The sequence below is a fragment of the Lactuca sativa genome, chromosome 3 (assembly GCF_002870075.4).
Source record: "Lactuca sativa cultivar Salinas chromosome 3, Lsat_Salinas_v11, whole genome shotgun sequence".
Lineage (NCBI taxonomy): Eukaryota > Viridiplantae > Streptophyta > Magnoliopsida > Asterales > Asteraceae > Lactuca > Lactuca sativa.
Genome location: NC_056625.2, coordinates 71,052,992 through 71,341,349, shown reverse-complemented (window position 1 = coordinate 71,341,349; position 288,358 = coordinate 71,052,992). Strand labels below are relative to the sequence as shown.

The following is a 288,358-nucleotide window of genomic DNA, read 5'->3' as shown; positions in this document are numbered from 1 at the left end:
CCATACTTATATAGTGGGTTAATGCTCCATGGATTATCTAGTTGGGCTAAAACCCATATGATGCTTCATGGATGCTCCATGGTGTTTTTGTACCCATGGATCATGGAAATGAAAGGCCATGTCAATTAGGGTTTACATCGTGTAACCCTAACTATATATGCATCTTATTCTTGACCAAAATCGACACTAGTATCATTCTAGAGAAGGGCTAGCCGATTTCTAGTGTTCTACATTTCTCTCAAGGTTATTCGAAAAGCAATTGATGTTGTGTGAACTGTAACGCCTGTGTTTCCGGGCTTGCCATATTTAGCAATATAATAGTCTAGGTTAACCTTTGTAACCCGTTTTGAAATAATAAGAATGTATTATTTGAGTATTATGTGTTTTGTGCTTAATTGCTTAATTATGTGGTCTGATTAATTAAGAATAAAAATAAGCATCAAAATTTAAGTGTAAAATAAACTTAATATCTTTGGTTAATGTTGTAGTAGTCGAAACGAGGTTTCCGAATATATATAGAACGCCCAAATCTGACTTCGTATGAGGAAGTTATGATTTATCGAAGTTCCGGCTTAGCGGTATACAGCCTGAAATACTCGAATTAAGATCGAGCGGTTGTTAGCCGAAGCAATCTAAATGAGAATCGAAGATCTCGTTGTTGGTATCGAAGCGATAAAAAGTTAGGCGAGAACGGACGTCAAACGAAGAAGTTATGAATTTATAACGAAAGTTTCTGTCGCGGCCTATTAAAAATAATTAATAAAAATAAAGTCAAAATTAGCCGACGGAGTCTAAACGAAAGTCGTAGAGCATGGTCTCACCTTTCCGTGGATATAAAGAACATCGAAAACGGAGTTCGTATGAAGAAGTTATGAATTTCCGAAGTTTATTAATCATTTTGTATTTTTATTTAATTCAAAATCGGAGGCATTATCCGAAGCCGTGTCACCGGTGTAATCCGGAGTACGCCCCGCGTACGAGGTTACGCTATCGCGTAACTCCGATAGTGTCGACACTTCGGATGACGCATGCAATGACGATTTCGGACGCGTACGCGCTGCGTACGCCTGTACGCCCCGCGTACTCCGAGGCTCCAGCCTCTATATAAAGGATTCGAAAGCAGCCTCATTTGTTGTTCAATTTCTTCTCTTCTCTCTAGTCTTTTGCATCGTTTTTCGTGCCGAAGCTACCCCGAAGCCCCGGTATCATACTCTAGCCCCGAGGCAAGTCCCGAAACCCCGAAGATCCCGAGAAGCGCGGTTCCCGAGTCGAAGCTCTACCCGCGAAAAGTTCGATTTTCGAGGAGATCTTCCAAATCTGCTGAGGAATACTACTTCTATAAGCCGTAGTGCTGTCGGATCGTCTTCTGATCAAGTGAGTGTGTAGTCATTTCTTCTAATACAATAATACGAAGTATTTTATATAAAAATACGTGCTATGTGTATATATTTGGTTGTGTTATGTGTGAATGAGTATTCACATCTCTTCTATCTTATAGATCTGCTTATTTCTATATGAGATATGTGTTATGTGTGTGTGTGCCTCATCTGTTATGTGATATATGTGCTGATTAAAGCATGCTATACAAGTTTTCTTTAAACTACGTATGAAAATATATATTTTATCTACTAATATGTTGGGTAGAACATGGGTAGATAGTTGGTGTGTAATAAACAGATGAGAGGCCTCGATGTTGTTGTTGTTGTTGATCTAGTTATTCAGCGGAGTATGGATAACGACCACGGACTCTTTCTAGACAGTCCAGTGGAACGCTAGCAGGTTCATAACCTGTAGGTGTTGTGAACGATGTGTTCACCGGTGTACTCTATCCCCCTCATGGTTGCCTTTAGGATATCTATTGTTGAGGAAACCCCTTCGCAGTGATGTCCGTCCCGATGAAAATCCTAGATTAGGTCCCTTGAGATAGTTGTTTTAGGGACGTAAAGTGAGGATAACGGGAATGGGTAATCGGGATAGTGATTGGTTGGTGAAATTAAATAAAACTTATTTATTGTGGGTTGAAAACCCTATATGCTCACCAGGCTCCCAAGCCTGACCCACTCAGTTTTATTTGTATTACAGGAAGTGGCGCAAGGACGTAAGATGGATGGATCATCTTGTTGTTTTGTTTACAAGTCTGTATATGTATATATATGTTGAATGACTTGTAATGTTTATCGTTTATGTTTTATGGTCTGTATCGGAACATGACATCCCGAGTTTTGATTATATAATGAAATGCATCTCTTGATGAAATGCTTTGATAAATATTATTTTATCATGTTTTGTTTTGGGAACAAATTCCGCAACTCTTTTAAATCAAAAGGATTTACTCTGAAAATGTTTAAAAGCATAAATGAAAATCGGTCTTTTCTGGCTGAGATTTTGGGGATGTCACAGTTGGTATCAGAGCATTAGTTTAAGCGAACTAGGAATTTGTAGGATTTCTAGACTTAAACTTAGAATGCTAAATGGAATGATGAGATGTGTGTCTGTTGGATTTTAGACACGAGCACTAGTTTATTTTAGGAAAGTTGCCTAAAATGTTTTATGTGCTAAATGTTATATGTTGCCATATATGATATTATTTGTTCGGATCTACGGTCTGTTGCCGACCGGATCTGGAAACCTTATGTGTGTAGGATTCTGAGCGTATGCCTACGTTATTAGAACTAGCATGTAAGCCTTTCGGAGTGATAAGGATGATTTGAATATCTATCATGAATGAGGATCTAATTTCACCGTATTCGGTGTGTAGATCAAAATGGTGAGAACAAGGAGTGGCGTTGGAAACGCGGATGAAGACAGGAATCAACCGCCAGTGATTGAGCAGATACCTGTTGTAGCAGCAGCACCAGAACCAATAACAATGGCTGCGGTGCAAGCCATGATTCGGGCTATGCTAGCCGAACAAAGGGAGGAGATGCGACAAATGTTGCATAATAATAGGGATGAACCTGTCATACCTATTGAGGAACCTGAATTGATTCCCGAGCAATCGGAGGAAGGGAACAATAGTCGCATGGTGAGTCAAGTTGGGACTCAAGAGGAACGAAGGAACGATCCGGAAAGGAGAAACAACAAGGATGGGCGTATGTACAAGAATTTCTTGGGCGCCAAACCGCCAAGTCTTTCTGGGAGCCCAAAGCTTGTTGAGATAATGGATTGGATCTCCGAAATGGAGATGGTATTTGAAAGTTGCGACTGTAGCAACAAACAGAAAACCGTCTTTGCGGTTAGACAACTGAAGACTGGGGTCTTGAGTTGGTGGAAGTTGTTGGCAGATACTATGCCACGAGGAGAGGCCCTGAAAATGTCATGGGAGGAGTTCTTGGAACAGTTAAGGGTGCAATATTGTTCAGAGATAGATCTGATTGATCTGAACAATGAGTTCCAAAACTTGAAGAAATGGAAGATGAGCATAGATGACTATGCTACTGCATTTACTGAGAAGATGAAGTTGTTTCCGTACCTAGTGCCGACGGAACTCTCCAAGATTGAGAGGTTTGCTAACGGACTGCCTGCTGACTTTGGTCCGACAGTCAAAATGGCAACCACTCTAAAAACGGCTGTTCGTGCAGCTAAGAATGTGGAGGCCCAGCAGAAGGAAAAGGGTCTGGAAAGAATAGATGCTGGAGAAAAGAGGAAGTTCGATGGAACTTCAGGGTCCAACAAGAAAAACAAGTTCTCGAAGTCTGGTTCGAGGGGAGGTGGAGGTGAAGCGAAATGGTGCGACAAATGTAAGAAGAAGCATCATGGAAGATGTGAGGTGGCGAACACATGCTACAAGTGTGGAAAGCCAGGGCACTATGCCAATGAGTGTAACCTCACAAAGAAAGTTTGCTATGGTTGTGGTGAGGAGGGTCATATGTCGAGGGACTGCCCGAAGAAGAAGGAGGCAGCTAGACCCAACATTCCGCCAAAGCCAAAGGCGAGAGCATTCCAGATGACACTGGAAGCTGCTAAAGATGAAGCTGATGTCGCTTCAGGTACCTTTCTCGTTAACGAATTGCCTGCCCAAATTTTATTTGATTCTGGAGCCAACTACTCCTTTATATCGCATGAATTTGGTAGAAAGCTAGCTTTGCCTGTTGTTAGACTAGATAATGCTTTATTAGTCGAAGTTGCTAGTGGCAAGTTTGTACCTGTTAGCTATCGCATGAAAAACATCTTAATTGATCTAAATGGGAATAAGTTCCACGAGGAATTATTGCTTATCGAACTTAATGGTTTCGACATCGTATTGGGAATGGATTGGCTTAGCGTCAATGATGCCGAAATTTTATGCAAGAAGAAAATAGTCAAAGTAAACCCGCCTGGGAAAGATTCGTTTATGGTGTATGGAGATAAACGCAGAGTGAATTCTGGAATCATTTCATTGATGAAAGCCAGAAAATGTTTGACCAAGGGGTGTACATCGTATTTAGCATTCGTGATTGATGCTAAGAAGGAAAAGAAGGTGATGCAGAATATTCCAGTTGTGTGTGATTATCCGGAAGTATTTCCCGAAGATCTTCCTAGATTACCGCCTGATAGACAAGTGGAATTCCGTATTGACTTGTTGCCAGGAACGACACCAATCGCAAAAGCACCTTATCGATTAGCACCGATGGAGATGAAGGAGCTAATGATGCAACTTCAGGAGTTATTGGACAACGGTTTCATTAGACCTAGTTCATCGCCCTGGGGAGCTCCGGTGTTATTTGTAAAGAAGAAAGATGGAAGTATGAGAATGTGCATCGATTACAGAGAGCTGAATAAGGCAACAATAAAGAATAGATATCCGTTGCCAAGGATTGATGACATGTTTGATCAATTGCAAGGTTCGAGCTATTTCTCGAAGATCGATCTTAGGTCAGGATATCATCAGCTAAAAGTAAGAGAGCAAGATATCGAGAAGACTGCATTCAGAACTAGATATGGACACTACGAGTTCTTGGTTATGTCGTTTGGACTAACCAATGCTCCAGCAGCGTTCATGGATTTGATGAATAGGGTTTGTAACCCGTTCCTTGATAAATCCGTGATAGTGTTCATAGACGACATTCTGATTTACTCGAAAAGCCAGGAGGAGCATGGCAGACACTTGCGAGAAGTGTTGGAAGTTCTGAAGAAGGAGAAGTTGTATGCTAAGTTCTCCAAATGTGATTTTTGGATTCGTGAAGTCCAATTCTTGGGTCACGTGGTCAACCAAGAAGGGATAATGGTTGATCCAGCGAAAATCGAAGCTGTGACGAAGTGGGAACAACCGAAAAGTCCCACGGAGATTCGAAGCTTTTTAGGATTAGCCGGATATTACCGAAGGTTTATCCAAGGCTTTTCTTCGATCGCTAGTCCATTGTCAGCTTTGACCCACAAAGGAGCTACTTATGCTTGGGGTGAGAAGCATAAGGAAGCATTTGAGAAGCTAAAGGAGAAGCTATGCGAGGCACCGATACTTTCTCTACCCGATGGAGTTGAAGACTTCGCTGTCTATAGCGATGCGTCTGGTGTTGGTTTGGGTTGTGTTTTGACCCAAAGAGAGAAGGTGATAGCATATGCGTCTCGACAGCTGAAAGAGCATGAAAAGAATTACCCGACTCATGATTTGGAGTTGGCAGCGGTAGTTTTCGCTCTGAAAATATGGAGGCATTACCTCTATGGCACGAAGTGCAAACTTTTCACTGATCATAAGAGTCTCCAATACCTCTTTAATCAGAAAGAATTGAATATGAGGCAACGACGCTGGCTAGAATTACTTAAAGACTATGACTGCGAGATACTTTACCACCCCGGTAAAGCAAATGTTGTTGCTGATGCTCTCAGTCGGAAAGTCAATCCTGAAAGGAAAAGGCCAAGAGCGTTGAGAATTGAAGTTGTCTCAACTATTTTGGAAAGTATAAAGAAAGCTCAGAGCGAAGCTTCTGAGAAGAATGACAGAAAGGAGGAACGTTTGGGCAAAACGTTGGTGTTCGGTGTAAACAGTCATGGACTGAAGGTGTTCCAAGATCGGATTTGGATACCTAAGACAGGAGGAGTCAGAGATCTTCTGATGGAAGAAGCTCACAAGACCATGTACTCGATTCATCCGGGTAGCACTAAAATGTATAGGGACCTGAAACCCTACTACTGGTGGCCGACGATGAAGCTTGATGTTGCAAAGTATGTGGCCAAGTGTGTGACTTGTGCGAGAGTCAAGACACAACATCAGAAACCGTATGGGAGTTTAGAACCTTTGCCTGTGCCTATGGGCAAGTGGGAAGACATTGCTATGGATTTTGTCACTAAACTGCCCAGAACAAAGAATGGTCACGACATGATTTGGGTGGTCGTTGATCGATTCACTAAGAGTGCGCATTTCATAGCGGCCAGGGAGAAATGGTCTATGGAGAAGCTTGCGAATTCTTACGTGAAGGAAATTGTGAGGCTTCACGGTGTTCCGTTAACGATTGTGTCGGATCGTGATAGCCGTTTCACATCGAGGTTTTGGAAAAGTCTACAAGAGGAATTGGGTACCAAGTTGTGTTTAAGTACAGCTTACCATCCGCAGACTGATGGTCAGAGCGAACGAACGATACAAACACTTGAAGATATGCTGAGAGCATGTACTCTGGAATTCCTAGGTAATTGGGATGAACATTTACCGTTGGTAGAATTTTCCTATAATAATAGTTTCCACTCGAGCATTAAGATGGCACCTTACCAAGCTTTGTATGGACAGAAGTGTCGTACGCCGTCTTGTTGGCTTGAGGCTGGGGAAAAGCAGTTTATGGGACCGGAGTTGGTTCACCAAACTGCTGAAAAGTTGAAAATAATTAGGGAAAGAATGTTAGCAGCTCAGGATCGTCAAAAGAGTTATGCTGACAAGAAGCGGAGACCGATAACTTTTGAGGTTGGGGATTCGGTTTTGCTTAAAGTCTCGCCGTGGAAGGGACTTATAAGATTTGGTAAAAGGGGAAAGTTAAGTCCAAGGTTTATTGGACCGTTTAAAGTTCTTCAGAGGATTGGGAACCAAGCTTACAAGCTCGAACTACCAGAAGAACTGAATGGAATTCATAACACTTTTCATGTGTGTTATTTGAGGAAGTTCACGGGAGAAGTTCCCGACATAATTCCAATTTCTGAATTGAGAATTGATGAGAACAAAAGGTTGATTGAAGAACCAGAGGCAATTGTTGACCGAAAGACTAAGAAATTGCGACGCAAGATGGTTGGGTTAGTGCTTGTCCGATGGAAACACACGAATGGGCCGAATCTCACCTGGGAGACGGAGAGTGACATGATGGGTCGCTATCCGCATTTGTTTGTTGATGTGTGATTCCGGGGACGGAATCATTCTAAGGTGGAGAGAATTGTAACGCCTGTGTTTCCGGGCTTTCCATATTTAGCAATATAATAGTCTAGGTTAACCTTTGTAACCCGTTTTGAAATAATAAGAATGTATTATTTGAGTATTATGTGTTTTGTGCTTAATTGCTTAATTATGTGGTCTGATTAATTAAGAATAAAAATAAGCGTCAAAATTTAAGTGTAAAATAAACTTAATATCTTTGGTTAATGTTGTAGTAGTCGAAACGAGGTTTCCGAATATATATAGAACGCCCAAATCTGACTTCGTATGAGGAAGTTATGATTTATCGAAGTTCCGGCTTAGCGGTATACAGCCTGAAATACTCGAATTAAGATCGAGCGGTTGTTATCCGAAGCAATCTAAATGAGAATCGAAGATCTCGTTGTTGGTATCGAAGCGATAAAAAGTTAGGCGAGAACGGACGTCAAACGAAGAAGTTATGAATTTATAACGAAAGTTTCTGTCGCGGCCTATTAAAAATAATTAATAAAAATAAAGTCAAAATTAGCCGACGGAGTCTAAACGAAAGTCGTAGAGCATGGTCTCACCTTTCCGTGGATATAAAGAACGTCGAAAACGGAGTTCGTATGAAGAAGTTATGAATTTCCGAAGTTTATTAATCATTTTGTATTTTTATTTAATTCAAAATCGGAGGCATTATCCGAAGCCGTGTCACCGGTGTAATCCGGAGTACGCCCCGCGTACGAGGTTACGCTATCGCGTAACTCCGATAGTGTCGACACTTCGGATGACGCATGCAATGACGATTTCGGACGCGTACGCGCTGCGTACGCCTGTACACCCCGCGTACTCCGAGGCTCCAGCCTCTATATAAAGGATCCGAAGGCAGCCTCATTTGTTGTTCAATTTCTTCTCTTCTCTCTAGTCTTTTGCATCGTTTTTCGTGCCGAAGCTACCCCGAAGCCCCGGTATCATACTCTAGCCCCGAGGCAAGTCCCGAAACCCCGAAGATCCCGAGAAGCGCGGTTCCCGAGTCGAAGCTCTACCCGCGAAAAGTTCGATTTTCGAGGAGATCTTCCAGATCTGCTGAGGAATACTACTTCTATAAGTCGTAGTGCTGTCGGATCGTCTTCTGATCAAGTGAGTGTGTAGTCATTTCTTCTAATACAATAATACGAAGTATTTTATATAAAAATACGTGCTATGTGTATATATTTGGTTGTGTTATGTGTGAATGAGTATTCACATCTCTTCTATCTTATAGATCTGCTTATTTCTATATGAGATATGTGTTATATGTGTGTGTGCCTCATCTGTTATGTGATATATGTGCTGATTAAAGCATGCTATACAAGTTTTCTTTAAACTACGTATGAAAATATATATTTTATCTACTAATATGTTGGGTAGAACATGGGTAGATAGTTGGTGTGTAATAAACAGATGAGAGGCCTCGATGTTGTTGTTGTTGTTGATCTAGTTATTCAGCGGAGTATGGATAACGACCACGGACTCTTTCTAGACAGTCCAGTGGAACGCTAGCAGGTTCATAACCTGTAGGTGTTGTGAACGATGTGTTCACCGGTGTACTCTATCCCCCTCATGGTTGCCTTTAGGATATCTATTGTTGAGGAAACCCCTTCGCAGTGATGTCCGTCCCGATGAAAATCCTAGATTAGGTCCCTTGAGATAGTTGTTTTAGGGACGTAAAGTGAGGATAACGGGAATGGGTAATCGGGATAGTGATTGGTTGGTGAAATTAAATAAAACTTATTTATTGTGGGTTGAAAACCCTATATGCTCACCAGGCTCCCAAGCCTGACCCACTCAGTTTTATTTGTATTACAGGAAGTGGCGCAAGGACGTAAGATGGATGGATCATCTTGTTGTTTTGTTTACAAGTCTGTATATGTATATATATGTTGAATGACTTGTAATGTTTATCGTTTATGTTTTATGGTCTGTATCGAAAGATGACATCCCGAGTTTTGATTATATAATGAAATGCATCTCTTGATGAAATGCTTTGATAAATATTATTTTATCATGTTTTGTTTTGGGAACAAATTCCACAACTCTTTTAAATCAAAAGGATTTACTCTGAAAATATTTAAAAGCATAAATGAAAATCGGTCTTTTCTGGCTGAGATTTTGGGGATGTCACATGAACCATTTGAGGTGTCACACTTGGGGCACTAGGCACTCAAGCTTCATGAAGACAATCTACATCAAAGAGGTATGTAATTCTAACTTGATATATTCATTTGAATCAATGTTATTATGCTAGTTAGGATGAATACCTTGGAAAGTTCGTATTTGCATGTACAATAGAGAAAAACATAGATCCAAGGTATTTAGGGTTGCATGTACACTTAGGAGTGTTAGAATGCTCAAAACCCAACAGTGGTATCAAAGCCTAGGCCTGTTTTCTTGTTATACTTGCAAAACCGCTTAAAAAGCGAAGTTGTTTGCTGTCTGGGCAGCAGACTCGGCGAGTCCATCAGGAGACTCAGCGAGTCCATGCCTAAAAAGTGATCAAAACAATCCAACTCACCGCGTTAGTTCATGCACTCGACGAGTTGGACCCCCATACAGCATATATTCGATTGTTTTGGCTAGAATTGGACTAGGAACATTACCCTAAGATGTTTTTGGACTTATAAACTTGTTTTTGATGTGGTAATGTTCATGCTAATCCAATTTCAAATATGATTGTCAATAGATTCATGTTTTGTATTAGTTTAAGGTTTAGACTAATTACATGAAAAAGTTTGATTTGAATTATCTTGTTCTTATGAATTGCTTAGATTAATAGAAAAGTTAATTGATTATGTGTTTTCAATCCATTTTAATCTAAGAGTTGATTCTAAAATGTGTTTTTTGTAACTTGTCCTCAAGTTATATGAAAAGTCACATTTAAGTTTCATAAAACTCATAAAAGTTGGCAATGGTTACAAAAATGAAGAGTCTTGTCCTCAAGTTATGGAGGTTCAAGAGTCACTTCATTAAGTAGTAAAAAGTGTAACCTTAATTAATTCCATAAGTTATAAAAATAAAGAAAAGTTACATTCTTTAATAATTTAAAGTCTTCCATAACTTGTCCTCAAGTTATGGAACTTGAAGAGTTTTTGGATTAAAACTACTTTAAACACATAAGTTATGGAATTAATTAGTTTTGAATAGTTTCAAAACTTGCCCTCAAGTTTTGGAATTTGAAAAGTTTTCACTTATGAATACTTTAATTCCAAGTTAGCCCTTAGAATTTTAAAAGTTAAAATTCAACCCTTATACTTTATAATATTATAAGTTAATAATATTTATATATATGTATAAGAGCAAGTCATTCATACCGTTAGTAGGCCTCATTCACGAAGTCGGTCTATAAGGGGGGGGGTATAAGGTTACTGCCTATAAAATGGCAGTTTAATAGGTGTTCGCTCTCACCCACCGCTTCCTTGACTGGTGAAGGGTCGTTAGCTGAACGGGTAGGACAAGGACTAGAATTCTCCCTTCATTAAAAGTATTAATGATAAATACTAAGTAACTAAACCATTTATAAATACCCAATCTTAGCTACTTAGGAAAATGTGAATAAGGTGCTAATCCATGAAATTACACTTTGCACTTTGTTTAAGTTGGTTAGTGGAGCATGTGTGGTTAACCGGCATACTAACTCGTATTTAACAAGGTAGGAAAAGGGTAACTTAATGTTTATCATAGTATCGATGGAGCGTGTGTGGTTAACCGACACATCGATTAAGGGGTAAATAATTAAGGGTACCAAGTATATTTGCATGGTTATTCACACCTTGTTTTGTGATCCTCGGCATCCCAGTCACAAAACCTGAAGGGCACACTCGAGATTGAAACATGCCATTGAATAGTTCAATGAATCTCAAAGATCTAGGAGTTTCAGAACCAATTAAAACCTAATAATACATTTCGTTTATCTTGGTGGAAATTGGTGAATCGTCTTTCACCTACCTTCAAATATTTTATAGCTTGGATTACGACATCCCTCTTCCAAATTATAAAAGTATTGTGTTGGGTCCTAGCCTTAATATTTCATATTGGATGTTATATTAAGGACTTTAAATCAACTATCTTGAATATCTCCCAAAAGATGTATGATTTAGACATTTATGATCTTCCCAAATCTCTTGAAACAAGGTTTCCTAAATGAAGATGATGTCCCATGGAAATCATACTTCTTTCACCACCTCCAGTTATTCTCCCTAACCCACAAGTTCAAGGTCACTCAAGCCCTATTGGCAAGGCAAGGTCTAGGTGTGATCACATCTTGGAGATGTAGTCACATATTGACAAGCCGGGAGAGTTGGGTGTCAAAGTCTTGAGAAAGTTGATGGTTCAATCACTTTCTAAGTCACATAGTGAGCTCCTTTGGAAACTTAATGCAAGAAGGATGTTTCCAAGGAGCTGATCTCCTTTGGAATGCTCTGTAATGATTGTTGTCAAGTCTTTCTGACTTTGTGCATAATCATTACAAGAGGATCAATGCATATAAGTTTAGAATCTAACAGATTTCAGTAAATGGCATGAATTTGGAATTCTTGCATTTGCAGTAAGGATTTGGGACTGTGAAATGAGGATCATTGGAGTTATGTTCAATTGATCTATTTCACAAAGTAAAGATCATAGACAAACATAGTATGCATACTTGGTGTATGGCATGACTAGTGTTTAGAAAACATAGTGTAATGCTTGGAGCATCGGACAACTATTGTTTTAAATTCAAGAATAAAGTTGATAGCTGAAACAGTATACAATGAATAATGTGTAATCATATGGTGATAAATAAAAGGTGTTTTATTTATGTTCATAGATTTTGATACCATATTCGATTCAATTATTCTTGTGTTTCATTTTGCATGTTTTGACTTCCAAAATAAACTAGGTTATTCTTCCAGAATGACTAAGTTATTCAAACCATCCATAGTCGATCATATGTTGGAAGTAGATATGAATTAAGACTGTCATGGGTTGGTTTGTAGAGGTCTAAGATATTGGACAAAGGGCTACAACACTCATGAGTGCTCATAAGTTCTGAGTATTGGATTCAACCCGCGCTCATTGGAATCACTTCATGGATTTTATCACGAGTGATCATGAGACGATAATATCTTATATTCTTCAAACCTAAAGATATGAGTTCTTACTATGAGTTGGTTGTACATTGATTGCACGAAAACGCATTCGGTAACTCGGTGTTATAAAACGTGCCTTTGTGTATGATTCAACAAGTAGTAGAACAAGCCATATGAGTCGAAGTTTATTCGATGATTTGATGATGACAAATGGAAGTGCTCGGTCGGGCCAGGACTGATTTGATTTGTTCAATTAGTCAGTCGTCATAAATCAGAAATCGGGAAGCAACAAATGGACAGAGAGAATGATTATAATCCATGTTTCAGTCCATATGATATCTAGAATGGAGGAATATATGATCCCTTATCTAATGGACAAGACATTGACAAAGGTTAGAGTTAATCTACAAGGTCAGAGTTCGATAGAAGCTTTTGAGAGCTACGATTGCCAGTCAGTTTTTGAAGTCATACACAATAATAATTTTAGACTTATCCAAGTGGGAGACTGTTGGATTAATGTCTAAGTCCATAACTATAATTGGTAAGACTTGACTCGACCCGGTATGGTCCATTTGGGTTGCATGGCATCATGCATTTGGATAGACTATAATGAGAGAAATAACACTTAAGGTTGGTTAATAGATTATAAGTTCTAATATATTAATAAGATTATTTAATTAGTATTGATCAAGAATTAATGTAGGATTACTTAAGTGATCAAAAGAAGACTAATTAAATATATGGGTTGATTGTGTAAATCATCCATACTTATATAGTGGGCTAATGCTCCATGGATTATCTAGTTGGGCTAAAACCCATATGATGCTTCATGGATGCTCCATGGTGTTTTTGTACCCATGGATCATGGAAATGAAAGGCCATGTCAATTAGGGTTTACATCGTGTAACCCTAACTATATATGCATCTTATTCTTGACCAAAATCGGCACTAGTATCATTCTAGAGAAGGGCTAGCCGATTTCTAGTGTTCTACATTTCTCTCAAGGTTATTCGAAAAGCAATTGATGTTGTGTGAACCATTTGAGGTGTCACACTTGGGGCACTAGGCACTCAAGCTTCATGAAGACAATCTACATCAAAGAGGTATGTAATTCTAACTTGATATATTCATTTGAATCAATGTTATTATGCTAGTTAGGATGAATACCTTGGAAAGTTCGTATTTGCATGTACAATAGAGAAAAACATAGATCCAAGGTATTTAGGGTTGCATGTACACTTAGGAGTGTTAGAATGCTCAAAACCCAACACTTTATGCCTTTGTATGGCTACAAGGAGCCCAACACTAAAAACCTAACTTATTCAATCATTTTCCGCAACATAACTATTGCATGGGGGAGAACCTAAGATTCAAGCTTGCATTTTTATGATTTAAATACCCTAAAATGTCTGAAAGGATAGCTTAAAGGCTTTGAAATGCCTCATACTCACAAAGACCTAGGTTTTGGGACGAAATGGATAAAAATCTAAACTTAACCATGATCTAGAGAAACATCAATCAAGATTGGAGATTTATACCTCCAAATGGTGCATAATGAAGGGAGAATGATGGATCGAATGACTTGAGAGAAAAACCACTTCTTTGATGATCTTCCTCCACAAACTAGAATGCCCACACCTCACTAAAAAGTTAAAAAAAAAATGCTCAAAATGTGTTAGGGTTTGGTCCAAGCCATGTATGCCATGCGTACTAGTGTACGATCATTGTACTCGCGTGAGACCAGGTAAGCCCAACGTACAAGCACGTACGCCCAGCGTACCCATGATGCCCCTAAAAATACGAAAATGCTATAAAGGCCCACTTTGAAAATAATCATATACTAAGGTGAAAAAGGTAAATACCTAGAAAAACAAGATGTTACACCTCTCGCCCACTTGAACAAGAATTCATCCTTGTAGTCCGTGTCGTGAATAAATCAGGGTAATGCTCTCGCATCTCTACCTCGGGCTCCCAGGTCCATTCAAAACCCTTACGATGCTGCCATTGGACCTTGACCGGAGAAACCACCTTGTTGCGCAAAGCCTTCGTCTTCCTATCCAAGATCGCCACTGCCTCTCGATATAATTCAGTTGATCATCAACCTGAATATCATCCAAAGGGACAACCACAGAGTCACCAGCCACACACTTCTGAAACTGAGAAACATGGAAGGTATTGTGGATTTGGTAGAGCTCCTCCGGAAACTCCAGTCGGTACGTAGCCTTGCCCACCCGAGCGATGATCTTGAAGGAGCTGATAAATTAGGGGCCCAACTTGCCCCGCTTCTGAAACCAAATGAAACTCTTCTTCCGGCTTTATGCGACTCGTACCTTGTCGTGCACCTGCTGAATCAGCTCAGTAGTCTTGAGTACCACCTCTATACTCCCCATGAGCTGATGCCCTACCTCGGCTCTACATACTAGGTCCTGCACCTTCTGCCATATAACATCTCAAACGGAGGTCGGTCAATACTTGCATGATAACTGTTATTATAAGAGAACTCGGCCAGTGGTAGGTAACTATCCCAACTCCCTACAAGCTAACACACATACCTGAAGCATATCTTTGAGTTTCTGAATCATACGTTCACTTTGCCCATCTGTCTGGGGGTGTTATGTTGTGCTGAAGTGTAACTGAGTACCCAACCCATCATGAAATTTCCTCCAAAACATGGATGTGAATCGAACATCTTGGTCTGAAACCATTTAAACTGGCACCCCATGACAAATCACTACCTCCCAAATGTAAATGTTGGCCAACTTCTCCGCCGCTATACTCTCAGTAATGGGTATAAAGTGTGCGCTCTTAGTCAATCTATCCACAATAACCCATATAGAGTTAAATGCAAGCACCGCCCTTGGTAGCTTCATGATATTAACGATGATGATATCTTCCCACTTCCATATAGGGATGAGTAATGATTGCATCTTGTTGTGGAGTCTCTGGTGTTCGGTCTTGACTTTCTTGTAAGTCATACACCATTCAACAAACCATGTTCTCTCTCTCTCTCTCTCTCTCTCTCTCTCTTCATACAGGGCCACTAATACATTAGCTTCATATCCTAATATCTGCATGGCCCCTAGATGAATCGAAAACTTCGACTTCTGAGCCTCTTGTAGAACGGTATGTCTCACGCCACTAGTAGTCGGTGCCTAAACTCTACCACATTGAGTAAAAAATCTCGGACTCTCTCTAACAAACTAATGAATCTGACCCCTGGTTCGCTCCTCCTTCCAATTTTCATTTTTCAAACCCTCCACCTAAGCCTTCTTGATCAATTCCAACAAAGGAGAGATAACAACCATTCTCAGGAATACATCTCCAATAGGTGTCCTCACTTCCTTGCGGCTCAAGGCATCGACCACCACATTGGCCTTCCCAGGGTGGTACAAGATCTCACAATCATAGTCCTTTTCCATATCCAACCATCTCTGATGCCCACATATTTAGATTCGACTGATCCATCGGATACCTCAAACTCTTGTGGTCAATGTAGAGAGTACATCTAAACCCAAACAGATAATGTCTCTAAATCTTAAGGGCAAGAACCATAACCCCCAACTCTAGATCATGCGTAGGGTAGTTTGCCTCATGAGGCTTTAGCTGCCTCGAAGCGTAAGCAATCATATGACCCCTTTTCATAAGAACAAATCTGAAACCCGACATAAAAGAGTCATAATAAATAATAAAATCATCCACACCTTCGGGAAGAGCAAGGATACGGGTTCGTTCAATCTCTACCTCAAAGTCTTAAAAGCCAACTGCTAATCAGGCCCTAACCGAAAAGTCACACTCTTTTTCGTCAAGTGGGTCAAAGGTACTACAATCTTGGAGAAATCCAAGATAAATCTACGATAATATCCCTCGAGGCCGAGGTAGCTCCGAATCTTAGATGGGGTCCTCGGAACCTCCCATCGCATCATGACCTTGATCTTGGCTAGGTCGACTACTATACCGTTCTGGTTGATGATGTACCCTAAGAATTGCACCCCGCATAACCAAAACTAGAATTTAGAGAATTTAGCATCAAGCCTCTCCATCCTCAAGGTCTCCAACACCTCCATAAGTGGTCCTCGTGCTGCTCCTTGGTCTTTGAATAGACCAAAATATCATCTATGAATACGATCACCGGCTGATCCATCATCAGCCTGCAAACTCATTTCATGAGATCCATGAATGTTGTTGGTGCATTGGTGAGACCGAATGGCATCACCACGAACTCATAATGAGCATAGCGAGTCTTGAAGGCTATTTTCTGCATATCATCATCTCTGACCTTCATCTGGCGGTAACCTGATCATAAATCAATCTTAGAAAACCAAAATTCACCCTGAAGCTGATCAAATGAATCATAGATCCTCAGGAGTGGGTAACGGTTCTTCACTGTTAACTTATTCAACTCACGGTAGTTAATAGACACCCTATGTGAACCGTCCTTCTTTTTCACAAACAGCTCCTGAAGCTTCTTAGACAACTCCTGCATCGCCGTTGGTGCTAAGCGATATGGTGCCTTGGCTATCGGAGCCGCACCGGGAACCAGATCATTCTGAAACTCAATATGCCTCTCGGGAGGCACTCTTAGAAGATCCTCAAGAAATACATTGGGAAAATCCCGAACAATGGGCACCCCACTCAACTCTGTCTTGCCCTCAACTCATGTGTCTACAATATAAGCTAGGAACCTATAACAACCCTGCTGAAGATATCTCCTGACCCTCGTGGATGAACAGAAAGATAGCCCATGCGAAGCTTCCTCAGCAAGAATAACCAATTCTCCCCCCACTTGGGGATCAAACCCTCACTATCTTTCGCTCGTAGTCAATCATGGTCTCATTGGGGCACAACTTATCTATCTCAATGATAACCTTCAATCCTCTCAAAGGAATCGATACCAAATCAATAGAATATCTCTCAATAAATAGATTCAGAACACACCCACGATGAACACTCGAAGAACTCACGGTATGGTCATCCACAATCTTAACCTCTAGTAGATAATCCAAAGTCACGGGAGCATTACAAAACTTCTTGCTAAGGGATTGAGAAACAAAGGATTGGGTAGCACCCGAATCCAATGCTCCACGAGCCTTAATGGTGGTCAGCTGAAATACCGTGCTCTTCACCAGAGGTGCCTCTGACTTGTACTCTTAGAATGAGGGAGTTCGAGCTCCTATCTAACCCACAACAATCTTGGCTCAAAAAGACCTGAGTATCTCGTCTATCAGCTCCATAATCCCCTCGTTGATGGTACAGAACGCCACAGGAGTAGCATCCAAGATACCACTAGTAACTTCAGCCACAATGAACTCGTACAGCCTCTAACTAAAGTGATCCACGCCTGATCTAGAACCTAACTAGAACCAGAGCCAAAAGCTATTGGTTTATGAGCAAAACAACATTCTTATGGTGTTCATGCTAACCCTAATGCTTGGATCTTGTTTTTCTATTTTTACATGCAACAATTTGTCCAAGACTTGCAAACCCTAATCTAGCATACAACAAAACAAAATTAACATCTAATAAACAAGTTAGAAAGTTAGCTTGATTGTTGCTTGAAGATCTTGAAATTTTGAGAACCTTAGCATCTCAAACGTTGTGCCTCTAATAGATCACAAACACTAAAGCAAGTTGGAGAATAATAGAGAGAGAGGGGAACGTAATTTCCGGCTCTTGAACTCTTCTTAGGATTGTGGTAGCCAAAAATTGCAAGCCAAGGGGTTCCTTATATAGGTGAGGAATTAGGGTTTCAGTCAAACACTTATCTGGTTGCTTACGCTCTAAGCAACCCATAAGAATCTTCCAGAGTCAAGCCCCTTGGATGATTTCAACATGGGCTTCCCCATGAAATTGTCCAACCCATATTTAGGGTTCCTCGGCCTATAATGCAATTATCCAATAATTACAAGTCTAGTCCCGTTAATTCAATTAACCTGTTTTGAACACAAAATTAATACTAAATTAATTCTTGACCAATGTTAAGTAAATAATATGATTTCTCCTTTAATATATTATTCATATAATATATTAATAAACCATAATAACCTCTTTCTCTATTACCCATCCACTCAAGTTGCTTCGGTGAAGACAACCCAAAAGGACCATGCTACAACCGGGTCAAGTACATACGAAATATAGTTATCGGCTTAGACACTAATCCAACAGTCTCCCACTTGGATAAGTCTAATAACTATAAGTGCAAGTACGACTTCAAGATCTGATAAGCAATCGTAGCTCTTAAAAGCCGCTGTCAAACTTTGACACATTCTTTAGATAAGGGATGATATAGTTCTCCGTTCTCAAGATATCGTGTGGACATTTACATGGAACACAATCATACTTATTGTCCAGCAGTTTGTTTCTCGATCTCTAATTCGTCTGATATAGAACTTAATTGAACACATCAACTTAGTCCTAACTCCTAACCGGGTCTGACACATAAGTCAAACCAAATCATCGAGGGTCCCAAGATATCGCTTTTAGTCTCATAGGATAAAAGGAACAGATAAACATTGACTTATACTATTTACTCATCAAATCGTACACAACAATGTGTTTTATAACATCAAGTTACTGATGCGTTTAGACATTATCAATGCACAACCGACTCGTAAACAATAACTCATATATCTAGGTTTAAAGACTATATGATATTATCATCTCACAATCACTCATGATGAAATTCCATAAAGTGATTCATGTGAGTGTGGGTTTAATCCAATACTCAAATCATATTTCACGAGCACTCATGTACGTTGCAACAAACTTTTTCTATGTGTAAACACTTAGACAATCTACAAGCCAATTCATGATAGTCTTCTTTCATACCTACTTCCAAAGTATGATCGACTATGGATGGTTTAAATAATCTTATTATTTAGGAAGTCAAAACATGCAAAGTGAAACAATAGTAAATAATTAACACAAGACAGTAACTTTAATTATAAAATAAATCCTTTATTTAATCATCAACTGTTAATTACAATTTGTTTATTACAAGTTTCTAAGACTATCTAATTACTAAAACTAATGCCATCCTTCGGCCCAATGCTCTTAGCGTGCTGCAAGTGCTTAATCCTACTCAGTCCCTTCGTAAGGGATCTGATGGGTTCTCTTCTGACGATACCCTCTTTACCATGAGGAGTCCTTCTTCTACCCGATTTCTAATGAAATGATATTTCCTATCGATATGCCTGGATCTGCCATGATCCCTCAGTTTCTTGGTTAAGGCAACCACACCTTCATTATCACAGAAAATCTTCATAGGCTCCTTTATGGCCGGTACAAATCCAAGGTCTCTAATGAAGTTATTTAGCCATATTGCCTCCTTTGACGCTTCACTCGCTGCTATGTACTCTGATTCGCACGTTGAATTAGCTACGATATCTTGCTTGGAACTTTTCCAGGTCACTGCTCCTCCATTCAAGGTAAAGACCTAGCCTGACTACGAGCGGAAATTATCCTGGTCAGTCTGAAAACTAGCGTCACTATACCCTCGCACTCTCAAGTCATCACTCCCACCGAGGATAAGAAACCATTCCTTAGTCCTCCGAAAGTACTTAAGAATATTCTTCATAGTGGTCCAATGTGCTCTACCAGGGTTCCCTTGATATCTACTGACAATGCTCGAAGCGAAGGCCACATCAGGGCGAGTATATGTCATAGCATATATGATTGAGCCAACTGCGGAAGCATAAGGTACTCTACTCATCTCTGCTATCTTGTAATCAATACTCGGACTTTGATTCTTACTCAACTTGATATTGTGTTGGATTGATAACTCCCCTTTCTTGGAATTTTCCATGCTAAAACATTTCAACACTTTATCCAAGTAAGTACTTTGACTAAGTCCTATTAGTCTCTTACTCCTATTTCTCAAAATCCTTATCCCAAGAATATAAGCAGCTTCTCCGAGGTCCTTCATAGCGAAGCACTTCCCAAGCCAGGACTTAACCTCCTGTAAGGTTGGGACGTCGTTTCCTATGAGCAGTATGTCATCCACATACAAACCGAGAAAGCTAACTATACTCCTCACTTCTAGAAAAACAAAACTCTTTGACTTTCTCATCGAACAAAGATTCCATCTGCGAGACGCTTGTTTCAATCCATAAATGAATTTATCAAGCTTACACACTCTATGAGGGTGCTTCGCATCGACAAAACCCTCTGGCTGACTCATGTAAACATCCTCAGCCAACTTCCTATCAAGGAAAGCGGTTTTAACATCCATTTTCCATATTTCATAATCATTAAACACAGCTATGGGTAGCATAAACCTTATAGATTTAATATTCGCAACTGGTGAGAAGGTCTCATCATAGTCAACTCCGAGATTTTTAGTAAAGCCCTTCGCAACCAATCGCGCCTCATATGTGTGTACCTTCCAATCCATTTCAGTCTTTTTCTTGAAGATCCACATGCACCCGACCGTCTTACGAGCCAGCACATTGTCAAGCAAGTTCCAAACTTGATTGTCATACATGGACTGAATCTCGTTGTCTATAGCCTCTTTCCATTTTGCAGACTTCGGGCCTACCATGGCTTCCTTGTAGTTGATAGGTTCATCCAAATTTATTAGTGTACTATCACTAATAAACATATCACCCTCAGCAGTTATATGGAAACCATATAATACGGGTGGGACACTAACTCTACTGGCACGTCTAAGAGGTAGGGACTCGTCAATCGATTCAACCGGAGTTTCCTCCTTGGGTTGAGCACCAGCGTTTGTATGTGCTCATTTGCAAAAGATGCAGAGACACATAGAAATACTTAAGAAGCTCAATGTGAATGTTGAAAAGGAGCTTTGCATTGATATGGTTTGTAACTCCATGCCAAGCAATTATGATCAATTTATCTTAACTTATCACTTGAATAATAATGAAACCACATTGACTGAGCTCCATATTCTATTGTAAACTATTGAATCTGGAATGAAGAAGTCTCATTCAAATAGTTCTTCAAGTACCCCATTATGGCTATTCAACAAGGCAAGGGTAAGAAAAGGAAGGCTTATTCTCAACCCAAATGGAAAGAGAAAGCCCATATTGGAGAGTCCAGTGGTGGGTTAATGGGAAAACTTAATTTTGATGCTCCCAATGTTGATGATTCGAAAGAAGTTGTGCGCTTTCATTTTGGCTACAAGGGAAATCAGAAGAGAAACTGCCCCAAGTACTTACAAGAAGTGAGAGAAGCTAAGGGCAATGTGTCTAGCTTTACATATGGTATGTACTCTATAGAAATCAATAACACTAATATTTCAAATTCTTGGATCCTTGATACAAGATGTGGTTTCACCATTTGTACTGATATGTAGGGACTAAGGGAAAGCGGAGCATGGGAATCTGAAGCTGATCATGGGGAATAGGTGTACATTTGTTATTACCAAGATTGGGACTTATGAGCTTGTATTTGATGACATTGTTAGGGTTGATTTGAACAATTGATGTTATTCGACATAAATGTAAAAAAAAACACAATTTCTTTTCATGCTTTATTTATAGAAGGTTCTTGTTAAGTGTTTGACCATAACGATGGTGCGAGTTTAGTTTATAAAAATCGTGTAATTATTTTTAAAGCTTAACCTTGTAATGGCATGTATAAAACTATTGTGTGTGTGAATAAACTTGGAAATCATGTTTTTAGTATTGATTCTTCTAATGATTTAGACATGACATGTTTATGGCATTGTTGTCTTAAACATAGTAACAAGAAACACATCGTCCAACTCCAAAAGTATAAAGTTTTGGAATCATTTGTTAGTAAATTTCTGTTACCATCGTCACTAGAGATTAACATCAACAAATGATGATAATAAAGATTTCATATTTTGGGAATAATATGATCGGTTAGATAATAATAAAAAAGTCAAAAATGTGTGACCAAAAAGTTATACTACTTTTAATAGTGGTTAGTGTATTTGGGAAATACACAACAAAGTGGTCCTAATTATAATCGATGTAAAAATCTGACTCCTATTGGACGAGTTATAATTTTATAAAAGATAGAAATCAACCACGTTAATAACACTATTAATGTCAAAATAGTATAAAAGATCGGATGAGTATCAGCTAAAGTCATTAAAATGAAAATCATAATACTACAAGAGATAAGGAATTTGAAAGGAAAAAGGGTCATAAAAGCAGTACATATGAAGGAGATCCGATTTTCAAAAAAATATAAAATGCGAGTTAAAAATAAAAGTTGAAATTTGGCAACCTAACCTTAAGGAATGTTGTAGAACTAGTAGAGAGCTACTCAAATATAAAGAGGGTAAGAAACAAGATTCATATAAGGAAGATATGAATTTTTATAAAATATTTTCAGGTGTACGACATGTGTGCACCATGATCGACGCGCACGTCTGACACCCATATTCGTCGAGATTAGGGAGACGTGGACAATCAGATGTGTGACACGTGGCAAACCCTAGATGTAGCCATGAGTCGAGTGCACGTCACGCGTGAAGTGCGCTGCGCACACTAGCACTAGAAATTGAGGTGCTTACTTTTTGATTTTCTCACACCTAAAAACTCTCTCTCTCTCTCTCTCTCTCTCTTATATATATATATATATATATATATATATATATATATATATATATATATATATATATATATATATATAGGCTTAGTTTATTGTATACTAATTAATTATTGTGTGGATATAGGGATGAATGTAGACCAATGGTTTTTGTTATTTTAAGTAATGATTTACATATTTTTAAATTAGGAGATACGTATTTAAATTAGGAAACACATGTTTAATTAATGAACATTTCAGATTTTAAAGGATGTTGATTCTTTTAATTTTCAATTCTGAATTTTTTTAGTTAATTCCTTTTTAATTATAACATAATTTTTAATTTTAATCGATTTTATTCTTTTAGAATGCAATTTTGTTAGAACGTTATTGTATGAAAAAGCCAGAATATGTTCTGATATAGTACATATCTTGATTGAAGTAACTTTTTGTAGAAAAACAACATTATTGAACCTTCAGTTGAAATATAACATGATCCTTATATATTCAAACATTCTAATGCAAATATAGATTGATACATATTCATACAAAATAATAGTCTAAATAACATCGTTAAATATACAATTATTGAACAATTAGATTTGTTTATATTACTAAAATTAATTAAAAGATAACATTAAAAATTTACCTTATTTAATTGAATATTAAACTATCTTTTCTAAATTAAAGGGACTAATTAAATATTTATTTAATTACTAAAATTAATTAATAGATAACATTAAAACTTTACTTTATTTAGGTTTTGAAATGATTGGCTCATATTGATTCCTACATCCACACAATAATTAGCTAGAATATTTCAACCTAGCTTTATATATATATATATATATATATATATATATATATATATATATATATATATATATATATATATATATATATATATATATATATATATATATATATCAAGCTATTTTGGAAGTTCTTTCTATGGCACGAAGCTTCGGATGCCATATCTATGATGCTTTAGGTTACGCTACTAGAGTGAGTTTATGACCCCATTTTAATGTTTTAAAAGTTTTAAGTGTAGGGGGATATATGCTTATCAAATTACTTTATTAAAGTATATTTATATCAATAAATATCAATCGTTTTATAAATCATGAAAACTTATGATAAAGTACCTATACATACTATAAGTAGTTTTAAGCTATGATATTATGTCTAAGAGTTATGATACCCGATAGTCTAGGAAGAGATACTGCCTAGGTGTTATAATAGACAATTTCTTAGGATAACATAGTACCTAGAAGTAATGTTGGTAAAATATAAGGATATGCACTATACGTAATCGTTACTCTGCCTAAATATCATTTTTTTTAAATTAACCGAAATTAGGGTACATATATATATATATATATATATATATATATATATATATATATATATATATATATATATATATATATTTACACACAAAATAACTATGAGATCTAAAAGATATACTTATCAAATATAAAATTAAAGAGGTTTATATTGTAATAGTTACAAGAAATCACTCAATAAGAAAGATAAAAGATAAAATACCTAAGGTTAATGCGTTAGTGAGCTGTTAATATTCATCCAATAGCCTTGATTAAATTCGATTACCCCGAACCTGTATTCGTTAATCTTGCAATATGTATAGATCTATACGGGGATTGACACCTCCACTTGCGATTGCAAGCTACAATCCTAACAGGATAACTTTCTTATTAATAACCACTCGATGTCCGATGAAGCATCATGGCGGGGAAATCACTAGTGAAACAACGTCAATTATAGGGGATCATGGTAATACATTATAAACACCTTAGATATTCGACTACCAAGATAGAATGGTAGATAAATTATGTTAGGATTAATAAATATATCCTAAAAGTAAGTAAATTAGGATCGGTAGTATCCTAAAAAGATAATAAGATAATATCGTTAAATATCCTACGAAGATAGTAAATTAGGATCGGTAATATCCTAAAAGATAATAAGATAGAATTGGTAAATATCCTAAAAAGATAGTAAATTAGGATCATTAAAATATCTTGAAAGATAATAAGATAGGATTGGTAGATATCCTACAAAGATAGTAAATTAGGATTGTTAGAGCATCACAAAAAGATAGTAAGTTAGCTATTTGTAAAATAGGATAAGAAAAATGCCCCAAAAACTTGATAATGCCCTGATTGTAGAAGTTGTCAGTGGCAAGTTCGTACATGTTAGTAATCGTATTAAGAACGTAGTTATCGACTTAAATGGAAACGAATTCGATGAAGAGTTGTTGCCCATAGAGTTGAACGGTTTCGACATCGTTCTGGGAATGGATTAGCTTACCGCCAACGATGCCGAGATATTATGTCGAAAGAAGATAGTAAGGGTAAACCCCCCTGGAAAGGAGTCATTTATGGTGTACGGGGACAAACGCAGAGTGAATTCTGGAATCATCTCCCTGATGAAAGCCATAAAATGTTTATCCAAAGGATGTGCATCATATTTGGCATTTGTGATCGATGCTAAGAAAGAAAAGAAGCTGGTGCAGAATATACTAGTTGTGTGTGAGTATTCATAAGACTTATCCGAAGATCTTCCTGAATTACCGCCAGATAAATGGAGTTTCGGATAAACTTGTTACTAGGAAAATCACCGATAGCAAAAGCACCATATTGGTTAGCACCGACAGAGATGAAGGAGCTCATGATGCAACTGCAAGAGTTGTTGGACAACAGTTTCATTCGACCTAGTTCATCACCCTGGGGAGCTCTGGTGTTATTTGTGAAAAATAAGGACGGAAGCATGAGAGTGTGTATAGACTACTGAGAGCTGAACAAGGCAATGGTCAAGAACAAGTATCCATTGCCAAGGATTGATGACCTATTCGATCAGCTGCAAGGTTCGAGCTATTTCTTAAAGATCAATCTCTGGTTAGGATATCATCAGCTAAAGGTAAGAGAGTCGGATATTGAGAAGACTGCATTCAGAACAAGATATGGACACTACGAGTTCTTGGTTATGTCATTCGGACTAACCAATGCTCCTACAGTGTTCATGGATTTGATGAATACGGTTTGTAAACCATTCCTTGATAAATTCATGATTGTGTTCATAGATGACATTCTCATTTACTCGAAAATCCAGGAGTAGCATGGCCAATATCAACGAGAAGTGTTGGAAGTCTTCAAGAAGGAGAAGTTGTATGCAAAGTTCTCCAAGTGTGATTTTTGGATCGGAGAAGTCCAATTCTTGGGTCATGTGGTTAACCAAGAAGGGATAATGGTTGACCCAGCAAAGATTGAAGCTGTGATGAAGTGGGAACGAACAAAAAGTCCCATGGAGATTCGAAGCTTTCTTGGATTAGCTGGATACTACCGACGATTTATCCAAGGCTTTTCTTCGATAGCTGCTCCATTAACAACTTTGACCCACAAATGAGCTACTTATACATGGAGTGAGAAGCACGAAGAAGCATTTGAGAAGCTGAAGAAGAAATTGTGTGAAGCACCGATTCTTTCTCTACCCGATGGAGTTGAAGACTTCGCGGTCTATAGTGACGCATCTGGAGTCGGGTTGGGTTGTGTCCTGACCCAAAGAGAGAATGTGATAGCATATGAATCTTGAAAATTGAAGGAGCATGAAAAGAACTACCCCACTCATGATCTGGAGTTGGTAGCGGTAGTTTTTTCCCTAGAGATATGGAGGCATTACTTCTATGGCACGAAGTGCAAACTTTTCACTGAGCATAAGAGTCTCCAATATCTTTTTAATCAGAAGGAATTGAACATGAGGCAATGATGCTGGCTAGAGTTACTCAAGGACTACGACTGTGAGATACTTTACCACCCCGGTAAATCAAATGTTGTCGCTGATGCTCTCAGTCGAAAAGTCAACCTTGAGAGAAAAAGGCCAAGAGCGATAAGAATAGAAGTTGTCTCGGCGAATGTGGAAAGTATCAGGAAAGCTTAAGAAGAAGCTTCAGGGAAGAATGACCAAAAGGAAGAACGTTTGGGCAAAACATTAGTGTTTAGTACAAATAGTCAAGGACTGAAGGTATTCAAAGATCGGATTTGGGTACCTAAGACAGGAGGAGTAAGAGATCTTCTAATGGAAGAAGCGCACAAGACCATATAATAAATTCATCCCAATAGCACAAAAATGTATAGGGACCTAAAACCCTACTACTGGTTGGCGACGATGAAACTCGATGTTGCAAATTATGTGGCCGAGTGTGTGACATCTGCAAGAGTTAAGGCACAACATCAGAAATCGTATGAGAGTTTAGAACCTTTACATGTACCCATGGGTAAATGGGAAGACATCACCATGGATTTTGTGACAAAACTGCCCAGGACGAAGAACGGTCACGACATGATTTGGGTGGTCGTGGATCGTTTCACTAAGAGTGCACATTTCATAGCGGCCAACGAGAGGTGGTTTATGGATAATCTTGCGAATGCTTACGTGAAGGAAATTGTTAGACTTCACGGTGTTCCTCTAACAATTGTATCGGATCATGATAGTCGTTTCTCGTCGAGGTTTTGGCGAAGTATACAAGAGGAATTGGGTACGAAGTTGTGTTTGAGTACGGCTTACCATCCGCTGGCTGATGGTCAGAGCGAAAGAACGATTCAAACACTAGAAGATATGCTGAGAGCATGTACCCTGGAGTTCCAAGGGAACTAGGACGAGCACTAACCTCTGGTTGAATTTTCCTACAAAAATAGTTTCCACTCAATCATCATGATGCTGCCTTATCAAGCTTTGTACGAAGAAAAGTGTCGTATGCCATCTTCTTGGCTTGAGGCTGGAGAGACGCAATTTATGGGCCGCGAGATAGTCCATGAGACTGCGGAGAAGCTAAAGTTGATCAGGGAAAGGATGTCAGTAGCTTAGGATCGTCAGAAGAGGTATGTTGACAAGAAAAGACAAATGATGACTTTTGAAGTTGGGGATTCGGTTTTTCTTAAAGTCTCACCGTGGAACGGACTTATAAGATTCGGGAAACGAGGAAAGTTGAGTCCAAGATTTATTGGACCATTCAAAGTTCTTCAGAAGATTGGGAACCAAGCTTACAAGCTCGAATTACCCGAAGAACTAGATGGTATTCATAACACCTTCCATGTGTGTTATTTGAGGAAGTTCACAGGAGAAGTTCCCGACATAATTCCAATCTCAGAATTAATAATGGATGAGAACAGGAGGCTGATTGAGGAGCCCGAGGCAATTGTTGACCGTAAGACTAAGAAGTTATGACGCAATATGGTCAACTTAGTGCTAGTCCGTTGGAAACATTCGAATGGGCCGAATCTCACTTGGCAAACAGAGAGTGATATGATGAGTCGCTATCCTTATCTGTTTGTTGATGCATGATTCCGGGACGGAATCATCCTAAGGGGGAGAGAATTGTAACGCCCGTGTTTCAGGGCTAAGCAATAGTAGATGATCTAATAGTCTAGGTCAACTATTGTAACTCTTTTTGAAGTAATAAAGATGAATTATTTGAGTATTATGTGAATTATGTGCATTTAGGTTCTTATTACTTATTTATAAATGTGTAATAAATAAATGATAAAAATAAGCGTCAAAATTAAAGTGTGAGATAAACCCGATATCTCTACATAAAGTTATAGTGCTCGAAACAAGGATTGCGGGGATATAAAGAACGCCGAAATCCGAGTTGTAACGAAGAAGTTATGACCCGTCGAAGTTACGCAGCAAAACCGGCGCGACACCGGGAAGCGTAAATAGTGAATTTACGATAGAACGACTTTTAGCCTTAGCGATCTAAATGAAAGTCATAGAATATGTTAAACCGAGAGCGTCCAGGAAAAGAACGCCCACATTTGACTTCGTATGAGGAAGTTATGATTTTTCGAAGTTTCGGCTTAGCAGTGTACAACCCGGAGTTCGACTATTAGATCGAGCAGTTTCTAGCCAACACAACCTAAACGAGATTCGAAGATCTCGTTAATAGTAGCGTAATGGTAAAAAGACAGAAGAAAACGGAGTCCATATGTAAAAGTTATGAATTTTACACGGTCACTTAACAATATAATCTCCTCATACATTTAAATTTAAAATCGGTCGAGAATTAGCCGAAGGAGTCTAAACGAAAGTTATAGAGTACGATCCCACCTACGCGTGGATATAAAGAACGTCGAAAACGGAGATCATATGCGAAAAATACGAATTTTTGAAGTCGAAGTATGAATTTGCGAAGCCTGATGCGAACTCGATGACGTGGCCAAATCTCAGCCGTTCCTTGTTGCCCACGCCTCGCTTCGGATGATGACATGTCACATTCGCATACGCACCGCGTAGAAGGAACGCCCCACGTTCGGATTCGCTTGGTCTTGGAAGCTCCACGTCGCCCTACCGAAGCCGCGCCACTTGTTGACCTTATCCGAACTACACCCCACGTAGAGCTGCTGAACGCCCAGCATTGCGAGGAGGCTTGCGCCTATAGAAGGCATGCAAGGGCTACCGAGGAAATCATACCCAAACCTCTTATTTCTCTCACTAGTTTATCTCTCTACCACTCCTAACCCCCTAGCACCTGAAGGAAGCCTCAAGGCTCCCGGAGTCCCGAGAAAAAGGGTCTTTCGGTTCGGAAACGCTGCTCCAAGCGAAACCCGGTTTTCTATAAAACCCGCTGTAAGTGAACTACGCCTATGCTATTTTTAATATAGCTTCTAATTAATTATAGTAACATTATTAGGACCTTAAAATAATTATTTGGGCTATTATTATGAGTTATATAAAAGTGTTGCTTAACGCTTATATAATAGTAATAATAGTTAGACTATTAATTAGTCACCGTTAACGTTAGATTAAACCCTAGTCGTATTGATACTAGGTTTTGTCAAGGGAAAATTGTTTTGAGATAACGAAGCGTTGTCTGAGTTCGGAATCACCACCTGAACAACTGAGTGCATAGTTACTTTCATCTTACACATAGATATGAAGTATTTTATATAAATTACGTGTTGTGTGTGCATATTATCTGTATACTTGCTATCTATGATGGATGGACGATTTTATACATGTTTTAAATGATTTAAACTGTATATGTATTTTATATTTACAAAATATGTTGGGTAAAACATGGGAAGATGTAGTAGTTGCTGTGTGACAAAATAAAATAATGAGAGGCCTCGTTATAGATGTTATTGATGATCCAGTCATCTAGCGGAGTATAGATGACAACCATGAACTATTCTAGACAGTCCAGTGGAACACTAGCAGGCTCGCAACTTGTAGGTGTTTATTTGAACTGTGTGATCACTAGCAGTACTCCATCCCCCACATGGTTGCCTTATTTGACATGAATTGTTGAGGAACCCCCGAAGTATGTGTTGTCACCCCAATGAAAATCCTTAGGCTAGGTCCCTTATGTTAGATGTTTTAGGAACGTAAAGTGAGGATAACGGGAACGGGTAATCAGGTTTGTTTAGTTGATGAAAATAATAAACTTATTTATTGTGGGTTGAAAACCCTATGTACTTACCAGGCTCCCAAGCGTAACCCACTCAGTTTCTTGTATATCAGGTAGTGGTGCATGAGCATAGATGTTTGGATGAGCGATAAGGATTATAGGCCTGTAAATATGAAATAATGTAGTAAGGCTTATGTTGTACTATTTATGCTTTTGATATGTATTGAACATGACATCCCGAGTCTTTAAATGAAATATATTTCTATGGAAATGCTTTGATAAATATTTATCGTATTTTGTTTTGGGAATAAATTCCGCAACTCTTTTATTTAAAATGTTACTCTAATTTTTAAACAAATCGGTCTTTTCTGGCCGTGAAAATGGGTATGTCACATGAGTCAACCAGGCCAAGTATGCCCTGCATACTCATCTGGTATGAAAAGCATACAACCTTTGGGGACAGTACGCGCATCATACTAGGTGGGTGCGCCCAACTTACTCCCCTAGACTCCAAACTTATCCAATAAGCACTTAATCACTCCAGCCCTTGCTTTAACACTCCGGTCTGATTTCTATGGATGACTTTTCAAGTAAAGTTGGAAACTTTACTAGTTTGCATGGCTTAATGGGACTCTAGAGCTCAAAAGAGCTTAATGGATGGTTTTAACTCATGCTTGATCTAAAAAAATCCACAAAGCCTGCACCTTTATGAATGATGGACCCCTAAAATGCCCAGATCGACTAGATTGAGCTCCTATAACAACCTTAGCTCACCAAGACCAAGAAAAAGAGACTAAAATGGCCAAAAACCAACCAAAGTAAATCTATACAATGAATAACCAAGATAGAGACTTTATACCTCTAAAGTCTTGAAATGGAGATGCTAACACTGGATCTCTAGGCTCTTCTCCAGAGGTTGAGTCTTTCACCGTCTTTTTCTCTTGTACAAACCACCAAGAATCTTTTTTCAAGCTCCAAGTTTCACCCAAAGCACTCTAGGGTTCCATGAATGTCAAAAAGGGTGGTGGATGACTTAAAATGACCAAAGGGTTGGCATAATGTTGCTTATATAGGGTAGGAACCCCAAAATTAGGGTTTTGCTCTAAAGGGAGTATGCCCTGCGTACCCCTTAGTACCCTGCCGTACTCACAAACCACCGGTGACCAGATGACCTTATATGATGGGTGTACCTAGCCAAATACGCGCATGCATCCTTGGATGCATAGGATTGGTCTGCCAAATATTTCCATTAGGGGCCAAATCTGCCAAAAAATTCAAAATACCCTAACTCCTTCAACCTAGGTCCATTTCCGACAAACCTTATATCGACGAAAAGGTGGAGAGAATCCCTATGCTCCTAATAACACACCTAAACCTTAAAATCTCCCAAACAATACCCAAAATCCATAAAAGATCGAGGTACCCAATTACGATTATACCCGTGGCCTCCGAAGACATAACCAAACACTTGGATCACTTATATTATGACACCCACAACCGAATTGGGCCAAATCCTTTCTTTCCCAATGCGATAAGCCTTATAACAATTGATGATTAGGCCGTAGCCCTGAGCAACGAAGCAAATTCAAAACCGGGTGTTACACTCCTCATGCCTAGGGTCTCTGACACCTCTCGAAGGTAGGCTTAGGGGTTTCTTCTAACTCCACCTATCAGATCGATTCCATAATATCTTCGTCTCGAATCCTCCACTGGATCCCCACTCCTCGAACTAATACCCGCAATTTCCCTAGAGTGGTAGTACTCATGGCTCTGATAGGAATAAGGACCATCCCGCTAGTGTCAACCTTATACGATAAGGCCAACCGAGTTACCCAATGACCCCCCGCAAATGCTGCTGGATAGCATGGAACCTAGAGTAATACTAGATAAATAGAGCTAGGAAAAAGGGAATATGAAGGGAAACATCAGTCTGAATGAGGCACCACTTATAGTAGAGGTCGCCAAAAGGAACATTGTAACACTCCTCATGTTGACAAATAGTACAAACGACCAGTCGGTGGATCAACCGATAAATAGGAGATCGGAAGGCGCTCTCCATGTCTGTCCTGGAAACATAGGTCCACCTAACATGACCCTAGCCTGCATTTAGTTGCACTCCTTTGGTGGCTCAATAATACAATTGTCAAGATAGGCATAAAAATGAGGACTCAAAGTCCCCTCCGATGTATAAATCCCTAGATGCATCCCTAGCTCGATCAGGCTGCAGGAGCGGGATACGCATCCTATACGAAAAGAAAAGACTGATCTATCAGCCCATCTCGTCGAATACTTGTCGCAGTGGATTGTCGAAAAGAACTCGCAACAGAGATCCTTGTAGACCACCTTCTGAACCCCAATAACCCTCCGCCATTCATGGCAGACAAAAAGCTCAAGATTGTTATCATCCCGCAAGACACGGGTAAGGAACGGCCCCAAACGAGCCGTCAACCCAGTGTAACAGCCCAAAAACGGTAATGAAAATTTTCTGTAAAAATATGTCAAATTATTCATTAGTCGTTTCAAAATCCAACACTAAATCATAGTATTCAAACATCAAAGTACAATTATTCAATTTGCAGAATTCGTGAGGGGAGGATGTTGTGCCATCATGTCGAGCCCTTCCCTTTTGAGTCAGAAATACCTAAAACCATAAACATAAACTGTAAGCACAAAGCTTAGTACTTTCCTGAAAGCACCACATACCACATACAAGATAATGAATGTTATGGGCCGAATCACAGTCTTACAATCAGTATTTTCCATGGGCTAAATTATGGTCTGTCCTTGCAATACCGAGGGCCAAATCCTGGTCTTACATACAAGTACCAGGGGCCAGATTTGGGGCTTTCATACAATTTCCAGGGGCCAGATCTTGTTCGTTCATGCAAATATCATAGAGACTACTAGCATTCTACATAACAAGTTAATGGGACCCATTGACATATTGAGAAAAATCACCTCCAAAAGAAGATAACCAAACCACACACTCGATCTGCAGTAAATAATTATATCCCAAAAAAATAACCTTAACTAATAATCCGGGTTTAACCAATAATAAATGGTCCAATAATCCTATTATCCTAATTAGGGGCAAAAAGGTCATTTTGCCCTTCCTATTTGGCACAACCTAAAAAGCCCAACACCTAATGGTCCAAGGCCCAAACGAATGACCAAAAACCTGGAACTGAGCCGTATGCACCACGTACCAACTTGTACGCCCCGCGTACAATGACTGAAGCACAAGGGAAATCATGGTTGAGGTACAGTTCGTGCAACATACTTACTTTTACACCCGGTGTATGCACCCTAGATCAAAAATCTCATTAAGGTCTTAATGCCTTAAGAACTTATGTCCAAAATTCAGATCTGAGCTTATTAAAATCTCTAAGGCCATAAAGTTGCATTATTTATGTTGGATTAATGTCTAAGTCCATAACTATAATTGGTAAGACTTGACCCGACCAGACATGGTCCATTTGGGTTGCATGGCATCATGCAGTTGGATAGACTATAATGAGAGAAATAACACTTAAGGTTGGTTAATAGATTATAAGTTCTAATATATTAATAAGATTATTTAATTAGTATTGATCAAAAAATTAATCTAGGATTACTTAAGTGATCAAAAGAAGACTAATTAAATATATGGGTTGATTGTTTAAATCATCCATACTTATATAGTGGGTTAATGCTCCATGGATTATCTAGTTGGGCTAAAACCCATATGATGCTTCATGGATGCTCCATGGTGTTTTTGTACCCATGGATCATGGAAATGAAAGGCCATGTCAATTAGGGTTTACATCGTGTAACCCTAACTATATATGCATCTTATTCTTGACCAAAATCGACACTAGTATCATTCTAGAGAAGGGCTAGCCGATTTCTAGTGTTCTACATTTCTCTCAAGGTTATTCGAAAAGCAATTGATGTTGTGTGAACTGTAACGCCTGTGTTTCCGGGCTTGCCATATTTAGCAATATAATAGTCTAGGTTAACCTTTGTAACCCGTTTTGAAATAATAAGAATGTATTATTTGAGTATTATGTGTTTTGTGCTTAATTGCTTAATTATGTGGTCTGATTAATTAAGAATAAAAATAAGCATCAAAATTTAAGTGTAAAATAAACTTAATATCTTTGGTTAATGTTGTAGTAGTCGAAACGAGGTTTCCGAATATATATAGAACGCCCAAATCTGACTTCGTATGAGGAAGTTATGATTTATCGAAGTTCCGGCTTAGCGGTATACAGCCTGAAATACTCGAATTAAGATCGAGCGGTTGTTAGCCGAAGCAATCTAAATGAGAATCGAAGATCTCGTTGTTGGTATCGAAGCGATAAAAAGTTAGGCGAGAACGGACGTCAAACGAAGAAGTTATGAATTTATAACGAAAGTTTCTGTCGCGGCCTATTAAAAATAATTAATAAAAATAAAGTCAAAATTAGCCGACGGAGTCTAAACGAAAGTCGTAGAGCATGGTCTCACCTTTCCGTGGATATAAAGAACATCGAAAACGGAGTTCGTATGAAGAAGTTATGAATTTCCGAAGTTTATTAATCATTTTGTATTTTTATTTAATTCAAAATCGGAGGCATTATCCGAAGCCGTGTCACCGGTGTAATCCGGAGTACGCCCCGCGTACGAGGTTACGCTATCGCGTAACTCCGATAGTGTCGACACTTCGGATGACGCATGCAATGACGATTTCGGACGCGTACGCGCTGCGTACGCCTGTACGCCCCGCGTACTCCGAGGCTCCAGCCTCTATATAAAGGATTCGAAAGCAGCCTCATTTGTTGTTCAATTTCTTCTCTTCTCTCTAGTCTTTTGCATCGTTTTTCGTGCCGAAGCTACCCCGAAGCCCCGGTATCATACTCTAGCCCCGAGGCAAGTCCCGAAACCCCGAAGATCCCGAGAAGCGCGGTTCCCGAGTCGAAGCTCTACCCGCGAAAAGTTCGATTTTCGAGGAGATCTTCCAAATCTGCTGAGGAATACTACTTCTATAAGCCGTAGTGCTGTCGGATCGTCTTCTGATCAAGTGAGTGTGTAGTCATTTCTTCTAATACAATAATACGAAGTATTTTATATAAAAATACGTGCTATGTGTATATATTTGGTTGTGTTATGTGTGAATGAGTATTCACATCTCTTCTATCTTATAGATCTGCTTATTTCTATATGAGATATGTGTTATGTGTGTGTGTGCCTCATCTGTTATGTGATATATGTGCTGATTAAAGCATGCTATACAAGTTTTCTTTAAACTACGTATGAAAATATATATTTTATCTACTAATATGTTGGGTAGAACATGGGTAGATAGTTGGTGTGTAATAAACAGATGAGAGGCCTCGATGTTGTTGTTGTTGTTGATCTAGTTATTCAGCGGAGTATGGATAACGACCACGGACTCTTTCTAGACAGTCCAGTGGAACGCTAGCAGGTTCATAACCTGTAGGTGTTGTGAACGATGTGTTCACCGGTGTACTCTATCCCCCTCATGGTTGCCTTTAGGATATCTATTGTTGAGGAAACCCCTTCGCAGTGATGTCCGTCCCGATGAAAATCCTAGATTAGGTCCCTTGAGATAGTTGTTTTAGGGACGTAAAGTGAGGATAACGGGAATGGGTAATCGGGATAGTGATTGGTTGGTGAAATTAAATAAAACTTATTTATTGTGGGTTGAAAACCCTATATGCTCACCAGGCTCCCAAGCCTGACCCACTCAGTTTTATTTGTATTACAGGAAGTGGCGCAAGGACGTAAGATGGATGGATCATCTTGTTGTTTTGTTTACAAGTCTGTATATGTATATATATGTTGAATGACTTGTAATGTTTATCGTTTATGTTTTATGGTCTGTATCGGAACATGACATCCCGAGTTTTGATTATATAATGAAATGCATCTCTTGATGAAATGCTTTGATAAATATTATTTTATCATGTTTTGTTTTGGGAACAAATTCCGCAACTCTTTTAAATCAAAAGGATTTACTCTGAAAATGTTTAAAAGCATAAATGAAAATCGGTCTTTTCTGGCTGAGATTTTGGGGATGTCACAGTTGGTATCAGAGCATTAGTTTAAGCGAACTAGGAATTTGTAGGATTTCTAGACTTAAACTTAGAATGCTAAATGGAATGATGAGATGTGTGTCTGTTGGATTTTAGACACGAGCACTAGTTTATTTTAGGAAAGTTGCCTAAAATGTTTTATGTGCTAAATGTTATATGTTGCCATATATGATATTATTTGTTCGGATCTACGGTCTGTTGCCGACCGGATCTGGAAACCTTATGTGTGTAGGATTCTGAGCGTATGCCTACGTTATTAGAACTAGCATGTAAGCCTTTCGGAGTGATAAGGATGATTTGAATATCTATCATGAATGAGGATCTAATTTCACCGTATTCGGTGTGTAGATCAAAATGGTGAGAACAAGGAGTGGCGTTGGAAACGCGGATGAAGACAGGAATCAACCGCCAGTGATTGAGCAGATACCTGTTGTAGCAGCAGCACCAGAACCAATAACAATGGCTGCGGTGCAAGCCATGATTCGGGCTATGCTAGCCGAACAAAGGGAGGAGATGCGACAAATGTTGCATAATAATAGGGATGAACCTGTCATACCTATTGAGGAACCTGAATTGATTCCCGAGCAATCGGAGGAAGGGAACAATAGTCGCATGGTGAGTCAAGTTGGGACTCAAGAGGAACGAAGGAACGATCCGGAAAGGAGAAACAACAAGGATGGGCGTATGTACAAGAATTTCTTGGGCGCCAAACCGCCAAGTCTTTCTGGGAGCCCAAAGCTTGTTGAGATAATGGATTGGATCTCCGAAATGGAGATGGTATTTGAAAGTTGCGACTGTAGCAACAAACAGAAAACCGTCTTTGCGGTTAGACAACTGAAGACTGGGGTCTTGAGTTGGTGGAAGTTGTTGGCAGATACTATGCCACGAGGAGAGGCCCTGAAAATGTCATGGGAGGAGTTCTTGGAACAGTTAAGGGTGCAATATTGTTCAGAGATAGATCTGATTGATCTGAACAATGAGTTCCAAAACTTGAAGAAAGGGAAGATGAGCATAGATGACTATGCTACTGCATTTACTGAGAAGATGAAGTTGTTTCCGTACCTAGTGCCGACGGAACTCTCCAAGATTGAGAGGTTTGCTAACGGACTGCCTGCTGACTTTGGTCCGACAGTCAAAATGGCAACCACTCTAAAAACGGCTGTTCGTGCAGCTAAGAATGTGGAGGCCCAGCAGAAGGAAAAGGGTCTGGAAAGAATAGATGCTGGAGAAAAGAGGAAGTTCGATGGAACTTCAGGGTCCAACAAGAAAAACAAGTTCTCGAAGTCTGGTTCGAGGGGAGGTGGAGGTGAAGCGAAATGGTGCGACAAATGTAAGAAGAAGCATCATGGAAGATGTGAGGTGGCGAACACATGCTACAAGTGTGGAAAGCCAGGGCACTATGCCAATGAGTGTAACCTCACAAAGAAAGTTTGCTATGGTTGTGGTGAGGAGGGTCATATGTCGAGGGACTGCCCGAAGAAGAAGGAGGCAGCTAGACCCAACATTCCGCCAAAGCCAAAGGCGAGAGCATTCCAGATGACACTGGAAGCTGCTAAAGATGAAGCTGATGTCGCTTCAGGTACCTTTCTCGTTAACGAATTGCCTGCCCAAATTTTATTTGATTCTGGAGCCAACTACTCCTTTATATCGCATGAATTTGGTAGAAAGCTAGCTTTGCCTGTTGTTAGACTAGATAATGCTTTATTAGTCGAAGTTGCTAGTGGCAAGTTTGTACCTGTTAGCTATCGCATGAAAAACATCTTAATTGATCTAAATGGGAATAAGTTCCACGAGGAATTATTGCTTATCGAACTTAATGGTTTCGACATCGTATTGGGAATGGATTGGCTTAGCGTCAATGATGCCGAAATTTTATGCAAGAAGAAAATAGTCAAAGTAAACCCGCCTGGGAAAGATTCGTTTATGGTGTATGGAGATAAACGCAGAGTGAATTCTGGAATCATTTCATTGATGAAAGCCAGAAAATGTTTGACCAAGGGGTGTACATCGTATTTAGCATTCGTGATTGATGCTAAGAAGGAAAAGAAGGTGATGCAGAATATTCCAGTTGTGTGTGATTATCCGGAAGTATTTCCCGAAGATCTTCCTAGATTACCGCCTGATAGACAAGTGGAATTCCGTATTGACTTGTTGCCAGGAACGACACCAATCGCAAAAGCACCTTATCGATTAGCACCGATGGAGATGAAGGAGCTAATGATGCAACTTCAGGAGTTATTGGACAACGGTTTCATTAGACCTAGTTCATCGCCCTGGGGAGCTCCGGTGTTATTTGTAAAGAAGAAAGATGGAAGTATGAGAATGTGCATCGATTACAGAGAGCTGAATAAGGCAACAATAAAGAATAGATATCCGTTGCCAAGGATTGATGACATGTTTGATCAATTGCAAGGTTCGAGCTATTTCTCGAAGATCGATCTTAGGTCAGGATATCATCAGCTAAAAGTAAGAGAGCAAGATATCGAGAAGACTGCATTCAGAACTAGATATGGACACTACGAGTTCTTGGTTATGTCGTTTGGACTAACCAATGCTCCAGCAGCGTTCATGGATTTGATGAATAGGGTTTGTAACCCGTTCCTTGATAAATCCGTGATAGTGTTCATAGACGACATTCTGATTTACTCGAAAAGCCAGGAGGAGCATGGCAGACACTTGCGAGAAGTGTTGGAAGTTCTGAAGAAGGAGAAGTTGTATGCTAAGTTCTCCAAATGTGATTTTTGGATTCGTGAAGTCCAATTCTTGGGTCACGTGGTCAACCAAGAAGGGATAATGGTTGATCCAGCGAAAATCGAAGCTGTGACGAAGTGGGAACAACCGAAAAGTCCCACGGAGATTCGAAGCTTTTTAGGATTAGCCGGATATTACCGAAGGTTTATCCAAGGCTTTTCTTCGATCGCTAGTCCATTGTCAGCTTTGACCCACAAAGGAGCTACTTATGCTTGGGGTGAGAAGCATAAGGAAGCATTTGAGAAGCTAAAGGAGAAGCTATGCGAGGCACCGATACTTTCTCTACCCGATGGAGTTGAAGACTTCGCTGTCTATAGCGATGCGTCTGGTGTTGGTTTGGGTTGTGTTTTGACCCAAAGAGAGAAGGTGATAGCATATGCGTCTCGACAGCTGAAAGAGCATGAAAAGAATTACCCGACTCATGATTTGGAGTTGGCAGCGGTAGTTTTCGCTCTGAAAATATGGAGGCATTACCTCTATGGCACGAAGTGCAAACTTTTCACTGATCATAAGAGTCTCCAATACCTCTTTAATCAGAAAGAATTGAATATGAGGCAACGACGCTGGCTAGAATTACTTAAAGACTATGACTGCGAGATACTTTACCACCCCGGTAAAGCAAATGTTGTTGCTGATGCTCTCAGTCGGAAAGTCAATCCTGAAAGGAAAAGGCCAAGAGCGTTGAGAATTGAAGTTGTCTCAACTATTTTGGAAAGTATAAAGAAAGCTCAGAGCGAAGCTTCTGAGAAGAATGACAGAAAGGAGGAACGTTTGGGCAAAACGTTGGTGTTCGGTGTAAACAGTCATGGACTGAAGGTGTTCCAAGATCGGATTTGGATACCTAAGACAGGAGGAGTCAGAGATCTTCTGATGGAAGAAGCTCACAAGACCATGTACTCGATTCATCCGGGTAGCACTAAAATGTATAGGGACCTGAAACCCTACTACTGGTGGCCGACGATGAAGCTTGATGTTGCAAAGTATGTGGCCAAGTGTGTGACTTGTGCGAGAGTCAAGACACAACATCAGAAACCGTATGGGAGTTTAGAACCTTTGCCTGTGCCTATGGGCAAGTGGGAAGACATTGCTATGGATTTTGTCACTAAACTGCCCAGAACAAAGAATGGTCACGACATGATTTGGGTGGTCGTTGATCGATTCACTAAGAGTGCGCATTTCATAGCGGCCAGGGAGAAATGGTCTATGGAGAAGCTTGCGAATTCTTACGTGAAGGAAATTGTGAGGCTTCACGGTGTTCCGTTAACGATTGTGTCGGATCGTGATAGCCGTTTCACATCGAGGTTTTGGAAAAGTCTACAAGAGGAATTGGGTACCAAGTTGTGTTTAAGTACAGCTTACCATCCGCAGACTGATGGTCAGAGCGAACGAACGATACAAACACTTGAAGATATGCTGAGAGCATGTACTCTGGAATTCCTAGGTAATTGGGATGAACATTTACCGTTGGTAGAATTTTCCTATAATAATAGTTTCCACTCGAGCATTAAGATGGCACCTTACCAAGCTTTGTATGGACAGAAGTGTCGTACGCCGTCTTGTTGGCTTGAGGCTGGGGAAAAGCAGTTTATGGGACCGGAGTTGGTTCACCAAACTGCTGAAAAGTTGAAAATAATTAGGGAAAGAATGTTAGCAGCTCAGGATCGTCAAAAGAGTTATGCTGACAAGAAGCGGAGACCGATAACTTTTGAGGTTGGGGATTCGGTTTTGCTTAAAGTCTCGCCGTGGAAGGGACTTATAAGATTTGGTAAAAGGGGAAAGTTAAGTCCAAGGTTTATTGGACCGTTTAAAGTTCTTCAGAGGATTGGGAACCAAGCTTACAAGCTCGAACTACCAGAAGAACTGAATGGAATTCATAACACTTTTCATGTGTGTTATTTGAGGAAGTTCACGGGAGAAGTTCCCGACATAATTCCAATTTCTGAATTGAGAATTGATGAGAACAAAAGGTTGATTGAAGAACCAGAGGCAATTGTTGACCGAAAGACTAAGAAATTGCGACGCAAGATGGTTGGGTTAGTGCTTGTCCGATGGAAACACACGAATGGGCCGAATCTCACCTGGGAGACGGAGAGTGACATGATGGGTCGCTATCCGCATTTGTTTGTTGATGTGTGATTCCGGGGACGGAATCATTCTAAGGTGGAGAGAATTGTAACGCCTGTGTTTCCGGGCTTTCCATATTTAGCAATATAATAGTCTAGGTTAACCTTTGTAACCCGTTTTGAAATAATAAGAATGTATTATTTGAGTATTATGTGTTTTGTGCTTAATTGCTTAATTATGTGGTCTGATTAATTAAGAATAAAAATAAGCGTCAAAATTTAAGTGTAAAATAAACTTAATATCTTTGGTTAATGTTGTAGTAGTCGAAACGAGGTTTCCGAATATATATAGAACGCCCAAATCTGACTTCGTATGAGGAAGTTATGATTTATCGAAGTTCCGGCTTAGCGGTATACAGCCTGAAATACTCGAATTAAGATCGAGCGGTTGTTATCCGAAGCAATCTAAATGAGAATCGAAGATCTCGTTGTTGGTATCGAAGCGATAAAAAGTTAGGCGAGAACGGACGTCAAACGAAGAAGTTATGAATTTATAACGAAAGTTTCTGTCGCGGCCTATTAAAAATAATTAATAAAAATAAAGTCAAAATTAGCCGACGGAGTCTAAACGAAAGTCGTAGAGCATGGTCTCACCTTTCCGTGGATATAAAGAACGTCGAAAACGGAGTTCGTATGAAGAAGTTATGAATTTCCGAAGTTTATTAATCATTTTGTATTTTTATTTAATTCAAAATCGGAGGCATTATCCGAAGCCGTGTCACCGGTGTAATCCGGAGTACGCCCCGCGTACGAGGTTACGCTATCGCGTAACTCCGATAGTGTCGACACTTCGGATGACGCATGCAATGACGATTTCGGACGCGTACGCGCTGCGTACGCCTGTACACCCCGCGTACTCCGAGGCTCCAGCCTCTATATAAAGGATCCGAAGGCAGCCTCATTTGTTGTTCAATTTCTTCTCTTCTCTCTAGTCTTTTGCATCGTTTTTCGTGCCGAAGCTACCCCGAAGCCCCGGTATCATACTCTAGCCCCGAGGCAAGTCCCGAAACCCCGAAGATCCCGAGAAGCGCGGTTCCCGAGTCGAAGCTCTACCCGCGAAAAGTTCGATTTTCGAGGAGATCTTCCAGATCTGCTGAGGAATACTACTTCTATAAGTCGTAGTGCTGTCGGATCGTCTTCTGATCAAGTGAGTGTGTAGTCATTTCTTCTAATACAATAATACGAAGTATTTTATATAAAAATACGTGCTATGTGTATATATTTGGTTGTGTTATGTGTGAATGAGTATTCACATCTCTTCTATCTTATAGATCTGCTTATTTCTATATGAGATATGTGTTATATGTGTGTGTGCCTCATCTGTTATGTGATATATGTGCTGATTAAAGCATGCTATACAAGTTTTCTTTAAACTACGTATGAAAATATATATTTTATCTACTAATATGTTGGGTAGAACATGGGTAGATAGTTGGTGTGTAATAAACAGATGAGAGGCCTCGATGTTGTTGTTGTTGTTGATCTAGTTATTCAGCGGAGTATGGATAACGACCACGGACTCTTTCTAGACAGTCCAGTGGAACGCTAGCAGGTTCATAACCTGTAGGTGTTGTGAACGATGTGTTCACCGGTGTACTCTATCCCCCTCATGGTTGCCTTTAGGATATCTATTGTTGAGGAAACCCCTTCGCAGTGATGTCCGTCCCGATGAAAATCCTAGATTAGGTCCCTTGAGATAGTTGTTTTAGGGACGTAAAGTGAGGATAACGGGAATGGGTAATCGGGATAGTGATTGGTTGGTGAAATTAAATAAAACTTATTTATTGTGGGTTGAAAACCCTATATGCTCACCAGGCTCCCAAGCCTGACCCACTCAGTTTTATTTGTATTACAGGAAGTGGCGCAAGGACGTAAGATGGATGGATCATCTTGTTGTTTTGTTTACAAGTCTGTATATGTATATATATGTTGAATGACTTGTAATGTTTATCGTTTATGTTTTATGGTCTGTATCGAAAGATGACATCCCGAGTTTTGATTATATAATGAAATGCATCTCTTGATGAAATGCTTTGATAAATATTATTTTATCATGTTTTGTTTTGGGAACAAATTCCACAACTCTTTTAAATCAAAAGGATTTACTCTGAAAATATTTAAAAGCATAAATGAAAATCGGTCTTTTCTGGCTGAGATTTTGGGGATGTCACATGAACCATTTGAGGTGTCACACTTGGGGCACTAGGCACTCAAGCTTCATGAAGACAATCTACATCAAAGAGGTATGTAATTCTAACTTGATATATTCATTTGAATCAATGTTATTATGCTAGTTAGGATGAATACCTTGGAAAGTTCGTATTTGCATGTACAATAGAGAAAAACATAGATCCAAGGTATTTAGGGTTGCATGTACACTTAGGAGTGTTAGAATGCTCAAAACCCAACAGTGGTATCAAAGCCTAGGCCTGTTTTCTTGTTATACTTGCAAAACCGCTTAAAAAGCGAAGTTGTTTGCTGTCTGGGCAGCAGACTCGGCGAGTCCATCAGGAGACTCAGCGAGTCCATGCCTAAAAAGTGATCAAAACAATCCAACTCACCGCGTTAGTTCATGCACTCGACGAGTTGGACCCCCATACAGCATATATTCGATTGTTTTGGCTAGAATTGGACTAGGAACATTACCCTAAGATGTTTTTGGACTTATAAACTTGTTTTTGATGTGGTAATGTTCATGCTAATCCAATTTCAAATATGATTGTCAATAGATTCATGTTTTGTATTAGTTTAAGGTTTAGACTAATTACATGAAAAAGTTTGATTTGAATTATCTTGTTCTTATGAATTGCTTAGATTAATAGAAAAGTTAATTGATTATGTGTTTTCAATCCATTTTAATCTAAGAGTTGATTCTAAAATGTGTTTTTTGTAACTTGTCCTCAAGTTATATGAAAAGTCACATTTAAGTTTCATAAAACTCATAAAAGTTGGCAATGGTTACAAAAATGAAGAGTCTTGTCCTCAAGTTATGGAGGTTCAAGAGTCACTTCATTAAGTAGTAAAAAGTGTAACCTTAATTAATTCCATAAGTTATAAAAATAAAGAAAAGTTACATTCTTTAATAATTTAAAGTCTTCCATAACTTGTCCTCAAGTTATGGAACTTGAAGAGTTTTTGGATTAAAACTACTTTAAACACATAAGTTATGGAATTAATTAGTTTTGAATAGTTTCAAAACTTGCCCTCAAGTTTTGGAATTTGAAAAGTTTTCACTTATGAATACTTTAATTCCAAGTTAGCCCTTAGAATTTTAAAAGTTAAAATTCAACCCTTATACTTTATAATATTATAAGTTAATAATATTTATATATATGTATAAGAGCAAGTCATTCATACCGTTAGTAGGCCTCATTCACGAAGTCGGTCTATAAGGGGGGGGGGGGTATAAGGTTACTGCCTATAAAATGGCAGTTTAATAGGTGTTCGCTCTCACCCACCGCTTCCTTGACTGGTGAAGGGTCGTTAGCTGAACGGGTAGGACAAGGACTAGAATTCTCCCTTCATTAAAAGTATTAATGATAAATACTAAGTAACTAAACCATTTATAAATACCCAATCTTAGCTACTTAGGAAAATGTGAATAAGGTGCTAATCCATGAAATTACACTTTGCACTTTGTTTAAGTTGGTTAGTGGAGCATGTGTGGTTAACCGGCATACTAACTCGTATTTAACAAGGTAGGAAAAGGGTAACTTAATGTTTATCATAGTATCGATGGAGCGTGTGTGGTTAACCGACACATCGATTAAGGGGTAAATAATTAAGGGTACCAAGTATATTTGCATGGTTATTCACACCTTGTTTTGTGATCCTCGGCATCCCAGTCACAAAACCTGAAGGGCACACTCGAGATTGAAACATGCCATTGAATAGTTCAATGAATCTCAAAGATCTAGGAGTTTCAGAACCAATTAAAACCTAATAATACATTTCGTTTATCTTGGTGGAAATTGGTGAATCGTCTTTCACCTACCTTCAAATATTTTATAGCTTGGATTACGACATCCCTCTTCCAAATTATAAAAGTATTGTGTTGGGTCCTAGCCTTAATATTTCATATTGGATGTTATATTAAGGACTTTAAATCAACTATCTTGAATATCTCCCAAAAGATGTATGATTTAGACATTTATGATCTTCCCAAATCTCTTGAAACAAGGTTTCCTAAATGAAGATGATGTCCCATGGAAATCATACTTCTTTCACCACCTCCAGTTATTCTCCCTAACCCACAAGTTCAAGGTCACTCAAGCCCTATTGGCAAGGCAAGGTCTAGGTGTGATCACATCTTGGAGATGTAGTCACATATTGACAAGCCGGGAGAGTTGGGTGTCAAAGTCTTGAGAAAGTTGATGGTTCAATCACTTTCTAAGTCACATAGTGAGCTCCTTTGGAAACTTAATGCAAGAAGGATGTTTCCAAGGAGCTGATCTCCTTTGGAATGCTCTGTAATGATTGTTGTCAAGTCTTTCTGACTTTGTGCATAATCATTACAAGAGGATCAATGCATATAAGTTTAGAATCTAACAGATTTCAGTAAATGGCATGAATTTGGAATTCTTGCATTTGCAGTAAGGATTTGGGACTGTGAAATGAGGATCATTGGAGTTATGTTCAATTGATCTATTTCACAAAGTAAAGATCATAGACAAACATAGTATGCATACTTGGTGTATGGCATGACTAGTGTTTAGAAAACATAGTGTAATGCTTGGAGCATCGGACAACTATTGTTTTAAATTCAAGAATAAAGTTGATAGCTGAAACAGTATACAATGAATAATGTGTAATCATATGGTGATAAATAAAATGTGTTTTATTTATGTTCATAGATTTTGATACCATATTCGATTCAATTATTCTTGTGTTTCATTTTGCATGTTTTGACTTCCAAAATAAACTAGGTTATTCTTCCAGAATGACTAAGTTATTCAAACCATCCATAGTCGATCATATGTTGGAAGTAGATATGAATTAAGACTGTCATGGGTTGGTTTGTAGAGGTCTAAGATATTGGACAAAGGGCTACAACACTCATGAGTGCTCATAAGTTCTGAGTATTGGATTCAACCCGCGCTCATTGGAATCACTTCATGGATTTTATCACGAGTGATCATGAGACGATAATATCTTATATTCTTCAAACCTAAAGATATGAGTTCTTACTATGAGTTGGTTGTACATTGATTGCACGAAAACGCATTCGGTAACTCGGTGTTATAAAACGTGCCTTTGTGTATGATTCAACAAGTAGTAGAACAAGCCATATGAGTCGAAGTTTATTCGATGATTTGATGATGACAAATGGAAGTGCTCGGTCGGGCCAGGACTGATTTGATTTGTTCAATTAGTCAGTCGTCATAAATCAGAAATCGGGAAGCAACAAATGGACAGAGAGAATGATTATAATCCATGTTTCAGTCCATATGATATCTAGAATGGAGGAATATATGATCCCTTATCTAATGGACAAGACATTGACAAAGGTTAGAGTTAATCTACAAGGTCAGAGTTCGATAGAAGCTTTTGAGAGCTACGATTGCCAGTCAGTTTTTGAAGTCATACACAATAATAATTTTAGACTTATCCAAGTGGGAGACTGTTGGATTAATGTCTAAGTCCATAACTATAATTGGTAAGACTTGACTCGACCCGGTATGGTCCATTTGGGTTGCATGGCATCATGCATTTGGATAGACTATAATGAGAGAAATAACACTTAAGGTTGGTTAATAGATTATAAGTTCTAATATATTAATAAGATTATTTAATTAGTATTGATCAAGAATTAATGTAGGATTACTTAAGTGATCAAAAGAAGACTAATTAAATATATGGGTTGATTGTGTAAATCATCCATACTTATATAGTGGGCTAATGCTCCATGGATTATCTAGTTGGGCTAAAACCCATATGATGCTTCATGGATGCTCCATGGTGTTTTTGTACCCATGGATCATGGAAATGAAAGGCCATGTCAATTAGGGTTTACATCGTGTAACCCTAACTATATATGCATCTTATTCTTGACCAAAATCGGCACTAGTATCATTCTAGAGAAGGGCTAGCCGATTTCTAGTGTTCTACATTTCTCTCAAGGTTATTCGAAAAGCAATTGATGTTGTGTGAACCATTTGAGGTGTCACACTTGGGGCACTAGGCACTCAAGCTTCATGAAGACAATCTACATCAAAGAGGTATGTAATTCTAACTTGATATATTCATTTGAATCAATGTTATTATGCTAGTTAGGATGAATACCTTGGAAAGTTCGTATTTGCATGTACAATAGAGAAAAACATAGATCCAAGGTATTTAGGGTTGCATGTACACTTAGGAGTGTTAGAATGCTCAAAACCCAACACTTTATGCCTTTGTATGGCTACAAGGAGCCCAACACTAAAAACCTAACTTATTCAATCATTTTCCGCAACATAACTATTGCATGGGGGAGAACCTAAGATTCAAGCTTGCATTTTTATGATTTAAATACCCTAAAATGTCTGAAAGGATAGCTTAAAGGCTTTGAAATGCCTCATACTCACAAAGACCTAGGTTTTGGGACGAAATGGATAAAAATCTAAACTTAACCATGATCTAGAGAAACATCAATCAAGATTGGAGATTTATACCTCCAAATGGTGCATAATGAAGGGAGAATGATGGATCGAATGACTTGAGAGAAAAACCACTTCTTTGATGATCTTCCTCCACAAACTAGAATGCCCACACCTCACTAAAAAGTTAAAAAAAAAAATGCTCAAAATGTGTTAGGGTTTGGTCCAAGCCATGTATGCCATGCGTACTAGTGTACGATCATTGTACTCGCGTGAGACCAGGTAAGCCCAACGTACAAGCACGTACGCCCAGCGTACCCATGATGCCCCTAAAAATACGAAAATGCTATAAAGGCCCACTTTGAAAATAATCATATACTAAGGTGAAAAAGGTAAATACCTAGAAAAACAAGATGTTACACCTCTCGCCCACTTGAACAAGAATTCATCCTTGTAGTCCGTGTCGTGAATAAATCAGGGTAATGCTCTCGCATCTCTACCTCGGGCTCCCAGGTCCATTCAAAACCCTTACGATGCTGCCATTGGACCTTGACCGGAGAAACCACCTTGTTGCGCAAAGCCTTCGTCTTCCTATCCAAGATCGCCACTGCCTCTCGATATAATTCAGTTGATCATCAACCTGAATATCATCCAAAGGGACAACCACAGAGTCACCAGCCACACACTTCTGAAACTGAGAAACATGGAAGGTATTGTGGATTTGGTAGAGCTCCTCCGGAAACTCCAGTCGGTACGTAGCCTTGCCCACCCGAGCGATGATCTTGAAGGAGCTGATAAATTAGGGGCCCAACTTGCCCCGCTTCTGAAACCAAATGAAACTCTTCTTCCGGCTTTATGCGACTCGTACCTTGTCGTGCACCTGCTGAATCAGCTCAGTAGTCTTGAGTACCACCTCTATACTCCCCATGAGCTGATGCCCTACCTCGGCTCTACATACTAGGTCCTGCACCTTCTGCCATATAACATCTCAAACGGAGGTCGGTCAATACTTGCATGATAACTGTTATTATAAGAGAACTCGGCCAGTGGTAGGTAACTATCCCAACTCCCTACAAGCTAACACACATACCTGAAGCATATCTTTGAGTTTCTGAATCATACGTTCACTTTGCCCATCTGTCTGGGGGTGTTATGTTGTGCTGAAGTGTAACTGAGTACCCAACCCATCATGAAATTTCCTCCAAAACATGGATGTGAATCGAACATCTTGGTCTGAAACCATTTAAACTGGCACCCCATGACAAATCACTACCTCCCAAATGTAAATGTTGGCCAACTTCTCCGCCGCTATACTCTCAGTAATGGGTATAAAGTGTGCGCTCTTAGTCAATCTATCCACAATAACCCATATAGAGTTAAATGCAAGCACCGCCCTTGGTAGCTTCATGATATTAACGATGATGATATCTTCCCACTTCCATATAGGGATGAGTAATGATTGCATCTTGTTGTGGAGTCTCTGGTGTTCGGTCTTGACTTTCTTGTAAGTCATACACCATTCAACAAACCATGTTCTCTCTCTCTCTCTCTCTCTCTCTCTCTTCATACAGGGCCACTAATACATTAGCTTCATATCCTAATATCTGCATGGCCCCTAGATGAATCGAAAACTTCGACTTCTGAGCCTCTTGTAGAACGGTATGTCTCACGCCACTAGTAGTCGGTGCCTAAACTCTACCACATTGAGTAAAAAATCTCGGACTCTCTCTAACAAACTAATGAATCTGACCCCTGGTTCGCTCCTCCTTCCAATTTTCATTTTTCAAACCCTCCACCTAAGCCTTCTTGATCAATTCCAACAAAGGAGAGATAACAACCATTCTCAGGAATACATCTCCAATAGGTGTCCTCACTTCCTTGCGGCTCAAGGCATCGACCACCACATTGGCCTTCCCAGGGTGGTACAAGATCTCACAATCATAGTCCTTTTCCATATCCAACCATCTCTGATGCCCACATATTTAGATTCGACTGATCCATCGGATACCTCAAACTCTTGTGGTCAATGTAGAGAGTACATCTAAACCCAAACAGATAATGTCTCTAAATCTTAAGGGCAAGAACCATAACCCCCAACTCTAGATCATGCGTAGGGTAGTTTGCCTCATGAGGCTTTAGCTGCCTCGAAGCGTAAGCAATCATATGACCCCTTTTCATAAGAACAAATCTGAAACCCGACATAAAAGAGTCATAATAAATAATAAAATCATCCACACCTTCGGGAAGAGCAAGGATACGGGTTCGTTCAATCTCTACCTCAAAGTCTTAAAAGCCAACTGCTAATCAGGCCCTAACCGAAAAGTCACACTCTTTTTCGTCAAGTGGGTCAAAGGTACTACAATCTTGGAGAAATCCAAGATAAATCTACGATAATATCCCTCGAGGCCGAGGTAGCTCCGAATCTTAGATGGGGTCCTCGGAACCTCCCATCGCATCATGACCTTGATCTTGGCTAGGTCGACTACTATACCGTTCTGGTTGATGATGTACCCTAAGAATTGCACCCCGCATAACCAAAACTAGAATTTAGAGAATTTAGCATCAAGCCTCTCCATCCTCAAGGTCTCCAACACCTCCATAAGTGGTCCTCGTGCTGCTCCTTGGTCTTTGAATAGACCAAAATATCATCTATGAATACGATCACCGGCTGATCCATCATCAGCCTGCAAACTCATTTCATGAGATCCATGAATGTTGTTGGTGCATTGGTGAGACCGAATGGCATCACCACGAACTCATAATGAGCATAGCGAGTCTTGAAGGCTATTTTCTGCATATCATCATCTCTGACCTTCATCTGGCGGTAACCTGATCATAAATCAATCTTAGAAAACCAAAATTCACCCTGAAGCTGATCAAATGAATCATAGATCCTCAGGAGTGGGTAACGGTTCTTCACTGTTAACTTATTCAACTCACGGTAGTTAATAGACACCCTATGTGAACCGTCCTTCTTTTTCACAAACAGCTCCTGAAGCTTCTTAGACAACTCCTGCATCGCCGTTGGTGCTAAGCGATATGGTGCCTTGGCTATCGGAGCCGCACCGGGAACCAGATCATTCTGAAACTCAATATGCCTCTCGGGAGGCACTCTTAGAAGATCCTCAAGAAATACATTGGGAAAATCCCGAACAATGGGCACCCCACTCAACTCTGTCTTGCCCTCAACTCATGTGTCTACAATATAAGCTAGGAACCTATAACAACCCTGCTGAAGATATCTCCTGACCCTCGTGGATGAACAGAAAGATAGCCCATGCGAAGCTTCCTCAGCAAGAATAACCAATTCTCCCCCCACTTGGGGATCAAACCCTCACTATCTTTCGCTCGTAGTCAATCATGGTCTCATTGGGGCACAACTTATCTATCTCAATGATAACCTTCAATCCTCTCAAAGGAATCGATACCAAATCAATAGAATATCTCTCAATAAATAGATTCAGAACACACCCACGATGAACACTCGAAGAACTCACGGTATGGTCATCCACAATCTTAACCTCTAGTAGATAATCCAAAGTCACGGGAGCATTACAAAACTTCTTGCTAAGGGATTGAGAAACAAAGGATTGGGTAGCACCCGAATCCAATGCTCCACGAGCCTTAATGGTGGTCAGCTGAAATACCGTGCTCTTCACCAGAGGTGCCTCTGACTTGTACTCTTAGAATGAGGGAGTTCGAGCTCCTATCTAACCCACAACAATCTTGGCTCAAAAAGACCTGAGTATCTCGTCTATCAGCTCCATAATCCCCTCGTTGATGGTACAGAACGCCACAGGAGTAGCATCCAAGATACCACTAGTAACTTCAGCCACAATGAACTCGTACAGCCTCTAACTAAAGTGATCCACGCCTGATCTAGAACCTAACTAGAACCAGAGCCAAAAGCTATTGGTTTATGAGCAAAACAACATTCTTATGGTGTTCATGCTAACCCTAATGCTTGGATCTTGTTTTTCTATTTTTACATGCAACAATTTGTCCAAGACTTGCAAACCCTAATCTAGCATACAACAAAACAAAATTAACATCTAATAAACAAGTTAGAAAGTTAGCTTGATTGTTGCTTGAAGATCTTGAAATTTTGAGAACCTTAGCATCTCAAACGTTGTGCCTCTAATAGATCACAAACACTAAAGCAAGTTGGAGAATAATAGAGAGAGAGGGGAACGTAATTTCCGGCTCTTGAACTCTTCTTAGGATTGTGGTAGCCAAAAATTGCAAGCCAAGGGGTTCCTTATATAGGTGAGGAATTAGGGTTTCAGTCAAACACTTATCTGGTTGCTTACGCTCTAAGCAACCCATAAGAATCTTCCAGAGTCAAGCCCCTTGGATGATTTCAACATGGGCTTCCCCATGAAATTGTCCAACCCATATTTAGGGTTCCTCGGCCTATAATGCAATTATCCAATAATTACAAGTCTAGTCCCGTTAATTCAATTAACCTGTTTTGAACACAAAATTAATACTAAATTAATTCTTGACCAATGTTAAGTAAATAATATGATTTCTCCTTTAATATATTATTCATATAATATATTAATAAACCATAATAACCTCTTTCTCTATTACCCATCCACTCAAGTTGCTTCGGTGAAGACAACCCAAAAGGACCATGCTACAACCGGGTCAAGTACATACGAAATATAGTTATCGGCTTAGACACTAATCCAACAGTCTCCCACTTGGATAAGTCTAATAACTATAAGTGCAAGTACGACTTCAAGATATGATAAGCAATCGTAGCTCTTAAAAGCCGCTGTCAAACTTTGACACATTCTTTAGATAAGGGATGATATAGTTCTCCGTTCTCAAGATATCGTGTGGACATTTACATGGAACACAATCATACTTATTGTCCAGCAGTTTGTTTCTCGATCTCTAATTCGTCTGATATAGAACTTAATTGAACACATCAACTTAGTCCTAACTCCTAACCGGGTCTGACACATAAGTCAAACCAAATCATCGAGGGTCCCAAGATATCGCTTTTAGTCTCATAGGATAAAAGGAACAGATAAACATTGACTTATACTATTTACTCATCAAATCGTACACAACAATGTGTTTTATAACATCAAGTTACTGATGCGTTTAGACATTATCAATGCACAACCGACTCGTAAACAATAACTCATATATCTAGGTTTAAAGACTATATGATATTATCATCTCACAATCACTCATGATGAAATTCCATAAAGTGATTCATGTGAGTGTGGGTTTAATCCAATACTCAAATCATATTTCACGAGCACTCATGTACGTTGCAACAAACTTTTTCTATGTGTAAACACTTAGACAATCTACAAGCCAATTCATGATAGTCTTCTTTCATACCTACTTCCAAAGTATGATCGACTATGGATGGTTTAAATAATCTTATTATTTAGGAAGTCAAAACATGCAAAGTGAAACAATAGTAAATAATTAACACAAGACAGTAACTTTAATTATAAAATAAATCCTTTATTTAATCATCAACTGTTAATTACAATTTGTTTATTACAAGTTTCTAAGACTATCTAATTACTAAAACTAATGCCATCCTTCGGCCCAATGCTCTTAGCGTGCTGCAAGTGCTTAATCCTACTCAGTCCCTTCGTAAGGGATCTGATGGGTTCTCTTCTGACGATACCCTCTTTACCATGAGGAGTCCTTCTTCTACCCGATTTCTAATGAAATGATATTTCCTATCGATATGCCTGGATCTGCCATGATCCCTCAGTTTCTTGGTTAAGGCAACCACACCTTCATTATCACAGAAAATCTTCATAGGCTCCTTTATGGCCGGTACAAATCCAAGGTCTCTAATGAAGTTATTTAGCCATATTGCCTCCTTTGACGCTTCACTCGCTGCTATGTACTCTGATTCGCACGTTGAATTAGCTACGATATCTTGCTTGGAACTTTTCCAGGTCACTGCTCCTCCATTCAAGGTAAAGACCTAGCCTGACTACGAGCGGAAATTATCCTGGTCAGTCTGAAAACTAGCGTCACTATACCCTCGCACTCTCAAGTCATCACTCCCACCGAGGATAAGAAACCATTCCTTAGTCCTCCGAAAGTACTTAAGAATATTCTTCATAGTGGTCCAATGTGCTCTACCAGGGTTCCCTTGATATCTACTGACAATGCTCGAAGCGAAGGCCACATCAGGGCGAGTATATGTCATAGCATATATGATTGAGCCAACTGCGGAAGCATAAGGTACTCTACTCATCTCTGCTATCTTGTAATCAATACTCGGACTTTGATTCTTACTCAACTTGATATTGTGTTGGATTGATAACTCCCCTTTCTTGGAATTTTCCATGCTAAAACATTTCAACACTTTATCCAAGTAAGTACTTTGACTAAGTCCTATTAGTCTCTTACTCCTATTTCTCAAAATCCTTATCCCAAGAATATAAGCAGCTTCTCCGAGGTCCTTCATAGCGAAGCACTTCCCAAGCCAGGACTTAACCTCCTGTAAGGTTGGGACGTCGTTTCCTATGAGCAGTATGTCATCCACATACAAACCGAGAAAGCTAACTATACTCCTCACTTCTAGAAAAACAAAACTCTTTGACTTTCTCATCGAACAAAGATTCCATCTGCGAGACGCTTGTTTCAATCCATAAATGAATTTATCAAGCTTACACACTCTATGAGGGTGCTTCGCATCGACAAAACCCTCTGGCTGACTCATGTAAACATCCTCAGCCAACTTCCTATCAAGGAAAGCGGTTTTAACATCCATTTTCCATATTTCATAATCATTAAACACAGCTATGGGTAGCATAAACCTTATAGATTTAATATTCGCAACTGGTGAGAAGGTCTCATCATAGTCAACTCCGAGATTTTTAGTAAAGCCCTTCGCAACCAATCGCGCCTCATATGTGTGTACCTTCCAATCCATTTCAGTCTTTTTCTTGAAGATCCACATGCACCCGACCGTCTTACGAGCCAGCACATTGTCAAGCAAGTTCCAAACTTGATTGTCATACATGGACTGAATCTCGTTGTCTATAGCCTCTTTCCATTTTGCAGACTTCGGGCCTACCATGGCTTCCTTGTAGTTGATAGGTTCATCCAAATTTATTAGTGTACTATCACTAATAAACATATCACCCTCAGCAGTTATATGGAAACCATATAATACGGGTGGGACACTAACTCTACTGGCACGTCTAAGAGGTAGGGACTCGTCAATCGATTCAACCGGAGTTTCCTCCTTGGGTTGAGCACCAGCGTTTGTATGTGCTCATTTGCAAAAGATGCAGAGACACATAGAAATACTTAAGAAGCTCAATGTGAATGTTGAAAAGGAGCTTTGCATTGATATGGTTTGTAACTCCATGCCAAGCAATTATGATCAATTTATCTTAACTTATCACTTGAATAATAATGAAACCACATTGACTGAGCTCCATATTCTATTGTAAACTATTGAATCTGGAATGAAGAAGTCTCATTCAAATAGTTCTTCAAGTACCCCATTATGGCTATTCAACAAGGCAAGGGTAAGAAAAGGAAGGCTTATTCTCAACCCAAATGGAAAGAGAAAGCCCATATTGGAGAGTCCAGTGGTGGGTTAATGGGAAAACTTAATTTTGATGCTCCCAATGTTGATGATTCGAAAGAAGTTGTGCGCTTTCATTTTGGCTACAAGGGAAATCAGAAGAGAAACTGCCCCAAGTACTTACAAGAAGTGAGAGAAGCTAAGGGCAATGTGTCTAGCTTTACATATGGTATGTACTCTATAGAAATCAATAACACTAATATTTCAAATTCTTGGATCCTTGATACAAGATGTGGTTTCACCATTTGTACTGATATGTAGGGACTAAGGGAAAGCGGAGCATGGGAATCTGAAGCTGATCATGGGGAATAGGTGTACATTTGTTATTACCAAGATTGGGACTTATGAGCTTGTATTTGATGACATTGTTAGGGTTGATTTGAACAATTGATGTTATTCGACATAAATGTAAAAAAAAACACAATTTCTTTTCATGCTTTATTTATAGAAGGTTCTTGTTAAGTGTTTGACCATAACGATGGTGCGAGTTTAGTTTATAAAAATCGTGTAATTATTTTTAAAGCTTAACCTTGTAATGGCATGTATAAAACTATTGTGTGTGTGAATAAACTTGGAAATCATGTTTTTAGTATTGATTCTTCTAATGATTTAGACATGACATGTTTATGGCATTGTTGTCTTAAACATAGTAACAAGAAACACATCGTCCAACTCCAAAAGTATAAAGTTTTGGAATCATTTGTTAGTAAATTTCTGTTACCATCGTCACTAGAGATTAACATCAACAAATGATGATAATAAAGATTTCATATTTTGGGAATAATATGATCGGTTAGATAATAATAAAAAAGTCAAAAATGTGTGACCAAAAAGTTATACTACTTTTAATAGTGGTTAGTGTATTTGGGAAATACACAACAAAGTGGTCCTAATTATAATCGATGTAAAAATCTGACTCCTATTGGACGAGTTATAATTTTATAAAAGATAGAAATCAACCACGTTAATAACACTATTAATGTCAAAATAGTATAAAAGATCGGATGAGTATCAGCTAAAGTCATTAAAATGAAAATCATAATACTACAAGAGATAAGGAATTTGAAAGGAAAAAGGGTCATAAAAGCAGTACATATGAAGGAGATCCGATTTTCAAAAAAATATAAAATGCGAGTTAAAAATAAAAGTTGAAATTTGGCAACCTAACCTTAAGGAATGTTGTAGAACTAGTAGAGAGCTACTCAAATATAAAGAGGGTAAGAAACAAGATTCATATAAGGAAGATATGAATTTTTATAAAATATTTTCAGGTGTACGACATGTGTGCACCATGATCGACGCGCACGTCTGACACCCATATTCGTCGAGATTAGGGAGACGTGGACAATCAGATGTGTGACACGTGGCAAACCCTAGATGTAGCCATGAGTCGAGTGCACGTCACGCGTGAAGTGCGCTGCGCACACTAGCACTAGAAATTGAGGTGCTTACTTTTTGATTTTCTCACACCTAAAAACTCTCTCTCTCTCTCTCTCTCTCTCTTTATATATATATATATATATATATATATATATATATATATATATATATATATATATATATATATATATATATATATATATATAGGCTTAGTTTATTGTATACTAATTAATTATTGTGTGGATATAGGGATGAATGTAGACCAATGGTTTTTGTTATTTTAAGTAATGATTTACATATTTTTAAATTAGGAGATACGTATTTAAATTAGGAAACACATGTTTAATTAATGAACATTTCAGATTTTAAAGGATGTTGATTCTTTTAATTTTCAATTCTGAATTTTTTTAGTTAATTCCTTTTTAATTATAACATAATTTTTAATTTTAATCGATTTTATTCTTTTAGAATGCAATTTTGTTAGAACGTTATTGTATGAAAAAGCCAGAATATGTTCTGATATAGTACATATCTTGATTGAAGTAACTTTTTGTAGAAAAACAACATTATTGAACCTTCAGTTGAAATATAACATGATCCTTATATATTCAAACATTCTAATGCAAATATAGATTGATACATATTCATACAAAATAATAGTCTAAATAACATCGTTAAATATACAATTATTGAACAATTAGATTTGTTTATATTACTAAAATTAATTAAAAGATAACATTAAAAATTTACCTTATTTAATTGAATATTAAACTATCTTTTCTAAATTAAAGGGACTAATTAAATATTTATTTAATTACTAAAATTAATTAATAGATAACATTAAAACTTTACTTTATTTAGGTTTTGAAATGATTGGCTCATATTGATTCCTACATCCACACAATAATTAGCTAGAATATTTCAACCTAGCTATATATATATATATATATATATATATATATATATATATATATATATATATATATATATATATATATATATATATATATATATATATATATATCAAGCTATTTTGGAAGTTCTTTCTATGGCACGAAGCTTCGGATGCCATATCTATGATGCTTTAGGTTACGCTACTAGAGTGAGTTTATGACCCCATTTTAATGTTTTAAAAGTTTTAAGTGTAGGGGGATATATGCTTATCAAATTACTTTATTAAAGTATATTTATATCAATAAATATCAATCGTTTTATAAATCATGAAAACTTATGATAAAGTACCTATACATACTATAAGTAGTTTTAAGCTATGATATTATGTCTAAGAGTTATGATACCCGATAGTCTAGGAAGAGATACTGCCTAGGTGTTATAATAGACAATTTCTTAGGATAACATAGTACCTAGAAGTAATGTTGGTAAAATATAAGGATATGCACTATACGTAATCGTTACTCTGCCTAAATATCATTTTTTTTAAATTAACCGAAATTAGGGTACATATATATATATATATATATATATATATATATATATATATATATATATATTTACACACAAAATAACTATGAGATCTAAAAGATATACTTATCAAATATAAAATTAAAGAGGTTTATATTGTAATAGTTACAAGAAATCACTCAATAAGAAAGATAAAAGATAAAATACCTAAGGTTAATGCGTTAGTGAGCTGTTAATATTCATCCAATAGCCTTGATTAAATTCGATTACCCCGAACCTGTATTCGTTAATCTTGCAATATGTATAGATCTATACGGGGATTGACACCTCCACTTGCGATTGCAAGCTACAATCCTAACAGGATAACTTTCTTATTAATAACCACTCGATGTCCGATGAAGCATCATGGCGGGGAAATCACTAGTGAAACAACGTCAATTATAGGGGATCATGGTAATACATTATAAACACCTTAGATATTCGACTACCAAGATAGAATGGTAGATAAATTATGTTAGGATTAATAAATATATCCTAAAAGTAAGTAAATTAGGATCGGTAGTATCCTAAAAAGATAATAAGATAATATCGTTAAATATCCTACGAAGATAGTAAATTAGGATCGGTAATATCCTAAAAGATAATAAGATAGAATTGGTAAATATCCTAAAAAGATAGTAAATTAGGATCATTAAAATATCTTGAAAGATAATAAGATAGGATTGGTAGATATCCTACAAAGATAGTAAATTAGGATTGTTAGAGCATCACAAAAAGATAGTAAGTTAGCTATTTGTAAAATAGGATAAGAAAAATGCCCCAAAAACTTGATAATGCCCTGATTGTAGAAGTTGTCAGTGGCAAGTTCGTACATGTTAGTAATCGTATTAAGAACGTAGTTATCGACTTAAATGGAAACGAATTCGATGAAGAGTTGTTGCCCATAGAGTTGAACGGTTTCGACATCGTTCTGGGAATGGATTAGCTTACCGCCAACGATGCCGAGATATTATGTCGAAAGAAGATAGTAAGGGTAAACCCCCCTGGAAAGGAGTCATTTATGGTGTACGGGGACAAACGCAGAGTGAATTCTGGAATCATCTCCCTGATGAAAGCCATAAAATGTTTATCCAAAGGATGTGCATCATATTTGGCATTTGTGATCGATGCTAAGAAAGAAAAGAAGCTGGTGCAGAATATACTAGTTGTGTGTGAGTATTCATAAGACTTATCCGAAGATCTTCCTGAATTACCGCCAGATAAATGGAGTTTCGGATAAACTTGTTACTAGGAAAATCACCGATAGCAAAAGCACCATATTGGTTAGCACCGACAGAGATGAAGGAGCTCATGATGCAACTGCAAGAGTTGTTGGACAACAGTTTCATTCGACCTAGTTCATCACCCTGGGGAGCTCTGGTGTTATTTGTGAAAAATAAGGACGGAAGCATGAGAGTGTGTATAGACTACTGAGAGCTGAACAAGGCAATGGTCAAGAACAAGTATCCATTGCCAAGGATTGATGACCTATTCGATCAGCTGCAAGGTTCGAGCTATTTCTTAAAGATCAATCTCTGGTTAGGATATCATCAGCTAAAGGTAAGAGAGTCGGATATTGAGAAGACTGCATTCAGAACAAGATATGGACACTACGAGTTCTTGGTTATGTCATTCGGACTAACCAATGCTCCTACAGTGTTCATGGATTTGATGAATACGGTTTGTAAACCATTCCTTGATAAATTCATGATTGTGTTCATAGATGACATTCTCATTTACTCGAAAATCCAGGAGTAGCATGGCCAATATCAACGAGAAGTGTTGGAAGTCTTCAAGAAGGAGAAGTTGTATGCAAAGTTCTCCAAGTGTGATTTTTGGATCGGAGAAGTCCAATTCTTGGGTCATGTGGTTAACCAAGAAGGGATAATGGTTGACCCAGCAAAGATTGAAGCTGTGATGAAGTGGGAACGAACAAAAAGTCCCATGGAGATTCGAAGCTTTCTTGGATTAGCTGGATACTACCGACGATTTATCCAAGGCTTTTCTTCGATAGCTGCTCCATTAACAACTTTGACCCACAAATGAGCTACTTATACATGGAGTGAGAAGCACGAAGAAGCATTTGAGAAGCTGAAGAAGAAATTGTGTGAAGCACCGATTCTTTCTCTACCCGATGGAGTTGAAGACTTCGCGGTCTATAGTGACGCATCTGGAGTCGGGTTGGGTTGTGTCCTGACCCAAAGAGAGAATGTGATAGCATATGAATCTTGAAAATTGAAGGAGCATGAAAAGAACTACCCCACTCATGATCTGGAGTTGGTAGCGGTAGTTTTTTCCCTAGAGATATGGAGGCATTACTTCTATGGCACGAAGTGCAAACTTTTCACTGAGCATAAGAGTCTCCAATATCTTTTTAATCAGAAGGAATTGAACATGAGGCAATGATGCTGGCTAGAGTTACTCAAGGACTACGACTGTGAGATACTTTACCACCCCGGTAAATCAAATGTTGTCGCTGATGCTCTCAGTCGAAAAGTCAACCTTGAGAGAAAAAGGCCAAGAGCGATAAGAATAGAAGTTGTCTCGGCGAATGTGGAAAGTATCAGGAAAGCTTAAGAAGAAGCTTCAGGGAAGAATGACCAAAAGGAAGAACGTTTGGGCAAAACATTAGTGTTTAGTACAAATAGTCAAGGACTGAAGGTATTCAAAGATCGGATTTGGGTACCTAAGACAGGAGGAGTAAGAGATCTTCTAATGGAAGAAGCGCACAAGACCATATAATAAATTCATCCCAATAGCACAAAAATGTATAGGGACCTAAAACCCTACTACTGGTTGGCGACGATGAAACTCGATGTTGCAAATTATGTGGCCGAGTGTGTGACATCTGCAAGAGTTAAGGCACAACATCAGAAATCGTATGAGAGTTTAGAACCTTTACATGTACCCATGGGTAAATGGGAAGACATCACCATGGATTTTGTGACAAAACTGCCCAGGACGAAGAACGGTCACGACATGATTTGGGTGGTCGTGGATCGTTTCACTAAGAGTGCACATTTCATAGCGGCCAACGAGAGGTGGTTTATGGATAATCTTGCGAATGCTTACGTGAAGGAAATTGTTAGACTTCACGGTGTTCCTCTAACAATTGTATCGGATCATGATAGTCGTTTCTCGTCGAGGTTTTGGCGAAGTATACAAGAGGAATTGGGTACGAAGTTGTGTTTGAGTACGGCTTACCATCCGCTGGCTGATGGTCAGAGCGAAAGAACGATTCAAACACTAGAAGATATGCTGAGAGCATGTACCCTGGAGTTCCAAGGGAACTAGGACGAGCACTAACCTCTGGTTGAATTTTCCTACAAAAATAGTTTCCACTCAATCATCATGATGCTGCCTTATCAAGCTTTGTACGAAGAAAAGTGTCGTATGCCATCTTCTTGGCTTGAGGCTGGAGAGACGCAATTTATGGGCCGCGAGATAGTCCATGAGACTGCGGAGAAGCTAAAGTTGATCAGGGAAAGGATGTCAGTAGCTTAGGATCGTCAGAAGAGGTATGTTGACAAGAAAAGACAAATGATGACTTTTGAAGTTGGGGATTCGGTTTTTCTTAAAGTCTCACCGTGGAACGGACTTATAAGATTCGGGAAACGAGGAAAGTTGAGTCCAAGATTTATTGGACCATTCAAAGTTCTTCAGAAGATTGGGAACCAAGCTTACAAGCTCGAATTACCCGAAGAACTAGATGGTATTCATAACACCTTCCATGTGTGTTATTTGAGGAAGTTCACAGGAGAAGTTCCCGACATAATTCCAATCTCAGAATTAATAATGGATGAGAACAGGAGGCTGATTGAGGAGCCCGAGGCAATTGTTGACCGTAAGACTAAGAAGTTATGACGCAATATGGTCAACTTAGTGCTAGTCCGTTGGAAACATTCGAATGGGCCGAATCTCACTTGGCAAACAGAGAGTGATATGATGAGTCGCTATCCTTATCTGTTTGTTGATGCATGATTCCGGGACGGAATCATCCTAAGGGGGAGAGAATTGTAACGCCCGTGTTTCAGGGCTAAGCAATAGTAGATGATCTAATAGTCTAGGTCAACTATTGTAACTCTTTTTGAAGTAATAAAGATGAATTATTTGAGTATTATGTGAATTATGTGCATTTAGGTTCTTATTACTTATTTATAAATGTGTAATAAATAAATGATAAAAATAAGCGTCAAAATTAAAGTGTGAGATAAACCCGATATCTCTACATAAAGTTATAGTGCTCGAAACAAGGATTGCGGGGATATAAAGAACGCCGAAATCCGAGTTGTAACGAAGAAGTTATGACCCGTCGAAGTTACGCAGCAAAACCGGCGCGACACCGGGAAGCGTAAATAGTGAATTTACGATAGAACGACTTTTAGCCTTAGCGATCTAAATGAAAGTCATAGAATATGTTAAACCGAGAGCGTCCAGGAAAAGAACGCCCACATTTGACTTCGTATGAGGAAGTTATGATTTTTCGAAGTTTCGGCTTAGCAGTGTACAACCCGGAGTTCGACTATTAGATCGAGCAGTTTCTAGCCAACACAACCTAAACGAGATTCGAAGATCTCGTTAATAGTAGCGTAATGGTAAAAAGACAGAAGAAAACGGAGTCCATATGTAAAAGTTATGAATTTTACACGGTCACTTAACAATATAATCTCCTCATACATTTAAATTTAAAATCGGTCGAGAATTAGCCGAAGGAGTCTAAATGAAAGTTATAGAGTACGATCCCACCTACGCGTGGATATAAAGAACGTCGAAAACGGAGATCATATGCGAAAAATACGAATTTTTGAAGTCGAAGTATGAATTTGCGAAGCCTGATGCGAACTCGATGACGTGGCCAAATCTCAGCCGTTCCTTGTTGCCCACGCCTCGCTTCGGATGATGACATGTCACATTCGCATACGCACCGCGTAGAAGGAACGCCCCACGTTCGGATTCGCTTGGTCTTGGAAGCTCCACGTCGCCCTACCGAAGCCGCGCCACTTGTTGACCTTATCCGAACTACACCCCACGTAGAGCTGCTGAACGCCCAGCATTGCGAGGAGGCTCGCGCCTATAGAAGGCATGCAAGGGCTACCGAGGAAATCATACCCAAACCTCTTATTTCTCTCACTAGTTTATCTCTCTACCACTCCTAACCCCCTAGCACCTGAAGGAAGCCTCAAGGCTCCCGGAGTCCCGAGAAAAAGGGTCTTTCGGTTCGGAAACGCTGCTCCAAGCGAAACCCGGTTTTCTATAAAACCCGCTGTAAGTGAACTACGCCTATGCTATTTTTAATATAGCTTCTAATTAATTATAGTAACATTATTAGGACCTTAAAATAATTATTTGGGCTATTATTATGAGTTATATAAAAGTGTTGCTTAACGCTTATATAATAGTAATAATAGTTAGACTATTAATTAGTCACCGTTAACGTTAGATTAAACCCTAGTCGTATTGATACTAGGTTTTGTCAAGGGAAAATTGTTTTGAGATAACGAAGCGTTGTCTGAGTTCGGAATCACCACCTTAACAACTGAGTGCATAGTTACTTTCATCTTACACATAGATATGAAGTATTTTATATAAATTACGTGTTGTGTGTGCATATTATCTGTATACTTGCTATCTATGATGGATGGACGATTTTATACATGTTTTAAATGATTTAAACTGTATATGTATTTTATATTTACAAAATATGTTGGGTAAAACATGGGAAGATGTAGTAGTTGCTGTGTGACAAAATAAAATAATGAGAGGCCTCGTTATAGATGTTATTGATGATCCAGTCATCTAGCGGAGTATAGATGACAACCATGAACTATTCTAGACAGTCCAGTGGAACACTAGCAGGCTCGCAACTTGTAGGTGTTTATTTGAACTGTGTGATCACTAGCAGTACTCCATCCCCCACATGGTTGCCTTATTTGACATGAATTGTTGAGGAACCCCCGAAGTATGTGTTGTCACCCCAATGAAAATCCTTAGGCTAGGTCCCTTATGTTAGATGTTTTAGGAACGTAAAGTGAGGATAACGGGAACGGGTAATCAGGTTTGTTTAGTTGATGAAAATAATAAACTTATTTATTGTGGGTTGAAAACCCTATGTACTTACCAGGCTCCCAAGCGTAACCCACTCAGTTTCTTGTATATCAGGTAGTGGTGCATGAGCATAGATGTTTGGATGAGCGATAAGGATTATAGGCCTGTAAATATGAAATAATGTAGTAAGGCTTATGTTGTACTATTTATGCTTTTGATATGTATTGAACATGACATCCCGAGTCTTTAAATGAAATATATTTCTATGGAAATGCTTTGATAAATATTTATCGTATTTTGTTTTGGGAATAAATTCCGCAACTCTTTTATTTAAAATGTTACTCTAATTTTTAAACAAATCGGTCTTTTCTGGCCGTGAAAATGGGTATGTCACATGAGTCAACCAGGCCAAGTATGCCCTGCATACTCATCTGGTATGAAAAGCATACAACCTTTGGGGACAGTACGCGCATCATACTAGGTGGGTGCGCCCAACTTACTCCCCTAGACTCCAAACTTATCCAATAAGCACTTAATCACTCCAGCCCTTGCTTTAACACTCCGGTCTGATTTCTATGGATGACTTTTCAAGTAAAGTTGGAAACTTTACTAGTTTGCATGGCTTAATGGGACTCTAGAGCTCAAAAGAGCTTAATGGATGGTTTTAACTCATGCTTGATCTAAAAAAATCCACAAAGCCTGCACCTTTATGAATGATGGACCCCTAAAATGCCCAGATCGACTAGATTGAGCTCCTATAACAACCTTAGCTCACCAAGACCAAGAAAAAGAGACTAAAATGGCCAAAAACCAACCCAAAGTAAATCTATACAATGAATAACCAAGATAGAGACTTTATACCTCTAAAGTCTTGAAATGGAGATGCTAACACTGGATCTCTAGGCTCTTCTCCAGAGGTTGAGTCTTTCACCGTCTTTTTCTCTTGTACAAACCACCAAGAATCTTTTTTCAAGCTCCAAGTTTCACCCAAAGCAGTCTAGGGTTCCATGAATGTCAAAAAGGGTGGTGGATGACTTAAAATGACCAAAGGGTTGGCATAATGTTGCTTATATAGGGTAGGAACCCCAAAATTAGGGTTTTGCTCTAAAGGGAGTATGCGCTGCGTACCCCTTAGTACCCTGCCGTACTCACAAACCACCGGTGACCAGATGACCTTATATGATGGGTGTACCTAGCCAAATACGCGCATGCATCCTTGGATGCATAGGATTGGTCTGCCAAATATTTCCATTAGGGGCCAAATCTGCCAAAAAATTCAAAATACCCTAACTCCTTCAACCTAGGTCCATTTCCGACCAACCTTATATCGACGAAAAGGTGGAGAGAATCCCTATGCTCCTAATAACACACCCAAACCTTAAAATCTCCCAAACAATACCCAAAATCCATAAAAGATCGAGGTACCCAATTACGATTATACCCGTGGCCTCCGAAGACATAACCAAACACTTGGATCACTTATATTATGACACCCACAACCGAATTGGGCCAAATCCTTTCTTTCCCAATGCGATAAGCCTTATAACAATTGATGATTAGGCCGTAGCCCTGAGCAACGAAGCAAATTCAAAACCGGGTGTTACACTCCTCATGCCTAGGGTCTCTGACACCTCTCGAAGGTAGGCTTAGGGGTTTCTTCTAACTCCACCTATCAGATCGATTCCATAATATCTTCGTCTCGAATCCTCCACTGGATCCCCACTCCTCGAACTAATACCCGCAATTTCCCTAGAGTGGTAGTACTCATGGATCTGATAGGAATAAGGACCATCCCGCTAGTGTCAACCTTATACGATAAGGCCAACCGAGTTACCCAATGACCCCCCGCAAATGCTGCTGGATAGCATGGAACCTAGAGTAATACTAGATAAATAGAGCTAGGAAAAAGGGAATATGAAGGGAAACATCAGTCTGAATGAGGCACCACTTATAGTAGAGGTCGCCAAAAGGAACATTGTAACACTCCTCATGTTGACAAATAGTACAAACGACCAGTCGGTGGATCAACCGATAAATAGGAGATCGGAAGGCGCTCTCCATGTCTGTCCTGGAAACATAGGTCCACCTAGCATGACCCTAGCCTGCATTTAGTTGCACTCCTCTGGTGGCTCAATAATACAATTGTCAAGATAGGCATAAAAATGAGGACTCAAAGTCCCCTCCGATGTATAAATCCCTAGATGCATCCCTAGCTCGATCAGGCTGCAGGAGCGGGATACGCATCCTATACGAAAAGAAAAGACTGATCTATCAGCCCATCTCATCGAATACTTGTCGCAGTGGATTGTCGAAAAGAACTCGCAACAGAGATCCTTGTAGACCACCTTCTGAACCCCAATAACCCTCCGCCATTCATGGCAGACAAAAAGCTCAAGATTGTTATCATCCCGCAAGACACGGGTAAGGAACGGCCCCAAACGAGCCGTCAACCCAGTGTAACAGCCCAAAAACGGTAATGAAAATTTTCTGTAAAAATATGTCAAATTATTCATTAGTCGTTTCAAAATCCAACACTAAATCATAGTATTCAAACATCAAAGTACAATTATTCAATTTGCAGAATTCGTGAGGGGAGGATGTTGTGCCATCATGTCGAGCCCTTCCCTTTTGAGTCAGAAATACCTAAAACCATAAACATAAACTGTAAGCACAAAGCTTAGTACTTTACTGAAAGCACCACATACCACATACAAGATAATGAATGTTATGGGCCGAATCACAGTCTTACAATCAGTATTTTCCATGGGCTAAATTATGGTCTTTCCTTGCAATACCGAGGGCCAAATCCTGGTCTTACATACAAGTACCAGGGGCCAGATTTGGGGCTTTCATACAATTTCCAGGGGCCAGATCTTGTTCGTTCATGCAAATATCATAGAGACTACTAGCATTCTACATAACAAGTTAATGGGACCCATTGACATATTGAGAAAAATCACCTCCAAAAGAAGATAACCAAACCACACACTCGATCTGCAGTAAATAATTATATCCCAAAAAAATAACCTTAACTAATAATCCGGGTTTAACCAATAATAAATGGTCCAATAATCCTATTATCCTAATTAGGGGCAAAAAGGTCATTTTGCCCTTCCTATTTGGCCCAACCTAAAAAGCCCAACACCTAATGGTCCAAGGCCCAAACGAATGACCAAAAACCTGGAACTGAGCCGTATGCACCACGTACCAACTTGTACGCCCCGCGTACAATGACTGAAGCACAAGGGAAATCATGGTTGAGGTACAGTTCGTGCAACATACTTACTTTTACACCCGGTGTATGCACCCTAGATCAAAAATCTCATTAAGGTCTTAATGCCTTAAGAACTTATGTCCAAAATTCAGATCTGAGCTTATTAAAATCTCTAAGGCCATAAAGTTGCATTATTTATGTTGGATTAATGTCTAAGTCCATAACTATAATTGGTAAGACTTGACCCGACCAGACATGGTCCATTTGGGTTGCATGGCATCATGCAGTTGGATAGACTATAATGAGAGAAATAACACTTAAGGTTGGTTAATAGATTATAAGTTCTAATATATTAATAAGATTATTTAATTAGTATTGATCAAAAAATTAATCTAGGATTACTTAAGTGATCAAAAGAAGACTAATTAAATATATGGGTTGATTGTTTAAATCATCCATACTTATATAGTGGGTTAATGCTCCATGGATTATCTAGTTGGGCTAAAACCCATATGATGCTTCATGGATGCTCCATGGTGTTTTTGTACCCATGGATCATGGAAATGAAAGGCCATGTCAATTAGGGTTTACATCGTGTAACCCTAACTATATATGCATCTTATTCTTGACCAAAATCGGCACTAGTATCATTCTAGAGAAGGGCTAGCCGATTTCTAGTGTTCTACATTTCTCTCAAGGTTATTCGAAAAGCAATTGATGTTGTGTGAACTGTAACGCCTGTGTTTCCGGGCTTGCCATATTTAGCAATATAATAGTCTAGGTTAACCTTTGTAACCCGTTTTGAAATAATAAGAATGTATTATTTGAGTATTATGTGTTTTGTGCTTAATTGCTTAATTATGTGGTCTGATTAATTAAGAATAAAAATAAGCATCAAAATTTAAGTGTAAAATAAACTTAATATCTTTGGTTAATGTTGTAGTAGTCGAAACGAGGTTTCCGAATATATATAGAACGCCCAAATCTGACTTCGTATGAGGAAGTTATGATTTATCGAAGTTCCGGCTTAGCGGTATACAGCCTGAAATACTCGAATTAAGATCGAGCGGTTGTTAGCCGAAGCAATCTAAATGAGAATCGAAGATCTCGTTGTTGGTATCGAACCGATAAAAAGTTAGGCGAGAACGGACGTCAAACGAAGAAGTTATGAATTTATAACGAAAGTTTCTGTCGCGGCCTATTAAAAATAATTAATAAAAATAAAGTCAAAATTAGCCGACGGAGTCTAAACGAAAGTCGTAGAGCATGGTCTCACCTTTCCGTGGATATAAAGAACATCGAAAACGGAGTTCGTATGAAGAAGTTATGAATTTCCGAAGTTTATTAATCATTTTGTATTTTTATTTAATTCAAAATCGGAGGCATTATCCGAAGCCGTGTCACCGGTGTAATCCGGAGTACGCCCCGCGTACGAGGTTACGCTATCGCGTAACTCCGATAGTGTCGACACTTCGGATGACGCATGCAATGACGATTTCGGACGCGTACGCGCTGCGTACGCCTGTACGCCCCGCGTACTCCGAGGCTCCAGCCTCTATATAAAGGATTCGAAAGCAGCCTCATTTGTTGTTCAATTTCTTCTCTTCTCTCTAGTCTTTTGCATCGTTTTTCGTGCCGAAGCTACCCCGAAGCCCCGGTATCATACTCTAGCCCCGAGGCAAGTCCCGAAACCCCGAAGATCCCGAGAAGCGCGGTTCCCGAGTCGAAGCTCTACCCGCGAAAAGTTCGATTTTCGAGGAGATCTTCCAGATCTGCTGAGGAATACTACTTCTATAAGCCGTAGTGCTGTCGGATCGTCTTCTGATCAAGTGAGTGTGTAGTCATTTCTTCTAATACAATAATACGAAGTATTTTATATAAAAATACGTGCTATGTGTATATATTTGGTTGTGTTATGTGTGAATGAGTATTCACATCTCTTCTATCTTATAGATCTGCTTATTTCTATATGAGATATGTGTTATGTGTGTGTGTGCCTCATCTGTTATGTGATATATGTGCTGATTAAAGCATGCTATACAAGTTTTCTTTAAACTACGTATGAAAATATATATTTTATCTACTAATATGTTGGGTAGAACATGGGTAGATAGTTGGTGTGTAATAAACAGATGAGAGGCCTCGATGTTGTTGTTGTTGTTGATCTAGTTATTCAGCGGAGTATGGATAACGACCACGGACTCTTTCTAGACAGTCCAGTGGAACGCTAGCAGGTTCATAACCTGTAGGTGTTGTGAACGATGTGTTCACCGGTGTACTCTATCCCCCTCATGGTTGCCTTTAGGATATCTATTGTTGAGGAAACCCCTTCGCAGTGATGTCCGTCCCGATGAAAATCCTAGATTAGGTCCCTTGAGATAGTTGTTTTAGGGACGTAAAGTGAGGATAACGGGAATGGGTAATCGGGATAGTGATTGGTTGGTGAAATTAAATAAAACTTATTTATTGTGGGTTGAAAACCCTATATGCTCACCAGGCTCCCAAGCCTGACCCACTCAGTTTTATTTGTATTACAGGAAGTGGCGCAAGGACGTAAGATGGATGGATCATCTTGTTGTTTTGTTTACAAGTCTGTATATGTATATATATGTTGAATGACTTGTAATGTTTATCGTTTATGTTTTATGGTCTGTATCGGAACATGACATCCCGAGTTTTGATTATATAATGAAATGCATCTCTTGATGAAATGCTTTGATAAATATTATTTTATCATGTTTTGTTTTGGGAACAAATTCCGCAACTCTTTTAAATCAAAAGGATTTACTCTGAAAATATTTAAAAGCATAAATGAAAATCGGTCTTTTCTGGCTGAGATTTTGGGGATGTCACAGTTGGTATTAGAGCATTAGTTTAAGCGAACTAGGAATTTGTAGGATTTCTAGACTTAAACTTAGAATGCTAAATGGAATGATGAGATGTGTGTCTGTTGGATTTTAGACACGAGCACTAGTTTATTTTAGGAAAGTTGCCTAAAATGTTTTATGTGCTAAATGTTATATGTTGCCATATATGATATTATTTGTTCGGATCTACGGTCTGTTGCCGACCGGATCTGGAAACCTTATGTGTGTAGGATTCTGAGCGTATGCCTACGTTATTAGAACTAGCATGTAAGCCTTTCGGAGTGATAAGGATGATTTGAATATCTATCATGAATGAGGATCTAATTTCACCGTATTCGGTGTGTAGATCAAAATGGTGAGAACAAGGAGTGGCGTTGGAAACGCGGATGAAGACAGGAATCAACCGCCAGTGATTGAGCAGATACCTGTTGTAGCAGCAGCACCAGAACCAATAACAATGGCTGCGGTGCAAGCCATGATTCGGGCTATGCTAGCCGAACAAAGGGAGGAGATGCGACAAATGTTGCATAATAATAGGGATGAACCTGTCATACCTATTGAGGAACCTGAATTGATTCCCGAGCAATCGGAGGAAGGGAACAATAGTCGCATGGTGAGTCAAGTTGGGACTCAAGAGGAACGAAGGAACGATCCGGAAAGGAGAAACAACAAGGATGGGCGTATGTACAAGAATTTCTTGGGCGCCAAACCGCCAAGTCTTTCTGGGAGCCCAAAGCTTGTTGAGATAATGGATTGGATCTCCGAAATGGAGATGGTATTTGAAAGTTGCGACTGTAGCAACAAACAGAAAACCGTCTTTGCGGTTAGACAACTGAAGACTGGGGTCTTGAGTTGGTGGAAGTTGTTGGCAGATACTATGCCACGAGGAGAGGCCCTGAAAATGTCATGGGAGGAGTTCTTGGAACAGTTAAGGGTGCAGTATTGTTCAGAGATAGATCTGATTGATCTGAACAATGAGTTCCAAAACTTGAAGAAAGGGAAGATGAGCATAGATGACTATGCTACTGCATTTACTGAGAAGATGAAGTTGTTTCCTTACCTAGTGCCGACGGAACTCTCCAAGATTGAGAGGTTTGCTAACGGACTGCCTGCTGACTTTGGTCCGACAGTCAAAATGGCAACCACTCTAAAAATGGCTGTTCGTGCAGCTAAGAATGTGGAGGCCCAGCAGAAGGAAAAGGGTCTGGAAAGAATAGATGCTGGAGAAAAGAGGAAGTTCGATGGAACTTCAGGGTCCAACAAGAAAAACAAGTTCTCGAAGTCTGGTTCGAGGGGAGGTGGAGGTGAAGCGAAATGGTGCGACAAATGTAAGAAGAAGCATCATGGAAGATGTGAGGTGGCGAACACATGCTACAAGTGTGGAAAGCCAGGGCACTATGCCAATGAGTGTAACCTCACAAAGAAAGTTTGCTATGGTTGTGGTGAGGAGGGTCATATGTCGAGGGACTGCCCGAAGAAGAAGGAGGCAGCTAGACCCAACATTCCGCCAAAGCCAAAGGCGAGAGCATTCCAGATGACACTGGAAGCTGCTAAAGATGAAGCTGATGTCGCTTCAGGTACCTTTCTCGTTAACGAATTGCCTGCCCAAATTTTATTTGATTATGGAGCCAACTACTCCTTTATATCGCATGAATTTGGTAGAAAGCTAGCTTTGCCTGTTGTTAGACTAGATAATGCTTTATTAGTCGAAGTTGCTAGTGGCAAGTTTGTACCTGTTAGCTATCGCATGAAAAACATCTTAATTGATCTAAATGGGAATAAGTTCCACGAGGAATTATTGCCTATCGAACTTAATGGTTTCGACATCGTATTGGGAATGGATTGGCTTAGCGTCAATGATGCCGAAATTTTATGCAAGAAGAAAATAGTCAAAGTAAACCCGCCTGGGAAAGATTCGTTTATGGTGTATGGAGATAAACGCAGAGTGAATTCTGGAATCATTTCATTGATGAAAGCCAGAAAATGTTTGACCAAGGGGTGTACATCGTATTTAGCATTCGTGATTGATGCTAAGAAGGAAAAGAAGGTGATGCAGAATATTCCAGTTGTGTGTGATTATCCGGAAGTATTTCCCGAAGATCTTCCTAGATTACCGCCTGATAGACAAGTGGAATTCCGTATTGACTTGTTGCCAGGAACGACACCAATCGCAAAAGCACCTTATCGATTAGCACCGATGGAGATGAAGGAGCTAATGATGCAACTTCAGGAGTTATTGGACAACGGTTTCATTAGACCTAGTTCATCGCCCTGGGGAGCTCCGGTGTTATTTGTAAAGAAGAAAGATGGAAGTATGAGAATGTGCATCGATTACAGAGAGCTGAATAAGGCAACAATAAAGAATAGATATCCGTTGCCAAGGATTGATGACATGTTTGATCAATTGCAAGGTTCGAGCTATTTCTCGAAGATCGATCTTAGGTCAGGATATCATCAGCTAAAAGTAAGAGAGCAAGATATCGAGAAGACTGCATTCAGAACTAGATATGGACACTACGAGTTCTTGGTTATGTCGTTTGGACTAACCAATGCTCCAGCAGCGTTCATGGATTTGATGAATAGGGTTTGTAACCCGTTCCTTGATAAATCCGTGATAGTGTTCATAGACGACATTCTGATTTACTCGAAAAGCCAGGAGGAGCATGGCAGACACTTGCGAGAAGTGTTGGAAGTTCTGAAGAAGGAGAAGCTGTATGCTAAGTTCTCCAAATGTGATTTTTGGATTCGTGAAGTCCAATTCTTGGGTCACGTGGTCAACCAAGAAGGGATAATGGTTGATCCAGCGAAAATCGAAGCTGTGACGAAGTGGGAACAACCGAAAAGTCCCACGGAGATTCGAAGCTTTTTAGGATTAGCCGGATATTACCGAAGGTTTATCCAAGGCTTTTCTTCGATCGCTAGTCCATTGTCAGCTTTGACCCACAAAGGAGCTACTTATGCTTGGGGTGAGAAGCATAAGGAAGCATTTGAGAAGCTAAAGGAGAAGCTATGCGAGGCACCGATACTTTCTCTACCCGATGGAGTTGAAGACTTCGCTGTCTATAGCGATGCGTCTGGTGTTGGTTTGGGTTGTGTTTTGACCCAAAGAGAGAAGGTGATAGCATATGCGTCTCGACAGCTGAAAGAGCATGAAAAGAATTACCCGACTCATGATTTGGAGTTGGCAGCGGTAGTTTTCGCTCTGAAAATATGGAGGCATTACCTCTATGGCACGAAGTGCAAACTTTTCACTGATCATAAGAGTCTCCAATACCTCTTTAATCAGAAAGAATTGAATATGAGGCAACGACGCTGGCTAGAATTACTTAAAGACTATGACTGCGAGATACTTTACCACCCCGGTAAAGCAAATGTTGTTGCTGATGCTCTCAGTCGGAAAGTCAATCCTGAAAGGAAAAGGCCAAGAGCGTTGAGAATTGAAGTTGTCTCAACTATTTTGGAAAGTATAAAGAAAGCTCAGAGCGAAGCTTCTGAGAAGAATGACAGAAAGGAGGAACGTTTGGGCAAAACGTTGGTGTTTGGTGTAAACAGTCATGGACTGAAGGTGTTCCAAGATCGGATTTGGATACCTAAGACAGGAGGAGTCAGAGATCTTCTGATGGAAGAAGCTCACAAGACCATGTACTCGATTCATCCGGGTAGCACTAAAATGTATAGGGACCTGAAACCCTACTACTGGTGGCCGACGATGAAGCTTGATGTTGCAAAGTATGTGGCCAAGTGTGTGACTTGTGCGAGAGTCAAGACACAACATCAGAAACCGTATGGGAGTTTAGAACCTTTGCCTGTGCCTATGGGCAAGTGGGAAGACATTGCTATGGATTTTGTCACTAAACTGCCCAGAACAAAGAATGGTCACGACATGATTTGGGTGGTCGTTGATCGATTCACTAAGAGTGCGCATTTCATAGCGGCCAGGGAGAAATGGTCTATGGAGAAGCTTGCGAATTCTTACGTGAAGGAAATTGTGAGGCTTCACGGTGTTCCGTTAACGATTGTGTCGGATCGTGATAGCCGTTTCACATCGAGGTTTTGGAAAAGTCTACAAGAGGAATTGGGTACCAAGTTGTGTTTAAGTACAGCTTACCATCTGCAGACTGATGGTCAGAGCGAACGAACGATACAAACACTTGAAGATATGCTGAGAGCATGTACTCTGGAATTCCTAGGTAATTGGGATGAACATTTACCGTTGGTAGAATTTTCCTATAATAATAGTTTCCACTCGAGCATTAAGATGGCACCTTACCAAGCTTTGTATGGACAGAAGTGTCGTACGCCGTCTTGTTGGCTTGAGGCTGGGGAAAAGCAGTTTATGGGACCGGAGTTGGTTCACCAAACTGCTGAAAAGTTGAAAATAATTAGGGAAAGAATGTTAGCAGCTCAGGATCGTCAAAAGAGTTATGCTGACAAGAAGCGGAGACCGATAACTTTTGAGGTTGGGGATTCGGTTTTGCTTAAAGTCTCGCCGTGGAAGGGACTTATAAGATTTGGTAAAAGGGGAAAGTTAAGTCCAAGGTTTATTGGACCGTTTAAAGTTCTTCAGAGGATTGGGAACCAAGCTTACAAGCTCGAACTACCAGAAGAACTGAATGGAATTCATAACACTTTTCATGTGTGTTATTTGAGGAAGTTCACGGGAGAAGTTCCCGACATAATTCCAATTTCTGAATTGAGAATTGATGAGAACAAAAGTTTGATTGAAGAACCAGAGGCAATTGTTGACCGAAAGACTAAGAAATTGCGACGCAAGATGGTTGGGTTAGTGCTTGTCCGATGGAAACACACGAATGAGCCGAATCTCACCTGGGAGACGGAGAGTGACATGATGGGTCGCTATCCGCATTTGTTTGTTGATGTGTGATTCCGGGGACGGAATCATTCTAAGGTGGAGAGAATTGTAACGCCTGTGTTTCCGGGCTTTCCATATTTAGCAATATAATAGTCTAGGTTAACCTTTGTAACCCGTTTTGAAATAATAAGAATGTATTATTTGAGTATTATGTGTTTTGTGCTTAATTGCTTAATTATGTGGTCTGATTAATTAAGAATAAAAATAAGCATCAAAATTTAAGTGTAAAATAAACTTAATATCTTTGGTTAATGTTGTAGTAGTCGAAACGAGGTTTCCGAATATATATAGAACGCCCAAATCTGACTTCGTATGAGGAAGTTATGATTTATCGAAGTTCCGGCTTAGCGGTATACAGCCTGAAATACTTGAATTAAGATCGAGCGGTTGTTAGCCGAAGCAATCTAAATGAGAATCGAAGATCTCGTTGTTGGTATCGAAGCGATAAAAAGTTAGGCGAGAACGGACGTCAAACGAAGAAGTTATGAATTTATAACGAAAGTTTCTGTCGCGGCCTATTAAAAATAATTAATAAAAATAAAGTCAAAATTAGCCGACGGAGTCTAAACGAAAGTCGTAGAGCATGGTCTCACCTTTCCGTGGATATAAAGAACGTCGAAAACGGAGTTCGTATGAAGAAGTTATGAATTTCCGAAGTTTATTAATCATTTTGTATTTTTATTTAATTCAAAATCGGAGGCATTATCCGAAGCCGTGTCACCGGTGTAATCCGGAGTACGCCCCGCGTACGAGGTTACGCTATCGCGTAACTCCGATAGTGTCGACACTTCGGATGACGCATGCAATGACGATTTCGGACGCGTACGCGCTGCGTACGCCTGTACGCCCCGCGTACTCCGAGGCTCCAGCCTCTATATAAAGGATCCGAAGGCAGCCTCATTTGTTGTTCAATTTCTTCTCTTCTCTCTAGTCTTTTGCATCGTTTTTCGTGCCGAAGCTACCCCGAAGCCCCGGTATCATACTCTAGCCCCGAGGCAAGTCCCGAAACCCCGAAGATCCCGAGAAGCGCGGTTCCCGAGTCGAAGCTCTACCCGCGAAAAGTTCGATTTTCGAGGAGATCTTCCAGATCTGCTGAGGAATACTACTTCTATAAGCCGTAGTGCTGTCGGATCGTCTTCTGATCAAGTGAGTGTGTAGTCATTTCTTCTAATACAATAATACGAAGTATTTTATATAAAAATACGTGCTATGTGTATATATTTGGTTGTGTTATGTGTGAATGAGTATTCACATCTCTTCTATCTTATAGATCTGCTTATTTCTATATGAGATATGTGTTATGTGTGTGTGTGCCTCATCTGTTATGTGATATATGTGCTGATTAAAGCATGCTATACAAGTTTTCTTTAAACTACGTATGAAAATATATATTTTATCTACTAATATGTTGGGTAGAACATGGGTAGATAGTTGGTGTGTAATAAACAGATGAGAGGCCTCGATGTTGTTGTTGTTGTTGATCTAGTTATTCAGCGGAGTATGGATAACGACCACGGACTCTTTCTAGACAGTCCAGTGGAACGCTAGCAGGTTCATAACCTGTAGGTGTTGTGAACGATGTGTTCACCGGTGTACTCTATCCCCCTCATGGTTGCCTTTAGGATATCTATTGTTGAGGAAACCCCTTCGCAGTGATGTCCGTCCCGATGAAAATCCTAGATTAGGTCCCTTGAGATAGTTGTTTTAGGGACGTAAAGTGAGGATAACGGGAATGGGTAATCGGGATAGTGATTGGTTGGTGAAATTAAATAAAACTTATTTATTGTGGGTTGAAAACCCTATATGCTCACCAGGCTCCCAAGCCTGACCCACTCAGTTTTATTTGTATTACAGGAAGTGGCGCAAGGACGTAAGATGGATGGATCATCTTGTTGTTTTGTTTACAAGTCTGTATATGTATATATATGTTGAATGACTTGTAATGTTTATCGTTTATGTTTTATGGTCTGTATCGAAACATGACATCCCGAGTTTTGATTATATAATGAAATGCATCTCTTGATGAAATGCTTTGATAAATATTATTTTATCATGTTTTGTTTTGGGAACAAATTCCACAACTCTTTTAAATCAAAAGGATTTACTCTGAAAATATTTAAAAGCATAAATGAAAATCGGTCTTTTCTGGCTGAGATTTTGGGGATGTCACATGAACCATTTGAGGTGTCACACTTGGGGCACTAGGCACTCAAGCTTCATGAAGACAATCTACATCAAAGAGGTATGTAATTCTAACTTGATATATTCATTTGAATCAATGTTATTATGCTAGTTAGGATGAATACCTTGGAAAGTTCGTATTTGCATGTACAATAGAGAAAAACATAGATCCAAGGTATTTAGGGTTGCATGTACACTTAGGAGTGTTAGAATGCTCAAAACCCAACAGTGGTATCAAAGCCTAGGCCTGTTTTCTTGTTATACTTGCAAAACCGCTTAAAAAGCGAAGTTGTTTGCTGTCTGGGCAGCAGACTCGGCGAGTCCATCAGGAGACTCAACGAGTCCATGCCTAAAAAGTGATCAAAACGATCCAACTCACCGCGTTAGTTCATGCACTCGACGAGTTGGACCCCCAGACAGCATATATTCGATTGTTTTGGCTAGAATTGGACTAGGAACATTACCCTAAGATGTTTTTGGACTTATAAACTTGTTTTTGATGTGGTAATGTTCATGCTAATCCAATTTCAAATATGATTGTCAATAGATTCATGTTTTGTATTAGTTTAAGGTTTAGACTAATTACATGAAAAAGTTTGATTTGAATTATCTTGTTCTTATGAATTGCTTAGATTAATAGAAAAGTTAATTGATTATGTGTTTTCAATCCATTTTAATCTAAGAGTTGATTCTAAAATGTGTTTTTTGTAACTTGTCCTCAAGTTATATGAAAAGTCACATTTAAGTTTCATAAAACTCATAAAAGTTGGCAATGGTTACAAAAATGAAGAGTCTTGTCCTCAAGTTATGGAGGTTCAAGAGTCACTTCATTAAGTAGTAAAAAGTGTAACCTTAATTAATTCCATAAGTTATAAAAATAAAGAAAAGTTACATTCTTTAATAATTTAAAGTCTTCCATAACTTGTCCTCAAGTTATGGAACTTGAAGAGTTTTTGGATTAAAACTACTTTAAACACATAAGTTATGGAATTAATTAGTTTTGAATAGTTTCAAAACTTGCCCTCAAGTTTTGGAATTTGAAAAGTTTTCACTTATGAATACTTTAATTCCAAGTTAGCCCTTAGAATTTTAAAAGTTAAAATTCAACCCTTATACTTTATAATATTATAAGTTAATAATATTTATATATATGTATAAGAGCAAGTCATTCATACCGTTAGTAGGCCTCATTCACGAAGTCGGTCTATAAGGGGGGGGGGGGTATAAGGTTACTGCCTATAAAATGGCAGTTTAATAGGTGTTCGCTCTCACCCACCGCTTCCTTGACTGGTGAAGGGTCGTTAGCTGAACGGGTAGGACAAGGACTAGAATTCTCCCTTCATTAAAAGTATTAATGATAAATACTAAGTAACTAAACCATTTATAAATACCCAATCTTAGCTACTTAGGAAAATGTGAATAAGGTGCTAATCCATGAAATTACACTTTGCACTTTGTTTAAGTTGGTTAGTGGAGCATGTGTGGTTAACCGGCATACTAACTCGTATTTAACAAGGTAGGAAAAGGGTAACTTAATGTTTATCATAGTATCGATGGAGCGTGTGTGGTTAACCGACACATCGATTAAGGGGTAAATAATTAAGGGTACCAAGTATATTTGCATGGTTATTCACACCTTGTTTTGTGATCCTCGGCATCCCAGTCACAAAACCTGAAGGGCACACTCGAGATTGAAACATGCCATTGAATAGTTCAATGAATCTCAAAGATCTAGGAGTTTCAGAACCAATTAAAACCTAATAATACATTTCGTTTATCTTGGTGGAAATTGGTGAATCGTCTTTCACCTACCTTCAAATATTTTATAGCTTGGATTACGACATCCCTCTTCCAAATTATAAAAGTATTGTGTTGGGTCCTAGCCTTAATATTTCATATTGGATGTTATATTAAGGACTTTAAATCAACTATCTTGAATATCTCCCAAAAGATGTATGATTTAGACATTTATGATCTTCCCAAATCTCTTGAAACAAGGTTTCCTAAATGAAGATGATGTCCCATGGAAATCATACTTCTTTCACCACCTCCAGTTATTCTCCCTAACCCACAAGTTCAAGGTCACTCAAGCCCTATTGGCAAGGCAAGGTCTAGGTGTGATCACATCTTGGAGATGTAGTCACATATTGACAAGCCGGGAGAGTTGGGTGTCAAAGTCTTGAGAAAGTTGATGGTTCAATCACTTTCTAAGTCACATAGTGAGCTCCTTTGGAAACTTAATGCAAGAAGGATGTTTCCAAGGAGCTGATCTCCTTTGGAATGCTCTGTAATGATTGTTGTCAAGTCTTTCTGACTTTGTGCATAATCATTACAAGAGGATCAATGCATATAAGTTTAGAATCTAACAGATTTCAGTAAATGGCATGAATTTGGAATTCTTGCATTTGCAGTAAGGATTTGGGACTGTGAAATGAGGATCATTGGAGTTATGTTCAATTGATCTATTTCACAAAGTAAAGATCATAGACAAACATAGTATGCATACTTGGTGTATGGCATGACTAGTGTTTAGAAAACATAGTGTAATGCTTGGAGCATCGGACAACTATTGTTTTAAATTCAAGAATAAAGTTGATAGCTGAAACAGTATACAATGAATAATGTGTAATCATATGGTGATAAATAAAAGGTGTTTTATTTATGTTCATAGATTTTGATACCATATTCGATTCAATTATTCTTGTGTTTCATTTTGCATGTTTTGACTTCCAAAATAAACTAGGTTATTCTTCCAGAATGACTAAGTTATTCAAACCATCCATAGTCGATCATATGTTGGAAGTAGATATGAATTAAGACTGTCATGGGTTGGTTTGTAGAGGTCTAAGATATTGGACAAAGGGCTACAACACTCATGAGTGCTCATAAGTTCTGAGTATTGGATTCAACCCGCGCTCATTGGAATCACTTCATGGATTTTATCACGAGTGATCATGAGACGATAATATCTTATATTCTTCAAACCTAAAGATATGAGTTCTTACTATGAGTTGGTTGTACATTGATTGCACGAAAACGCATTCGGTAACTCGGTGTTATAAAACGTGCCTTTGTGTATGATTCAACAAGTAGTAGAACAAGCCATATGAGTCGAAGTTTATTCGATGATTTGATGATGACAAATGGAAGTGCTCGGTCGGGCCAGGACTGATTTGATTTGTTCAATTAGTCAGTCGTCATAAATCAGAAATCGGGAAGCAACAAATGGACAGAGAGAATGATTATAATCCATGTTTCAGTCCATATGATATCTAGAATGGAGGAATATATGATCCCTTATCTAATGGACAAGACATTGACAAAGGTTAGAGTTAATCTACAAGGTCAGAGTTCGATAGAAGCTTTTGAGAGCTACGATTGCCAGTCAGTTTTTGAAGTCATACACAATAATAATTTTAGACTTATCCAAGTGGGAGACTGTTGGATTAATGTCTAAGTCCATAACTATAATTGGTAAGACTTGACTCGACCCGGTATGGTCCATTTGGGTTGCATGGCATCATGCATTTGGATAGACTATAATGAGAGAAATAACACTTAAGGTTGGTTAATAGATTATAAGTTCTAATATATTAATAAGATTATTTAATTAGTATTGATCAAGAATTAATGTAGGATTACTTAAGTGATCAAAAGAAGACTAATTAAATATATGGGTTGATTGTGTAAATCATCCATACTTATATAGTGGGCTAATGCTCCATGGATTATCTAGTTGGGCTAAAACCCATATGATGCTTCATGGATGCTCCATGGTGTTTTTGTACCCATGGATCATGGAAATGAAAGGCCATGTCAATTAGGGTTTACATCGTGTAACCCTAACTATATATGCATCTTATTCTTGACCAAAATCGGCACTAGTATCATTCTAGAGAAGGGCTAGCCGATTTCTAGTGTTCTACATTTCTCTCAAGGTTATTCGAAAAGCAATTGATGTTGTGTGAACCATTTGAGGTGTCACACTTGGGGCACTAGGCACTCAAGCTTCATGAAGACAATCTACATCAAAGAGGTATGTAATTCTAACTTGATATATTCATTTGAATCAATGTTATTATGCTAGTTAGGATGAATACCTTGGAAAGTTCGTATTTGCATGTACAATAGAGAAAAACATAGATCCAAGGTATTTAGGGTTGCATGTACACTTAGGAGTGTTAGAATGCTCAAAACCCAACACTTTATGCCTTTGTATGGCTACAAGGAGCCCAACACTAAAAACCTAACTTATTCAATCATTTTCCGCAACATAACTATTGCATGGGGGAGAACCTAAGATTCAAGCTTGCATTTTTATGATTTAAATACCCTAAAATGTCTGAAAGGATAGCTTAAAGGCTTTGGAATGCCTCATACTCACAAAGACCTAGGTTTTGGGACGAAATGGATAAAAATCTAAACTTAACCATGATCTAGAGAAACATCAATCAAGATTGGAGATTTATACCTCCAAATGGTGCATAATGAAGGGAGAATGATGGATCGAATGACTTGAGAGAAAAACCACTTCTTTGATGATCTTCCTCCACAAACTAGAATGCCCACAGCTCACTAAAAAGTTAAAAAAAAAATGCTCAAAATGTGTTAGGGTTTGGTCCAAGCCATGTATGCCATGCGTACTAGTGTACGATCATTGTACTCGCGTGAGACCAGGTAAGCCCAACGTACAAGCACGTACGCCCAGCGTACCCATGATGCCCCTAAAAATACGAAAATGCTATAAAGGCCCACTTTGAAAATAATCATATACTAAGGTGAAAAAGGTAAATACCTAGAAAAACAAGATGTTACACCTCTCGCCCACTTGAACAAGAATTCATCCTTGTAGTCCGTGTCGTGAATAAATCAGGGTAATGCTCTCGCATCTCTACCTCGGGCTCCCAGGTCCATTCAAAACCCTTACGATGCTGCCATTGGACCTTGACCGGAGAAACCACCTTGTTGCGCAAAGCCTTCGTCTTCCTATCCAAGATCGCCACCGCCTCTCGATATAATTCAGTTGATCATCAACCTGAATATCGTCCAAAGGGACAACCACAGAGTCACCAGCCACACACTTCTGAAACTGAGAAACATGGAAGGTATTGTGGATTTGGTAGAGCTCCTCCGGAAACTCCAGTCGGTACGTAGCCTTGCCCACCCGAGCGATGATCTTGAAGGAGCTGATAAATTAGGGGCCCAACTTGCCCCGCTTCTGAAACCAAATGAAACTCTTCTTCCGACTTTATGCGACTCGTACCTTGTCGTGCACCTGCTGAATCAGCTCAGTAGTCTTGAGTACCACCTCTATACTCCCCATGAGCTGATGCCCTACCTCGGCTCTACATACTAGGTCCTGCACCTTCTGCCATATAACATCTCAAACGGAGGTCGGTCAATACTTGCATGATAACTGTTATTATAAGAGAACTCGGCCAGTGGTAGGTAACTATCCCAACTCCCTACAAGCTAACACACATACCTGAAGCATATCTTTGAGTTTCTGAATCATACGTTCACTTTGCCCATCTGTCTGGGGGTGTTATGTTGTGCTGAAGTGTAACTGAGTACCCAACCCATCATGAAATTTCCTCCAAAACATGGATGTGAATCGAACATCTTGGTCTGAAACCATTTAAACTGGCACCCCATGACAAATCACTACCTCCCAAATGTAAATGTTGGCCAACTTCTCCGCCGCTATACTCTCAGTAATGGGTATAAAGTGTGCGCTCTTAGTCAATCTATCCACAATAACCCATATAGAGTTAAATGCAAGCACCGCCCTTGGTAGCTTCATGATATTAACGATGATGATATCTTCCCACTTCCATATAGGGATGAGTAATGATTGCATCTTGTTGTGGAGTCTCTGGTGTTCGGTCTTGACTTTCTTGTAAGTCATACACCATTCAACAAACCATGTTCTCTCTCTCTCTCTCTCTCTCTCTCTCTCTCTCTTCATACAGGGCCACTAATACATTAGCTTCATATCCCAATATCTTCATGGCCCCTAGATGAATCGAAAACTTCGACTTCTGAGCCTCTTGTAGAACGGTATGTCTCACGCCACTAGTAGTCGGTGCCTAAACTCTACCACATTGAGTAAAAAATCTCGGACTGTCTCTAACAAACTAATGAATCTGACCCCTGGTTCGCTCCTCCTTCCAATTTTCATTTTTCAAACCCTCCACCTAAGCCTTCTTGATCAATTCCAACAAAGGAGAGATAACAACCATTCTCAGGAATACATCTCCAATAGGTGTCCTCACTTCCTTGCGGCTCAAGGCATCGACCACCACATTGGCCTTCCCAGGGTGGTACAAGATCTCACAATCATAGTCCTTTTCCATATCCAACCATCTCTGATGCCCACATATTTAGATTCGACTGATCCATCGGATACCTCAAACTCTTGTGGTCAATGTAGAGAGTACATCTAAACCCAAACAGATAATGTCTCTAAATCTTAAGGGCAAGAACCATAACCCCCAACTCTAGATCATGCGTAGGGTAGTTTGCCTCATGAGGCTTTAGCTGCCTCGAAGCGTAAGCAATCATATGACCCCTTTTCATAAGAACAAATCTGAAACCCGACATAAAAGAGTCATAATAAATAATAAAATCATCCACACCTTCGGGAAGAGCAAGGATACGGGTTCGTTCAATCTCTACCTCAAAGTCTTAAAAGCCAACTGCTAATCAGGCCCTAACCGAAAAGTCACACTCTTTTTCGTCAAGTGGGTCAAAGGTACTACAATCTTGGAGAAATCCAAGATAAATCTACGATAATATCCCTCGAGGCCGAGGTAGCTCCGAATCTTAGATGGGGTCCTCGGAACCTCCCATCGCATCATGACCTTGATCTTGGCTAGGTCGACTACTATACCGTTCTGGTTGATGATGTACCCTAAGAATTGCACCCCGCATAACCAAAACTAGAATTTAGAGAATTTAGCATCAAGCCTCTCCATCCTCAAGGTCTCCAACACCTCCATAAGTGGTCCTCGTGCTGCTCCTTGGTCTTTGAATAGACCAAAATATCATCTATGAATACGATCACCGGCTGATCCATCATCAGCCTGCAAACTCATTTCATGAGATCCATGAATGTTGTTGGTGCATTGGTGAGACCGAATGGCATCACCACGAACTCATAATGAGCATAGCGAGTCTTGAAGGCTATTTTCTGCATATCATCATCTCTGACCTTCATCTGGCGGTAACCTGATCATAAATCAATCTTAGAAAACCAAAATTCACCCTGAAGCTGATCAAATGAATCATAGATCCTCAGGAGTGGGTAACGGTTCTTCACTGTTAACTTATTCAACTCACGGTAGTTAATAGACACCCTATATGAACCGTCCTTCTTTTTCACAAACAGCTCCTGAAGCTTCTTAGACAACTCCTGCATCGCCGTTGGTGCTAAGCGATATGGTGCCTTGGCTATCGGAGCCGCACCGGGAACCAGATCATTCTGAAACTCAATATGCCTCTCGGGAGGCACTCTTAGAAGATCCTCAAGAAATACATTGGGAAAATCCCGAACAATGGGCACCCCACTCAACTCTGTCTTGCCCTCAACTCATGTGTCTACAATATAAGCTAGGAACCTATAACAACCCTGCTGAAGATATCTCCTGACCCTCGTGGATGAACAGAAAGATAGCCCATGCGAAGCTTCCTCAGCAAGAATAACCAATTCTCCCCCCACTTGGGGATCAAACCCTCACTATCTTTCGCTCGTAGTCAATCATGGTCTCATTGGGGCACAACTTATCTATCTCAATGATAACCTTCAATCCTCTCAAAGGAATCGATACCAAATCAATAGAATATCTCTCAATAAATAGATTCAGAACACACCCACGATGAACACTCGAAGAACTCACGGTATGGTCATCCACAATCTTAACCTCTAGTAGATAATCCAAAGTCACGGGAGCATTACAAAACTTCTTGCTAAGGGATTGAGAAACAAAGGATTGGGTAGCACCCGAATCAAACCAAACATGAGTAGACATAGCATTAACCAAAAAGGTCCCTATACAATATCAAGTAAAATTATAAACATAAATATGGAAAGAAATAAAAGATAGAAATAAGTCACATGACCGAAACCACATCCAATGCTCCACGAGCCTTAATGGTGGTCAGCTGAAATACCGTGCTCTTCACCAGAGGTGCCTCTGACTTGTACTCTTAGAATGAGGGAGTTCGAGCTCCTATCTAACCCACAACAATCTTGTCTCAAAAAGACCTGAGTATCTCGTCTATCAGCTCCATAATCCCCTCGTTGATGGTACAGAACGCCACAGGAGTAGCATCCAAGATACCACTAGTAACTTCAGCCACAATGAACTCGTACAGCCTCTAACTAAAGTGATCCGCGCCTGATCTAGAACCTAACTAGAACCAGAGCCAAAAGCTATTGGTTTATGAGCAAAACAACATTCTTATGGTGTTCATGCTAACCCTAATGCTTGGATCTTGTTTTTCTATTTTTACATGCAACAATTTGTCCAAGACTTGCAAACCCTAATCTAGCATACAACAAAACAAAATTAACATCTAATAAACAAGTTAGAAAGTTAGCTTGATTGTTGCTTGAAGATCTTGAAATTTTGAGAACCTTAGCATCTCAAACGTTGTGCCTCTAATAGATCACAAACACTAAAGCAAGTTGGAGAATAATAGAGAGAGAGGGGAACGTAATTTCCGGCTCTTGAACTCTTCTTAGGATTGTGGTAGCCAAAAATTGCAAGCCAAGGGGTTCCTTATATAGGTGAGGAATTAGGGTTTCAGTCAAATACTTATCTGGTTGCTTACGCTCTAAGCAACCCATAAGAATCTTCCAGAGTCAAGCCCCTTGGATGATTTCAACATGGGCTTCCCCATGAAATTGTCCAACCCATATTTAGGGTTCCTCGGCCTATAATGCAATTATACAATAATTACAAGTCTAGTCCCGTTAATTCAATTAACCTGTTTTGAACACAAAATTAATACTAAATTAATTCTTGACCAATGTTAAGTAAATAATATGATTTCTCCTTTAATATATTATTCATATAATATATTAATAAACCATAATAACCTCTTTCTCTATTACCCATCCAGTCAAGTTGCTTCGGTGAAGACAACCCAAAAGGACCATGCTACAACCGGGTCAAGTACATACGAAATATAGTTATCGGCTTAGACACTAATCCAACAGTCTCCCACTTGGATAAGTCTAATAACTATAAGTGCAAGTACGACTTCAAGATCTGATAAGCAATCGTAGCTCTTAAAAGCCGCTGTCAAACTTTGACACATTCTTTAGATAAGGGATGATATAGTTCTCCGTTCTCAAGATATCGTGTGGACATTTACATGGAACACAATCATACTTATTGTCCAACAGTTTGTTTCTCGATCTCTAATTCGTCTGATATAGAACTTAATTGAACACATCAACTTAGTCTTAACTCCTAACCGGGTCTGACACATAAGTCAAACCAAATCATCGAGGGTCCCAAGATATCGCTTTTAGTCTCATAGGATAAAAGGAACAGATAAACATTGACTTATACTATTTACTCATCAAATCGTACACAACAATGTGTTTTATAACATCAAGTTACTGATGCGTTTAGACATTATCAATGCGTTTAATCATCAACTATTAATTACAATTTGTTTATTACAAGTTTCTAAGAGTATCTAATTACTAAAACTAATGCCATCCTTCGGCCCAATGCTCTTAGCGTGCTGCAAGTGCTTAATCCTACTCAGTCCCTTCGTAAGGGATCTGATGGGTTCTCTTCTGACGATACCCTCTTTACCATGAGGAGTCCTTCTTCTACCCGATTTCTAATGAAATGATATTTCCTATCGATATGCCTGTATCTGCCATGATCCCTCAGTTTCTTGGTTAAGGCAACCACACCTTCATTATCACAGAAAATCTTCATAGGCTCCTTTATGGCCGGTACAAATCCAAGGTCTCTAATGAAGTTATTTAGCCATATTGCCTCCTTTGACGCTTCACTCGCTGCTATGTACTCTGATTTGCACGTTGAATTAGCTACGATATCTTGCTTGGAACTTTTCCAGGTCACTGCTCCTCCATTCAAGGTAAAGACCTAGCCTGACTACGAGCGGAAATTATCCTGGTCAGTCTGAAAACTAGCGTCACTATACCCTCGCACTCTCAAGTCATCACTCCCACCGAGGATAAGAAACCATTCCTTAGTCCTCCGAAAGTACTTAAGAATATTCTTCATAGTGGTCCAATGTGCTCTACCAGGGTTCCCTTGATATCTACTGACAATGCTCGAAGCGAAGGCCACATCAGGGCGAGTATATGTCATAGCATATATGATTGAGCCAACTGCGGAAGCATAAGGTACTCTACTCATCTCTGCTATCTTGTAATCAATACTCGGACTTTGATTCTTACTCAACTTGATATTGTGTTGGATTGATAACTCCCCTTTCTTGGAATTTTCCATGCTAAAACATTTCAACACTTTATCCAAGTAAGTACTTTGACTAAGTCCTATTAGTCTCTTACTCCTATTTCTCAAAATCCTTATCCCAAGAATATAAGCAGCTTCTCCGAGGTCCTTCATAGCGAAGCACTTCCCAAGCCAGGACTTAACCTCCTGTAAGGTTGGGACGTCGTTTCCTATGAGCAGTATGTCATCCACATACAAACCGAGAAAGCTAACTATACTCCTCACTTCTAGAAAAACCAAACTCTTTGACTTTCTCATCGAATAAAGATTCCATCTGCGAGACGCTTGTTTCAATCCATAAATGAATTTATCAAGCTTACACACTCTATGAGGGTGCTTCGCATCGACAAAACCCTCTGGCTGACTCATGTAAACATCCTCAGCCAACTTCCTATCAAGGAAAGCGGTTTTAACATCCATTTTCCATATTTCATAATCATTAAACACAGCTATGGGTAGCATAAACCTTATAGATTTAATATTCGCAACTGGTGAGAAGGTCTCATCATAGTCAACTCCGAGATTTTTAGTAAAGCCCTTCGCAACCAATCGCGCCTCATATGTGTGTACCTTCCAATCCATTTCAGTCTTTTTCTTGAAGATCCACATGCACCCGACCGTCTTACGAGCCAGCACATTGTCAAGCAAGTTCCAAACTTGATTGTCATACATGGACTGAATCTCGTTGTCTATAGCCTCTTTCCATTTTGCAGACTTCGGGCCTACCATGGCTTCCTTGTAGTTGATAGGTTCATCCAAATTTATTAGTGTACTATCACTAATAAACATATCACCCTCAGCAGTTATATGGAAACCATATAATACGGGTGGGACACTAACTCTACTGGCACGTCTAAGAGGTAGGGACTCGTCAATCGATTCAACCGGAGTTTCCTCCTTGGGTTGAGCACCAGTGTTATAGGCTCCTTCATCGTTTGATTCTTGAATCTCTTCAAGATCAATTTGCCTCCCACTGTCCTCTTGGCATATGATTTCTCGCTCTCGGAAAAGCCCTGTCCTTACAACGAAGACAACATTGCTATTTAATCTTTAGAAGGGATATCCAAAAGACTTCTATGGATAGCCGATGAAAATACACCGCTCACTACGAGGTTCAAGCTTTTTGTGATTCTCTCGTCTTATGAAAACCTTGCAACCCCAAACCTTGATATGTGCCAACGAGGAAGCTTTTCCTGTCCACATCTCGTAAGGTGTTTTGGAAACCTTGTTAGTCGGGACTAGATTAAGGATATGGGCTACAGTCGCTGAGGCATACCCCCAAAATGAGATAGGTAACGAACCACGACTCATCATGGAACAAACCATGTCCAACAGGTTTCGATTACGCCTCTCAGCCACACCATTCAACTGTGGTGTCCTAGGCTGCTTCAATTGCGAAACAATTCCGCATTCCTTGAGGTAGTCGTGGAATTCCATACTAAGGTGCTCACCTCCTCGATCGGATCGAAGCATCTTAATTTTCCTGGCTAGCTCATTCTCTATTTCCTCCTTAAACTCTTTGAACTTTTCAAAGGTTTCTGACTTGTGCTTGATTAAGTAGATATACCCATATCTATTATAATCATCAGTGAAAGTCGCATAGAAGCGGTTTACATCCCTTGTGGTGGATCTAAAGAGCCAACATACATCAGTATGTATGAGATCCAATAAACCCTCACCCCTTTCACAAGTTCCAGTGAAGGCTCACTTGGTCATCTTTCCAAGTAAACAAGATTCACATGTGTCATCATCCCTAAGGTCGAATGACTCCAACACTCCATCTTTTTAGAGTTTGGCTATGTGCTTCTTATTGAAATGTTTAAGACGACATTTCCATAAGCATGCCTTATCCAAACTATTGGAAGAATCGATATGCAACACATCATTTCCCAAGTTGTCTACAACCATCACAGTTTCATTTATTCCATTACAAGGAAATATTTCAAAATAGAAAGTACCATTCAAGAAAGCATTAATAGAACCATTTTCATTATTAAAAGAAAATCTAAAACCTTGTTTATACAAACCATGAAAAGAAATAATGCTTCATGTCATTTTCTGACGAATAGCAACAATTATTCAAATCTAAACCTAACCCACTACTAAGCACTAAAGAGTAAACTCAAATCTTGGTAACAGGCGACACAATCCTATTCCCCATGATCAAGCTTATCTTCCCATGCTCCACATCCCTACTTCATCTTAGACCCTGCAAATCAGAACAAATGTGAAAACCACATCTTGTATCGAGGACCCAAGACATAACATGTGATGAGTTATTTGATTGAATAATGTAAATACCTATAAAGGATGGATTTATCTTCCCATCCTTGATATCTTGCAGATACTTCGGGCAAATTTGTTTCCAAAGCCCTTTCTCCTAGCAGTAGTAGCACTCTGCTTCTTGTGGGTTTGAAGCAACATGACTAGCTTTGGTTCCACTTGAAGAGGTACCATAGTGAGACTTTCCGTTGTGGCTCTTAGAAGGAGCCTTCCTCTTCTTTCTCTTTCCTTGCCCAATTGCCAAGGAAGGGGCAACAGTAGTAGGAGTAGATGCAATAGATTTGCCTTTCAGAATACTCTGAGCAGTCTTTAGTAGGCCTTGAAGCTTGCTTAGAGTGACCTCCTCCTTGTTCATGTGGTAGGTCATATGAAACTAGTTGTAGCAAGGAGGTATGGAGTGTAGAATAATATCTATGTCCAGCTCCTCATCAAAGTTAACATTTAACTTCAGCAAACGGTCCATGTATCTCTGCATTTTCTACAAGTGGCTCGTGATGGACTCTACATCCTTCATTTTGGTAGCGATCATCACAGCGATGATCTCGTACCGTTCCTGCCTAGCAATTTGATGGTACCTTTCCATCAAATCTTGGTGCATCTCGTATGGGTAGTAGTCCTTGTAGGAATTTTGGAGTTCAGCAGTCATTGTTGCGAGCATGATGTTATGAACCTTCATAGCATCATGCTATGAGCATGATGCTATGAACCTTCATAGCATCATGCTATGAGCATGATGCTATGAACCTTCATAGCAGTGTTGACATTAACCTCTTTTAGCTCCTTATCGAGAACATACTCCTTGTCCTCGTAACGTGTGGCCATGCGAATGTTGCAGATCCAACTGTTGAAATTGGACCCATCAAATATCACCCTCCCACACAAGTTCATGAGTGAGAATGAGCCGAAAGGGGTCGAGCCAGAAATGTTGTTGTTGTCCGAAGTAGACAACTTAAATAGAAAAGGAACAAAGTTTAGATTAGATAAGAGTCCCCAATTAAACACCCAAATGAGAAATTATGGCTAGGACCCAACAATATTATTTACAATTTAGAAGAGGGATGTCGTAAACCAAACTGCAAATAATTTGAAGGTAGGTAAATGACGATTTACCAATTTCCACCATGAAAAACGAAAAAGAAAATTAAGTTTTAAATGTATTGAAACTCCTAGATCTTTTGAGATTCGTTGAAATTTTCAATGGCATGTTTAATTCTCGATATATTCCTTTCATGTTTGTGACTGCGATACCGAGGATCACAAACAAGTTGTGAATACCCATGCAAATGTACTTGGTACTCTTGATGTCATTTATCACCTGATTAATGTGCCGGTTAACCACACACACTCCATTGATCTATAATAAACATTGAGCCACCATTTTCCACCATTTCTAGTCCATATTAGTGTGCCGGTTATCCACGCACACTCCACTAACGACTTGGCATGTAATTTCATGGAGCATCATCATTTCACATTTTTCCTAAACTAACTAAGATTGAGAATTTTATAAAAAACATTTAATAACTTTATATAATCATTATAATTTTAATGAGGAATTAATTGCCCTATCATACCCGTTCGGCTAACGACCCTCGACCAATCAAGGAAACGGTGGGTGAGACTAGACACCTATTAAACTGCCATTTTATAGGCAACAACTTTATACCCCCCTTATAGATCGGCTTTGTGAATGAGGCATACTAACGGTACGACTATCTTAATCTTATATATATATATATATATATATATATATATATATATATAAATCTTATAATATTATAATAGTATAAGGGTTGAATTTTAAACTTGTAATATTCTAGGGTTTAGAATTTAAATATTTCAAAATTAAACATTTAATCAAAAATTTAAATTCCAAAACTTGAGTGTTAGTTTTGAAATTTTCAAAACATCTTTAGATAAAATTTGAAAATTATGAATTAAATATATTATTAATATTTATCACATAATTTGACCTAATCTTTTCCTTTACAAGATAATTGAAATAAAAAAAATACAAATAATTAAATTTATCTCATAAAACAAGTAATTATCTTATTTTTGACAATTATGCTTCAATTGAATTAGGATAATCAATACCATATTGAAAAAGTCGAGTTTTATCAGTCAAAATCGTTTTTGGTAATTATCCCAATTCAATTTTAGTCAAAATCACGAAAAATCAGCCACCAAACGAGCCTACTCGTCGAGTCACAAAACGGGACTCATCGAGTTCATCTGGTGACTCGACGAGTGCATCAGTTAGAGTCATGATTTTTTGAATTTGAGCTTGAACAAATTATGTATGCATCAAATACAAAAGAGAAACAATCTAGGCTCTGATACCACTGTTGGGTTATGAGCAAAACAACATTCCTATGGTGTTCATGCAAACGCTAATGCTTGGATCTAGTTTTTCTATTTGTACATGAAACCATTTGTCCAAGACTTGAAAACCCTAATCTAGCATACAACAAAACGAAATTAACATCTAATAAACAAGTTAGAAAGTTACCTTGATTGTTGCTTGAAGATCTTGAGATTTTGAGAACCTTAGCACCGCAAATGTTGTGCCTCTAATAGATCACGAACACCAAATCAAGTTGGAGAATAATAGAGAGAGAAGGGAAGGTAATTTTCTGCTCTTGAACTCTTCTTAGGGTTGTGGTAGCCGAAACTTGCAAGCCAAGGGGTTCCTTATATAAGTGAGGAATTAGGTCAAATGCTTATCTGGTTGCTTAGGCTCTAAGCAACCCATAAGAATCTTCCAGAATCAAGCCCCTTGGACGATTTCAACATGGGCTTTCCGATGAAATTGCCCAACCCTTATTTAGGGCTCCTCAGCCCATAATGCAATTATCCAATAATTACAAATTCATTCCCCTTAATTCAATTAACCTCTTTTGACCACAAAATTAATTCTAAATTAATTCTTGAGCAATGTTAATTAAATAATATGATTTCCTTTAATATATTATTCATATAATATATTAATAAACCATAATAACCTCTTTCTCTATTACTCATCCAGTCAAGTTGCTTCGGTGAAGGCAACCCAAAAGGACGATGCTACAACCAGGTCAAGTCCATACCAAATATAATTATGGACTTAGACACTAATCCAACACTCCTCGCATAGTCATCACCATACTCAAACTGAAACACAACAAAAAGATAATCAGTATACAACTTAAGGAAATCCTCAATTTACAGATCTCTTTAGAGTTTCTAGATCTACTCTTGTCTCAGGTAGATGTCCTGTGCTACTAGTAGTATGGACCCAATATTACTTTTCACACCTTGCTATACCTTCCTCAAGGGTAGTCCTGTTTCCTCCTCTAACTCACCACACTAAAACGATATACAAATACTATGCTAAACAACATACAAATCCTAAGCTCTCCTAGGTAGTGTCAACTCCTAGCACTCACAATACCAAGAACCTCAATCAACACCGTTGGTTTCCTTATGCATGCAAGTTATACAAAAAATAGGAACACATAGACTTTCAAATGATGATTCTACCCTAAGTCCACAACTAAGAAAAGAACATGGAATGAGGCCAAGTCAATCATTCTAGCGCTCTATAATCCTAATCATATACAACTTTGAAGAACACACTTGGTAATTAACTAAGCCGATATCAATTCCAAGTAACACATAGCTTCTAATCCTCCTAGGCTATAAGGCATCACACAAATCAGACAATTCTATCATATGATTCTTGAAGGTATCCTTAGCCCTAATGTAGCATGTAATTCTCATATCAATCATACTACTCATAAAACATAGGTATGGGTAATCTTGAGAACCACTTACTTGAGCTTGATTGATTGCACGCACCGCACCCTTTTTTCTTAGTACATATCTTTTTAGAAGCTCAATTTCATTTATCTTTAAATAGATTATCATTTCCTAAGTTTGAATCTGGACACACATGAAAGTGCGCATGAATCCCTAAAACCAAGGCTATGATACGAACTTTTAACAGCTTAAAAATGGTAATGAAAATTTTCTTTGAAAATCTATCAAAGAATTCATTAGTTGTTTCAAAAGCCAACAACAAATCATAATATTCAAACATCAGAGTACAATTATTTAATTTGTGGCAATCATGAGGGGAGGATGATGTGCCATCATGTTGGGCCCTTCCCTTTCTAGTTAGAAGTACCTAAACCCATAAACATAAATTGTAAGCACAAATCTTAGTGAGTTCCCCAAAGTACAACATACCACACACAAGATAATGAATGCTATGGGTCGTATCAATCTTACATTTACTTTCTACCATGGGCTAAATCATGGTCTTTCCTTGCAATGTCGAGCGCCAAATCCTAGTCTTACATACAACTGCTAGGAGCAGATCTTGGTCTTTCATACATTTTGTAGGGGCCAAATCCTGGTCTTTCATGCAAGTATCATAGATACAACTAGCATTCTATATAACAAGGTAATGGGCCAACATTAGTCCCTTAGACCCATGGACATATTGAGAAAAATCACCTCCAAAAGAAGATAACCAAACCAAACACTCGAGTTTCTAGTAAAACGACTCCTCACACTAATTATATACCAAGAAATAACCATAATTAATAATCCAGGTTTTTAACCCATAATAAATGGTACAATAATCCCATTATCCTAATTAGTGGCAAAAAGGTCATTTTGCCGGCATTGGTCCCTTCGACCCATGGACATATTTAGAAAAATCACCTCCAAAAGAAGATAACCAAACCACACACTCGAGTTTCTAGTAAAACGACTCCTCACACTAATTATATACCAAGAAATAACCATAATTAATAATCCAGGTTTTTAACCCAAAATAAATGGTACAATAATCCCAATAATCCTAATTAGTGGCAGAAAGGTCATTTTGCCGGCATTGGTCCCTTCGACCCATTGACATATTTAGAAAAATCACCTCCAAAAGAAGATAACCAAACCACACACTCGAGTTTCTAGTAAAACGGCTCCTCACACTAATTATATCCCAAAAAATAACCCTAATTAATAATCCGGGTTTTTAACCCATAATAAATGGTCCAATAATCCCATTATCCTAATTAGTGGCACAAAGGTCATTTTTCCCTTTTCATTCGGCCCAACCTAAAAGCCCAACACCTAATGGAACACGACCCAAAAGAATACCCTAAAAGTTGGAACTAGGTCGTACTCCCCGCATACAACGACTGATGCAAAAGGGAAATCGGGGTCGAGATGAAGTACACGAAACGTACATACTTTTACGCCCGACGTACGTACCCTGGATCAAAACTCTCATTAAGGTCTTAATGCCTTAAAACCTTCCGTCCAAACTTTAGATCCGAGCTTATTAAAACCTCTAAGGCCATAAAGATGCAATCTTTAGGCCTTTTCGTGGCTACAAGGGGCGCAACACTAAAAACCTAACTTATTCAATTATTTGCCACACCATAACTCTTTCATGGGGACAAAACAAGATCCAAGCTTGCATTTTTATGACTTAAAATACCCTAAAATGTCTGAACGGATAGTTTAAGGATTCGGAGTACCTCATACTTACAAAGACCTAGGTTTTGGGACAAAAGGGGTAAGAATCTATGGTTAACCAAGATCTAGAGATACTTGCATCAAGGTTGGAGCTTTATACATCTAAATGGTCCACAATGAAGAGAAAATGTTGTATCCAAGGACTTGAGATTAAAATCACTTCTTTGATGATCTTCCTTCACAAACAAGAATGACTACAGCTCACTCGAAAACTAAAAAATGCTCAAAATGGGTTGGGGTTTGCAAAGGGGTCGATATGAGGGGTGGAGGCTTATAAGAGGAAGGGTTTTGGGGCTATAAGGGTGTTTAAATAGTGCACAAAACCTAAATATTAGGGTTTGGTCCAAGCCATATACGTCCTGCGTACTAGTGTATGCTCAACATACTCGCGTAAGGCCAGGTATGCCCAACGTACTAACATGTACGCCCATCATACCCATGCTGCCCCAAAAAATAAAAAATGCCATAAAGGTCCACTTTACAAGTAATCATATCCTAAGGGGAGAAAGGTAAATTCTTTGAAGAACAAGATATTACACCCAAACTCGTCTGCCACTCTCCAGGAAAGATCATGGGGAATACTGATCTTCTTGGATAGAAGACCAATTAGGCGAGACACGAAAGAACTCTGATTAGGTAGATCATCAGGAAACTGCAAGAACATATGTGATGGCCGGTTAGGAGGTAACTGAGCCGCAACTTGTCGACCTCGTTTTGACATATCTTTAGAAAAACAGACAAAACACATTTAGGAATGAGCTATTTTAGTTAAATGCTACAACAGAGTGTTGAAATTGACCAAACGAGCAAAGGTAAATATTATGTGTGAGTGCACGTGGGGCGCATGCATCTCGCTACGTATTCCAAGAATACAAAGAATAGTAGGTTCGAAAACCGCAGTTGTGTTGAAATTTAAACACAATAACAATATATGGATGTTCGACTAGGCTTCTAGACCACAAATAAGTATCATATTTCGTCTACAACATGACCAATTTATAGATTTGGCTAAAAACATAGAAGAATTTTCGAAATTCAAAAATTCAAAATGGGGATCAATTGATGAAATAAATCCAAATTGAGTATCTAGGAGATAAAATCGGTAGCAAAGTAGGCTTAATTAGTCATCCATTTCACAAAAACTAACCAAAATTCATCAATTAATAACAAACTCAAAATCCCAAAAACTTGAGATTGAGCCTAAATTAGGAGATAGGATTAAGCATATAAGTTACTTGGAAGTAGGAGAGACGAATGCGATTTCGAAATCGAAGTTTGAAAAAAGGAGCATGCATGATGCGTGTGTCGTGCAAATGGGACCCAGTCGAGACAAATCAAGGGGACCAAAAAAATGTTGGAAAGTGATGAGTGAGGCCAAAATTCGACTTTAATGTTGATCTGCTGGAGATACGCGTGGTGCACGTCGTCTTCCTGATGCAGAAGTCCAAAATTTTCAAAAATTGACATTGTTCATCCCCAAAAACTTTTGATCCCCTAGACATTAAAAGCCTTTAGGAGGTTAATCTAATTAGAAGACTAAAGATAAAGAAGAGAGATGTTCTTGAGATAATAAGAGATTTCCGTTCATAACAAGAGTTGCTAGGAAAGCAAAATTAATAAGAAATTTCCATATAAGTTGCTAGGAAAGAAACAATAGCATGTCGTAATAGGAGAGAAAACTACAATAATAGAAAAGATACCAATAATTTTTTATTTAAACAAAAGATAAGGAGATAGGATGCTAGGAAAGCAACTATAGTACCCTATTAACAGAAAAAGTAGTGTTAACCCCATTAGGAACAACAAGTAACATTCTTGCGGTCATTTCAGGATAACAACCAGACAATGCTAATCTTAATTGTCCCGACCACCATTCAAACCATGATTCAGCATCAAATCTCTTATGCATTAGGGAATCTCAGAGATAATAAGGATGAGGAAGTAATAAGTAAGGTAGTCAAATGACAAGAATCTATCATCATTTTCTTAACAGTAAGCTGAAATCTTTTTATGTAGACAGAAGGGTAGATAGTTTGATCCCCTAAATAAAAGAGATAGAGAGCAAGTGTGCTAATGAACATAGATTTAAGTTTGCAACATTCACATTTATGGGAAGAGCTCTCCTATAGTGGAGGTTCGAGGTCAAGGCTTTTGGCGTAGAAGAAGCCTATGTAACCCCATGGGAAGAGTTAAGGAGATGATAAAGGGATTTCGTTTTGGAAAAGAAGTGGCACGAGAAGAGCAGGAATTTAGTCCTCTGAACACCAATGAATCATGCCTGACTTTCTATATGGTACACTTAGAGTACCTAGTCACCATATGGAATGAGTTGGTTAGCTCAGACATCCAGAAGATCAATGAATATCTCTAATGGTTAGCTCCCTATATTAGGATCGAGGTGCAATCACATCAGCCCAATACCTATGAGGAAGATAAATATTAAGCCTTTAACTTCAAGTAACCAATGACCCAAAACCTAATTAGGTGTTAGAAGAACTCAAAAGAGCCTAAGAACAAATGGGAAGGAATCGCCAAGAGCAAATCTAGACAAACCTTATGGAAGGAAAGAGAGGAAAGGAAACCTCGTGAGAGATCACCCACTCCACCAAGGGATACTTGGGAAGACTCCCATTGTGTAGTAAATGTGGACTTCGTCATCTAGGCAAACATGAGGAGTTTAGGTGTAACAACTACGGAAGACCAAGGCACATTGTAAACGTTGGTAGGAGTCAACCAGGCCACTAAAACAATATACTGGATGTTAGAATAAGAGTTTTGGTAAAAGTCTCATAGGAGTGAGTATGTAATGTTTAACAATGGAATTGGAAACCCATAAAGTTGTACTCATTATTTATATATATAAGAACATCTACTTTTGAGTATAGGTAGTAATAGACAAATAATCATAGAAATCTTTCCCGAAATCCACACCAGTATTAAAATTATAGATTTAGGTTTCCTGTTGGTGTAAAATAAGGATGTAACCAAATAGGATTTCAAAAGGCAAATATTAGATTCTAATGATGAAGTTAAAGAATTAGAAGTAGGAAACTAAAAAGGAAATTTAGCTGACCAAATAAAAAGGGAAATGAATCGATTTGTGATTAAGAAACTGGTCTCCCCTAATAAAATTACAATAAGGTCTGAAGTTCGGGACGAAATTCCTAAAACTGTGGGAGAATGTGACAATTGGGAATTTTCTGCTACCAACCGTCACTAGAGATTAACATCAACAAATGATGATAATAGAGATGTCATATTTTAAGAAAAATATGATCAGTTAGATAATAATAAAAGAGTCAAAAATGGGTGACCAATAAGTTATATCACTTTTAATAATGGTTAGTGTATTTGGAAAGTACATAAAAAAAGTGCCCCCAAGGATATAATCGATGTAAAAATCTGACTCCGATTGGAGGAGTTACGATTTTATAAAAGAGAAAAATCAACCACGTTAATAACGCTATTGATGTCAAAATGATATAAAGGAATCAGTTGAGTTTCGGCTAAAGTCACTAAAAGGAAAATCGTAGTACTTCAAGAGATAAGGACTTTAAAAAGGAAAAAGGTCAAAAACAGAGTACGTATGAAGGAGATACGATTTTTAGAAATATATAAAATACAGATAAAAAAATAAAAGTTAAAATTGGGCAACACAACCTTAAGGAATGTTGTACTACTAATAGAGAGTTACATCAATATATAAAGAGGGTAAGAAAAAAAAGATCATATAAGGAATACATGATTTTTTTATAAAAGATTTAAATGTGTACACCAAATGCGCATCATGCTCGATACGCATGTTGAACACCTAAATTCGTCGAGATTAGGGAGACGTGGACCATCAGAAGTGTGACATGTGGCAAACCCTTGATGGAGCCACGAGTAAATTGCACATCGCGCATGAAGTGCGCCACGTGCACGAACTCTATAAATAAAAGTGCTCACATTCTAATTTTCTCACACCCAAAAAATCTCTCTCTATCTCTCAAGCTATTTCGAAAGTCCTCGCAACGACACGAAGCTTTTTGATGCAATAGCTTGCATGCTTCAGATTACACTACTAGAGTGAGTTCATGACCCCATTTTACTGTTTTAAAATTTTTATAGGGTGAATACATGCCTATCAAACTGTAGTAAACTATATCTATATCAATAAATATTAATCATTTTATACATAATGAAACATTAGGATAATGTAGCTATATATACTATACCTAGTTGTAAGCTATGATATTATGCCTAAAAGTTATGATACCCGTTAGTCTAGGAAGAGATACTTCCTAGGTGTTATAAAGGCTAATTTCCTAGGATAACATGGTACCTAAAAGTAATGCTAGTCAAATAAAGGGATACACACTGTACTTAATCGTTACCCTGCCTAAATATCCTGTTTAGGTTCTATGGAAAACAAGAAACCCTAAAAAACCCTAAAAATCATAAAATTGCGTAACAAAAAAATAGTTAGACATCACAAATCTTTTTTATATTATGAATTTTCTCAACTTTTTCTTTATTTTCGCTGAATTTTTTTTGAAAAAAAACCAAAAAAAATCGATTTTTTATATTTTTTCAGCGATTTTGCAAATAAACCTGTGATTTTTAGGTAAAAAATATTCGTGATCTCTAAGTATTTTTTTAATGCATTTTTATGATTTTTAGGGTTTTTTTGTTTTCCATATAACCCTTCCCTATATATATATATATATATATATATATATATATATATATATATATATATATATATATATATATATATATATATATATATATATATATGGCTAGGTTAATGTGTTTCTTACATTTACTGTGTACTAGAATGCACCAATAGGTATTTAGTAAAATTAAATAATTATTTAATTAAATAAAAATAGATATTAAATGATTTCCATAATTGTATGTATATTAAATGATATCCATAATTATAATTCTCTTTTTATGAAAACTAATTAAATTCGTCATTAATGTCTGCAATAACATTCTTTTAGAATGAATTTAGACGTAGGTTTTTATGTATGGGTTTGTTGTTTGTTTCTGGACTCGCTAATTAAAATACAATAAAGTTGCATGGAATATGAAGAACGAGAGTGTATTCTACTAGAATACACTCTCATTCTGCTAAAATACACTCTCATTCTTCTAGATACGAATTCATTCTGAAAGAATATTATTGTTGACATTAATGACAGATTTAATTACTTTCCATAAAAATGAATTATAAGTATGGATATAATTTAATATACATATAACTTTTACAAAATTCTTATTGGTGCATTATAGCACACAGTAGATGTGACAAAATATTTGAACCTCTCTCTCTCTCTCTCTCTCTCTTTCTCTCTCTCTCTCTCTCTCTCTCTCTCTCTCTCTCTCTTTCTATATATATATATATATATATACACACACACACACACTCACACACAATAGTTATGAGATCAAAAGATATTATTATCAAATATAGATTTAAAAGGGTTTATATTGTGATATTTATAGGAAATCAGTCGATAAGAGTGCTAAAAGATAAATACCTAAGTTTAATGCGTTAGTGAGCTGTTAAATAGTTATCCAATAGCCTTGATTAAATTTTGCTACCCCGAACCTGTAATCGATAATCTTGTGAGAGCTAAAAAGATATGTATATATCTATATGGGGATTGACATGCCACATGTGATTGATAGCAACAATCACGATAGGATAACTTTCTGATTAATCAATATTCAACGTTCGATGAAGCGTCGTGGCTGGGAAATCACTAGTCAAACAACGTCGATTATGGAGGCTCATGGTAATACATTACAAATACCTTAGAGATCCAACTACCAAGAGGGACACCTTAGAATGGTAGGTAAACTATGTTAGGATTAATTAAATATCCTAAAAGATAGTAAATTAGGATCAGTAATATCCTAAAAAGATTACAAGATAGGATCGTCAGATATCCTATAAAGATAGTAAATTAGGATCGGTAATATCCTAAAAGATAATAAGAGAGGATTGGTAAATATCCTACAAATATAGTAAATTAGGATCAATAAAATATCCTAAAACGTAATAAGATAGGATCGGTAGATATCCTACAAAGATAATAAATTATGATTGGTAGAGCATCTTAAAAAGATAGTAAGTTAGATATCCTATAAGATAGGATTAGCAGAATTTCCCAAAAAGATAATAAGACAAGAGGTAATATAATAAAGCATAGGAAAATCTGAATTTAAGAATCATAAAATTTATAGAAAGTTTTCAAAAAAATTGATTAAGTTTATCTCAAAACTTGTGAACTCACCAACATCAAGTTGACGTCTCAAAAATCGCATGTGTTCCGATGATGGAGAAAAGATCAAACCAAGGAAGGATTATCAGCTTGAAGGCATATAGGTTTGTTTAATAGATTGTTATGGTTTGCGCTCTATGATTTGGGTAATGTATGTACTGTCACTACTTGACATTTCTGCCAGCGGTCGGGGAAGGTGTAAAATCATTGAACCTCAAATCAGATGATGGATGCGAATCTTGTCTATTAAGCAAGATGACTAAATTATCTTTCACTAGAACTTGTGAAAAAGGTGAATGATTGTTAGACCTCGTCTGTATTGATGTATGTGGTCCTTTCTGATCTGGCACAATGGATGATGATCGCTACTACATGACGTTTATTGTTCATTATAGTCGATACGGGTATATTTATTTAATAAAGCATAAATCGAACACCTTTGGAAACTTCGAAGAGTTTAAGCATGAGGTAAAGAGTCTATTGGACAAAAAGATAATGATGCTCTGATCTGATACAAGTAGAGAATCTCTTAGTATAGAGTTCAGCTGTAACACCGTGATTTCAGAAAAACAAAATTTTCATTTAAATAATCAATTTAGTATTAAAAACACTTGTTTAAAATCTTATTCACATTCGAATTACAAAACATAGTTTCATTTTCATTATAATAGAAGACCAGGATCCTCCAAAACACAACTCTTTCTTCGGTGTGTACAATCGAACCGTTGCCTCCCCGCGTTACTGTAAGAACCTGAAACAACATAACATAAACAACGTAAGCACGAAGCTTAGTGAGTTCCCCAATATACCTTACGCACATACGCCTTCCGGCCCGGACCTTTCGGTCCACATAACATTGCCTTCCGGCCCGGATCTTTCGATCCACATAACATTGCCTTCCGGCCCGGATCTTTCGATCCACATAACATTGCTTTCCGGCCCGGATCTTTCGATCCACATAACATTGCCTTCCGGCCCGGATCTTTCGATCCACATAACATTGCCTTCCGGCCCGGACCTTTCGGTCCACAATATATATATCGCCTTCCGGCCCATACACGTATATAACACATAATACAAATACTCTAACACATAAAGCACATATATCATATATCATACCTGACCTTTCTGTTACGTAATACCTTGCCTTCCGGCCCATATATAAGCATGTATATCACACGTAGCAGCTAACTTTCCATTTATAGCATATAAACATAACACATAACATACTCGACCTTCCGGTCACACAATCAAACCCTTCCGGGTGAGGTATAGTGAGAAGACTCACCTCGCGGACACTGGAAGATAGCAACTCCTAAAATCCCTTGCACTTGATCCTCCGAGCTACAAGCTCCCTGCAACATCATATATCCCTTATTTAATATTTCTATCTTCCACGCTAACTGACCCTGAGAATCACACCAGTCAACTCTGGTCAACAGTCCATTGTCAGCTCGACTGGACTCGGCGAGTTCCCTGGCGACTCGGCGAGTCTGGTCGTCCTTCAATCCCCTAGGATTCCCCTTCTACTCGTCGAGTATCCTCATTGACTCGACGAGTCACTCCTGGAAGAATCGCGGGGCCACCCCGACTCCACTCGCCGAGTCTGAAGAACAACTCGGCGAGTCCCAGTGAATCTTCAAGCTACTCGCCGAGTCTGATCATCCGACTCGGCGAGTCCACGCCATGCAGTCGATCAAACTGCTTCCTGAGATACATATTTTCCCGAATATACAAACATAGAACCTTCTGGACCTCTAAGGGGTACTAATACAGGGTTATAAACGTTGGATAATAACACAACAATCCATCTAAACCCAAATGGGTTTCATAAACCCTAAATTCGTGTACACATCAAAATAACAGGAATGATCCGAAACATAACCTGAAAACGTACTCTCTGTGCCCCCAAACCTCAGAACTCGACCCCCTTGCTCTTCCTTTGGCCACAATCCTTCCTCTTCTTGCACCACAATTCCTTCAAAGTCAATAATGGCCTTCAAGTTTGCTCTAGATGCCACAGTCGTTTAGGGTTCTCCACAATCGGCCAAAAGACGTGAAATGACGACATAACAACCCTTATATACGACCCAATACGAAACGGCTAGGGTTTCCGCTGAACAGCGTCGACTCGCCGAGTCCATGCCTGGACTCGTCGAGTCCAGTCGCGAACCCGCGACCAAATCTGCGACCCTACTCGGCGAGTCTTGCTCCAACTCGCCGAGTCTCCCCTTTAAAACACCCCAAAATGCAATTTAACAATACTTTGAGATTTTGGGCTGTTACATCAGCGACTATCTTAAGGAATGTGGAATCGTTTCATAATTGACACCTCCTAGAACACCACAACTTAATGGTGTAGTTGAGAGAGATAATCGAACCTTGCTTGACATGGTTCGTTCCATGATGAGTCAAGCTTCACTCTGTATATCATTATGGAGGTATGACTTAAAGGAAGCCACCCATATCCTTAATATTATTATTACCAAGAAGGCTACCAAAACGCCTCATGAGATATGGATAGGAAAATGGAAATAGGAAAGAGGCAATGACTAGCGAGATCTAATCCATGTATAATAACCAAGTATGGACTTTGGTTGATCGTACGCCTGGTTGAAAGACAATAGGCTGTAAATGGATCTTCATGAAGAAGACTGTCATGGATGGTAATATAGAATCCTTCAAGGCAAGGTTAGTTACAAAGGGATTTACTCAAACCCAAGGGGTTGACTATGATGAGACCTTTCTTCTAGTTGTCAAGATCAAGTCAATTAGAGTAATGCTTTCCACAGCAACCTTTCATGATTATGAAGTATAGGAAACAAATGTTAAAACTTCTTTTCTTAATGGGAAGCTAACTAAGGATGTCTATATGGCTCAATAAGAAGGTTTTGAACATGTCAAATTCCCTAATAAGGTTTAGAAGCTTGAGAAGTCTATCTACGGACTTAAATAAGAATCTTGTAGCTGTAACCTTTGCTTCCAAGAAATCGTCAAAGAGTTTGGATTTTCTAGAAGTAAGGATGCGTCTTGCATGTATGTCAAAGCTAGTGAGACTGTAGTGAGCTTTCTAGTTTTTTTATGTTGATGACATACTCCTTATAGGAAACAACGTTCCAACTTTGCTAGAAGTGAAGTTATGGCTTAGGAAATTTTTTTCTATAAAGGATCTAGGTGAGGAAATGTACATTCTTGGAATAAGGATTTACAAAGATAGGAAGACACGTTTGCTTGGGCTTAGCCAGTGTGCTTACTTGGATAAAATATTGAAACGGTTTAATATGGAAAATTCCAAGAAAGGGGATTTACATATACGTTATACTGTAAAAAAATTAAGCAAGGCTCGATGTCCCAGTAGTGATAAGGAAATAGATGCAGTGAGTCGAGTCCCATATGCGTCAACTATAGGATCAATCATGTATGCTATGATGTGTACTCGCCCTAATGTGGCTTATTGTCACACCCCCAAACCAGAATGGCGGAATCATTCGAGGGCGGATGACTTCATGTAGTATCGTAATAGTTGAATACATATTAAAGAAAGTAAAACAACCATCATATATATAATTTAAAAGTTACATTGTTGAATGATACTTGTTTCGAAACAAATTACAATATGATGACCAAAATGAGTTTTAAACCGACGCCTTAGTGTCACTTCTCCAAAAGCTGAAGTTTACATGTATTACTGAATCCCTGAGAAATACAAGTACATTTGAAAGAGTAGATCAGCATTTAAGCTGGTGAGTTCAAAAGTATTTAATGTCAATGTTTGTATAGATTTGAATGAAATTGTTTGTAGACGTTTGAAAACTCCTAAAAAATCCCATATTTCCCACTAGTATAAAAGTAGTCTTCTACCAAGACCCGACTGTTTTGAATGATTGCTTCTAGAAATCCAATATTTTTCCTTAAGTATCTGGTACTTTAAAAGTTGTAAAATCACTAAGGCATTAGATAACCCCGTAAATCAACGTGTCTTTAATACTCCATGTGAGTTTTATAACCATGCTATTGACCCAGACTGTCTGTAACAACGTTCTTTCAGGCGTTGGAATGTTATGACGTTTGTCACCACAGACCTGCTGGTCTAACTGTAGCTAACAGTTTAGGTGCGGGATTGTCAATCCCGTATAGATCTATACACAAGTGCCACGCTCTCCCTACAAGAGATTATAGTATATAATACAGGACTTTAACTGCATACTTGAAAGTACGTGAAGTTGAATGTCTCACAAAACTTAGTATCAAATAGATTTACGTATGAAAAGTCAAATTATTGTTGTATATGAAAGTATTTCCTTGATATAGTACTTATAGTATGTAAAATCTCATGAATATCTAATAAATATACATATTATAGTTTTTTCAAATGTGTGTTTCGTTTGTATGATAAACCCTGGTGTAGTGTCGACTTTGTACGTAAAGTATAACATTTGTAATAACATTATTGAACATTTATACTCAAAATATAACTAAACTGTTTAATATTTATATAACAAAAGAATAGGAAAAGATTGATGTTTTTCACACGAGGATAACCGTGTGTGTACTTGAAAAGCCTTTAGATCAATCAATTTATGAAACAATGACAGTAAATAAGAATAAGAAGAATTCATGAAGAAAAACTTTCACTAAGAAGGATAATCTCACAAAGAGATTATCGTGTGCACAAAGCAGCGATTAGGGTTTGTGAAAGGCGTATCCTTTCACAAACCTATACAAAAGATTATATACTGTTATTCTAGACAATCCCTACAAATCAGGGATATGCCAGCTAACTAATTTACGCTAACTATGGAAACAAGATAAATACAAAATCTGTTACACTGCACTGAATAAACTAAACACACTGAGCTGCTGAAACGCTGATGCTGATACTGAGATATACGCTGATGCTGAGATTTATTTCAAACATCATCATATTTCAAGGTTTGACCTTTCAATCTCCCCCAATATGATGATGTTCAAAACCAACTAAATTAGAACACCTCTGGACAAGAATTCTTCATACTCAGCTTCAGCCTCTATTTTTACTGGCCAGTAAGGACTATCCAGCAACTCCTGTCTTCTATTCAGCAACTCCATAGCAATAAGGATGTGAAACTCTCTGGAGAGATCTTGATTACTCATGCACATTTGCCTTAAGCCAACGAGATGAGTGGTTGGAGCCTTTGGGATCTCAGCAGTTCGCTGAAAACACATCTTTCTGTTTTTATCGAGATAGAACATCCCGTGTTCAGGAACTGAGATAAATTTATGTTGAACTGGGTCAACACTGATGGGAAGAGAATTGTTAATCCCACCAGCACCAATGTCCAGAAACAACACATCTTCACAATCAACTTGAAATTTGGTTCTTCGAGTTCTAGGAACAGATGACCTTTGGCCTTGATGCTGAGGTCGTTCTTTAGGAACAAGGTCCAAACGCTGAACTTTCTTGATCAGCAGATGAAGAGCACATGTCAGTTCAGAGGAGTGAGCTGAGGTTTGCTTGGATGCTAATTCGAGTAATTCCATCCATTTAGAATATCCATATTTGATCAGCTCATCCCTCTTGACAACTTCGCTGAGGACCTTGACGAGTGATCAGCAACGTGAGAATTTTCTCATTGCGTGGTTTGGAAGCTTTAACTTTGATGATCTTATCACCACACACTCGTCGTTTAAGAATGTCTTCAAACCTCTTTCGATCAATTCTGTCAAGAACACTGTCAGTCTTAGGCTTACTGCTGCAAGGAGAAGGCTGAGAAGATTGAGATTTGGACTGAAATTCCAAGAATTTTTGCATCTGAGCTTCAAAAGATCCTTTGGCCTGAAGTTTATGCTGAATGAGAGATTCATCAGCTTGAGCAATATTCTTTAGAAGCTGAGCTTGATTAGCTTCATCAAGAATTTGTTTAACTTGATCAGGAGACATGTTCCATTCAGCCGCCAAATTTGATATACTGACTGTGGACTTGGGTTTCTTGCCAGACAAAGAATTATCAGTTTGTGAATGAGCCAAGTCAGTATCTGCTACCTTACTCTTGCGAGATAGCGGATGAGAATCTTCACTGGCAACGTCTGAATCTTCTCCTTGGACCGGAATAATGGGATCAACAACGGGATCAACAAATTTCATGTCTGGCCTTTGAGATTCATTATCAAGATCATCTGAATCTTCTTCTTGGACTGGAATAAGGGGATCAATGAAGTTCATATCCAGTATTTGACATTCATCATCTTGTTCATCATCATGCTCACTGTCCTCAACAAGCTTTTTAGTATCTGTTGGACTATTAGGCTTCGCAGAGTCAGACTCGAGCATCTGCTTTGGTGGCTCAGTCTGAACTAAGGAGTTGTCAACATGTTCGGTGTCTCTCTCTTTGGGATTATCATCAGCATCTTTTGGATTATCATCATCATCATCATCATCATCATCATCAGTATCTCCCCCTTTTTGAGCATCATCAGATTGAGGGCTAGAGGAAGGAGTATGCAAGAGAACTTCCTTAAGCTGATGAACATCAGCCTCAATGCGTAGAAGATGCTGACTCATATCCCGAGTCAGTGTCAGAAGTTCATTAAATGCTGAGGCCGGAATTTGAACGAATGAAGTACCTGGAGCTGCTTGTGAGCATGGTGGCATCCCAGGAGAAGAATGGTCTCTCTGGGGTGGATTCTCCCCCTGTGAGGGATGCTCCCCCTGAGATGGGTGCTCCCCCTGAATCAGTGAATCCTTTTGAGCTGAGGGAACTTTCTCAGTAACAGAGATGGTATGATGAGAAAGTTGAGGAGAGAAATAACCACCATCATGTGGTTCATCCTCTTGACCGGTAGGATCTTCATGGTTACCATCAACACCTCCTTCATCAGTATCAGCAGTGAGAGAAGGAACAGTGTATGGATTTGCAATCCATTCTCTCATCCTATCAGAGATTCCGATATCAGTATCCAGTGGATCGTCTTGATACATTCGAATTGACATGCGAGGGCATTGGATGGGATTTCCAAGGTGTGAGAAGTAAGCTGCAGCAAAAAATTTATCGAACACAAGAGCAATCCAGCGTGGGAAGGGAACGTGATCAGCACGTACATTTGCATGAAGAAGCTGAACAAGTTGATCAAAGAATAAGGCCCCATAATCAAGTCTTTTGTTGAGAAGAAGTGAGCAGACGACTTGTTGCTCATAGGTGCTCAGTTGATTACCACTTCGAGACTTGTGACCCACACATTTTCACAGAGCCCCGGTGAAGAATTTCCATCCAGGAGTCATACATTGGCACAGAACAAGAGCTGATCGAGCACCAGCCTTTAAGTGATCATACCCCAGTTGATCGAATAAACGTCGACAGCGTTCAATAGAAGGAAGTTCAGAAAATGGTTCAAAGATAGGTAACCTGAGTGCAGCACTGAGGAGTTCTGCGGTAATAAAGACAGAGTGTCTTCCACGGCCAATGGTCCCGATGATGACATTGTTTTCATCATTTACTGTTGCGGTGTAGTAGAACTCACAGACTTGTTTAGGGAAGAACTCTGATGGAATGTCACTGATGGCGTATCGTAGACGGCAGGAGGCTAAGAAATTAACAAAATCATCGAGTCCAAGACCTCGATGAACATCTGGAATATCAGGGTTGAAAACAACGTTGGTGGCTTTGATGTATATTGGAAGAGGAGGAGAGTTTGGGGCAGGGATTACCCTTCGTGAGGTAGAGGAGAAAGTGAATAGAGATGTCGCGATTAGAGAGTTTTTAGGGTTCTAGGGTTTTGAATATAAGTGAAGGAAGTTTAAATTGTGGAAGGAAAGTTTGAAATAAGGGTGGAAGGAGGTTTAAATATGGGATTAAACAGTCCTCTAAAAAGGTAATGATTATCTTCTTCAAAAATAACAGCGTATCGTAACAACCTGTCAGATCAGAAAAATAGCCGTTGGGTAAAAGAGCCGTTGACTGAAGATGAAACGTCAATCAGTGTTTGCGGAAGCGCTTAGATCAGTGTCTCAAAAGTTACATGCTGAGGATATTTCTCCGTCAATTCAAGGTACAACTTGCTCGACTGGGGCTAGCAAGGAGATTGGTGTGTGTGATAGATACTAGTTGTATTATCTAACCATCAGCACAGAGTGTTGTGTCTTTATCAATGAGTGGTTTATCTTATTGAATCATTAGACACTGAATGAGAAGAAGGTAAAGAAAGGATTGTTGCGTGTGATAAACCTTGGTGTTTTGGTCTAACCATCGGCAAAGATTCTTTAGATTCTTATCAACGTGTATTTTGTCACACTGAATCACGGAATCAGTGTAAGATTGGTAAGAAGAGATAGTTGCGTGTGATAGATCTTGGTGTTTTGATCTAACCATCGGCAAAGATTTTTAGATTCTCATCAGCGTGTGTTTTGTCACACTGAATCACGGAATCAGTGTAAGATTGGTAAGAAGAGATAGTTGCGTGTGATAGATCTTGGTGTTTTGATCTAACCATCGGCAAAGAGTTTCAAGTTGTTATCAGTGTATGGTTTAATACAGTGAATCATTCAACCTTAGTTTAGAAGACTTGAAGAAGAGAGAAAGATAGAAGATCGAACCAAGTACTCAGTATGCAAATATCACCAGCATGTCATCATCAGCACAATGTACATCAGCTTATAAGACAATACCAAACATTAGCAAAATTAATCAGCAAAATTAATTACAAAGTAATCATTCCAAGTTCTCCAATAATGTAAGCAGTTGTTTGAGAATCCAGTGCCTTGGTGAAGATATTAGCAAGTTGCTCTGAAGTCTTGACATGTTCAAGAACAACCTTTCCCTTCTCAACATTATCTCTGATGAAATGATGTCTGATTTCGATATGCTTCGTCTTTGAGTGCTGAACAGGGTTTTGTGTGATTTGAATGGCACTGGTGTTATCACAATATATGGGAGTCTTTGAGAACTTGATCCCATAGTCTAGAAGCTGATTTTGAATCCATAAGAGCTGAGCACAACATCTCCCAGCTGCAACATACTCAGCTTTTACAGTCGAGATGGCTACTGATGTTTGCTTCTTGCTAGACCAGCTGATGAGACGATTTCCAAGGAAGTGACATCCACCAGACGTGCTCTTTTTGTCTAAGTTGCATCCTGCATAGTCTGAATCAGTGTATCCAAACAGTTCAAATGCTGAGTCACGAGGATACCACAGTGCTAAGTTTTGAGTCCCTTTCAAGTATCGAAAGATGCGTTTGACGGCCATGAGATGGGATTCCTTGGGATTAGCTTGGAATCGAGCACAGAGAATGGTTCCAAACATGATATCAGGACGACTTGCCATGAGATATAAAAGAGATCCAATCATTCCTCGATACAAAGAGTGATTGACATCAGTTCCAGTTGGATCAGCGTGCATCTTATCAGTCTTGGACACTGGAGTAGAGGCTGGTTTGCAGTCACTGAGAGAATACTTAACGAGCAAGTCAGAAATATATTTACTTTGGCAAATAGAAATACCTGATCTTTTTTGTTGAACTTCAAGACCTAAGAAAAAGGTCATCTTCCCCATCATGCTCATTTCGAACCTTTGAGACATGATCTCTGCAAATTCCTTGCTCAGTTTCTCGTTTGGAGAGCCAAAAATGATGTCATCGACATAGATTTGTACAAAAACCATGTCTGAGCCTTTGTTTTTGATGAAGAGAGTATTGTCGATTGCTCCTCGTCTGTATCCATTTTCAAGAATATACGATGTCAGCATCTCATACCAAGCCCTGGGTGCTTGCTTCAGTCCATAAACAGCTTTGTCTAATCGGTACACATAATTAGGGTGATCTTTGTCAACAAAGCCTGGGGGCTGATTGAGGAATACTTCTTCTTCTAACACACCATGAAGAAATGTTGTTTTCACATCCATCTGATAAACAATGAAATTCATGTAGGATACGTATGCGAGAAACAGTCTAATTGCTTCAATGCAAGCAACTGGAGCAAAGGTTTCCCCGTAGTCGATGGATTCAATTTGAGTAAACCCTTGAGCAACAAGCCTTGCCTTGTTGTGAGTAGTGATTCCATTTTTATCAACCTTGTTGCGATAGACCCAGCGAGTTCCGGTGATGGTCTTTCCTGATGGTCTTGGGACAAGAGTCCAAACTTTGTGCCTTTCAAACTCATTCAGTTCTTCTTGCATGGCTTTAATCCAGTCAGCATCTTGAAGAGCTGTGTGTATCTTGTCAGGTAAGATCATTGAAACGAAATTAACATACATGCAAAAGTTATTAGATACACGAGATCTGGTTCGGACACCATCATGAATATTCCCAATAATTTGATCAACAGGGTGAAATCGATGTTCAGAAACCGATGCTGATTCCAGAGAATTTGACACTGACGAGTTATCAGTTGCTGGAGAATCTTCAGCTTCAAGGGTTTCATCAGCACCTGACGAATTATTTGATGATCTGGCTGCAGTATCTTGATTCAAGGAACTTGGAACTGGAATGATAGAATCAGAAATATCAGCTTCATCTCCAGTAGGAGGAACTTCGTCAAATGGACAAGAAAGAAGCTCTTGAAAAATGGAAGAGGAATGAGTGACTTTTTCATCAGTGTATGATTCCTCATCAAACTTCACATGAATGGATTCTTCAATGCATTGCCTGTTCACATGAAAAACACGAAAAGCTTTTGAAATAGACGAGTACACAACAAAAATACCTTTGTCCGCCTTAGGTTCAAATTTAGATCTTGGGTCACGCTGATTTAGAATATAACAAATACATCCGAACACGTGAAAGAAGGATACGTCTGGCTTTCGATTTTTCAGCATTTCATATGGTGTCTTCTTGTGAATCCTGTGAATTAGAGATCGATTCTGAGTAAAGCATGTTGTATTGACAGCTTCAGCCCAAAACGACATAGGAAGACTAGCATGAATCATCAGGGTCCTTCCTGCCTCAATCAGTGTTCTATTTCTTCGTTCAGCAACTCCATTTTGTTGAGGAGTACGAGGAGCTGAGAAGTTTTGCCCAATGCCTTTATGATCACAAAATTCTTCAAGAGTTGAATTTCGAAACTCTCTACCATGAACACTTCTTAGTTGTTTAACCTTGAGACCTGTCAGTGTCTCATTTTTACGAATCAGTGAGATAATTTACTGTGCAGCATGACCTTTTTTCTTCAGGAAAACCACCCATGTAAATCAAGCGAACTCATCCACAACCACTAGAGTATACTTATTTCCACCTAGAGAGCGGACAGGAATAGGTCCAAACAAGTCCATGTGGAGCAAATGTAAAGGGACAGATATACTGGAACATGACTTGGGTTTGAAAGATGACTTGGTCTGTTTTCCTTGTTCACAAGCTGAGCACATCTTGTCTTTAACAACGCTGAATTTTAGGAGCCCTCTAACTAGATCTTGATTGGATATTTTGGATAGGTTCTTGAAGTTCAGATGAGAGAACCTTTTGTGCCAAATCCAGCTGAGATTGGTCTGAGACTTTGTAAAGAAGCATTGCATCAGCGCCTTGTCACATGAGACCATATCAAGAACATATATATCATCCTTTCTACTTGCTGAAAGTACAATGTTCTTGTCAGTGTTGACAACTCTACCTTCCTTCTTTGTAAAGTGAACTTCATAGTCAGCATCACACAATTGGCTGATGGAGATAAGGTTGTGTTTAAGACCCTTTACATATGAAACGTTTTGAAAAAACACGTTATTGCATTTGATATTTCCATATCCTTTAGAAAACCCCTTTCCAGTGTCTCCATAAGTTACTACATGACCAGTTTTCTTGACATAGTCTTCCAGGAGAGACTTGGATCCTGTCATATGCCTTGAGCAACCACTATCTAAGTACCAAAGATGCTCCTGACCCTGCAGTGCTGAGAAACTAGTTAGAACACACTGACCCATTCGAGGATGGGTCATTCACAAAGTTATTTGATAATAGATTATAACACTCCTTAGGAAGACAGTTTAAAGAATTTAACTTAAGAGTCCATTTTTCATTTCTAACATTAATATTATCAGCTCTTAAAGATAATTTATCAAATGAACATTCACCGATCTTGTGAGAGGAATCACCACATCTGTAACAAACTCTAGTACCAAAGTTCTTCTTGGTGAGCAAATTTTTGGACTTAACATATTTCGACATGTAAGATTCACCAAGAGAGCTTTGAGTCCTTTTGTTTATCATTGAGTCACAACTGAATTCAGTGTCAGAAAAAAAATTGATCAGTGATAGATGATGAGCTATCATCAATGTCTGATTTAGACTTATTCACAGATGCATTGCAATCAGGAAAATGCTTAAGTTGTTCATGAACAGCATGAAACACTCCGTTTGAGATAGGGAAGGCAATAATATTCTCAGTGAGGGGAGTTGGTCTTACAAGATGTGCAGGGTAAGAGGTTGGATCAATTCCAGTAATTTCAACATTACATTCAATAACACCATCAGAGTTAGTAACACAGTATTCATCAATTAGACTCTGATTAATAAAAGAGTTACTGACAAACTTATTTTTGAAATTGTTTTTCATCTCATTCATGGAATAAAATTCAGATTCTTTTTCTTGTGATTTAAAAACTTTTTCAGCTTCTGCAAAATTACCCCCAAGAATTTTCTCACATGAATGTGGAATTTGAGCAAAGATAATATAATTAGCATTTTTGTGAGATTTTGCCCAAGTATGAAGCACAGTTTGTTCTTTGATCAAAAGATCTTTAACATTGTCAATTTCAGTAGACAAAGATGAGTTTGACAAACTAGTGATTCTAAGATTTTCCTGAGTTGACTCAATAATGTTATTTTTCATGGATATTTCAGTTTTAAGAAGATCAATTTGATTTTGCAAATCTCTTATTGTTTGATTCTTCTTATAATTAATAACACCCAAACACTCAAACATTTTGATTTTTTCATTCATTGAATAGGAAACAAAGTTTTTAACCTGATACATTGAAGAAGAGTCAGTGTTGTGCTTCCTGGAATTTTCAACTGCATCAGACATATCAGCATCAAATGTACTTGTGCCTTTCTCAGGAACATTTGTGTTTTCTATCTTTACCATTAGACACTTGACTTCATAATCTGATGACTCCTCATCAGTCTTCCATTTTTCTTCTTCAACAACAAGAACTTTATGTTCCAAATTCTCTGCTTTCAGCTTCTCAATCAACTTGTTGTACTTTTGCTTCCAGTATTCATCTGAGCCTTTTTTTTGTTTACATTCCTTTGCAAAATGATCAGTGCTCCCATAGTTAAAGCACTGAGCCTTCTCTTTCTTATGAGTACCATGTTTTTATTCAGCTTCTGATTTTTTTGAAAATTTTCCACCCATCTTCTTCTGAAACTTTGAGAAGTTTCGGCCTGATTTCTTAAAAGTCTTTACAATCAAAGCTGCACTAGCCACAACCTTTTCAAGATCATCAGTGTCAGTTTTAGAGGAATCAGTGTCTGAATGGCTTTCAGTGTCTGAATCTGACACTAGCTTTTTGTTTGAGAACAAGGCTACAGATGATTCACGCTGAGAATCTTTCATCAGCTCCTTTCTTTGAAGCTTGGATTCCTCATAGTATCGAAGATTTCCATACAAACTTTGTAAGTCCATAGTGTTGATCTTCTCACTATTTTTCAGCACATCAACATGGTTCTCCCAACTTGCACCCAAAGAATCCAAAATTTTATGCACTAGAACAGTTCTATGCTTCAACTGATCTAATATCCGTAGATCATTAACAAGAGTATTGAATATGTTAAAGGTTTGAGTCAAGGTTTCACCTTTCTTTGCAAAAAAATGTTCATACCTTCTATTAAGATCATTTATTTGAGTAGCCTTGACTTCTTCAGTGCCTTCAAAAGATACAATCAGAGTATCCATCATCTCTTTTGCTGAGATGCAATTTTGAACCAGCCCAAAGATATTGTATGGCAGAGCGTAGCTTATTTCAGCACGAGCACGAACATCTAGACCATTTTTTCTTTTGTCATTTGCCGTCCAGTTTTCTCTAGGTGTTTTCTTCATAGCACCATCAGGAACGTTGTTTTTCAGAGGCTGATACATTGGGACGTATGGACCCTTTTCGACGATGTCCAACATGTCTTCATCTACTGACTCTAAATCATATAGAGCCTTTATTTTCCACATGGCAAAATTCATTTCATCAAAAGGAGGAATTTTAGCGGAGGGATGATTTGATGAGTTCGACGAAGAAGAAGATGAAGCCATTTGTTTAATAAGAGAAACCTGCTTTGATACCAATTGACAAGCCTTTAGATCAATCAATTTATCAAACAATGACAGTAAATAAGAATAAGAAGAATTCACGAAGAAAAACTTTCACTAAGAAGGATAATCTCACAAAGAGATTATCGTGTGCACAAAGCAGCGATTAGGGTTTGTGAAAGGCGTATCCTTTCACAAAACTATACAAAAGATTATATACTGCTATTCTAGACAATCCCTACAAATCAGGGATATGCCAGCTAACTAATTTACGCTAACTATGGAAACAAGATAAATACAAAATCTGTTACAATGCACTGAATAAACTAAACACACTGAGCTGCTGAAACGCTGATGCTGATACTGAGATATACGCTAATGCTGAGATTTATTTCAAACATCATCATATTTCAAGGTTTGACCTTTCAGTACTTGTATCCCCCCCCCCCTAAAAGTGTGAAAAAACATTTACAAAACATTTGAAAACATAGTTATAGGGGTGAACTCACTTGATAGATTGAAGAAGGTGAGACGATAACCGAGCAGAACTTCGACTTGAGAAAGTTGATTTCTCGGGAATCTCGGGAGTGTAAAACCTTCCTTCGGAACTTGGATGTGAAGACCAGGGCTTCGGGATGGCTTCGAGGGTTTAAACGCAGAGCTTCGGCACGAGAAAGAAAAGACTTGAGCAATGAAACCCGGAACCCTTTGAGCTCTATTTATAGCCCAATTTTTGGCTCCCACGTCGTGGAGTTGATCCTATCCCCTTCCATGGACGAGACGTTTGCTGCTAAGCCTAAAAACCCATCAGTTATGGTCCTACGTCGTGACCATCTGTGCCACGTCATGGCCAACCTGACAGCCTCGGATTTTGTGTCTCGAACTTTTAAAATCCGTAACTTCCGCGTACGAGCTCCGTTTTTGACATTTTATATATGCACGCGTAGGTGAGAATATGCTCTACAACTCTCATTTAGATTTTGTCAGCTAATTATGACTTTATTTTTAATTAATTATTTTTAATAGGTCGGGACACGAAAACTCCATCATAAATCCATAACTTCTTCATCCGACGTCCGTTTTCGTCAGACTTTTTACCGTTGCGCTACTATTGTTGAGATCTTCGATTCTCATTTAGGTTGTTTCGGCCAAAAGTCTCTCGATCTGTATTTCGAGTTTTTTAGCTGTCTACTGTTATATCCGGAACTTGGAAATATCATAACTTCCTCATACGAAGTCAGACTTGGACGTTGTTTTCACGTACGTTTACGGTTTAATGATATCTAAAATTTTCATTTAGATACCTAAGGCTAAAAATTATTGTATTGAAATTTTGCGTTTTACGTTTAATAGTATTGACGGTTTTGCTGTGAATCTTAGGTTGGTCATAACTTCTTCGTTATAACTCGGATTTTTGTGTTCTTTATATTTCTGAAATCCTTGACACGATATCTATCATTTATGCAATCCAGTAGAGAGTTTTGAACATTATATTTTTTACGATAATTTATTTATATCAAAAGAGATTACAATTCTTGACTTTTTAGGTCATTACATTGATTCGAAATATCAGGTTGTCACATCATCCCCATGTTAGAGGGAATTTCGTCCCGAAATTAAATGTAAGGTAAATATTTGTGGATTAGGGAAAGAGATGCGGGTACTTTTGTTTCATCTGATCTTCGCACTTTCAAGTATATTCAGGTCTCCGCTTTGTATTCCAGCAAACCTTCACAATGGGTATGCAACTTTGTTTTGTTCTTTTAATTTCCTTTTCTATGACCTTAATTGGTTCCTCTATAAAAGTGGAGACTCTCATTGATTTCAATTTCGTCTAGAGGGACGACGAGGGTCTCATCGGACAAACATTTCCTCAAGTTTGACACATGAAAGGTAGGACGTATGTTATTGAGTGCCTTTGGTAGTCGAAGTTTGTATGCTATCGGGCCGATCCTTGCAATGATCTCGAATGGTCCGATATACCTTGGATTTAGCTTTCCACGCTTTCTGAAGCGTATCAAGCCCTTCCAGGGTGAGACTTTCGAAAGAATGCGGTCTCCCACCTGGAATTCCAAAGGTTTCCTTCTCTTGTCAGCGTAGCTTTTCCGTCGGTCTCTAGAGGCTTTCAATCATTCAAGAATCTGAACGATCTTCTCTGTCGTTTCTCGAATGTTCTCCGGACCTTCGGAGAAATTTCCACTGCCCCTAACTCCAGATCGTGTGTTGTATAGTTGGCTTCGAGTGTCTTAAGTTGATGGAAGGCATAGGCAATGACATGACCTCGTTGCATCAGAATACAATCGAGCCCTTGATTGGATGCATCGCAGTAGACCACGAAGTCTTTTATTCCTTCTGGGAGGCGTAGTATCGGTGCGGTGCATAAGGATCGCTTCCGCGTTTGGAACGCTTTCTCTTGCTCCTCTTCCCAGGCAAGGGCCACGCCTTTTGGGTCAAAGTCATAAGACGTTTCGCAATTTGAGAGAAGTTCTGAATGAACCTACGATAGTAGCCAACAAGGCCCAAGAATTGTCGGATTTTCGTTAGGGTTCTGGGAGCTGACCAGTTCCTGATTGCCTTGATTTTGGAACGGTCCACATTTATCCCATCATTGCTAACCACATGACCTAGGAAATCTACTTTCTGAATCCAAAATCCGCACTTTGAGAATTTTGCGTATAGCTTCTCTTTTCTTAGAGTTTCCAAGATTTGTCGGAGGTGTTGACAATGTTCCTCTTTAATCTTCGAATAGATGAGTATATCATCTATGAACACGATCACAAATTTGTCCAGGAATGAATGACACACTCAGTTCATTAAGTCCATGAACACCGCCGGTGCATTTGTTAATCCAAAGGGCATCACTACAAACTCGTAGTGAGCATAACGAGTTCGAAAGGTTGCTTTGGGAACATCTCCTTCCAAGACTCATAGCTAATGATACCTAGATCTCAAATCGATCTTCGAGAAATCACTCACTCCTTGGAGTTGGTCGAACAAATCATCTATGCGAAGTAGAGTATAACGATTCTTAACAGTAAGCTTGTTGATCTCACTATAGTCGATTCATATACGAAACGATCCATTTTTCTTCTTGACGAACAAGACCGGAGCTCCCCAGGGTGAGACGCTTGGTCTTACAAAGCCCTTTCTAAGCAGTTTGTTAAGTTGACCGAATAGTTCTTGCATCTCAGCTGGTGCTAGACGATAGGACGATTTGGCTACTGGGGTAGCCCCTGGAATTAAATCGATTCTAAACTCGACTTTGATGTTGAGGAGGTAATCATGGAAGTTCTTCTGGAAGGATGTGGAAAGATCTAATAGAAAGTACGATTACTCATGAAGTAACAAAAAGGATAGGTACTTCTGTTCTATCTATATCTCTTGTCCCGATCGGCGGGAAGGGCATTTGCTTGGCTCCTAAGTTTATTCGTATGGCAACACGATAACTCGTAGTCTTGAGCAGTCTCCGTCCTGAAGTTCATATTATAAGTCATATTTGTTTCATCAATCACAGCTTCGCGTATACGAGTCGTATATAATTAATATTGAAAAGGCAATCGAACAAATGATTCTTCCCAAAGCTCACATCTAAACAAGGAAAAGAAGTTAAAGCGGAGTCATCATGTTTAATGTTGTAGAACCTTGATTATATACCACCCTAGCATATACATTCCTCAGCAATAGATTAACCATATGGGTCTTCGGATTGAGTACCTCGGAGATCTGGAATGACAGCTTCGCTAAAAAGGTGATTATAGGAAAAAGAATTTTAGAACGACACTGGGATTGTGAGGGTCGAATTGGCTCAAGTTACATGATAATGTCGGACTACTCGGAATAAAAAGGCATGAGACTGGTCATAAAGGTGTTACAAAAATCATAATGGTGCAACTTTGACAGAGTTTCAGTACTTTAGTTTTTATCTACAAGACTACTCATGCGAACAAGGTATACTACAGAAAGCAAGTACACACAACACGAGAGTCCCTTGACTGACGAGATCTCGCAAAAAGATATGACTCGAGTTGCACTAGTTTTTGACAGTTTATAAGTCCACTATAACGACACGCCCTAGTATTTCAACGTGGGTCCGGAGTAGTCTCTCCTGCAGCAGTGATCATTAGTATCTTCCCGTCTGCGCTAAAGTTCTTTGCTATTGGACAATCCTTCTTGAGATGTCATACCTCACCGCATAAATGACATATCTGGCTTGCACCAGTATCGGTGGTGGAAGTGATGTGTCGCGTCGAAGTTATGTGGACACAAGTGCTTTCGTTGTTCCTCCCTATTGGACAATTCCTTTTATAGTGTTCGGTTTCACCACAACCATAGCAAGCCTGGCTGGATCCGATGCCATTGATTTGGGAGGTGGTCCGTGTCAGTGTTCTACAGATACAAGCAGTATGACCCATTCTGTTGCAATCTCTGCAATGCAATTCATGGCAAACTCCGTTATGATGAAAGTTACACTTGTTACACTTTAGGAGTGTTCCCTCATATCGTTTGACCGGTGCTAAAGTGGCAGGGGTCGCCAGTTGTTGCTATTGCATGGCAAGTCTTTGAAATCGCTTGCGCTCCTTTTGGGCTTGACGCTTTTGTTTCTTAAACTCAGAGTTATGGCTTTGGGTGTTTGTGACTGTTATCATTTGTTGATTTCCTGGATGGTTAAAACGATTTGAATTATCAACTCCATTTCCATCTTTGTTCGCGTTATTAGCACGAAATTGTGCTAGGACAGCTTCACAGCAGCTGTTACGGCGGCTTGGAAGGTGGCGGCGTCTATATGAAGGATCGGGGTTTCGTTGTTCGACTGACTATTTCTGGATGACGACATAATTCTATTATATGACAAGAAAAGGAGTTCGTGAGTGATTATGGTCAGTCCTAGATGTATTCTACTCATCCATGTAAATGTATATTTTTCGTTTTGTTAATCTATTCTCGGAGGTTTGACCTACATCCCTATGATGTAGTACTGGTAAAGCGTTGAAGTAAGTTCGTAGAATGGTCACTAGACGATTGATATTTCGAACTAGGCTATCATTGGTTGGTGGATAACATGATCCAACCTTTGACAAGAATTGGAAGTGCTCCTTGAGCTAATTTACCACAACTCAATAATTTGACGAGAGGGAGGTTTAGATAGAATTCTAACGATAGCAGAATGAAAGTATTTGAATAAGGATTGTCACAGAAATTATCCGACTGTCAATATCATTGATATTTAAGATGTAATAAGTTTGGGGAAAATGACCTTAGAGTGGGTCTTACATCATATCTGAAGTAGAAAAGTTTTGACAGCATAAAGGCCTACCTAAAAGTACTTACAGTACAGGGATAGTTACTTAGAAAAGTGCTACTTGGAGCATGGATAGGAAGACTATTCCTTAAACCAAGGAAAGAAAGGTACAATATTTCCTACTAGTGACGGTTATCCCTCGGGTGAACACTTAGTTCAGCGAGATGGCGCTCCACATCGAGCATGTGCCTTTCGTATACCCTTTGGCGTACCCGGAGCTCTATGACTTCAGCTCGAGTTTTAGCTAGCTCTTGCTGCAGGGCCTTGTGGTCTTCCCTAGATCTGTCGCAAGCATCTTCAAGATGAATGGTGTGGATGGTGTGCATTCTCGCATTGGCGTTAACTTCCGTGATTCGATGGAGAGCTATCCTGCCCAGAATTTCGTTTCGGGCAACTCTGCGGACTAGGATTGGCAAGACTCTGTTTGTCGAGCCCTTTTCGCTTAGGACATAAAAGCTTCGGTCTCCATCAAATGGCATCGGCTGATCCTGCTCTTGGCTCCATGTTTCCAAGCTTTCCACCCCAGAAGGCGTCGGGCCTTGAAAAGTCGGGCGAGGGTTAGGATTTGGGATTGGAGCCAATGGGGGTAGATACTCAACTTCTGGCTCGATATCAAGCTCCTCTGGAAGGTCTTCTGCCAGATCATCATCTAAGGGAAGTTCAGGTTCTGCTTCTGGTTCTGCATTTAGCCCTCCTCCATTCACTTGGTCGGGAAAGTAAGGGTCGTCAGGGAGGTAGAATTCAACCATTTATCTAGATGAGAAATGAGGGTAAGAAATTTATCTAACAATTCCTAAATGCAGGGATAAACAAATGAAAAGTTTCTATATGGGAAGCTTATTGGTACTCCTAAGAAGTTTGTTTTTGAATGAATAGTGTCTAAAACACTCCCATAGTATTTTAATTTATGTTTTGTTCTCATGATCTTCTGTATACGAGATGTATAATTTGGTAAGTTTTAGGTTTGTTGCAACACCCTAATCGCTCCCTAACACACGTTCACCGTATCTCAAATAAATATAGTTGATCAGGCTATATTTATCCCAGATACGATTACATAATTGCCAAGGTTTGACTGTTGTGTCCAACCATTAAATACTTTTGTTTTGTCCTAGTGACACCGATTTTAGTATGAATGCAGGTATGTATACTTGGTTAAATATTTTTGTATTCAAAGTATAAACTCTTGATCAGAGTATTTTAAATCCCGCTGTGTTTATATTTTTTATATCCTTTATGGGTTGATAGACTCGATTCACTATAAACAATGCTCTGATAACAATCTGTCACACCCCCAAACCAGAACGGCAGAATCATTCGAGGGTGGATGACTTCATGTAGTATCGTAACAAATGAATACATCGTAAAGAAAGTAAAACAACCATCATATATATAATTTAAAAGTTACATTGTTGAATGATACTTGTTTCAAAACAAATTACAATATGATGACCAAAATAAGTTTAAAACCGACGCCTTAGCGTCACTTCTCCAAAAGTTGAAGTTTACTTGTATTACTGAATCCCTGAGAAATACAAGTAGATTTGAAAGAGTAGATCAAAATTTAAGCTACTGAGTTCATAAGTATTTAATGTCAATGTTTGTATAGATTTGAATGAAATTGTTTGTAGATGTTTGAAAACTCCTAGAAAATCTCATATTTCCTACTAGTATAAAACTAGTCTTCTACCAAGACCCGACTATTTTGAATGTTTGTTTCTTGAAATCCAATATTTTTCCTTAAATATGTAGTAGTTTAAAACTTCTATAACTATAATGTAATAGTGTTTTTCATGCCTAGAATAGTAGATTTATGTATGTATAAAATCACTAAGGCATTTGATAACCCCGTAAATCAACGTGTTTTTAATACTCCATGTGAGTTTTATAACCATGCTACTGACCCAGACTGCCTATAACAACGTTCTTCAGGCGTTGGAATGTTATGACGTTTGTCACCCCAGACCTGCCGGTCTAACTATAACTAATAGTTTAGTTGCGAGATTGTCAATCCCGTATAGATCTATACACACAAGTATCACGCTCTCCGTACAAGAGATTATAGTATATAATATAGGACTTTAACTGCATACTTGAAAGTACGTGAAGTTGAATGTCTCACAAAACTTAGTATCAAATATATTTACGTATGAAAAGTCCAATTACTCTTGTATATGAAAGTATTTCCTTGATATAGTACTTATAGTATGTAAAATCTCCTGAATATCTAATAAAATATACCTATTATAGTTTTTCCAAATGTGTGATTCGTTTGTATGATAAACCCTAGTGTAGTGTCGACTTTGTATGTAAAGTATAACATTTGTAATAACATTATTGAACATTTATAATCAAAATATAACTAAACTGTTTAATATTTATATAACAAAAGAATAGCAAAAGATTGATAATTTTCACCCGAGGATAACCGTGTGTGTACTTGTATCCCCCCCCCCCCCCCCTTAAAAGTGTGAAAAAACATTTGAAAACGTAGTTATAGGGGTGAACTCACTTGATAGATTGAAGAAGGTGAGACGATAACCGAGCAGAACTTCGACTTGAGAAAGTTGATTTCTCGGGAATCTCGGGTGTGTAAAACCTTCCTTCGGAACTTGGATGTGAAGATCGAGGCTTTGGGATGGCTTCGAGGGTTTAAACGCAGAGCTTCGGAACGAGAAAGAAGAGAATTGAGCAATGAAACCCGGAACCCTTTGAGCTCTATTTATAGCCCAATTTTTGGCTCCCACATCGTGGAAAAAGGGTTGCCCACGTCGTGGAGTCAATCCTATCCCCTTCCATGGACGAGACGTCTGCTACCAAGCCTGAAAACCCATTAGTCATGGTCCCACATCGTGACCATCCGTGCCACGTCGTGGCCAGCCTGACAGCCTCGGATTTTGTGTCTCGAACTTGTAAAATCCGTAACTTCCGCGTAGGAGCTCCATTTTCAACGTTCTATATATGCACGCATAGGTGAGAATATGCTCTACAACTCTCGTTTAGATTTCGTCGGCTAATTTTGATCTTATTTTTAATTAATTATTTTTAACAGGCCGGGACACGAAAACTCCGTCATAAATCCATAACTTCTTCATCCAACGTCCATTTTCGTCAGACTTTTTACCGTTGCACTACTATTATTAAGATCTTCGATTCTCATTTAGGTTGTTTCGGCCAAAAGTCTCTCGATCTCTATTTTGAGTTTTTAACCGCCTACTACTATATCCGGAACTTGGAAAAATCATAACTTCCTCATACGAAGTCAGACTTGGACGTTCTTTTCACATACGTTTACGGTTTAATGATCTCTAAAATTTTCATTTAGATACCTAAGGCTAAAAATTATTGTATTGAAACTTCGAGTTTTACATTTAATAGTATTGACGGTTTTGCTGTCAATCTTAGGTTGGTCATAACTTTTTCGTTATAACTCGGATTTTTGTGTTCTCTATATTTCTGAAATCCTTGACACGATATCTATCATTTATGCAATCTAGTAGAGATTTTTAAACATTTTATTTTTGACGATAGTTTCATTATATCAAAAGAGATTACAATTCTTGACTTTTTAGGTCATTACATTGATTCGAAATATCAGGTTGTCACACTTATACTATGAAAAAGATTAGCAGAAATCATGTAAATCATGATTGGACAGCAGTGAAAAAGATACTTAAGTATTTGCAAAAAAAACATATGATCTTAGTTTTTGGTGGCAAAGATGAACTTAAGGTGAGTGGTTACAGGGATGCAAGTTTTCAAACGGATTGGGTTAATATTTAATCGCAATCTCATTGGGTATTTGTATTTATTGGTGGAGCAATAACTTGAAGAGTTCCAAGCAGCAAAGGGTGGCTGATTCTACTTGTGAATTAGAGTACATCGCAGCAAGCGAGGAAGCAAAGGAAGCGGCATGGTTAAAGAATTTCATTGGAGACCTTGGAGTTTTTCCATAAATCCAAGATCCCATGGAGAGTTTTTCCGGAAAAAAAAAGTTGTGGTTACTTTTACTAGGGAACCGAATGATCACAGGCGATCAAGTTACATCAAAACAAATAGCATTATATCCAACATCAAGTTGAAGAAGGCAAACTCATGGTGAATCATGTAGTATCAGAGGAGAATCATGTTGATTTTCTCACAAAGGGTTTAAGAAAGATCAAAAACTATGAAAATGCTAAGAGCATTATGCGAAGAGATGATATTAGCTTCAAGATTTTAGTAGTTAGTCGATAGTTTTGAAACAATGTAACAACACTAAATTATAACCGAATGGTTATTAAGTAATAGCTATTTATTTATGTTCAAAGAGTATTAATGTAGGGAGTAGGTATTGATTTAAGACTATCATGGAATATTTGTAGATTGTCCATGGTCATTGAACGTTGCATAGGGATTGCCGCAATACTCATGAGTACTTGGAAAATGGGGATTTTGAGTATTTGTTAAACCCACTCTTAGAGATTACGTCATGGATTCAATCACGAGTAGTCATAAGATGATAATATCTTATGATTTTAATATATATATATATATATATATATATATATATATATATATATATATATAAATCGTAGTTTATAAATCTATTATGCATTGGTTTGCATCAATGCATCCATAACTGGATATGATAAAGTGTAATTCCATGTATGACATGATGAGTCAAAGGTATGATTATATAGTTAATGTCTACTCATTCCTTTTACCTTTTAAGGAAAAGTGATATCTTTGGGACCCTCGGCGATTTGATGTTGACATTAGTGTTGGGCCCAACTGGGACTAAATTGACGTGTTCAATTTGTAGTCTCATGACGTCGTCACATGTCACAACTGGAAAAATTCTAGATCAAACAAAGTCTAACCTTTAACTGTGTACAATTGATTTCACATCGTAGCATTTATACAAAAGAACGTTGAATGCCAAGAGGACATGTTTATATAAGTTAACATATATATATATATATATATATAATACTTTGGAAAACCATGTTAGAATGAACCTTTGAGGTCAATACAAGTTAACAAGACATTAAGGAGTCAGAGGAGTCAACAAAAGTTAAATGAATTACATTGTTCTAGTGATTTCGACTTCTAGTCCCTATACCTTTGAGTTTTTGGTCACATAGGACCGAAATCAACATCATAGACTCACCATATGACCAAAATCACTTCAAGGAATCATACATAGAACAAAATCTCTAAGTTAAGGCCTATTAAGGCCGAAAACACCAAAAATGGGGGACCGAAATCATTTGTTTGAAGCCATTTAGACCAAAATCATCAAGTGTGGTTGTGTACCAAGGGATTTCGGTCATGCTAGGACCAAAATCTACTTCTTTAAGGCCGAAAACTCCTTAAATATTTTATATTATATGTAACTTCATTGAATATTTAACTTCCCAAAGTGATATATTACACTTACCAACGTAAGTGTCACTTCATTATCTCTTATATCCTATATAATACACAAATTAGAACCATTCCTCATTCACAGTTCAACATTCACACTTCACGAATTCTCTCTCAAATATCAATCCTCATTTCCTTCCAAACTCAAAGGTCAAACATCCCCTAGAGCTTTATTCTTCAAGCTATTTCCTTAGGAATCATTGTAAGTTCTTATGATCTAGTGTTTATGTAAACATTTTCACATTAGTTCATCTTATTCACACATTCATATGTGTTAAAAACTCTTAGGATTCAATCATCTTCAAGTGTTCGTAACATAAGGATCGTCATTGTCACTTCGTAATCAAACCGTGAATACTCTTAAATTTCAATCATCTTCAAGTGTTCGTAACATAAGGATCGTCATTGTCACTTCGTAATCAAACCGCGAATACACATAAGGTGAGTTCATACCCCTACATTTTCAAGACTTTTTTATGTTTCCGGGGGGGGGGGGGGGGGGGAATACAAGTAACACGCGAGAAAAATTATGTTAAAACGCAAACATTTAAATATGTTATTTTACCATTTTTACGAAAAATGTTAAATACATGAAACGGCTTTACTACCAATCGTGTATATCTTTACGTACAACGATTTGATAATAACGTGAAGATATGAAAAACGGCCACAAAATACCTTACATTATTCTTATATATATATATTAAGTACAAAATGTTCATTTCATTAAAACTTTATAAATATAGTTTACGGAACTTTACCCCTATATATATATATATATATATATATATATATATATATATATATATATATATATATATATATATATATATATATATATATATATATGTTTTACGACATGTTAGATATTATCCTGGAAAAAGGGGATAATTTCATCTATAAATGTTTTCATTTGAAAACACATAAACTCGTTGAATAAATTTGTGAGACATTGTCTTCATCGTACCTAACTGAGGTATATACGAAAGTCCTGTATTAAAACCGGAATCTCCTATACGGGACTGATGATCCCCCACGCTGACTACTAGCTACAATCAGACTGGCAAGTTATGGGTGACAAATTTCATAAATAACTCGACGCCTGAAGACCATCGAGGCAGGCAGTTCACTGTTAGCACGGTTATGAAAACTCACATGGGGAAACGACTATAGGTATATTTTACACGAAAACACATTTCTTCAAATGGTTAATACATGAATAAAACTACATATTATTACTTTAGAATAAAAAACACTGGTACATTTCGACCATGTAACATTTAAGACCACAACTCATTTCTACGGAAAATATTGGATTTTCTGAAATAAACACTATCATTTTACAAGTAAACGGATTACATCTCATTTATTAGAAAGTATCAGATTTCTGGAAACAACACGATATCTTTTCACGGAAAGGCTTACTATTTTTAATACAAACTCTTATGAACTCACCAACTTAATTGTTGACACTTTTTCAAAATAACTTGTATTCTCAAGAAATTAGTAAAACAAGTAACCAACAACTTTTGAGGATGGGGCGCTAAGGCATCAAACAACTCTTTTGTCATCATATTGTAATTGACTTTTGAAACATGTAACACTTACAATGATGTAACTTATTCAATTATATATGATGATTAGGTTTGCTTTCTTTACTATTATTCAATTGTTATGATAAAATACATGGAAGTCATCCACCCCTAGATGTTTTCGCGATCCTGGTTTGGGGGTGTGACATCACAAATCGGGAAATTGAGAAACATAATTTTGGACCATTAGATTTATTTGTATCCACTTTTCATGTCTATCCGATATCTTGAAGAACGAAGGGATACCTAATCATTTATCTTAGGGATAACGGTTGTTTTAGTCAGAATTTTGTAGTGACTATGGAAAACACTTTACCGATTATTTAAAGACTATACTTGCAATTGTAGTTGACAACTTATCCAAGTGGATGACTATTGGATTAAGTGTCTAAGGTCTTAACTAAATTGGTGTATTATTTGTCAATATAAGTAAATCCCTTTTAGGTTGCCCTTATAACCAAGAAATGGATTGGATTAATATTAATATAGAGATAAATGATTTATTAATATATTAATTAGAAATAGTTAATGATTAATTAAGAATTAATCAGAATTAATTGGAATTAATTTTGCGTTAATTAGATTCGACTAAAAGGTGCAAGGGTGGAATTGAAATTGTTCAATGGTTGAGCAAGGAAAGAGCTTCTAGATTCTTCCTACCCTAGATGATTTTGAGGAGGGCTTGGAAGAGTTCTAGAAGCCTCCTGAATCAGATAAGGTAACTATATTTGAATCAAATTAAAATACTTTTTTTTAATATTCAAATCTAGGGTTTCAAAGTTTAATATTCAAATCTAGGGTTTCAAAGTTATCTAATAGCTATATAAAGGATCACAACCCTTGGAAAACCAATCCCTCTCCCCATAAGAAGAAGAATTCAGATTGTACTTCTCCCTTCTCCCCTAAATATTGATCCTAAGGTTTCCTTGGGTTTTGGGTGTGAAACGTTAGAGACTATCACACTATTGGAGTTAGTTTCCAAGGAGCACTACTAGAAAATGGTTTGCATCTTTCAGGTGTTGAAAAAGGTATCTTTTCTTGTATCATGATTTTTGATTTTCATATCATATGGTTTAGTTGCATAAAGTATCTTGCTATAAAGAGAAAATGCCACAGTGTTCTAGGTTACATGTGCCAATATGTCTTTATGATTAAAATCCATTGTGATTTTTCTTTTGTTGTAACCTAGAAAACCCCATCATAAATTATGTGAAACATCCATTATTTGGGTGTTAGTTCGCAAGTTTGATCTCTGTTTTCAAAAGTTAACTCTGATCTCCTTCGTTTGTTTATAACTTGAACGCTTCTCCATACCGGACATAAATAAATCAAATTTCCCTTACTTATTTATTTATATATAGTTTATCTATTACTTTTTTGTTAATTCATATTTTAGAAAAGAAAGTGGGCACTTATATCATTGTCATCTCTTTCTCCCTTCCGTATCCTTACTCATAAATCGGACAACCACCATATTTCTTTCAACTTTGACAACGAAAATGAAAGAAAAAAAATGAAAAATGGTTCCATAAATCCAGATATGAATGCAAAGGCATGATTGTAAACCAACACCCCAATCTAAAGGAAAATACCAACAAAACCCAGAAATAATGCATTAGAACATTTAAAAAAATTGTAAAGCAAGAAAATGTTAATAAAAATATAGATGGTGACGATGACTTAGGGTTTTGTTTCTGTAAATCCATAATAATATTGTAAAAATGAATAAAAAATTAGTAAATAAGAAGATGGATGGCTACAAGAATTATCTATGTATTCTTAAAGAAGCTATAAAAGAGAAATTGATAAAACGCAAGATGAAGGTGAAAGGATACACTGACTGTAACACTTCTAAATAAACAGTAGAAAAAGGTGTCGATCTAGGAGGCGATGATCTATGGTTTGGATTTTGGCACTTTAGATGTAGAAACCGATTTAGGGTTTGGAGTATGAACCTGTAATACATGTTTCTTAGCATCGAGACGTATACTATTAAAGTGTTTATTATGAAAGTAAATTGTGACATATGTTGTGATAAATTATGCTTAAATGAGTGTTCTTGAATAAAGAATTGACATTGTAGATGTTATAGTTGAAAGGATAGTTTAAGAATAAAAAATGTGTGAAATGTAGCAAAAACTAGACCTCACGACGTGAGTAAAGATGCTCATGACGTGACAGTGAAAGAACAGTGATTAAGTTACGTAAGTAAACAGTAGTAGTAACCTACTTTGTTATCTCACGACATGAAAGGAGGTGCTCACGACGTGAGCAAAGTACAATACCTGATTTTATTTACGACGGACCTCATTTTGTCATAAAACAAAAATGTCAGGAAAAAAGAGACTCGCCACGTGAGCCTAATGCTCACGATGTGAGCCCGAGCAGACCATAAAAAAATAATTTTGTCTTAAAACAGGGGCATTCGAATCCAAACATAACAACACACACTTAAGGTGCGAAAAACCCCCCAATTAAACCCTAGAAGTCAGTTCTTGAGGAAATCACTTGATTTAAGCAACCAAATGGTGATTGATTACGGTAAGAATCACTTGTTTTAACACATTTGATTTCAATTTTGAGCAAGATTTCTTGTTAGTTTTGATGTAACCCTAGATGAAGGGTACATGTCTAGTTGATAATGATGAGCTAGGGTTTAGATTAAATAGCCTAATTATGTATATTTTCATTGATTTGAGTATCATGTGAATGAAGTATGTTATGTGTGATGTTTGATGTAAAAATTTTGTGGAATGAAGATATCGTCTTAATAGGTAAAGACATATGATGCTATTAATTTATATGATAGTAAAACTGTATGAGAAAGTTATTTATGGATGTTAGATAATTAAGAAACATAGAGTTAAAGATTTTAAGATGTTATATTGATCATGGTCATAAATTCAAATCATATGAATGGTTTAATAATTAGTGATCTTGAAACTTTATTAAATAGAGAATCAAGAAAGGATTCTTGAAAGGGGGGTAGAAATTGTTAGAGTATCATCCTCACAAACCATAACTAAGGTGAGTAACTTCCTTTTTACTCATAATGATAGATGTTTGTTGTTGATTGTTTATGTAGTTTGTTATAATTATTCGATTTAATTATGTTGAGATGTTATGATTAAAGATAAAAGTTTACTTAAATAAGGATTCAAAAGTATGATGATTAAATGAGAATTTGGTGATATGATTAGAGATAAAAGTTTACTTATAATTAGTGTACTTATTTTAGCCCGGTGTTATATGTTTGGTATCAGAGCTTGGGGTTTAAGTGAAGTTGGGTATTTTAAAATAGATTTAAGTGAAATTGGGGTTTAAGTGAAATCGAGGTTTTATATACCCGAGTTCGTCGTTGTGGGGAGCGCCAATTTTATTCGTTAAAAAGAAGGACCGTACCATGTGTATGTGTATTAATTATAGAGAATTAAATAAGATTACTACAAAGAATCAATACCCATTGCCACGAATTGATGATTTATTTGATCAACTCCAAGGCGTTTCATATTTCTCAAAAATCGATTTGAGATCAGGGTATCACCAATTAAATGTAAAGGAAGCAGACGTTCTGAAGATTGCTTTCTGAACAAGATATGGTCATTACGAATTTTTGGTAATACAGTTTGGTTTAACAAATGCACCTACAACTTTCATGGATCTAATGAATAGGATATGTCGTCCGTTTCTAGATAAATTTGTGATCGTCTTCATAAATGATATTTTGATATATTAGAGAAGCTGTGATGAGCACCGAGAGCATTTACGACAAATTTTGGAAAAGTTATGTCAATAGAAATTATATGCCAAAATTTCAAAATGCGAGTTTTGGCTTCAAAATGTTCAATTTTTGAGCCACGTGATTAATAAAGACCATATAAAAGTGGACCCACTACTAGAAAAAAGGCCTTTTACGACGCTCATTGCGCGTCGTAAAAGGCTCAGACGACGCGCAAATGCGTGTCAAGGAAGGTCATGTCATAAATATAGACGACGCGCAAATGCGCGTCGTCTATAGACGACATGCATTTACGACGCACATTTACTACGCTCTCTTATGATACGCAATGCGCATCAAGGAAGGCCATGTCATAAAGATAGACGGTGCGCAATGACGTCAGTTGAGCCCACGGTTCAACAGGAACACCTTAATCGAACCTAGGGCACGTAAATTTGAGCAGTCTCCAATGATGTCAGTTGAGCCCACTGTCGTCGGCGAGGCGAAATCAGCCAGAGGAGAAGTAACCTAACGATCGGAGGAGGAGACGTTGTCTGCAAGGGGAGGCGAGTCGAGGTCTCAGAGTTGATAGAATCGTAGAGAGTGAAGTGACTGATGAATAGTGAGTGTTAGATATTTTATTAGTAACCTCGATTTTTGTGAAGAGACGCGCGCCTTTCACTAAAATTATAATGCGGCATTCATTGAGACGGCGCACATTTTACATTAAGTGCCCTCCGTGTTTTTAAGTTTTTTACATTAGACACTAACTCTAAGGGCACTCAATAAAACGCGACATATATACTTAAATTTTTTGAAGAGATGACATTTTTCTAATGTCACTCTCTCTTGCGTAACATAGATCAATGAGCGTCGTATTTTGCGCGTCGTAAAAGGCCTTTTTTTCTAGTAGTGACCCCACAAAAGTTGAGGCTGTGATGAATTGGGATCTTCCAAAGAATCCATCAGAGATTCGTAGTTTCCTTGGATTAGAAGGATACTACCGAATATTTATAGAAAACTTTTCTTTAATTACGGCACTCTAATATTAACCTTATCGCAAGGAGTAGATAGTTTCGTGGTGTATACAGACGCATCAGGAGTTGGTTTAGGGTGTGTTTTGATGCAGAGAAGACAAGTAATTGCATATGCATCGAGGCAACTGAAGCCAACTGAACAAAATTATCATGTGCATGATCTTGAACTTGCTGCGGTAGTTTTTTCTTTAAAATTTTGGCGACACTACTTGTATGGAGTAAAATTTAAATTTTTTACTGATCATCAAAGTTTTGAACTATTTATTGATCAAAAGGAGTTAAATGTGCGTCAAAGAAGGTGGATGGAATTATTAAAAGATTATGATTGTGAAATTCATTACCACCCCAGGAAAGCAAACATTGTTGCTGATGCATTAAGTCAGAAAGAAAAACCGATTGAAATTTCTTCTGCTAGAATGGGGATTGTCAGTAAACTACATGAGTTGATCAAAGAGAGCCAGAAAGAAGCAGAAAAGCCAAAAAATTTGAAGCAAGAAGAAATGGTTAATTATATTAACCAATTGATCAAGGATCCTCGAGGTAGAAAAACCTTCATGGGGTGAATATGGGTTCCGAGATGTGGTGAGGCACGAGGATTATTGTTAGATGATGCACATTGCACTAGATACACAGTACATCCTGGTAGCACAAAAATGTATCGAGATCTGAAAAAGATGTACTAGTGGCCTGGGATGAAATGAGAGGTTGGAAGATATGTTTAAAAATGCTTAACTTGCTTCCAAGTGAAGACGAGTCACCAAAAGCCCGGAGGAGAGCTTCAATCATTGTCGATTCCGGTAAAGAAGTGGGATAAAATCACTATGGATTTTATTACCAAATTACCGTGAACAACTCGAGGATATGACTCTATATGGGTTATAGTTGATCGACTAAATAAATTTGGTCGATTTATTCCTATAAAGGAAAGTTTTTTTAGTAGACCGACTAGCTGGTGAGTATATAAAAGAAGTGGGGTATGCCAATTTCCATCGTATCAGATAGAGGCGGTCGTTTTACATCTCGATTTTGGCAAAGTTTTCAAAAACAAATGGGTTCAAAAATATTATGGAGTATGGCATATCATCCTCAAATGGATGGACAAAGTGAGAAAACGATTCAAACACTTGAAGATATGCTATGAGCCAATGTGATTGATTTTGGCGGTAACTGGGATGAACATTTACCAGTAGTAGAGTTTGCATATAATAGAAACTATCATTCTAGCATTCATATGGCACCATTTGAAGCATTATATGGGGCACCATGTACAATCCCAACCTGTTGGAATGAAGCTGGAGAAAAGCTACTTGCAAAACCAGAAATCGTGGAAGACATAGAAGCAAAATTTAAAGAAATTAGAGAACATATGAGAGTCGCCCAACTTCGACAACAACAATATACAAATCATAGACAAAAGCCATTAGAATTTATAAAAGTTGACATGGTAATGTTAAAGGTAACACCTTGGAAGGGCATAATTCGTTTTGGAAAACGAGGAAAATTAAGTCCTCGATATATTGGACCCTTAAAGATCTTACAAAAGATTGGGAAAGTTGCATATCGATTAGATTTGCCACTAGAACTGCAAGGAATCCATAATATTTTTCATGTTTCATACTTAAGAAAAACTTTGTTTGATAAGACTTAAGAGATCTCGATGTCTGAAGTGGAAGTAGATGAGAAACTAAGCTATCCAGAGAAACCCGAGAAGATCTTGGATCGTAAGATAAAGAAATTAAGAAATAAGGAAATTATACAAGTTGAAGTGAAGCGGATGACATGGGAATCTGAGAACGAGATGAGGGAGAAATACCCTTACTTATTTGGTTAAAAGATGCCATATTTCGGGGACGAAATCTTTTGTAGGGGGAGGTAACTGTAATACCTGTTTCTTAGCATCGGGACTTATACTATTATTGTGTTTATTATGAAAGTAAATTGTGACATATTTTGTGACAAACTATGCTTAAATGAGTGTTCTTGAGTAAAAGAATTGACATTGTAGATGTTATAGTTGAAAGGATTGTTTAAGAATCAAAAATGTGTGAAATGTAGCAAAAACCAGATCCCATGACGTGAGTAAAGAAGCTCACGATGTGATAGTGAAAGAACAATGATTAAGTCACGTAAGTGAACAGTATTAGTAACCTAATTTGTTATCTCACGACGTGAAAGGAGGTGCTCACAACATGAACAAAGTAAAATGCCTGATTTTATTTACGACAGACCTTGTTTTGTCAAAAAACAAAAGTGTCAGGAAAAAGGAGACTCAAGACGTGAGCCTGAGCAGACCATAAAAAAATAATTTTGTCTTAAAACTAGGGCATTCAAACCAAAACATAAAAACACACACTTAAGGTGCGAAAAAACCCCCCAATTAAACCCTAGAAGTCAGTTCTTGAGGAGATCACTTGATTTAAACAACCAAATGGTGGATTAAGGTAAGAATAACTTGTTTTAAAACATTTGATTTCAATTTTGAGCAATATTTCTTGTTAGTTTTGATGAAACCCTAGATGAAGGGTACATGTCTAGTTGATGATGATGAGTTAGGGTTTAGGTTAAATAGCCTAATTATGTTTATTTCCATTGATTTGAGTATCATGTGAATGAAGGATATTATGTGAGATGTTTGATGTAAAAAATTTGTGAATGGAAGATATGGTCTTAATAGGTAGAGACATATGATTCTATTAATTTATATGATAGTAAAACTGTATGAGGAAGTTATTTATGGATGTTAGATAATTAAGAAACATAGAGTTAAAGATTTTAAGATGTTATATTGATCATGATCATAAATTCAAATAATATGAATGGTTTAATAATTAGTGATCTTGAAACTTTATTAAATAGGGAATCAAGAAAGGATTCTTGGAAGGGATCAGAAATTGTTAGAGTATCACCTTACAAACCATAACTAAGGCGAGTAACTTCGTTTTTACTCATAATGATAGATGTTTATTGTTGATTGTTTATGTAGTTTATTATAATTATTCGATTTTATTATGCTGAGATGTTATGATTAAAGATAAAAGTTTACTTAAATAAGGATTTGGAAAGTATGATGATTAAATGAGAATTTAGTGATATGATTAGAGAGGTCAAGTGTACAAGTGAGATGATTGGTAAAATAATAAAGATAAATGCTTGAGAATGTATTGATCAATTATATGATTGAGATGATATCATACAAGGTTATATTTGAAGATGAATTAGTGCCCATAAGATATCAAGGATGGCAAGGTTCAAGCAACCAGGTCCAGTTCAGGTACTTATATGATCGAACTTCACAATGCTACTACTTCTAATTCATGGTTTCTTGATAATACATGTGGTTTTCACATATGTACGATATTGTAGGGACTAAAGAGAAAAAGGAAGCTTAAGCTTGGGGAGATTAATCTGATCATGGGAAACAAATGTAGGTTGCCTGTGATGATGACTGGAAAGTTCCAACTGAAGCTAGATAGTGGGGTTATGATTAATTTAGTAAAGTGTTATTTTTTTAGTTGATATGTCTAGAAACATTATTTCTTTCCATTCATTGTATAAACAAGGTTTTCAGTTTTCGTTTAAAAATGTAAAGGGTGACATTCTAGTTAATAAATATGGTTGTTTTATTTTTAAATCTTCCCCTTGCATGGAATACTTGAAAGTGTTAATTGTGTTTCAAATAAAAACAATGTTAACTTAAATATTTATTATTCTAACAATGTATATAAATCATGCTTGTGGCATTATCTCTTAGGCCATGTCAACAAGAATCGCATCATTAAGCTGCAGTTGGAAGGAATCTTGGGATCATTCGACATTAAATTGGACAATGTATTGTGAATCTTTCTTTTCTAGGCAAGATGAAAAAATCACCATTCATAAGAACTTGTGAAAGATGTGAAGGATTGTTGGATCTTATACACACAAATGTGTGTGGACCCTTCAGATCCGCTACAAGGGATGATAAACATTACTACATTACATTTAATGATAATTTTAGTAGACATGGTGATACGCATTATAAGTACTAAGTAATAAACCAACTAATCTAGACTAACTAATACGCGATAAGCGGTGTACCTAATCAAATAGCAGGATAGTTCAGGTAAGCATGTTATCGAACACAGGGAACGGTAATATCAGCTAAAGTAACTACTAAAGTTATAATTTTAATAATCAAATAAACTATGGGGTTTTCCAGTTTTGCAAGTCTAGAAAACTTAAAAACTACTATTCAAAGAAGCAAATTAAAAAAAGAAACTATTTAAAACTAAAGAAGAAACAAAGAAATGATTCTTAACCAGAAATTAAAGAGATTTTCGCTTAGATTCGATTCACTTTCTCATATAGTGATCAATTGGACGATTGAACAAGCAAACTAGTATTCAGTTCGAATTATGCAACATTTGTAATTGTGATTGACATAAATGGTTATAAATATCAATTCAATACATTATTAAACTTCATATATTAACTCGTACATTAACTTACAAACTTTTCTATTTAATCTTAGGTTTTTGATCAAAACACTAGTCTTATAAAAATGTTATTCACAATACAATAAGATTCAAGCTAACTAAATAAGATTCAAGCTAATTAAGATAAATAGATCATACAATTTCAATTTAACTCAACAATAAACAGAAAAGAATTTGTCATTAACATAATAAGGTTCTTTAACAAGCAAACATAATAAATAAGTAACTAGTAAGAATCAAAATCCACTTAATCAACATATAATATGCAACGTTGTCTACTCTAAACGAAAGTTAGGGTTTTCAGCCCATGTCGTGGAAAATAGGCACCCCGGCATGACGATCGTTAAAATCGCATATCCCCCAAGTAACTCAGTAATCAGGAAGTTCCCTTTTACCATGGCATTCACCACATTGTGGTACTCCAATTTCTAGGCTTCTTTGACTTCAGTTTACTGGGTCCAATTTTCCTTCTTTTAGCTCTGTAATAGCTTCCTTTTAATCTCGAGCATGTCTTTGCTGCTACAAAACAAATTTTAAATAAATTAGGCACCTTTTGTCCTATAATGAGCATAAATGTAGAAAAAATTATTAAGAAAATGAATAAATTATATGATTAAATATGCACATATCACATGGATATGTTTATTTGATTAAACATAAGTCAAAAACTTTTGAAAATTTCAAAGAGTTTCCAAACGAAGTAGAGCATCAATTGGGCAAGAAGATAAAGGTTCTCTGATATGATACAAGAGGATAATACCTTAGTATCGAGTTCTACGATCATCTTAAGAGTTGTGGAATAGTCTCACAATTAGCTCCTCCAAGATCACCTCAACTGATGGTGTTTCTAAAAGAAGAAATCGGACATTATTAGACGTGGTTTGATCCATGATGAGTCGTGCTTCTTTACCAATCATGTTTTGTGGCTATGTAATGCTCGTATCCTAAACCTTGTACCAACTAAGAAGGTTTCAAAGACATCTCATGAAATGTTGACATGAAAAGCTTCTTTACATAACCGCATTAAGGTATAGGGTTGTGAGGTTTTTGTTTGGCATGACAACCATGACAAACTTGAATCAAATATGTCACTTTGTCTGTTATCCACATAATTCTTTTGGATATTTGTTTTACAGAACCAACGAAAACGTGGTGTTTTGTAATGCCCAAAATTTTAGGCTAGGCTTTTAGAGTATACTCATAGCAATTATATATTTTATCGAACAATTAAAATAATTGTTCTTCGTATGTGTAATGAGATAATAAATAATTATCCTATACACATTATGTGGAAAAATAATTCAAGTATAGAATATTTTTAGAAAACCTTAATATGAAATTTATCGTTAAATGATAAAATAAAGATTAAAAATAAAAGATTATTTTGGATAAATAATTTTAATGAAGGTTGTATTAGTTATGACAATGATCTCGTGGATATAAATAAATGTCAAAATCTAACTGCATACGAGGAAGTTATGATTTATCTAAGTTCCGCGTTCAAACCGATATGGCATGATCCATCATAAAAAGTGAACCACAGATAGGTTGCTTTTTAGCCACAATGATGTAAATGAAAGTCGTAGTACTCGTCAATAGGACCCCGTCAATATAAAGAACACCAAAATATGACTTCGTATGAAGAATGTATGCTTTTTCAAAAGTTTCGAGTACAACATAGTACAACAGTGTGCGACACAGAAATCGAAATCAAAATGGGTTGATTGTTAGCCAAAACAATGTAAACGTGGGTTGAAGATCTCGTAATATGAATTTATCGATATATAGATAGTCGATAAATGGAGCTCTTATGCGAGGGATATCAGCGAAACTTGGTCCCTAAGTTTCGAAACTCATGAAAAATATGTTCAGATTTGTAGAGTAGAAAAAGAATGATAATTAGCTGACAAAGTATAAATGAAAGTTATAGCACTCATCAATACAAAACTAGATATATAAAGACAGTTAAATATGAAATACGCATGAAAAAGTTATGAATTTTACAACGTTATTTATAGTCTAAACCTCCTCGAACCAAATCATGAAAAACAAAGTGAAAATTAGCCGAAGGAGTCTAAATGAAAGTTGTATTACTCGTCAATAGCTATTCATGTATATAAAAACCATCGAAAATTGAGTTAGTATGCAAAAGTTATGAATTTTACAAAAATAATAACATTGGACAGACAAGATCTAGCCACGTAGTACTCCGGATGGAGAACGGGTGGCACGATAACAAGCCACCCTTCTTCCCCAAGCCAATGTTTAGGATGGTGATACGTGGCAAGGACGTGGCGTGCCCTTTTGAATTTGCTATAAATACACGAGTTTTTTTTATCACATTTCTTTGTTGAATCTTCTTCCTTTTTCTCTCAAACTTTCCCGAGACCCCGAGGCCTTGTGCTAGTACTTGTTAAGTGTTAGTAGTGAAACTCTGGAGCGCCAGAGAGCCCTAAGAAATAGATCTTTTGGTTTTAAAGTTATGCCTGTGTAATGTCCAGTTTTTCGTCAAACAACCTATAATTTGAGTTATGCTTCCCGTGTTTCGAGTATAACTCATATTTATGTTTATAATCATTATTATGAACATATAAGTAATATCTATTAGTAATAGCAATAGTTCTATTGATTGATCTACTTACGGAAATGATGACAAGGCAAGATTAATGAGGTGTTTAAAGTGGATTTTCAAAACAATATATCTTTATATGCCAAACAGATCCTACCTCCAATACAATCTTATTTGGTTATTTCTTATCAGCTATACGCTAGTGTTTTGTTTTGGATTATTGATAAATTTGAGAAATCTTTATAATGATAAAACTTTATCTATACGAACAAATACTAAGGGTTAATAATATTCGTATTTAGGTCATTTTAAAAGGAAATCTAAAGCATCAGTTAAGGATCTGACTTTCCCATGAGTCTTACACCTATATCTGGTTAGTGTATAGTTACTTTCATGAACATAATTTAATACCAGTAATACTTAAAAAGTATTAATATTTGTTGAAAGTTTATATGTGAAATTAAATGTTATTATTTGAGATATTTGTTAAATGTGTACTTAACAACATGCATTGTGTGAACCGATTATGGTTATTTATTTGTTGAAATATTTATATGATATTATTACGTGATAACCTTAAAAATAAGTATTTTTACTTAAAAAGATTATTGCATGTTAAAATATTTAATACACTATTACGACAAGGGTTGTTTAAACAAGAGTTAATATTAAAAGGCGATTACGAGGATTGTAATATCGTCTAAGTTCTAAGACATACAAAAAATACCTACATCCAAATAAGTTTGATATAAGAATAGTCGTATGTTGTATTGAGATAGTACAATATAAACTTGAAAATGGTATGTAATTAATTATAAGCATTATAGTCTTACCTAGTAATAAAATAAGATTTATAAAAAAGGCTTAGTTCGAGCTGAATTAAAAAAGTGTTTACTTACACCATGTGTGTAAAAATGTTACATAGACATGAAATTATGTCAATTATAGGTTTTGTAATCTAGTCTAGTTATAAACTAAGACTTAAAGGAGAGGCATAGTCTTTTAAGCTTGGATTTTGGGTATCATCATATTAACGGTGTGTGTGATAGGAACAAAGAGTAGAACTCTATTCTATGACACTATCCCGTGTCGATGTATAGTTTACGTACCAGAGTACGAATAGTATTCCTTTGGAGAGTTAATTTTGGCAGGTCCAACTCATAGAGTTGAAGGGTATGTCTGGTTATCTCTTAGAGTAAGATAACAATACTTGATTATTCTAGACGATCTTGTGAATTAAATTGATAGTATAGATTCATAACCTACATATGTAGATGTAGTGGCAATGCCATAGTCAATAAATACGTTGATGGATTAAGTGCCTTTATTACTTATAAAGGCCAAGGGAGCCCTTAGATGTGTACTCAAACCATTAATCTAAATGATTCACCAGGCGAGTTGATTCTTCTTGATAATCATGGACTAGGATTTGTGAGAATCGGTTGGAATGGGTATGAAGGGGTATGAATGTTTTATAGATAACTAAGTTAAAGGATGTGTCTATATTGTTTGGTAACAACTACTTTGGAGGTTTGACAATTATAAGATATTATTGTAATAATATTGTGAGATTGAAAACCCTATGTATATCACAAGGTTTCATAACCTTCCTCACTCACTTTAAAATGAATCACATGTTACATGATTAAAGCTACTAGAACTTGATTATGATGTCAAGTGATTAAGAGACAACCTACAATAAAGTTCAGGACTATTTGGTCTTTACGATATAACAATTTTATGTATTGATTATGACATCCATATAGTTTTTGTATTTTGAAACAACATCTTTAATCAAAGATATTTTAATAAAATGAAATAGTTTCCACAAAATGCTTTATTATACTAGAATTTTCAGCAAAAAAAAAAAACTACTATGATCTTAAAGCAAAAAGAAAAGTTTTTTTGTTCTGAAAAGTAGGAGATGTCACATGTTTATAGCTCGAAGAGGAGCGTTCCTCAAGAAAGAACTTATATCTCAAGAGGTTAATTGGAGTCAAATTTACCTTGAGGAATTACAAGAGTAAACCGACGGTGAGCATATAGTTTGCACTAGCTCACAACCAAAGGTTGAAAGACCTTTTGAACCAAATGACATATCCTTACTTCTTTGCAAACATAATAGAGTTAGCCAGCAACCTGAGTTTTATGGTATCCATATAACTGTGGATGGGGACACATTGATTAGTGATAGAACACTGGTTACTTTTGATGAGCCAACTATCTACAATGAAGCAATCGCGGGCCCTGAGACTACTCAATGGAAATAGGTAATGGACAGCAAAATTCAGTCCATGATGGATAAACAAGTTTGGAAATTGGTTGATCCTGTCTGGTATTAAGATAGTAGGTTGTAAATGGATCTTCAAGAAGAAGATCAACATGGATGTGAATGTACACACATTCAAAACTAGGTTGGTGGCAAAAGGTTATACGCATATTCAAGGAATTGATTAGGAGGATACATTCTCACCAATGGAAAAGATAAAGTCTATTCAGATACTACTTGTCATAGCTATTTTTCATTACTATAAAATAGGGAAAATGGAAGTTAAAACAAGATTCCTTAACGAGAAACTTTTTAAGGATGTATACTTGGTATAAAGATTTACCAACACATACCGAAGCTTTTAATTGGACTTAGTCAAAGTACAAATATAGAAAAGGTATTGAAGAGGTTTAATACAAAAAATTCAAAGAAAGAAGATATTATTATGCATCATAATGTCAAATTGAGTAAGACTTAATGTCTATTTCTAGTAGTGAACTAGAAAGGATCAGTCGAGTCTCATATGCTTCGGTTATAGGATTGATCATGTATGCTATGACATGTACTCATCCTGATGTGCCATATGCTTTAGGCATGGTAAGTTGATATCAAGAAAATTCGGGACTTAGTCATTAGACAGTTTTCAAGAAAATTCATAAGTATTTAAGAAATACGAAAGATACATTGCTTGTATACAATGGATAACCCGAGCTTGTAGTGAAAGGGCATAGTGATGCTAGTTTCCTAGCAAATAGAGATGATTCAAAGTCACAAACTTGATGACTATTTGTTTCTAATGGTGGTGCAGTAACTTGGAAAAGTTCCAAACATGAGCGATGGCGGAATTTACTTGCGAGTCTGAGTATATTGCTGCGAGTGAGGCCTCTAAGGAATAATTTTGGATTAGAAACTTCTTAGGAGACCTTGAAGTTGTTCTGAGTAACAATGAACCATTACGAAAGTTCAATGATAACAAAATCTAGATGTAAAGCGCATATGAATGCTATGAGCATAGGCATAAGATATGACATAAAGTTTAGTAGTTAGTTGATTGTTTGAGACATTTAAAAAAGAGAATAAATTTGGTAATTGTTATGGCGATTAAGTAATGGAGATTTATTTATGTTTAAGTGTGATACCATTTCCAATTAAATTTAAATTGTGTTTTGGTTTTACATGTTTATATTGTGTTTCGTTTTTGCATGTTAATAGATTGTCTATAGCGATTATACATATCATAGAGATTGTATCGAACGTTCATTAGTACTAAATAGAGATTTAAGTATTGAAGAAACCCACGCTCAAAGAGATCGCTTCATGGATTCTATCAGGACTGATTCTTAGACGATAATATATTTTATTCTTAAAATGGAGAGACATATGAGTTCTTTTGATGTGAGTTGATTGTGTCTTAGTCTTAATTCTAATGTTATCCGTAACTGACGACAATAAGGAGTAGCTTTATTCATGATTTGACTCATAGAAAAAACTATGTATTCAAAGTTTATTTGTTCCCTTTTACTAAAAGTGAAAGGCAATATCATGTGCCCCTTTGTGATTTGATGATAATGTTTATGTGCTAGGCCTAGCTCGGACTTGACCGATGTGTTCGATTAGTAGTCAGATTTGATCGTGATAAATTGGAAATCGCGAAACAATTGATGAACTGTTAGGCTGATTCATAATCCATAACTCAATCCATAATGACATCTTAAAAGAAAGAAATGAATAATTAATCACTTATCTAAGGGCCAATTCTTGATAAGATTAGAGTTTGACAGTTGTTGTGGAAGGCTCACTTTGTTGGTTATTTAATGTCTATCTGCCCAATAGTAGTTGATGGATTGTCCAAGTGAGAGATTGTTGGAATTTGGTGTCCAATATCATAAATAATTGGTGTAACTTTTAGAATAATAGAAAAGTACTTTTTGGGTTGCATATAAGAGCTAGGATAGTTAGAAACAGTTTTAATTGATTGAGATGATAGTTTATTAATTTATTATATGATTAGTAATTAATTATAAACTAGCTAAAATTAATTAGATTTGATTTGGGATTAATTTGAAGTACATGGGCTGAATGTTAATTGTTTAATAGTTGAACAAAGGGAAGATTTTGGAATTCTATCGGTGGTGGAAGGTTTTGGAGCCTCCCTGGAGGGTTCCAAAATTAATCTATGTAACAGATAAAGTAGTGATTTGAATCTAGATTAAATCTGATTATTTAATTGATTCAAATCAGTGTTATCCAGTTACTAACACAACTATATAAAAGGGCCTTTGGGATGTTCAAATTTTCTTCCTCCTCCTCCCTCCTAAAAGGAAGAGAATTATGTTCTCACCTTTTTCTCTCATTCTCTCTCTCTCTCTCTCTCTCTCTCTCTCTCTCTCTCTTTATCTATCTATCTATCTCTCTCTTAACTCTCTACTTAGTTTCTAGAGTTCTTAGTTTTGGGTGTGAGACATTAAATGTACTTTACTTTACGAACTATTCTTCCAAGAAGCAACAAAGAGCATCAAAGTTAAAGACTACACAACAATCGAATTATCTAAAGGTTACTATTCGAATCCCTCCTCTCTTTAGCTCCTTAAGTTAGTTTTTAAAGTATGTTGTTATAATAGTAAAACTTAGATCCTAAGGTACATGTATACTTAGGATAATTTTTTAATTCTTCTGTTGTCATGATCTGGTGTATAGTTTCATGGAAAACCCAACAAGTTTGGTAGTGGTTGGTTGGGAAGAAGATGTGAGCCTAAAGGATTTTATTAATTTCTTCCATGAGTTTAAAAGTTCAAGTAGTGGAGGAAAATGGGATATGCCAACACGAGTTCAAACTTTAAACATTAATAATATGCTAAATGCTAATATATATGATACCTTATACTATATTATAAAGTATATTAGTCATATCATTTTAAGAGGTATCTGTTACAAAGCTTGTTGTACAAATCAATCATACATAAATAATTCATTAATACCTACCAGAAGTTTGAAGACTTTAATTAAAGAAAGTAATTATAAAATTCAATTTGGAGCAAAATGAAAATTTTAAAATATTAAATTCATGTATGTAAATTAATTTATATTTTTTAAACTAAACACCAATATTAATTAATTTATATCAATAGTATAAACAAACAACATAAACATAGGTATAAACATAAATACTTTATTTAAAAGTGGTGATTTTTTATTATATAATAACTAATAATAAAATCTAGTAATTATTTTCCGTAACAAACTATTCGCAAAAAAGCTATTTATCGCTACCACTTTGCGCGGACAAACACACACACACACACACACACACACACACACACACACACACACACACATATATATATATATATATATATATATATATATATATATATATATATATAAGCATAGGTATAAACATAAATACTTTATTTAAAAGTGGTAATTTTTTATTATATAATAACTAATAATAAAATCTAGTAATTATTTTCCGTAACAAACTATTCGCCAAAAAGCTATTTATCGCCACCACTTTGCGCGGACAAACATATATATATATATATATATATATATATATATATATATATATATATATATATATATATATATATATATATATATATATATATATATATATGTGGTATTGAAAACTTTGTACCATTATCATACCATGATTGTTTAATTGGTATGATGGTACCAGCCAAACATATTGGCTATCAAACATATTGGTTACCAATATTTTTTGTTTAATTGGTAACATTTAGTTAGTTTTCTATGATACATATTGCCAAACCTAATGTCTTCTTCTTCGACCAGTAAACCAATCACCATCTCCTCTTCTACGTCATTTACTCTTCTCTGATCATGTGTGTTTCCGTCAAAGGGTTTAATAAAGGAGAAGGAGAGAGCCATGTTTAGACTTACAAAAAAAGAGTAGGATATGGTAGCTCGGTGGATGGGGGATGAGTCTCTTTCATTTTTTTTATTATAAATAATAAATAAATAAACTAAAAGTAGATAAGAACAAAATAGTATTTCTATGTGGAAATACAATTTAACGGATACCATTTACAAGTTTTAGTAAGTGATGGATAATTCGAGTTAATTTTATAATGACCAGACATACAAATTAACATTCAAACGAGAGAGATCGTGTAATTTACTATTCATGAAATCTATGTTATCAATAGCGCGCTATAGCGGCGCTATAGCATTTTGCGGTGTTACCGAACCGCTATTTTGAAATAGCATTTAGGAATAACGGTGACGCTATTAACGGCGCTGTTGACCACTATTTACCGTGAACCTCATCAAATCTATAACGACGCTATACCCGTTTTTACAATTTCGTACATATTGAGCTACTTTGACAGAAAAAAAAAAAAAACGATTGTGTGTTATTTCAATATTAAATCTTTATTTTTTTAACTAGTCAACTACACTTTTTGTCTTAATAAGTCCAAATAATAAATATAATTAATTACAAACTAGAAAACAACAAATGACAACTTCTCTTTCTCATTTGTTCCAGTACTTAGAAACCACAAACGACTTGAGCTGCAATGACAATATGACACTTTTTAGTTTCCATATTACTATATTAGAATATTATATATTGATTATGTTATGTTTTTATATGATTTTTATGATATTAATTTTATATAATATTAATAATCTAATATATAAATTTTATATAAATATTTAATATAAATTATACATAATATTAAAAAACCGCTATACCACTGTTATGTCACCGCGATTTCAAATAGCGAAATGTGACCTCTATTGAAATTTCGACAGAGATAGCTGCTTAGCATGAAATAAAAATTAACAAAAAGGTAGAAGAACGTTACACATTCGTTTAAAGAAAAAAATTAATGGGTATGTTTGTCACCAAGTCTTCACTCAAATATAATTAGTTGGGATATTTTGTTCATATAGCCTTGTTGGAAGCGATAATATAATGTTTTTTGTTGGGATAAATATATCAATGTAATTGATAAGGCCGATCCTAAAGAATAAATTATATCTTCAAATGCTTAGAACGGACTATAAAAAAAAACCCTTATTATTATTATAAATTTTTATATTTAAATAAATATATATAATAACAAATTAGGTCCTATGTACCTGCCATTTTATCCCTCTCAAGCCCCCTATGGGACTAAATGACTAATTGAAAATTAAAATCTGCCTGTCACTGTTTAATTGATCGTGAGTACCATGAAATTCAATTATATATTTAGTGTTTTTTTGTTTGGTTTTAAAATTTATCGACTAATTAAAATATAAATCACATTAACAGACAAATGTTTTCTAAATTATTTATTGTTGTATAAAAATATATTTATAAAAATGCCCTTTATTAAAAATTCTTATTTATGAATCCACTTTTGTTTTATTTTCTTTAGAATTCAAATATATTACCCAAGCAAGTAAACATAAGGTGATAAGAAATGCTAAGGTATTTATAAGGACCAATTAGATTAGAATGTTTTATTAAACAAAAAGAAGGAACTAAATTTAATTCCATCAACCTCTATGGAACGCTAGAGTTCAATGATGATGGAATGTGAAGAATTCTAACGAGATTGGATTCTGTCAATTTGATCACTAAATAAGTTACTTTTATAGAATCTCTAATTTGAGATTACTTATTTAAAACAATTTGATCACGCTAGAGTTCATTTTTTAAATTGTTTATTATTTTATCCGTGTCAAAGCGGAGTTTTAAAATATAAAATGTTTCTAACCAAAAATTGCACTGAGACCAACAAACTTCATATAATATTAGTAACCTTGTTTCACTTAAAATGAATTCCCAACCGTAAATAGTTATTCGTGAAATGGTTAAAGGAAAATGGAAACTAACAAAAACAACGTTTTTATATCGTTTTTTATTTTTTTTCTTTAATAATGATTGCCCAAATGTATAAGATAAGTAAACATATTAAGCAAGGCAGATAAAGATTATTCTAGATTTACATATATTTGACAACCCCTCGATTCCAAAGCCATCATTCTCATGTATATAGATGTAATGCATAATGCATGCATGTATGCGATGTTTGATATTGATGTTGATGTGTGAACCCCACATCATTCTTTCACTAAATCTTGCAATACATAATAAATAAACCCTTAAAAACACTTTTGGTGAATCTCCAAACTTATATAAAGTAGACTAGTGTACATCAAGATACCATATTAACTATTGGAGGTTAGTACCAACTAGGGGTCATCCATGGTTTTCATGAAAAGCGTCATTCCTTCGATTTTTATCAACCTTAAATAAGGAACAATACCACCTCACTAATATCGAACCAGTCACTATATATATATATATATATATATATATATATATATATATATATATATATATATATATATATATATATATATATATATATATATATATATATATATATATATATATATATATATATATAATACGTTATTGTTATGTACCTAAGCTTATATATATATGATATCCTCCAAACAATATAGTTTTGATCAATTTATATCCAAACTAATCATGATATGTTTTTTAGTATTCTTCCTTAATCACGTGACTTACTAAATCAATAAAATTTATGGTTTTTTTTTTCTTTATTGTTTCTAAAACTTAAAACATTAATAGTCGTGCCCATTTAATCAAGCTTATTAAATTCTAAATGAAAACTAATAAAATAAAAAATAAAAGAAGAACATGCATAACTCAATCAAGCTTTTCACAAAATAATTGGATATAGTTTTTCAATTGAAAAACAAAACGTTTAAGATGTATTCGTGAAAAAATATAGTTTTTTTTATAAACTTCAATAATTAGTTGCAATAAAAATATATATAATTGATTTTTTTCATTCCATAATTAACCTTAATTTAATGGTATTATATTAAAACAAAATTAAGAGACAATGAAAGTAAATTTGTTTTGTTTAAAACTAAGTCGTTTAAAAGGTTCTATATCTAAGTTTAGGTACATAACAGTCACATATATATCTTTTCTTTATATATATATATATATATATATATATATATATATATATATATATATATATATATATATATATATATATATATATATAATATTTATTACTTAATACTTTTATCATCAATGTTTCAAAAGTTCTTATTTTTGGTCCCTCCCTTTTACTAAATTGGTGTCCCACCAAAATGTTTTGCATTTTAGCGGATCTAGTCTATGCAACAAAGGTTTTTTTTTTCATAAATTTAGGCCCTACAAGCAAAAGTTTTATATTTTGATAGATTTAGTTTTTGCTACAAATGTTTTACAGTTAGGTAGATTTAGTCCATGTAAGAAAGGTTTTATATTTTTGATAGATTTAATCCTGTAATTTACTCCATGTAACAAAGGTTTTAGATTTTGGTAGATTTTTTTCCATGTAATTATTTAGTTTATAGAGAAGGTACATTTATCTTAACTCTTACGAATAGTAACATTTTGATGATAAAAATTTGTCCCCTACTTTCCTTAAATCATTCGTCAAAAACTAACTTTTTTATTATTTAGAATTTAGCAACAAAGATTTCAAGATTTTGTCATTTTTGGTCCCTATCATTTACCAAATGTGACCCCTAAAGTTTTTGTCTTGTTATCAAAACCACAACCAAGTATACATTTTGGAATAGATTTTGATATATTAAAGCACACCAAGTAATGAAAATATAAATGAAGGTCATTTTTTTCAATTATGTAGGATGGTTATGCATTTTACACTACCGGCATTGATGTACTATGTCTCTTAAGAATGTTATAAAAATTTATGCTTGCATTATTATCAGTTTAAAAATGCCATGAAATTTACTAATTTCAATCAAGCCTCTAGAACTTTAGTAAACTTATTCGAACCCAAGTCAACAACAAAAAGGGTTATTACTAGTTCATATCACAACATATACATAAATTTTACTTTTACTAATCGCATTTATAATTTTAATCATTACTATATCTAACGTTGCATCTTCCAACATTTTAGTATCCCCTTATTATTATCATAAAATATATAATAACAATGCTTTATATGAATTTCTTAATTTTCTATAATATTATGTATTTCATAGTTAGTGATAATGTGTTACATATTGTTATGATAATTCTTTGTCAAAACTTTAAATATATAATTTAACTAAAGTAAAAATTTTGAAAATTCGCTTGTAATATATTGTAGCTATCTTTAAATTTTGTAATATTTTAACATAATTTATATAAATGTTATGAAGGATATTGTATGTGACATTGAAGGATAGTATTTGCATAGACACGAAAGCAGTTTTGGAGGGTAACAAAAACAAAATATACTTGTATGAACACATATCCTTGTTCGGTAGGGTTTTAAAAAGATGAAAGCGTAATAGTGCTTTTTTCCAAACACACACAAATCTAGTTGTCTTTCTTCCTCCCAAACGAACACATGAATTTTTCAAGACCTAAAATAAATGTATCTTGATAATGTTATAACAAATATTATTTAGTTGCAATAGGAAATAGTCAATCGGTTTGAAATCCGATATTAATGTTATATTTCATTGTATGTTGATTCCAAGTCAGAAAGAAACATCTTTACCTTTTTTTGGCTATTGTTTGCACTTTGCAAACAATGTGTTTAATTTTTAGTTCCACTTATTTAAATGGTTAGGATATTCACACGATAATCCACATGGCGTTTTTCAATAGGAATAAAAAAATAAAAAATAAAAAATAAACCGGGTTGTTTGACTTTAAAATCCAGCTTCAGCCAGCACTTTATCTTAATAAAATCATAATTTATGATTTTTTCTTATGTATTGTTCCATTCCTTTTGGTTTGATGGCGTTTAAGTTGATAAATATTTTTGTTTTGGAATCAGCAAATGATTTATTAAAGTAAAAACCCACACTAGCAAGAAGCTAGAGAGGGAAGTAGAAACATTGCAAAAGTTTAACTACAAACTAAGGGGACAAACACACCACTCAACCCATTATAATTACATTTCTTTCTACTGTGTGTAAACATCATTATGTATACGATGTTAAAGGTTCTTCATAAACTTTTTTGAATTCGTCTGAGTTTAAGAATTTAACGTGGGATATATGAGTAAATCCATCCTTATTTATTATGTTTAGAGAGTATCGTTTTTTAAAATAAGATCATAAAAGAGAATGAAGATCAATTTGATGGGAGAAAGTGATTGTGATGAAATGCATGATAGGTGTTGGCGGATCAGGTGGCAATGCCTGCCCCTCTTATCACCACCCCCTGGATTCCTGCCCTCTCTTTCCCCAGAAACAAACCATACTCTCATTAAATAAAAATATTTCTTATGAAATAAATATACAGAAATTTATTATTATTATTATTATTATTATCATTATTATTATTAAAAATAAATGTTACCCTGACAATATTTAATAATTACCAACCATTGAAGAGAGCCATTATAATAACGATATTACATACAAATTGTATAGATCAAAGTCTATTAATGCACAGTATTAATGATTAAAAACAGAAAACATACTTTGTACTAAAAATTCAATAACGCGGTATTCTTTATAAAAATCTGCTACTATCAAATTTGTGTAAAACTCTTCTTTATTAATACAAAAATTTACATAGACCAGAAATATAGCAAAATTTAATAAATTCTATAAACAACATTTAATAAAAAAACATTTTTAGATTATTCATAGTTTGTTTCAAGAAACAAGAAAATAAAATTACCTATAAACCTATAACAATCGGGTATTCAAGTTCATTCTCTTACCAAACGACAAGAACTAAACATTTTGTGATCTATATCAATTTTAATTTTCTGTTATCATAATCTTTTATAAACTACCATTCACAATTGTGATGTTTTGAAATATACGAATTAGACCTTAGGGATGAACACCAAGCAAAAACGAAACAATAATTAAGACTTAATCGGAAACTTATTTCGATTAATGAAACTCTCACAAAGAGAGAGTGCACAAAGCGACGATTACAATTGTTAACCCTAGCATAAGTTATAACTAAAGGATATATAAAATATAAGGAAATCCCTACTTATTAGAGATTTAAATAAAACTATATAATAATACAAACTTATTCATTGAGATTATGGATATGATTCTTCGTGCACAAGGAATCCTTCATGCTAACGCTGATGAACATATACAATGTATGAGATGTTTTCTAATGATCATTGTGAAGTAAGTTTGACATTCATCAAATTACAAGGTTCGACCTTACAATATCCTCCAATCTGATAATGTGAAAACATGTAAGGAAAACTACTAAAAGTTTCGAATCAGGACTTTATATACTTCGTTGATTATTTCAGGCTAGATCCACTTGTAGTCGTCCGTTAGCATTTTTTTTCCGTTCTCTTACCGAGCTTAAAATAAAGCAACCGAAGATAACAATCTACAATCTCTTGAGACGTATAAACCAGTATCAAATGGAATAAATCATCAGTTGAGCTTTAGGGATCTCACTTGAACGCATGAAACACATAGTATCATTGGCATCCCTATAAAACATTCCATTAATTGGGAATCTTATAAACATGTGTTATTCAAGGTCAACTCCCATTGGCAAGTATTTTTATTATAAAAGAACTAATGGGAAATAGATACAATGCATGTTTGACCCTTATTCATCTTTTCCCTGAAGAAATAGAGGGAGGAAACTTGGAGGAAGAAGCTGACACTGATGTACTTAAGGAAGCAAGGTTGAGGTTACAACCTTGTTCATTATTATGTTAACTGCCATCGTCAACTCCGGGCATGAATGCCCTGATGCCCCTTTATTATATTGGCAAATTCAAGCCATTCACTGTATTGATCCTAAAAAGAGCACGGAATGGCACCTTTTTAGGGTATTTACCCTTATCATCTCTCCTAATGAGATGCATCGTCAATATTTTTCACCTTTGGGCTTAGTGCCTAAGAATTTCACAATCTGGTCCTTAGAGAGCCTCCTTGTGTATAGGTCAGTGTATCTAAAAAATTAATCTTTATATTGATCTTCTCCGACTTTTTCTTCTTTGCAACCAGTACATTAAACTGGATCAATAATTCTTTCCGTTGATCTAATGATCCTTTAGCAACAACCATCCCTTTGGCAACCTTGTCATCATGCATATGAATGCTCTTGTTTTTCATGACAAGGTTATGTTCAGCATCAAGGGCTTTAACTTCCTCTTTAGAAATTTTCCAATAAACAACCTTTTCTTCGATTAACCTTTAGATTTAGTGCCCCTCATTTTCATAATGTGGTCCATAGATAGCCATTGTGTGTATAGGTCAGTGTATCTAGAAAAATAATCTTTATATTGATCTCCTCCATTTTTTTCTTCTTTGCAACCAGTACATTAAACTGGAGAAATACTTCTTTCCGTTGATCTAATCATCCTTAAGCAACAACCATCCTTTTGGCAACCTTGTAATAAAGCATATGAATGCTCTTATTTCTCATGACAAGGTTATGCTCAATATCCATGGCTTTAACTTCCTATTTAGACATTTTCAACTAAATAACCTTTTATTTGATTGAAACAACCATTTTAACATGCTTGGCTGCTTCAATGGGAATGCAAGATGTAGCAACTCTTTTTCTTAAAAGAGAGAAGTTATTTTGTTGATCCTCGAAAGTGTACGAAGTTGATCTCTTAGGTTGATACTTCCCCTGATGTTGAGGCTACCCCTCACCCTTAGATTCTATTTCAGCCTGGATGGAAAAGATAGTAGAAGTTGGCTCGACACTAATTGAATTACCAAGAAAAGATAAGTTATAAATACCTTCCTCATTATTGCTTTCATCTTCATTATCTTAAACAATTTAGCAGAGATAATTTTTGTTGATTCAGAAAATTCCCCCTGAGATGAATTATCCCCTTTTTGTCATCATCAGCATGAGGGGGAGGTGGGTTCATTGGTAGAAAATGAGGATTTGAGTGTTGTGGTGGGGGTGGTGAATTTAGTGGAGGTAAATGTGTTTACTAAGGTATTATAGCACTTTTAATGTCCGCAATGTTACTTTAGATGACCAATCGTGTTGACAGGGTGTGTATAAAGTAAAGAATGAAATTTAGGACAGTCAGTATTTGTGATGGGATGTTTGAAGAATCATGCAATGGAATAGGATTAGGTTGAGCACATGGAGGGGAAGTATGAACAAATTTTTAATTAAGTTTGGAAGAAGAATTGATGCCCATACCATCATTATGTGTTAAATGAGAGGAGGGGTTATTGACCTTAACATCGATAGAGGATGACGATAATTTGAAGTATATATGCTTGTGTATACGAGGAGGCCCTAATTGAGTGAATGGAATGTGAATGGTGATTTCAGGGGACTCTAATAAAGGAAGTGAGTTAGTGGTATACCCTGTTTTTGTTGGATTAGGTGTTTAAGCTCATAACTATAACTGGTATGCACTTGACCCGAGAGTAGCATGGTCCATTTCAGGTTGCCTTCACCAGAAGAATTTGACAAGATGGATATTTGAGAAAGATGTTATTTGTAATTTATTAATATATTATAAGTATAATATATTAATTTAGAAATCATATTATTTAATTAATATTTGTGAAGAATTAATTTGGAATTAATTTAGTGATCAAAAGAGACTAATTAAATTAAGGGGACTGATTAAGTAAATCAGTAATACATATAGTTTGGGCCAATGATCCATAATTGATTAGTGATGGACTAAGTTTATGTGAGAGTCCATGAAGAAGTGTTAGTCCATAAGGCTTATCGTATAGATTATTGGATTAAAGGCCCAACGAATGAATTAGGGTTTACAGGTTGAAACCCTAGGAATTTTTCACTATAAAAGTAACCCTTTAGCTCCAAATTCACCACCCCAAGGGTTCCAAGAGAACCATAGCCGACTTTGGTGGTTCTAGCCTCTCTTTCAAAGTCCTCCATTTGTTCATGGTGTTTGTGACTTGTTTGAGGCATCATAGTTGAGGTGTTAAGCTCTTGAAAGGCCAACAACTACAAGCTAGAAATAAGAGGTGTTCTTCTAACTAGTTTTATGATTCATGTACCAAATTTTAATGCTAGATAGGTTTCATGCTTTGGATAATTTTTGTTGCATGTATAACTAGAGAAAACTTAGATTCAAAACATTTAGGGTTGTATGTGCACTATAGGAGTGTTATAGTACTTAAAACCCAATAGTGGTATCAGATTCATGGGTGTTTTCTGTTATATTGATGCATTGGTAATTTTTCAAAGCAAGAAAAATCATTTTTTTTAATCTGCATGATCACCACGACATGGTGACCGTTCAGTGGACGACTTTTCAGTTTTTTGGCCAAGTTTTGGTTTAGAATCATTACCACAAACTATTTTGACTATTAAAAAATTGTTTTGTGATAAGGTAATGATTTCCATCATCCAAAATTTAAAAAAAAAGACAATTATCAAGTATTAAGATAATGTTTTGATTATATGATAATTTGATTATTTGTATTGTTTGATTAGAATTGTCTTGCAATAAGAGTTAAATTAGGTCAAATTGGTAAATGATAAGTTATATGATAATTGTATTAGTTTATATTTTGATCTAAGTGTTTCATGAAGAGATTCATAACTTGTCCTCAAGTTATGAAATATGAAAAGTCACATTCATGAAATTTTAAACTCTTTAAGTTATGGAATTGCAAAGGTCTTGAAGAGTTTCATAACTTGTCCTCAAGTTATGGAACTTGGAAAGTATCATTCATTAAACATTAACTCCATAAGTTATGGTATCCAAAAGTTTTGAAGAGTGTCAAAACTTTCCCTCAAGTTTTGGAATTTGAAAAGTTTAATTACAAAATTTTAATTTGAAATATTGAATTCTAAAACATCTAGTAATTGAAAGGTTTCAAAAGCTGCAACTCTTGGGTTCATAACTTAAAAATTAATTAAATAGTTTTAATTTTGAATTTTTATATTTAGAACCTTGATGCTTTGAATAGTTAAATTACACCTTATAGACTTTATTAAATTGATTCAAGTGTTTAATTAAAAGAGAATTAATAAATCCATAATCATATGGTTTAAAGTTAATTAAATTAAGAGTATAATTTATTAACAGATTAAACCACCTAGTATTTTAAAAGTGTAAAATACACCCTTATACTATATAAAATTAAATGTTTAATATATTATACATGTATAAGTAAAAAGATTAGTCTTACCATTAGTAGGATTCATTCACGAAGATGATCTATAAGGGGTGTTTAAGGAAGCGGCATGTAAAATGACCACCATTTGGTATCCATTCTTACCCACCGCACCCTTGAATAGTGGAGGGTCGTTAGCCGAATGAGTTTGACAGGATATTTAAATCCTCATTAAAAATATAATGAAATATTAAGTAACTAAACCCTTTATAAATTCCCAATCTTAGTTACTTAGGAAAAATATGAATTTGATCCTAACCCATGAAATTGCACATTACACCTTATTAGTTGTTAGTGGAGCGTGTGTGGTCAACCGACACACTAATATGGTACTAATGAAGGATGGAAATGGGTTACTCGTAGTTTTTCATAGATCAATGGAGTGTGTGTGGTTAACCGGCACATTGATTAGGTGATAAATGACTTCGAGAGTACCAAGCTAATTTGCATGGTTATTCACGCCTTGTTTTGTGATCCTCAGCATCCCAGTCACAAACTTGAAGGGCATAATCGAGATTAAACATGTCATTGAAAAGTTCAATGAATCTCAAAGAATCTAGAAATTTCAATTCATTTAAAAGCTAATGTTCTTTTTCGTTTTTCATGGTGGAAATTGGTAAATCGTCATTTACCTACCTTCAAATATTTTACAGTTCGATGACATCCCTCTTCCAAATTGTAGAATATTGTGTTGGGTCCTAGCCTTAATATTTCATTTTGGGTGTTATATTAAAGACTTAAATCAACTAACTTGAATTTCTCCCCTTATAGATGTCTGGGTCAGACAACTATGGTCTGCCTTATCCTATGGAAAATCTTTCCACAGGAAGATGATATTCCACAAAATCATACTTCACTTCCTCTACCTCCTCCAATGGTTCTCCCTAACCCACATGTTCGTCGAATTGAATAGTTCAAGGTCACTCAAACCTTATTAGAAAGAAAACACCAAGATGGAAGGTCTGTGTGTGCACATGTCTTGGAGATGAAGTCACACATAGAGAGGTTGGGAATGTTGGGAGTCGTTGTGTCGAGGAAGTTGGTTTTTGACTTGGTTCTTTAGTCTCTTCCCGAGTCGTATGGACAGTTTGTTAAAGACTACTATATGACAGATCACGATGTGGCCCTTAGTGATCTTACCTATTTGTTAATTGCTTCTGAATCTGAAATGATTTGGTGCACTAGTAAAGAAAATTTGACTGGAAGATCTACTTCCCAAACTTCCATGGACATCCACTATGGAAACATTAGATGTCCAGAAAAGTCTTCCAAATGGAAAAGAGAAAGGCTAAGTATGAGATTATCCTATGTGTCATTCCAAAAGAATCTGTTTGTTTCTATTGCCAAGACAAGGGGCATTGGATGCAAAGCTATCGTATTTACCTGAAAGACCACAAGGATGGTGAAGTCAAAGTGTTTGATTCTGCTTCAGGTAAGTCCACTATCTGACTCTATTAAGTTCCTATTTTAAGATTCTGAATACATGATGTGATGAGATCACATTTTGATGTTTTTTAGGATCGAATAAGAGAAAGGAAGCTTAAAGAAAGAGTAGGTTGAGTCTGATCGTGAAGAGATGGTTTTCGATCGCATGATTCGCTGATCAGAATTTTGAGCTGCTACTTAGGAGTTATGATAGATTGCTTACGACTATTTAGAAGCATAGTTTTCATATGTACTTGCATTGTAAGGAAAAGTTTTCAATGTATAGCCGAACGAATAAGAAGAATCAATTAGGCAGAAAGATAAAAGTTTCTCCAATCTGAAAGCAAAAGAAAGTACTTTAGTATCATGTTTTATGATAATCCTATTGATTATGGAACCATGTCACAATTGATCCTCTAAGGACACCTTAGTACATTTGTATGGCTAATGTCACACCCCCAAACCGGAACGGCGGAAACGTTCGGGGGTGGATGACTTCATGTACAGTATCATAACAATGTAAACTAGTAAACAAGCAACAACATCATCCATTGCATTAATAGTATAGTTTAATACATATGTGTTCTTTCAAAGTAATATGACATAAACAGGATAATCAAAATGAAAGACGAGTCTTGACATAAGCTTCGTCTTCTCAAAACCTGGCATCGGTATCTGTCTACTGACGACCTGAGAATACAAGTTATTTTGAAAGCGAGTAGGTCAGCATTTAAGCTGGTGAGTTCATAAGTATTTAATGTCATTGTTTGTATAAGTATGAAGAAAACGTTTGAAATTGTTCAATGTAGTTTGTTTGTATAAAACTGAATAGAATGGTTTGGATATATTTGAAAGTTCCCAGAAAATCCCATATTTTCTACTAGTATAAAAGTAGCTTTTTACCAAGACCATACTGATTTGAATGTTTACTTCTAGAAATGCGATGTTTTTCCGTAAGTGGGTGGCAGTTTAAAAGTTCCTAAATAGTAGATTTATGTATGTATAAAATTACTAAAGCATTTGATGACCCCGTAAATCAACGTGTGTTTTTAATACTTCATGTGAGTTTTATAACCATACTAATGACTCAGGCTGCCTGTCACAACGTTCTTTAGGCGTTGGAATGTTATGAAATTTGTCACCCCAGAGCTGCCAGTCTAGCTGTAGCTAACAACTTAGGTGCGGGATTGTCAATCTCGTATAGATCTATACACAAGTATCACGCTCTCCCTACAAGAGATTATGGTATATAATACAGGACTTTAACTGCATACTCGAAAGTACGTGAAGCTGAACGTCTCACAAAACTTAGTATCAAATAGATTTACGTATGAAAAGTCCATTTGTTCTTGTATAATAAAGTATTTCCTTGATGTAGTACTTATAGTATGTAAAATCTCATGATTACCATGTAAACTATACCTATTATAGTTTTTTCCAAAAGTGTGTTTCGTTTGAATAGTAAACCCTGTGTAGTGTCGGCTTTGTATGTATAGTATAACATTTGTAATAAAATTATCGTGACATGTTTTGCATTATGTTATAGTATTCTCTGTTATAGTATTTGTATATGATAGTATTTCTCCTAAACTATACCTATAATAGTTTATTAGTAATTTGTGTAATTTGAATGAAAGTATACCTTTGCTACCCCAAGGTATTGAATTGATTGAATAGTACTTTTATATCTACATATGTACACATAATACATAAGTTTAAAAGGAAGCTTTGTAAAACATTTAAAGAGTTTAATAATAAATATTGATGCCTTGATGTCAATGTATAAAATGATTTAAAAAGTAATTTGTTTGATAAGACAGTGTAAAGTAAAAGAGACCTTTGCTCTAAACACAATTATAAAGTATATGAAATCATTTGCTTGAAACACAGTTATAAATCACATATGATTGATTATATAACAAAAAGTATAACAAAAGATTTATGTCTTTCACACGAGGATAACCGTGTGTTTACTTGTATTCCCCCCCCCCCCCCCCCTAAAAAGAGTATAAAAAGCATTTATAAAGCATTTGAAAGTGTAGTATATAGGGGTATGAACTCACTTGATTGAAGTGGTGGCTTGAACAAGTTTAGACAATAAATCGAGCAGAACTTCGACTAGAAAAGTTGATTTATTTCTCGGGAACTTCGGGGTGTCACGCCTTGCGTCGTGTACTAGGGGTGTACCGGGACTTTTGGGTGGTTTAGAGAGGCTTTAGAGGGGTTCCAAGGTGAAAGAAATGAGTAAGGAAGCAAATAAACCCCGACAGCCTCGCATGATATTTATAGGGTGCTGAAAGAGGGATTACGTTGGGCGTAATTTCAGAGTACGTTGGGCATACTCGTTACGCTGGGCGTACACTACGTCAGCGCTTACCGCATCCTTGGACGGAGCATTGGATGGGTCCCGGAGCGACGTGGACGAACCGAGGCCTAGCACCCAAGTACGCTGGGCGTACGAGGGTACGCTGGGCGTAAATCGTCTTGGTGTGTGTGCCTCGAACTTGTAAAATCCATAACTTTCGCATACGAGCTCCGCTTTTGACGTTCTTTATATGCACGCATAAGTGAGAATGTACTCTACAACTTTCGTTTAGACTTCATCGGCTGGTTTTGATTTTATTTTTAATTATTTATTTTTAACAGGCCGAGATAGGAACCGTCTGTTAAAAATCCATAACTTCTTCATCTGACATCCGTTTTCGTCAGAATTTTTACCGTTGTAATACCAATGATGAGATCTTCGATTCTCATTTAGGTTGTTTCGGCCAAAAGTCTCTCGATCTCTATTTCGAGTTTTCAGCTGTCTACTGCTATATCCGGATCTTGGAAAAATCATAACTTCCTCATACGAAGTCAGATTTGGACGTTCTTTTTTATGTACGTTTACGGTTTAATGATGTCTAAAACTTTCATTTATATACGTAAGGCTAAAAATTATTATATTGAAACTTCGTGTTTTACGTCTATCAATGTTGTTGGTTTTTGTCGCGAATCTTAGATTGATCATAACTTCTTCGTTATAACTCGGATTTTAGTGTTCTTTATATGTACGAAAACATTGATACGATTCCTACCACTTTATTTAACCCAAATAAGATTTTAGGAAAGTTAGATTTTGACCTAAATTTGACTGGTGCTACATTATATTGCCTCGAAATGTTGGGTTGTCACAGCTAAGAAGAGAAGTCGATAATTGTTGAAATGGTTAAATTATGAAGATAAATCATACTTCTTTCCAAACTCAAGTCTTAGAAACATTCTCCAAGATTGTACATTTAGTGACATATCCTAAGTAGGCTTATAACACATCACGAAATGTGGAGTAGAAAAGTTTTCTTACTCACGCACATTTGTAATTGGTAGTTGTGATGTTTTAGATAAGATAAAGACCAACTAAGACCAATTATACGAAGTGTCATTCTTGATAAGAATCCGCACTAACTCTTGGATATTTGTTTGTCAATGAATGTTTCTTGATAGAGAATATTATTGATGTGTTTTGAGCAAAACATCATTCCTATGGTGTACATGCAAACCCTAATTGCTTTTGGATCTAGTTTGTCTAATGATCATGCAATTGAATATCTAAAGCTATAAACCCTAGATCTAACATATGATAATCAATATTAATATATGAATTAGGGTTTAGATCATACCTTGATTGTTATATAGCAATAACAATCTCAAATCCTCCTTGTAATGGCTTTAGAAAGCTTAGAGTCACAAGTGTCACTCCTCTAATGGCTCACAAACACCAAGAGCAAGAGGATGAAGAATGATAAGAGAGGAGGCACCCAAAAACGTGTAGAAAGCCTAAGGAAAACCTTCACCACGTTTTTGGTGCTCTAGGGATCCTTAAATAGTGAGGCCATTGGGGTTATCTAACAAGAAAACCCTAATTTGACTGCTTAGGCCCTAAGCAACCCATGGACTCCCTCCTTAGAGGCCTTGGACGATTTCTAATGGGTTTCCCCATAGAATTCGTCCACCCCTCTAATATGGAGTCCATTAGCCCAATATTCAACTATCATACAATTGACAGTTCTAGTCCCCTTTATTTAATTAATCTCTTTTAGCCACAAAATTTATTCTTATTAATTATTGACTAATACTAATTAAACAATATGATTTCTCCTTTAATATATTATTCTCATAATATATTAATAAATCATAATTAATCCTCTCTCTCCATAATTCATCCTATCAAGTTGCTTTGGTGAAGGCAACCCAAAAGGACCATGCACCATCGGGTCAAGTACATACCAAAATAGTTATGGACTTAGACACTAATCCAAAAATTATATGTCAAGAGGTCAGTGGGAGTCTTAAAGATCTTGAAAAGTTTCAAGAACTAATCAAGAATAAGCCTATTATGTATCACTAGCTCACGATTTAAGGTTTGTAACCTATCGTGTTGACATATTCTTGTTCTTGATCAGTGAATGTTCATTTATCAGTAAGGGTGATCTCAATAACTTGGAAGACATGGTAGGCCCTTGTGCGGCTAAGTGGCAAGAAATTAAGATTGAGTAAGTACAGTCCATATGAATCTGATTTTGTCATAGACCTTGTCTAATGATAATGGTTGGAAATGACAGTTTTCACATGGATAGGAACACATACACCATAAAATCTAAGTGTCATAAGGTTTATCTCGAATTCACGAAAATGATTGTGAGGAAACTCTTTCACTAAGTAGATTTGCAGGAGATAGCAGTTGTGTTAATTGGATTCTCAAATTCGATTATGGCTACGACATCCTTCTTCATAGTTCGAATTGTGAGAAATGGAAAATAATCTAAACATTCGGGTCTTACTGATGTAAGTTCTGAAATAATTTACACATACATATGAGCTATCTAAGGTAAGGTGCGTGATTTTGAGAAGCCTAGATAAAGTCTTATCAAAGCATCTTGTATCAGAAATCTGGACTTTGGTAAAAAAGTCAATAAGTATTCATTTCTAGAAGTTCAGCTGATTTCTGAGTACATTCAAATCTAGTGGGAGCATAAGTGTTATGCTAGTAAGAATATAATTATCATGATAGTGGGACCATGATTATTATGTGAAGTGTTGCAAGTTAGCAATACTAATTATAGGAAACAAAGATTACAATTTTGCAAAGTTGCAAAGTTTGAGAAGTTGTTTTGCTATAATAAGGGAGAGGATACTTAAACTTTATTTCGAATCTAAAAGTTTAGATTGAAGTGTTAATCAAACTTAGTCATGGATATCTGAATACCATGTTGAAATATTTCAACATTGGAAATTCTATATACTGAAATATTATATCAAGAGATTGGTCTGGTATCATGTCTTAATGTGAGACATTATGAATTGTATTCTATATGCTTCGGATATATGATCGATTTCATATGCTATAATATTCACCTATTCTAATTTTACAAAAGCCTAGGGAATGGAGAGGGAAAAGGGATCAGAACTAGTTATGACTGCGAGTCATTAAACAACTGTTAAGGATAATTTGAGGTTTACCAAGGATTGGTTGCTTGTGGATAGTTGGAAGTATAGTAATGAATGGACCATATTGATATAATTCTGAATAGATAGGATTATATTAAGAATGGATAGTCATATGGCAATTATGGAAAAGTTTCCATAATGGGAGTTGGATATGAAGAATCTATGAGTAAGTTAGAAACTTTTATGTAAGAAGGATGTTCAAAGGAATGTGCTTTGAATATGAGACTTCGTATCTATGGAATTGTCTTGTAACAATCTCTAATGGAACGTTTTGTAATTGGAAAAGTCTTTGTGACTTGTGTACATAGTCATTACAAGAGGATCAGTGCATATAAGCTTAGAATCTAACGGATCACAATAAGTAGCAAGGACTTGATATTCTTACACTTACGATAAGGATTTGGAATTGTGAAATGAGTGTCATTGGAAATGTTTACAATTGAGCTATTTCACAAAGTAAGGACCATAAGTAAACATAGTGTCCATGCTTGAACATGGGATGACTATTGTTTTAATTCAAGTATTAAGTTGATCAGTCGAAACATTATACAATGAATAATGTGTATCGATATGGTGAGTAAATAAAAGGTCTTTTATTTATATTCAAAACTTTTAAGACCATATTGATTCGATTATTCTTGAGTTTCACTTCACATTTTTTACTTCCTGAATAACTAGGTTATTCAAATATCCACATTCAATCATATTGTGGAAGTAGGTATTGAGATAAGGCTGTTATGAATGCTTCTGTAGATTGTCTAAAGTGTTAGACATAGCACAAGTTTGTTGCAGTAATCATGAGTACTCGTGTAATAAGATTTGAGTATTGGATTAAACCCATGCTCATCTAAATCAATTCATTGATTTTATCACGAGTAAGTGTGAGACGGTAATATCTTATATTCTTGAAAAGGAGAGATGTGAGTTGCAGTTTACAAGTCGGTTGCAAACGCACCAGTAACTTGGTGTTATAAAACGTATTGTTGTGTGTGATTTGATGAATAAATAGAGCAAGTATATGAGTCGAAGTTTATCTGTTCCTTTTATGCTAAGAGGGATAAAAGCGATATCTGTGGGCCCCTCGATGATTTAGTGATGACAACCCTAAGCGCTTGGCCAAGCCTGGACTGATTTGATTTGTTCAATTAGTCGGTCATCATAAATCGGAAATCGGGAAACAACACATGGACAGAGAGAATGATTATAATTCATGTCTCATGTCCATACGATATCTAGAATGGAGGAATATATGATCCCTAATCTAATGGATGCGTCATTGACTAGGTCAAAGTTTGACAACATCTTTTGAGAGCTACGATTGCTAGTCGGGTTTTGAAGTTGTACTTGCAGTTATAGTTATTAGAATTATCCAAGTGGGAGACCATTGGATTAGGTGTCTAAGCCTATAACTATAATTGGTATGCACTTGACCCGAGAGTAGCATGGTCCATTTCGAGTTGTCTTCACCAGAATAATTTGACAGGGTGGATATTTGAGAAAGAGGTTATTTGTAATGTATTAATATATTATAAGTATAATATATTAATTTAGAAATCATTTTATTTAATTAATATTGGTCAATAATTAATTTGCAATTAACTTAGTGATCAAAAGAGATTAATTAAATTAAGGAGACTGATTAAGTAAATCAGTAATACATATAGTTTAGCCCAATGATCCATGATTGATTAGTGATGGACTAAGTTTATGTGAGAGTCCATGAAGTGTTAGTCCATAAGGCTTATCATATGGATTATTGCCCAACGAATGAATTAGGGTTTACAGGTTGAAACCCTAGGAATTTCTTATTATAAAAGTAACCCTTTAGTTCCAAATTCACCACCCCAAGGGTTCTAAGAGAACCATAGCTGACTTTGGTGGTTCTAGCCTCTCTTTCAAAGTCCTCCATTTGTTCATGGTGTTTGTGACTTGCTTGAGGCATCACAGTTGAGGTGCTAAGCTCTTGCAAGGCGAACAACTACAAGCTAGAAAGAAGAGGTATTCATCTAACTAGTTTTATGATTCATGTACCAAATTCTTATGATAGATAGGTTTCATGCTTTTGATAATTTTTGTTGCATGTATAACTAGAAAAAACTTAGGTCCAAAGCATTAGGTTTGTATATGCACCATAGGAGTGTTATAGTACTTAAAACCCAACAATTTTTTCCTCATCCACATCAGTGTCTTTAACGAATTTGTGAACTCCTTGAACCTCTTTTTCTTCTTCTTCTTCTTCTTCTTCTTCTTCTTCGTCACCCTCATTGTCACACTCCTAAACCTGAATGACGGAAATACTCGGGGACGGAGGACGTCATGTACAGTATCATAATAGTAATCAAATTACAACAACCATGCATTGATAAAGTATAAGTCTTTACATATGTGTTCAAATCATTGTATATTGACACCAAAATATATAACAAAAGTTAAAAGACATAGTCTATAATGCTCCATCTTCTCAAAAACTTGTGGATGTACTTGTTTTACGGTTTCCTGAGAATACGAGTTATTTGAGAAAAAGTTTCAACATTTAAGTTGGTGAGTTCATAATCATTTGTATGGAAATATATGTCATTCAATGATATGAAATCACATTTTTTTCTAGAAAATCCGATATTTTCTATAAAACTGAATTGTAAGCTGTTTGTTTGTAAGTTATCGTATCTATCCCGGAAAATCCTATATTTTCCATATAACTGAGTTCTAAACTGTTTGTTTGTAAAGTAATCGTATCTATCTCAGAAAATCCTATATTTTCCATCAAACTGAATTGTAGTCTTATATATATTCCAAGACAGAATAGTATAAGTATAAATGTCATACTTAATTTTGTAACATGTAGTTTTATTCGAAAATAAAACCATTTGATGTGCTGAGTAATTATGTAAAATAAATATAATATTAATTTCATGTAAAAATAACGTATTGTCGTTTATCATGTGAGTTTTCATAACCGTGCTAACAAATGATTTGTCTATCGCGACATTCTTCAAGTGTCATTATGTTTGATATTTGTCACCCATAACACGTCGGTCGTGTTGTAGCTAACAGCCAGGGTGCGGGGTCATCAATCCCGTATAGGTCTATACACATGTATCAAGCTCTCCGGGAGGAGACTCTGGTTATAAAACAATACTTCCATGTATACCTTGGGTAGGTACAATGAAGATGAATGACTCACAAATTTCCAATGAGATACGTGTTTTGTAATTGAAAATATTCATGCATGAAACTGTTACCCAATTCATCATGTTTATAATATAAAAATAATCGTATTTTTATATAATCGCTTCTTTGCCCTGAAAGGGGTAAAATAATGAGAATGTAACCCAAACTATATATATTATAGTTTACAATATATGTTTCATTTGAACTAATAACTGTTGTGTCATAAGATGTTCTGTATGCATATGTTTTCACGTAATACTTATATAAACTGTAAGAAAACATAAACAATGGTATGTATTTTAACACAAGTTTTCCTGTGTTTTACTTGTATTCCCCCCCCCCACCCCTTCTAAAACACGTAAAAATTTATAAACAGTATAGGGGTATGAACTCACTTGATAAGTAGTGATTTGGGCAGTGTTTCGTTACTTGAAATCACGATTTTCTGGTGAAAATCGAGTTCTGCTCGGGAAGAGTTTCGACTGAAAAAGATTATTTTCACGAGGACTTCGGGGCTCTGGGGTTTTCTTCGGGGTGATAGGGAGGTTCCCTAAGTTTCGGGGGGTTAAAAGTGGCTTAAATGGGTGTTTAAAGTGAAAGGAAGAGTGAAAATTTTAAACCAATCCGAGAGGTTTCGCATGCTATTTATAGTATGGTTGAGGTCTCGCATTACGTCGGGCGTACTTTGGTATCCAAAGCGAACCTTCGTACGCTGCGCGTAGATACGGGGGCTCTGATCGGGTCCCGAGCTCCGGATGTGTCATAGCTACTAGTACGCGTTCCCCATGCGAAGGAAGAGGGTGACATGGCCAACTCCGGACCAAGTTTCCAAGTACGTTTGGTGTACGGCTTCGGACTTCAATTTTTCAAACTTCAAAAACGCACAACTTTCACAAACGAGCTCCATTTTTTACGTTCTTTATATCCATGCATAGGTGACACCGTACTCTACAACTTTCGTTTAGACTCCGTCGACTGATTTTGTTATTATTTATAATATTATATTTTTAACAGGCCGAGACAGGAAAAGTCCGATAAAAATTCATAACTTCTTCATACGATGTCCGTATTCGCCTGTCTTTTTACCGTTGAACTACTATTGACATGATCTTAAATTCACGTTTAGGTTGCGCCGGCTAAAAATTGCTCGATCTTTAATTCGAATTTGAGGCTACATATTGTTGTGTCGATTCTTCGAAAAATCATAACGTCCTCATACGAAGTCAGCTTTTGGACATTCTTTTTATGCACACTCTTGGTTTATCGTATACTGCAACTTTTATTTCGATTGTTAAGGCTAAAAAACATTTTATCGTAAATTCACCTTTTACGTCATACAGTGTCGTGTCGGTTCCGTCGCGAAACTTCGATAGGTCATAACTTCTTCGTTATGACTCGAATTTCAGCATTATTTATATCTCCAGAATCTTTGTCACGACCACAACAAGTTTTTTCCTAGATATTCAGTTTATCTAAGACTTAATTTTTGACGATCATTTTTATCTTAAATTTATACATCTTTATAAATAAATAAATGCACATAATATTCAAAGAATTTCTCTTTATTACTTTAAAACTAGTTACAATGGTTGGCCTAGACTATTGCATTGACTTGAAATATCGGGTTGTTACATTATCTCTCCCCCCCCCCCCCCCCCCCGTTAGAGGGAATTTCATCCCGAATTTTTTTCTAAAGTGATACTTATGGACTAGGGAAAAAGGTGTGGATACTTTTGTTTCATCTGATCTTCCCGTTCCCAAGTGAATTCAGGTCCCTGCTTGGCATTCAAGCAAACCTTCACTATTGGAACACAACTTTGTTTTGTTCGTTTAACTTCCCTATCCATGATTTCTACTGGTTCCTCCAAAAAATGTAGTCTCTTGTTCAACTCGATTTCATCAAGTGGAATCACTAGAGACTCATCAGATAGGCACTTCTTTAGATTAGATACTTGGAAGATAGGGTGTACGTTATTAAGTTCTCGGGGTAGTTGGAGTTTATAAGCTACAGTACCAATCCTTGCGAGGATTTCAAATGGTCCGATGTACCTTGGATTTAGTTTTTTCATGCATCCCGAAGCGTATCATGCAATTCCAGGGTAGGACCTTTAACAGAACATGGTCGCCAACCTTAAATTCCAAGGGTTTTCGTCTCTTCTCTACGTAGCTCTTTTGTCGATCTCGAGAGGCTTTTAGACGTTCATGAATTTTAACAATCTTCTAGGTCATTTCCCTGATGATCTCTGGACCAGTAGGTATGCTGTCAGGAACTTGTCCTTTAGCTAACCATGTATCACCCACTTCCACCCATGTCACACCCCCAAACCAAGGATGGCGGAAACGTCCGGGGGTGGAGGACTTCATGTAAAGTATCACAACAACGAGTATAATAGTGCTCAAAGTAAATACAACCATCATAAATATAATTGAAAAAGTTTCACCAAAGTATATGTTTACATGATTCAAATCAATTACATTATGATACAAAGTGAACTGTTCGACGATTTATCGTCCCATCCTCAAAACGTGGTTGATTTCCTGTTTCACTGAATTCCTGAGAATACAAGTAGTTTTGAAAAGTGTCAACACAAAGGTTGGTGAGTTCATAAGCTTTTGACAGTAAGAGTTTGAAAATCGATCTTTGTAAAGAGATGTATGATACCAAGAAAAATCCAATATTTTCCTTACAAAAGTTAGGTAGTCCTAAATACCAAGACCAAAAGTATACAATATAGTATGTAATTGTTCATATAAAATGTGATTTTATCATCGACATAAAACCCTTTTTGTTTGATATGAAAGCGTACAAGTATTTTTCCATACTTAAAGTAATTTCAGTGAGCTAATTAGACCTAACTCGCTAATTTAAGGTTAGAACCCGTAAATCTTATGATTGTTAATACCACATGTGAGCTATCGTAACCATACTTGACTTGGGTGGCCTCGTAATGCGACGTTCTTCAGGCGTCGCCGTTAAATGACACTTGTCACCACAGACCTGCCGGTCTAGCTGTAGCGAGCAGCTCTGGTGTGGGTTTGTCAAACCCAATATAGATCTATACACAACTATCACGTTCTCCTTACAAGAGACTCTGGTTACAATTTACAGGACTTTTTGGTTTTGTTACTTTGGAAGTAACCCGAAGGGAATGACTCACAAATTTATTCATTAACAGATTTACGTGAACTACACGGAAAACCTTTGGTAAATAAGTTTGAGAAGTAAATGATACATAAACTATACCTATTATAGTTTATCCAAAACGTTTGTAATATGTAAAAATTCTTCTATGAATACTTTAATGTTATAAATTCATAAACTATGTTCATTATGGTTTAATATACTTGTTCCAAATAAATGAATAATCTTATCATATATGCCTATACTTCAGTATGATGATAGACTAACAAGGTAACACATTCAATATTTAGAACTTCACATTATACACTTTGCTCAACATAATACAAAGTGTTATAAAAATTACAAGCTGTTAACAAATTTTCAGCCTTTCTACCCTGTTTTTGAAAATTCATAGAAAAATCATACGAAGTCGAAAACTAAATCCGTAAATTCTGGGAGTTCCCAAAATTTGTCTAGTTTACTCATAATTTTTATCATGATTTTTAATGACCTGTAACTTAGGTGAAAAAGTCCATAATCACAGACTGGTCCGGATTGGTGTTTGAAATGATAGGCAGTTTTGTAAAAATCACCATAAATTGTAGAAAAATCTTATGGAGGTGTGCAAGTAGTCATTTTAAAGCTAAAAAGTGGAACTACATGCACCTAAAACAGTTTTGAAAACTAAAATGTTTAAGAGGTCCAAAACAATCCGTGAATGGAGTCCAACTTTTCTGATGAAAGCTGTTAGAAGAATTTAGTTATGTTCTTGGTGTTTTAACTTGTATTCCCCCCCTAAAAACTTGAGAAAACATGAAAATGTAGGGGTATGAACTCACCTTAAGTGTTTTCAGTAGATGATTGTTGAAGAATGGAGGTGCTTAACTCAAGGACACATAGAAATGTCTTGAAGATTTTCGAGAATCTAGCATGATAGTTATGAAGTTTGTATGAGCTATCGGTGATTTGAGTGGAAATAATTGAGATAATCTTAAAGGAAATGGATTATGCTTACCAAAGGTGGAGGAAACTCTCAAGATCAGCCCTTGAATCTCGGATTTCTAGAGAGAAAAAGGAGTTTGATCTTCTTGTGAAATGAGAACAAATGAGAGAAAATGAGGAGAGAGGATGAATATCCAGCTCTCAAAACATGGAGATGGCTTGTGACGGAGGTAAAAAGTACAAGGTATGATGGGGAGGAGTGTGGGTTGTCATGGAGTGGGTGTGGGGGTTGCTTGCGTCATAACTAAGGTAAGGTCAACACTCTTCTTTTGTACTTTACCAACTCCTTTTTAAATAAGATTTTATCCTTAAAATATGATTAAATCATTAATTTAGGGGTCTTATAATTAAAAATAAAGTTTTGGGGTGAAAATCATATGATAAAATAATTAAAAATGGGTTTAAAACGCAAAAATACGCAAAAACGGGTGAAAAATGAACTTTCCTAGCGAGACTCCTCGGATCTCGGCCGAGGCTCGGTCTCTGGGCCGAAGTTCGGTCAGGTGATGCAGGGTTCGGACGCGAGTGGCTGAATCAGGAGGCGGGACGCGAAGCGATGGCTCGGTCCGATGAGAAGCTGTCCGAAGCGAAGGCGAGAAGCGAAGGCGGGTGGGTTCGGTCCGAAGTGAGGCCAGAACCGAAGGAGCTGTTGTGAACAGTAATGAACAGTACTCTCGGTTCGAACCTTCCTTCTATGCCGGGTTCGGTTCGGACCTCCTTCAATGCCGGGTTCGGTTCGGATGAACAGTGGCTTCGGTTCGGTTCATGGGTCAGCAGCTTCGGTTCGGCTCATGAACAGTACTCTCGATTCGGACCTTCATGAATAGTACTTTCGGTTCGGTTCATGAATAGTACTTTCGGTTCGGAGGGTTCGTTTCCTTAAGTCCGTTTTTCGCGTAGACTTCCGTTTTTGGGCTATTTTCGCCAAATTCGGGGGTCGGGATGCCCCGAGTGATTATAGAAAGTTGGGGAGAGATTTCGAGAGAGATTTGAGAGAGATTCCACATACTCAGAGAGATTTGGGAGAGATTTGACGTACTTGGAGAGATTTCACATACAAAGAGATATTTGGGAGAGATTTCACATTCTTAGAGAGATTTGGGAGAGATTTGACATTCTTGGAGAGATTTCTCATTCAGAGAGAGATTTAGGAGAGATTTCACATACTTAGAGAGATTTGAAGGAGATTTGACATTCTTGGAGACATTTCTCATACAAAGAGAGATTTGGGAGAGATTTCACATACTTAGAGAGATTTGGGAGAGATTTGACATGCTTGGAGAGATTTCACATATAGGGAGATATTTGGGAGAGATTTCACATACAGAGAGATATTTGGGAGAGATTTCACATACTTAGAGAGATTTAGGAGAGATTTGATATTCTTGGAGAGATTTCTCATACAAAGAGGGATTTGGGAGAGATTTGACATTCTTGGAGAGATTTCTCATTCAAGGAGAGATTTGAGAGAGATTTCACATACTTAGAGAGATTTGGGAGAGATTTGACATTCTTGGAGAGATTTCTCATACAAAGAGGGATTTGGGAGAGATTTGACATTCTTGGAGAGATTTGGGAGAGGTTTGACATACTTAGAGATATGTGGGAGAGGTTTCACATACTTAGAGATATGTGGGAGAGGTTTCACATACTTAGAGATATGTGGGAGAGATTTCACATACTTAGGGATATGTGGGAGAGATTTCACATACTTAGAGATATGTGGGAGAGGTTTCACATACTTAGAGATATGTGGGAGAGGTTTCACATACTTAGAGATATGTGGGAGAGGTTTCACATACTTAGAGAGATTTTTGGAGAGATTTCTGATACGAAGAGATGGAGTGAAAATGATTGAAAGAGGTTTCATTGGCGACCTTTTTGAGTGTTCGGCTTCGCAATGCAGGGTCCGTAAACCCCGTTAAGCCTTGTTTAAGGATCTTGCATACTCCCGATGAGTATGCAACATTGTTTTATCGGTTTGGCTCGCCACGTACCACTGTTTTAGGTTAAGGAGATCTAGATGTACGCTCTTTTCGATTTACGATCTCTCATTAGAATAGAGAGTTGTTTATAAATTACATAACGTAAACTCTAATACTCATGGCAAATTGAGTTGACCGGTTTGACTTGTTGACTTTAGTTGGCTTTGACTTGACCGAAAATTGACGATTGTCACATCATCCCCCCGTTAGAGGGAATTTCGTCCTGAAATTTAAAAATCAGGCAAGGAGTTTGTGAATGACTAAGGTTGGCTCTACATTATTTTGATTCTGACTAACAGATGAGTTATTATACATGAAAACTTAGCTTATACACATTATGATATAACCAATACTGGGCGGATAGTAAAATGTGTGATTCTACTTTAGTTTCACATCCCAACGAGGAAAAGAAACTAAGTTAGAATTCTCACATGCTATTATCTACCAGGTATTCGTTATATATAACTGGGGAATGTATAAGTGAGGAAATCATAATAAATAACTTAGTAATCCTTCTTACTATGAGGGTAGATAAGCAAGTCACTTACAACGACAACGATGAACTGATCCTAGTAAGAATGGCACATCCTATGAATACTGCGAACGTGTTGGTCCTATCCGAGGGGTATTACTACGGACTTGCAGCGTCCGCATCAAATTTGGAGGGTTGTCCCCGGACATCCTTATCCAATACTCGCGACTGGTGATATTCAGATCTCAGGTCTGATTCCTAAAGGGTACCTCGTTCCTTGTGGTTGGTCGGCCTATTCGTTTAAGTGAGGCAGATAGTAAAGGTTTCTACTGGAGATATTGTCAGGGCCTCTGAAGTTAATGGAACTATGAGCAATTTGCCTTTCTATTTAAAGAATAAGAACAGAGCTTTCCAGGGTGAAAAGCTTGGTTCTTCAATTTTTATTATTGAGTAGTTCGACAGGTTTGACCTAAGAGTTCTTGTAGCTCGGTAGGAAGCATGTGGGTTTGGTTTATACGATTAGGCCTTCTTAGATGGTAGGACATTTACTCGCTCTCCTGGGCAACCTTGGCTCGAAGTTCATGGCAGAACTCATACCATATCTTTCCCAAGCTTCTGTGCTTGGACCTTGTCTGCTACATGCGTGACATTCCCAAGGGTCTCCTGTGAGCACTTGTGATAAGGTTTCGGAAGCATAACACTCCTCTGATGCGTGTTTTGGGGTTCCATAGTAAAAGATAATCCGTAGGTTCGAGCTGGATGTTTATGAGAGACGAAGGTTTTGATGTTTGGAGGGGTTAGGTGAAAGGTCCTTTTGTAGATGTTAAATTGGGAAGATGAGGGCTATATCAATGAAGATTGAATGACGACAGCAATATCTTTTTAGATAAAACCAACTAAGCTGTATTCGCAAGAAGAGATCACTAGAGTGATAAAGTATCTTGTGTTTCTTTTTAGGGTGATGAACTTTGTTTGATGTTATCATTATCGTAGATGATTTATACCACAGTGTCTAGCACTGGCGGCATGTGTGTTTCGAGAATTAGTAATGATATTTGACATCATGACCCCTGACAGGTCTCCTTATGATCGAATGGTATATGAACGTCGTATGTGACCTGATGTTGGGGAATCGTCGAGTGGGTGGCCCCACTCGGTTCTTACTACTAGACACGGATTAGGAGTCGGGATGAAATTATTTGTTTCAAGACTTCAGTATTTTGATTATAATTAACCCCGATGTATGTACAAAGTCATCACATCTTAGAGGTAATGATCTTTAGATCATATATGAATGTATTTGGTTTGATTTAAACGAGAGAGTATTTTAACTACTTTCAGAAAGACAGTGACTTTAGCAAGCATAACAATTTCATTACAAACATATAGTACTTCAACGTTTTTGTCGTTGGAAACATCACAAAAGTCCTAATATGGTTTCCTACTGATCCTGCCGGTTCGTTGGTTATGCTCCTCCGCTTTCCCCTTCATTCCTCTCAGTTGGACAGTTTCTCTTGAAGTGTCCCGCTTCGCCACATAGGAAGCACACTGGAATTACCTTGGTACTGGGTGTTGAAGTGATGTACTGAGTCAAGGTCCTACAGAAACGGGCGGTGTGTCCTTCCCTGTAGCAGTTATCACATTGTAAAATTCGGCAAGCTCCTGTGTGATGGTAATTACACTTGTTACACTTCGGGAGTGAACCCTTATGGGGTCTGGCCGGCGTTTGGGTGGCAGACCCTGTGGCTAGTGTTGAGGCATGTGTCGTGACTGCTGTTGTGATGGTGGGGGTGGCCATAGGTTGTTGTCTTTTAATGGATCTTTGAGATTGGTGGCGCTCTTTCATGTTCCAAAACTTTCTCTTCTTGCTCGTAGGTTTGAGACCGGAGGTATTTTTGCTGGCGGACACCCGTTGGTGTTCCTGAATATTACCACTATCTGTATTGCCAGCATCGCTTCCATTTCTGCTGGCGTTGTTAGCATCGAACTGTGCCATGACGGCTGCCACGGCTGCCGTGACTGCAGCCTGAAAAGTAGCAGCGTCAATCTGCAGAGTTGGCGCCTTGCTAGTTGGTTGGTTCCCTCTTGGTGAAGACATAGTTCTGTTTCATGATGAAAAACATCTTTGTTAGTGGAAATGATTATCTTAAGTGCATCCTTACAATTTATATTAACGCATATAAATTTTTGCACATTACTTTACTACTCCTAGTGTTTCCGCTAACATTCTTGAAATAGGGTAACAGCAGTGGGTAGGGGTAGGTTTCATACGGGCGTCAAGCTTTACCCATCTTAGAATCATGTGTGTTCAAACACGCTTGGCTGGGGAGTTTTGATGGGATCCGGTGCATTAGTGCTGGTATGAACACACCCGTAAGTCTATGATGAAGGAACTTCTCAACAAAATGATTAAGGGTGAGGTGATAATGAGTTTTTAGAATGGCTATACGTCGCGAGTTTCTAACTAAGTTTTATCTTATATCGATTTGTAACGTAATTTGGTCGTTAAGGGCGTTCTGAAAACAATTCATAACGGGAGTCTTTATATGGTAACCCATGAATTTTTAGTAGTTCAGCATCCAAGTGGAGCCTTATAGTTGGCCCAGGCTAGGTCCTTATTACGACCAATTGGAGCATGTTCTTGAAGATTTGACCTGCATCCCTATGATGCAATCCTAATACAGAGTAGAAGTAAGTTCAGGTAGTGATCTTTTGATGTTGGTTGTTTGAAACCGGGTTCCATTGGTTGGTGAATAACATGATCCAACCTTGGAGAGAAGATCAGGGACGATTCCGGAGCTAGATTACTCTAGTCTTACAACTTGAATAGAGTGGGTTTTAGGCAGGCTCCTATGGCAGCATGATGGGAGTGTTTGAACAAAAAGGTGACACAGAACTCGACTGATTGATACGTCATTGATGTTTAAGATGTAACAAATTAGGGGAAATTGACCTTGTAGAGGGTCTTATATCATATCAAAGCAGGGGTGTCTTGGCCGCCTAAAGGCCTCACTAAAGGTACCTACAGTACAAGATAGTTTCATAGGAAATACCTCATAGGGCATAGATAGGGATAACGATTCGTTTTTAACATGAAATGAAGTAAGGCATTTACTACTGGCGGCGGTCATTTTTCTTGTGATCTCTCAGTTCAGCTAGCTGCCGCTCCATATCAGGCATGTGCCTTTCGTACACCCTCTGGCGTACTCGGAGTTTTATGACATCGGTTCGTGATTCAGCCAGTGCTTGCAGCAAGGTTTCATAGTCTTCTGCAGACTTTTCACAAGTGTGCTCAAGGCAATTGGTGCGGATTGTATGTATTCTTGCATTTGCATCAACCTCTGCGATACTATGGAGAGTTGTTCTGCCCCGAATCTCTTCTCGGGCAACTCTACGGACCAGGATTGGAAAAATTTTATCGGCTGGGGTTCCTTCGTTTATGTTGCAGAAGTTTCGATCTCCATCGAATGACATAGGTTGGTCTTGCTCTTCGCTCCAGATTTCCAAGCACTCTACCCAAGGAGGCATCGGGCCTTGAAAAGCCGGTCGAGGGTTGGGATTGGGAACACGGGTCTTCGAGGATAGGTCCACCATTTCAGGTTCGGAGTCAGAACCGTCAGCAAGGCCTTCAGCTTGGTGACCATCCACATGGATTGGGTGATCGTTCTCTGGCTCCTCTCCGAGCCATTCAGTATTATTGTGGCTAGGGTAGTACGGGTCGTCGTGGGGATGAAATCCAGCCATGATACCTTCGCGAGAAATGGGGATATAAGAAGTAACTAAGTAGATGTACTAATTAGATAATTATAAGATGATCTTTATCAGGCACTTCAATACATTGTTTAGTGCATACTAGTCATATGTATTTGGGACAGGATAGACCTTCGAATAAGCGATCCTAACTCTAAATCCCCAATCCAACGAGAACAGGAAGTAAAGCAAAGATCCACAGATTCTAAGTCTATGACGTCCTGGATACATATAATTTTAATGTATCCACTAGGCAATTATTGGCCTATTGATAAAAATCTATTTAGTTCTCAGATAAGTAATTATAATAACACCAAATACCCCTATGGTATTTCATTGTGGTAGTGTTGGTAAGTTTTTAGACTTGTTGTCATATCACAACCATTCTTGGGCATGTGCTAATCACTCCTCGGACGGGCATAGTTGATCAGGCTATGCCAATCCCAAGACTGACCATACATCCCCAAGCTTACCTGTGATATCCAACAATCATTACTTTTGTTTTGTTCTAGAACGACGTGACCCTAGTATGTATGCATGCGTGTATACTTTTAATAAGAAACTACTTATTTCTAAAAGTATAGTTGTTTTGAAAACATAAAATCAGAGACTCTAGTCCCCATGCATTTATAGTTTGTATATCTTATGTGGTTCGATATACTGAGTTCACTATAAACAATGCTCTGATACCAATCTGTCACACCCCCAAACCAAGGATGGCGGAAACGTCCGGGGGTGGAGGACTTCATGTAAAGTATCACAACAACGAGTATAATAGTGCTCAAAGTAAATACAACCATCATAAATATAATTGAAAAAGTTTCACCAAAGTATATGTTTACATGATTCAAATCAATTACATTATGATACAAAGTGAACTGTTCGACGATTTATCGTCCCATCCTCAAAACGTGGTTGATTTTCTGTTTCACTGAATTCCTGAGAATACAAGTAGTTTTGAAAAGTGTCAACACAAAGGTTGGTGAGTTCATAAGCTTTTGACAGTAAGAGTTTGAAAATCGATCTTTGTAAAGAGATGTATGATACCAAGAAAAATCCAATATTTTCCTTACAAAAGTTAGGTAGTCCTAAATACCAAGACCAAAAGTATACAATATAGTATGTAATTGTTGATATAAAATGTGATTTTATCATCGACATAAAACCCTTTTTGTTTGATATGAAAGCGTACAAGTATTTTTCCATACTTAAAGTAATTTCAGTGAGCTAATTAGACCTAACTCGCTAATTTAAGGTTAGAACCCGTAAATCTTATGATTGTTAATACCACATGTGAGCTATCGTAACCATACTTGACTTGGGTGGCCTCGTAATGCGACGTTCTTCAGGCATCGCCGTTAAATGACACTTGTCACCACAGACCTGCCGGTCTAGCTGTAGCGAGCAGCTCTGGTGTGGGTTTGTCAAACCCAATATAGATCTATACACAACTATCACGTTCTCCTTACAAGAGACTCTGGTTACAATTTACAGGACTTTTTGGTTTTGTTACTTTGGAAGTAACCCGAAGGGAATGACTCACAAATTTATTCATTAACAGATTTACGTGAACTACACGGAAAACCTTTGGTAAATAAGTTTGAGAAGTAAATGATACATAAACTATACCTATTATAGTTTATCCAAAACGTTTGTAATATGTAAAAATTCTTCTATGAATACTTTAATGTTATAAATTCATAAACTATGCTCATTATGGTTTAATATACTTGTTCCAAATAAATGAATAATCTTATCATATATGCCTATACTTCAGTATGATGATAGACTAACAAGGTAACACATTCAATATTTAGAACTTGACATTATACACTTTGCTCAACATAATACAAAGTGTTATAAAAATTACAAGCTGTTAACAAATTTTCAGCCTTTCTACCCTGTTTTTGAAAATTCATAGAAAAATCATACGAAGTCGAAAACTAAATCCGTAAATTCTGGGAGTTCCCAAAATTTGTCTAGTTTACTCATAATTTTTATCATGATTTTTAATGACCTGTAACTTAGGTGAAAAAGTCCATAATCACAGACTGGTCCGGATTGGTGTTTGAAATGATAGGCAGTTTTGTAAAAATCACCATAAATTGTAGAAAAATCGTATGGAGGTGTGCAAGTAGTCATTTTAAAGCTAAAAAGTGGAACCACATGCACCCAAAACAGTTTTGAAAACTAAAATGTTTAAGAGGTCCAAAACAGTCCGTGAATGGAGTCCAACTTTTCTGATGAAAGATGTTAGAAGAATTTAGTTATGTTCTTGGTGTTTTAACTTGTATCCCCCCCCCCCCCCCCCCCTAAAAACTTGAGAAAACATGAAAATGTAGGGGTATGAACTCACCTTAAGTGTTTTCAGTAGATGATTATTGAAGAATGGAGGTGCTTAACTCAAGGACACATAGAAATGTCTTGAAGATTTTCGAGAATCTAGCATGATAGTTATGAAGTTTGTATGAGCTATCGGTGATTTGAGTGGAAATAATTGAGATCATCTTAAAGGAAATGGATTATGCTTACCAAAGGTGGAGGAAACTCTCAAGATCAGCCCTTGAATCTCGGATTTCTAGAGAGAGAAAGGAGTTTGATCTTCTTGTGAAATGAGAACAAATGAGAGAAAATGAAGGAGAGAGGATGAATATCCAGCTCTCAAAACATGGAGATGGCTTGTGACGGAGGTAAAAAGTACAAGGTATGGTGGGGAGGAGTGTGGGTTGTCATGGAGTGGGTGTGGGGGTTGCTTGCGTCATAACTAAGGTAAGGTTAACACTCTTCTTTTGTACTTTACAAACTCCTTTTTAAATAAGATTTTATCCTTAAAATGTGATTAAATCATTAATTTAGGGGTTTTATAATTAAAAATAAAGTTTTGGGTGAAAATCCTATGTTAAAATAATTAAAAATGGGTTTAAAACGCAAAAATACGCAAAAACGGGTGAAAAATGAACTTTCCTAGCGAGACTCCTCGGATCTCGGCCGAGGCTCGGTCTCTGGGCCGAAGTTCGGTCAGGTGATGCAGGGTTCGGACGCGAGTGGCTGAATCAGGAGGCGGGACGCGAAGCGATGGCTCGGTCTGATGAGAAGCTGTCCGAAGCGAAGGCGGGTGGGTTCGGTCCGAAGTGAGGCCAGAACCGAAGGAGCTGTTGTGAACAGTAATGAACAGTACTCTCGGTTCGGACCTTCCTTCTATGCCGGGTTCGGTTCGGACCTCCTTCAATGCCGGGTTCGGTTCGGATGAACAGTGGCTTCGGTTCGGTTCATGGGTCAGCAGCTTCGGTTCAGCTCATGAACAGTACTCTCGGTTCGGACCTTCATGAATAGTACTTTCGGTTCGGTTCATGAATAGTACTTTCGGTTCGGAGGGTTCGTTTCCTTAAGTCCGTTTTTCGCGTAGACTTCCGTTTTTGGGCTATTTTCGCCAAATTCGGGGGTCGGGATGCCCCGAGTGATTATAGAAAGTTGGGGAGAGATTTCGAGAGAGATTTGAGAGAGATTCCACATACTCAGAGAGATTTGGGAGAGATTTGACGTACTTGGAGAGATTTCACATACAAAGAGATATTTGGGAGAGATTTCACATTCTTAGAGAGATTTGGGAGAGATTTGACATTCTTGGAGAGATTTCTCATTCAGAGAGAGATTTGGGAGAGATTTCACATACTTAGAGAGATTTGGGAGAGATTTGACATTCTTGGAGAGATTTCTCATACAAAGAGAGATTTAGGAGAGATTTCACATACTTAGAGAGATTTGGGAGAGATTTGACATGCTTGGAGAGATTTCACATACAGGGAGATATTTGGGAGAGATTTCACATACAGAGAGATATTTGGGAGAGATTTCACATACTTAGAGAGATTTGGGAGAGATTTGACATTCTTGGAGAGATTTCTCATACAAAGAGGGATTTGGGAGAGATTTGACATTCTTGGAGAGATTTCTCATTCAAGTAGAGATTTGAGAGAGATTTCACATACTTAGAGAGATTTGGGAGAGATTTGACATTCTTGGAGAGATTTCTCATACAAAGAGGGATTTAGGAGAGATTTGACATTCTTGGAGAGATTTGGGAGAGGTTTGACATACTTAGAGATATGTGGGAGAGGTTTCACATACTTAGAGATATGTGGGAGAGGTTTCACATACTTAGAGATATGTGGGAGAGATTTCACATACTTAGGGATATGTGGGAGAGATTTCACATACTTAGAGATATGTGGGAGAGGTTTCACATACTTAGAGATATGTGGGAGAGGTTTCACATACTTAGAGATATGTGGGAGAGGTTTCACATACTTAGAGAGATTTTTGGAGAGATTTCTGATACGAAGAGATGGAGTGAAAATGATTGAAAGAGGTTTCATTGGCGACCTTTTTGAGTGTTCGGCTTCGCAATGGAGGGTCCGTAAACCCCGTTAAGCCTTGTTTAAGGATCTTGCATACTCCCGATGAGTATGCAACATTGTTTTATCGGTTTGGCTCGCCACGTACCACTGTTTTAGTTTAAGGAGATCTAGATGTACGCACTTTTCGATTTACGATCTCTCATTAGAATAGAGAGTTGTTTAGAAATTACATAACGTAAACTCTAATACTCATGGCAAATTGAGTTGACCGGTTTGACTTGTTGACTTTAGTTGGCTTTGACTTGACCGAAAATTGACGGTTGTCACAACCCAACACAGAGGTGATATGCACTTGCAGCCATAGACGACTTCAAATGGAGCAGCCTTGATGCTGGTGTCATAAATTTTGTTATATGAGAACTTGATAAGTGGTAAATGGGTATCACATGCTTTACCAAAGTCGATCACATAAGTTCTCAGCATGTCTTCTAGTGTCTGGATAGTTCTCTCACTCGGCGCGTCTGTTTGAGGGTGATAGGTGTACTCATGTCCAACCTAGTTCCCATAGATTTTTGAAGTAACTGCCAGAACCGAGAGGTAAATCGACTATCTATGTCATAGATAATAGGTATTGGTACTCCATGTAATCGTACTATTTCCCTGATGTATGTTCTATTCAGTTTTTCCATCTTGTATGTTTCTTTGACTGGTAGGAAGTGTGCGGACTTGGTTAACCGGTCGATGATTACCCATATTGTATCAAGACCACCCGTTGTCTTGGGTAATTTGTTTATGAAATCAATTGTAATCCATTCCCACTTCCAATCAGGTATTTATGGTTGTATTAATAAACCTGAGGGCTTTTGGTATTCTACATTTGCTTTGGCACAAGTTAGACACTTGCCTATGTAGGTAGCAATTTTTTTCTTTCATGTTTGGCCACCAATACAATTTCTTAAGGTCCAGATACATCTTGTTTGAACCTGGATGAACAGAGTATCGAGTCATGTGTGCTTCGTTCATGACAACTTCTCTGAATCCACCAAACTTCGGTGTCCAGATTCGATTCATGAAATAACGAAATTTGTCACCCTTGATTTCTAAGTTTTTATCCATTCCTATTAGAGTTTCACCGGCCATGTTTTCTGGTTTCAGGGCCTCCAATTGAGCTTCTTTAATTTGTGTTGATAGATGCGAATGGATAGTCATGGTTAGTGCTTTTACTCTACGACCTAAATACTCTTTATGAGTAAGAGCATCTGCTACTACATTGGCTTTGCCAGGATGATAACGAATTTCGCATTCGTAATCATTAAGTAGTTCAACCCATCATCGTTGTCTCATGTTTAGCTCCTTTTGATTGAATATGTGTTGAAGATTTTTGTGGTCTTAAAAGATGGTGCACTTTGTGTCATAGAGGTAGTGTCTCCAGATCTTTAGAGCAAACACTACTGGTCCCAACTAAAGGTCATGAGTAGTGTAGTTAACCTCGTGATTTTTAGTTGCCGTGAGGCATATGCGATAACTTTTCCTAGCTGTATATTTAACTTTACTTGTTTCTACAAAAACACACATATTTCGAAGACAAATTTAATCTTTATGAACCATTGCATCAGTGCGATTACTCCTCCACTTCCGTTGAAGGTTTTAGGTTTCCTGTTGGTAAAGTCTTTGTATGAACACTCCTTAGGGTGTGCATGGCTTTCTCCATGGTTCGAGTGATTAGTACCATTGCCTTCTCCACTGGCACCGCTTGCGTTTATTTGAGTAATAGCGGCTACTATGACAACAGTTATCGTAACTTGGAACATAGCGGAATCATATTGTAGAGGTGGCGATGGTGGTGGAGCTGGTGGTCTATTGTTGAAACGTCTAGGATTCTGTCTTGGCGGCATCTTTTTCTACAAGATTTAATGAGGAAATGATGATAAGTTCTTTATGGTAGTTATGAGTCAGGTGATATTGAACGAGATATATCTTAGTTTTAAATGCATCATATCCTGACTGATATAGTGCTCTATTAACTGATTTATAATAAAAGTCTACTAATATACGTAAACAATCGCCAATTTCGCTTATAGCAACACTCGTAATGAATTTTTATAGTATTCTATACCATGTCCTTTTAATTTCACGTGGTGTATACAAGTTTTATTTAATTAAGGCTAAATAGATCGTTGAACGTATTGGGTCTGCCTTAAGTCTGCAACCAAAATGTTTATGAAAATTGTGGTAACCCCCAATGAAGTAAAATGCTTGTAATTTTCATTGATATATAGTTTTGTACATATATTTGGGAAAATTTGACCTGGATATAGGTCTATATTACATCAACACAAGGGAAAATTTGACAGCATTACGACCGACGAGTAGTGTATTCACTTAATCGTAGGGTGGAGTTTTACATATAGATAAAAGTAGTATACATATCCGAGATCCTAGTCTATATCAAAATAGAAGTAGTGTAAACACTACTTGCGGTAAGTATGGTTCTGGGCAATGGATTTTGTAACATGGTGCTATTTTCCTATCAAACGCCTATATAGTGTAGTTTGATGCTCCTTAGGTGCTCTAATTTCGGCTTGAGAAGAAACCATCTCTTCTTGATTCCTCTGAGTGTGGTGTCTAGTTTGAACGTGATCTCCATCCAGACGACGTAGATTAACGATGTTAACTTGGGAGGTAGCGTTGACTTCTAGAATTCGGTTGATCAATATTTGTGATTGATCATTATGGCGAGAGATGCAGCGTATTATGACAGGGAGGGCCCTGTAGGCCGAACTTCCTCCGTCGAGGTTGTAGAAATCCCTATTCATACCAAAAAGAGGGTGTTGACCCTGTTCCCGAGTCCATTGCCTTAATTTCTTGGCCCATTGGGGCGTTGGGCCCTGAAAGTGTTGTCCAGGAATAGGAACAGGAGGTGGGTTGTAGACCTTGGACTCCTCGTCGGAATCCTCATCCATTTTCTCTTCATCCTCGTCCTCCTCGGGATCCTCTTCAGAATCATCTTCAACCCAACCATTATTCCCTTGACCAGGGAAGTAGGGATCTCCGTGCGGGGATATCCTGCCATCATGTCTATATGAGCATTTAGAGGTAGGAAGCATAGAAAGAATGAAAGCATGGTGTTTTATAATATTACAAAATACTCCTATAGTATTTTAAATGATAAAGGTTCTCTATATGGTTTATTGGTAGGTTTTAGACTTGTTGCAACACCACGATCACTCCCAAACACATGTTGGTCATATCTCAAAAAAATATAGTTGATCAATCTATATGTATCCTAGATATGATTACATAACTATCTAGGTTTGATTGTAGTGTTCAACATCTAAATACTTATGTTTTGTTCTTCTTGTGATACTTGTCCGGGTATGTAAACATGTATGTAAACTTTTATAAAAATATTGTTATATTTTAAAAGTATAACTCTTAGTCAGAGTTCTTTATTCCCATTGTATTTATAGTTATATATCTTTAATGGTTTGATATACTTAGTTCACTAAAAACAATGCCCTGATACCAATCTATCACATCCCCAAACCTGAACGGCAGAAACACTCGGGGGTGGAGGACGTTATGCACAGTATCACAACAATTGCATAATAGTAATAAAAGTACAACAACCATGCATTGATAAAGTATAATTTTTTACATATGTGTTCAAATCATTGTATATTGACACCAAAATATATAACAAAAGTTAAAAAACATGAGTCTATAATGCTCTGTCTTCTCAAAAACTCGTGGATTCACATGTTTTACCGGTTTCTTGATAATACAAGTTATTTGAGAAAAAGTGTCAACATTTAAGTTTGTGAGTTCATAAGCATTTGTATGAAAATATATGTCATTCAATGAGATGAAATCTCGATTGTTTCCAGAAAATCTGATATTTTCTATAAAACTGAATTGTAAGCTGTTTGTTTGTAAGTAATCATATCTATCCCGAAAAATCCTACATTTTCCATAAAACTGAGTTCTAAACTGTTTGTTTGTAAAGTAATCGTATCTATCTAGGAAAATCCTATATTTTCCATAAAACTGAATTGTAGTCGTATATATTTTCCAAGACAGAATAGTATAAATATAAATGCCATACTTAACTTTGTAACATGTAGTTTTATTCAAAAATAAAACCATTTGATGCGTTGGGTAATTATGTAAAATAAATATAATATTAATTTCACTTAAAAATAGCGTATTTCCGTTTATCATGTGATTTTTCATAACCGTGCTAACAAATGATTTGCCTATCGTGACGTTCTTCAAGCGTCGTTATATTTGATATTTGTCACCCATAACCTTCCGGTCATGCTCTAGCTAACAGCCAGGGTGCGGGGTCATCAATCCCGTATAGATCTATACACAAGTATCACGCTATCCGGGAGGAGATTCTGGTTATAAAACAGGACTTCCATGTATACCTTGGGTAGGTACATTGAAGACGAATGACTCATAAATTTCCAACGAGATACGTGTTTTGTTATTGAAAATATTCATGCATGAAACTGTTACCCAATTCATCATGTTTATAATATAAAAATAATCGTATTTTTATATAATCACTTCTTTGTCCTGAAATGGGTAAAATAATGAGAATGTAACACAAACTATATATATATATATATATATATATATATATATATATATATATATATATATATTATAGTTTACAATATATGTTTCATTTGAACTGATAACCGTTGTGTCATAAGATGTTCTGTATGCATATGTTTTCACGTAATAGTTATATAAACTGCAAGAAAGCATAAACAATGGTTTGTATTTTAACACAAGTTTCCTTGTGTTTTATTTGTATTCCTCCCCCCCCCCCTTCTAAAACACGGAAAAAGTTATAAAAAGTATAGGGTTATGAACTCACATGATAAGTGGTGATTCGGAAAGCACTTCGTTACTTGAAATCACGAGTTTTTGGTGGAAATCGAGTTCTGCTCGGGCAGAGTTTCGACTGAAAAAGATTATTTTCTTGAGGACTTTGGGACTCCGGGGTTTTCTTCGGGTGTTAGGGAGGATCCCTACGCTTCTGGGGGTTAAAACTGGCTTAAAAGGGTGTTAAAGTGATAGGAGGAATGAAATATGTAAACCAATCCGACAGGCTTCGCATGCTATTTATAGTATGGTTGAGGTCTCGCATTACGTCGGGCGTACTTTAGTATGCAAAGCAAACTTCGTACGCTGCGCATACATACATGGCCTTTGATCGGGTTCCAAGCTCTGGATGTGTCAATGCTACTAGTAACCGTCCCCCATGCGAAGGAATAAGGCGACATGGCCAAATCCAGACCAAGTTTCCGAGTACGCTAGGCGTACGGCTTCGGACTTCAATTTTTCAAAATTCAAAAATTCACAACTTTCGCATACGAGCTCTGTTTTTGACGTTATTTATATCCACGTGTAGGTGAGACCGTACTCTACAACTTTCTTTTAGACTCTGTCGGCTGATTTTGACTTTATTTTTAATATTATATTTTTAACAGACCGGAACAGGAAAACTCCGATAAAAATTCATAACTTCTTCATACGAAGTCCGTATTCGCCTATCTTTTTACCGTTGAACTACTATTGACATGATCTTAAATTCACGTTTAGGTTGCGCCGGCTAAAAATTGCTCGATCTTTAATTCGAATTTCAGGCTACATATTGTTGTGTCGATTCTTCGAAAAATCATAACGTCCTCATACGAAGTCAGCTTTTGGACATTCTTTTTATGCACACTCTTGGTTTATCGTATACTGCAACTTTTATTTCGATTGTTAAGGCTAAAAAGCATTTTATCGTAAATTCACTTTTTACGTCACAGAGTGTCGTGCCGGTTCCGTTGTGAAAGTTCGATACGTCATAACTTCTTCATTATAACTTGGATTTTAGTATTCTTTATACCTCCGGAATCTTTGTCACCACCACTACATGTTTCTTCATAGATATAAAGTTTATCTAAGATTTTAATTTTGACGATCATTTTTATCTTAATTTATACATCTTTATAAATAAATAAATGCACATAATATTCAAATAATTTTTCTTTATTACTTTAAAACTAGTTACAATGGTTGACCTAGAATATTACATTGACTTGAAATATCAGGTTGTTACACTCATCATTTCTAGTTGTATTATCTTTCTCATTAGATTCTTCATTTGATGGTTATATGGTGGCATAGTCTATAGTGGGTTCATATATCCTTCTCTCAATAGCATATTAATCATCTATCCAGTGAAACATCCAATGTATATGTTGGGGATCATTGTCACCCCGGACATCATTGATGATTTTTTCCAATAGCAGTGGAACTTGAATTACCATATATTTTGTAGTGGTGTATCTTGTTCGAATGAACTCCAGACACAGGAAAATAGTCTTGGATAATGGACATACATCGACCATTTCTCCCTAATGATCTGAGTCACAAACTAGTCAAAGATCAGTTGTTCAAACTCAAGATCTTTCTTCTTCAAAAGAGCATATAGATTTTGGAGTTCCAACATGTTGAGTTGATCAACATTCCTATCTTGTGTGCTAGATATTTTATAATAACCCTAGTCAAGAAGTTCCAGCCAGGAGGAAGACATTAACGGAGCACATTTTTTAGACCATTGTGTGTTCCCTATAGAGTAACAGAGGACTAAGATACATAGTGGCGAAGACAAAAAAAACATCACAAATTGTTTCAGTTGTAAGGAGGATTTCATAATCTCCATCCCTAATTGTGCCAATGATGGAATGATTCTCCGAATAAAAAACATAAGAATAGTATAACTCACATACGTGATTGGTATGGAGAGCTCATGAGTAATCGGAAAGAGCATGTGAGAGAGGATGATAATCAACAAAGCGGATAAACTCCTTGATACGTTTTTTCTTGTATTAGGTGGAAGTATATACAATGCACGGATATTGGTAGCAATGATTACGATGAGAGTGTTTGAAGTATTAGTGGACTTGTAAACATTTTAGGTGGGAGTGTATGTGTATAGAGGACACATGGACGATATTAGGCTTTTACAAAGAGAAAACTTGGGGTTTTTCAAAAGCAAAGGTTTTCTGGTGATTGTAAAAGTGATTAATGGATAAGGAAAGAGGTTTATATATGGGATTGAATTTTAAACCGTTTTGAAATTTGCTAACATAGGGTAATGCTTGTATCGGAAAATTAGTTGGAATTCTCGTAACCCTGAAGCTAATCATCACTCCTTATAAAAATTTATGTGAACGAAATAATTAAGACTTCTTTGACAAATCAAAATTATACATAAGAGAACATCGGTATGAGGGATACATAGCATATATACTTGTAGCCCTGACACTGTACATAAGAGAACATAAATATGTGAGATAACAACGTATGGACTTGCAACAAAAACTTGAGAGATCCACCAAGTTGTGATCATGTTGTTACATTAAGTACCCACATAAAAAGGTAATGATGGGTGGTTTCATATGAAATCTATAGTGATAATAAAAGTAGCTAGGGATACCAAGTTTAGTGTCTCACAACCTATTGTTGAAAGAACATGGACAACATGGAAAAGCTTTTGTTGGTGCCATATCCCAATCTCTTGTGATAATATAAAGGGGTCAGTGACACCAAGTAGGTATTATGTCCATGGTTGTAGAACTCGCTGCTCTATTCGACTAACTACCACGTAGCAAGTACTTGGGAGTACCCGGGGAGTACTCATATTCTGTAATTCATGTAGAAATATTTTCAGGGAGATTATATACTTCAAAATAATAAGTTAAAGCCATAAGTTGATTGAAATATATGACAAAATTAGATACATGTAAATAAACAAAAACTAAAAATACACAATGGTCTCACTTCGTGAATAATTACTAGAAATTTAAGATATATATGTAGTAATAATCACATGTGTGTGTTAAATAATAAATCATTAAATATATTATACATATTAATCACTGACTTGGTCGAGTTTTAAAAAACCGATCACTTCATTAAGGAGCCAATCGGGGAGTACTCAGATTTTGTAACTCGCCTCGGCAAGGGGCCGAGTAGGAAGTAATCGATCGAGTAATCGGCCGACTCTGCAATTTTTACAACACTGATTATGTCTCATATAGCCTATATTTTAGTAGGAAGATCACTACCATAGCGGGAAAAGAATTTTCTTGAATCATATACCAGTCTATGGTGACAATAGAAAGGAGTGACAGTCACCAAGCGCATGTTGTGTCTCATATCGCCTATGTTTTGATTAGAAGACCACTGACACTGGAAGAACTCTTTAACTTTAAGGACTAGACAAGTATCTCTCACTCAATAAACAATAAGGGATGTCCCATTTTATAACATATTATATTATCTATATCGCAGCAACCCAACAATTTAAGAGTAGTAGACTATTTGCTCAAAACCCAAATGCCCAATACCCAACTCAGTCAAATGAGAAGGAGCGAAAGCAAATTAGGGTTCGAGACAGACTGATGATAACATGCATCTAACTTGCGATTTCCAAGGCTCGTAACTCTTCAAGATTCGGTTTTCATGGAGAATCCAAACAACACAATCCACTTCTCCAAAACCAATGGTTAGCTCTTCTTATGTGATTCTATTTATTTCTTAAGTTAATCAATTTCTTCCTCTTTTTTTGAATCTGAATTCGTCTAAAATACCACCAAACTCTGAAACAAACTTGATTCAAGAATCATTAAACTAAAACTGAATATAGAAACGATGATCTAATAACTCTCCTTCTTTTCAAGATATTTGAAGGTGAAAATCGATTAGAGAGTCATTGTCTCACTTCGATTTCTTTCTCAATCATCGGAAATTTCAAGTTACCCCTCATTCATTTAAGAATCGCATGGTTAGAGACAATCAGAATCCAAGCACAATCAACTTCTGATAATCTATGTAAGTTCTAGCCTTATTATAATCTCTTTTTCTTTATTGAAATTCTAAAAAATCATATTAGAGGTTTTTAAAAAGAAACTTGAAATTGATTTTGATCTTCATTTGCTTAATCTAAATAGAGGTTTTTCTTTTGCGAAATCGGATTTTAATCTGTTTAGAAACCCCATTTTAATCGATTTTAATTTTTTTTAATCTCTTTTAATAGACAACTTGGAAAGTGAAATCAATTTAGCTTTTAGTCTGTTTAATTTGTTTTTGAATGTACTGGGATTAATTTTGATTTCTCTCTACATCAAGAATAAGGATGTTTTGTTGTATTTGGCCATTTTACAACTGCTAAGAGCATCAGCCAACATTAAAGGTTTTTTTACGGTCAACAGCACAATCTGCACTACATCAATATATATATATATATATATATATATATATATATATATATATATATATATATATATATATATATTAATATCTTATCCGTAATGGAAGAGTTGTATTAAAAGTGTCAAATATAATAGGTTTCAAGCTTCTCAAATAAATGATGCCTTAATAGAATTTTATTTATCATGTCATGTGGCAAATATTAAAAGTAATGCTGAAAGTTTAGTTAATGTTATTGAAACTACCACTTTCTACAAGGTATGGTAATTTGGTTTGATATTTTATTGAATATATATATATATATATATATATATATATATATATATATATATATATATATATATATATATATATATATATATATATATATATATATATGAAGTTTAATGCTAAAGCTATTGCATTTGATATGACTGTTAACCTATTTTTCCATTAAAATGCCAAATTATTAGAAAAATAACTTGAAGACTTGATGACACAAATAACGAAAATGAAGTACAACCACCCGAAGAGTCATATAGAATTGAGTCGTTTATATACTTTTGAATTTATTGTAATGATTTTTCCTACATTCTTTAGTTTTTATGTGCTATCTTTCTATATTGAGGTACAGAGGATGTTTTGGCCTTTTGTTTTGTTGTTTTTGTATTAATAGTTAGGTTGTTTGGCTTTTCGGCCTGTCCCGAAGACTTTTTAATTTTTTACAGGTGGGGAGTCTCCAACATGTAATTGTACTATTTTTTTCTAATTAATAAAATTTCCTAGAGGTGTCACCCTCCTTTACTCAAAAAAAAATATATATATAGGGGCCCTATTTTTTTAATTTGCCTTGGTCCTCAAAATGTCTTGGACCGCCCATGTAGGTAATGTTATCAATGTAAGCCAGTGAGCCATTAAGTTATGTTCATTGTTTCAATAGAACATGAGACTTGTTACATGCGGTTAGCATGCTTCTAGGGACATAGTATCCAAATAAACAGTTAATAAAAGGAACACCCAAGACATATGTTAATTTTCAAATAGGGACCAAGCAGTCCCGCCTTGATGGTCTTACTGATGAGATACTTAAGAGATTTGGACACATAAAATGACATGATTCTAGGGACCTAAACTAGTCTACAAAGTTAGAGCTAGGAAAAAGGAGATATATCGTCAAATAATTATAAAAGGTTCACAAATTACTCTAGCAAAATCATGTCAGCTTCACCAATGAAAAATATGATTTTTTTTTCATCTAGGGACTTTGTAATGATGTAAGAACACGGGCTCATCATAAGGACATACATCAGTTCAATATTTCTTTTTTGCACATTATCCCTGATGAAATAATGCAGAATCTCGATATTCTTTGTTTTCGAATGTTGAACTACATTTTATGTGATAAGAATGGAGTTGGTGTTGTCATAACATATTGGAGTATTGGTGATCTTAAGACCTTAATTTGGAAGTTGGTTTTGAATCCAAAGGATTTGAGAACATCATCTAACAATGAGAACATATTATGTGTTAATAGTTGAACATGGAATTGGTGTTTGTTTCTTACTAGACAAACTCATAAGCTTGTTGCCCAAGAGTTGGCATTCTTCATATGTACTTTTCATTTCTAAGGTGCATCATGCATACTCAGAGGCAGTGTAGCCAAATAAATTGAAAACAAAATTGCAAGGATACCACAAACCAAGATTGGGAGTGCTCTTCAGATATTGAAAAATTCATTTTACAGAGAGAAGATGTGATTCATCGGGATTTGATTGAAAACGAGCAGACATGCTAATGAAAAACATGATGTCAGAGCGACTGGAAATTAGATACAACATATATCTCATCATTCACATTTAAATAGATGGATTCATATTTGTCCTTGAAGAATCAACAAAGATCTTCAGGGCAGGGGATATTGGAGTTTTAGCTGGGTTGCAATCAGAAAATAAGAACTTCTTTAGCATATCAGAGATGTACTTTCTTTGGTTGATAAAAAATCTATTTTGATTTTTGTTTACCTTGAAACCCCTAAAAGAATGAGAGTTCACCATATCATACTCATCTTGAAATTTCTAGACATAACATTAATTTTTTTTTACTTAACGCCATATTTATGGAACCGAAGATGATATCATCAACATATACTTGAGTAAGGATAATCTCAAACCCTGATTTCTTGATGAAAAAGGTGTTGTAAATTGCTTTGTGCTTGTAATCATTCTCTAGGAGATATGTTGTCAACATGTCATGCCATTCCCTGGGAGGTTGATTCAATTTGTAAACAATATTATCCAGAAGATAAACATGATAAGTGAAATCTTCATTTCCAAGCCTAGGGGGTTACTTTAGAAACACTTTGTGTTGTAATTCACCATGGAGCAAGGTAATCTTTACATCCATCTAAAACAAATTAAGTTCAAGTAAGCATCATAAGCAACAATGATTCTAACGATATCCAATATAGCTACAATAGAAAAAGTTATATCGTAATTTAAACCCTCAAATCGAGTAAAGCCTTGACCACTAGCTCGACCTGTTTCGAATGATCAGTCCATCTTCATCCATCTTGTTATGATAAACCCTGCGAGTGCCAACAATTAACTTGTATTTTGCTCAAGAAATCAAGGTTCATATGTTATGCCTTTTAAATTCTTGAAGCTCATCTTGCATCACCTTTATCCAGTCTGTATCTTTTAGTGCTTTACCAATCTTCTTGGGTTCAACCAATGAGACACGGTTGACGTAAAGACATAAATTACTTGTAACATGTCGACAGGTTCTACGATCAATGGAAATTTAAACAATTAATTGAGAGATGGGAGGATCTCTAACACTGTTAAGATTTGAAGGTTCTGAGGTTAGAATGGTTTCAGAAACAGGGAATGATGATTTATGACCAAGATATTATGCTTTAGGGTTTGGTAACATTGCATCATTGATAGGAAGTGATGCTTCATGCTTAGAGAGTAATACTTCATAGTCAAATCAAAATGGGACAATTATTTAAGTTTGCCATTCTTATGTGGATTCTGAAGCAAAGATTGATGTTGTGAGCTCATCAAGAATAGAATAAGAGTTGTCTTCAATAGCAGCATGGTAAGATTCTTCATCGAACCGAACATTATAGGACTCTTCAACCATCTTTTTTCTTAGGTTGTACACCCTGAATTCTTTAGATATTGAGGAGTATCCAACAAAAATTACTTCATTGGATTTAGCTTCCAACTTTGACAACTGAACACTCTAGTTAAGAACAAAACAACCACAAAGAAAATATAAAAATAGTGAATATCAGGCTTTCTTACCTTTAATATCTCATATGATGTTTTTCCAAGATGCTTCGGGATGATGGGACGATTTTCAGTGGAGCAAGAAATGTTCACAGCATCATCCAATAATGATAAGGATATAACAGTGTTAACTACCATTTCCCTAATGGCTTTAACGAGTGTTTGATTTCTTCTTTCATCGACACCATTTTGTTTAGGGGTACGAACAATAGAGAAATTTTGAGTAATTCCAGTTTAGATCAAACTGTAGAAGGAGTCCAAGGTTTGATTTATGAATTCAGTTTCATAGGAGCTTATAATCTATTTTACTTTTAGATCAAATTGGACCTCACACTACTTGATCAGTGAAATGAGTTTTTCAGTAATGTATGTAATACACACAATTTTGGGCTAGACATTTAGAGTTTAATCATAGTAATTATACATTTTATCAAACAATTAAAATCAATAATTAAAATAGTTGTTCTTCATATGTGTTTCAAGACAATAAATAATTATCATGTACACATTAAGTGGAAAAATATTAGGAGTACAAAGACTTGTAGAAAAACCTGATTAAAAAATTTATCGTTAAAACAATAAAATAAACATTAAAGATAAAAGATAATTTTGGATAAATAATGTTAACTAAAGTTATAGTATTCATGACGATGATTTTGTTCATAAAGAATGCCCAAATATGAATTTGTGTAACGAAGTTATGATTTATCTAAGTTTCGCGTTCAAACCGATACGACAAGGTGCGTCATAAAAAGTGAACCAGAGATTGGTTTTTTTTTTGTCCCAAGTGATCTAAATGAAAGTCACAGTGCTCGTCAATAGTAACTCATCAATATAAAGAACACCAAAATATGACTTCGTATGAGGAAGTTATGATTTTTCAAACTTTCATGTGTGACACAATACATTAGTGTGCAACAAAAAAATCGAAATTATAATAAGTTGATTGTTAGCCAAAACAATGTAAGCGTGTAACATTCCAAAAATCATGATAAAAAATTTTATTTTTTAACACAATTTTCATAAACCATAAGTCATACAAAACATTGTTTCCAAAGCATAGTCATAAAAAACAAAGTACCAAAATCTCTCAAAACATATATCAGTAGGAGGATATGTACGATCATGCCTTCACCTTGCCGCAATCATCTAATGTACCTAAAACCAAGAAACGAAGCCAAAGATTAGGGATTTCACCCAAAATACTCATACATAACGCAAATACAATATATGCACACAAGGCCATCGGCACAAGGCTGGACTGCCACCTGAACCTTCAACGATATGGTGGATCGCTCCCAAGCCTGTTGGACCGCTTCACCGGGCCTATAGTATCAACTCAACCACCCGAGTATCTTACCCTTCAGCACAAAGTAGGACCACAACAACCCAACCACAATATGTCAACCTATGCAAAAAATAAACAATAACCAACAAGTACAAGTAACCATAAAAATCTACCAATCTAATAGATCACTACAACACAACAATATCCTATATACTATGATACATAACAACACCTAGTGGTTCGGCATTGGTGCCTTCGACCCACGAGTACAATGAGGAAAACTCACTTCGTAGATAGGAAAATAGTAGTACCATACACAGATCCAACAATCAACTCTACAGGTCACCTATATAGCAAACACGGGCAAATTCTTTAAACTTCAGTCTAAAACCCTAAATTTAACCTAAATTCAAACTAGGTTAAAGTCAACAATCAAAGTTAATACTCCATGGTCATTCAGCCAACCACCACATCATGACCATCCATTGGTAAATTCGTGGCATGATAAGACGAAATAATCATGGATCACCCTTGTAACGTGGTGACAACCCAAAGCATTACATCGTGACGACGTTCTGAAAAAACTTGTGCTATAAGCTTATAATCCATTAAGTCTTGCAACTAAACTTTCCATACGTCCTTCCCTGTCCAAGACCACCATAAAACTCATATCTTTTTGGACATCCATGTCTATTGCATGTCCCAACATAAGCTAGGGAAATGGATATAGAAATGGCGGTAAGATCTCATGCAAGATTGCTAAAACTCTACCACACTCCAGATCCAACACTTTTCTCAGCCAAGTGACTTTGGAGATCCATAAAGTTGGCAACTTTATGGACCCCCAACCCCCTATCAAGCGTAAACATGAAAGAAAACATAGAAAAACGTAGATCTACGCTCATCGACTCATAAAGCATCGAACTAAGAAACTCACACGGGTCCAAAATGTGTGAGAATGGATGATGGTAAAGCTTACACTTTGAGCTGATGCACCAAACTCTATCTCTCCTTCGTCTTGGCTAGGAAACACCCAAATGAATCTCAAAATCAACTATGGAGGATTACAATTTCAAAGGGGTGTAGAGAGGTGATGGAGGATGAGGGTAACCTAACTCTAACCCTTGTTTCCCTTAAATAGGGGAATAATACATTAAATTAGGGTATTGGTTCCCAACCGTTGTCACGTCGTGACCCTTTTGTGGTCACGTCATGATAGAAAAAAGAAATGTGTGTTTCTTCCAATCATGGTCATGTCATGACACAAAAGTTTCTCATGTCATGACCCCGAACAATACTTAAAGAAATTGATCGGAAATTCTAAAAAAAGTATTCACCTATAAATGGGTGTTACAATTCTCCCCCACTTCAACTAGATTTATTCCTCGAAATCCACAGCTACAAAAAAAATTTAGGTAGTACTCGCGTATCTCGACTCGAGCTCCCAAGTCCACTTTGAACCCTTCCTATACTGCCACTGAAAAAGATACCACCTTTTACGAAAGGCCTTAGTCTTCCTATCGAGAATAGCTATCTCCCTCTCCACATAATTCAGGTGCTCATCAATGTGAATATCGCTCAAACAGACAACCACCGAATCATCAACCACAAACTTCCAAAGCTGAGAATCGTCAAAGGTGTTACGAATCTGACTAAGCTCTTCGGGCAAAACCAATCCATAGGCCATCTTTCCTACCTTGATTGCCACTCTAAATGGTCCAATAAATCATGGACCCAACTTACTCCTCTTCCTGAAGCGTATAATACCCTACCAGGGTGATACCTTTAGCAAAACCATATCTTCGACCTGTAATTCCAAATCGGATCACCATCTATCAGGATAACTCTTTTTTCGGCTCAGATCTGACTGCGACCTTTGCTTAATCTATAGAATAAGATTCGTCATACGGAGGACCACCTCAGTCTGACCGACCTCTACCCAACAAACTGGTGTACGAAACTTCCTCCCATAGAAAAGCTCATACGGTGGTGCACCAATACTATTATGATAGTTGTTGTTGTTGTAAGAAAACTCGGTCAGGGGAAGTTAGGAATCCTAAATCCTACCAAGATCGGTGACACAAGCCCTCGGTATATCCTCAAGTGTCTGAATGGTCTACTCCCTCTACCAATCAATCTGAGGGTGATAAGCATTGCTGAAACACATCCTTGTTCCCAATTTATCATGAAATCTCTACCAAAACTGAGATGTAAACCGTACATCATGATCAAATACAATCAAAACTCGCACACCATTGCGAGCAACAATCTTGCGCACATACATATCGGCTAATTTCTGAACCGAAGAACTCTCACGGATGGCTAGAAAGTGAGCACTCTTGGTTATACGATCGATGATGGCCCAAATCACATCAAATTCCTTGGATATGCTCGACAACTTGATGATATCCATAAAGATCTAATCCTGTTTCCACATGGGCACCTCTAACAGCTGAAGCTTGCCATGCGGCCTCTGGTGCTCTGCCTTGACCATCCGTTAGGTCAGCCATCTCTCCACATACCATGCTATCTCCTGCTTCATGCATGTCCACCAATAAATAAGTCTCAAGTCACAATACATCTTTGTAGCTCTAGTTTGAATCGAGAAACTAGACTTGTGCGCCTTCTCCATCACAGTCTCACAGACCCCGCTAGAAACCGGAACCCAAACCCGACTGCACTAGGTCAAAAACCCTCAGCTATTAGCAGAAAACCTATAAATCTAACCCTGATCCTCTCCTTCCAATTCTTCCTCTTGACTCCCTTAGCCTGAGCCTCTCTGATCAAATCTAGAATCAGTGAGTCGATGGTCATCCTCAAACAGAGTGCTCAATTAGATGTGACAATCGCATTGCGACTCATGGTGTCGGCGACCACATTAGCATTCACCAGATGATAAAGAATCTCACAATCATAATCCTTGACCACATCCAACCACCTATGTTGCCTCGTATTCAGATTTGGCTTATCCATAAGATATCTTCAACTCTTGTAATCTGTGTAAATGGTGCAATGGACCCCATAGAGATAATGTCACCAAATCTTAAGGGAAAACACCACTTCCCTAATTCCAACTCATGTGTCGGCTATCTAACCTCATAAGGCTTCAATTATCTTGATGCATATGCTATGACCCTGCCCCTAAACCCGTGATCAACACGTCACAAAATACTATAAAATCCTTAATACCCTCATCAAGGGTCAATACTGGGGCCTCACATAACCTCCTCCTCAAGGTATCCAATGTAGCATGTTGCTTAGGCCCCCAATGGAGATATACACTCTTTTTTGGCAGACGAATAAGACGAATAACAATCTTGGCAAAATAATGAATGAGTCTCCGACAGTTACCATCCAATCCTAGAAAACTCCTAATATCAGATGGGGACATTGGGACCTCCCACTACATCACCGCCTCAATCTTAGCCGTGTCGACCAAAATCACATTCTGGTTGATGAGGTGTCCCAGAAACTGGATCTCTTATAACCAGAACTCACACTTGGAGAACTTGTCATAAAGCCTCTCTTGTCTCGGTACTCCAAGTAACTCTCGAAGATGCTCCCCATGTTGCTCCCTAGTCATAAAGTAGACCAAAATATCATCGATGAAAACAATAACCGATCGGTCCAAAATCGACCTGCATACCTAAGTCATCAATTCCATAAATGATGCATGTGTGTTAGTGAGCCCAAACAGCGTCACCATGAACTCATAATGAACATAATGAGTTTGGAATGCTATCCTCTCCACATCCTTCTCTCTGAATCTCATATGATGGTAAATCGAATCAATCTTGGAGAACCAAGATGCACCCTACGACTGATGGAAAAGATCATCAATCCTAGGAACTGAGTAACGATTCTTCACCATTAACTTATTCAACTCCTGATAATCTATGCATATATGGTAAGACCCATATTTTTTCTTCACAAACAGAATCAGTACTCCCCTAAGGTGAACTTCTCGGACTGATAAAATGTTTCCGCAACAGCTCCTAGAGATGAAAGGACAACTCATGCATCTCTGGAGGTGCGAGGTGATACAACACATTAGTAATCAAGGCTAAAATGGGGATCAAATCGATCTTGAACTCCACCTGCCTCACGAGAGGCACATTGGGTAAATCCTCCTAAAATACATCTAGAAACTATCGAACTAGTGGCATATTTGAAACCGAAACTCTGCCCTCATCCCGAGTGTTTACCAGATAATCAAGATAACGCAGACATCCATGTTGGGGATACCACTGAGCCCTGGAGGCCGAACAAAAAGCTAAACCAACCTTTGTACTCTTACCATAAATGGATTGTTCTCCCCCACTTAGGGTTCGAACTACCACTAGCTACCTCTCATAATGGATCATGGATCCAAATCTACTCAATTAGTTCATCCTTACAATCATGCACACATCCTCCAAGGGATGGGAATCAATTCAATCAAGTAAGACAACCCAAATATCTCCAAATTACAATCCCAAAAAACACTCGAAGCATAACCCTTGTGTTCGTTGGCGATGGAAACTCGCATCGGACATTCTAACTCCCCAAGGGTCATATCAAAATCCCTTCTCAAGGGCTGAGATACAAAGGACCGACTCGCTCCCAAGTCAAAAAGCACAAGGGCATGCAAGGAATTCATTAAGAAGGTACCTATAAAAAACACAAGGATAATCATTCAAGGAATATTTTAACATAATAATAAATGGATACATACCAAAAACGACATTAGTCTTCGCCCTAGCCTCCTTTTTTCTGAGATGAAAAGCACAATCCTTGGAATTTGGGGCCTCGAACCTCCCCTGACATCCATCCATAATCCTCAAGGTAGTCGGATATGGCGCCTGCATCTTTCTAGAAGCAAGCAAGGGACAATTGACCTTCACATGGCCAACCGAATCATAGTGGTAATAGATCCTGGTACTCGACAATGGAGCATGTTGATGACAATCCCTCACGTAATGACCCTCCTTGCTACATTTTGGCACCTAGTCACTAGTTGTCATGCTCTTTGATGCATCTTCCAACACTTGCTACAAGTGTAGCCCTTCTTTCCTACAGATCGTGAATCGATGGGATCGAACCACTTCACTGCTAGTTAAATCTGAACTAGAGCCTGCCTCCTCTCTCTAGTTTGGGTCATAATCTCAATATATCTCCTCTAGAAAAAGAATGCAACTCGGAGAGGAAATTATACCTTTGGTTCGACATAAACTCGCAAATCTCCATCTTGATCAGGCTCAAGTAACGGGACATCTAGACCTGCTTCGAAGCAACATACTTGGAACGTCCAAAAAATTAAGACTAAAAATTTTGACTTTTAAATTGATTAAAACCATTATCCAAACAACATCATAAATCCATTATCAATCAAAGTGTATCGATAACATCCAAGTACATCAAATTAATATAAAAATGTGGAACGATGTGGTGTGTGCACCGCAATCATCTCAGGCTCTTCCCCTTTGAACCAGAAGTACCTGAAACATAAACGGAAAACCGTAAGCATAAAGCATAGTGAGTTCCCCAAAAAAACACATACCCTACATATCAAACATATAATGGGCCCTGCCCATCATCGGGCCCCGCTCAGCATCGAGACCCGCTCGGTAAACATATATGTTAGTCATCAGGCTCCGCCTGGCATCGGGGTTGTAACGCCCGTAGATCCGGGCTAGTCAATTTAGAGATAATAGGGGTCGAAAATGACTTTTCTACAAAAGATTATTTAGAATAAATAATCTTAACCAAGTTGTAGAATATGTCACAAGATTTCCGTACATATAAAGAACGCCGAAATTCGAGTTACAACGAAGAAGTTATGGCCCGTCGAAGTTTTACAGCAAAACCGGCACGACACTAGGTAGCGTAAATAGTGAATTTACAATAAAGCGACTTTTAGGCTTAGATATCTAAACAAAAGTTGTAGAATACATTAAACCGAGAGCGTCCATAAAAAGAACGCCCAAATCTGACTTCGTATGAGGAAGTTATGATTTTTCGAAGTTTCGGCTTAACAGTGTACAGCCCGAAATTCGAATATTAGATCGAGCGGTTTTTAGCCGACACAACCTAAACAATAATCGAAGATCTCGTTAATAGTATCATAACGATGAAAAGACAGAAGAAAACGGACATCGGATGAAGAAGTTATGAAATTTTAACGGACCAATCCTGTCTCGGCTTGTTAAAAATATAACTTTTAAAATAAAGTCAACATTAGCCGACGGAGATTAAACGAAAGTTGTAGAGTACGTTCCCGCCTCACGTGGATATAAAGAACATCGAAAACAGAGCTCGTACGCGAATGTTACGAATTTTTAAAGTTTGTAGTCGAATTTACGAGACCTGATGCGAAAGTGCTGACGTGGCGCTTTCCCAGCCGTCCGATGATGATCGCTGAAGTCAAACCGGATGGAGAGACGTCGCCGTCGCATAAGCCCCGCGTCCGAAGTTGGTACGCCCCGTGTACCCTCGCCCTTAACCATCTGAGACGGAGTGCGAGCCAGCTGGATCCTCCTGGCACCTTATCCGAACTACGCCCAGCATAGCTGCTGGACGCGCAGCGTAGTCCGAGGCTGCTGGACGCGCAACATAGTCCGAAAATTTCACACCTTTCTTCATTTCTTCTCTCTAAAATTTCTCTCTCTAGGGTTTTGAACCCTCCCCTAAGCCTAGGTGATCCCCTAGCACCCGAAGGAAGCCCCGAGGCTCCCAGAGTCCCGAGAAAAAGGGTCTTTCGGTATCAAAACGCTGCTCCGAGCAAAACCCGGTTTTCTTTAAAATCCGCTGTAAGTGAGCTACGCTTACCCAATTTTTAATATAGCTTTCAAATAATTATAGTAATGTTATTAGGTCCTTAAAATAATTATTTGGGCTATTATTATGAGTTATTTAAGTATCGTTTAACGCTTATATAATAGTAATAATAGTCAGACTATTAATTTGTCGCGGTTATCGTTAGACTAAACCCTAGTGGTATTGATACTAGGTTTTATCGAAGGAAAATTGTTTTGAGAGTATCGAAGCGCTGTCCGAGTGTTGAGTCACCACCTTTCAGTTGAGTGCATAGTTACTTTCATCTTACACATAGATATGAAGCATTTTATACAAATTACGTGCTATGTGTGCACATTTTCTGTATACTTGTTGTCTATGCTTGATGAACGATTTTATACACGTTTTAAACGATTTAAACTGTATATGTATTTTATATCTACGAAAATGTTGGGATAAAACATGGGTAGATATAATAGATTGAATATGAGTTGGATGATGAGTTGAGAGGTATTATAGACCACAAGGTGAGGGTGAGAGGTGAACGATGTGAGAAGCCTTTTTCCCAAACGATGGCCCCGTCATTCAGAAAAGTATGGATGACAACCACAGACTATTCTAGACAGTCCAGTGGAACACTAGCAGGCTCGCAACCTGTAGGTGTTGTGAACGATGTGTTCACCGGTGTACTCTAAAAACCCATTGACATGTATTGCGAGTGGATACTGTCGATAAATGAAATAGCCCTGATAGCTATGGATTTAGTGTCCGTTGAGCAAACCCTGGCAGCTATGGATTTAGTGCCCGTTGAGTAAACCCTGGCAACGATGGATTTCGTGCCAATTCCTTAGGATGATCCTTAGGAATGAATGAACGAGGAGTAACTGATTCTTAGGGTAGACCCTTAAGAGTAAAGAAGATAACGGGGATGGGTAATTGGGTTAACTGTTTGATGATTAAACATAATAATTATATTATTGTGGGTTGAAAACCCTATGTACTCACCAGCTTTCCCAACCTGACCCACTCAGTTTATTTATACCACAGGTGTCGATATGAAGTTACATTACACTGAGAGATTAAGGAGATATAAATCACTGGTGATAATGAATGTATGTTCTGTTTATGCTTATGTTTATGTATTGACGATGACATCTCAAATGTTTTAAAATGAATAAAAATACATTTCTTCAAAAATGCTTTGATAACGTATTATCATGTTTTACTGGGAACAAATTCCGTAATATTTTTATTAAAAAAAGGACCTCTGATTTTTATAAAGCATAAACAAAATCGGTCTTTTCTGATCGTGAAAATGGGGATGTCACAGGGGCCCACCCAATATATATTTATATATATATATATATATATATATATATATATATATATATATATATATATATATATATATATATATATATAAGCAAATAAACATGTAAATATATAAACACACGCAATAATCACAAAGATAAATAACATACAAAATAGTCATTGGGCCCCACTCGGTAAACATATTAACACATAACACATGCAAGAGTCACACAGACAACTAACATCCTAACATATCAAACCATGGGCCAGAATTGGTGCCTTTGACCGACTAAAAACAATGAGGTAAATCACCTCTAGTTGTTGAATCTCTCAAATAAATATCGGTATGCTGGTTTGGAAAATCCCCATACTAATATCATCAAATAATATCTATTTATTAATTGGATCTCGACCCATATTTAAGAATCTAAGCTACTTGGCCAATTTCTAGAGTAAACGACCATTTACCCTTTTCCTTACTTGGCCCAACCTAACTACTCAAAAGGCCCAAATTCCTTAAATGGCATCATATGGCACAATAAGGTCCAAGTAAAAAATAGGGCCCAAAAATCATTATGGATCTAATCCCAAGAAAGTATATCCATGGCTCAAAGTCAGAAGTCCAATGGCCCAACAAGGCCCGAATCCTAAAAGCCAAAAATAAGGCCCAAACCCAAGGAAGTCAAACTAAAAGTCAACATACTGAGTACGTGGGGTGTACTCAGCTCGTACGCTTAGCATACTCCTTTTGGGCCCAGTATATGCAGCGTACCAACTGGGTAGCCCCAGCATACTCCCCAGATCACCTATCCACTCCATTAAGCACTTAATCAGTTGAGACCTCTCGCCAAACACTCATATCTGATCCTAAAGGGTGACTTAATACGTAAAGTTGGCAACTTTACACCCATGCATGACTTAATGGGACCCAACACTCAAAAAGAATCTTAATAAGGCTCTTAACACTCGCATGGATCAATATTTTTCATAAAGTTTGCATTTTATGAACAATGGACCTCCATGGAGCTAAGATCTAACATCCATGGCTTTTGGAGTAGATCAAAAGCTAAACTTTAGCTCAAAAGACCCAAAAATGGATAAACAAGGTCCCAAAACTAGATCTAGCATAATTAACCATCAAGTCGAGAACTTTATACCTCAAATAACATGCAAAGACAATGATGAATCTAGATCTACAAGCCCAAGCTACTCCCAAGAAGCCACCAAGAGTTCTTCTTCTTCTTTCACTAAAACACCACCAAGTCTCACTTTCAAGCCCAAAACTCATAAGAGGCACTTAGGGTTTCGTTTTTAGGGTATAAGGTGATGGAGGTTGATCAATAGAATGTCCAAAGTTGGTTTAAGTTGTTTAAATAAGGTGCAAACCCTAAAAATTAAGGTTTTCCCCTACATCACATATGGCATGCGTACTGCACGTACGCCCCGCTTATGTGGGTGAAGCCCGCATCCAAAAAAGAGCTACAATGCTAATCGTACTCATAAAGTATACCCGGCGTACTATATAGGGAAAAAAATGAAAAGCATTTTGCATTAAGGGGCTAAAAGGGAAACATACCAAATTAAGAATGTTACAATACTATAGGTAGAAAAGGGCTCTCTCAGTAAACTTCTTAGTGTTCTTAATCACCGACTCTGTCGTCTACTTCAGTGACCGATACACCTGGACTAACCTCTCCCTATCAACTAGGGGAACATACTCAGTGTGTAACATATTATAAAACTGCTCCCAAGTCACTACAGCTTTCTCCATAGGAGAATAAGTACTGGTCACCAGCTTCCACCAGTCCTTTGCCCCCAAAAGAAGAAGGTTCTAGTCAAACTTGACATTTCGGTACTTTAGGCATGATCATGTGAAGAAGCAACACTCTACATTCGATATCCACCTCATGGACATGATCGATTCCTTTCCCCGTCAAACTCCGGGGGCTACATGTTGTTGAAGTCCTGATACTGCATTATCCCCCTCCCCTGGAGTCCCGCAGCAGCAACAACTCCAGTGGATACGACAACAACAACCTCTGAGATGGAAGAATAGCGCTCCTCAAGCATCTCGATTATGGTGGTGTTAATAGACCCAAATACCTCTGAGATCACCTCCTTACCATCTATGGTCACCTGGGTGGTGATCATCTCACGAATCTCGCCATCTATCAATCTTGGCCTCCCTGGACCGCCGGTTCCTAATCCTAGACCTCTAATGATCTCTATAATGAATACAAACCAAAATACATAAGAAAATCCACAATTTATACTATTACATCATTACGGGATCACTTAAATCCTTAGGGTTCACGACTCCCTTGATACACATACGGGTCCTGTACTTCCAATATTACCGGCCCATACTACCTTCCACACCTACTCATATTTGCCTCAAAGGATCATCACAGACCGCTCGACCATAAAGTCCAATAAATAGGATACACATATATGCTATACTCACTCTCTAGAGAGTAGATAATCATTCCTTATGCTATCTTTCTACAAACGGAACTCGCTCATAAAACTTACACTAACCCTGCAGGCGCTCGTGTATGCTAATCATACATAATATTGGATTCGATAGACAGTCGAATAATTGATTCTACCCTAAGGCCACAACCAGATAAGAAACCGAATATAAGGCTAAATCAAAGATTCTCGGGCTATAAAATCCTAGTTATGTACAACTATGATGCACACACTAAGAGATCATAATAATTATATTGGAACCGTATAGCATATGAAGAAAACCTCCTAGGCTATCAGGCATCATAAATCACACAATTATATCATGCAATTCCTGAAGATCCCAAGCCTACAAACAATCATGCAGTTCTATCATATCATCAATACACAGAACAAGTGTGGGTATCTTGGGGAATACTTTCCTTCGCTCCGGTTGATTGTACACATCACATCCTCTCCGTTGATCATTTCAGAGTTAACTTTTAAAATATTTTTGCAGATCCTTAGTTTGATTATGGAATTACACAAGTATGCATCTAGTTCTCTCAAACCAAGGCTCTGATACCAACTTGTAACGTTCCAAAAATCATGATAAAAATTGTCATTTTTCAAGACCATTTTCATAAACCATAATTCATACAAAACATTGATTCCAAAACATAATCATAAAAACCAGAGTATCAAAATGTCCCCAAAAAATATATCAGCAGGAGGATGTATACGATCACACCTTTGTCTTTCCCCGATCGTCTAGTGTGCCTAAAACCACAAAAGCAACAACTGTAAGCGAAAGATTAGTGAGTTACCCTAAAATACGCATGCATAACATAAACACAATGCATGCACATAAGGCCTTCAACACAAGGCTAGACCACCACCTGAGCCTTCACCAATAAGTTGGACTGCACCCGAGCATAAAACATAAGTTGGACCGCTCCCTTGGGCCTACAATATCAACTGGACCTCCCGGGTATCATGGCCTTTAGCACAAAGAAGGACCGCCTCAACGTATCCAAAATATGCCGACATTTCAAACAATAAACGATAACCAACAAGTACAAGTAACCTTATAGATCTACCAATCAAATAGATCATTATAACATAACAACATCCTATATATTAGGATACATACACAATCTAGTGGGCCGACATTGATACCTTTGGCCCATAAATACAGTGAAGAAAACTCACTTCATAGACAGGAAAATAGCAATATTGTACACAAATCCAACAATCATCTCTACATTTCATCTATACAGCGAACATGGGCAAATTCTTCAAACTTCAGTCTAAAACCCTAAACTTGACCTACAGTCCAACTAGGTCAAAGTCAATACTACATGGTAATTCAGGCACCCGCCACATCATGACCATCTATTTCTCATATTGTAGCATAATAAGGCGAAATAATTGTAGATTACCCTCCTCATGTCGCGACAACCCAATGTGTCATGTCGTGACGACGTTCTGGACAGACATGAGCTTTAAGCTCTTAATTAGTTATGTATTGCAACCAAACTTTCCATAAGTCCTTCACTGTCCTAGAACACCATAAAAATCATAGATTTTTTGACATTCATGTCCAATGCATGTCCCAACACAAGCTAGCGCAAAACAATATAGAAATGGGGCTAAGATCTCATGAAAGAGTCCCAAAACTCTACCACACTCCATATCCAACAATTTTTTCAGCTAAGGGACTCTAGAGATCCATAAAGTTGGTGAATTTATGGACCCCCAACACTCTATCAAGTCTAGACATGAAAGAAAACACATAAAAACCAAGATCTAAGCTTATGGACTCATAAAGCGTTGAACTTGAAAACTCACAAGGTTCCAGAGTGTATGAAAATGGATGATGGTGAAGATTACACATTGAATTAATGCACCAAACTCTATCTCTTATTCTTCTTGGCTAGAAAGCACCCAAATGAATGTCAAAATCAACTATGGAGGATTAGAGTTTCAAGGGGGAGGGTAGGGAGGTGATGGAGGCTAAGAGTGAGCTAACCCTAGCAGTCATTTCCCTTAAATAGGGGAACAATCCCTGAAATTAGGGTATTGGCTCATAGCTGCTGTGAATTCGTGACCCTTACATGGTCACGTTGTGGCATTAAAAGGAAATACATATTTCTTCCAACAATGGTCAGGTCGTGACACACAAGTGCTCACATCACGACCAGGGAAAATACTCATAGAAATTGTTTGTAAATTATGAAAAAGTGCTTACCTGTAACTGGGTGTTACAAAATGAGACTTGAAGACCTCATAAATACGAATCTATCGATATAAAGACGATTAAGAATGGAACTCGTATGTTAAGTATATAAACGAAACTTGGTCCTTATGTATCAAAACATAGGAGAAATTTTTTCAGAATTTTAAAAGTGAAATAGATTAAGAATAGCTTACGGAATCCAAATGAAAGTTGTAGTACTTTTCTATATGAGACCAGCGATATAAAGAACATCGAAAATAGAGCTCTTATTAAGAAGTTATAAAGAATTTGTATAAGAATTATATTCTTACCTGGTAACAAAATAAGAATTATAAAGAATGCTTGGATTATGTTAAATTAAAGAGTGTTTAGTTACACCCTGTGCTGTAAAAATATTACATAGACATGAAATTGTGTTGATTACAGGTTTTATAATATTATCTAGTTATCTACTAGGACTTAAAGGAGATGCTTATTTCAATTAAGCTTGGATTTTGGGTAACATCATATTAAGGGTGAGTGCGATAGGAACGGAGGGTAGAACTTTGTTCCATGACACTAACCAGTGTCGATACACTGTTTACGTACCGGGGTATGGATAGTATTCCTTTGGATAGTTAATATTAGTAGGTCCACATCAGACAGTCGGACAGTATGTCTGGCTATCTCTTAGATTAAGATAACAACACTTGATCATTCTAGACGATCTCTTGATTTATGTTAATATTGTAGATTTATCACCTACATGCATAGATATAATGGTAATGCCATAGTCAATAATTACTCTGATGGCTTAAGTGCCTTTATGACTTATATTAACATTACTCTAAATGAGTCATCAAGTGAGTTGATTCTTCCTGATAATCATGGACTAGGATTTGTGAGAATCAGTTCGAATAGATATGAATGGGCAAGAATATTTTATAGATACCTATGTTAAAGGATATATCTATATTGTTTGATAATAGTTGGTTTTGTAGGTTTGATAATTATAAGTTATTATCATAATAATATTACAGGATTGAAAACTCTATGCGTCTCACAAGGTTTCCCAACCCACTCAATTTATATGCATCACAAGTAACAGTGATAAAGCTTATAGAACTTGTTTAGGTTGTCGAGTGATTTAGGAGACAGTCTGCATTAGTTTTTAATACCGTAGGTCTTTGTGTTATAAGAATGTTATGTATTAATTATGATATCCTAATCAAAAAGTTGTCATTTGTTTTTGAATCTTATTTGATAGTACATTTGACCACCTCATGGGTGGGGTCACCATATGTATATCATTATCTAATGTCATACTTAACCTTTCTCTTTAGATTAATAAATTTGTGAAAATGATTATCCTTGGGATTCCAAATATTAGAACACATTCTTCCATTTTAAAAATTGTTTGTTGTGTTCTTGAAAGTCTGAATTATCGCTTTTTGTTATGAATTCTAATAGAAGATGTCACAACAACCTGACACCCTGATGAGAAACTTGATGCTTCAGTTTCAAAACATACTGAATGTGATTCAGTGTCATGGTCATTGGTAGTACATCTTGAAGATTCAAGAAGAATATTAGTTATAGTGTGAACCTTACAATTTGAAATAAGAAACTTAATTTAAGTTTTTGTACTAGGATTCACATTCTCTTGACCAGGGTCTTTTTTCGAAGGATCAATAGAAGTTAAAGGAGTGAAAAGAGTAACGTGACTATCAGTGTCAGTTTTTACAACGTCTGTTTATTTGTTTGTGACTATTAATGAAACCATTACTAACAAATTTTGTCCTATGCTCATGAAGAACTTCTTCTTTTAAGGAAAAACGTGGTTCGGTTTCACTTTGCATAAAGAAATCAACAGCTTCTTGTATTTTACCACCAATAATCTTTTCATACCGATGTGGAATCTAATCGTTTACAATTTTGTGGTTCTAGTATGAGTAAGCGCCTAATTTTTTTATTATTAACTGATAGTTTTGAGACATCTCTTGAGCAACATTTCAATGAGTCCATGATTTACAAGGCATAAAACTATAAGTCCAAAACTCATTTGAGAGAGATATTTCTCACTTAGAGAGAGACAGAGAGAGAGAGAGAGAGAGAGAGACCAGTGTTTAATTTCATGGTTTTATTATGAAGTTCTACTTTCTCCTAATTTAATTTCTTAATATCAACACACTAATAATTAAACATCATATTCTTTTAATAATCAAAATAGTTTACAAACCTTTGAGCCTGATCTACAGAACATGAAGTCGCAGTGAAATCCTAGCAACATGTGCGAGATTAGTGTCAAAAGTACTTGAGGCTCTCCTAGATTTACTAGTGAATGAGGAATAAATGGTGGACATTACACACGTGTCCTTCCCTTCTATTTCATCCTTGGATTAGTCAAGCTCCTCAACCCATTTCTATTCTTCAACAAGAAGAACCTTTGATCCTAGATTTTACTTTTTTAAAGAAACCGCCAAGTGTTTGTACTTTGCTTCATATGACCTATCCTTGGAATCATTCTTCTTAACTTTGGAGTACCTAGAAAAGTGATCAATGCCTCCACATTTGAATCATTTACCATTATCCTTCTTCTCAGTAGAAAATCTCATTGACCTACCATTGCAAACTTTCTTGGCCTTGATGAACCAAATCTACCATACTAAAGCTTCCTTGGACGATTCATCTTTCTAACTTTTTCAAAATTATAAATGTGAATAAACATATATAAAAAGTTCATGTCATTTTTCGACTTTTGTTTTCAGCGACTGGCCTTATACAGAAGTGTCTTAATGAATTAATTCATTTTAAAAAAAAATCTTAAGAAAAGTTCTCAGGTTCTCGGAAAACTATGAGTTCTCAAATAATCATATATATATATATATATATATATATATATATATATATATATATATGTATATGTATATATAAATCAGGTTAGATATTATGTCTACTATGCTTATAGATCTGATGTGTGGTATGCATACAATGTGTTTGATAAAATGCTTCACCTTATGTTATCTTCTCTGATCTTTTTTTTTCTTTTTGTTGGGGTATGAAGTCTTTTCCAACATGGAGCACTTACATCACAATGGAGCACTTGGGGTTAATGGGGCATGTGACAAAGGAGTTGATCAACTAAAAAGAGAATATATCGTCTAATAAAGGAACAAATTAAGTGCCAAAGGAACAAATCGTGCAGAAGGGGGTTTGGAGCACATGGAAGAGGTTTTGGAGCACTTGGGAGTGATATAGAGAAACAAGGGAACCTTGTTGCGTCATATGTTGAAGGAATGGTCCAAGAAGGATGTTGTTATGCCAAGGGCATTCCTTTTTGCACCATTATGCCCCCTCTTGCGGCATAAGGATCCATATTTCGCCATGGGGTACTCCTATTGAGCCATAGAGTATGATCTTGCACCATGCATGGCCTTGTTGTGCCATTTATGTTATTGTTGGACCAAGGTGGTGTTGTTGCTCCAATGTTGATGTTCTTGTGCGATACTTGAAGCCTGTTGCGCCATCCATACACTTGTTGCACCATCATGGTGCAAGATTGACCATATTGGTCCTTGATGATCCAATTATGCTATGAAGTCCTCTATGATGCTCAAGATGGAATAATGTTCCAGAAGATCCTCATGTCGGAATATGATTGGTTGTCACCATTCATGAGCCTATAGGCCAACGGGCTTGGCCTATTACGGTTTTAGATTTGATCCCTCAAGTATAAATAGGCTCATACCCCCATCATTTTAAATTACTAGATTTCTGTGAGAGCTCAAAGTGGGATATAATTTTGAGTGCTTGTAACAGATCCAAAAAGTAAATAAAATCATATCTCTTTCTCTCTCTCTCTCTCATTCGCTAGTAGACGTAGGTCACCTTCACCAAACCACGTAAAATATTGTGTTCTTTTGATTTAAGTTTTTCAAAAGTTTTTGTGAGTTCACTGAAGTTTGCTTTTTGATATTTGTCTGAAGTTGTTAACTTATTTTGTTGTCAGCCAACTAATTGCTATCAGAATTGTGGCTGAAGATGGGAGAGTTAATATCGACAAGTTCAGTGGAAAAGATTTTGGTTTCTGGAAGATGCAAATTGAAGACTACCTCTAACAGAAGAATTTACATGAAGCTTTTTCAGAAGATAATCCCTTCCTTATGAAGCAGGAGGATCGGGAGTTGTTAAATCGGCAGGCACTTGGTGTGGTGCATTTATCATTGGCAAAGAACGTAGCTTACAACATTGTAAATGAGAAGACAAAAATGGGTTCATCAAATAAGGTTCACTTGATTCGATAATTGGTAAATCTAAAAATGAAGGAAGGTGGCTCAGTGACTGATCATGTCAATGAATTTAATTCAATCATGTCAAGGTTGACATCGGTTGAGATTAAATTTGAATATGAAGTCCAAGCATTGCTACTATAATCATCATTACACGAAATTTGGTCAAGAACAGTTACAACAGTCAGCAGCTCAGCTGGAGATGCCAAGTTGATGTTCAAAGGCATACACGACTTAATCCTTGGTGAGGATGTGCACAGAAGAAGTGTTGGAGAATCCTATAATAGTCTTCTTAGTACTAAGGAAAGAGGAAGGAAGTCTAACAGAGGGAGTAGGGGTAGAGGAAGATTAAATTTAAGGAAGAGAGGTGTATCGAAAAACAGGAAGGACATTACTTGTTGGAACTGCAAAGATAAAGGCCATTTCAGAAATCAATGTTGAAAGCCTCTTGCAGAAAAAGGCAAGAATGAGATGAACATTGCATCAGACTCTGAAGGATATTCTCTTATCTGTGCGGTTGAAAACTCAGTTGAATCTTGGATCATGGATTTTGCTGCGTCATTCCAAAGATGTACTCCAAAATTTTAGGCAGTACCAAGGGAAGGTCAGACTGGCAGACAACAAGAGCCTTGATATTATAGGTGTTGGGGATGTGGCCCTCAAGACTACTTTGGGTACGAAGTGGACTTTGAAGAATGTGAAGTTCATTCTAGAATTGAAAAGAATGTTGACAAAGGGAAACTTGGTGAAGGTCACCATGTCACATTTGGTTATCATCAGTGGAAGGTGACAAAGGGAAACTTGGTGGTTCCTAGAGGTCAGAAGTAGGGTACACTTTACATGGTGGAAGGTTTTGATGATGAGGCACATGATGTTGAAGAATTTGGGGCATCCACTTTATGGCACCAAAGACTTGGGCATATGAGTGAAAAAGGAATGAAGATGCTTGCCTCCAAAGGAAGAATTCTAGATCAGAAGAATGTGATAGTGGATTTCTATGAGCCATGTGTTCTTGGAAAATAGAAGAAAGTTACTTTCACGAAGATGGTACATCCACCCAAGACAGGGAAATTGGATCTTGTTCATTCAGATGTTTATGGCCCCACTTCGGCTGCTTTAGTGGGAGGATCCCGGTATTATGTTACTTTCATCGATGACTGCACTACGAAAGTTTGGGTCTATTTCTTGAAGCATAAGTCTGAAGTTTTCAGTGCTTTCAAGAAATAGAAAGCGATGGTGTAAAATGAAACTAACTTGAAAATCAAGTGTTTCAGATCCGATAACAGGGGTGAACACACACATCAAACAATTTGTTGATTTATGTGCTGAACATGTAATCAGGATGTAGAAAACCGTTCTAGAAACACCTCAGCAGAATGGAGTAGCTGAGAGCATGAACAGAACATTTAATGAAAGGGCTAAGAGCATGAGACTACATATAGGTTTGCCCAAGATGATTTGGGCAGGCGGTCAACACAGTTGCTTACCTAATCAATAGAATACCCTCAGTTCCCACAGGTTTCAAGATTACAGAGGAAGAATGGAAAATTCATGAGGTTTAATTCAAACACATGAAGGTCTTTGGTTGTGTCTCATATGTAAAAGTCAAAGACTCTAAGTGACACAAGCTAGAGGCAAAGTCAAGGAAGTGCACCTTTATAGGCTATGGGTTAGACGGCATGGGTTACCGCTTCTAGGATAATGAGAACAAAAAGGTTATCAGAAGTCAGGATGTGGTTTTAAATGAGAATGCACTATACAAGGATAAACTTGCTAAGGGCTCAAGCAGAAACAAACAAACAGAAAAAGAAAAACACGTTGAGTTAGAAGAAACCTCAAAAGACGACATTATAAAACCTGTTGGTATGGTGAAAGTTCACGAAGCAGTGGGATCACTGAAACTAGAGATAGTGGGAGCATAGATGATAGTAGTTCAGAGAATGAAGGTGTAGAAACTGAAAATCCTACCGTCCGTAGATCCACTATAGTAAAAATGCCTCCAGTCAGGTATTCTCCTTTAGCAAACTTCTTGTTGCTGACTGAGAATGGTGAACCTGAGTCTTATCAGAAGCCTTGAGGATGAAAGAATCCATACAATGGAAGAAGGCTATAGAATAAGAAATGAGCTCACTGGACAAGAATCATACTTGGTCCTTAGTCAAGCTCCCAACAGGGAAGAAAGCACTGAAAAAAAGGTAGGTGTTTCGGGTTAAGGATGAGATTGATGGCACCAAGAGATACAAGGAAAGATTGGTAGTCAAGTGTTTCCACCAGAAGAGGGGGAGTTGATTATAATGAGATCCTTTCACTAGTTGTGAAGATGACTACAATCAGAATGGTTTTGGGAATTGTGGCCCCTGAAGATCTCCATCTAGAGCAACTAGATGTGAAAACAGCTTTTATCCATGGCAACCTTTAAGAAGACATCTACATGGCACAACCAAAAGGTTTTCCCATAGTTGTCAAGGAAAATTTGGTGTGCAAACTAAACAAAAGTCTATATGGTTTGAAGTAGGCTCCGAGGCAGTGGTACTTAAAGTTTGATAGCTTCATGCAGAGGAATGGGTGCAGCAGATGTGAGATGGATCACTGCTATTATTTGAAGAAATTTAAGTCCTTTTATATCATCCTATCGTTATATGTTGATGACATGTTGATTGATGGATCCAACATGTAGGAGATCAACAAGTTAAAGAAGCAGCTAGCCAGTGAATTCGAGATGAAGCACTTAGGGGCTGATAAACAAATATTGGGCATGAGCATAGCTAGAGACAGAGTTACTGGTACACTAAAACTTTCACAAGCCAAGTATATCAAGAAAGTTTTAGAATAGTTCAGTATGGCAGATGCGAAAGCCAGTAGTACACCTTTGGGGAGTCATTTGAGACTTACCAAGAAGCAATCCCCAAAAACGAAAGAAGACAGAGAATACACGGCTAAAGTTCCATACACATTTGTAGTTGGTAGTTTAATGTATGCAATGGTTTGCATCAGACCAAACACTGCTCAGCAGTGGGAGTTGTGAGCAGATTCATGTCAAATCCAGGAAGATAACATTTGGAAGGAGTGAAATGGTTGTTACGCTACTTAAAAGGAACAATTGAGTGTTCCTTATGTTTCAAACAAAAAGTAGTAGTTTTAGAAGGTTTTGTGTGATGCGGACTAAGGTGGATGTGGAGATTCAGGCAAGAGCACAATGGGTTATGTGTTCACAATTGGATGTACAACAATAAGATGGATGTACAACAATTAGATGTACAACAATCAGATTCAGGCATGGCACTTGCAGAAGCTGCTAAAGAGCTCATATGGTTGAAGAGTTTCTTATCAGAACTTGGAATCCAACAAGAGGATTGTGTACTGCATTGTGATAACCAAATTGTAGTTCACTTAGCAAAGAATCTTGTGTTTCATAGTAGAACGAAACACATTCAGATAAGGTACCATTTCATTCAAGAGTTAATCAATGAAGGAACTCTAAACTTGAAGAAAATCCTTGGAACGTGGGATCTAGCTGATATGTTCACCAAGGTGGTTACCACTGAGAAGTTAAAGCTTTTCATGGCTTCAACATGCCATTCAAAAGTTTAAAAAGAAGGGTTTGGTAGAGAGAGAGTGTGTGTGTGTGTGTGAGAGAGAGAGAGAGAGAGAGACAGAGAGAGAGAGTACTTTGAGGAATGGAGAAATTTAAATGGAAAATGAAGTTGTTGAAGTCTTCAAGTGGGAGATTGTTGGGGTATGAAGTCTTGTCCAACATGGATCACTTAGATCACAATGGAGCACTTGGGGTTCATGGAGCATGTAACAAAGGAATCGATCATTTAAGAAAGGAATGGATCCTCTAGCAAAGGAATGAATCAAGTGGCAAAGGAAAAAATCGTACAAAAGGGGGTTTAGAGCACCTGGAAGAGGTTTGTAGCACTTGGGAGTGATATGGAGCAACAAGGGAACCATTTTTCGCCATATGTCAAAGGGATGGGCCAAGAAGGATGTTGTTGCACCAAGGGCATTGCTTCTTGTGTCATTATGTTCCCTCTTGTGCCATGAGGAACCCTCTTGCGCCATGTCGTACTCATATTGAGTCATAGAGTATGCTCTTGTGCCATGCATGTTCCTGTTGCGCCAAGGTGGTGTTGTTGCTCCAATCTTGATGTTCTTGTGCCACACTTGAAGCCTGTTGCACCATCCATACACTTGTTGTGCCATCATGGTGCAAGATGGACCATCTTTGTCCTTGATGAGCCAAGTATGCTATGAAGTCCTCTATGATGCTAAATATGGAAGAATGTTCCAGAAGATCCTGCATGACGGAATATGATTGGTTGTCACCATTCATGGGCCTATGGGCTAATGGGCTTGGCCAATTAGGGTTTTAGGTTTGATCCCTCAAGTATAAATAGGCTCATACCCCCATCATTGAAAATTGCTAGATTTCTGTGAGAGCTCAATTTTGAATTCTTGTAATAGTTCCAGAAAGTTAATAAAGTCCTCTCTTTCTCTCTCTCTCTCTCTCTTCTCTCTCTCTCTCTCTCTCTCTCTCTCTCTCTATTTCGCCCATAGACGTAGTTCACCTTGACCGAACCACGTTAAATATTGTGTTCTTTTGATTTACTTTTTCAGATGTTTTTGTGAGTTCATCGAATATTTTTTTATATATTTGTCTAAAGTGCTTAACTTGTTTTGTTGTAACCCAACCCTTTTATGAAACGAAAAGCCAACAAACCTGCTCTTGAATACCACCTACGTCTTTTAATAGACTTGAACCCATAATCCCTCATTTGAGAGAGTCACTCATTATCGATATGGCATAGGCCCTTTGGTTCTCTGATGTGTTATCTGGTAGAAAAGTTTAAAAATAAAAGTTCTAGAAACAAAGTGCGCACAAGCTATTTAATGAAATGCCTCAATGAAAAGATTGTATGTTTTATGTTGTAAATGAGTGCCTAGAGTTAGGAACTCTAGGAACTATTTTTTTTAAAAAAAATCATTAAGGGGATTGTGGACAAATCAAACATTAATATTATATGAAGTGAACTCTTCCCTTCCCTTATTTACATGTAGCTATCACTTGTCGTCGTACCCCCGTTAGACCGCTGTCAGAGCATCGCAAAACTAACAATGAATTCAATGGTATTTTTTCTGTATTCGCAGCTTATTAGAACAACATCATATCTCCAATTTCTTTGGTAATACGTTTGAACACATATGTTTTTATTTTTGCATCAAAATACACAAAATTTAATAAAAAAATTGAATTAATCCTTGACAAATTCTTTTTTTTTTTCTCTTATAGATTGTAGATCTATTTAAAAACATGTCGGTTATATGACATATTCATAGTTTAAAATATCATATTCATAGTTTAATAAACAGATAAATTCATTAATTCATAGTGTGTTATTTTCATGCATACATTCATTCATATATTAACATAAAATACACAACTTAATACAATATATTCTTAGTTTAATATATAAAATTTACAACTTAATACAATCCATTGTACACTAGTTCACATATTTAAAAAAGTCAAACTCAAACTATACCACCACCACCACCAACTACCACATGTTGCCACAACTACTTGTGTCACTCTCACAACCACCATTCTTTCCAAATCAAATATGTACATAGGATCATGGATTCACATCATAAATATTGAATTCACAGTTTAATAAACCTATTTATTCATTAATTTAGAGTTTATTACAAAATAATGATAAAACTAATACAATCTTACATATTTATACAACAAATATATATATATATATATATATATATATATATATATATATATATATATATATATATATATATATATATATATATATATATATATATATACCACAAGAAAATTAATACAAACATTCATACATAAATTATTCCTATTTTAATATAAAATTCATTAAAAAAATCCGAGTTGAATACAATTAATTCATAGTTTCTTACACAAAGTTCATAACTTAATATAATAAATTTAACAGTTTAACGCATAAAAATTCTACATTCACGACTATATTTCCAACTTAAAACTTATATTTATACCTTTAGATCTATAGACTAATGCTTCTTTTAAAGTTTATTAACATAAATATTTACAATTTAAACTTTACGTACTTTATTCAAAATTAGATAAAATCATATATTTATATAATGCTTCTTTCATCTCATATTTTAGAAGCAAAAAAAAAAAAAGAATTCATAATAAAATCACAACTTAATACATTCAATTCACAAATTAATATAATCATTTTACAGTTTAGTACATTTAATTTACAACTTAATACATACATCTCATACTTTAATACACAAATTTTACAACTTATGATAATAAATTCAAAGATGAATACTCAAACATTATACATTAAAGGCCATCTTCTCAACTTAAAACTTACATTTCAACACCCTAATTCACAGTTTAATAAAGCAGTTTAGGATTCTAATTTACAATATTTACAGCTAAAAAATATATTGATTTTATTGAAACATTCCATCAACCACCTTGTGTGCACCATACAAATTCACAGTTTAATATAACATTCCAGGACTCTCATTCACAGTTTATCACTCTCATTCACAGTTTAGTAAAACATGACTCTAATTCATAGTATTCACAACTTAAAAACATATCAATTCACTCATTCATAGTTAAAACTTACTTTAGTATAACTAAGAACTAGTCAAAACAATAAAATATCACAATCCACATCTTAAAAAACCTAAATTCACATTATTTGAAAAACACTAACATAATAATACACATATTAAATTGAATTCACCACATAACAATCATAAAACATAACTATAAATAACAACATGATAAAAATAATATAACAACTAAGAAAATAAACTTGGATTCACAACTTAATAACAGTTAAAACTAAGATCAACAAAAGTAAACAAAAGTAAACAAGAAATGAGAGATTAAAACAATATTCACAACTTAAAAGACTAGTTCATATACAACTTCACAACATAAAAATACTAGTTCAAACATCCATTCACAACTTTACAGATTACTTTAGACACGTATTCACAACTTAAAATATACAATCTTTTCATTAAGGCATTTCATCAAACACCTTGTTTGCACATTGTTTCTAGAACTATTATCTATAAACTTTTCTACCAAATAACAGATCAGTGAAGAGAACACAAGGTGATTCATTTTATCAAACACACTATGAGCGTAACACACATAAGGTCTGTAAGAGCAATACACATAAAATCTCAATTGATTTGTACATCGAACACCTTGAGAAAAATATCAATGGTAGCGATGGTGGTAAGCAGTGGTGGTGATGTGATATCGTCGGTAGAAGGTAAGAAAATCTTTTGTAAAATAGAACCAAATTTGTAGATCTACCTCAGATCTGAAGATATCCGATGTGAGAAAGGGCGGTGACGATTGTCGATGGTGGTGGTGGTAGTGGTTCATGGCAAATCTAGAGGATATGAGCATCGAACATGGTTTAGGCTTCAAATTTGATGGCGGTGAGTGGGGACGAACTATATTTGGAGGCATAAATCCCAGATCTAGAGGATAATATCATAGATTTGTGGTAAAAGATCATAGATCTATAACCAACAAAGTAGAGTGCGTGCTATTTTTCCACTACTCAGATGAAGAATTGATAGTAGGCGACAGTCAGTAGTGGTGAGATTCACGATGGCGGCAACATGTGGTAGTTAGGCGATGATAGTAGATATGAAGAAGGATGTTATAGATCTGACGGAGGAGGTTGTAGATATTTACATATATAGACAAAGAACAACACCAGAGATGGGGGGGGAAACCATCAGAACCATTCAAATCTAAACATATATGACCAAAAATCACGAAAGAATGTTGTTGAAATCACGCCACCCAGACACAACATGTGAATGAGGTGGTCCGTTGTTGGTACAAGACAACAATAGGGGAGGTGGTGGCGTTCGGTGGCAGTGAAGCTTAGTGTTGGTGAGAGAATTTGAAGGTGTTCAGAATTTTCATATTTAGATATGTAGGATAAAGTGTTTGATCTATTCTAATATGTTAACAACGTGTTTAACGTTAAAATAACCATGATGTCCTTCTTGTTTTTTGTCCACCAATCAAAACATAAAAAAATTAAAATGTTTAGAATCAACAAATATATCCTCACGGAAAAATTGATTCCTAAGGGTTCCTAACCTTTTAGGATTAATATTTGATATTTGTGTGTGTGTGTGTGTATATATATATATATATATATATATATATATATATATATATATATATATATATATATATATATATATATATATATATATATATATATATATATATGAGAATGTTCAAATGAGAACAATTATGAAATCGAGAACGAGGCAACACATTTGGGCCATATATTTTTTTTCTAAAGCCCTCCCGAGTAAGGGTGCGAAGGAGGAACTTAATATTCAAACGTGAATATAAACCACCACCATCGCAACTAACACAACCAGTATTGGGCCACATATCTTTTTTTCGTAAAACCCTCCAACGTAAATGCGCGACAGAGGAACGTACTAACCATATGCGAATATAAAGGGAAGTATACTATCACATATTGCAAATCTTCCGATCAAGCGCTCCAACATACCGGGATGATGCAACATATAATATTCATATATATTAAGTGTATATATATATATATATATATATATATATATATATATATATATATATATATATATATATATTTATTTATTTATAAATAATCACTTGAGAATATGCATATAAGTATTCATATATGAATATACTTATTCACATTTGAATATAACATTCATTCGATGTCACGATATGATAAAGAGTTTTGCGGTAAGAAGAAATAGGTGGCCCGGTGGTCGTAGTTAATATTCACACATGAATATTACATTCATCTGTCGCGCCGGTACATAGGAGGGTTTTGTGGTAAAAAAGCAATATGTAGCCTAGATTTGTTCTTGCGTTCTTAATTATATAATTTTCTCCGAACATCTACCAGGCTATATATACTATAGTTGCAAATGAATATATATATATATATATATATATATATATATATATATATATATATATATATATATAAGAGGAGGATAATTATCGAAATTTCTAAAATTTTTGGAATTAAAATCAAGTTAGGACTTGAATTTAAAGAACTTTGGACGATTATAATGGATTTATGATACAAAACCATTGTAGTACGTTGGGTTTGCGTACCTAGGTTTATGTACCTTCTAAGCTATATATATATATATATATATATATATATATATATATATATATATATATATATATATATATATATATATATATATATATATATATATATATATATATATATATATATATATATATATATATATATATATAACTTTATATACCAAACCCAAGATACTACATCATTTTTGTATCATATATGCATTCTAGTCCAAAGTTCTTTAAATCAAAGTTCTAAATTTAATTTCAAAGATTTCTAGAAATTCCATAATTATCTTCATCTTCTATAATAATTTCATTTACAACTACAGTATATGTATCATGCTAGATGTTTGGAAAATTTTTTGATGAAAAAGGAAGGTAATATTTAAATTTCTAAAAATAATCAAAATAAATCAAGTTATGAAGTGAATTTAAAAGGAGTTGGACGATTAGAATAGGTATATGAATGAAATCCGACTTAATATAATGGATATAGATACATAAGCTTAAGTAGATAATAGGGTATATTCGTTATATATATAAAATCTTTGTCTATTTTTTTAGTTTTTTTCATATTTTTTCTTATTATATTTTTAACTTTTTCATATTTTTAAAATTTACATTTTTTTGTATTTGTTTCCGATTTATTTGTTTTTATCTTTTTCGTACTTTTAACTTTTTTTCTGGACATTTTTTCAAAAATTGTACTATGTATTAATATATTACATATATCATAGTTTTGGTAATTTTTTGTTTTTTGTAATTTTTATTTTTATTCAAGTAAATAAAAAAGTTATATTTTTATTTTTAATTTCTATCCAACTCATTTTCTTTTATTTTTTGTTCTTTAGTATAACATTTATGTTAGGAAAAAATGAAAATGAAAATAGAAAAAAACAAACAAACAACTTGTTTATTAAGAAATAATGTTTCAATGTGCATTGTAACCTGCAAAATAGATCATACTTCTATATGTGATACCAATAATTTGAATTCGTGATAATATTTTTCAATTTGATAATAAAGCAAAAGAAAAAAGAAAAGAAATAATAATAATTGTCTTATAAAAAAACTTGTTATAATATCTTAAATTGAATTTAAGTTCATTTAGTTGAATCAAATAAATAAAAACATTAATAAAATCATAAATAATTAAAATTGAAAAAAAAAAAGAAAAATAAAACAAAAAACAAAAGGTAAAAGTTAAAAAGAAATCAAATTGTTGAAAAAATAAAACAAAAATTAAAAATATAAAAAAATAAAGAATATAAAACACGAAAAATAAAGTTAAAAAGAATGTGATGTAATTTTTTACAAAGTAAATGGACAAATTGGAACTTTCAACCCAATTTAAGGACTCATTTGACCAATAAAGAAAAAAGAGTTAACCATTAAACTCGTTTAAGTGGGTCTCGTTTAAATGGGTTAGAGTAATAATTATGCGAAAATATTATGGTAATAGCAATAATAAAAAAAAATATTATGGTTTTTTTATTATTACGCTTTAAAATTTAGTACTTTTATAATATATATATATATATATATATATATATATATATATATATATATATATATATATATATATATATATATATATATATACACTTTAAGCCGGTCATATGTAAGTGAGTTTGAAAATAATAATAATAATAATAATAATAACAATAAAATTAAAAAAAAATCTCAAAAAAATATGCACACTTTAAAAATGCATATATACACTAACGCCGGAAATGAATATTTTCTTCAGAAATACTTTTCATATTTGCATAGTTTTTTCGAGTTTTTTTTTAAACATTTTTATATGACTTTAAAAATGCATATATACACTAACGCCGGAAATGAATATTTTCGTCAGAAATACTTTTCATATTTGCATAGTTTTTTCGAGTTTTTTTTCAAACATTTTTATATGACTGACTTAACGTCTTAAGTTATTTTTTAAAAATAAAATTCATAAGAAAATATCGGTTTGGAAAAGATTCTTTCTTTATCTCTCTCTCTCTCTCTCTCTCTCTCTCTCTATATATATATATATATATATATATATATATATATATATATATATATATATATATATATATATATATATATATATATATATATATATATATATAGTTAGTTAGTTAGTTAGTTAGTTAGTTTATTCATGTGTTTTAACTATTTATTTTGTATTTATAGGATTATTTGTGGAACAATCATTTTAGTTATTTAAAAAAATCAAATTAATACATATTACATGTTGAAGATATAATAAATATTAATTAAATCTTCAACATTTAATATGCATTAATTGTTTTTTTTAAATAACTTAAATGTATGGTTCATAATCAATATACATGTATACAATAGATAGTATAAACATTTGAATATATATATATATATATATATATATATATATATATATATATATATATATATATATATATATATGGTGACGTTTAATAGGGAACCATAATTAACAAGAAACCAATCGTAAGCGTCGGAAATCATAATGATCAACGGCCAACGAAATCGATGTATACTTGTAAATTTGACGAACACATACTGGATTATAGCAAAAAATCTATCTCCTTACCAAAAAAATTTACATTTTTTCGTGTAAATTTTTTTTGGCCACATTTTTTATCGAAAAAAAAAACCGAATATACCATTGTTCTCGATTTTTTGTTATCTTTCCATAGAGATCTATGATGATATATATAAAACAAACTTTTTTTCGAAAAAACTCACTTCATTTTGTTAATTTTTTCAATATTTCAGTTTATTTTTATCAAAAAAAAGAGTAAATTTACCAAAAAAATATTAATTTTTTGTAATCTATTAATAAACATCAACAACGACTAGAAAAAAAAAACCTCAATCAGTGTAGATTCAAACTTTGAATCTAAACTGTAAATATTTTAATTTTTAACATTCACAATGTGAAAAAGCTCGATCAGTTCAGATTCACATTGTGAATCCGACTTGCTATTATGCACACTATAAATCTGAAAAGCTTCACAGAAAAAAACCTCGATCAGTTTAGATTCACACTATGAATCTAAACTGTAAAATTTCAATTTTTTACATTTACAATGTGAAAAAATTCGATTAGTTCAGATTCATATTGTAAATTTGACTTACTATTATGCACGTTATGAATCTAAGAAGGTTCACAATGTGAATTTGAACAAGTTCAGAATCGTATGAATATGAATATATGTTTAAAAAGTACAAAAAAACATGAATTTTGATATATTTAATAATTTTTTTCTATAAAAAAATAGACCTTAACTTTTGACTAAAGAAAATGAAGTGAGATTTTTTTCGAAAAAAATAAGTTCGTTTTTTATATATTATCATCGATCTCTTTGGAAAGATGATGAAAAATTGTGAACAAAGGTATAATCGTTTTTTTTTCGATAAAAAACATGGCCTAAAAAAAATTTAAACGAAAAAAGGAAGTGAGTTTTTTTATACTCCGGTGTATATACGTCCATTGTAAAAGTCTACAACCTTTCCTTTTGCCATTGATCGTTTTAAATTTCGACGTTTTGGATTGGTTTCTTGGTTACTTTATTATTATTATTATTATTATATATATAAATAAATATATATATATATATATATATATATATATATATATATATATATATATATATATATATATAGATATATTTCTTTGATTACTCGATTAATAATAATTTTCTATTGAACTTTTTATATATAGGGTGAGGTTCAATAAAGAATCATAATTAAAAAGGAACCAAGGAACCAATCGTGAGCATCGAAAATGATAACGATCAACGGTCAAGGAAATAGATGTATACTTTTATATTAAACGCGCACACACCAAATTATACCAAAAAATCAACCATTTACAAAAATACCCACATCTTTTTACCGTTTAAAATTTTTTCTAGGCCATGTTTTTTATCGATAAAAAAATGAATATATACCGTTGTTCACGATTTTTCGTCATTTTTCCATAGAGATGCATGATGATTTATAAAAAACCAACTTTTTTTTTCGAAAAAAATTCACTTCACTTTCTTTGATTAAAAGTTAAGGTCTATTTTTTTATAGAAAAAAAAGTAATAAATATATCAAAATTCATATTTTTTTGTACTTTTTAAACATAGATTCATATTCATGTAAAAAAAAATCAGTTTAAATTCACATTGTGAACTTGTTCAGATTCATATTGTGAACCTGATCAGATTCACATTGTGAACCTCCTCAGATTCACAGTGTGAATCTCCTCAGATTCACAGTGTGAATCTGTACTGATCGGAGGTTTTTCACATTGTGAATTTTAAAATTTGAAATATTTATAGTTTAGATTCCCAATGTGAATCTACATTGATCGAGGTTTTTTTTTTGTGAACCTTCTCAGATTCACAGTCTACATAATAGTAACTCAGATTCATAATGTAAATTTGAACTGTTCGAGATTTATCACATTGTGAATGTTAAAAACTTGAAATATTTATAGTTTAGATTCACAGTGTAAATCTACACTGTTCGGGTTTTTTTTTTGTTTAATCGGTGTTGATTTTATTGATAGAGTATAAACAATTAATATTTTTGGTATAATTAGTTTTTTTTATAAAAATAAACTAAAATATTGAAAAAACTAAGAAAATGAAATGAGTTTTTTTTCGAAAAAAAAATCGTTTTTTGTATATCATCATGAATCTCTATGGAAAGAGAACGAAAAATCGTGAATAATGGTATATTCAGTTTTTTTTCGATAAAAAACTTAGCCTAAAAAAAATGTTAAACGAAAAAAAAATGGATTTTATTATAATCTGGTACATGTGCGTCCAATATGAAAGTCTACAACCATTCATTTTGCCGTTGATCGCTTTAAATTTCGACGTTTTGATTAGTTGATTGGTTCCTTGATTAATAATGGTTCTATTGAACTTATATATATATATATATATATATATATATATATATATATATATATATATATATATATATATATATATATATATATATATATATATATATATCGTCCACTAAATTTATAAAATGGTAAATTTTGAAAGTAACATAATCCATTGCGGTATATATATTGATATTTACTCTCGTGTCAATTTCACAAAGGTGTGGGTCATATATAGTCTCCCCATTCTTTCTCTATAACAATATCAATATTCACACCTCCGTTTCTCTCCTCTCTCTAGATCTCTCTCTCTTTCTCTCTCTAAACATGATGAAGAGACTACAAAGAAATCTTGGAATGTTTCCACAGGTCATATAAACAACAAAGCTATAGAGGTGGCTTAAACAGCTGATGACTTGCACTGGAATGGCCTTCTTCTCCACCAATTTCATGTTACAGTCCTCCCAAGAAGATGACCATCATGCCCCTACCTCTCTCACTCCAATTCTCCCACCTTGCACCACCACTCAAGATTTCAGTGGTAATTAAACTCTCTCTCTCTCTCTCTCTCTCTCTCTCAGATCATGATGCAATGATGACTTGTATGATACAACTCATTGATGCATTAGGGTTTGAGTTTGAACTCGATATATTCCATTTGCAGGCATCAAATCCAAATGGGTTTGATGAAAGTTTGAATCTTTATGAATAGATCATGATTTTGACGCAGGTGTGGCGTCCTTCTTGGGGAAAAGGTCGATGTCTTACTCGGGTGTGAACAACATGGATGGATGTGATCAAGAAGGGAATATGAACGGAGAAGATGATTTGTCTGATGACGGATCGCAGCTGCTTGCAGGAGAGAAAAAGCGGAGACTAAACATGGAACAAGTGAAGACACTTGAGAGGAACTTTGAGTTAGGAAATAAGCTTGAACCTGAGAGAAAAATGCAGCTTGCAAGAGCACTTGGACTTCAACCAAGACAGATTGCCATTTGGTTTCAAAATAGAAGGGCTAGATGGAAGACCAAACAGTTGGAAAAAGATTATGATGCCCTCAAGAGACAGTTTGAAGCTGTTAAAGCTGAGAATGATTCCCTCCAATCTCAAAATCACAAACTTCATGCTGAGGTAACTTATGTTATGCTAACTTCACTGGACCTATCAAGACTAAGATTTGAGTTCATAACGTTTAGGTTATTCATCTTTTGATTATGACCATTGAATAAGCTTAGATTGAGTTGAATTATTCATAATATTAATCAACCATTTTGTTGATCTAATTTCATAAACACTTTCTTTAAGTAGCGGTATAAATCTATTTGATTTTCTCCTTTTAAGACGCTTTAAAAGTTGTTGCATGACTTACTACAATATAAACTTTAAAACTTTAAATGATTAAAATTTTTGCAGTAACTGCTTTCTGTAAATAGTATGTCAAAACTTTAAATGATTAACAATTTAAAATAAGAAAAATATAATCTTTACACAATTTCCCATATTGGTCATCTTTTGAAAGGGCAAAAGAGTCAATATGCAGCATGGGCACTCGAAATAACATATATATATATATATATATATATATATATATATATATATATATATATATATATATATATATATATATATATATATATATATATATATATATATATAAATCAAAATCATAATTAATTTATTACTTACTCTATATCTATATACAAGATAAAAATTAATTTATACATGAACAGTTTTCGTAGATTTTTCTCTAACAATTTAGAAGGAAAACTTGATATCAATGATTAATTACACTAAACAAATTAGATATTTTCATGCAAACCCTAATCTAAATGACACAACAACCTTTTGTTGTAAAAAAGTGATCTCATTTATATCGTTCTTTTGGGACGATGATTAGGTTTTGAGGTACGCTTTGTCTATCTAACATTGTTTCAGCCACCTTTTCATTCAACGTATCTTTAAACGTTCAACTTGCTTTCCACATCTAGAAGTAGATACAAATTTTTGTATTGTTTTGTATATCCATGTTTTTAATAATTTCAGTCCGCTTTCATCACAATTTTAGCATTAAAAAAGAACTTTCTTTAGAATGGCTCAAGAAACTATACCAAAAGCGGTCAAATGTTTCCTGTTTATCCTTTAACGCATCCCAAGGCATTCACTCTTTTATCCGATTCCTTTAAACAACAAGTAGCTAGTAGTAGTATACATGATGCTTTAGTTAATTTCTTAATGTATTTTTAATTAACCAAAACAAGATTGAATATTTGCAGATAATGGCGCTTAAAAATAGGGAGCCAACAGAATTAATCAACCTCAACATAAAAGAAACCGAAGGATCTTGCAGCAACAGAAGTGAAAACAGCTCCGAAATCAAGTTAGACATATCAAGAACACCTGCGACTGATAGCCCTCTATCATCACACCAACATCAACATCAACACCATCAGCAGCCAATCCCTAATCTTTTTCCATCATCCAATATTGAGAGGCCGAATACGAATAATATTGTGGCTCATCAACTCTTCCACAATTCATCGTTAAGGCCAGCAGATCATCAACTCCATTGCCAGAAAATTGATCAATCATCGGCCATTAAAGAAGAATGTTTTAGCAACATGTTTGTTGGTATGGAAGATCAGTCCGGGTTTTGGCCATGGTTGGAACAACCACAATTCAATTGATGCGTTAATGCGATCAAGAAAGAAAACAAAACAAGAAAGGGACTCCAGTTCGACTTCTGGCCTTTGGTTTGATTATATTAAAGATGGAGATCAATGTGTATGTTCTCTAAGCTTTAAATTCTTGTTTTTTGGTACTTAAATTAATAGAGTAAAAATTAGAAGAAAACAAATATTATTATTTTATTTTCAAGATTAGTGTTTGGATAATCCTTGTATTCAAAGAAATAAAGGGTATTGATCAGTACATACTTTTGCATTATATTCCGGTTTTAGATGGAAAAGGATACACTTTTCTCATTCATAATTTTATATAACTTTTTTATTCATTAAAAATTATCTATTTTGCATCATAACTAACATTTCTCCATGTAAGAAGGGTTGGTGTGACACTTTTGCTGATTTTGATGAAATCAATGCAGGTCAGTGATCAACGGTAAAAGAAGAAAAAACGTATTACCATATGTAATAAATATATTTAATTTAAATTTAAATAAAAACTAATTTAATTGTACATTTTTAAAGAATTTTTTTATTTATATAATACATGTCAATTAATAATACACAAATTTACCATAGCCCATTGGAAATAGATGGGATAATCTTTGTATGTCCTGGTCGATAAATATACTCTGAGTTGACAATACTTATAAGATTACTAAAGCCAACCGTTGCACTTATTTCATTTACATAAATGGTAATGATTTTAAGAAGAAATCTAGCAATATCGAACAAGTGTAGTGTAAAAGGGATATATATATATATATATATATATATATATATATATATATATATATATATATATATATATATATATATATATATATATATATATATATATATATATATATATATATATATATATATATATATATATATATATATATAAAGAGAGAGAAGGGTATCAAACACACATTCCAAGGTAGAAAGAAGACAAAGAGATGGAAAGTGTAGAAGAAAAGCAAGAGTTGGAAATGGTCACTTTCGTGAAGGGAACATTTGGCAAACTTTTATCCTGCCATTTTTGACAAGAAAAATGGGGCATTGCCCATCATCACACTCCTTTAGTTTCTGTACCCCATCACTTTTTTTCTTTTGTCACTTTATGGATGTTAGAGTTTTCCATCAAATCTTTTGGTACAACTTTTTCAAAATATATATCAAATCAATCAACGTTAACGTTTTAAATAGACTGTTTACCTTTTAAATGAGTTTCAATAGGATGAAATTTGTTAGTCTCGTAATTGTTTTGCAAATGTAAGCCTTCAATTTATATAGCATAGTAAATAAAAGGTGTAGGCCGTTGCTAGCATGTCATATCAATCGGACCTATGACCGACAGGAAGTGGATAATTTGTAAGTCGTGAAAATAATTAGTTAAATGACCCAATTTAAACATGAGTATCGATTATAAAGAGATAGAGATGTTAGTGTACACATCTTCTCACTCAAATAAATTATCATGTCAACATAGCAGTTAAATATATTAGGATATTGTTCATTACAATGGTCTTGAAATATATTTAAGATTTACATCCACCAATAGTAAAGCCTACAGCTTGTACATTTTTCCTAATCAGGGGGTTAAAATTTTATAAATGGGATCTCAATTTCAAACATGGTATCAGAGACTAAAGCAGATAACTCATGAAACCATACAAAAACATAGTATATATGTGGTTAGATAAAGATGATCAACCTTTATAGACAAAATGTAGTATTTTTATTCAAAAATTTTCAAGCAGAGATTATAAGTAAAATTTCATAGAGATTCAACATACTCATTAGAATTCAATATACAAATAAATGACTAGACTAGGAATGAGACCTAGAATCCTAATAGGCCAAGCCTATCAGTTTATAGGTCAATAAAAAGTGTCAACCAATCACAAATCGTCATACACCAGTTTCTAGAATCTTTTAGCTTTGACTTTGGAGAACATCTTTGCACAAAAGAGATATTTATCTAATAAAGAGAACTTTTTGCCACCAATGAGAGCTTTCTGCTACCAAAGAGAGCATCCCAATGCTTTCATGTAGCTCCACCAGAAAGCTCTGTCAGAGAGCTTTGTTGAAAATGTCTACCAAAAAGAGCTTTCTCTCGTCAGGAGAGTTTTCTACTACCAAAGAAAGCTTTATCAAAAATCTCAACCATGAGCGGATGAAACAGACTCTCAATGTCATGACCTACTAGATCCTAAAAATGTGAGATATAAACGAGTGGGTGGTCCCACCATCAACAATCATTACGGAAGTCATACAACTATGAAGACCTACTCATTCAGCTTTCCAAACATAGTCACAGTATAACTGCTACAAAGTCAGATATAAATACCATAACGTACGTAACAAGAATATAATAACATCATGAAACATGCAGAAAAGAAACTAGCTATGTCTTAAGGCCTCGTATCCGCCACCTACAAAACCACAAGTAATAGGACCTCTGTCGCCCCTACCATTAAACGTGTGCATTTGGCCCTAATGTAACCACATGACATAATTCTAGCTCTAGTGTGCAGTCTTGATGGACATATCCATTACGTCCGTACTTGTCGCATTTGAACTTGCAGCGCATGGACTTGTGGGTCCATCCATCCTTCCCACTGGTGTGATGATCCTTCTGGCCTAAAGTACTTGGCTCAACAACATCAAGCTCTTTGTCTGTTATTAACAGATTTGGATCCTATGATCGCTTCCTCTTCCCCAATTGTTCCTCCAAACTAAGCTTTCTCTCCTGAGTCGCCTCAACAATCCTATCAACAGTCTCAATGGATGCGATCTGCTCCTTGAACCCGACGACCATCTTGCCAGTGATCCATCCAATGATACCAGGAAACTACTCTAAGAAAGCCTGCAACACCTTAGTGACAATCTAACCACGTGGTTCAACATTTTTTTTGCATAAATCGTAGAGCTCTCTGTTCTTTGTGGAGTAGCTGGTATTCTGTTGATATAATAGAACTCATCAACACATATCCAAAGTGTTATCATTGCACTATTCGCTATTTACTCGCTCATTGGTATCCTCATTCACCATTCCCAATATCATACAACACCATTGTCACATCATATTTAGTATTTCATCATCATTTAGTCTAATACTAGATCCCGAAGCACCATGCAAACATACTACATTCAACTCCTTAGATTCATCATGACTTTTCGAGAATCAAGTGTGGATTGTGTGTTTCCGATAGTAGGAGCTCTACTACTATCTTCCACACCTATCCATGCCCTTTCTGAGACTTGTCCCGAAGTGACCAAGTCGATTCTTACCGATAATTCTATTACCCTTGTCTAAACTAGCATGTGTTAATACTTCTCCAAGTTCAATAGGAATCCCACTCTACCCTACTATCATATTTGAAAGAAACTTCTAAAAATGCCAACTAACTACCTTACGAATACAATTACATGCAACAAAAATTAAATAGTATTTCGACTGAATGATCATGAACTACAACGGTTAGACTCTAACGAGAGCTATGTATTAGAGCCAAATGAAGCATTCTAAAACTATTTAATATTTACTTGATAGTTAGCTAATATTAATATAGGTTTCACATAGGAAAAAGCAAGTGACATTCAAGCAGTCAATATACTAGGCAATTCTATCACATACACTTTATACTCGCATTTGCTATATTTCCTAGATTAGTAGTAATCACATTCACTATGATACTCTAGTTCACATTGGACCTCCACCAGTCCTGACGTGTTGTATCGTGAGTGCACTATCGTATACAATGTAAACCAGAAAGTCATTCAAATAAAAGATCATGTACAAGAACGGTTAGACTTAAACAAGAGTTGCGCATTATGATAAATCAGTCATTCTGAGTCTATTTAGTTTCTACCACATAAAACCTAAGGCATTCATTTAAAGACCTATCAATACTATCATAAATTCTAAATAGAATATAATGCGCATTATTATATTCTGTTGATATAATAGAACTCATCAACACATATCCAAAGTGTTATCATTGCACTATTCGCTATTTACTCGCTCATTGGTATCCTCATTCACCATTCCCAATATCATACAACACCATTGTCACATCATATTTAGTATTTCATCATCTTTAGTCTAATACTAGATCCCGAAGCACCATGCAAACATACTACATTCAACTCCTTAGATTCCTCATGACTTTTCGAGAATCAAGTGTGGATTGTGTGTTTCCGATAGTAGGAGCTCTACTACTATCTTCCACACCTATCCATGCCCTTTCTGAGACTTGTCCCGAAGTGACCAAGTCGATTCTTACCGATAATTCTATTACCCTTGTCTAAACTAGCATGTGTTAATACTTCTCCAAGTTCAATAGGAATCCCACTCTACCCTACTATCATATTTGAAAGAAACTTCTAAAAATGCCAACTAACTACCTTACGAATACAATTACATGCAACAAAAATTAAATAGTATTTCGACTGAATGATCATGAACTACAACGGTTAGACTCTAACGAGAGCTGTGTATTAGAGCCAAATGAAGCATTCTAAAACTATTTAATATTTACTTGATAGTTAGCTAATATTAATATAGGTTTCACATAGGAAAAAGCAAGTGACATTCAAGCATTCAATATACTAGGCAATTCTATCACATACACTTTATACTCGCATTTGCTATATTTCCTAGATTAGTAGTAATCACATTCACTATGATACTCTAGTTCACATTGGACCTCCACCAGTCATGACGTGTTGTATCGTGAGTGCACTATCGTATACAATGTAAACCAGAAAGTCATTCAAATAAAAGATCATGTACAAGAACGGTTAGACTTAAACAAGAGTTGCGCATTATGATAAATCAGTCATTCTGAGTCTATTTAGTTTCTACCACATAAAACCTAAGGCATTCATTTAAAGACCTATCAATACTATCATAAATTCTAAATAGAATATAATGCGCATTATTATATTCTGTTGATATAATAGAACTCATCAACACATATCCAAAGTGTTATCATTGCACTATTCGCTATTTACTCGCTCATTGGTATCCTCATTCACCATTCCCAATATCATACAACACCATTGTCACATCATATTTAGTATTTCATCATCTTTAGTCTAATACTAGATCCCGAAGCACCATGCAAACATACTACATTCAACTCCTTAGATTCCTCATGACTTTTCGAGAATCAAGTGTGGATTGTGTGTTTCCGATAGTAGGAGCTCTACTACTATCTTCCACACCTATCCATGCCCTTTCTGAGACTTGTCCCGAAGTGACCAAGTCGATTCTTACCGATAATTCTATTACCCTTGTCTAAACTAGCATGTGTTAATACTTCTCCAAGTTCAATAGGAATCCCACTCTACCCTACTATCATATTTGAAAGAAACTTCTAAAAATGCCAACTAACTACCTTACGAATACAATTACATGCAACAAAAATTAAATAGTATTTCGACTGAATGATCATGAACTACAACGGTTAGACTCTAACGAGAGCTGTGTATTAGAGCCAAATGAAGCATTCTAAAACTATTTAATATTTACTTGATAGTTAGCTAATATTAATATAGGTTTCACATAGGAAAAAGCAAGTGACATTCAAGCAGTCAATATACTAGGCAATTCTATCACATACACTTTATACTCGCATTTGCTATATTTCCTAGATTAGTAGTAATCACATTCACTATGATACTCTAGTTCACATTGGACCTCCACCAGTCCTGACGTGTTGTATCGTGAGTGCACTATCGTATACAATGTAAACCAGAAAGTCATTCAAATAAAAGATCATGTACAAGAACGGTTAGACTTAAACAAGAGTTGCGCATTATGATAAATCAGTCATTCTGAGTCTATTTAGTTTCTACCACATAAAACCTAAGGCATTCATTTAAAGACCTATCAATACTATCATAAATTCTAAATAGAATATAATAGGCATCCGACATAGCATGTAAAGTATCAGACTATCTAGCACATACATCTTATGTCCTAGAAAGCAATAAACCATATCAAAGAATTTAATGGTTTTCCCTCGGCTTCCACTGATTGTAGACATTGCGTCCTCGATCCTTATTTCCAAAACGATGCTTTTTGTTTTCTTTAAACTTTTTAAGATTTTTTTTCGATCCGTAAACTTGAGTTCAAACACATCGAGGCGTGCTTGCTTCTCTCAAGCTGTGCTTGGATACCAACTTGTAACATTTCAAAAATTAAAATAAATTTAAACTTTTAATACACTCATTTATTTAATATAAAACCCTAATCATACGTTACTCAACAAAAACCCATTAAGTTTAACCTTAAATGATCATGCTAATAAAATACGTTATGTTCATAACTAACTATCAAAAAACGAAATAAAAGAAACTATGAATTCATGTTTTATAAAAATCATCAAGTCATGTTAGGTGTACAGTCAAGCTATGCCTTTCCTTTTACTAGGACTTGCAATTCCATAAACAATAATTTTAATATGGAATAGGTAAGCACGAAACTTGGTGAATTCCAACTCAATATACATGCCCCAATAATCTGTAATCCAAACATACCATAAATAAACAAGCATCCACTAGAGGCTCGACATTTCTTCCTTTAGTCTGGTAACCTAACATTACCGCTGTTAATCTATTGACTCGGCATTACCATCTCCAGTCTTTTTACTCGATATCACCACCTTTAGTCTATTGACTCAACATTACTGCCTTCAGTCTATTGACTCGATGTTACCGCCTTCAGTTTACTGGCTCAAAATTTCTGCCTTTGGCCCCATATACCATACATTATTAGTATACACCACATAGCCTGGTACTACCCATATATATATCATATAATCACAGACGAGCTAAAGCAAAGGTTATATAACATCAATTTCATGTAGTGAGGAACTCACCTCTAGTCACACATGAATCACAATGAGCAAGCACCCCAAGGTTCAAGAAATCAGTGTACTTCCTTCTTCTCTTGATAAGAGAATTCAATCCCAACAACCCTAGGTCGAGATCATCTCTGCTTAACTATAGATTTTAGGCAACAACGAGGAAGAATATGGCAGCAATAGCAGTTTTTCTGCTACAGTGGTTGTGGGAATTGGTTGTTTGGTGGAACCAGGGGAAGAGCGAGAGAGGGACGGAGGGAGAGAAAGAGAGAGAGAGAGAGAGAGAGAGAGAGAGATTTAGAGTTTTGAAGATTGCTTGGCTGCAACTAGCGATGCAAGAAGAGTGAGGGAAGGCTCCCCCGTCGATCTGAAAAATATGAGCAAACACATACACAAATTTTCAACTTTTGGTAAATATGGTCCCTTCTTGACAAAAATTTACAATACGAAAAACATACGGCAAAAACCACCCATACACACCAAAAACTCATAAAATAAGCCTCTTCTAACAAGTTCCAATGATATTTTATTATTAATTGTATTTATACTTATAATCTTCTATTAAATAATTAAACTGAAAAAAAGGGTTTACAATTCATGAGAGAATTTTTCTGATACTTTTCACATAGTTTCTCCCCAAAGCCCAACACTTGTTTGATCCACAGCCTCTTGCATTACTTCATTTGTTAAACTCAACAAAATGACATTATGCACCTTTTCCAGAATATCCACCTTCTTCTTAACAACCATGTCTTTTGGCCATTTCACTTTTCCTTCTAAAGTTTTCTTCACAACCTTGTTCAACCAAGAGTTCCCTTTTCTTCACCTTCCACAAATTGAAGTCATTTTAAACATTGACTTTCCCCAAATCAAACTTGTGGGTTAACATTTTCAATCAACAAATAACAAACTACGGCTCTGATACCACTTGTTACGAAGTAAAGCGGATAACTCACGAAACCATACACACATAAAGACACAATATTTATGTGGTTCGGTCAAGGTGGTTGTTATGTATTTTAATACTAGTTCTATATTTACAAATAGGAATTATTGACAACTAGGTACTATTACACAACTAGAAAAGTGTACTTATTCGTTCAACGATATATGGATAGTAAGACCGGGATGTCGAACACTTACGGAATAGGTATGATTCTAATACAATATATATTTAACTAGAAAATAATATTCAAAGAAGGGGCACTACTAGAAAAAAGGCCTTTTACGACGCGCAAAATACGACGCTCATTGATCTATGTTACGCAAAGGAGAGTGACATTAGAAAAATGTCATCTCTTCAAAAAATTTAAGGATAGAAGACACGCATTATTGCGCGCCCTTAAATTAGTGTCTAAAAAAAACACGGAGGGCACCTATAATAAAATGCGCGTCGTCTAAGGATGTCGCTTTATATTTTTTAATGGAACGCGCGTTCCATCCTTTAATAGTGGGGGAAAGGGGGAAATGAAATTCTGAAAAAATTAAAAACCCCGCCTTCCTTTTTTCTCCCTTCCCTCTTGCCTAAATTATGAACGCTCCTTCCTTACTGCCGCCTACTTCTTCCCCCACTTACTTCTACCCACTAGAACCACCATATCTCCCACTCGATGTTGAAATTGTTAGAAAAAACCCTAATTATACTCTCAAGTCTCAATATTAGGAATGTGAATCTTGATTCTCGTTTGTTTCAGATTCCCCACAGATAAATCGAAAAACACATAGATGAAGAACCGTAACTTTGCTCCATTAGCTTCTCGATTGCATCTCGTCATCACCTTTGAAACTTCTGCGTTAGAGACCCAGGTAATCAATTTAATTTTCATTCCTTCACATATCTTCTGCCAAAGGGGTCGCCAGCCAAGTCTCGCCAGCAGCTTAACGAGAAGAGAGAGAGAGAGAGAGAGAGAGAGAGAGAAAGAGAGGAATAAAGATGTTCAGGCCTTCATAGTGGTAACTTCCATCCCTAAATCGACTTATGTTCTTCTGTTTTTTTACTTCTCGATTTATTATGTTAATCCATTGTGCTTCTCTATTGTTTTTGTTTTTGTTCATATTTCAATGAATTATCAACTCCTATACTCCATTTTTGTGATTTATGTGTTTGATTTCTGCAATTTACCTTTGTCTTTCCATGGTGTTTAGACGAACACCAAGTGTTCGATGAAATTCCCCATATATCATTAAGTCTTTAGCACCTATTACATATGTTTTATGAAGTGAGAAATGCTTCATTTGATAATATTCACATGTATTTTTATGTTTTTAATAATTTGTGCTCTGTGCCACTATATGACTACATGTGTGATTTAACTATATGCATTCAATTGTGGGTGTTGCTGCACTCAATGGTAAGATATTCTTGAAATTTTAATCCATTGTTACATTTTTTTCATGTTAATTTAATGGTTGATAGCCAAAGATGTTTTTATTTTGTCAAATTTAGGGCACATCTGGTTTGTGTTTAACCAATGGATGGAATTTAGTTCCATTGCAATCATTTAAAAGACCAAACTACCCCTTTGTATGTATAACGATTAACCAAAAATCTTAAATTAACTATTTTTTGTGCAAATGATTTTTCAGTCAAAGGCAAATTCGCAAAGAAAAGTTGCAGCTAAGGCACACCACTAAAAGGAGTTGTAGTGATTTTGTGTTTTGAATAATTCTTGATGATGAATTAGTGTGGCCATTGGCCATGTTATATTTTATCTTTTGCTTGTAACTCTTCGATTTTCAACCATGAGAAATGGTAATACGTTTTCTTAGTTTTTTTTTTCAACCATGAGAATGTATGTTTATTCAAGTATGTTAATTTAACTTGTTCTAAATGGATCCATGACATTGTGAATTTTAGAAATTTTTTATTTTTTTACACGGTAATTTGATATATAAATTGTTTATACATTGATCCCTAAAAATTTGTTCAATACTAGTTCTCGAGAAGTATTTTATTATTGAATCCCCAATATTTTTTTATTTAATTTAATTAATAGTTTATAATAATTAATTTTAGATATGAAGAAGCGGAAACATTTGGAAGGAAGGGCTAATGTACAAAAGGCTGCTTTCAGTATGATCTAGAATTCAATGAGCTACAGGTTTGTTATTCTTCAAACTTTGCTTGGTTGAAAATGGTGATTTGTTCTATTATATATATATATATATATATATATATATATATATATATATATATATATATATATATATGTTGCTTATTTGTTAGAAATTTTCTAACCAGGGCAATTGTGTCATTTAACAGAGCTGATGTATTGAGAGAAAACATAGAAGCAGTGTTTGCAGCTTGTGATGCAGCTCATGGAAGATGGGCAAAACTTCTTGGTGTTCGTGCTCTTTTGCATCCAAGACTAAGGCTTCAAGACTTTTTACAAATATATAACGTGTCACAATAATTTGTAACTGCAACAAAGAAGGTAAACAACAATTTGTTTGATTAATAATATTATTATTGTTGTTATAGATGACAAAACTGAAAGCAATGCTTGATCAAGAAACATGGGTTGAAGTAGATGTGCCTAATGAATTCCAGGGAATTATGGATTCCCTTTCTAGAACAATTGTTCACTATTTCTAAATTCCAATTACTTTGTATGTTTCAGTGGTCTCCTGACAAATCATCCATCTTTGGAAGCTCAGCAGAAGATGGTGTCTTGAACATCTGGGATCACAATAAGGTGTGTCAACTCAACCAAAAACCACTTTTACTTTTATTCCATTTTCCCCTATTCTTTTCTTGCAACAAATTGTTTTTTTTAATAAAAGGTTTGTTTGTTTGTCTACAGGTTGGTGAACGTTCTGGTCCAGCCTCAAAGTTTGCACCTGGCTTATTGTTCAGACACTCTGGACATAGGTATATATATTTAATTTTAATTAATGGTTTTCCTTTTTACAGAAATAAAAAAATAGATAAAAATTGAAACAAGATTATATTGTGCTATGATTGAAGGAATAAGGTGGTTGATTTCCACTGGAACTCGCATGATCCATGGACAATTGTCATTGTGTCGGATGATGGTGAAAGCACAGGTGGCGGTGGAACTCTACAGGTATGTATATATATCACTTATTTATTATTATTTTAGTTTTTATTAAAATGTTATTTATATTGGTTAGTTGAAATGTTTGTTTTGTTTGAATGATGATGTGTGTAGATAGGAGGATGATTGATTTGATTCATAGACCACAGGAAGAGGTGATTAACGAGCTGGAGCAGTTAATCACCTCATCCCTGTTTTTGATGTTGAAGTTATTTCCGAATTTGGGATTTGGAAATTTGATTCGAGTCTATTCAACTTGTGAAGTTTTCTTTAATTTATTTTCTTTTTAAAATTAGTTGCAATGGAGTTTAGATTTTGAATCAATGTTTCATCTGTTTGATAAAAAAATGTTTCTCTAGCTTTCAAGGAATAGATCTGGTACAAGCACTTAAATAATTAGAGAAAAATATGACTACATCCACTAATCCATAGTTTTTTTCAATTTTTCTATGAACGCAATTGGTATGAGACATTTCTTGCGGTTAAGTTTTTTTCATTGCTAACCAATAATTGTGACGTTGAAACCTTATGCTAGTTTCATTTCAAGTGATATAGATTCTGTGAGAAGAAGTTCTTGAGCTAATGGGAGACCAAAGAGTCAACATCCAGAAAGTATATTTATATCTTGCTCTGACCGATTAAATTATTGCTAACACATATTAATTAACTACTGTACGCATATCAAATAATTCTTGAATTGTTGGTTTTTGATTATATGCAGTCAGGTTCTTTTATCTTTTATCCCCCGCTTTAGTAGCCATCTTTGGAAAGCCCTTGTTCTCAAAACAAAACAGGTGATTCTTACAATTGTCAAACTAAATTTTATCTATGGTTCTAGTTTCATAATTATTGTATTCATCATTTTAACTGAGATCTTATTTTACTTTGTCAGGATATGGACATCCAAGATAGAGAACTAGTAAATGACTGGCTCATGATCATAGTTTACAAAGAACGTGGTTTTGGCTGAAAAACATATTACCATGTGGTATGCATCTTCCTTGAAACTTCATGATCTTAGGCCTCTGTGTTTGTTTATTTAAGGTGTTAACATAAATGGGAAAGCATACTTTTGAATGTCACATTGTTGCCTTCACTTATAATTTGCATAATGTCGATTGTGCTTTAGAATATTATTAATTTATTTTTATTTCTCCTTAGTAACTGTGGGCATAGCACCACCTGTTTTTGTGTTTCTTTTATTGTGAGGGCAATCCTTAACTGTACCAGTGGTTCCGATTATTTTGGTCTCTTAATGGGGTATTTAACCCTTGGCTGGGAATTAAATAGTTAAGCAGATTTTTGTGATGCTTATCTGAACTTGAAGAGTTTTTTCACCTCTTGAACGTGAGAATAGAGTTTCTACCTGATCCTTTATAGGGGATACTTTTGACTGGTGCAAGGAAACTCTAATGTTACTATGGATTGTCTTAATTGCCTTAGTTTCGACTGATGTAGAGTGTTTGACCAACACTGATGCTAATGCCTAATGCCTAATGCTATACTGCTTTGTCTTTCTTTGTTGGTAAGACATTTGTATGCTAAACCAGATGCTAATGCCTAATGCCTAATGTTATCACTTGTGGTTTAATTCAGATTTTGGGACAAAAAGAGTCATAGCTGGGCTGTTAATGTTCCTGTTTGTTTTCATTTATGCAGGTAACAATCTTATAGAAAGGACTTATGAATCAGATGTTAATGGTAACAAGTTTAACACTCGAGTCCATATGATTAGATGTTAATGGTAACAAGTTTAACACATGTGTGTTTGTTATACATACAGATTAAATGCAATGGATTGTATTTTTTGTATATGGTATTTTATTTAATATTATGCAATGGATTGTATTTTTTGTATATGGTATTTTATTTCTATTATGAGAGATTAAATGCAAATTTAATTTATAAATTAATAAATATATAAATATATTTTTAAAAAAAAAATTAAAATTACGATACGCAAAAATGTGTGTCGTCTTCGTTTATGACATGGCCTTTCTTGACGGAGGCTTCCTTGATACGCATTGCGTGTCATAAACACGTGCGTCGTAAAGTTACGACACGCAAATGCGTGTCGTCTTCCTTTATGACAGGGCCTTCCTTGATACGCATTGCGTGTCATAACCGCGCGTCGTAAATGCGCGTCGTCTCTCTTTATGACAGGGCCTTCCTTGACGCGCATTTGCGCGTTGTCTGAGCGTTTTACGATGCGCAATGAGCGTCGTAAAAGGCCTTTTTTCTAGTAGTGGGGTTTACTAATTTTAAATTTCATAAATTCCTAACATCAATTTAAAGTAACCAAATAGGAAAAAAATATTTAAGTTGATGTGACATTAGCTTAATTCATTGAGTCTTAGTGTTAGATCTAGACTAGAGTTCTCGAGGAGGTGCCGCTAGCGAGTTCTTAGCATGATTCCAAGCAGCCATCATATTGCAAATTAATTACAACCTCCCCAACTTTGTTTAGTAGGAGAGTGTACGAGCATAGTGGGTTATATCCTTATCTAGGAGATGTTTGAGTATAGTGGAGGCTAACACTTAAAGGTAAGAGAAGTCTAAGGTCCATCTATATTAAGGAGAACGTGTTCTATTTATACTCTCGACATGATTCTAACACAAGATCAGCTAACCAAGGGCTAGGCTAGGCTACCAGGCAGGGCGCTGATAGTGCAATATTTATACACATTTCTAGGCATTATTTTAATACATTTTAAGCTACAATTTGGCTTATTGCAAATATATTTGGTAGTTATAATGTTTAAATTGTATTTTGCAACCAAAAATAGACATTCTCAAAGAAAGGGACTGATACCAACAAAAGTTGGATACTTGGAGGAAGAGGAGCTAAAAAAAGACACAAAAAGGATTTTGAAGGACAGCTTGACCCCTCGTCGGTATTTTGAACATATCTCATGAGTGGTAACTCCAATTAAGGCTATTCAAAATGATCTAAAAACTACACAAAATTTCAGAAAAATTTCGTGTTTGTGCCAAAATGTGAAATCTAACTCCCACGAAGTGGTGATCACCACCACGATGTGGTGAATGGAGACTTCAGAATCATTAAGCTGACTTGGAGAATACGAGATATCCATTAAGACCACGACACGGTGCCTCTTAACCACACCGTAGTGGCCAGAATTTTGAAAGTATATATATTCCAAACATTAGGTCATTTATAGGAGGTAGAGGCATTGGGGCTATGATTATTCACGAGGAAAAATACTTCCAAGAACCCTTGGAGGGCAGAATTCGACTAGAGATCAAAGGAAAAAAGAGATTGGAGGAAGGATTCGCATCTACACATTCGATATGCTTAGAGTGATGATGTTTAGCTTGGTTTACCTTTTGTTTATGTGTTTTTCAAATATACTTATGGGCAAAACAACTCTTGCTTTCGTTTAGCTTAGATGAACTCTTTATTACTATGTGTTGATTTTTTGTTTGATGGATTGATGAAGTTAGTTTTAGCTTTAAATATTGTTTGATAAATCTAAAACTATAGTGTTAAAGTTTCTATATTCATTGCCTTGTCTCAAGATTATGTAGTTAAACTGTAGTTCATTGCATGAAATTAATTTACCTAGCTATTTATGATCATTAAATTATTAGAGCTAGTGATTTGTCATATCATAGTATAGGTGATAAGTTAGTTGCTTAACTGTGTTAGATAGAAATATTTCATCATAATAGTTTCTTGATTGCTAGACTTGACCAAAGAATAGTAGTTTGTAGATTTTATCATTCACAGTCAAAATTACCTTTAAAATCGATTTAGAATCCTTAATTCGCATGATCATTTGGGTTAAAGTTATTAAATTGACTTATGCTAGTTAGTCTGATCATGATGACTAGTAACTTTTATTTGGTAACTAATGAATTAATCCATTTTCTTGAAATTAACCATAGGAAAAAGGAGGGATTCAAAGCTAAACGAAAGTATCATTTATTATTGATTTCAAATTGCCTTTCTAGTTGTTTACTTTAGGAATTAGTTTAGTATTTTAATTAAGTTAATCTGAACTTGTAAAATCAAATAAAACCCCCCACTTCTAGTTGTTTCTTCTTAGTTTAACTTTTCATGGTTATTTTATTAATTAAACATTTTCCCCTATTATTGACACCCGACTTACTTACTATTCTATAATCTGACTAGGTACAGTTCCTAAAAATGGATAGTTAGTTAAGTTTTGTTAGGGTATAAATTTAAAAGATGATATGTATACTTTATGTACATCAGCCGTAGAGCATTGTTTGCTCGTTATTGCTACCAATCGGTGTCGGCTCGATGTCATGTTGTGTAGTTCATGCGGGTGGACCTAAAATCATCATAAACTAAGTAAAACAAAGTAGATAATGGTTGAAATAAAGATATTTAAAGTATTTTTGTTTAGAATCAATTCACCTCTCTACTATGGTTGATTTCTTTAAAAGTATAATGGATCTAACCTTGGTGTTTACCGATTCCTATATTAACTAGTATTCATGATCAGAATTACCAATAGATGAATTGCCAACAATTAAAGGGACCAAACGTATGAGAATCTTGGATACTTTTGAACAAATCTTACCACTCCTCTTGGAAATTTCCATTCATCGGTTGGTCTTCCTTGTATAATACTATCTTTTGGATTACGCCATTCGTGTGAGTGTTTTGCGAACAGTACTTAGGAGTCCTCCTATAGTCTTGTGGTTATGTTAATGTCATTATAGAAGGTTTGAACTTATTAGTGGCGTTGAGATCGTGTTGCGGGAAATTCTAGAGCATCTCTTTATACCTATCCCACACTTCAAATGATATCTCTCCCATTCAGTTGTTCAAAATTCAAGATCTTCATCTTCAATTTGGCGATCTTTGATGGAGGGCTAAATTATTGTATGAATTTCGTCCTTAAATGATCCTATGTAGTGATAAATCGTGATGGTAATAACTCCACCCATCATTTGGCCACGTACTTTAATATGATTGGTAAGACCCAAAGTATCAATGAATCTCTAGTTACCTCAAGAATATTGAAGTAGTTAGTGATATTAATTGCTCCGTCAATTTGTTTGTGCGCATCTTGATGACCATTTCCGTAAAACGGTGCTTCTTTTGGCAAGCTAAAGAATTATCCTTTCAGCTTGAAGTTAGTTGCGGCCGGGATTATTGGTCACGAAAAGCATGGTCTAGTGACATCCTTGGTACGAATTGCATACTCAATGAGTGTGACATCAACGACATTCATTAAAGTTAGATTTAGAATCAGATTCAGTTTTTTTTACTTGTAACCTACTTTTTTTCGTTCTCACTCATTTTTCTTATGAAACTCTTGCTCGGGTTCTTTGAAAGGGGATACATTATCTGATGTGGATGCTCTAGTCATAAACTATTGAAATTGATAGAAATAAAAACAAAACGAACACGTGAAATTGAACAAAAACAAAAATAAAATTAAACTAAAAGCCGCATAACCGGGGTGTGGTAGGCTATATACTACGGCGTGGGCAACTGTTTCATAGGAAATAAACAAAAAATAACAATAAAAATAACTTCTTTAGGAATAGATTCCACAAAAATGATCGAATAACTAATGATAGAGAATTCTAACTAGAATTAAACCGTTCCCCCAGAATGATGTTGAAAACTTGATGTGTATTTTAATACTAGTTTTACATTTATCAATATTACTTATTTAAAACTAGGGACTATTACAGAACTTGGTAAGTGTACCTATTTGTTCAACAGTATAGAGATGGTAAGACCGGGATGTTAAACACCTGAGCAACAAGCATGATTCCAATACAAAATATCTACTACTTATTAAACTTGAAAATAATATTAAAATGGGGGTTTTCTGATTTTAAAGTTTAGAAACTACTAACATCAACTTAAAGCAATTACATAGAAAAAAAAAAGCATTTAAACTAAGCAAAACAAAGCATATAACAATCGAAATAAAAATATTTAAAGTACTTTCATTTACACTCGATTCACCTCTCTACTATGGCTGATTTCTCTAAAAGTACAATGGATCTAACTTTGTTGTTTACTGATTCCTATTTTGACTAGTACTGATGATCAAAATTACCAATGCTTTGATTTATCATGTATCAATTGTAGTGATCAAGTTAACGAGTTTTTCTAAAAACCATTTTGTAGTTCGTATTATGAGAGAATTGAATATTTTATTGACATCAACGATCATGAATATCAGTTATTTATATATGAAAGATCATCACATATATTCTCACACATAAAAGTTACCAACTTTCTATTTAACCCTCGGTTTTGGTCAAACTCTAGTCAAATATTCTTAATGTTCATAAAATCGTATGATTCAAGTATACTAAGATAGAATAATCATCTAGCATTAATAATAGGGCTAATGTCATAAAAACCTTCAAGTTTTCAGAGTTTTGTCGATTTTGCCAAAAGTTGAATTTTATGTCCGTTTTTACCCTAACATTTTCCAAAAAATGTTCGGTTTTACCCTTTTACCGGTGATAACAGGTTACCATTATATTAACTTCGCAAAAAAACCCATAAGTTTACAATTTTTTTTACGTTTTTACCCTTAAGTTTATAATTCTTTAACACTTTTACCCTACGTATTTTTTTTTCATATTATACGTATTCAAGCAGAAAAATCATATTTATAAACGAAAAAAATTTAATTAAATATTGTATTTACATTTTTTAATTTTAATTCTTATATATATATATATATATATATATATATATATATATATATATATATATATATATATATGTGTGTGTGTGTGTGTGTGTGTGTATGGGTTTTTTTTTGGGTAAACCATTTAAGATGTAAAAAAACAAATTAATATGTTTTTAGAACTACAAATACGTACTTTTATGTATTTAAAGATATATATATATATATATCAATAAAAAATTTATTCATTCATAAAAATGTTTATATAAGTATATACATATATTTTTAGAAGTGTAAATATGTATTTTGAAATATGTTTTTTTTAAAGTATAAATATATTTTTAGAAGTATAGATACATATTAATATATGAAAATTTAATGTATTTATACTTCTAAAAACTATATCTATAAAACACATATTCATAATTCTAAAAATATTATTTATCTTCTTAAATGCTATAACCATGCAAAAACACAAATACACACAAACAAACAAATATATATATATATATATATATATATATATATATATATATATATATATATATATATATATATATATATATATATATATATAACATTAAAAAAATATAAATACAATATTTAATTAAATATTTTTTTCTTATATAAATACGATTTTTCTGCATGAATATGTATATTATGAAAAAAATACTTAGGGTAAAAGTGTAAAAAAAGTTATAAACTTAAGGGTAAAAACGCAAAAAGATGGTAAATTTAAGGGTTTTTTTTTGCGAATTTAATATAATGGTAACCTGGAAAACATGTTATCACCGGTAAAAGGGTAAAACTGAACATTTTTTCGAAAATGTTTGGATAAAAACAGACATAAATTTCAACTTTGGGCAAAACCGTCAAAACCCTGAAAACTTGAGGGTTTTTATAACATTAACCCTTAATAATATTCAACAATAAATAGAAACAATTATTACTTTAACACATGAGGATCTTTATGAAGAAAACATAATGAATAAACCATAAAATTAAATCCAAAATTGTTGAAATCAACACATAGTTTTGAGACTAATCTACTTTAAAAAATGTATAAGACTTTTTGCCTTGATTAAAGTAGAAACACAAATAAAAACAAAGTAAACTTTGCTACACATGATAAAAAAGACTAAAATGAATGATTAAATGTGTACTGTCTCTCGGTTTCATTACTTTTCGCTCTAATGATGATCTTTGGCTTCCAAAGGGATTTTAAGGCTCTATGGTTGTCAAAGTTAGAAGAAAACTTATTGCATATTCCAGATATTGAAAGAATCTTGGATTTATAAACTTTCCAAATATCTGACCACCACGTCATGGTAAATGTGTAACCCCATCGTGGTGCCAAGAGTCCTTCACGTATCCTCCAATTAGTTTGTGTTGTAATCTATATGGTAAACATATCGACCAAGTCTTTTCACCGCAGAACCAAAGGCATATAACTATGTCGTGATCTTTATATTTTTTCAACATTTTGCTCATCATTGATTCTTTTCAGCAATCCAGCTTCCAACGCTTCAATTCAGCTCCTTTTATCCCAAGCATGTCTTCGTAGCTACAAAAATAGTTAAACAAAATATGTATCAAATATCTTTAATTAAGACCAATATGTAGCTAAAATTACTAAGATATCATGTAAAATGTTTCTATATATATATATATATATATATATATATATATATATATATATATATATATATATATATATGGCAAAATCAAAATACTCCACACTTATCTTTTAATTGTCCCCAAGCAAAATTGACTTAATTCAAGATTTCACTTCAATACCACCATATCAAAACCTTGCTCACCAACAGCACATAGAATAACCCATTTTGAATCCATTTATTATGTCTCGCCTCAATGCATTTATTTGTGTCTAAAAACCTAATTGCTACCTAAATACTAAATACTCACAATCCTTATAAATTCTCCTCTCTCATTTTGAAAAATATTCATTTTTCAATTCCTTCAAAATATACCCTTCAATTATCCATTTGCTTCAGAAGTTATTACCAAGTTCCCAAGCAACACTATACCAACCCGAATTTTCTAACATCTAATCTAAGGGAATTATCAGAGTTTTATGTACAATGTGAAATTCTACAAAAACTAAAACACTTTAAATCCTAGGTTTAATCATGGGTTCACAATAAATGTATATTGATTAAACAATAAGGAACAAAAACATATCCTAGGTCTTTGTGCTCTTATTTTCAATCATGTACACCGACTCCTATCTAAACATGAAACATATCTACTACATCAGACCATAGGTTTAGTGAGTTATACTCTAATTTGTCTTCATGTTTCATCTATATGTTTTCTTTCTTTTCTATTCGTTTACTTACTCTATAATCTAATTTCTTTCTCTAATAGAATACATTGCTATCCTTTCTTCTTTCATTTAACTCTTCTTATCTTCTTTATTTTTTTTTCTACTCTTTCTCATCCCATCTATCTCTTTCTCCGTCATTTACTATGTTTTTCATACTCTTCTCTTTTCCTCGTATACAATTTTTAGCCTCTTCTCAGGATATTCTCATGCTCTACAAATACTTTATCTTCTCTTTCTTTATTATATCTCATCCATACTCTGTCTCTCCTATACTCTCTTTCTTCTCTACTTTGTCTATTCTGTAGTCTATCTCTTTTTTGCTCTATCTCTTGTTTACTCTATCTATTGAATTCTCTATCTCTTCTCCGATCTATCTATTTTCTAGTGTAATACTTGAATCTCGGTAAGTTTCTCTTTTGACCTTGCATTATTAAATTTGTCCCATTTTGACCCTTGAGTTGTACGTGGGGCATACAACCAGGTACACTTAGCATACAAGTGGCAAACGAGTACGTAGGGCATATTAAGTGGTACGCTTAGCGTACTCGTGCAAGGGTATTGATCGGGGTTCTGATGCGTATGTGTGGCGTACAGTTTTGTATGCGGGTCGTACACAAGGTTTAATGAAAACACTAAGTTCTAGGGTTGGCCACTATTTAAGCATCCTTATGGACTTGAAACCCTCATTTTATCAGCCTCCTTGTCCTCCTTACCCTACACTCGAACCCTAATTTCGTACTTGTGTGTTTTTGAGCTTATAAGCCCATTTTGAGGTGTATTTTGGTGCTTTGAAGGAGTGTGTCCATCCTTGAAGCTTCATTGGAGGAGTGAAGGCTTATAGATCCAGAACTCCATTATTATTTGGCACTCATTTGAGGTACAAAGTCTCGAACTTGATGCTTCTTCGCTTAGATCTCTTTTGGTTTGGGTTTATGGAACCTTTTGGTCCCATTGATGAGATCTTATGAGTTCATATTGTTTATGAAGTTTAGAGTTTCCACTCTTGGTCTTATTTTGGTCCTTAAGTCATAAAGTTTCCATTTTTGAGGTTGAGATCAATCCAAGAATGAGTTAGGGCCATATTCATGAAAGTAGAATGTTGTATTTTGAGTTTGGATTCATTTAGGGCATGCAAAGTCTCTAAGTCAGTGACTTTATGGGTCTAGTCAGTGATTAGGACTCAGATCTGTGGTTTGGAGCTTTGGGTTAAGCATTAAGTGCTTAATGGAAAAAGTTAGCTTAATAGAGGAGTATGTTGGGTGTACAAACCTGTACGCGCAGCGTACAAGCCAGCAAGCATGTACGCGCAACGTACAGCTGAGTACGCCCTATGTACTCTGTTAGAATGGGCTTCACACTTTTGAGCTTTAGTTTGGGCCATTTCATGGACCTAGTTTCTTTGGTCCTTAGTGGGCCATTGGAAAACAGGCTTTTGGATTAAGGAAATTATTGGGCTTTAGGGTAAGGCCCATTGGAGGGGTTTGGGTCTAATTTGGAAAATTAGGCCATAAGTGGGCACAAGTGGGCCTTGGAAGATTAGTTAGTGTTAGGCCTTTATACTGTGAATTTGGCCCTTAGTCATGGATCAAATCGTGCCATGGGTAAAACGGTCATTTTACCCCAAGTATGGAGTATTGGATATTGATTGGGTGTTATTTTGTACTAATAGCTTGCGGAGTTGTCAGGTCAGCAACTAGGATTTCTTTCTGTGAGATTCAACATTTGAGGTGAGTTTCCTCACTGGGTTTAGCGGTTCAAAGGCACCAATGCCGACCCTTATTGATTGTATTAGGATGATAGGCGTCTGCGTAATCCTTTCATGTGTTATGTGTTATTATTATTCTCAGGACTCACCTATCACTAGGCCTCTCCAACTATTAGTCTCAACATCTTGTTCCCATCTAGAACCTGTTGGGTTTTCTATGCATCTTTATACTAGTTATAGAAATCAAAGCATGTATTAATAAACCTAAGTGTACAAGCACCCTTGGATTGTAAGTTGTAGTATTATAGCAACATTCTTTTAAAACACGCTTATCAACCTATAAGAGATGGATTTGAACACATACCTTAGATAAAATAGAGTTGTCTTTCTTGATTCTTGATTCGTTGATCTGTTATTCCTTCTTGGAAGAAAAGTACCCAAAATAAAGTACCTATAATGTTTCACATCTAAAAGTCAAAAACTGTAGAAACTAAGGACAGATGCTAGAGAGATACAGGCGCTGAACGATTTATTCAGCCTTCTAGGAGGTAGGGTTGGACGAAAAATTCCATCTCCCTTAGGTCCATTTATATAGATGAACAGGTAACAGGATAACCCCAATTTGAATCAATTAAATAATAGATTTAATCATGATTTAAATCAATGTCTTATCTGGTGAATGGAAGAATTCTAGAACCGTCCAAGGAGGTTACCAAAATTTTCCATGGATAAGGGGGTTCTAGAATGTCCCCTTTATACAAATGTTGAACAATTAACATTAAGTCCTTCTACCTCAAATTAATCCATAATTAATTCCAAATTAATTCTAATTAGTTTCAACTACTTTCTAATTAATTTCTTTAATCATATAATAAATTAATAAACCTTTTCCTAAATATCCCAAAATCATTTCTAGCTATTATTTCTCTAGATGGAAACCCATAAAGGTATTTGCTATTATTCCCAATGTTGCAACAACTAGTTATGACGTTGGACACATATTTCCCACATTCTCCCATTGTAATAACTCATCAACTACTGTTGGTCGGATAACTTTGGATAACCAAAATAATGTCTTCCACAATGATTGTCGAACTCTGATCTTATTAAGAATTGGCCGTTAGATAAGTAATCATTTATTCCTTTATTTCGTTCCAGATATCATTGTCAACTTAGTCATGGATTTTGAATCAACCTAACATTACATTAGTTGTTTCTCAATTTTGTGATTTATGAATATCAAATTTGACTACTAATAAAACACATCAATCAAGTCTGAGCTAGACCTAGAACATGTACATCATCATTAAATCACCGAGGGGGACACGATATCACCATTCCCTTTATGGAAAATGGGAACAAATAAACTTTGACTGCACAACTTCTGTCTACAAGCTAGATTATGCATAGATCTACTCGTTGTGGCTACCAGCTATGAATAACGTTAGAGAAAGAATAACACACAACTAACTTATTTCTAAAGAACTCAAATATCTCTGCATTTTAAGAATAAAGATATTATCTTCTTAGAATTTTTCATAACTGAATCCATGAAGCAATCTATCTGAGTGTGGGTTTCTCCAATACTTAAATCTCTATTCGACACTCATGAACATTTGTCGTAATCTCCATGCTATGTCTAATCTCTATATACAATCTACTAATAATTCACGACAATCTTATTTCAATAATCACTCCCAAGAGTATGAACGATGGTGGAGTTTGAGTAAATTCATAATTGGGAAGTGGGGATCTAAATATGCAAAAACAAAACGCAATATAAATTAAGTGTAAATGGTAACACACTTGAATATAAATACATCTCTGTTATTTAATCATCATAAAAATTATAAAATTTATTCTTTGTTCTAAATGTTTCAAATAATCAACTAATTAATAAACTTTACATAATATGTCAAACCTATGCTCCTAGCATGTTTACTATGCTTTTCTTTGGTCATCCCTTTTGGGAACGAATCACTTGGATTCTCATCCCATGATACTCAATTCCTTGCCATATCTCCATCCTCAAATCTATCTCGAATGTAGTGGAACATCCGTATAATGTGACTTGACCTTCCAAGATACCTAGGTTCTTTAGCCAGAGCGATTGCACCTTCATTATCACAGGACTTCTACTATGGATCTTCATTATTTAGAACAACTCCAAGGTCTCATGGAAGTTCTTGATCCAAATAGCTTCCTTGTAGGCTTCACTTGCATCAATGTATCTAAACTTGCAGGTTGAGTCTGCCACCATCTCCCGTTTGGGAGTTTTCCAAGTCACCGCACCACCATTTAGAAAAAATACCCATCCAGACTGTGATTTCGAATTATCGCTATCAGTATGAGTACTAGGATCACTTTACCCCTTTACTACAAGCTCATATTCTCTACTGTACACAAGCAACATGTCCTTTGTATTTCTTAAATACTTACGAATGTTCTTGAGAGTCGTCCAATAACTTGGTCCTGTATTTTGCTGAAATAGACTCACCATGCCCAAAGCATGTTTCACATTAGGAAAAGTACAAGTCATAGCATACATGATCAATCCTATAGTAGAAGCATATGAAGCTTGAATCATCATATCCAGTTCATCACTAGAACTGCGACATTAAGTTTTACTCAACTTGACGTTACGCTACATAGGGATAGCCCCTTTCTTGGAATTTTCCATATTGAACCTTTTTAATAATTTATCCAGGTATGTACTCTGAGTAAGTCTAATTAAACACTTTGATTTGTCCCGGTAACTCCTTATACAATGTATGTATGCTTCTAATCCTAATTCTTTCATAATGAAACACTTCTCGACACAAGCTTTTATACTTTCCATCTCAGGAACATTGTTTCCTATGAGTAATATGTCATCTACATATAATACTTGAAGGACAACGACACTACCACTAGCTCTAACATATACACAAGACTCGTCTGGACTTCTAGTAAATCGAAACGCTTTGACTTTCTCGTAGAAGTGCAGATTCCAGCTACATTATGCTTATTTAAGTTCGTAGATTGACCGCTCAAGCTTACATATTCTATTTGGATACTTGGCATGTTCAAACCCTTCAGGTTGTGTCATGTACACAATGATAATGTTTCCCTTTTTTATATCTTGTAATCATGAAAAGCAGTTATGGCAAGTAATATTTGAATAGACTTTATCTTGGCTACTAGTGAGAACGTTTGCTCATAATCAATTCCTTGAGTCTGAGTGTAACCTTTTGCCACCAATCTAGCCTTGACTGTGTATACATTTCCATCTATGTTGGACTTCCTCTTGAAGATCCATATATATCCTACTATATTAAGACCATGTATGGCGTCAATCAAATTTTATCACTCATTAACATGTCCCCATCCAAATATATATGGAATCCATAAAACTCGAATAGATAGCTAACCCTAGTGGATATGCGAAGAGGTAAGGAAATTTCATTTGGTTCAAGTGGTTGTTCAACCTATGGATGAGAGCTAGTTCCAAATATAGGCTCATTGTCATTTGACTCTTGTAAGACCTCAAGGTGAATTGGACTCCCACTGACCTCTCGTGATATACATTCTATCTCGACGAACACTCCTCTTTGAGCTATAAACACCATGTTTTCACTGGGCCTGTAAAAAAATATCCAAAAGATCTTTGTGGATAACTTACAAAGTGACATCTCTCAAATATGGATTGAAGTTTGTTTTGGTTTTTGCGACAAACAAAAACTCACAACCCCATACTTTAGTGTGTTTAAGTGATGGAACTTTTCATATCTACATCTCATGGGATGTCTTTGCAACCTTTTTAGTTGGGAAAAGGGTTAGGATGTGAGCAACCATATCAATTATATAGCCTCAAAATGTAATTGGTAAAGAAGCACAACTCATAATCGATTGTACCAAATCTAATAGGGTCCAATTTCACCTTTTCGAAACACTTTTCAATTGTGGAGTTCTTGGAGGAACAAATTATGAGACTATACCACAATTCCTAAGATGATCGATTTTCAAACCAATTTTTTTTCATTTTCACTTTAGATAAAACATTTTTCATAAAACTCACATAAATTAAACATAAGTTTCAAATACAATCATCCCAAAATATCAGAGTATCAAAATATACAGAAACACAAAACTGCAGGCGAATGTGTGCAACCAAGCCTTCGTCTTCCCACAATCATCTGAAGTACCTGAAATACATTTAATCAACAACTGTAAGCACAAGACTTAGTCAGTTCCCCAAAATATCACATACAACACAACATAAAATAAACAACTATAGGTTATCAGCAACATTGGGGATTATCAAAAATCCTAATGGGCTAACATCATTCCTAGTGGCTTATCAGTAACCCTGGAGACTATCAGCAGCCTCGGTGGGCTAATAGCATGCTCAGGAGTTATCAGCAACTCCATATAACACATAACAACAAATATCAAGTAACACCCATCTGGTCAGCATAGAAGACTAATAACCTCACACCCAAACTTCTGGTACTAGACTCCTACTAACCATATCAATAAATAACCCTAATTAACAATTAAGGTAATTACTCCTACTCAACAAGTTCAAATACCAAGACTAATCCTTATTTGGTCAAAAGACCATTTTGCCCTTTCGAGTCCTCAACCTCTCATAGTTGACCAAAAGTGAAATTGGTAAAAAAAGTCAATAGTCAAACTTCTGTTGACTTATGTGTGGAGTACACCTAGTTCTATGCAGGGTGTAGAGATTTAACTAGAAAAGAAGTGAAAACTAGGCTATGTTGGGTGTAGCCTTGATTACACCCCACATAGAACCTTATTTCTCAAAAATATAAAACTTCAAAATTATAAAGAAATGTACCTGAGGAAAAGGTGTTACAATTCTCCCTCACTTGAATCATAGTTTGCCCTCAAAGACTTTAGCGGCGGACAGATCGGGGTAATGTTCATGCATCTCATCCTCAGGCTCCCAAATCAACTCGGAGCCCTTCCAATGCTGCCACTGAACTTTGACCAATCTCACTACCTTGTTCTGCAAAGGACTTCAAATTCCTGTCCATAGTCACAACTGACCACTCAACGTAATACATGCGACCATCGACCTGAATATCTTCCAATAGAACCACAAATGTCGAGTCAGCCACACATTTCCTCAACTGAGAAACTTGGAAGGTGTGATGATTCTGACTAAGCTCATCTAGATAATCCAATTCGTAGACCACTTTGCCTACTTTGGCTACTACTCTGAAAGGACCGATAAACATGGGACCCAACTTGCCCCACTTCCTGAATCTGATAACACCTTTCCATGGTGATACTTTGAGGAGTACCATATCTGCAATCTAAAACTCTAACTCTGAATGTCGTCGGTCTGTATAACAATTATGGCTGCTCGGAGCCATCAGTAACCTCTGCTTGACTTGTTGTATAAGCTCTGTTATCTTGAGAACTATCTCAGTCCTCCGTATGACTCTTTGTATGGCCTCCCCCAAAAAATAGGGGCCCAACACTTTCTCATATTTAGAAGCTCGAATGGAGGCATACCAATACTAGCATGATGGTTGTTGTTATAAGAGAACTCAACCAACAAGAGGTAGGATCCCAACTCCCACCAAAGTCAATAATGCAGGACCTCAACATATCCTTGTGCGTCTGGATAGTCAACTCACTCGGCCCATCGTATGCGGATGGTAGGCGATATTGAAGTGCTATCGAGTACCCAACTCCTCATGGAGCCTCTTCCAAACTCTAGAAGTTAAACGAACATCCCGGTCAGACACCATAGAAATAGGTACACCATGGCGAGCTACCACCTCCTGAACATAAACCTCGACCAATTTCTTAAGAGAAGAGCTCTCACATATAGCCAGAAAGTGAGCAGTCTTCTTCAAACAATCCATAATCACCCAGATGGCATCAACACCCTTGGTAGTCTTTGGTAGTTTTGTAATAAAATACATCGTAATATGCTCCCATTTCCACTATGGGACCTCCAAAGTTTGCAACTTGTTTGTGAGGGAACTGATGTTTGGCCTTGACCTTCCGGCTAGTCAAGTACTGTTCAATGAACCAAGCAATATCTCTTTTCATGCATGGACATAAATAGCCATGTCTCAAGTCAAGATACATTTTTGTAGCTCCCGGATGGATAAAAATTATTGATTTTTGGGCCTCATCCATCAAAACCTACCGAGCTCCACGAGTGTAAGGCACCCAAACCTTACCATGCAGTATCAACAACCCTTTGCTATCTATGTCAATTTCCAAAACCTGACTAACCACCCTCTCGCTCTTCCGGTTCTCCTCTTTGATGCCATCCAACTACACATCTCTGATCATTTCTAAAATTAGAGTCACCACTGTCACCCTCAAACATACCTTGCGAATTGGAGCACTAACCGGACTATGGCTCAGAGCCTTGGCCACCATGTTGGCCTTACCAGGGTGGTATAAAATCTCATAATCATAGTCCTTCACTATGCCAAGCCATCTTCGCTACCTCATATGCAGATTAGGATGATCCATTATATTCCACAGACTCTTATGGTCCGTGTAAATTATACATCGAACCCCGTCAAGATAATGGCGCCAAATATTATGTGTGAAAACCACCGCCCTTAGCTCAAGATCATGAGTAGAATACTTCTCTTCATAAGGCTTCAGCTACCTTGAAGCATACACAATCACGTGCCCTCTCTGCATCAAAACAACACCCAGGCCCATGATGGATGCATCACAATAAACCACAAAATCCTCAACTCCCTCTGGAAGGGTAAGTATTGGCACCTCACAAAGCCTCTAGCGAAATGTCTCGAATGGTGCTTGCTGCTTAGGCCCCCAACTAAATGCAACATCCTTCCACGTCAACTTGGTTAGAGGAACTGCAATCTTAGAGAAGTTTCCAAAGAATCTCCGATAGTAACCTGCCAAACCTAGGAAACGCCAAATCTCAGAGGGAGACTTCAGGAACTCCCACTGCATGACCGCCTCAACCATGGCCAGGTCAACAAAGATACCATCCTGGTTAACAAAGTATCCTAAAAACTGAACCTCGCACAACCAGAACTCACATTTGGAAAACTTGACACACAACCTCTCTGCCTGCAGAACTCCAAGAATCTCACAAAGATGCTCCTCATTTTGCTCCCTAGTCTTTGAATAGAACAATATATCATAAATAAAAAACAACCACTAACCAGTCCAACATAGGCCTACACACTCGGTTCATGAGGTCCATGAATGTTGCAAGTGCATTGGTGAGCCCAAAAGGCATCACCACGAACTCATAGTGCCCATAGCGAGTTCGAAAGGACATCTTCTGTATATCCTCTTCTCGTACTCATCTAATGGTACCTAGACCTCAAATCAATCTCACAAAACCACGATGCTTCGTGTAACTGATCAAAGAGATCATCAATCCTCGAAAAACGGATAGAGGTTCTTCAACATCAACTTGTTCAACATCCCAGTAATTAGTACACATATGGTGTAAACCATCCTTCTTCTTGATAAAAAGGATCGATGCTCCAACGGTGAACTGCTCGACTGTATAAAACTCTTGCCTAACAATACCTGAAGCTGAGAGGAAAACTCCTGCATCTTGGGTGGCACAAGGTAATAAGGAGCCTTGGCAGTTAGAGCGGCACCACTAACTAGATAGATCTTAAACTCCACCTACCTCTAGGGAGGCACACTAGGCAAGTCCTCAAGAAAAACATTGAGTAAGTCACGTACTACCAGAACATCAGAGATTAGAACCAATTTCTTCCCATCATTTCGCGCGTCAACCACATACGCCAGGTAAGCCATGCACCCATATCGCTGACACAGTCTCGCTCTGGCAGCAGAACAAAATTTTGAGCCAACCCTAGTACCCTCATCGTAGATGGTAAGCACTCCCCCACTTGGGTATCAAACCGTCACCAACTGCCTCTCATAGTCAATCAGATCTCCGAACCGGCTCAACCAATCCATGCCCACAATGGCACAAACATCGTCCATCACAATAGGAATAAGATCTTTCAGATATCCAGCACCAAAAATCTCCAATACACAAGCCTGGAAAATATCAGTAGTTGAGACCACATGCTCATTAGCTATAGAGATCCTCAACGATCGATCTAAAGCCTCATACATAATGCTAAAATCGTGAAAATGGGAAGATGACACAAATGACCAACTAGCACTCGAGTCAAGTAGAAAAGCAACATCATAAGCATATATAAAATAAATTGACACAAATATAAAGAAACACATGCCAACAATAACGTCTGGAGCCGCCTTGGCCTCCTCTGCTGCTAGCTGAAAATCTCTCCTACAGGCGTTTGGGGCCTCGACCTTCCCCTGGCGACCATCGATAATATGCAGGGTCACAGGATCAAAAGCTTAAACCGTCCTCGATGGAAGATGTGGATACTTGGTCTTCATGTGGCCCATCTAGTTGCAGTTAAAGCAAACCTGAAATACCTTTGTACAATCCTTCACGATTTTCCACTCCTTGCCACATATGTAGCAAGTAATCCCTCACCAAAAGGGACCCTCGTGACCCTTTTTGCACTTGCTGCAAGTTTGGCCCCTATGACCTCCAGCCCTAGAATCTATAGGTTTGAACTGCATAGTCACTGGCTGCGAATGTACTGGACTCCTTTGTCTCCTTTGTGTCTCTACTTCAGAGTCTCTCACCTGGGTCTCTAACTCAATCTCCCTCCCTGTGGCATTAGTTTGCAGCTTAGCTAATGTCCGATACTAGGTGTTCTCCAACAACTCATGAATATCCTTCTCCAGGATGCTCAAATATCTGCTCATACATGCCTGTTCTAAAGACTCGTACTTAGGGAAAAATAGAGCCCTCTCATTGAACATCCTGATGATCTCGGTCACCATCTCGATCTTTTGGCTGAGTGACAGGAACTCCTAGCCCAATCACTCCCTCTCCACCGTTGGTACAAACTCAGCATGGAACATCTCAATAAACTGATCCCAAGTCACAGTGGACTGCTTCGATAGAGAATAATATGTTGTCACAAACTTCCACCAATCCTTCGCTCCCAGGCAAAGGAGGTTCAGCGTGAAATGAATCTTCAAGTTCTCCGACATGAACAAGTGTAGAAGCATCCCTCCACATCAGAGGACCATCTCATAGTAGAAATCAGGTCCCTAACCATGTCGAACTCAGGAGGATTCATGTTGTTGAACTCCCGATACAACATTGAATCACCCCCCATGCGGTGTGGCTGTAAAAATTGTGGTGGTAGCTGTGACAGTAGCAACCTCAGTGACGGCAGCATAACGCTCGTCAAAAACCTCAATCATAGCAGTCTTTATAGACCCAAACATATCTGGAATAGTCTCCATGATTTCCATCTCCAACTAAACTGCAACGATCCTACGGATCTCATTATCATCGGTACCCAGCCTTTCCGAGTCATTAGAGCCTAAACCTCAGGTAATCACCATACTTAAATAGACATGAAAATTATCAAAATCACACTAACATGCACACAAACACTATAAGCATTGTTGCAAGGTCATTAGTTCCCCAAGACTAGCTCCTAAATTGCATACAGATTACGTGCTTTTAGTAGTACGGGCTTAGTACTACCTTCCACACTTATCTGTATTTGACTTAGGTTGTCCTCCGAAGACACTAAGTCATAAGAAAACTTTTCTCCGATGTATATATATATATATATATATATATATATATATATATATATATATATATATCACTACTAGAAAAAAAACCTTTTATGACGCGTAATGTGTGTCGTCAAACGCTCAGACGACGCGCAAATGCATGTCAAGGAAGGCCCTGTCATAACGAGAGAAGACACGCTTTTGCGCGTCGTCTATAGACGACGCGCATTTACGACGCACAGTTACGACACGCATTTACGACGTTCATTTACGGCACGCAATGTGTATCAAGGAAGGCCCTGTCTTAAAGGAAGAAGACACGCATATACGTGTCGTAACCTTACGAAGCGCGTTTAGGACATGCATTGCGTATCATTATAGCCCCTATCATAAATGAAGATGACACGTTGCGTGTCATAAATATCAGCAACCATTTACAATATGCATATACGACATGCGTTTACGATACTCTTTTACACATAATACAAAAATATAGAAAAAAAATATATACCAAAACAATCAATTTCATCCAAATTAAATAACACATTAAAAATCTCATAATACTAAATGAAATACCATAAATAACAAAGATAATTCATTTCACTAATATGTCAAATACAAATAATTATTCCAATAGTGAGTAAATGTAATTAAAAATGAACTCAAGAGAAGCAAAATGTATATACAATTGCATTATCTAAGTTACTATGTGCCAAAAACTTTCTATGTGTTTGCGGTGGTGGCTGCGACAGTATATAAAAATTGAGGTCCAATATCGTTAATTAGTGCTTTAAGCATATCAAAAATGAGAAAATAACCTTTTAAGAAATTTAATAATGACACTTGAATCGTTAGTGGGTAAATCATGCACTTCCGCCCGCTTTTACACGTAGTCAATGAAAAGTAAAATGTACTTGTTACCTATTGAAGCCGAAAATAGACCCATACAGTCAATACCCCATATGTCAAAGATTTCAAAAACTTGGATGATGTTTTAGGGAATTTCATTACGAGAGATGTTACTGATCGAGGTCGTTGTCTCAGTCAAAAATAAACCTCACACACACTATATAGCTAGGGTAAGTAAGGGTCGAATCCACGAGGAGGTTGTGGTCAAACTTTGTGTTAAAATAGTTAATGAAAAACTACTAGCAATTGTCACAAAATTATTTAAACTAAAAGTTGATGAAAAGGCTAAAAACTTGGTAATGCAAGAACTACTAAAACAAACTACTATCAAAGAGAAAAAAAACAAGATACTTCCAGTTCAGTTGTTTAAATGGTTGGACTTACACGTTTTTCTTCCCTTAAATTCCAATTTAATTACCTAGACATAATTAAGGTTGATTAACTTGCAACAAATAATTTTGAGCACACAATATGTTATCCCAACTAGTTGTCTTACTCCCTATAACTAATTGGATTAGGAACAACTAGTGGTTTGGGGATAACGTGTGTTACGATTACCTATTAAAATGTTGAATATATATAATACTACAAATTCAGAATAATGTATGTGGGTTCAACTGATCATCTTAGTTCCTAAACGATTTGAATTCAGAATGATTAGTGAATTAACAATACACTATCTTAGTTGCAATATCACAATAAGAAAACCCAACTCCAATTACTATAAGTAAAAATCATAACTTTAAGAATGAAACAATAACTGAAATTGACTAGAATAAAAGTAATAATCAAAACGTGTTCATCCTAACATCCTACAACGTTCCCGGAAGTAACCTTGGTGGTTTAGCCTTCCATATGATTAACGAAACACACAACTTCAATATAAACAATGGAATTAATGCTAAAATTCACAAACCAACTTGGAATTATAAAATCAATGAAGTCTAATGATCAATCAACTATGGAACGATGAAACCTTGGGGATAAAGTAATCAAATCTGGAGTGTGGTGGAATTGATGTAGATTCGTTGGTTGAACAATCTTTAAACGCTGAATGATAATGAATTTGATGATTTCTTGGCTTTGATTCGGAAATTGATGATCAAAAACGATGTTGGAGAAGCTTTGAATGTGTTTGGAACCCTCCAAAACTGTGGAAAATCGCAGGGGAGAAGTCCCAAGTCGATTAGGGTTTAATCTCCTTTAAATAGGTGTTGAAAAACTGATTTTCGGAGCTGTTTCCGCGTCGGCGTCCTAGTAGGCGTCTTAGACATCATATAGGACGTCCGGGCGTCCTTCAAGACGTTTTACATGTCTTCTTCCGTCCTTGATTTGCACTTGAAAATGACCTAAAATGGATAGGCGTCCTAGAGGGCCTCTTAGATGCGTTATAGGACGTCCCTCATCTTTGTCGCTCCTTTTTGGTGATGAAAACGGTAGAATCAGTAAAAACGCAAAACATGAAAGTTTAAGGAAATTTTGTTTAGTTTCCAGAAATTCTTCATCATGTCAATCGGAGCTCTAGATCTTGAGATATGATCAAAACATTGAAGAGTGGTCAAATTTATCAGCACCATTTTTCTTCACTCTTTTAGCAATTCGTCTCCCATGCATGTTAGCTTCAGTTTGCTCGTTTTTCTTACAAGTTCCCCCCACTTTAGCACTAAGTATTTGCCTGCATATAAAGTTCAACAACTCATCAAAGTAGTGCCATTCTTGGACAATTAAGCATCAATTCAACATATCTAGTACAATTTAGTATATTCATAAAATAGACTTATCAGTTACCCGAACATTGGCATAAGTTGCATTCTTTAACAAATGATGTCGTGTCTTTGAAAATCATTGGCCAATAGAAGCCCACATTGAACACCTTTTTCACGGTGAATTGCGCTTCATGATTCCCACCGGTTGGTCCATTGTGAAAATGCTTCAATATATCTCTATTCTCTTTGCCGGCACAACTTATAAAGAGGTACGACTCCTCCCAAAAGTAATACTTGGTAGCAATGAAAAAATTCTTTGTTTTTTGGTTCGTCAATCCTTTAACAAGATACCCAATTTCTAGGAAATTTACAATATCTACAACCACTGATTGTCCTCCGCTACTGCCATCAAATATTCGTTGAGAAAATTGTCATCAATCTCGCACTATTTTAGTTCCTCAAATCTCATATCTTCCAATCTTGAAAGGTGATCGATCGCCACATTTTCTAACCCCTTTTTGTCTTTAATTTCGATATCGAATTCTTGAAGCAAAAGTACCCATTGAATTAGTTTTGTAAAAGTACACATGGAATTAGTGTTTGACTTATCATCATGTTTGATAAACAAATATTTCAATGTAGAGTAGTTAGTAAACACACTAGTTTTTGATAAAATTAAATAAGGATGTAATTTATCGAAAGCATAAACTACAACTAGTAATTCTTTTTCACTTGTTATATAGTTTTTTTTGTATCGGATTGAGTGTTTTGCTTGCTTAATAAATTGGTTAAAACCGGTTTTCAAATCTTTGTCCTAAAACATGTAATAAAGAAAAATCGCTCCCATCACACATCATAAACTTTGTATAGATTGGTGGAACATGTTTACAAAACTCAACTATATATTAACCGGGAGGATTTAGAGTGATTTGATTTTTTTTTAAATTTTATTATGTTACATTTATTTTTATTTTTAAATTTATGAAATTTTTTAATTTTTATTAACACAACAAGAATTGGGAGTATTAGGGAGGTCGCTTTTTGCGACGACATGAGCAATAGCGGCGACACCAGAGTAGACGCGCTTAGTGTCACCGCTAAAACATCATAGTCGTCGCTAACGATAATCCCCGGAGATCCATCGGAGACATGCTACTTTCAATCCTGACCCTTGGTTCGACAAATAATCCAACATATATGGTTTGTTCCTGTGATAGGAAATAGAGACAACGCTTTTAGCGGCGACATGTCGCCGCTAAAGGTGTCGATCCGTTGACCAACCTTTGACCAAATTCTTGCCCTACGATTCTTACCCAATCCAACGGTTGGTAATCGCCAGAAAGGGCGCGTTCGGTTCTCTCCAGTTTGTCGCCGCTATTAGTTTCGCCCCTTTGTCCCAGTTCGTCTTCCTAGAATCCATTTTCTCCCGTTTGTTTGATACGCAGCTCCCACGACGATCTGAAACATCTCTGGTGACTCCCACTGCTCTCCACCGCTGATTGGCCTCCAAATTCGACTCCCACCGCTGATTGGTCTCCAAAGCCGATTCCCACCACCGGTATAACCTCCACAGCCGACTGCCGCCTCCATTTCCGACTGGACCTTTGATTTCGTGTTCATATCTTCGGCGAGGTTTGTTTTCAGGACCCATTTCTCTTTCCATTCTTCTATTAACACACATAAACACCACCGATTCCTATTTCAAGTGATTTGTTTGTTTTTTTCGTTCCAGTCACCTTCACCAACGAGTGTAGCTTCACCACCGAGTCTAGCTTCGTTTTTCCAGGCAAGAACAAGTTAGTTTGATCTGTTTCACTTCATAATATGGATTGTATTCATGTGGATATGTTAATCATGGAAACTGTGAAATTGATTTTGACTGTGAAATTGATTATTTTAATTTATTTCACTTGTTTGAATGTATGTTTCACTTGTTTGAATGTATATGTAAAGTTGATTGAAACTGTTAACTTTGTTTGAACGTATATGTAAAATTGATTGAAACTATTGTATGCAGGAACATGGTAGTTTGATTAGTTTGATATGTTTCATTTGTTGATCATGTTAGAATTGATGAATTTATATGTAAATTGATATGTTTCACGTGTTGATCATGTCTGAATTGATGAAGTTATATGTAAATTGATATGTTTCACTTGTTGATCATGTATAAGTTGATGAATTTATATGTGAAATTGATGTATATATATGTGAAACTATTGTATGTTTATCATGAATTTATATGTAAAATTTAAGAATGTTCATATGATTATTAGAAATATATTTTATTCTATATTAAAAAAAAGTAAATACATCATAATAGATAAAAAAATTATATGTAAAATTTAAGAATCTACACGAAGGGGGCATGTGAGAGGCATTGGGCCTCAAGCTTCTTCAGTTGCGGGTAAGAGTGCTTCATCCCAATGGCAGTCACAGTCACAAGCACCGCAACCAACACAGTTACTTGTTAAATTCTTAAAGATTTTGGTAGCTTTATTATATTGTTAAGAACTTAATGTATTTGTAGTAATTTTTGGTAGCTCGGTAGTTTGTTAAATTGTTAAAGACTTAATTGATTTGGCTGTTTAATAGTTTGGTAAATTCTTAATGACTTAATTCATTTGGTGCTTTGATGGATTGATAGTTTATTGAATTGTTCATGACTTAATGTGTTTGTGACTTAATTGTAGGATGTTGATGTGAATGCTTTTCTTCAAAACTCGACATTTGTGACAACCATTGGAGACATTATTCGCTCGTTTAAAAACCAAGTCAACGAGGAAAACAACGATGGGGAGGACGATGGGGAAGACGAAGACAACTAGTATTTCTTGTTTTTTGATATGGAGGATGTTATTTTGGATTTTGAAAATAGTTTATGTATGATATATATTAGATGTTTGTTTGAGATTTATTAGATATTTTATGGAATATGATATGTTTGATGTTTTTATATAATGTGGTATGTATTTATTTTTGTATTTTTATCAAAACTGCATTTTATAATATATATAAATTAATATTATAAAAAATATGTTTTTACTCAAAAAAAAAAAACATTAGCAGGGACGCCTTTAAGGACGACTACGATCAATTGCGACGACCCAAACCTCCGGGGAGGTTTGTCGGAAAAACTCCGGCCGTTTGCCGGAATATTAATAGAGACGACATTATATGCGACGACAATCGTGTATTAGGGACGACATGTCGTATTAGAGACGACAAACGGCTATTAGCTACAAACCAATTGCGGTGTCGCTTTAGCGACGACACGCGTGTTCAATTACGACGATTTTTGTTGCCGCTAAAGGCTAGTTTTTTTTTTGTAGTGTAACCTTGTATTTATTTTTATTTTTATTTCGTAAATTAATCTTGTATATGTTTTAATTTTTAGAACTAAATTAGAAATGTTAGAGAAAGTGAGGGGTCAAATAGGAAGTGCTGAGGGAGGATGACAGTAACAACATGATGATGAGATTTTAGGAAAAATAAATTAGAAATGTGGGAAACTCAATGTTTTAAAAACCGGTTTTAACGGCCGGTCGAACCGGTTGGACCGGGAATCGGAAGAGGGAGCGGTTCAAGTATCACCGGTTTTACATTGATTTCTGAACCGGATTGAACCGGCCGGTTTTTAGAAAAAACTGGTTGAACCGGTCAAAATAAATCGGTTAAACCAAATAAAAACACATAAAAAATAACCATTTACATAATAAACTTTGAAGATTTTTTTTTCAAATTTATTTAGTTTTCTCTAAATAAAATCATATGGTATATGTTATAAATTCTTTTGATGTGTTTGTATTCATCAAAAACTATATTTCGTTTCGGTATTATATTTTATTTTCTTTTTGACGTATATGGATTGATGTAAAACATTAAAACTTATGGTTATGTGTTATTTTAATGTATTTGGATTCATCTACAACTTATTTTTATGTGAATGTTTAATGTTTAAACTTGTAAACATTAAATTCATAATTTCTATATGTACGTATGTGTACGAAAATAGAAAAAAACATGAAAAATATAAAAACCGGTTCACCCGACAGTCGAACCGGTTAAACCGGGAACCGGTCACCATACCGGTTCAATTAAAAAACCGGTTTTTAAAACATTGGGGAAACTGATATGTTCACACACACCATTCCCCCACAGCCTAAGTGTGTCCTTGTTTGCAACACGATGGCTTTACTTGGGTAGCATGTTGCTTTTTGCCATCTATGTTATGCTCAAGTAGAAATAACGTTTCCTTGTTTGTTTATGGCATGTATCATCCCTAATCAAGCATTAATCAACATATATGTGTTTTTTGAAACCTAATTTCGAAATTTGGCCTAATCTCATAAAGGAGTTGGTTTATGTCGGGTTTAAATATTCAATGCTCGCCTCTGAAATTAATCCATGAATTTGGTTCTTGTTTGGGTGTATGTCATATCAAGAATTCAGTCTCGTTAGATATTTTTTCATGTCAAATGTTCATTTGAAACAAGGCTTTGTTAAAGGTCAATTGTCGTCTTAAAGATCAACCGATATGTATCCATGGGTTACTGGTACAAATATCCCACTATATTTATAATATAGCTTTTTGATAAAACTTTAAATACAACAGAATTCAAAGGTTTGAAGCAATTCGTAATTCTCAACATGATCACATGTAACTGTACCAGGTGGAGGAAAACAATTATCTTTCGTTCCAAATTCCTTACTTTGAGAAAATTATATATATATATATATATATATATATATATATATATATATATATATATATATATATATATATATATATATCAAATGATTTGTACATTATAGGTTTTGTTATATACAACAAAAACATATTTTTTTTACATATTATACAGCCTAATTAAAACATTAATTGTTTTTCATGGCAAAGAAACTATTATATATGAATCAGCTTACCTATACGGGTTAATGTTATAAAAACCATCAAGTTTTCAGGGTTTTGTCGGTTTTGCCCAAAGTTGAAATTTATGTCCGTTTTTACCCAAACATTTTCGAAAAACTATTCGGTTTTACCTTTTTACCGGTGATAACAGGTTTTCCAGGTTACCATTATATTAAATTCGCAAAAAAAAAAAACCTTAAGTTTACCATTTTTTTGTGTTTTTACCCTTAAGTTTATAATTTTTTTTACACTTTTACCATAAGTATATTTTTTTTTCATAATATAGATATTAATGCAGAAAAATCGTGTTTATATATGAAAAAATATTTAATTAAATATTGTATTCATATTTTTTGAATGTTATATATATATATATATATATATATATATATATATATATATATATATATATATATATATATATATATATGTTTGTTTGTTTGTGTGTGTGTGTTTTTGCATGATTATACCATTTAAAAAGATAAATAATATTTTTAGAATTATAAATATGTGTTTTATAGATATAGTTTTTAGAAGTATAAATACATATTTTTACATTTGTATATATTAATATGTATCTATACTTCTAAAAATATATTTATACTTTAAAAAATACATATATCAAAATACATATTTACACTTCTAAAAATATATGTATATTTTTATATAAACATGTTTATGAATGACTAAGTTTTATTTATTGATATGTATATTTTTTTTAAATACATAAAAATACGTATTTGTAGTTCTAAAACATATTAATTTGTTTTTTTACATCTTAAATGGTTTATCTGACACCCCCCCCCCCCCCACACACACACACACACACATATATATATATATATATATATATATATATATATATATATATATATAAAGAAATAACATTAAAAAATGTAAATACAATATTTAATTAAATTTTTTTCGTATATAAATATGATTTTTCTGCTTGAATACGTATAATATGAAAAAAATACATAGGGTAAAAGTGTAAAAAAATTTATAAACTTCAGTGTAAAAACATAAAAAAAAAAAAAACTATAAATTTAAGGGTTTTTTTTATTTTTTTATTTTTTTATTTTTTGCGAAGTTAATATAATGGTAACCTGTTATCACCAGTAAAAGGGTAAAACGAAACATTTTTTAGAAAATGTTAGGGTAAAAACGGACATAAAATTCAACTTTTAGCAAAACCGACAGAACCCTGAAAACTTGAAGGTTTTTATGACATTAGTCCTACCTATACTAGTAAATAGGATGTTACAGGTAATTGATTATTAGTCTAAAAAAGTTAGATCGTGTTTTTAGTTTAGATTAGTAATATTTTCAGTAAATAGCATATTTGATTATTAGTTAAAATGGACCATGGATAGAAATCAATTTAGACATGTAAAACTGTTGAAGTGTGAGTTGAATTATGCATCTTTGTTAGTTATATGGATGCTTGGTTTCCAAGTCCTTAGGTTTAAATATTGGAAGATGTTAGAAAAAAACATTACAAAAACGACAAAGCTAATGGTTGATTTGGTTTTGAAACTACTCAACTCAATAGGCTTTAATTTTTTTACTCTTATTGTAAATCAAGTAAGACGATTGCATTACAACTGTCTCCAATAGAAATTCGTGTTCTTTAGTAGGTTGGGACAAAGTAGCATCCCGGAATCTCCAAATACACCAACTAGCCATGAGAATCACTACCTCCAAACCTATTCTAGAAATGATACTAATGCTCTAATTGTCTAACCATGAATGTAAATAGGATAATCCAATGAAATTCGGGTTATCAATGCCCCACCACAACATAATATATTTCCATATGTCGTTTACAGAAGACCAATGGAAGAATATATGGTATTTACTTTCACATCCAAATCACATGACATGCATAAAAGATAATCAACGTCCACACTTCTTCCTTGTAAATTATATCTAGTAAACATTTGTGGCAAGTGACTTTCCAAATCAAAATATTACTATAAGTGGCCCAAGAATGTTCTACTTAGTGAAGACATTAGTAACCAACTAGTCTCATTATGAACGAATCGTTTCATGGAAGAAACTGAGCAATCTCATGTTGGCTCCAACTCCTAATTATCTTTTTGAACAGACGTAGAGTTCCAAATGTGTTGTGAGATGTCCAAACGTTTTTTGTCATGTTTAGTTTCGAAGTCTAAATTCACGTATTCGATGTACGTATTTCATAAGGGCATTTTAGAAGTTTGAAGCTTAAGCGTTTTAACCCTTATGTATTTTTTGTGCTTCTGTTAACTCCCATAAATAGGGGTAAGTATATGAGTTAGTGTAACTTTTGTGAACTTAGAAACACTTAACTCTTTCAGAAGCAATAAAGAGCCAAACAGATTATATTTATGTTTTGTGTTCTTGATTTAATTCATACTCTGATTTCATTCTTTACATTTGATTCATACGAACTACATTTCGTATCAGATCGGGATTCTCTCAGTTGATTTCTGATTTTCTCGTGTTTTCAAAAGTTTTGAATCGTTATTCTCGATTCAGAAATATTCCGCACTTTTGATCTAGAAAATCTTTTTTGATCAACTGTTTTGATTCGATTCAACGTTTCTTTTGATAAATCGAATGCTCATTGACTGTTTTCTGAAAGATTAATTCATCAGATTCTTCTGTCTAAAGTTTTTCATCATTTTTGTTTGTACATTAATGGCGAACTTCAACATGAATACAATGATTTCTCTCATCTTCTCGGTTCTTAACCGAAATGTCGATGCTGATTCCTGAATATTACGAGCAATGAGCGGATAGGATGGAAGATTATCTCAATGGGATCAATGAAGATCTGTGGTGCTGTCTAACAGGTGGAGACTATCGTCCAGGGACGCTAGAACAGGTTGGAACTGCTAGTTCATGTACTGATGTTGTTCTGCAAGCTGACAAACAAAAGGCAAATGATAAGAAATGCTTGTGTGAACTACGTGGTGCTCTTCAACCGATGGTTTACAATTATGTACGTGGTTGCAAAACAACAAAGGACATATGGGATACATTGAAAGAGAAGTATCAGGGAAGTGAGAAGACTAGAAAGAGCTCAGTGAAGCAATGCTTGCTCGAATTAGGAGAATTCAAGCAGAAAGAGAATGAGACTATCGAACTCTAATATGATCGTCTTAACGAGTTGAACTTCAAGTGTAATCGATATGGAGTCAATCGGTCTACTCTTGAGTACAATCTCACCTTCGTAATGGGACTTCGAAAGAAATGGAGAAGCATTACTTTGATGATCAAGACACAATAGAGCTTCGATAACTATTCGCTAGGAGATTTTTATAATGTTGTAAAGGCTCATGAAAGTGAGATCAACGAAATAGCTAAAGAAGGAAAAAATGAATTTGGGAGGTTCTCGTGCATTGATTTTGAAGGTTTCAGGAAAAGAGTCTGAAGTCGAATCTGCTGAGATTGATGGTTTTGGTGATGTAGGTTTTCTCATGAATTCAGAATATGAAGTTGTGGCATATTATTCTGACAAAAAAGTTAAGAAGTTCTTTAAGAAGCCCTTCAATCCGAAGTTCAAGGAAACAACGATCTTAGGGGAAACTCATCATCTGGGAAGAATGTTAGAGAAGAGTCTATTGGATTTTCTATGCATCAAATACACTCTAAACTAGGCAGCGAAAGAATCGAAACTACGATATACCTAAGTGTACATGCATCCTATGGATCTATGGCTTCATGCTAATTACATCAGCCCTAGAAAACATAAAAACAAAGAAGAAAACATTAAACTGCTAATTAATTCCTAAAATATATTTCTAAAATATATTGCCAATTAGTTTCTAATTAATTATTAACCATAATAATTAATAAACCCATCTCTCCTTTATTTATTCAACTCAATTTGGGTCTTGAGGGCAACCCAAAAGGACCTGTTATTATTAGAAATATTACGAATAGTTAATGACCTTGGACACTATTCCAATAGGGTCGAAGGTTGAGAAGAAAGAGATTAAGGTTACTGGTGAAAAGGTGGAGAATAAGTTAAAAGGAGACTCTGCTTTTATGGCAACTACTGCAATGGTGCGAACCATTTGGCAGTTGACTGCATGTTGAGGAAAAGAGAGTAGAAGAAGGATAAAGTGAAGGATTAAGCCTATTATGTTGAAAGGTTGGAGGAAGTGAGAACAAGGATGAAGGGGATGTCCCTTGTAGCAAAGGGAAGTGGTTATCAAATTTGGTCATCTGGATCAGATGACAAAGAGATGAAAAATCTCACATATGGAGCAATGTATGCGAGGTATGAAGAGAGAAGTCAGGATGAGGAGAAGGTGACTGGGAAGTGTATTGTTTCTACTGGAGCAGAAAAATATCTGATGACTTCGAAGGTACGTTCTCTTCTCGAATCCTTTGATATTCCTCTTAGTTCATATGATAATGTTTTATCTGATTTTGATGATACTATTTCATATGTTAATGACGTGCTTATTTCTGTTAGTAGTGATGCTGAAAAATCGAAATCCTTAGTGATAGAAACACAAAAACAATTGGAGTCAAAGAGGAGTAGAGTAGAAAATCTTGAGTTGATATTGAAAAATGTTACTATTGATAGGGATCATGTTAGAACAAATAATTGTATTTTGATGAAACAATGTGACATTTACTGCAATTCAGCTAAGAGATTGTATGCTAAAATAATAGATTTACATCACTCCTCTGACATTAGTAAGGAACAACATAGGAAACTAATGCCCTTCTTGGTATTCGAAATGGATAAAATAGATTCAACATCCTATGATTGTGAGAAAAGATTTCTGAATTTGACAAAGTTCCAAATGATTCTTATGCATATGGTATTGTTAAAATAGACGAATGTTTAGATACTAATAATTTGGTACATATTGTGAATATGACCTTCACCAAAACCGAAAAAATATTTTTTTTTTGAAAAAGACTGAGAATTTGACATCTGACTCTCAACACAATTTTGCTAATATCAAAGACGAATCTGACAATATCAGTGAAATTGAGGAGGAGGAAGTTATTGATTGTTCACAGTTACTCTGTCATTAATGTCACATCAATGACTAAGGGTAAAGAAATTTGTAATGATTCGTTGGAAAAGTCTAACACTGACCAACCCTCAACATTAAAAGTTCATGACTATGATCGTGTGATTGTTGAAGATAGTCAAACTGATAGTGATAATGATGAAGAAGATGTTCCAATAGAAACAACTATTCCCAGAGGTCATGTCGGTCAAGTTTATGAGAACCAGAGAAATTCGAAAAAAGTGATGAAGGAAAAAGGTCCTCATTATCTCGAATCGAACTCATTTGTTTATCAAATTTCAAATGCATCGATGATGTGGTGTTTCCCAGTTAGGTGTTTGTCACTACAGGAAATGGAGACAAAGTGAATCCTAAAATTAACAAAATTATTCTTGACGATAACAAAGGAGTTTTGAAAGAAGGGTTTTTCTCAAGCCAAAGCACGGTTGAAAATACTCTTAACAAGAACTTATCCACTTTTCAAAAGAAAAAACCAAAACAAACTTGGAAAATAAAGACAGAAAAAGAAAATGATGACAAACAAACAAATCAACCAGTTTCTCGAAATCAAAAGGCTAAAGCACAAGTTTTCAATGATAAAATTCAAAAAGTTTCAAAAGAAGAAGGCATTTCGATGTTAAAAGCACGAAACAAGGTTTATTGGAAAAATATTAAGTCGTTTAAGAAACAAAAAGATATTTCACAAAAATCGTCTGACCAGAAAATGACTGAACAAGTTCAGACTTTTTCACAAAATAAGCCTTTTGCTCAGAACAAACCCGCTCAGAAACAAAATGATTTTTCAAAAATTCATTCAAAAGTTCAAACACTAATTCGAAAACCAAATGTCCAAAAACCAAGAAATGAGAATTTTGTTCAAAACCAACAACAAAGGAATTTTTTGTTCCTAATCTTCAAAATGTAAGGTTTTCACAAAACAATTTTCATAGAAATCGTTTTCAACAAAATGAAGAAAGACATTTTCATCAATTTCAAAATCAAAGACGATTATCGAATGGACAACAAGTTTGTAATCGAACATCTGTAAGCTATAACATACTCTTTCAAAACCGTTATCAAACTCATGCAAAACTATTATTTCCAAAACGAGATTTGGAAAAGCTAGATGTCAAAGGCAAGAGAAACAAACCATTTAAACCAAAAGAACCTCACTTTTACAATCTTGGTTCGAAGCAGCAAGTCAAAGCTTCATTTTTAAAAGGGAAAACTGACACGAAGAATATCAATCTTTGGCTCGAAGAAAAAGGAAATGCTTATCAATCCGGTAAGTTTTCTAAAGAAGAAATCAGGTATGCTTATGAAATCTACTTGAATGAGTCATCAACTGGGAGTTCTTTGTCAATGGAATCAAATCCTTCTATCCGAAAATGGAAGGTTGTTCCCAAAAAAAAGTTGAGGCAAAATGAACTGCTAATGAAAAAGGGAAAGTTAGTATTGAAGCTAGACCAATGAATGATTTTATTTTGATACCTAAGTCTATAGAAGTCGACTTGATCGATAGTTTGAAATTTAAGGTTCAAAATTGGGTGTTAGGTTCTTCATTTCATAAGGCACTTCACTCTAATCACCAAGGACCCAAAAAGCCTGGGGACCTAAATGTTTTCATTATTCGCAGGTATTGTGTGACGAGCAATATGATGAACATTGTTACATTGACAGTGGTTGCTCACGTCACATGACTGGTCGGAAGGAAAATTTGTGAGATTATAGAAGTTTGGAAAATGTTGGAGTTGTGAAATTCGGAAATAATAAAAAATGCAAGGTTAAAGGCTATGGGAAAGTTACAAATGGGAAGTTTACAGTCAATCAAGTGGCATACGTCGAAGGTCTTAAACACAACTTGGTTAGTGTTTCACAACTTGTTGTAGGCACTTGTAATCAAGTGGTCTTCGACGAGGAAGGTAGTGTCATTTTGAACATAGAAACCAAAGAGGTTTTACTCAAGTCTAAGTGGAAAGGTGATATGTTTACTCTCGATATCAAGCCAATCATTGGTGTACCTTCTGTTTGCTTACTATCTAAGGCATCGTCTGATTTGAGCTGGTTGTGGCATCGTAGACTATCTCACCTGAATTTCAAAAATCTGAACAAATTGGTGGGAAATGGTCTTGTTCGAGGCTTATATGTTTTAAAATTTGATAATTATTCGTTATGTGCAGCATGTGAATAGGGGAAGCAACACTATGAAGGTCATCCAATAGTCATTGATTTGAAGATCATTGAACCTCTAGAACTTCTTCACATTAGTCTTTGTGGACCTGAGACCGTTGAGACTCTCAACAAGAAGAGGTAAATCTTGGTCATCATCAACGATTTTTCATGGTTTACTTAGGTTTACTTTCTTCTTTAGAAGTCAGAAACTGCTTAAGTAATTATTGATTTCATCAAGCACATTGAACTCAGTTTAAGAAAGAAAGTCAGAAAGATCAACAGTGATAATGGCTCTGAATTCAAGAATCACATTCTTGATTCATTTTTGGATGATCTAGGGATTACGCACTATTTCTCATCTCCTTACATACCTCAACAAAGTGACCATGCTTACCTATGCAAATCTACCACAATATCTATGGGCAGAAGCAGTTTTCGACAGCATGTTTCACTCAAAACCGATCATTTATTCATCATCATTTTAATATCACACCATATGTAATCTTTAACAATAAAAAGCCAAATGTGAAATTTTTCCAAGTTTTTGGTTGCATATGCTTTATAATGAATCTCAAAGATAACCTTTCGAAATTTCAGTCCAAAGATGATGAAGGGATATTTTTGGGGTATTCACATAAATCAGTTGCATATCGGGTGTTGAATAAGCGGACAAGAAAGATTGAATAAACTTTCAATCTAACTTTCATGATTACTATGTCAAACGTGTCGAAAAGACTTTTGAACAGAAGCTAATCATCACAGAAACAAATGACGAGTCAAAATATGCTAATTCTGTCAATTTTGATTATGACTTAATTTTTGGTGCTCATGACAAGAAAACAGATGCAGAACTTCATGCTAATGATAATAAGATTTCTAAAGAATCGAAACATTCAGATGATTCGACGATAACTCGAGAGGATGATGTTTCACATTCAACAACAAACTATCTAATACATGTCGAAAGTCACCCAATGTTGCAAGGTGATCAATTGGAGAGGAACACTTGAATTCTACTTCTAAGGGGGAGAATAGACATTCAAATGTTAATGTCGAGGTGGAGCATGGATATTCGAATGCTGATGTCGAGGGGGAGCATCACAATTTCAATCCAATTGTCGAGGGGGAGAAAAATGGATTTATACCTATTAATTCAAATGGACAAAGTGATGTTTTTCATGATGTAACTGATTGTGTGTCTAATACAGGTGAAGGTTCTGAAATGGATGAATTTTTTGAAGATGCACCTTTGGATTTCGATCCTACATATCCACCAGTGGATAGATGGACACGAAATCATCCAAAAGAAAAAGTTCTAGGTGATCCTCAAGCTTGAGTTTTGACAAGAGCCCAGATTCGTGCTAAAAATGAGGTATTAAATGTGCCTCAAAAATATTGCATTTTTAATGTTTTTATTTCAAAATAGAACCGAAATCAGTAAAGGCTGCTTTGGAAGATCATGGTTGGGTTATTTCCATCTGAACTTGCTGAATTCGAAGAAACAAGGTTTGGAGACTTGTTCCAAAACTTGATGATATATCAGTCATAGGCTTAAAATGGATATTTAAAAATAAAACTGACAAAGAAGGAATGTGATTTGGAACAAAGCAAGGTTGGTTGTTAAGGGGTATTCACAACAAGAAGGTATTGACTATGATGAAACCTTTTCCCTTATCGCGAGACTCGAGGTTGTTTGAATATTTCTTGCTTATGCAACACACAAAGACTTCTATGTTTATTAGATGGATATCAAGTGCGCTTTTCTCGATGGCGTATTAGAAGAGACTGTGTATGTCGAACAACCATCAGGTTTTGTAAATGAAAAATACCTGAATCATTGCTATATTCTCAATAAAGCAGTTTATGGATTAAAATAAGCACCTCGAGCCTGGTATGCAACTCTTACCAATTTCTTGAAACTCTCGAAATTTAAACAAGAATCTGTTGATCCCACTTTATTTCGAAAGAAAGTGGAGGGATCGCTTGATACTCATTCAAAATTATGTAGATTATATTATTTTTTGTTCGACTGACCCTTCATTGTCTAGAAAATTTAAGCATATGATGAAAAGTCAATTTGAGATGACTATGATGGGTAAGATCAATAATTGTATAGGACTGAATATTCGTCAAAGCAGAGAATGAATTTTCAGAAATCAAGAGAAGTATTCTCGCAATCTTCTTGAGAAGTCTAGAATGACAAATACTTTGAAATTACGAGTACCAATGGTTGTCGGCACACGCTTAGGATCTTCGTTGGACAAGCTTGTTGTCGATATTATGTTGTACTGAAACATGATTGCATCATTACTATACTTAACTTCTTATAGACCTGACATTATATTCGTTGTTTGCAATTGCACCAGTTATCGGTTGAATCCCAGGGAACCCCATCTAACAGCCGTAAATAATATCTTTCAATATCACAAAGGGATAATGTCTTTGGTTTTATGGTACCCTTCAAAGATAGGTTTCTTTGTTAAGGTGTTTTCCGATGTAGATCTTGGTGGGTGTCAACTCGACAGAAAAATCACTTCTGGTTGATGTCAACTTTTGGACAGGAAGCTTGTTAGCTGGCAATCAAAGAAACAAACTTGTGTTTCGATTTCCACAGTAGAAGCAGAATATGTTGTTGTTGCAGCTTGCACTTCTCAGGTCAAATGGATACAAAGTCAACTTCATGATGATGCAATCAACATGAAAAGGATATCTTTGTATTGTGATTCATAAAGTGCAATATGCATCTGTCATAATCCGGAGCAACATTCAAAGACCAAGCATATAGCACTTCGCTATCATTTCATCAAGGATCATGTCGAGGATGGAAATATAGAGGTTCACTTTGTGAAAACAACGGATCAACTTACTGATGTTTTTACAAAGCCTTTGGATGACAAATCTTTTCTAAGGATCTTGTCTGGATTAGGAATGCTTGATGCAACTGCTATTCTAAGCTTGTCTTCATAGTGAAATAACGAGGAGTCGAAACACCGCTGAGGGATTCAGAAGTTATTGTTCACTATTAATTCAACGTTTGACTCCCTTCGTTGTCTAAAAAGCCAGATCCTGCCTTGTTGTCTGAAAAGACTTGTTGTTTCGAAGTATCATGTTTGGACGTCGATACTTTTCACTTCGAATGTCTGGTAACATTTTAGTGTTTTTACTTTTGTTTTCCTCAAACAAAAATTCCAAAAAGATTTTCTTATTTTTGTCTTTTTAATTCAAAAACAAAATTTCCAAAACGATTTTTTATTATTGTCTTTTTAATTCAAAAACAAAAATTCCAAAAATATTTTCTTAATTTTGTTTTTTCATTTTTCAAAACAAAAATCCAAAATATTTTTGTTTTCTTTTGTGTGTTAAACAATTTACCGTGTAGTTCTTAACCGATGTACTATGGTGGACATTGCTTCGTGACTGGGGGAAAGGTATAATTTTGAATCTTTGCATTAGTTAGGTGTCCGTGGAAGCATGTTGTTGTATGTCGACGTAATCCTCATAGACATAATGTATTTCCAAGCCTTAATGGGTCACTCATTACAAGGTTTCCTTCCCAATCAGGCTATATTCACATTAGTCAACGAGCTACCATTCTCTTCTCATCTTGAGTTAAGAGATTTCTGCTATGTCCATATCATTCGCAGAGGTACACTATGTTTCTTAACCAATCTTTTTCACCAACTTAGTTCTTCACTATTCACACACTTCACTTGCGTATCCTCTACATCTCTGGTAGAAACCAATCAAAATGTAGATACCACACAAGTCTATGTTCATGTTCCTGATTCACGAGTCCGTGATGATGGTGAAACGCAACATTCCCAACTCATAAAGGAATTGACGTTGAACTTTAAGTTCAAGATTTTCATGAAACATTTGTTTCAGTACATTTCTTCGATACTCAAAATTATATTCCTCTTACTTTGCGTGATCTTGATAAAATGTTCTTTAACAAATACTTTTTTGCCCAACATGATCCAATACTTATTTTTTTATTCTTTTTAATATGATTTCCGTCGGAATATCAGTTCGTATCTTTGTCACTTTATAATTTTATCTTACCTCGGCTTGTCCCTGACTACATTGGCAATACATGTAATTTTGATCATTGAACTCACACTTATGTTAAGTTGTGATTATGAACAAATTTAAGCCTACCTTCAAAGCCTAAATAAAAGAAGTCCATCGATACTCCTTTACGAGTATTCGATTATATTTCACGGGATACCACACAAGCAGTTTGATATCTCTCTTGATATTGAATGAAGTGATCATTGAACTCACACTGTACGCATTTTTTTACCTAGATTCCAACATTTGCACAGAAATCCTCGAGGCCTTGGTAATACAAATTCAAACCTAGATTTCACAAGTCTGGCAATGATTTCATTTTTCATCCCAAAAGCGAATGAGCCCAGTCTTGAAAAGAAGGCACAGTGACTGTTCTTATCCTCTTGGGGAAAATGAACAATTTGATGGATGTGATGGTTTGGTTCTTCACGTTTTTCCAGGAAAAAGTGCTCATTACTTTTTATGCGTGGTGACTTTTACGGCAAATGAACCACTATCCAAGGCACCATGTGGTAGATTTTCGTTGGAGGTCGTTTCAAATTCAATATTCTACATCGAGTATAAAAGGAATTTGGTGAACTAAAATTAAACCTTTACGCAATCTGATGTAATTTTTCCCCAAATCTTCTTTTCTTCTACTCATTACTTCAAATCAATTCTCCAAAACCCAAACAATGGCGGCACCAACTGGTAATGTTGATCCATCACAAACTACTGATGAAGCCACATCTACACCCCTGTTGAAGATTCAGAGTTCTAATTACTGAGTTCAACCAAATGTTTCCAAGTACCCAGAAGAGTTACAAAAGTTGATTGTTACTCTTAATCACTCTGTGCTATGAACACTCATTATTTCTTCTTTTTCAATGCCCATGACTTGGTTATCATTGGCCAGATCTACTGTTGTGTTCAATAAAACCTCCAAAGTCGTGACGTTTTAACTTACGAATGAAAAGAAGTATACCCTCACGAAGAAACACTTTGCACAGATCATGAAACTTCCAAACACTGGTCCGTTTTATGAAGTGACGAATGAACAGGTGATACATATGTTCAATGAAATGGGTCATCAACCCCCACTCACTGGAATCAGTCAGTTCAAGAAGTCTTCTTTACCCTGTATCTAGAAAAAAAAAATTGGGATTTTTCTACGTTGTCTCACAGGTCGAAGTGCTAGTCTTGACAAATCCAAATTGGAGATATATGCTTTGATCGTTGGGTTATACTGTGACATCCCCATTTTCACGGCCAGAAAAGAACGATTTTTTTTTGTTTATGCTTTATAAAAATCAGAGTACTTCTTTTAATAAAAATGTTGCGGAATTTGTTCCCAGAAAAACATGATAAATACGTTATTAAAACATTTTCGAAGAAACGTATTTTATTCATTTTCAAACGTTTGGGATGTCATCGTTAATACAGAAACATAAGCATAAACAGAACTTACATTTATTTACACTAGTGATCTACATCTCTTAAATCTCTCAATGTAATGTGACTTCATACCAACACCTGTCATATAAATAAACTGAGTGGGTCAGGTTGGGAAACGTGGTGAGTACATAGGGTTTTCAACCCACAGTAATATAATTATTATGTTCAAACAATCAAACAATCAACCCAATTACCCATCGCCATTATCTTCTTTATTCTTAAGGATCTACCCTAAGAATCAGCCATTCCTCGTTCATACATTCCTAAGGATCATCCTAAGGAATCAGCACAAAGTCCATCGTCACCGGGGTTTAGGCACTAAGTCTGCATAGTCGCCAAAATTTATACAATAGGCACTAAGTCTGCATAGTCGCCAGGGTTTTGGCACCAAGTCTGCATGATCACCAGGGTCTAGGCATCAAGTCTGCATGATCACCAAGGTTTAGAGTACATGGAGTGAACACATCGTTCACAACACCTACAGGTTGCGAGCCTGCTAGTGTTCCACTGGACTGTCTAGAATAGTCCATGGTTGTCATCCATACTCTGTTGAATGACAGGGACATCATTTGGGAAAAAGGCTTCTCGCATCGTACACCTCTCACCCATACCTCATAGTCTATATCACCTCTCAACTCATCGTCCAACTCATATTTCATCTATTATATCTACCCATGTTTTACCCCAACATTTTCGTAGATATAAAATACATATATAGTTTAAATCATTTAAAACATGTATAAAATCTTTCACTGAGCATAGACAGCAAGTAAACAGACAATATGCACACATAGCACGTAGTAAATACTTCATATCTATGTGTAAGTTGAAGGAGACCATGCACTCACCTGAAAGGTGGTGACTCAGCACTCGGATAGCGCTTCGATACTCTCAAAACAATTTCCTTCGATAAAACCTAGTGCCAATACCACTAGGGTTTAGTCTAACGATAACCACGACAAATTAATAGTCTGACTATTATTATTATTATATAAGCGTTAATAACACTCAATATAACTCATAATAATAGCCCAAACAATTATTTTAAGGACCTAATAACATTACTATAATTATTTGAAAGCCATATTAAAAGTTGCGAAAGCGTAGCTCACTTACAGTGAATTTTATCGAAAACCGGAACTTAATTGGAGCAGCGTTTCGAAACCAAAATACTCCTTTTCCTCGGAACTTTGGGAGTCTCGGGGCTTCTCTCGGGTGCTAAGGGGTTTATCTAGGGTTTAGGGGGGTTTGGGGTTGTAGAGAGAGAAATTAGTGAGAGAAAGAAGATGTTTTGGAGTGAAGAAGAATGACAGCCTCGACCTTCTATTTATAACCCAGACTTTGGACTTACATTGGGCGTACCGAAGCCTTACGCTGGGTGTAAGTTCGGATAAGGGTGCCAGCTTAGCACCAGCTGGCTTGCAACATCGGAAGAGGTAAGGCGAGGGTACGCGGGGCGTACTGACTCCGGATGCGGGGCGTATGCGACGACCACGTGTTGGCCATCCGAAGCGAGCCATGATCAGCAAGCGACGGTCAGGATTAAGCCACATCATCAGTCCATGCATCAGCTTCGCAATTTCACTTTCCAACTTTAAAAATTCGTAACTTTCGGGTACGAGCTCCTTTTTTGACGTTCTTTATATCCACAAGAAGGCGGGAAAGTACTCTACAACTTTCATTTCGACTTTGTCGGCTAATTTTGACTCGATTTTAAATTTTATATTATTAACAGGCCGGGATAGGATTGGTCCGTTAAATCCTCATAACTTCTTCATCCGATGTCCGTTTTTGCCCATCTTTTTCTCGTTACGCTACTCTTAACGAGATCTTCGATTCTCGTTCAGGTCGTGTTGGCTAAAAACCGCTCGATCTAATATTCGAATTTCGGGGTGTACACTGCTAATTCGAAACTTCGAAAAATCACAACTTCGTCATACGAAGTCAGATTTGGGCGTTCTTTTTATCAATGTTCTTAGTTTAACATACTATATGACTTTCATTTAGAGCGCTAAGGCTAAATCTCGCTCTATCATAAATTTACTATTTACGCTTCCCGGTGTCGTGCCGGTTCCGACGCGAAACTTCGACGGGTCATAACTTCTTCGTTATAACTCGGATTTCGGCGTTCTTTATATGTACGGAAACCTTGTGACATATTCTAAGACTTGGTTAAGATTATTTATTCTAAATAATCTTTTGTTGAAAAGTCGTTTTCGACCCCTATTGCCTCTAAATTAACTAACCCGGATCTGCGGGCGTTACAATTATCTCCCCCTTAAAATGATTACGTCCTGGAATCATCATGTGATGCACGTTTAGACTCAAGTCTCTTAGAGTTAAATTCTAAAATAGTCTATGCATTCCTTCATGTTCTACTGTGATATAATCACACTTTAACATGTAGCATTTCTAGCTACCAACTTCTTTAGCATCGAGCGCGATACTTCTATTGGTCGCTTTGATTTCAATTGTTTGGTTAAAGTCGGACGCTACATCAAACTTGGTTCTCTGAACCACGTAACCTACTCATCGTAGTCGGACTCAATGTGACATGACCACTAGGGTCGGGATAACAACAATTTTCTTAGTCATTACCGAAACAATGGTAACGACATACTTGAATAAAACGAAAGCAATTACTAGCTTCTTGGTAACCTTGTGACTTTCCCTGATCCAAGTGTGAGTCCTGTGCTTCCGGTAGTATAGGCCTCTACTACCATTCATACCTACTCATACTTGTCCCAAGTTTCGTCTCGCAGTTTTCCAAGTCATCATACAAGAAAATCACATAACAATTTAACACACCAGATAACAAAACGAAGATTTTATTATTTCTTGAAACTATTACATAGGTTTTCAAGTTCACCCTAGACTATGCCTCTAATGGGCTACATCATATGATACTATGGCTACTGCATATCTTGATCTTCGGATATGAAGTCCTCATCCTTGATTCCTTGCATGGTTTTCTGCTTCGTCGAGGATCATGTGGAATTCCCTTGGCCTCGGTGGCGTTTCTGGTCTTGCCGCTTTATTTTTCCCCGGAGAATCCCTAGAAATATGCCCTTCTTTGTTACATCCATAACACACCTTCTTGTTGGACGCACACTTGATGGCGTAATGCCCTGTCTTTCCACATTTGTAGCAAGTCACCTCCTCGCCACATTTCCCGAAGTGCTTCTTTTTACACTTCTCGCACCACTTGGTTTCACCTCCTCCTCCTTCTTTAGTCTTTCAGAATTTTTTTTCTTTGTTGGATTTTGAAGATCCTTCATGCTTCCTTTTCTCGCCAACTTCAGCTCTCTCCAGACCTTTTTCCCTAATCTAGGTCTTAACATTCCTGGCTGCCTAGATGGCTCCTTTCAAAGTGGTTGCTTGCTTGACCATTGGTCCAAAGTCTGCTGGTAATCCATGGGCAAACTTGTTGACCTTGGAGAGCTCAGTTGGAACTAGATAAGGAACAAGCTTCATTTTCTCCGTAAAACTTGCAGCATACTCGATGACACTCATCTTTCCCTTCTTTAGATTCTGAAACTCGTTGTTGATCTCCAGAAGATCCTGCTCAGAGCAGTACTGCATTTTTAACTACACCAGAAAATCCTCCCATGACATCTTGCTCGCTTCTCCTTTGGGCATCGAATCGGCTAGTAGCTTCCATCAGCTTAGTACTCCAGATTTCAACAAAGGAACAGCGAGAGCGGTCTTTTGCCTGTTGCTACACTCGCAACTCTCAAACATCGTCTCCATCTCAGAGATCCAGTTCATGACTTCCACCAGCGTCGAGCTTCCAGATAGACTCGATGGTTTGGACGCCATGAAATCCTTGTATTTGCATCCACGTCCGTCATTTCCTTCATCTTGGTGGTTTTGCCTAACTATCGGTGGGTTGGCTTGACCAACAGTCCCACTGTAGTTTCCTTCCTCAGTCTGCCCTTCGTTCAACTCGGGCTGTTCGATCTGAATAGTCTCTTCCTCTCGATTTTGCTGGAGTAAACGTCTGGTTTCCTCCATTTGACGATATAACGTCGCCTGGATCATCGCTTGCACTCCGGCCATCGTGACTGGCTCAAGTATTTGCTGAACCACTGGGGGTTGGTTCCTATCTCCATTTGCGTTCACGTTTCCGCTATGGGTCCTTGTCATCTTGATCTATACACCGAATAAGGTGAATCTAGACCTTTACTCAGGTAATAATTATAACTTCTATATTCCTTCAAGTCTATCTCTTAGACTTATTGACTGTAATCAGTACTTGATCGTGCACCTGCTCTCTACCTCAGGTTAGACTCCAAATAATGACCTATCATCATGTGATGCACGTTTAGACTCAAGTCTCTTAGAGTTAAATTCTAAAATAGTCTATGCATTCCTTCATGTTCTAATGTGATATAATCACACTTTAACATGTAGCATTTCTAGAGTTAAATTCTAAAATAGCCCATCTTTTTCTCGTTACGCTACTCTTATCGAGATCTTCGATTCTCGTTCAGGTCGTGTTGGCTAAAAACCGCTCGATCTAATATTCGAATTTCGGGGTGTACACTGCTAATTCGAAACTTCGAAAAATCACAACTTCCTCATACGAAGTCAGATTTGGGCGTTCTTTTTATCAATGTTCTTAGTTTAACATACTATATGACTTTCATTTAGAGCGCTAAGGCTAAATCTCGCTCTATCATAAATTTACTATTTACGCTTCCCGGTGTCGTGCCGGTTCCGACGCTAAACTTCGACGGGTCATAACTTCTTCGTTATAACTCGGATTTCAGTGTTCTTTATATGTACAGAAACCTTGTGACATATTCTAAACCTTGTTCAAGATTATTTATTCTAAATAATCTTTTGTCGAAAAGTCGTTTTCGACCCCTATTGCCTCTAAATTAACTAACCCGGATCTGCGGGCGTTACATATACTATGATTTAAACCTTGATTATGTTACAAAGTTATAGGAGGATTTTGGAACCTATATCTCACACACCAATGTTGCAAGTGGTGTTTCTTGTGCTAGAGATTGGAGTTTAATTCTACAAGAGTTGTATGAGAAAGAAGGAATTCTCATCCCATCTGATGTTCCAAAAGTAGAGTTCACACTCTATCAACATCCGAAAAGTGTTGAAGATGATCCAGTGGTTTTCCCTTTAGTAGCATGAATTCCTGATGCAATGCTTCGGATGGTGGATCCAAGTAGTCCAGTTCTTGGTGCTTATCTGTCAACAATCAACCCTGATATGAAAATAGGGTTTTTATTGCCTAAAGGAATCGAAGGTACTTCAAAACATGGTAAAGGGTCAATGAAATCAACGAAGGTTGCAGAATCTATGTCTTATCATGTGACAGTGGACAAGAAGGTTACAAATGTCGTTCAAGATCCTGTTATTCACAAAACATAAAAGGAAGTGGTTCCTTCGAAAATAGGAGTTCTTAAAAGAACTAAGAAGCCAACACACAGACCTCGTCATTCATCAAAAAGGCCTATTGCTGAAAAAGTTCATGAGAAGCCTCTCTCTTCACCAAAAGAGGATTTTGTATCAAAACTCAAGAAGATTCGCAAACCTCATCTCAATTGAAGGAGTATGATCATTCGTGAAATTCCTGCTCCTGTTTCTCCTGCTTCAAAGAAACAAAGCGAACATGCCATGGTAAAGAAAATCAAGAAGAAGAAGAAGAAGCAGTTGGAAGATCCTCTGGATAAGGTTGTTCTAGAGACTATTTTCGAAGATGGTAGTGATCAATCTCCTATTCTCAACACAGATATTGGCTTTTCATCACCTCATAAGGACTCTCCAGTCAAGCCGACTTTCTAGGTGACTGTAAGTCTAGGTTAGGGATGTCAACGGGGGCAAACGGGACGGGGATTGCATCCCCCGCCCCCGCCCCCGCCCCCAAAATTCTCCCGTTCCCCTCCCCCCATTCCCCTGCCCCTAATTGATTTTGGGCTACCTTTTTTGGGCTAAAAGCGGTTCTTGTTTAGGTAAAAGAAACTATTTTTTGGGTAACAAATAGTTATTTATAGCATAATTTTACATTTTACATACAAACATCTTAAAAACATGTTTTGGTTGAATTTTAGTACGTAAAAATCATTCTATTGTTTATTATATTTATATAATTAATATATGTAAATATATATAATTTATTAACGGAGCCCCCATGGGGGTTTCGGGACAGGACTGTCAACCCCTGCCCCCACCCCCGAAAGTAAAGCGGGGGTTAACCATGCCCCGCACCCGCTCCCGTCCCCGATTTTTTTCAAAAATACCCCCAAACGGGAGGGGGCCCCCATGAGATCCGGGTCCCACGGGACTTTTTGACATCCCTAGTCTAGGTGGCTTTGTGAATGTATCAAATACAGACACAACCACTACTTTGGGGGATCATTCAACTACTTCCATCCATGAGCAGACAATAGTCATACCACCTGAAGTTTCAATGGCTGAATCCGTTTCGGAGGATGTTCGAACTTCAGGCATCCCTGTGAACATATCTAATATGGACACAAATGTCAACAAGGGTGATGGGATGTCAAATTTTGAAACTCAAGGTAACCCTTCCATTAGAATGTCATCAGTTCCAATTTCCATTGCTTTGTCATCCATAATCGAAACTACACCCATCGACACTTCTACTTCCTTACCACCATTTCATAAAACCTACTCCCACTTCGTTACCCGCTTCAACTATATCGCCTACTTATAACAACATCATGAATCAACCCATTACTTCTCTTTTCTCTTCTCAATCAACTGAGGGTGAAAAGTCAGTTCCCAAAGAAAATCCTGATGAAGTAGATGTGATGGTCTCTTTTGCTGAGATCCAGTTCGATCCAGAGGAGGACAACATTCCCGATCATATGCTTATGTCAAGAAAGTAGTTCAATATTTTAAATCACAAGTTGAATTCATTATTACAGATTTAGGCTGATACTTGTGGTCGAAATACTATTTATGGGATTGAGGTGGATATGATGCTCAAATCACAGGAGCATAGGTTGAAGTTGGCCATGGGGAATATTGAAAGACAACAAGATGATCATTTGAAGCTCCATGCAAACAATTTTGAGTTTGAAGTTAAGAAGCTTTGTGATGTAGCAAAAGAAAAGCATATTCTTTTTGTTGAAGAATTGAAGAAGGTTCAGGAGTCTGTCAATGTTAAAGTGCCAGAGCTCAAATCTAAAATGTCACAGGAGGTTGCCAAACTTGATCAGAATTATTCAACTCTTCAAACCAAGATTGATGTAATTTTTGATGATGTTACAAAAGTTATGGATTAGTTCAATTTACTTTCTACTAAGGTTGATTCCAAGAAAGAGTCTGATTCGAAGGTGTTAGCCAAGTTGGAAGAATTTTTGGTGAGTTTGAAGGAGTCGATTTCGAAGGTTGATACTTCTCCTAAATCTTCTATTTCTCAAAAATAATTATCACAAATTTTTTCTTTCTTAGAAATTAATTTGAAAGCCAAACTTGCTCCTCTTTTAAAACATGTTAATTTTATGCCAAAGGAAACCCCACCTGTCAGACCAGTGGTGTAAGGGGGAGATTAGGGGGTTGGCTCATTGAAGGATCCTGATCAAGGAAAGGTTGTTGGGAAGGTGATAAGTAGGCAAATTTCAACATCACTTCCTACTTCTATGTCAACAACCTCAACCACAATGACTTCTAAGCCATTAACCAAAGGCATAGTCATTGGTTCTACTGTTAGGGGTTCGAGTTCAAA

General features: G+C 36.3%; 2 protein-coding genes across 2 annotated transcripts; both read left to right on the top strand.

The window, feature by feature from the left end:
• The first annotated feature begins 226,756 nt into the window (after nucleotides 1-226,756).
• On the top strand, nucleotides 226,757-229,425 carry LOC111891112 (homeobox-leucine zipper protein ATHB-13). The gene is made up of 3 exons (XM_023887197.2): nucleotides 226,757-227,038; nucleotides 227,228-227,628; nucleotides 228,771-229,425. The coding sequence occupies exons 1-3, from the start codon at nucleotides 226,909-226,911 to the stop codon at nucleotides 229,179-229,181; spliced, it is 942 nt and encodes a 313-aa protein (XP_023742965.1). The 5' UTR covers nucleotides 226,757-226,908; the 3' UTR covers nucleotides 229,182-229,425.
• Nucleotides 229,426-270,728: 41,303 nt separating this feature from the next.
• Nucleotides 270,729-271,079, top strand: LOC111891122 (uncharacterized). The gene has a single exon (XM_023887206.1). The coding sequence runs from the start codon at nucleotides 270,729-270,731 to the stop codon at nucleotides 271,077-271,079; it is 351 nt and encodes a 116-aa protein (XP_023742974.1).
• Nucleotides 271,080-288,358: the final 17,279 nt, after the last annotated feature.

Bases quoted from the DNA above. Each gene is read 5' to 3' on its own strand.
- LOC111891112 (XM_023887197.2), top strand. From the start codon at position 226,909: ATGACTTGCACTGGAATGGCCTTCTTCTCCACCAATTTCATGTTACAG. The intron at 227,039-227,227 runs GTAATTAAACTC...ATTTTGACGCAG, and splicing joins CACCACTCAAGATTTCAGTG to GTGTGGCGTCCTTCTTGGGG. The intron at 227,629-228,770 runs GTAACTTATGTT...GAATATTTGCAG, and splicing joins ATCACAAACTTCATGCTGAG to ATAATGGCGCTTAAAAATAG.
- LOC111891122 (XM_023887206.1), top strand. From the start codon at position 270,729: ATGGAAGATTATCTCAATGGGATCAATGAAGATCTGTGGTGCTGTCTA.